The 288,358-nt window shown below is 37.5% G+C and overlaps 4 protein-coding genes across 8 annotated transcripts; 2 read left to right on the top strand and 2 right to left on the bottom strand.

The window, feature by feature from the left end:
• Window positions 1-9,076: 9,076 nt before the first annotated feature.
• ZNF639 (zinc finger protein 639) lies at window positions 9,077-19,478 on the bottom strand. Its single transcript, XM_053221193.1, has 5 exons — window positions 16,565-19,478; window positions 15,811-15,879; window positions 14,700-14,810; window positions 12,296-12,430; window positions 9,077-12,163 (listed from the first exon to the last, which is right to left on the bottom strand). Exons 2-5 carry the CDS (start codon window positions 15,866-15,868, stop codon window positions 11,010-11,012), a joined length of 1,458 nt encoding a protein of 485 aa, XP_053077168.1. The 5' UTR covers window positions 15,869-15,879; window positions 16,565-19,478; the 3' UTR covers window positions 9,077-11,009.
• Window positions 19,450-110,486, top strand: KCNMB3 (potassium calcium-activated channel subfamily M regulatory beta subunit 3). 2 transcript variants are annotated; one of them, XM_015071023.3, is made up of 4 exons: window positions 19,450-19,869; window positions 103,058-103,249; window positions 107,085-107,283; window positions 108,439-110,486. In XM_015071023.3, the coding sequence occupies exons 1-4, from the start codon at window positions 19,472-19,474 to the stop codon at window positions 108,835-108,837; spliced, it is 1,188 nt and encodes a 395-aa protein (XP_014926509.3). In that variant the 5' UTR covers window positions 19,450-19,471; the 3' UTR covers window positions 108,838-110,486. The 2 variants fall into 2 exon arrangements, with proteins under 2 accessions (XP_014926509.3, XP_026917196.1); XM_027061395.2 differs by lacking the exon at window positions 19,450-19,869 and adding an exon at window positions 81,157-81,875.
• A 3,272-nt stretch (window positions 110,487-113,758) lies between these two features.
• On the bottom strand, window positions 113,759-194,972 carry PIK3CA (phosphatidylinositol-4,5-bisphosphate 3-kinase catalytic subunit alpha). Its single transcript, XM_027061390.2, has 21 exons — window positions 194,556-194,972; window positions 147,894-148,321; window positions 147,136-147,345; window positions 145,260-145,510; window positions 144,472-144,717; window positions 143,733-143,818; window positions 137,857-137,962; window positions 137,194-137,346; window positions 136,973-137,107; window positions 132,182-132,306; window positions 130,995-131,076; window positions 130,502-130,666; window positions 130,176-130,279; window positions 128,207-128,378; window positions 125,329-125,435; window positions 124,485-124,606; window positions 123,578-123,656; window positions 119,959-120,129; window positions 119,272-119,389; window positions 119,013-119,164; window positions 113,759-118,213 (listed from the first exon to the last, which is right to left on the bottom strand). Exons 2-21 carry the CDS (start codon window positions 148,243-148,245, stop codon window positions 117,943-117,945), a joined length of 3,207 nt encoding a protein of 1,068 aa, XP_026917191.1. The 5' UTR covers window positions 148,246-148,321; window positions 194,556-194,972; the 3' UTR covers window positions 113,759-117,942.
• A 41,283-nt stretch (window positions 194,973-236,255) lies between these two features.
• Window positions 236,256-268,830, top strand: ZMAT3 (zinc finger matrin-type 3). Of its 4 annotated transcripts, none has more exons than XM_015071017.3 (6): window positions 236,256-236,503; window positions 240,010-240,336; window positions 255,003-255,122; window positions 257,457-257,623; window positions 257,739-257,839; window positions 261,403-268,830. In XM_015071017.3, exons 2-6 carry the CDS (start codon window positions 240,067-240,069, stop codon window positions 261,612-261,614), a joined length of 870 nt encoding a protein of 289 aa, XP_014926503.1. In that variant the 5' UTR covers window positions 236,256-236,503; window positions 240,010-240,066; the 3' UTR covers window positions 261,615-268,830. The 4 variants fall into 4 exon arrangements, with proteins under 4 accessions (XP_014926503.1, XP_014926507.1, XP_026917197.1 ...); XM_015071021.3 differs by having other exon boundaries at window positions 236,257-236,503; window positions 261,406-268,830; XM_027061396.2 differs by lacking the exon at window positions 236,256-236,503 and adding an exon at window positions 236,537-236,765.
• Window positions 268,831-288,358: the final 19,528 nt, after the last annotated feature.

Below are 288,358 nucleotides of genomic sequence, written 5' to 3' on the forward strand. Positions count from 1 at the left end.
TAAAATATTATTTAAAACCATGAAAAATTGTGAACAATTTAAGTGTTCCCCCAGAGGAGAGGGCTTAGATAAATTATGGTATGTGGACAGGATGGAATATGATGTAGTCATTAAAGATTGTTTTAGAAAAATACTTACACAGACTTATTCACCAGTATATAAAAATATTTTCATAAATTATGTGTAATACATATATTTTATTTCTGGATGACGATATTACATGTGATTTTTTTTCCTTTGTACTTCTCGGTTTTCACATTTTCTATATTGAGCATGTATTTCTACAATGAGAATATATACATAGTTTATTTATAATATATATAATATATTATATATATATAATATATATTATAACTATATAATACATAGTTTATTTTTAAAATTTTTATATGTTTAATTATTTATTTTGAGAGAGAGAGAGAGAGGGAGGGAGAGAGTCCTAATGCTGACAGCACAGAGCTTGACATGGGCTCAAACTTACAAACCTACTGTGAGTCATGACCTGACCTAAAATCAAGAGTCAGAAGCTAACCCACTGAGCCACCCAGGCACCCCACATAGTTTATATTTTTAAATTCTTAATAAAACATATACATGTCTATTACCAATACTGGCTCGTAAGTACTATAATTTACAATGGTGTCAAGGCATTAACCAGAGGGATGAAATTTTAAGGATGAATTTCAAGCATCAGCCAGCATGTGGAGGGTGAAAGCCTTTACCACTTTTAAGATCTATTCATATGTTCATTCAACAAATACCTATTTAAGGAGAAATCTTTTAATGGTAAAGTGTGCAACTTGAAATCTGAAGACTGTAGTTCAAGTCTAGACTATGCCACTTAATAGCTATATGAAATCCTTAACTACTAAAATCATTTTTGAGCATAGGGAATCTCAAAGGGAACTTTCACTTTATTTATATTGTTTGAATTTTTAAAATCATCATAGTAAAAATCATGATTAGTTCTGTAAACAATAATTACATGCTTAATGTAATTATTGTATTATATATATATTTAAAAATTTTTTAGTGTTTATTCATTTTTGAGAGAGAGAGAGAGAGAGAGAGAGAAGGGCACAGAGAGACACAGAATATGAAGAAGGCTGCAGGCTCTGAGCTGTCAGCACAGAGTGGGATATGGGGCTCGAACCCACGAACTGTGAGATCATGACCTGAGCCGAAGTCGGATGCTTAACCAACTGGGCCACCCAGGTGCCCCTAATTATTGTATTTTAAAGTAAAAATCACATTGTTCTAAATTATATTATAATAAATATTTTAATATAATAAGTAATAAATAATTTATTTCATTGCTTTTCTTTTAATGGAGCAGACTTTGTAAGCAAAGACCAACAGAGTAAACATAAAGAAGACAAAAACTGGGGTGCCTGGTGGCTCAGTCTATTAATTGTCCAACTCTTGATATCCACTCAGGTTGTGATCTTGGGGTCTTAAGATCGAGCCCCATTTGGGCTCCACGGTGAACATGGAACCTGCTCGGGATTCTCTCTCTCTCTGCCCCTCCCCTGCTCGTTTTCTCTCTCTCTCTAAAAGTAAATAAATAAACAGTTTTTTAAAAAGAAGAAAAAATATATAAAGGCTAAAACAGATACAGATTAACAAAAACTAAAATGTTATTGTTCAAAAACCTTACAAATTTGACATACCACTGCCAATCTGTTTAAGAATGTAAAAAATGGGTGCCTGGGTGGCTCAGTCAGTTGAATGTTTGACTCAGGGTTTTGGCTCAGGTCATGATCCCAGGGTTGTGGGATCAAGCTTGCAATTGGACTCTGCACTGAGGATGGAGTCTGCTTAAGATTCTCAGATTCTCTCTCTCTCTCTCTCTCTCCCTCCCTCCTTCGGTCTGCCCCTCCCCTACTTGTGAGCATACTTTTGAGAATGTCAAAAACAAGAGAAGACATAAAGCAAGGGGGAAATAACTCCAGATATATACTATAAATACCAATAAATTTGAAAACTTAAATGAAGTGTAAAATTTCTGGGAAGCCATCAAATACGAAAATTGTCCCAAGGAAAAAAAAGAAAAATTGACTAAGTTAATAAGCATTCAAAAACCTGAAATGGCAATTTCCAGTGTGTGTGTGTGTTTAAAAGCCAGGCCTAGATCGTTTTAGAGGTGACTTTTTACCAAATCTTTTAAAAAGGGATTAATCTTATCTCAAACTTTTTTTTTTTTTTTTCCCTGAGAACAGAAGAGAAGAAACCGCCAACTCACTTAGAAGAGTAGAATAACCTTGAGGTGCAGCTGGCTGGCTCAGCTGGTTAAGTGTCCAGTTCTTGATTTCTGCTCAGGTCATGATGTTGTGCTTTGTGGAATTGAGCCCTGGGTAGGGCTCTGCACTGTCAGCAAGGAGCCTGCTTGGGATTCTCTCCCTCCCTCCCTCTCTCTCTCTCTCTGCCCCTCCCTGGCTTGCCTGTGTGTTCTCTCTCTTTCCCTCTCTCTCTCTCAAAATAAATAAATAAACTTAAAAAGAAAGAAAGGATAACCTTGATACCACACTGGATAGGCGATATAAATAAGGAAAATTACACTTAAGCAAGTTCCCTGACAGGAACTGGTTCCTTTTGGGATTTTGGCTGGGGGATGGGCGAGGGAGATGGCGCTGGCGAGCGCCTTTGTTCCCCAGCAAGCTGAGCTCTGTCGTCCGGGACTCAGCAACTCTCCCTCCTGTTGTCCTCCAGCTTTCCCAGAAAAATTACACTTAAGAACACTGAGGCAAACATTCTCTATGAAACGTTAGCTAACTGAATCCAACATTAGATTAAAAGCTTTTAGGGTGGCTAGATGGCTCAGTCGGTTCAGATTCTGACTCTTGATTTCTGCTCAGGTCGTGGTCTCTCAGTTTGTGGGATCGAGGCCGCATCGGGCTCTATGCTAACAGTGTGAAGCCTGCTTGGGATTCTCTCTCCCTCTCTCTCTGCCCCTCCCCCACTCACGTTCTCAGTCTCTCTCAAAATAAACAAAATAAAACAAAGTTTTTGTCTAAATAGGATTTTCCTAGGAATACATAGATAATTCAACATCTGAAAATCAACCAATGTAATTTATATTAGCAGAGTAAGGGAGAAACCTCACATATTTATCTTAATAGGTACAGAAAAAGTCATTGCTTAAGTTTAACACCTACTTATAATAAAAGTTCTTAGAAAACTAAGGAACCTGATAAAACTACCTACCAAAACCTATAGTAGATATACTTTAAATATACTTACTGGGGAAACTTTAGGAGTCTTACATCTAAGACTAGAAACAAACAAACAAAAAGAATGCCTGCTATTGCTACTTCTCCTCATTAATAATGGTGCTCATTAGTAATAATAGTGGAAGTTACTACCAAATTCTGTGATAAGAAAAAAAGAGCTATTAGGGACATTTAATTCCTTAAATTTATGTCATTTATAGCAGATTATATGATTATTTACATTACAAATTAAGCAAAGATAGCTATTAGAACTAAGAAGACAAAAACCTGAACAAGGTATTTGTATACAAAATCAATGGTTAAAAAACCAGAAGCCTTCCTATATACCTGTAATAACCAGTTAGAAAACAAACATGTCAAAGCAACCCAAACTGTAAAGAATGCAGGCATTGACTTTACAAAAACTACAAATGACCTTTATGAAAAAATTTAAAAGAACGTTAAAAAGAGACATAAGAGGAGAAATACACAATTTTTACAAAAGGAAAGATTTTAACATTGTAAAGATGTTAATTCCCTCCAAAATGATTTATAATTTTCATGTAATTACAACAAGACTTTAGATGGAATTAGAACTAATCCTAAATTTACATGGAAGAAGAAAAAAGTCCACCAATAACTAAAAAGTTCTCAAAAAGAATAGTAGAGGAGGGGCACTTGGCTGGCTCAGTCAGAAGAGCATGCAACTCTTGATGTCGGGGTTGTGAGTTCAAGCCCCACGTTGAGTTTAGAGATTATTAAAAAAAAAAAAGGGGGAGAGGAAATAAGTTCACACTACCTGATGTTAAGACATATTGCAAAGCCCTAATATTTTAAGCATCCTGTATCTGTTAAAGCCTGTGATACTGTTGCTAGAACAGAGGAATATAATAAGTACAAAGATTCGTATACCAGTCATGCCCATGAGGAGTTGATATATGATAAAATTGATATCATGATCACTGGGGGAAGATGCATTATTTAACAAATAGTATTAGGGAAATTGTCACATTTGAATGAAAAAACAAACAACCTGAATCATACCAACACACAAAGAAACTCAGATGTAGACATGAAGGGTATATCCAGAAAATTATTAGGGGAAAATGTAAGAAAATAATTTTATGACACTGGGGTTAGAGAAGATTCTGTAAACAAAATGCAGAAAGCATAACTTGTAAAGCGAAAATGTAATGGATCTATCTACATTAAAGATTTCTGTTCAACAAAAGACATTAGTAACATAATAATCTGGGATTTTTTTTTGCAGTGTATATAGAAAACAAAGGACTGATATTTACAATTTATAAAGAACTTTTGAAAATCGACCAGGAGAGGCAGTCCACAAAATAAGAAACCAAAATGTCTCATAAGCATACGGACATTTCCAATCTTGTTAGCAATCAGATAATGCAAACTCAAATAATAATAATGTACTACTTTATGCCCCTACGATCTGCAGAAAATTAAAAAGTGGTATGATACTAATTTTTGGTGAGGATGTAGGGAAATACGGTCTGCTGATGGGAATATAAACTTTAGCTACTCTGGATAATATTTTGGAAGTATTTCAATCACAGGTATACTATGTGTATGTATATAACTCAACCCACCCACACCCCCCAAAGAAAACCAAAACAAACCCAAAAAACTTCAACACATAAAAGAATGTTATGACAGTCTCGTGCATTAAAAAAATACTTAGAAGTGCAAAAGTCACTCAGTTTGATATTTAACTGAATTGACTTCAGAAAGGTGACAGAGAAGCGTTTTCTACCTTATGTGGTAAATCTCTTTGAGGACAAGAACCATAGTTTATTTATTCTTATATTCCTGAACTTGATAGTAAATATCCTATAGCTATTTGTCAAACTGAAGAGTAGTGAAATAGATGTTTTTAAGGAGCTGCAGAGTCCATGAACTGTTTGAGAAAAATTTAGTAACATTACATCCACTGTCCATGGTTACAGTCACACAATTATAGTTAGCAAACAGGGATCAAATATCAAAGTCATCTGCTTTGGTCCAGTACTCTCTAATATGTCATTTTCTCTCTTTAGGTGTCTGGTATAACATTTTGTGAAAAAAATGGGCACATTAAAAAAAATTTTTTTTAATATTTATTAATTTTTCGGGACAGAGGAGAGAGACAGAAAGAGAGAGAGAGACAGAGAGAGAGAGAGAGAGAGAGAATGAGTTAGGGAGGGTCAGAAAGAGGGAGGCACGGAATCTGAGCCAGGCTCCAGGCTCTGAGCTGTCAGCACAGAGCCCAACATGGGGCTTGAACTCATGAACTATGAGATCATGACCTGAGCTGAAGTTGGAGGCTTAACCAACTGAGCCACCCAAGTGCCCCCCAAATAGGGCACATTTTATTTTTCTAAAGAAAATTTTTTGAAGTGTAGTGGGGAATTAGTTTTGTTTATTCTAGCTTAAAAAACATTTGACTAATGGTATTAGAGAACCATTTTTCTAAGCTATAAACAAGAAGCTTAGATCAGGATTTTGTATTCTCAAATTTTAGTCTTTCATGTATCACCTACACTCCTTTTTCCATGCCCATGTATCATTATTATTTACTTCATATTTTTCTTCAAATCAATTTGTTTTTTTCTTAAAAAATCAGTTTTGTCCTAAGTAAAAATATTAATAATCAGATTTGATGTGATAGTTAACATATAATTTACAACCATGAAAATAAAACTTATACCACATACAATTATGTTTATATGTTGTGCACTTTGAGTTTGGATTAGATGACCTCTGAGGTCCCTCCCAGATAGACTAACATTCTTTCATTCTAGGTTAGTTCCTCTACCTGAGCATTTTAATTATTCAGTAAAGAAAACAGATCAGTGCCATAAGGAACTTAACTATAATCTTGTAACCATAAAGAAGTATTTATTAAGATCTGTGCCATGATATTCTGTTTCATAAAATCCAAGATAGATATGCTGAAATTTATAAATTCAGTACAGCCAAACAGCTGTTAGATTGGAACATATAAAATATTTATAGTGTATAGAAAAAAGTGATGTGGTATATGGTATGAAGGAAGTAACTTATTTTAAGTTAGGGGAATAGAAGAATTAAAGAAAACAAATTTACTCTCACCTTGTTCATTGGGAAAACTTTACTCTTTTAGACCTTCTGGAGACTCAAATGGAGGTGTGTAAGAGTTGCAAAGATGAGGGTAATTAACCATAGATTTTGTCTGAGGAATATGTTTCAGAAACAGGAATAAGGCCATAAAAAGAAGAGGCAACCCTAATAAAACGAACAGGGTAGACAGCAGAAGAGAATTTAATGTTCTCAAACTTCAGCCAATCAAAATTCAGAACAGAATGGTGAATGGCCTTTAAATAGAGAATTAAAGAAGAAAAAATTACCCACCAGAAATTACATTTGATGGGTATGATTCCAATTCTTGGTCTCAGGTTACTCTGAAAAAGGGCAACAAAAGTGTCAATTGTTTCAACTATAATGTTTTTTGGTAGTGGACACTATCTGGGTAAGATTAAAAACTAGAAAACTTTTGAGTTTTCATTCAAAACCTACTTTTTATTAAAAATTTCAGGGCATAAGTCATTCAGCTCAATATTTTTAGCAAGAGAAAGCCTATCCAAGTTACATTCATTTGCTTTTTTAAAACCAAAAATAAGTAACAATTTTAAAGGTTTTGGTAACAAAGATTCTTTAAAAAAACTGTGTAAATAGTGGTGCCTGGGTGGCTCAGTCGGTTAATCATCTCACTCTTGATCTCGGCTTAGATCTTGATCTCTTGAGTTCAAGCCCCGTGTTGGAGCATGGAGCCTACTTAAAAAACAAAAACTGTCTAAATAATCATGCTTCTTTAGCTGTGGGAATAATACTAGTAGATAATATAATATTCCTATGTAGCAAAGTGAGAAAATTGCTTCTTTTTAGAAGAAATTACTCTTCACAAATGTGATTTATTTTGGGTTTGAGTAGTTACCTGTTTAACACTAAGATTATTAAGGAGAATGAACTTAAGGAAGTGTGGTAACTGATGCTTTAAAATGCAAAGTCTTTATCCAGGAAAATTATTTTTCCATCACTTGTATGGAAGTAGGCTTCAAAGAACTGTTACTCTTAAAATTTTTAGTTTTAAAATTTACAAATTGAACATACCACTTCATATAAACGTGAATTACATATCATAACTTTTAGTGTTTTGTTTTTTTTTTTTTTGAGAGAGCACAAGTGAGCAAGGGGCCAAGGGGAGCAGAGAGAGAGAGAGAGAGAGAGAGAGAGAGAATCCCACAGGGGAAAAAGAGGGAAAAAGAGAGAGAGAGAGAGAGAGGCGGGACTTAACTGAAGCGGGGTTCATGCTCATCCCATGTGTGTCTCAAACTCACGAACCCGGACATCATGACTTGAGTTGAAGTCAGATGCTTAATGACTGAGCCATCCAGGCACCTGACAACTTTAAGCTTTGTGAATTTATATTATACAATACAAATGTACACATTCTTCTTAGATTTGAATGTTGTCTTAAAAGATTAATTTATGGAAAGTTAAACCAATATAAGGAGTATATGTAAATCCATAACCGAAGTACCATGTCTAAAAATTCTTGTAAATACTCTATCTTTGGTCATCAGAACTGAAAGTTACAGGTAAAGAAATATATATCCCCAAATTTCATTTTAATTTATAGGAATGAGACTGCTAATTGTAGGGTAAACCTGACCAACCAAATTTGCTTCTCCACTGGGATTAACATTTGGCCTTAACTACTTGTTTTCACTTAAATTCTTAACGAATATTGATATTTGGTAAGCCAATCTACTTTCCGAATGTGGCCATTTGATTTTTTACTTATTTTTAAGGCTTTTTTTTTTTTTTTTTTTGAGAGAGAGAGAGAGAGAATGAACATGAGTGGGGGAGAAACAGAGAGAGTAGGGGGGAAGGGGAGACAGAGAATATCCCAAGCAGGCTCCATGCTCAGCCCAACACGAGGCTTGAACTCACAAACTCATGACCTGAGCCGAAATCAAGAGTTGGACGCTTAACTGACTGATCCACTCAGGCACCCCATGGCCATTTGATTTTTATTAGCTTTTTCAAATTATAGCTTGTAGTGCTTTTAGACATAAAAATTCTACTAAAAAACTAATCATAGTAGTTTGGGAAATATATTAAACTTCTTGCAAAAGGTAGTTATACTGACAAAAACAAGCAAACTAAGGTTAATGGTAAAGTGCCAGGAATTAAGTAATACAGTGCTTTGCAAATCAGATTTAAAAATTAGGGACAGTGTTAGTCTATTGGAAAAAAAAAAAACCAACCAAAAAATAAAAACTTGTATATATTACACCTGCCAACAACTCAGCAATCACCTAACAGGCTATAGGCCCTATGAAATGGAGAAACTGGTTAATACGTGATGACACGTATTCAGGAAACCGAAGACAGGTGATTTTAAATGGTAAAACTGGCAAATTTGCAGGCAGGAAGAGAAGCTTTTGAGTAGTGCACAATCACTTCCAAATTTTGGAGTACAGGGGAAATTTGGAATTTCATAAGTAATAACTAATAGTAACGTGAAGACAAAAAAAAAGCAAGAAAAAAAATGGCCCAACACTACTGCCAAGAATTCTTGATGCCAAGAATTCTATTGTAGTGCTAATAAACATCATTATCAGTTATGTATTCTTAGACTTGAAATGTGGTTCAAGTCACAAAAGAGATCAGTGGAATTGTTTCTGAGGAGAAAAAACCCAGAGTAACGAGAAAAATTTCTTTTTAAGTAGGGTTGTTTTTACAAAGAAGTTTTTTAAGCTAGAAATATAGACCAGCTATCCAAGCAATTTGTGGTGTCATCAACTTATCTGAAAGCTGAGTCAAAGTAAAAAGTTTTTATTGGACAAACTGTCAGTGAGATGTGGCCTTAAGCTGCAGATTCATCAAAAAGTACAAAATTATATATGGTTCTGAAACTTGGATTAGTATTTCCTGAGGTTTCCTTACAATCACTTTGATTACTAATGTGATCAAATGTAAAGCAGTAAAATACAGAACTGAGGAAAAAAAAAAAAAACAACCAAGGCATTACTTATTTAAAGTTTGTTTCCTGAAAATAAAATTCCTGAAGCTGGATGTATATCAAAAAAGCATAAAAACAGAATTACCAAGAAGGTAGCCGAGTGGCTAAGTCAAGTAGTCATGAAAAACACACCAAGGACAAACCTTAGATCTTAATGTAACATGGTGTAATGGAAACAACACTAGACTAGAAGCCAAATAACTTGGATTCCACTCCTGTCTGCTACAACTGATGTTGTGACCTTGGCCTATTTCTACAATAGAAAACTGGAGGGTTTACACCAAATGGTTTCTAAGATTCCCTGCCTGTTTAAACCACTATGATTTTAAGTCTTCTAAGAAACATTTCTATCAGGTAACCCTACCTGGAATGTTCCAATCAGATGAGTTTCTAGGAATATAACTATACAATATATGACAATTGTAGAGATAAAAATGGTTTTTAAAAAACTTGTTGCTGCCACCATTCTCAAAATAGGCTACACTTCCATGGTTCTTGTAGTGGGAGAACCATATGTTGTAAATTGGTCTCTTCAACTATATCAATATTCCTGAACAAGAATATTGTTAGCAGCAGTGTTTATTGGAGTCCAATGATAGACAAAATTCTATTTTTGTGATACTGCTATTTAAGAAGCTGCTATTGAATTGTAGTTGTTATGTCTCTTCCTCCCATCCTCCAATTCATATGTTGAAGTCCTGAGCCCCAGTACCTCAAAATATGAGCTTATTTGGGGATAAGGTCTTTACTAGGTTAAAATAAGATCATTAGCGTTAGCACTAATCCAGTTATGACTGGTGACCTTATAAAAGGGGAAATTTGGGAGACAGACTTGTACACAAAGAGAACAGCATGTGAATAAAGACCGCCATCTACAAGCCAAGAAGAAAGGCCAGGAACACCTTATCTCTCAGATCTTCGTAATTCTATGTTAACACTACAGTGTTAATATACCCACTATAGTGGGTTTTCTCAGTCAATAAATGATTTGACATCAGAAGTTTGGGCTGCCTTTGCTGTTGCATAACTTAAAATAAATTGTGAACAGGTTGTGAGTTATAAAATGTTACTTTTTATTGTCAATGCCCTTACCAGTTCCTCCTCACTCCTATCTTAAATTATTTAACTCATGGATAGGGGTTGAAACAGAATAAAATAAAGACTGCCAAAAAAACTGGATCTTCGCTTCCTATTGTAACATTTGCCTCCTAGTGTTATTAAAAGAATTACACAGATGGAGAGTCCACTGACAGACTTGAGGATAATTCCTGATGGGGCATGCAAGAGGGAGAGTCTGGGTTCTTATTAATGGGAGTATCAGTGGACTTAATTGTATGTTATGTTGCATTTTAATGACTTTATATATAAAAAACTGAGCTTGTCTTGAGTTTAAAAAAGTTAATAGCACTCATGGTTACAGAAGGAAAACTGTGGTCTAGTTTCTTTAGTATATCTCTTTCTCATCAATTCATGAAATCAGAGCTTATGTAAGAAACAAGACGACACCAATAGTGGTTAAAACTATGAACTACCTGCATTGAAAATACCACATTTAGGATACCATTATAAATGTAATGAAAAATGGAGCAATGCTAAGAAAATGGGACAATTAAAAAAAATCTTACTTGTTAAAGACGATTCTCATAAGTTGCTTAAAATCATCTATTTTAACATCTCCAAAAGTCAAATTTATTATTTTACATTAATATTATGGCAGTTAAAGAAAATAATCAAGTTGTCTCATGGACTGGAAGGTGACTTATTAATTCCCTCTCATTTCCAAACCTCATCAAGCAGTCACTACATTTATGAGGTAAGTCAGCTGCATGCTTAAAATCTAGATGAATTTTAAGATCTTCAATTTGTCCTGTTGAATATTCACAGTATTGACATAAATAAATCCCTTCAGATAAATGTGAATTTAAATGTTTGCAATATTCTAGCATACTTGAAAAGCCTTTCCCACAGTCATCACAAACATGAGGAAAAATTTTAGTATGTTCAATAGCAACATGCCTGTTAACATTTGTATGAAGTCTACTCCGAAAACCACATACTTGACATACAAAGAAGTTTTTACATTTGTCAAAGGTAATTTTGCTTAAGAGGCTATACTGTCCATGTTCTCCATTGTTATACTTATCACTTAACTCAATTAATTTACATGCATGTTCATTTACCACGTGGCTATGCAAGTCTTCTGGATCATTTGTTTCATGTTCACAAAACTGACACAAGTACTGTTCATCACAGCTGTGCTCCTGGAAATGTAGGTAGAGTTCACTGCTTGAGGAGAACTGTACATCACACTGCTCACACCAATAAAGGTGGTCACTAAAATGGGTGTCTGCAATGTGCTGGCTGAGGTTCTCAAAAATCACTGTTTTATAATCACAGTATTTACAAATGTAGGGATCCTCTTCATGCAGTTTGGCGTGCTCGATCAGAAGCACGTTGGTAGAGAAACTTTCCTTGCATACTCGGCATACATTTGAATCAGTACGCTTATGCTTCAGGATCATATGCTGCTTTAAGTCAGAAAAATATTTGCTGTTGAACTCACAAAGTTCACATTTATAGAGGCCACTGCTATTAGCTCTCAGTAAAGGCCACTTCTGCTGGGCAGTCACATTCAAAGCTTGGCTCTTGTCAAGAATTTTGCAAAGTTTAGATGGCGGCTCCTCATCAGTTTGGTCTTGGAGACTCTCAGAGGAATTGTTTTCTGTTTCTATATCATAATCTTCAGAAATTGCATGCACTTCTGCAGCAATTGGAACATCTTCAGCGGTGTGAACTTCTATAGGACTCTCTTCTTGAGTTTGTTGGTTAACTGATTCAGGTGAGTCACACTCTTCATCACAAATTTCAATATCAGCAGATTTTTCTGAAAAAATGTAATAAGTCTATTATTATCATTAAATAAGACCTATTAAATAAATAATTGGTACAAAATTTATTTTACACATTTTATTAATGTATATAAAATAAATAAATGCGATTAACTAGTTTCCCTAACCTGTAGAAAAGGCAGTGTGGTCTAGAATTCTAAGTACAGGACTGGGAACCAGGTAGTTCTGATTTCTATTTCTGGCCTTGATCCCATCTGTAAATTTTGGCAGGTCATTTGATGTCTCTGTATCAGAATCATCATCTGTAGAAAGAGATTTGGAAAAATACTTATTATTTATACCAAAGTATTAAATATTAATTATTACTAAAGCACTAAGCATTTTCAATATAATTTTGAATTCTGATAGGAACTAAAGGACTTAGATTTAGCCAGGAAAAGAGATGTTATCCATATACCACAGATACCCAAAAAATCTGTCCAATCAAGCAACTGCTTTTGCTTCCATGCGCCCCATTTGTACTACAATCTACTTTTTAAAGTTACTTAGGAATTTTAAGTTTAAATTTCTGACTTTGAATAAACCTTTATTCCCTTAGCCCAGCCCCAATGTTTTAAAGTTAGCATGGGGAAACTGAAATACAGGTCAATAGAAAAAGCTGGGCTTCAACATCATGTCAGTGTTGTTTTTAATAGACTTTAGATTTTTAGAAGTTCTCAGAAAAAAATGAGAAGATTGTACGCAGAATTCCCACATAACCTGAATTCAGTTTCTCTATTCTCTTACAAAAAGATGGTACATTTGTTCCAATTAATAACCAATACTGATAAGATGGTATTAACTAAAGTCCATACTTATCCAGATTTCCTTAGTTTTTACCTAATGTCCTTTTTCTGTTCCAAGATCCTAAGATTCCACATTACATTCAGTTGTCATCTCTCTCTAGGCCTCTGTTAGCTGTGGCAGTTTCTCAGACTTTCCTTGTTTTTGATGATCATGACAGTTTTGAGGAGTACAAGTCAGGTATTTTGTAGGATGTCCCATTAATGAAATGTTGTTTTTTTCATGATTAGACTGGGATTATGGGTTACTGGAGGTAGACCAGAGAGGCAAACTACCATTTTTACCACATCATATAAAGGGTACACACTATTAACATGATTTATTACTATAGACTGATTACCTGGTTGAAGTAGTATTTAGCAGGTTTCTCTGCTGTAAAGTCACTCTTTTACTTTGGAAGGAAGTCCCTGCTTGCAGTCCTTACTTAAGGAGTGGGAAGTCATGCTCCACCTCCTTGAGGGAGGAGTGTTCATATAAATAACTTGGAATTCTTCTGTATAGATTGCTTTCTTACATGAGGGTGCCTGGGTGGCTTGGTTGGTTGAGCATCCGACTCTTGATTTCAGCTCAGGTCATGAACTCATGGTTCCTGAGTTTGAGCCCTACATCAGGCTCTGTGCTGACAGTGCAGAGCCTGCTGGGATTCTCTCCCCCTCCCCATGCATGCTCTCTTTCTCTTTTAAAATAAATAAATAAACTTAAACAAAAAGATTTCTTTCTTATTTACTTAGTCATATTAGTCATATCAGTATGAACTCATGTGTATTTATTTTATACTTTGGGTTATAATTCTTTTTTTTTTTTCTTCCTCTCTAATTGGTTCAGCTTTGGCTGCTGGGAGCTCTTTCAGTCAGCCCCTGTGTTCCTTTGACATACCTGTATTGTGTGTGTATGTGTGTTTTGAGTACCTCCTTATTTTCTGGCACTACAAAATGCTCCAGTCTCATATATTTCCTGCTTCAGAACTAGAATCAGCCATTTCTCTAAGTACCAGTTCTTTTTACTGGAGAATGGTTTTAGAAACCAAAATCTGGGCACTGGTGTGCTCACTCCTACTGGGGTGTCATTTCTTTTAGGCCCTCTCAGCTAACAGACCAAAAATGTGTGTACACTGCCAGATATACAGAGACATATCTATAAATATCTCTGTATGTAACCATCTACGTCTCTATTAAGCCAAACAGGAGTTCACACAGATGTCTCCAACGCCTGTTTTTTAAAAATTTATGTTTCTGTGTCTATGAGAGGAGTTCAAGGAAACTGGCAGTTTTGATGGTTGCAAAGAAAGAACAAATGCAAGTTGTTATCATTTACCCAATGCTCTAGAAAAGCCTCAATAGAAGATGCAACATTGAAAAACACTAAATCATTCACCCTGTTTCTTCCTTCCATTAGCCCTCTAGACTACAGCTAAGTGGAAGAACTGTATGTAATACTATTCTTAACCTTTCTTCATAAATCCTCCCAACTCTGGATTGGTCTCACTTTGCCATCAACTCCTAGCCACCTAAAATGGACTTAGGAGAATGTGCTTTTTATTTATAGGTCTGAAATAACATTAAAAATAAAAAATTCACATACTTGTTTTCTTACAAAAAATTGTTTCCTTACATTTAAACAAATTTAAACACTTGCCCACTTAGAAATCATCATTTTCACCCACATTTTCAAAGAAATACAAATACATAAAAGCAACTTAAAGAATATTTTGGAAAATATTAGATATACCTTTGTTGTCAAAATATTTTAAGTCTGGTTGTCTCATAGAACAAACACTGTAACAATGATCAGAAAAAATTCCATTGAATCCATCTGCAATTCTGCTTATTCCAGAGGAATCTGAACATAAGAGCAAAATTTTACAAATTCCAGGTAAATATACATACACTTAATAACAGCCATCCCATTATCCAACATATTTTCATATTTGAAATTTTCATATTTGTAATAAAGTATTAACATTTCCCTTAATTCTGAAAGCTTCTACATTTCAGACCTGATACTGAACTGAGCTTTGAAAGAACCACAAATTACACAACTTACAATATAACACCTTGAAGCACACAAAAATAGACTTGCCTTACAGTCAGAATTCTACAAATTATAAATATGTGATAATGTATTAACTGCAAAAAACACTGAATTAACTACCAAGATCTGCCATATAGTGACGACAAAACCCAAGGCATAGGGGAAATGGTCTGAGGATCAGTTAGGGCTTCTGAAGAGTCATTTCAAGTCTTGTCTGGGATGAGCTGGCAAGCGCTGAACTAGATTTAATTTCCTCAGATATGAAGAATGTGTAGTTTGGGTGGGTTAACAGGTATGCTAGAGACTGTCTCAAATACATGTGGTCACAAAGACTTCTCTTCTTAAGACTTCTCTTGCTGCCAAGACAGCAGAGCCAACCTCAACCAAAAGATCTAAAATAATACAATCAAAATGGAAGTTCACATTTCTGAAAATAATGTACAGGATAAAACATTTTTTTCTGCAATCATGCAAAATATCTCCCACCAAGGTTAATGTTGTGCCTTAAGAACAAGTCTGGGAATCACACAGACAAATCTCAATTATGCTGTATAAGCATGCAACCTTGGGTATATAATTTTAAGTATCTATCAACCATTAAATTGTATTAAATAATGTTTGTAAAGTTCCGATGTGTGCCTAGCACATGGTAGACAATGAACAATGTATATTCAGAGAATTTAAAGTTTTCTCTTACCTGAAAACGGACCCAGATATTTAACTGTTATTTGATCCATTTATGAGAAAATGGGTAAGAATACAATTGTATGGGAATTAATCCATGGCCCAACTTTAAAAGTCTACTGACCTGAGTAACGAGAAGGGTGTAATGTCTTCCTTTTTCTTTTTTTAGGATATTCATTCATATCTTTTCAATCTGAAAATGAAAAAATTTAACAAAAGTATCAAAAATAAAGACTGTTAATATTTTATAAAAATTCCACCTAACCAAAGAATTTATTGGCAATAAGAAATGTGTGTGCCACTTGAAAATCTATTTCCTAAGAGAAATGTTAAATAATGCCTCCATTTGTATTTTGGATTTATTTTTCTGATCAAGTTTAAAAGTAGGACACCAATATCTGCGGTTTTTTTTTTTTTTTTTCTCTTGGTGAGGTTGAGAAATCCATTTCAAATGTTGATGTAATTGTGAATACTGGACAATTACAATAAGCCGTACTCTTAGCTTTTATTTAAAAAAAATTGCTCTTATGGTACCATGTTAAGAATAAAACAAGTCCATTTCTTACAACTGAGAATATTTTGATACACTTTTCAATCTAAAGGTGGATATAATGCCTTCAAAAAATACTGTCACAAATCTTTATCTCCTGACTTTCAAAAAATATACTCATCACATAGAAGCTCAGAATACAGTTTTCAAGAAAAAATCCTTTTCTTACTTGTAAGGTCACATTCAACACTCTACTGAGAACAAAACAGGTAGCAATCATTTAATGATTAATCATTTACTCAAACAATTAATCAAATCATCATTAAGTGATTGAATTTCCACAGACTGTTACAAAATTGACTAATTGGTTTTGCCACATTCCACTTACTTGGTATAATTCTTAATACTGTGGTGAGGAGAAATGAATTACAGGGAAGTTTTCACAGATGGTAAAAAAATAGCCTGTAGCAAAATACACAACAGAAGTCATATAAGCAAAAATGTAGTTCACTTCTGAGACTCAAGAATACAATGGCACCAGGTCTTTAATTAACTGGAAAATTATATGGAAATAATTCAAGTATAAATAAGCTTTTGGATATACTGTATAAACACTAAAAATTGATAAATATATATGTGTCATATTTCTCTGAAATAAACTTACCTTCTAAAGCTATAGCTATATTTTAACACCAAAACAGGAATATAAATCAGCCTACTTTATTCAGCCATAATGAAAGCAAATAGAATGAAAGCAAACCAAATCAGACTTCAAACTGTTTAAGTCCTTATAGATTATCCAACAATATAAGAACAATGACCACTTACTGAGCACCAATCACGTAACAGGTTGTGCACCTACTTTATCTTATTTAATTCTATAACATGATAAAGGTACAACAGTCTCTCAAAATTATTTACCCCTTGTTATTGATGAGGAAACTGAAGCACAGTAAGATTAAATAAAGACAATTCTTAATAACTGGTAGAGCTGGAATTTGAATAAAGATCAAATTTTAAAGCACATGCTTTGAAAACAAATAGGGAAATAAAGAGATCACCCCAATTCATGTAACAGATTAGTGTCAGAATCACAACTACCTCTTCCATTTCAGGTTAGTGTTCCTTCACTGTAGAAATGGGCAAGTAAGGAATGTCAGAAAAAGATATTGAAGTTTTCTCCGCCAGCTTTACATGCTGCTTTTCTTACCATCAAAGCAATATATATAGCAGGTAGAACTTGGTACCATTAGTGAGACCATCTCATTTCTAATGATAAGTGTACATACTGTCTGCTGCTTCACTAGGTTCTGGGTGTATTAATTAGCACTACAGGTGATGTGATAACACAGTATTAAGACAGTGCTTTTTAGTTTACTGAACATTTCTCTATCTTATTTTACTGATGAGGAAACAGATTCAGGGAAAGTCAAGTCATCTAAGTTGCAGAACCAGAGATGAAAAAGCATGCCTTCTGAGTTCTGAACAGCTAACTCTGTGTAAGTAATTTTCATTGCTAATCACTATTACCAGTAAGTTACATCTTGGTTCCAGTTCTTACTTAGCCACCAACGGGAGGAAGGGAAGGAAATCACCCAGAGAAACAGACAACAGTGAGATTTATAGAAATATCTATTATATCTATCTATCTATCTGTCATGCCTCACCTACCACAAACAGCATTCCTTGAACCCTTCCCAGTCAAGTGCTTTAAAAAAATCAAAAATTTCCGATTATGTAATAAACTAAAATTTCAAGAGTTATTCCTAATACCTCTTCTGTATGCTTCTAAAATTTAAAAAGCCCAGAGCATCACACTTCATGTTTTAAATGCTCTAAAACTGTCAGCCAAACATTATAGTATCTTCTTGCAATTTCAGAATACACTTCAAATTCTTTCCAACCAGAAGAATGAAAAAGTAAGGAAAGGAAACCAAGCATAGCATTAAAATTGATGTTGCAAGCTGGCATGGATTCAGGTGAGAGGAAGAGGATCATCTTGATCAGGAAAGGTCTGACTCCTACTCAGGGCTGAACAATATCCAAACATTTATCAGACCCCCCCGCTTTGGCAGGATGCTAAGATGCCTACTCAAGACCAAAAATGCTATCCATCCTTCATTTCAGCAAATATTCTTACGGACTTTTTATATACATAACTACCCTGATGAAGAAGTTTGGCTTTTTACTCAGAGATGTCGCATAAACATTTGCTCACTAGTCTTCCTCTCATGGGTAAGATTCTGAATCACATGCAACTTATCATTCACTCCCTCTTCTCCACTTAAACTGCACATGTAATACATGTCACTGCAGGAAAATTAAGAAAAGGTTTAGAAACCAAGTTAATTAAATCACCTAGAATCTATTCACCCAGAAAAACCATTAGCATTTTGGGGTATAGACATCTAGGCATTTCCCTATGTTAAGGTATATATAAACATTTTACATTTTTGTAAAAATGTATATGTTTCATGTTTGACACATGAAACAATTTCTTTAAAAAGCAACTTACAAAATACATATCAGCCTCTTTCCACCTGTCATTTTTTTTTCAATAAGAATGTACAAAACACCACATGAACAGGCAGTTAGTACCTGTATCAAAAAGATCAACATTTAAGGCCTTTCACTCAGTGTAAATATTCTCTAGCAGATACAAAAATAAGGCAAGTATTTACAATCAAAAGCTCTATTTTTACAACAGCATTTTAACAGCAAGTTCTTTTCTAGCCTCATTTCAAAATAAGTATATAAGCTCCAGATGTTAAAAGAATTGAAACATAAAAATGTTTCGGGAGAGTCTTTGAACTAGAACCAACTGTGTGCCCCACTTGAGTGTCAGTCTTTCCTGAAATACAAATTTTTATCTCTTTGTAAAGAGAGAAACTGCTTCAAATTACTTGCGTCCCAGGTTATGCTGAAAAAGAAAACCAAAGGGGTGTATAAGCACCCTAACGAGGGGCCGAGGCCACCGCCCGGAGACTGGAGCGCCAGAACCAACGCCTGCTTTCTGCGGCTGTGGCTCGGGGCGAACAAGGGATGCGCCGCCAGAGGGTCTCGAAGCCGCCCCGCACGACCGGAGGCGGGAGCCCAGCCGCCGTAGGACACGACTGTCGGAGGGGCCGCGCAGGAGCCTCCGGGACCCAGCCGCCTCCACGCCCGTGCCACGCGCCAGGCCCACAGGAGCCGGGTGACCAGCGGGGACTCCCAAACCCCGGCCCCAAAGGCGCCATAAGGAAAAGAGCCGCAGGGGGCCTAGGCGTCCTCCCCGGGAGGGGGAACTGCTTTCGGGATGGGGGAGGGGCCGGCATCCCGCCATAAAACGGAGGCAGGGTTTCAGTTTAAAAGACGCCGTCCGGTCTTCCATGTCCTCTCGCGTGGGAGGCTGCGTCCGCACACCGCCGGCCCGCTCTTCCCTCACACTCACCGGGACCCCGGGGCCTGTCCGGCCAGCCCAGGCGCAGCTTCGAGGCGGCGGCGGCCAAGGCGCCCGAGCGCGGGAGGAGGGGCCGCGCCACTGTGGCCCTCGCGCTCCCGGGCGCTCCTGCAGGGCAGCCCCTCTCCCTCCCGCGCGCCTCACGCCCTGCCCGCCAGGCCCCAGGCCCAGCCTTGGCTGCCGCACTCACCGCCTCGCTCCGCGCCTGCGCCGCGCACCTCAGGGGCCCGCCGACTAGGCGGGGAGGTGACTAGGTGAGAGTGAGATGGGGGAGGGCTGGGGGGGGGATCCGGCTGCGAGGCCACGCCGCACTCCAAACCTGGGAGGGACCACCGGCCTTTAGCCCCGGGGGTGGCCCATCGGCCCGCGCCCCCTGCTGGCACCTCTGCGCCGCCGCAGGCTTCTTCCGGACGGGGTACCGCCCCTCCCATGCGGAGCGGGTGATTCCACTCCCTAGAATTGCTCCCGACGAGGCCACCAAGGGGACTCCCCCCGCCCCGGGCGGGCTTTCAGCCCTTTCTCCCGCCCCTAGAGAAGTGGGAGAAGCGCAGCTTGCCAGCGGCCCCTTTCCCACCCGGCTCCTCCAGGGGGCGTGCTAGAGTGGTCTGGGACGGGTTAGGCGTGGCAAATGGCATTTCAACCCCCAGAGTGGCAGATGCTTGCTGCGTATGTAAAGGGAGACGGCAGAGTCACGGTTTTACCGAGGCCCCTTCAAAGAACTACGCAGGGCCGTGATGCTGTTTACCAGGGCAAGAAGGTGAAAATCTTGAAGATCGATGAGTCGTTACTAGGCTTTAGTGGGAAGCCTTGATTCAAGAAATCCCGGTGGAATGAATGTGAAATAATAGGGGATTGGATTTGATTATTTAATTCTTTTTCCGACTGTGAGCTTCTAGGAGCAGATGTAGAGAGGATTAAATTGAACAAGCATAAGTAAATTTGTGAACACAGTTTCATAAATGATCTCTGTATAAGTGTGGTCATATGTTTAATCTTTAATAGTAAATTGAAGTTGTCAGTCCCAATTTACAAATTAGAAAAGCAAAGGACTAGACACTAGATTTTATTCATTTTTGTAAGCTCAGCACCCGGGTTACAATAATTGTTAAGTATATGAATGAGGCCCATGTGGATTATCACATGCTCAAGGTCACTCGGATAGTTAGGGCCACAATCTGTGTCTTTTCATCCATGGCCATTGTGCTTTTTCTGATTACCACATGCTACCCAACCAAACGCTGGAGAGTAATAATCACAGACCTTACTCCGATCCCTCCAGCTGTATCCCAGAAGATAAAGCCTTATTTTAAAGAGACAGTTTGTGAGGCTCAATTTTTATGACCTCAACTTTTAAGTGTATGCTCAGCCCAAATAAGTGAATGTTTACGAATGCAGCCATGGCCTGAATAAAGTAAGAAGAGATTTAGTGGTATCTTTTAATCCTAGTATAGTTAGTACCTGCCACCGAATAGGGAATGGACATATTTGTTGAATTTATGAAGAACAGTATGCCTCCTTCTCTCCTTTGGCTGGGCTGTTTCCGGATGTGACACAGTGGAAGCCACAAGGGGGTGGTATGGGACCATTTTAGGTTACTGTTTTGCTCACGCTTAGCCTTGTGCCAAACGAAATCATTACATTTTAGGCTGAAGTTTTATTTCAAAACATTTTGCAGTAAGAGAAAACCCCACCCCCCCCACTTCAGCGCATTACTTAAACAAACAAACAAACCCACATGATTTTCCCTTAACCAGAGAAGTAAATAAGAGCATCACAATGTTTACATGTCCTTTAGCATAATCACAAGGCAGAGGCTACTTGATGTTCTTTGATTAGCTGGAGTATGTTTTCCAGTTTCATTTTTTGCCTCTCCCTTTTCCGCTCCTTCCTTTTAAAGGGAGGGTGGTGGCGGCAGGGATGAAATCCTCAGATCTCAAAAAAGTACCAAGTTGTAGAGTTTGCGGTCTATGATTTTGACTAAAGAGCTATTGAATCATCCTTTCTTCCAACTTTTTAAAATCACATTTGTAGCACAGCTTAATTTTTTCCTGATTAGAAAAGGCATACATCTTTATTCCATAATAGAGACATTAGAAAGCTATGAGTAACAAAAGGAAAAGGTATCATAATCCTACAACCCAGAGCTAACTAATGGTAACATTTTGCTCAAGAGCTGTACATTTTTTAAAAATCTATATCCATCTAGAATTTGTTTTAAAAATTTGGATATTATTGTTTATGTTATTCTATAACAGCTTTTCCCCCCACTCAAATATGGCATGAATATTTTTTACACTATTAATGTTAATGGCACCTTGGAATTCTACTATAAGCAACCATACAGTTAAATAGTGGATGGTTAGCTTGTTTCTATTTTAAAAAATGCTTGCCAATTTGCTAAGTAAAATACAGTATTCCATTTTAATTTATATATATATATATATTTGTGAACTTGAATGTTTTCTCGTGTTTATTGGCCATTTATATTTCTCTTGAGAATTTGCAGTTGGTATTCTTTGTCCATTTTTTTATAGGCTATTTATCTTTTTAAAGAAAATGGAAATTTTTAGCCTTTTACCTGAGATATATATTGCATATATTTCTTTCTAGTTTGTTGTTTGCTTTTCAATTTTGTTAGTGGTGCAAATGTTTTAAACTTTTGTGAAATCGTGTCTATTAATCTTTTCCTTTATAGATTCTATTATTGGCCTTATGCTGAAATAAACTTTTCTTCTATCCAATATCTAGTTGCATTTTTTACTTTAGCTTTTTAGTTTGTAATTTATTTTGGGGTGTGAGATGAAGAGAACTCTCTCACCCTCTTTCTGTCATAATACTTTTTTCACATTTCTCTCCATCTTGGATAGCAGACTGAAATTAAATTTGTAAGAGTAGCTTCATCTGATGCTCAATTAACTTCTTAAGGCATTGGTTTTCAAACTTTAACTGCATCAGAATCACTAGCAGGTCTTGTCATACTATAAGTTTCTGTGCACTAGCCCCAGTTTCTCATTGGATAAATCTGGGCTGGAGCTGAGTGCTGCTGATGTTGTTGACCTTAGGATCATGCTTTGAGAGCCACTATCCTAAGGCTTTCCCCACCCAACCCCATCCTAGCAAATAGGCTTTTCACTCTTCCACAGACAGGCTCTAGCTTTTCTTGCCTGTGTGGTTCAGCATGTTTTTTCTACCAGCAATTTCTTTACCTTGTTTCTGTCTGTAAGATCAAGCTCACAGTTTATCTATTCTGTGAAATCTTTGACTTTCCCTAGCAGGGATATCTTATCACTCTTCAGAGACTCAACAGTATTTGGTACATTGGTCCAATTACACCAGAGATGCATTTACTGTGAAGGAAACAATGCTTAAGCCTCAAGTCCCCTCAACTGCATAAGCCTCTTCCAAAATGAGGTATTTGTAATTTTATATTCTTGTGTAATTTTGTATTTAAATTAAATCACATTTTGTATTTATAATTTTATATTCTTTTTCTAAATTTGGCTCCCCCAATTTGCATAAACTTCCTTTCTCACAAACATTGGCTTTACCCCTGTTTATCATATTGTTTCTCCATAGACTTTGAATTCTGGTTGTATTATATTCCAGTCTGCTCCATCTCCCTGCTTAGCAGTGTCTTGCATAGACCCTTATTCATTTTTAATTAAAAAAAGTGTTTTATTTTTGTATGTTAACTAGCTTGGATCTAACTTAAAAAATAAAGTAAATGTTTTCTTTTTTTAAAAATATTTATTTATGGGGTGCCTGGGTGGCTCAGTCGGTTAAGCATCTGACGTTGGCTCAGGTCATGATCTCAGTTTGTGGGTTCGAGCCCTGCATCGGGCTGAATGCTGACACCTCAAAGCCTAGGGCCTGCTTTGGATTGTGTCTCCTTCTCTCTCTGCCTCTCCCCTGCTCATGCTCTGTCTCTCAAAAATAAATAAATGTTAAAAAAATTTTTTTTAAATATTTATTTATTTTTGAGAGAGTAGGGAGGGCCAGAGAGAGAGGGAGACAGAGAATCCGAAGCAGGCTCTGTACCATCAATGCAGAGCCCAATGTGGGGCATGAACCCATGAACTGTGAGATCATGACCTGAGCAGAAGTCAAATGCTTAACCGACTAAGCCACCCAGGTGCCCAACTCATTCATTTTTTAGGTAAAATATTCACTGCACATATACCTTTGGTCCAGCACTATACTAGGTACTAGGGATACAGTGTGATCCGGATAGACATATGCTTGCCTTGCTGCTCTTTATAGTACAGTAGGGAAGGTAGGAAATTAGATGGCACTAGAATGTGATGACTAAACTTATATAAAGTAAGTGAAAAATGTTATGGGACCATATGACAGGTTGCCTTACTTGGTCTAAAAGGATGGGGCAGGTAGAGAATCTAGGTATTCAACTTATTGTCCTGGCCACCTAGCTTGCTGATGCTAGTGCAGACCTGACCGAGTGACATACTTATGACTCAGACATGAGGCAGCTGTATGCCATAGCCTAGTGTCAGGGACCTTACATCCCCAATAGAGACAACTGGACTCCATAATTTTGAACCACTGAGACAGAGGTCCTCTAAACAGCCAGCCCAGTGCTTTTTTTGTGTAAGTTTATTTATTTTTGAGATACAGAGAGAATGCTAGTGTGAGAGGGGCAGAGAGAGAGGGAAACACAGAATCCAAAGCAGGTTGCAGGCTCTGAGCTGCCAGCACAGAGCCCGACCCAGGGCCTGAATTCACCAACCACGAGATCATGACCTGAGCCGAAGTTGGACACTCAACTGACTGAGCCATCCAGGCGCCCCAGCCCAATGCTTTCAAAACCAGCAACCAGATGTACGTAGTCAGCCCACTCACACTCTGCTTCCTTAAAATGGAACAGAGACAGTCTTTTAGCTTTAAAAGACACTCCATCTTCCCTTCCCTGAACCTTATCACTGAGAGTCTACCTAGACTGTATTCTGGATCAAGTTCTCTGCTTGGCTATCAAACTTTTCCACTCAGTGCTGAATCTTCAACTGCTATTAGTCTTTATTTTTTCTTTAATGGAATGGACAAATTAATGAATGATAAAATCTGACTAGACTTCCTTATTATAATATTAATAATAACTTGTATACTGTACAGCACTTTTTATTTTCTAGAGTACTGACTTTACAGCATCTGGGAATGAAGGTCAAGAGTTGTATCCATTTGATAGATTTAAACTCAGACATATATACCTGCAAAGATCTGAAGACTGAACCATATTAAGGGAGATTGAGATTAATAGATGACAAAGAGGAAGCATTTTCCCAGTAAATAGGTATATTTGTTGTCCCTAGGAAGAAAACTCATTGATTGTATAGATTTGCGGAAGGTGTTACTATTGTTGCACAATATCCAATGTCTGGTGCTCTCTGCTTTCAGGCATACAGGAGATTATACTCCCTGCCCTGTTTAAAGTTAGGTAGAACCACATGATGTGCATTGGCCATTGAGATGTCTGTACAAGTGTTATGTGTTACTTCTAGGTGGAAGCATTTCATTTCTAGCACTTGCTTCCCTAGCCTCCCCTTCCTCTGACTGAAGAGCTATCAGCACTCATAACAGACATGACATGAACAAGAAATTTTGTTGTATGAAATTGATAAGCTTTGGGATTGTTATTGAAGAATCAGTAATTCATCAATAATCACTGACTGATATACGGGCTGAATTTATACATTCCCTTCATTGTGGTCTGAGGCCAAAGAACAGAATCTATTAAAATCTGTATTCCATTAGAGTGTCTTTGGACTTTAAGTTCAATTATTTATTCAATTAACAAGCATTTATGAAAGCCTACCATTTGTAAGATAACTATAGTAGCCACTGTGGAGGGGAAAAAACAAAACTATGTTTTTGATTACTTTTATGGCAGTCTTACCAGGTCACACTGCAAATCCATGTAAATCTATTAGAACTATAATTTTCTTGTAGTATTTTCATGTAGCACTTCTCACATTTCACACCAAGTGGTGCCATATACCAAATGATAACCATGGGGGCTGCTTTTGATGATTGGGAATATCCAGATGACTTACCTATTTCAAACTTTGACTAGCCCAAAATGAATAGCATTGTTTTCCTTGTTGGCAATGGGAGTCAAAAAATTGAAGGCATAATTATTCATTATGAATGCTAATCACCATAAAATACCACTTCTGGGAGGGGGTGGATAGGAGCTCTGTGGCATCTTCCCAAGTGGACTGTATGCTTTGTGAAGGTAAGAAATGAGTCTGCCTTGTTGAATGTAGATCCTGAAGCCTAGCACAATGTTGACACAGAGTAATCACTTAATATTTATTGTGTGAATGAAGGAGAAAAGGAAAGGATGTCTGAAATCTGTACCACAGGTAAATATTGGTAAAATGTTTGGCTCATTTTGTGTGTTCAAACTATGTTTAATAGTAAAAATTTACTTAGTCCCATTCCTTCTCACTTTAAGCTTTCCTCCGAAATGTGTTTTGAAATGTGAAATTCATTCTGAAATAGAAAAATTGATATGGATCCTTAAGGGAGGGTAACATCGAAGCAAGTTTAGCTTAGTGACTCCATGAAATGTAATAACATTGGTATCATTGAAGTCCCAGAAGAAGAAGAGAGAGAAAATGGAGTTTATTTGAGGAAATTATAGCTGAAAACTTCCCTAATCTGGGGAAGGAAACAGACTTCCAAATCCAGGAGGCAGAGAGAACTGCCATCAAAATCAACAAAACCAGGCCAACACCAAGACATATTGTAATCAAAATTGCAAAATACAGAGATAAAAAAAATCCTCAAAGCAGCAAGGCAAAAGAAGTCCCTAACTTATAAGGGAAGAAGCACATCTCTACTCGGAAACGTGGCAGGCCAGAAGGAAGTGGCATGATATATTCAATGTGCCAAATGGGAAAAATATGCAGCCAAGAATACTTTATCCAGCATGGCTATCATTCAGAATAGGAGAGATAAAGAGTTTTCCAGGCAAAAACTGAAGGAGTTCATGACCACTAAATCAGCCCTGCAAGAAATATTATAGGGGACTCTTTAAGTGGGAAAGAAAGACCTAAAGCAACAAAGATTAGAAAGGAACTGAGAAAATCTCCAGAAACATTGACTTTACTGGTAATACGATGGCACTAAATTTATATCTAGCAAGAATCAGTCTGAATGTAAATGGACTAAATGCCCCAATTGAAAGACATAGGGTATCAGAATGGATAAAAAAGCAAGAAAGATGTATCTATATGCTGCCTGCAAGAGACTCATTTTCAACCTAAAGACACCTGTAGATTGAAAGTGGGGGGATGGAGAACAATTTATCATGCTAATGGATGTCAAAAGAAAGCTGGAGTAGCCATACTTATATCAGATAAACTATATTTAAAATTTGTTTTTTAACGTTTATTTATTTTTGAGACAGAGAGAGAGAGAGCATGAACAGAGGAGGGTCAGAGAAAGAGGGAGACACAGAATCTGAAACAGGCTCCAGGCTCTGAGCTGTCAGCAGAGTCCGACGCAGGGCTCGAACCCACGGACCGTGAGATCATGACCTGAGCAGAAGTCAGACGCTTAACTGACTGAGCCACCCAGGCGCCCCAAGATAAACTAGATTTTAAACCAAAGACTGTAACAAGAGATGAAGAAGACCACTTTATCATAATAAAGGTATTTATCGAACAAGAAGACCTAACGATTGTAAATATTTATGCCTCCAACTTGGAATAGCTAAATATGTAAAATGATTAATAAACAAATAAATTAATCGATAATAATACAATAATAGTAGGGGACTATAATACTCCACCTATATCAATGGGCAGATAATCTAAGCAGAAAACCAACAAGGAAACAATGACTTTGAATGACACACTGGACCAGATGGACTTAACAGATATTCAGAGCATTTCATCCTAACGCAGCAAAATACACATTCTTTTCATGTGCACATGGGATATTCTGCAGAATAGATCACATACTGGGTCACAAACCAGACCTCAACAAATACAGAAAGATTGAGATCATACCATGCATATTTTCCAACCACAATGAAATTTTGAAGTCAAAACCACACACACACAAAAAAAGTTTGGAAAGACCACAAATACATGGAGGTTGAAGAACATCCTACTAAAGAATGAATGCGTTAACCAGAAAACTAAAGAAGAAATAAAAAAAAATACATAGAAGCAAATAAATATGAAATCATGACAAGTCTAAAACCTTTGAGATGCAACAAAAGCAGTCATAAGAGGGAAGTATATAGCAATACAGGTCTACCTGAAGAAGCAAGAAAAATCTGAAATATAAAACCTAATCTTACACTTAAAAGAAATAGAAAAAGAACAGCAAATGAAGCCTAAAGCCAGCAGAAGAAGGGAAATAATAAATATTACAGCAGAAAAAGATGATATATAAATTAAAAAAAAACCCAAAAAACCGAGTAGAACAGATCAATGAAACTAGGAGCTGGTTCTTTGAAAAAATTAATAAAGTTGATAACCCCCTATCCAGACTTATCAAAAAGAAAAGAGAAAGGACCCAAATAAATAAAATCATGAATGAGACAGAAGAGATGACAACCAATACTACAGAAATACAAACAATTAGAATATTATAAAAAATTATAATGCTAATAGTAATCTGGAAGAAATGGATAAACCTAGAAACATATAAACTACCAAAACTGAAACAGGAAGAAATAGGAAATTTGAACAGACTGAAAACCAGCAAAGAAGTTGAATCAATAGTAAAAAATCTCCCAACAAACAAAAGTCCAGTGGCAATCTGGAAGAAATGGATAAAGCTAGAAACATATAAACTACCAAAACTGAAACAGGAAGAAATAGGAAATTTGAACAGACTGAAAACCAGCAAAGAAATTGAATCAATAATAAAAAATCTCCCAACAAACAAAAGTCCAGGGCCAGATGGCTTCCTAGGGGAATTCTATCAAACATTTAAAAGAGTTAATACCCATTCTTCTTAAACTGTCCTGAAAAATAGAAATGGAAGGAAAACTTCCCAAATTATTCTACAGTGCCAGCATTACCTTGATTTAAAAACCATACAAAGACTGCACTAAAAAGGAGAATTACAGGCCAATATCCATGATGAAAATGGATGTAAAAATTCTCAACAAAATACTGGCATATCAAATCCAACAGTACATTAAAAGAATCATTCACCAAAATCAAATGAGGTTTATTCCTGGGTTGCAAGGGTGGTTCAATATTCACAAATCAATAGACGTGATACACCACATTAATAAAAGAAAAGAACCACAGGATCCTGTCAATAGATCCAGAAAGCATCTAACAAAGTACAGCATTCATTTTTCCCCCAACATTTTGTATCTTTAATAACATACACAATGGTTACCAACCATATTCATAATGAAAGTTATTCATAAAATATACCTAAAAATAACATTTTCCCACTTTTTGGTGTGAAAATGTTGAGAATGTCCCAGTGGGGGGTGGGGGTGGGTTGATTAGGAAGATGGGGTTGGAATAGGGGGCCCTTGATTCCCTACAGCCTGAACCCCCATATCCCCTCCCTCCACCTGGGCTCCAGCACAACTCTTCAGCAGGAATAGAGAGACCAGAGGGTCTGTATGACTCCATGGCTGGGACAAATCTCTGGGTTATGATATAGTGTTCCACTTAAGTGAGGTCATGACAGAGTAGGAGGTGGGGAAAGGATCAAAGAAAAGTGGGTGGGGAAAGAAACCAAAAGCCAAACAATCCTCTTTCCCTTATTCTTTACCCCCATGTCTTTCAGCAAGAAGACCTGGGAGTGGACAAGGGTGTGTATTGGTTGTGGGAAGGGGATGTTAAGGCCACAGACTTCCTGACCTCACTTGCTGCCCTAGTTTCTGGCCTTCAACCTTTGCATCTGGAGAGCCAGGGCTGGGGGAGGGGCGGGAAGTGGGGAAGGTCTAGGGGGTCTGGAGGAGGGTCTTGCTTTGCCCTTTCTCCTCGTAAAATTCAGGCTCCCCTGCCACTTTCTTGGCTCAGAGAGAGGCCTGGGGATTCTAAAAATGAGAGGGAATGATAAGAGAGATAAACCATTAAGAACTATATAAATATGCATCTTAAATAGGCCAAAGAAATTAATTGTAGAGAATCTCTGATATAAACAGGACAGAAAGGAAGTGAGGGAACGGAGGGTGGCTCCTGTCCTCGGGGAATGATGGAAATGGGGAAGGAGAAGAAAGTGGCGAGGAGAGAGAAAGAGGCTCCTCCCCTCATCCACCACCTTCTCCTCAGCTCCTCTCAAATAACATCCAGGAGAGCAGGTTATCTACCCCACTTCTCTCTCTGCAAATGTCAGATGGTTCTGAGCAGGCCCCACAAGACAGGAGGAAGCTGCTCCCTTGGGAAGAGCAGGGTTGGGACGGGGCCAGGTTGGGGATGAAGGAGGGAAGGAGGGGCAGTTGGGCTGGCTGGTCCCTGCCCCCTTTATCCTGGTTGCTCCCTACTTACCTGAGCCTCCACAGAGATCCCTCATTGAGCCTGGGAGTGAGCAAGGCATGTGCCAATGTTAAACAAAAGTTAAAAGGATGAGAGGGTAGAGAATTACTAGCATGTATAGCTGAGCCAGCTCACCTTCTCACTGTCATGGAGAAGCCCTTTGGGGGTTAGCCCTCCCCTCCTCCACCACCACCCAGGGAAGCTGTGCGTGCGCTGGGCTGTGGGTCCCATCAGATGGTGGAGGTTTTGTCTGTCCCATCTGTGGTGAGAAAGGGAGAAAGGGAGGAAGATCAGGAACTGGTGGGAGGCCCAAGATAAGGTAGCCTGTCATCCCAGTCAGGTCCTCCCTGGAGGCTGGGCTCCCCTGGGGACCCCTCAGGATCCTCTGAGTTGCTCAGTTCAGAAGTGGAAATGATCCTGGGTAGGTGGGAGCTGGGTCAGGGAAAGAGGAAATGCTCACCACCCAAGGTGTGTTCTGTCATGGTCAGACAAAAAGACTTCAGAGTGATCAGGTCCAGGGACCATGAGAATGGCCTGGGGTGAGAAATGGACAGGGAGAGAATGGGTGCTCTGCACAGAGCTGCGGCTCTGGCTAGACATGTTGTTGCTGCCTCTGGAGTTGGCAAACCACAGGTTCTGTGGGCTCTGACTCCCAAGGCTGGGGCTAGTGTGGGCATGTCGGGGAAAGATGCCCCCAATGCCTGAAGGGCTCAGACGGCCCATCCTGCCAGGTGGGAAGGCCTGGGGAGGCATGGGGAACCACCGCTGGGTCCGCCCCGGCCATCCCCATCCACACAGACCCAGCTACAGGAAGTGAGTTGGAGCCGAATGCCCAGCCTTTCTGCTGCTGGTAGTTCTGCATCTCTAATGCAGCTTTGTGTGGGACCATCCTGAGGAACTTCAGCACTTGCTGTTTCTAAGACAGCAGCTGTTTCTTCTGCATCTCCGTGAATGCTTCATGAGTCAGGCACTTTTCAGTGAGCTGGAGGTAACTGGTGATGTTCTCCTGGTCTGGTCGGGACACCAAGAGCCGGGTGCACACTTTGCCCATCACTAGTATAAACTGGCTGGGGATGTCTCCATTGCCAATGGGAGCTTTCGCTGGCTCACTGCCATCAGTGGGAGCTGGAGTATAGCTCTTTTTATTCTTGATAAAAGCCCTCAACAAAGTAGGGATAGAGGGAACATACCTCAACATCATAAAGGCCATATACAAAAGACCCACAGCTAATACAATCCTCAATGGGGAAAAACTGAGAGTTTATCCTCTATGGTCAAAAACAAGGCAGGGATGTCCACTCTCACCACTGTTATTTGACATAGTCTTGAAATTCCTAGCCCCAGCAATGAGACAACAAAAAGAAATATAAGGCATGGATATATAAAGCATGGACATGTAAAGCATGGAAGAAGTCAAATTTGACTATTTGCAGATGACATGATACTCTATCTAGAGAACCCAAAAGACTCCACCAAAAACCAGCCAGAACTGGGGCACCTGTGTGGCTCAGTTGGATAAGCGTCCGACTTCAGCTCAGGTCATAATCTCATGGTTCGTTGGTTTGAGCCCCGCGTCAGGCTCTGTGTTGACCTCTCAGAGCCTGGATCTTGCTTCATATTCTGTGTATCCCTCCCTCTTTCTCTCTCTTCCCCCCTCTCTCAAAAATAAATAAACATTTAAAAAAAAAAACCCATCCAGAACCGATATACGATTTTAGCAAAGTCATTGTACAGAAATCTGTTGCATTTCTATATATCAATAATGAAACAGCAGACAGAGACATCAAGGAATTGATCCCTTTTACAACTGTAACTACAATTCCAAAACCTATATAAGACATCTAGCAATAAACCTAACCAAAGAGGTAAAAGATCTATATACTCTGAAAACTATAGAAAACTTATGAAAGAGATTGAAGAGGACACAAATAAATGGAAAAACATTCCATGCTCATGGATTGGAAGAACAAACATTGTTAAAGTGTCTATACTATCCAAAGCAATCTACACATTTAATAAAATCCTTATCAAAATATCACCAGCATTTTTCACAGAGCTGGAATAAACAATCCTAAAATTTATATGTAACCACAAAAGACCCCAAATAGCAAAAGCAATCTTGAAAAAGCAAAACGAAGCTGGAGGCACCACAATTCCGGACCTCAAGCTATATTACAAAGCTGAAGTGATCAAGACAGTACGGTACGGGCACAAAAACAAATACATAGGTCAGTGGGACATAATGGAAAATTCAGAAATGGACCCACAACTCTATAGTCAACTGATCTTTGGCAAAGCAGGAAAGATTATCCAATGGAAAAAGGTCAGTCTCTTTAACAAATGGTGTTGGGAACAACTGGACAGCAACGTACAGAAGAATGAAACTGGATCACTTTCTTACACCATACGCAAAAATAGATTCAAAATGGTAAAACACCTAAATGTGAGACAGAAAATCATCAAAATCCTAGAGGAGAACACAGGCAGCAACTGCTTTGGCATCAGCCATAGCAACTTACGAGACATGTCTCTCGAGGCAAGGGCAATGAAAGCAAACATTAACTGTTGGGACTTCATCAAGATAAAAAGCTTCTGCACTATCACTTTTTTTTTCAGAGAAAAAAAGTCAGAGAAAAGACAAATACCATATGATTTCACTTATACGTGGAATTTAAGAAACAAAATAGATGAAAATAGGGGAAAGGGAAAAAAAGAGACTCATCTATAGAGAACAAACTGAGTGTTGCTAGAGGGAAGGTGGGTGGAAGTGAATGATGGGTATTAAGGAGGGCACTTGTGCTGAGCACTGGGTGTTATATGTAAGTGATGAATAACTAAATTCTACTCCTGAAACTAATATTACACTATATGCTAAATAACTAGATTTTAAATAAAAACTTGAAACATTAAAAAAAAGAATTTTTAAAGAGATTATGTCATTGATTTGTTCATAAAAATGATGAGGTTTGATATATTCAAACGTTAGTTTATTTGGATGAGAATCTCACTTAAATTTATTTTTTCCATTTCTTTTAAAGATTTTTTTTGATGTTTATTTTTGAGAGAGACAGACAGAATGTGAGTGGGTTGGGGCAGAGAGACAGGGAGGCACAGAATCTGAAGCAGGCTGCAAGCTCTGAGCTGTCAGCACAGAGCCCAACGCGGGGCTCGAACTCATGAGCTGTGAGATCATGACCTGAGTTGAAGTTGGACACTCAATCAACTGAGCCACCCAGGTGCCCCTATTTTCTCCATTTCTAAAAAATGTTTATTTATTTATTTTGAGAGAGATAGAACTAGCAGGGGAGGTGCAGAGAGAGTGGGAGACAGATAATTCCAAGCAGGCTCTGCATTGTCAGTGTGGAGCCCTATGAGGGCTTGAACTCACAAACTGTGAGATCATGACCTGAGCTGAAATCAAGAGTAGGTTGTTTAACTGAGCCACCCAGGACCCCCTATTTTTTCTATTTTTTTAAATAAAAAATTTTAAATGTTTACTTATTTATTTTGAAAGAAAGGGGGAACACAAGTGGGGAAGGGCAGAGAGAGAGAGAGAGAGAGAGAGAGAGAGAGAGAGAGAGAGAGAATCCCAAGCAGGCTCCATGCTCTCAGTGCAGAGCCCAATGTGGGGCTCGATCTCACAAACCGTGAGATCATGACCTAAGCCAAAGTCGGATGCTTAACTAAGTGAGTTATCTAGGCGCCCCTATTTTTTCCATTTTTAATCTGTATGTTCTTTGGGTATTTTTCATAGCTTTTATAAACTTTTTCAAACGTACATTACAGAGAATAATCAATGAACCCTCATATACTCAGCATACCATTTTCGGTAATTATCAAGCCATACTTTACTTGCTTTATCTTTTCTTTTTCCTTTTGCTCTCCCACCCTCCCTTACTTCCTTTTATCCTTTTCTCACTTGTCTCAAGCATTTTAAGAAGGTCATAGGTCATTTCAATCCTATGTAATTTTCTATAGAATATGGACATTTTCACACCTAATAAAAAGAACATTAATTCCTCAGTATCATCAAAGACACAAATTTCTGTTCTCCTAAATATCATTTTTCAGTTGGTTTGTTCAAAAACAAGATCCAATAAAGCCCATAATGAAAACTAGTTGTCATGTTTATATAGTCTTAATTAAGTCAGAGAAATCCCCTTCCCACATTTTTCATATCATTGATTTATGAAAGATGAATTTTTTACTTTCATATATTCAAAATTTGTTACAAACAGAACTCCAAAGATCTGTACTTTAAGGAATATTTCCAGCTCTTAGTCTTTGCCAGTTTACAAAAAGCAGGAAGAATTTCAAAACACAATAACCAGTCTTATGGGGTGGGGATGTGGAGAGAGAATTACTCTGTTTCTATTAATTTATTTGGCTTCATGATATTAAGCAGAGAGGGAAATCTAATTTTTCAAGGAGAAACTAAACATTATTGAGTGCAGCATAAGTCATTCTGTCACATTCTCCTAGCTTATCACTATTAACCCTTCTTCCTTCTCTGGTTGCTTCATTTTTACATCTATAAGGACCTCTGAAAATTAAAGGTTAAATGCAAATCAAGATAAATTGAGACTGAGATTTTCAGTTCCCTATCTTGCCTTCTTCCTTATGAACTAAATCCTGACTTGATGTGAGGACAAAATGTATTTTCCAGACTTCCTTGAAGATAGAGGTAGTATTAAAATAGGTCTGGCCAATAAGAATTAAGCACAGTTAGTTGTGAGGAAGAAGCAAGGAAACCTTTTAAAAAATGGAGACAAAACAGTTCACAGAGAAAGAAATAGAGATGGCCCTTAAATATATAAAAAAATGCTCAAGTTAATCCATAATAATATAAATACAGATTAAAGCTATCCTGAGCTATCATTTCTCACTGTCAGATTGACATAAATCCAAAAAATTGAAAATAAACTCTTTCAGAGAGGTTTATGGGGAAACAGGTGATTTCATGAATGCAAAATGATACAACACCTGGGGGAAGATCTGGACAATACTAGCAAAATTACAGATAAATTTGCCATTCGATTGATACATCCCACTGCTCGAAATTTACACTTAAAACATACCAGCACAAATATGAAGTCACACATGCACAAGATGTGTGTGTGTGTGTGTGTGTGCATGCGTGCATGTGTGTGTTAGCCTCTTCCTGAGTTTCTTAAATCATATTTGATTATTGAAGCAAAAATCATAACGTTATCTAATGTGGTGCACACTGTGTGTAAAGGAAATACATAAGATGACTCTTTTTAAAAAGTGGAGAGGGCAAAGGGACCTAAATGAAATAAGGTTTCTACATTTCCCATGAAGTGGTAAAACATTCATACCAGTAAGCTATGGTAACTTGCATATGTATATTCTAATAAAAGAACAAATACTAAGAAATCCATACAATGTAATATACTAAAAGAACCCTTCAAATCAATCAAGATGGAATCCTATGTGTCTAATTAATCCATAGGAAGGTAGGAAAAGACAAACAGGAATGAGATACAGAGGAAACAAACAGAAAACAAATAATAAAATGGCGCTTAAGCCCTTACATATCAATAATTACTTTAAATGTGAGTTTAAATATATCATTAAAAGATTGGCAGTATGGATTAAAATTTTTTTTGATCTAGTGTGAGGAAAATGGGTGAAAGGGAGATGGAGATATAAGCTTCCAGTTATGGAATAAGTAAGTCAAGGGGATAAAAGGCACAGCACAGGAAGTATAGTCAGTTGTATTTCAATAGTGTTGTATGGTGACAGAAGGTAGCTATACTTGTGGTGAGCATAGTATAATGCATAGAGATGTTGAATCATTATGTTGTGCATGTGAAACTAATGTAACATTGTGTGTCAACTATACTAAAATAAAATAAAATAAAATTTGATCCAACAGTATGCTGCTTATAAGAAACTTACTTCAAATTCAAAGGCATACGCATAGGCTGAAACTGAAAGAGAAAGTAAAATGACCAAAAAAATATTTATTTGATTATTTTGGTAAACTTTTGCTAACATTATTTAGTGACATTTTGTTCCAAATTTTTATGGAGAGTGCAAATTCAAAATTGTTTTTATTTTCTGCCAAAGTCTTTGATCCATTTTTAAATTATTTTTTCCAGCTTTGTTGAGAGATAATTGATATATAATATTCTGTAAGGTTAATGTGTACAACATGATGATTTGCTATATGTATATGTCACAAAATGGCTGCCACAAGATGGTTAGCTAACACATCTATCACCTCACATAGTTACCATTTTATTTTTTGCATGTAGCAAGCATTTTTAAGATCTACTCTCTTAGCAACTTTCAAGTATACAATACAGTATTGTTAACTGTAGTCACCATGATGTACATTACATCACCAGAACTTATTTATCAGTGAAAATTTATTTTATCAGTGAAAATTTTATCAGTGAAAATTTTATCACTGAAAATTTGTACTCTTTGACCGCCTTCAGCTACTTCCCTCATCACCTCCCCAATGGTCCCTGGAAAGCACCAATTTATTCTCTATTTCTAGAAGTCTGTTTTTTTTTTTTTTTTTTTTAGATTCCACATACAAGTGAGATCATATAGTATTTATCTTTCTCTGTCTGACTTAACTTACTTTGCATAACACATTCAAAGGTCATCCATGTTGTCACAATAGCAGAAGTTCCTTCTTTTTTATGGCTGAATAATATTCCATTGTGTATATATGCCACAGATTCTTTATCCATCATCCATGGATGGACACTTAAGTTGTTTCCATGTCTTGGCTTTTGTAAATAATGCTGCAGTGAACATAGTAGTGTAAATATTTCTTCAAGACAGTGATTTCATTTCCTTCAGACGTATACAAAGAAGTGGAATTGCTGGATGATATGATAGCTCTATTTGTAGAGCTTTTTGAGGAACTTTTTGAGGAACCTCCATCGTGTTTTTATAGTGGCTGCACCAATTTATATTCCCATGAGCAGTGTACAAGTGTTCCCATTTTTGTAAATACATGTAGCACTTGTTATCTTTTTTTTGATAATAGCTATTCTAACAGGTGCAAAGTTATAGCTCTTTGTGATTTTGACTTACATTTCACTGATAATTAGTGATGTTGAGCACCTTTTCATATACCTTTTGGCCACTGTATATCTTTCTTTTGGAAAAATGTCTGTTCAGGTCTTTTGTCCATTTTCAAATCAGATTGTTTTTTTTTTCTATTGAGATGAGTTCCATATATATTTTGTAATATTAACCCCTTATTAGATAGAAGGGTTTGTAAAGATTTTCTCCCATTACATAGGTTTCCTTCCCATTTTGTTGGTATTTTCTTTTACTGTGCAGAAGTTTTTTAGTTTGATGTATTCCCACTTGTTTATTTTTGCTTTCATTGCTTAGTTTTGGTGTCATATAAAAAAATTGTCAAGATCAATGTGAAAGACTTTGCTACCTATGTTTTCTTCTAGTTTTATGGTTTCAGGGATTACATTAAAGTTTTAATCCATTTAAAGTTAACTTTTGTGAGTGATGTAAAAAAGAGGTTTAGTCTCATTCTTTTGAATGTGAATATCCAGTTTTCCCAGCACCATGTATCAAAGAGACTATTTTTTCCCTAGTGAGTATTCTTAGCTACCTTGTCAAATATTAGTTGATTATAAATGCATTGGCTTATTTCTGGGTTCTCAGTTGTGTTCTATTGGTCTTTGTGTCTGTTTTTATGCCAGTATCTGGTTTTTGTTTACATTTTCTTGAACTGCCATATTTTTTTTGTTTTTATTTTTAATTACAATTAGTTAACATATAGTTTTATGTTAGTTTCAGGTGTACAATATAGTGATTCAACACTTCCACATATCATCCTATGCTCATCATGACAAGTGCACTCCTTAATCCCCAACACCTATTTAACCTATCTTCGCACCCTCTCCCCTCTGGTGACTATCAGTTTATTCTCTATAATTAAGAGTCTGTTTCTTGATTTGTTTTTCTCTTTCTCCCTTTTTTTCCCTCCTTGGCTTGTTTTGTTTCTTAAATTCCACATATGAATGAAATCATATGGTATTTTTCTTTCTCTGACTGACTTATTTTGCTTAGCATTATACTCTGTAGCTCCAGCCACGTCATTGAAAATGGCAAGATTTCATTATTTTTTATGACTGAATAATATTCCATTGTGTATACCACATCTTCTTTATCCATTCATCAATTGATGGACACGTGGGTTGCTTCCATATTTTGGCTATTGTGAATAATGCTGCCATAAATATATAGGTGTATGTATCATTTGAATTACTGTTCTTGTATTCTTTGGATAAATACCCAGTAGGGAGATTTCTAGATCATGAGGTAGTTCTATTTTTAACTTTTTGAGGAACCTCCATACTGTTTTCCAGAGTAGCTTTACCAGGTTACATTCCCATCAACAGGGCACAAGTGTTCCTTTTTTCTCCATAGCCTCGCCAACACCATTGGTTCCTGGGTTGTTGATTTTAGCCATTCTGACAGGTGTGAAGTGATATCGCATTGTAGTTTTGATTTGCATTTCCCTGATGATAAATGATGATGAACATCTTTTCAGGTGTCTTTTGGCAATCTGGATGTCTTCAGTGGAGAAATGTCTGTTCATGTCTCCTGCCCATTTTTAAGTTGGATTATTTGTTTTCTGGGTGTTGAGTTTGATAAATTCTTTATATGTCAGTAACAGTTTGATTACTATAGCTTTATGATATAGCTTGAAATCAGGAAGCATAATGCCTCCAGCTTTGTTCTTCTCTCTGAAGATTTCTGTGGATAGTCAAGGCCTTCCTCCACACAAATTTAGGATTTTTTTTTTGATTTCTGTAAAAAAATTGCCATTAGAATTTTCACAGGGATTGCATTGAGTCTATAGATGTAATAGATGGTTTAGGCAGTATAGACACTTTAACAATATTCTTCTGGTCCATGAGCACGAGTTATCTTTCCACTGATTTGTATCTTCTTTAATTTTTTTCATCAATGTCTTATAGTTTTCAGTGATCAGATTTTTTCATCTTCTTGGTTAAGTTTATTACTAAGTGTTTTATTACTTTTGATGCTATTGTGGATGGGATTGTTTTCCTTGTTTTTTCTGGCTTTTCATTGTTAGTGTATAGTCTGACTAAATGTTTGTCAATTTTATCTTTTCAAAGAACCAACTCTTAACTCTCGTTAATCTTTTCTATTATTTTATTATTCTCTATCTCATTTATTTCTGCTCCAATGTTTAGTATTTCATTCCTTATGCTAATTTTGGGCTTAGTTTGTTCTTTTTATGGTGTCTTGAGGCACAATGTTAGGTTGTTTGAGATCTTTTTCTTTTCTTTTTTTACAGTAGTCTTCATGCCCAAGGTGGGGTTTGAAATCACAATCTTGGGATCAGGATTTGGGAGGGGTACCTGCGTGGTTCAGCTGGTTAAGCGTCTGACTTCAGCTGAGGTCATGATCTTGTGGTTCACGAGTTTGAGCCCTGTGTCAGGCTCTGTGCTGACAGCTCAGAGCCTGGAGCCTGCTTTGGGTTATGTGTCCCCCTCTCTCTCTGCCCCTTCCCCACTCATGCTCTGTCTCTCTTTCTCAAAAATAAATAGACATTAAAAAAAAAAAAGAGTTGGATGCTCTACTGACTGAGCCAGACAGGTGCTCCAAGATTTTCCTTTTCCTTAATGTAGGCATTTATAGCTATAAACTTTTATCTTAGATTTGCTTTTGTTGCATCCCATAAGTTTTGGTATGTTGTGTTTCTATTTTCGTCTCAAGATATTTTTTAATCTCTTTTGATTTCTTCTTTGATCTACTGGTTGTTCAGGAATGTGTTGTTTAATATCAACATATTTGTGAATTTTCCAGCTTTCCGCCTGTTATGATTTCTAGTTTCATACCATTGTGGTCAGAAAAGATACTTCATGTAATTTTTATCTTCTTAAATTTGTTGAGACTTGTTTTGTGACCTAATATATGGTCTATCCTAGAAAATGTTCCACTTGCACTTTGGAAAAATGTGTATTCTGCTGCTTTGGAATGAATGTTCTGTATATGTCTGCTAGGTCTATTTGGTCTACAGTGCTGTTCAAATCTGCAGTCTCCTTTTTGATTCTCTGTCTGATCTATCCATTGTTTAGAGTGGGGTGTTAAAGTCCCAACTGTTACTGCATTGCTGTTTATTTCTCATTTTTGTTCAGTTAGTATTTGCTATATATATTTAGGTGCACTGATGGGTACAAGAATATTTACAAATGTTATATCTTCTTTATTAATTGACCACTTTATCATTATATAGTGACCATCTTTGTCTCTTTTGACCATTTTTAAATTTTATTATTATTATTATTATTATTATTGTTATTATTATTATTTTTGAGAGAGAGAGGAGAGACAGAGTGCACATGTGTGCATGAGCAGGGCAGGGGGAGAGGGAGAGAGAATCTTAAGCAGGTCCCACACCCAGCATGGAACCTGTTGAGTGGCTCAATCTCATGACCATGAGATCATGATCTAAGCTGATATCAAGAGTCAGATGCTCAACCAACTGAGCCACCCAGGCCCAGGCACCTCCTTTCCATTTTTTAACTTAAAGTCTTTTTTAGTAAAGTCTAGTTCTTCTTTTTTTTTGGTCAATATTTGCTTGGAATAAATATCTTTTTCCATCCCTTCACTCTAGCCTACATGTGACCTTAAAACTTTAGTGAATCTCTTGTAGGCAACATATCATTGGATCTATTTTTCTTAATCCACTCATCCATTCTATGTTTTTTGATTAGAGAATTTAATCCATTTATGTTAAAGTAATTATTGATAGTTAAGGACTTATTATTTCCATATTGTTAATTGTTTTCTGGCTGCTTTGTGGACCCTTTGCTCATTGCTTCCTCTCTTCTGTCTTCCTTTGTGATTTGATGACTTTTGGTGGCAATATTCTTTGACTTCTTTTCACAATGTTTTGTGTATCTAAGATAAGTTTTTTCTTTGTGGTTACCATGAGGCTTACATAAAATATACAATTATAGCACCCTCTTTTAAACTGATAGCAATAATTTGTAGAATGCATATTATGTGCCTGTGTTTTGCTACTTACTGGGGAAGGCAAAGTTGAATAAAAGAAAGCCCCCACCCATGAAAACCTGATAGTCTTTTGGGCTAGAAAAATATTCTCTGGGCTGGTGAGTCCACGGTGAAAAGGCTTCTTGGAAAATTGGCCGGAATTAGCCATGTGGTAAAGAGGGGAGAATTTATTGGCCAGAGAGAATGCACATACAAAGGAAATGAGAAACAACATGTTTTGGCATTTCTGGAAGAAAGGGTTACATTTGAAGGTGGATGCGTTCTCACACTGGAGAAATGGAACAGTGACCAAGTATGGGAGGGTTTTGTTTATCTAACCAAGAAGCTTAGAGTTTATCCTGTAGCCAGTAGGAACTTATTGATAAACAGTAGCATAAACTTCAGATTTGCATTTTACCAAGAACAGTATGGAATAGGGGTTGCTTCCCTGGAGGTAGAGAGAAGAGTTAAAAGCTATGGCAATGTTCTAGGTGACCAATGATAAAGACTCTGAAACAGGGTAGTAGCATTAGGGATGGAGGAATCAACACAAATTCAAGAAATATTTAGGAGGTAAAATTGTCACAACTTGGTGACAATAGGATGTTTGGAGGTGAGGAAGAAGAAACAGCACAGACAGAATTCCCAGTGTCTGCCTTGTGTGACTAATTGAATGGTAGATTAACTGGCTTAAGCAAGGGGGAGGGAAGCAAACCTGGTGGCAAAAGAGGATGAATTAAGTTTTGGCCCAGTTGAATTTGACATACAATTGGAGTTTGGTAGGCAGGTCTAATACTTTGTAGAAGGACTAGGTCTGAAGATATACATATGTGGCCAGGATTCAGTGCCATAGCTTACATGGCTAGCATGGCAGATGCTGTGTCAGATTTGTTCATTCATTGACTCCTGTCTCAGTATACTTTCTTCCTGTAACACTGGCAAGAACCCATTGCAAGTGATAGAAATCCAATACAAAGCATCTTCAGCCCTAGTGTATTGGTCCACAACAAGCGGGAGAGAGAAAATACACCTCAGAGAGAGGTCAACAATATTTTAGAATCTGGAAGATAGATGCACAAGGGTTAGTTAATTTAGCAGACCACAGAGAGCTCTGCGTTCTGTCAACATTCACCAGGTGGAGCACACCAGAAACACACCTGGAGTTAAACAAAGTTATGTTTATTTAGTTTTCTGCAGCAAGAGAGAACACACGCCAGAGGAATCTTGGAAGCATCTCAGTAAGGAAGAATTGGGAAGGAATTCTTACAGGATTGGTCTGTGCTGCATGATTCTAAAGGGGGATTAGGAAAGAAGTGTGCCATCGGTGGATGGGATGTAGTTGAGAAATAGGGGAATTTCAGCAATTGGATATCTCAGAAATCTTTATTCAGGAAACTGAAGGAACAAAACCAGACTGGGCATGTCACTGATAGCAAAGCACCAGTCCCAAGAAAAGATTGTTAGTCATTTTGGCAGCTGTGGTGTAGCTCTGTATAGAAATACTGTCTATGTGACCTTGTCCTGTCCACTGGAAACATTGTTTATGTTCTTTTAGGAATATCACAGTATGATTACCACCAGGGCTGATTTTCATTTTCTCAAATCCAACTGCCTATAAGAGGGTAACTCCAAGAAGCAAGCCAATTTTCACAGCAGTATCCTGGAAAGACTTGAAATGATACAGCAGGCATAGGAATGAGTGAGACTGAACATTTGAGAAAGTCTACATGAAAATTAAAGTCTACTTAAGAAAGGAGTTAGGACTTGTTATGGACTGAATATTTCTGTCTATTACTGTCCCCCCTTGCCCCCCCCTTTGCCCCCCCCCCCACCCCGCCAAATTCATATGTTGAAATCCTAACCAATAATATGTTATTAGTAGGTGGCACCTTTGGGAGGTGATTAGGTCATGAGGATGGAGCCTTCATGTTTGGGACTAGTGCCCTTATAGAGACCCTAGAGAGTTCCTTTCTCAATTCCACCATTCAAGGACACAGTGAAAAGATAGCTGTCTCTGAACCAGGAAGCAGGCTCTCACCAGACACCAAATCTGCCCATGTCTTTTTAAAAAAATTTTTTTAAGTTTATTTATTTGTTTTGAGAGAGACAGAGACAGTGAGAGTGGAGGAGGGGCAGAGGAGAGAGGGAGACTGAGAATCCCAAGCAGGCTCTGCACTGTCAGCTCCGAACCTGATGCGAGGCTTGAACTCACAAAACCATGAGATATGTCCTGAGTCCAAACCAAGAGTCAGGTGCTTAACTGACTGAGCCACCCAGGTGCCCCTCTCATTTCTTGATCTTAGACTTCCCAGCTTCCAGAACTGTGAGAAATAAATATTTGTTGTTTAAGCACTCAGTCTATAGGGGTGCCTGGGTGGCTCACTCGGTTAAGCATCTGACTTTGGCTCAGGTTGTGATCTCAAAGCTTGTGAGTTTGAGCCCCGCATTGGGCTCTGTGCTGACAGCTCAGAGCCTGGAGCCTGCTTCAGATTCTGTGTGTCTCACTCTCTGCCCCTCCCCCATTCATGCTCTGTCTCTGTCTCTCTCAAAAATAAATAAATATTAAAAAAATTTAAACACTCAGTCTATGTATTTTTGTTATAGCAGCCAGAACAAATTAAGAAAGCCTCTAGAACTTTTTTTCTCTACATACCTAGGCTCCAACTCACTACCTCAATAGAAGATGGAGGGTTTACTCTGTAGAGAGGTTGAATTAGAGAGACTAGTTTTGGGAATATGAGAAATAGCAAAGGGGAGGGAGATTCTACTGGAAGTGAGGGAAAGTTTACACAATTAATAGTTAGACTCTGGCATCCCGCCCCAGCTCAGTTGTCAGAAGACTAATTTTGGGGATTAGAAATGGGAAGATTCTTCTCTCGGGATGCCAGTTGTTCCAAAGAAAAAGCTTACAGATACGGCAGCAGGGAAAGTGGGCCCCAAAAGAAATAGCTGGGTTCTAGCCTGATCACCCTATAGTGAAGCCCACATTTAGTTTCTAACTAGCTTTTTTTGTGTCTTACTCTTAAACATGTACAGCACCTGAGGACCATGAGAGACTTGAGAAAAGTATTTAATATGGATGAGAAAATAAAACAAACATTTAAAACATCTAGAGGAGAAGAAGCAATCCGAGGAGAAGATATTGAATCCATGAGATAAGAAAACGGTACTTTAAACATGAATATTCAGTGGTCAAGAAAGAGGGTGTTTTTTTTTAATACTAAAAATACATTAGCTAATCTAAAAATTGAATTAATAGAAGCCTTGGAAGATAGACTTCTCCTTCACAGTAGGAAAAAAAAAGGTCTGAATTAGGAGAGAAAGTATAAGGAAAGTATCAGAACCAATTTTCAAATAAAAGAGTTCCCAAAAGACAGAACATAGAAAAGACAAGAGGAATAAATGTCAGAGGTTAAATGGTAAGTGGATAAAGGAAAAAAATACAAGAAAATTTCTCAGAACAGAAGCACAGGAGTCTCCAGATTGAAAGAGCCCACTGAGGGCCCAGCAAATTGAATGAACAACAACAAAAATCCCACACAAAGACAAAAAATCGTGAGATTTTAAAATGTTAGGGTTAAAAAGAAGGTTCTAAAACTCTAGGCATGGGAGGGGAAGTGATCATATGCAAAGGAGAGGAAAGCTGGACCACCATAAGGCAATGCCTTCAAAATTGCAAGGGAAAATTAAATCCAATCTAGAATTCTTTTTTTTTTTTTTTTTTTAGTGTTTATTTATTTTTGACAGAGAGAGAGAGAGAGAGAGAGAGCATGAGCAGGGGAGGGGCAGAGAGAGGGAGACACAGAATCCGAAGCAGGCTCCAGGCTCCAAGATGTCAGCACAGAGCCTGACTTGGGACTTGAACTTGCGCGCCACGAGATCAAGACCTGAGCCAGTCAGAGGCTTAACAGACTGAGACAACCAGGCGCCCCTAGTGGTGCTCCTTTCTTGGCAGAAATTGTTTTTCACTGTTTATCGCTAAAATCTTGTTAGAAATGCAGAATCCAAACCCCAGAATCTGAGATTCATTGTGCCAGAATCTAACTTAGTTACCTTGGCTCATATATATATATATATATATATATATATATATATATATATATATATATATATATATATATATATATTCTTTAGCGCTCCAGGTAACTAGGTTGTTAACTAATGGTCTGAGCAAATCATAATTGTATTCCTGCTTATTTAATATTTGTGACTGACTTAACAGAATCAGTGTTTCTCAAAAATTTGTATTCATATAGATCACCTGGGGGATCTTTTTTTTTTTTTTTAACTTTTTATTTCAAAATAGTTGTAGATTCACAGGAAGCTGCAAAGACAATAGAGAGAGGATCTGGGTACCCTTCACTCAGTTTCCCCTAATGGTTACATTTTGTGTAACTATAGTGCAGTAGCAAAACCAGGAAATCCATGTCAGTACAAATATAGAACTATTCCATAACCACAAAATTCTGGCTTATATTATCCCTTTACAATCACATGTACTCCTTTTTATCCACTTACCATTTAACCTCTGACAAGTAATATGTGTTCCATCTCTATTTTTTGTCAGGTTGAGAAATGTTATATAAATGGAGTCCACAATATGTGGCCTCTTGAGATTGGCTTTCCTCACTCTACATAAATGCCCTTGAGACCTATACAAACTGTTGCCTGAAGCAATAGTTTTTTCCTTTTCCTTTTTATCTTGAAATAATTATAGATTCACAGAGGATTGCAAAAACAGTACAGAGAACCCATTTTCCACAATGGTACCATCTTAGATAACTATAGCACAATGTCAAAAGCAGGAAACTGACATTGGTACAATCCACAGATCTTATTCAGATTTTATCAGTTTTATGTGCACTCGTTTGTATGTTAATGTCTATGTAGTTCTATGCAATTTTAACATGTGTAGATTCATAGAACCAACACCATAATCAAGATTCAGAACTACTCGATCACCACTCAGATCCTTGTGTTACCCCTTTATGGTCCCCATCCCCCTTCCCTCTTCTTCTCCATCTCTAACCACTGGCAACCATTAATCTGTTCTCCATCTTTATAATTTTGTCATTTGAAGAATGTCATATCAATGGAATCATGCACCTATAACCTTTTCAGATTGGCTTTTTTCCCCCACATAGTGTAATGCCCTTGAGATCCATTAACTTGTTGCTTGTATCAATAGATTTTTCTTTTTTTCTTGAGGAATGGTATTCCATAGTTTGTTTGTTTCAGGACATTTTGCTTGTTTCCATTTTGGGGCTATTACAAAGGAATCTACCATGAACAATCATGTACAAAAAGTGTGCATGTGTGTGTGTGTGTTTAAAAAGCCCAGCCTCCAGACTAAGTAAATCAGGATCTCAAGGGTAAAGCCTGACATCAGTTTTTTTAAAGTTTCCTTGAGAATTCTCATGTGCATCAGATTTCTAAAACTTAATTTAGAACCTAAAATCAAAAGCCTTAAAACGTTAAATTTTAGAAATCTGTAAATTCTGCAGAATCATTTATTAGCGACAATATCATTATTATGAAACTGCGAGATGCTAGGCATTGTACTTATTTAAACCTCTTAACCCTGTGTGGTATATATTTTACTCTCCCTTTACATATGAGGAGGCTGAGAGGTGGGTGAAATGGGTAATTGTGGTAAAAAGGTAAAAACATCCTTAAATTTTTTTTTTCAATGTTTATTTATTTTTGAGAGAGAGAGAGAGACAGGGCATGACTGGGGGAGGGGCAGAGAGTGAGAGGGAGACAGAGAATCTGAAACAGGCTCCAGCCTCTGAGCTGTCAGTACCGAGCCCAACTCCGGGCTGGAATTCACGGACTGTGAGATCATGTCCTGAGCCAAAGTCAGATGCTTAACGGACTGTCCTTTTATAAAATAAGTCCTGGGAATGTAATGTACAGCATAGCAACTATATATGATTATAATATATAGTATATATATAATAATATATATAGTATAATGTAATATAGTATGATTATTATATGAATATAATGTAGTATAGATTATATATTGTATATAATATATTATATAATCTATAATATATTATAGATTATATGTAATATAATACCGTATTGTATATTTGAAATTGCTAAGAGAGTAGATCTTAAAATTTCTTATCACAAGAAAAAAATTGTGACTCTGTGGCAATGGATGTTAACTAAACTAATTATTAAGGTAATCATTTTGCAATATATACAGATGTGAAATCATTATGTTGTACACCTGAGCCTAATATATGTCAAATATTTCTTAAAAGAAAAAAATCATTCCTTAGAGATATCTGTTAAGCATCCTATATTATAAATTAATTGTAGTTCAACAGAGAAAACTTTCAAGAAAGGGGTATTCTTTTCTCCTTTTAACTCAAGAAAATATTTTAGGATAGAACTTCAAAGAACCTTACAGGAAAAAAAAATCCCACAATTTATAAATTATAAAGAAAAAAGGATTTGTTTTCAAAACGGTATCTTACACAATTAGGAGCCAAGTGAACTTAATTACCATGCAAATGATTCAGAAAGGCAAATTAACTGTAGTAGGATACTTTGGTCTATATCTGAATTTTGATTCTCTATATCCATACAACTCAGTGAAATGTGAACAAAGAAAAAGGAAATGATCTGTATCTCGGGATAGCCACATTCATTGACCAAGCTACCTTACTAAAGTGTGTGGACCAGAAGGAAGTGAGGGAGAGAGACTCCAAAATCTCTTCAAGTAGAAGTTTTGAGAAGACTGTCCTAGTGCTTCACAATACCACATGCCAGGGATACCAAACGTCAGCATAGAATGTTCACTGAATTATTTGATTATTGGCTAATTGTCAGATGGCCTGAGAGAGAGAGAGAGAGAGAGAGAGGAAGAGAGAAAATGATGGCGTCAGCCTTTGCCTGTGAAGTTCGCAGTTTGAGCCTGCCAGATCTTCCCTTCCTGACTGCATGTCTTGCAGATTTTGGATTTGCTTAGACGGCCCTCATAATCAAAGAAGCTAATTCCTTGTGAACACACACACACACACACACACACACACACACACACAGAGAGAGAGAGAGAGAGAGAGAGGGAGAGAGAGAGAGAAGATTGAAGGGTTGGGGCTGAAGACATAAATTTTGGGAGTCATGATTGTAGAGATGCTTATCTCACAAAATTGGTTGGGATCACCAATAGAGAGTACATAAAGAGAACATGAAGGGAAATGATTGAGTCCTGAATGGCCCAACATTTAGAGCTCCAACAGAGCAGGGAAGCCAAAAAGAACATGGAAAAGGAGTGGTCCCTGAGGTAAGAGAGAACGAGAGAACTGTCATGTCACAGAAGCCCCTAGAAGACGGTGTTTCAAGAAAGGAGAGGCCAATTGAGTCTAATACTGGTGAACTGTTGAATAAAGTAAGGTGGCCATTGGATTTGATAATGACAATGACTCAGTGTTTGTATAATACATTTTGGAACACTTTTGTGAAAACTGGAATGTCAGTTTTTTCTTACATGAGTCATTGGGAGGTTGTTATGGTCATTATCTTTCTTTTCTTTATTTTTTTTTAACATTTATTTATTTTTGAGACAGAGAGAGACAGAGCATGAACAGGGGAGAGGCAGAGAGAGAGGGAGACACACAATCGGAAGCAGGCTCCAGGCTCTGAGCCATCAGCCCAGAGCCAGACGCGGGGCTCAAACTCATGGACCGTGAGATCATGACCTGAGCTGAAGTCGGACTCTTAACCGACTGAGCCACCCAGGCACCCCTATCTTTCTTTTCTTAATGAGGAACCTAGGTTCAGATTTCAGGGAATGGCTCAAGCTTAAAGTAGCTAGTTATGGCAGACCTGGGTGAGAACCAGATTTCTTCATTCCAGATAGGTTCTCTGATTCTAAATCCTGGTTGGCATAGGAATCACCTGTGGAGCTTTCTAAACATGGAGCTACTCCGAACCTACTACAAATATGTCTCAACAAGGAACTCTGGGGAATGAGCTTTAAAAAGAAGAAATACAACCCAGTAAGAAGTTCTAATGAGTGGCCAGGATTGAGGGTGACTCAATTAGTTTGTAGTGTGTTCTGAGCAACCTTACAATTAGACTTCCTAGGATTAAAGTCTATGCAGTGTTTGCTTAACCTAGTTCACAAAGATCAGCTGAACTGTCTTTGAGCTTCCTCAGGGTGGAAATGCTAATTAACCCAACATGTTAATGCCTCAGTTCAATCTGCTAAGGTGTTTTTCTTATAATTAGTCTCCTGCTTCTGAGTGGAGAAAGCATTTCCCCAAAGACACTTCTTTCCTTTGCAAGTGAACTTCCAAATTAAACTTAGTTGTCTCATCAGGTGAATTTCCATGACCAGGTCCTCAAGAATCATTTTGGGGTAGAGATGCGACTGATGGGAACGTGTGGAGATAATGATCTATTGTAAGTTCATGAAATAAGAATGGTGTCCAAAACAGTATTTTTACCTATTACAAAAGAGAAAAATGTGCTTTATAGGTAATTTAAAACAAGGACTCAAATTTATTAAATTCTGAGGTAATTTTTCTAAAATTTTAGCAACATATGTTCACTCACTGGGCATTTCCAGCCTTTCCTTCCTTCCCTCTTTCTTTTCTTTCTTCCTTCCTTCCTTCCTTCCTTCCTTCCTTCCTTCCTTCCTTTCTTTCTTTCTCCTTTCTTTTTGTCTTTCTTTCGCACAAGCAGGGGAAGGGCAGAGAGAGAGAGAGGGAGAGAGAGAATTCCAAGCAGGCTCTGTACTGTCAGTGCAGAGTCCAATGCAGGGCTCTAATTCATGAACCATGAGATCATGACCTGAGCCAAAATCAAGAGTTGGACATTTAACTGACTGAGCCACCCAGGCACCCCCATTTCCAGCCCTTCTGTAAGAAGAGGTCCTGCTGTACCTCTTCTTTTTCCTGGGAGTGGTCAGTCCACACTAGAGCAACCTCAGGACTAATCCTTAGACATGGCCCCTCAGAAGGACCGTTTTGCATTTGCCTTTCATTTATTATTCGACAATGTATTTTTCCACCTCTTCCTCTAAGGACTTAATGCACATTAGAATCACCTGTGAGTTTTTTTTTTAAAAAATGATGCCTATGCCCCTACCTCAAGGAGTTTGATTTCCTTAGCTACTGCTTCTATAACTGTATGTTTGGACTTGTACAGTAGCCTCCCCACCTTTATTCTGTTAGCAAACTAATATATACTACATATTCCTGACAGGTAAATCTTTCTAAAACCTAAATTGATGTGTTTAAAAGATTAAAGGTAAAAAATGATCTTCTGCCTCTCCTCACCATGCACAAAAATTAACTCAAAACAGATCAAAGATTTAACTGGAGGAGCTGAAAGTATAAAATTCTTAGATGAAAACCTAAGTATGAACTTTGTGACCTTGGATTAGACAATGATTTCTTAGACTTGACACCAAAAGCACAAGGAATAAAAGAAAAAATAGATAAGTTGGGCATTATTAAAATTAAAAACTCCTGTACCTCAAAGGACACCCCCATTTCCCACAGACTGGGAAAAAATTTCCAAATATATATCTGATAAGAGATTTGTATCTAGACATATAAAGAGCTATTACAACCTAATACAAAGATACAAAGATAAATAACCCAATTTAAAATAGGCAAAGGAAGAGGCATTTCCCGAAAGATAGGTGATGGTCAATAAGCAGACAAAAAGATGCTCAACATCATTAGTCATCAGGCAAATGCAAATCAAAATCACAATGAAATAACACTTTGCACCCAGTAGGATGGCTATAATAAAAAAGTTAGATAATGACAAGTGTTGGTGGTAAGATGGGAAAATTGGAACCCTCGTTCATTGGTGGGAATATACAATAGTGCAATAGCTTTGGAAAATAGTCTAGCAGTTCCTCAAAAAGTTCAACATGGAACCATATGACCCAGCAATTCCACTCCTGGGTATTTATACCCAGGAGAATTGAAGACATGTATCCACACAAAAACTTGTATGCAAATCTTCAGAGCAGCATTATTTATAATAGCCAAAAGGTGGAAACAATCCAAATGTCCATCAACTGATGAATGGATAAATAAAATCTGATATATCCACACAATGGAATGTTGTTCATCAATAAAAAGAAATGAAGTACTGATAACATGCTGCAACATGGATGAACTTTGAAAATATACCAAGTGAAAGAAGTCAGTTCCAAATGACCATATTATCACATGACTCCATTGATATGAACTGACCCAAATAGGCACATCTATAGAGACAGACAGTATATTAGTGGTTATCTAGGGTTGGAGTGAGAAGAGGTAGTGGGGAGTGATGGTTAGGGGTAGGGGGTTTCCTTTTAGGTAATGAAATGTTCTCAAATTGACTGTAACAATAGATACCCAACTCTATGAAGATACTAAAAGCCACTGGACTATACACTTAAAGAAATTACCTTCTAAATTGAAGAAGATATAAAGAAATGGAAAAACATTCCGTGCTCATGGATTGGAAGAATAAATATTGTCAAAATGTCAATACTACCCAAAGCTATCTACACATTCAATGCAATCCCAATCAAAATTGCACCAGCATTCTTCTCGAAACTAGAACAAGCAATCCTAAAATTCATATGGAACCACAAAAGGCCCCGAATAGCCAAAGTAATTTTGAAGAGGAAGACCAAAGCAGGAGGCATCACAATCCCAGACTTTAGCCTCTACTACCAAGCTGTCATCATCAAGACAGCATGGTATTGGCACAAAAACAGACACATAGACCAATGGGGTAGAATAGAAACCCCAGAACTAGACCCACAAATGTATGGCCAACTCATCTTTGACAAAGCCGGAAAGAACATCCAATGGAAAAAAAGACAGTCTCTTTAACAAATGGTGCTGGGAGAACTGGACAGCAACATGCAGAAGATTGAAACTAGACCACTTTCTTACACCATTCACAAAAATAAATTCAAAATGGATAAAGGACCTGAATGTGAGACAGGAAACCATCAAAACCCTAGAAGAGAAAGTAGGAAAAGACCTCTCTGACCTCAGCCACAGCAATTTCTTACTTGACACATCCCCAAAGGCAAGGGAATTAAAAGCAAAAATGAACTACTGGGACCTTATGAAGATAAAAAGCTTCTGCACAACAAAGGAAACAACCAACAAAACTAAAAGGCAACCAACAGAATGGGAAAAGATATTTGCAAATGACATATCTGACAAAGGGCTAGTATCCAAAATCTACAAAGAGCTCACCAAACTCCACACCTGAAAAACAAATAACCCAGTGAAGAAATGGGCAGAAAACATGAATAGACACTTCTCTAAAGAAGACATCTGGATGGCCAACAGGCACATGAAAAGATGCTCAACGTCGCTCCTCATCAGAGAAATACAAATCAAAACCACACTCAGATATCACCTCACGCCAGTCAGAGTGGCCAAAATGAACAAATCAGGAGACTATAGATGCTGGAGAGGATGTGGAGAAACGGGAACCCTCTTGCACTGTTGGTGGGAATGCAAATTGGTGCAGCCACTCTGGAAAACAGTGTGGAGGTTCCTCAAAAAATTAAAAATAGACCTACCCTATGACCCAGCAGTAGCACTGCTAGGAATTTATCCAAGGGATACAGGAGTGCTGATGCATAGGGGGCACTCGTACCCCAATGTTTATAGCAGCACTCTCAACAATAGCCAAATTATGGAAAGAGCCTAAATGTCCATCAACTGATGAATGGATAAAGAAATTGTGGTTTATATACACAATGGAGTACTATGTGGCAATGAGAAAGAATGAAATATGGCTCTTTGTAGCAACGTGGATGGAACTGGAGAGTGTGATGCTAAGTGAAATAAGTCATACAGAGAAAGACAGATACCATATGTTTTCACCCTTATGTGGATCCTGAGAAACTTAACAGAAACCCATGGGGGAGGGGAAGGAAAAAAAAAAAAAAAGAGGTTAGAGTGGAAGCGAGCCAAAGCATAAGAGACTGTTAAAAACTGAGAACAAACTGAGGGTTGATGGGGGGTGGGAGGGAGGGGAGGGTGGGTGATGGGTATTGAGGAGGGCACCTTTTGGGATGAGCACTGGGTGTTGTATGGAAACCAATTTGACAATAAACTTCATATATGGAAAAAAAAAAGAAATTACCTTCTGAGTTTTTTGAACGCCTTAGCCTGATTTTCACTGTTATCTAGGGTTAGGGCTTCTGCTCTGTTCAAACTTTAGCTTTATCTCCTTTTATCCTCCGTCTGTGCTAGGTGACAGCCAAACTGGACTTCTCCATATTTCTCCAACAGGTCTTGTGCTCTGCTTTTTTCTTGTAATGTGCCTCCTTTCCCCCTCTGTGCGTCGTGCCATATCCTCAAAAGTCCAAGTGAGGTGCCTTCTCCTCCATCTCTGCCCATCTCAATCCCCATGCTATGTTTTCTCAGTCTGCTATGTGCTTAGTTTTGATAGAAGATGGAGGAAAACCTTGCCTCTCCTCCTCCACCTTCTTATTCCCCAGGGTGTCTCTTTCATTCTCTCTTCTTAATTATTGCAAAACATGTGAAAAATGTAGTCAAAACTACTTTTGGGGGAGGAGTGGGAGAGTTCAAAGTACACTTGTATTTTTCATTTTGCTTAAGTTGTTTGTGAAAATGTTCATATGTTCCTATGCTAGAGTGCATCGAGATGCTGACCATCAAGGTCAGGTTGCTCTAACCAGAACATACCTGGAGTGAGAGAAAGCTGGGAGTGAGTCAAGATTCCAGATGTCCACTTACAAAAGCTCCCCTTTCTCTGGAGGGAGTGGGATGGCAGGCACATTGAGTAGTTCCTCAGCTGGGGGTCCTCCCACACCATCTGCTGCTGACCTTGTGTGACAGCCCATGTGCCTGGTTGCAGGAGGCCGTGGGCAGCTCCCAGACACAAGAGGGGAACAGGAGGACTACCCCTCGATAGCTTTGCCTAGAGTGTCCCTCTCTTTACTCAGGATGAAGAGGGTACTTTCCAGGTGGCGATAATAAAGTACAAGAGGAACCTAATGATTTGTCTTTAATCACATGTGTTAGTTGTGAAATTAGAAATTTAAGAGGGGAAGCAGGAACACAAAACCCTACTCCGGAATCAGAAAGAAAACTTGAAGAGTGTCAGGTGTGCAATTTTAAGGTCCCAGATTTTTACAGAAACTTGAGAATTCAAGAATTGTCTTGGTTGAATTTACCTTTCCATTCTAAATCTCCCTAAATTAAGATTTTGGAAAATTATAGAAGTTTCTGGTTAGGGTAATCTAAAGTGAAGTTTGCCTTACACTCCAAAGCATTATAGTTTTTTTCTCATTGAAAATTGCTTGAGTAATAGTTGGTGTGGTAAGAAATTCCAGTACTAAGGAAGCAAATATCTGGTTTATATGTACAGCATTTAGCTGATCATCTCTTTGTGTTTTCTAAATGAAAAAGCACTATACCATGAGTAAAAAGGCATGGGCTATGGGGTCAGACAAGTCTAGGTTCTAACCTACTGGGTGTTTTCCCTTGGGTAAATTGCTTAATCTATCTGAGTCTCTTTCTACAACTGCCGACCTCCTGAAAGGATTGTTTATGAGGATTAAACAAGATAATAATGATTAATGATTTAGCATATAGTGTTTGGAACTTGGATAAGTTTCAGCAATTGGGAACTAACAAGAGAAGTGCATATACATGTTCTTTTTTACTCAATTATAAGCCCTTTCAGGACAGCAACCAGTTTTTATCCCCGCAATGCCTAACAGAGTTGAGACTCAATAAAGTTTGTTGAATGAATGAGTGACTGAGCAAGTGAGTGAGTGAGTGGAGTGGTCTTTATTGGAGTCCCTGATATAAATAAGTAATGAAACTTTCAGTGGTGCGATTGTGTCTTGCATTTTTTTTCCTGCATGTTTTTCTTTTTTCTGAAGTCACTTGCTTGAAGTCACTCTGCTTTGTTTTTTTTTAAAGTAAACTCTGCACCCAGTGTGGGGCTTGAACTCAGACCCTGAGATCAAGAGTCACATGCTTCACTGCTTGTTTGTTTTCATAGAAGATTTGATTGAAGTTTGTTTTTTCTGAATGAAGTTTTTATATGCTCTGAATGCTTCACTTGCAAGTGTTTTTTCCCCACTATTTTCCCTTACTGCAGGGTGATGGAGATTTAGAGAATTCAGGGATTTATATCACAGACTTTGCAGTGAAATTAGCACTAGAATGTTTAGGCTTCACAGTCATAGAATTCTTTTTTTTTTATTTTTTTATTTTGCTAAACTCTCTTTTCTTCTGCTTTTCTATTATATATAGAGAATCTATTATATAAACATCATCTCTAAAGTTCTTATTTCTTGGGGCACCTGCGTGGCTCAGTCAGTGAAGCTTCTGACTTCAGCTCAGGTCACGACCTCACCGCTGGTGAGTTTGAGCCCCGCGTCAGGCTCTATGCTGACTGCTCAGAGTCTGGAGCCTGCTTCAGATTCTGTCTCCATCTCTCTCTGCCTCTCTCCTGCTCACGCTCTGTCTCTTTATCTCAAAAATAAATAAATGTTAAAAGAAAAGGAAAAAAAGTTATTTCTTCACTTACCACAGGCGAAAAATGGTATTCCAAGTAAGAAACATCAAAATTAATAAACCATCCAGGTGAAAGGTGAGGCAGTTGATTGATGGTTTATTTAGCTTGCCACCTCCCCTCAGCTTTTAAAACACTTCTATTGTAAAATATTGCACATTTGTTCAGAAACATGCAGCAATGTATCTGTGCAGCTTAACAAGTATTTATAGACACCCATGTAACTGGCACTCACGTTAAGAAATTGAACATTGTGGGGCGCCTGGGTGGCTCAGTCGGTTAAGCGGCCGACTTCAGCTCAGGTCATGATCTCAGGTCCGTGAGTTCGAGCCCTGCGTCAGGCTCTGTGCTGACTGCTCAGAGCCTGGAGCCTGTTTCGGATTCTGTGTCTCCCTCTCTCTCTGACCCGCCCCCGTTCATGCTCTCTCTCTGTCTCAAAAATAAATAAACGTTAAAAAAATTAAAAAAAAAAAAGAAATTGAACATTGTGAGCACTTCGTCCCAATCCAGGTATTAATTTCATGTTTTTTAAATTATTTAAAAAAAATTTTTTTTGGGGGGGAGGGACAGCACAGAGCCTGACATGGGGCTTGAACTTGTGAACCGGGAGATCATGACCTGAGCTGAAGTGGGACGCTTAACCGACTGAGCCACGCAGGCGCTCCTCCATGTATTAATTTCTGATCTCAACCCCTATTCTCTCCCCAAAGGTAATTGTTATCTTTCTTTTATGTTAATCATTTTCTTGCTTCTCTTTATAGTTATACTGCTTATGTGTGCAATATCCTTAAACAATATTGTGCAGTTTTTGCCTGTTTTAAAACTGTATATAAATCATACTGTATATACTCTTTTGCATCTTGCTTTTGGCTTTTTGCTCAACATTATGCTGTAAGTCACCATTATTGTTACATGTAGTTGAAATTTATCAATTTTGTTGCTGAGTGATATTCTTGCATGAGTATACAGAATATATACTTTTATCCATTCTACTGAAAATAGGTTGCTTCCTATGTACATTTTCATATATGTATTCTGGTTTATATGTACATACTTTCTCTAGGATATATACCCAGGAACATACTTGCTACATCACTGGGTATGCAGGTCTTCAACTTAACTGGATACTACCAAGTTGTTTTCCAAGGTGACAGTACCAACTTACAACCTCACCAGCGATGTATGAATAGAGTTTCAGTGGCTCTGCATCTTTAACAACATTTAACTTTCCTTTTCCTTTTTCCTTTCCTTCTTTTTGTAGCAATTCCACTGCCAGTAGAGTATATATTGTTGTGGTTGGCATTTGCATTTCCAGGATGACTAATGAAATTTAGTGCCTTTTCATTGGCAGTTTGGATTTCCTGTTTTGTGAAGCATCTGTTTAAGTCTTACTCATTTTATTTGTTGGACTGCATACCTTTTTCTCAGTAGATTTGGCCTGTCCTTCCTTTCATGAGTAATATAGGTGGATGTTGACAGAGAATGGGGTCTTGTGGTCATTGCCAACCTTTTTGAAATCTGCCAAAAGCAGTTTAAGTTTTTGGGGAAGAGGTTGTAACCAGTCAGTTCTCCTTTTCTGATGTTACCTCCAGGTGGTTCATGAATTTTCTGTCCTTGAGCCTGAGCAAGTGACTCTTGGTAAGATTTGAGTAAGTGCCATCAAGGGAGGGCACAGGAAAACTTTCCTACATGTTGCAACCAGGAAATCATTTAATGGAGGACATCTAAGGATGTTCATTGCTTGGGGAAGGCCTCCAGTTAATTATTACCTAGAAGCCAAAAGCACAGCATGGTCTGATCAATTCCCAAACTGGTGAGTCCCCTTTAATCAGTGTTTTGAAGACATTTAAACTCCCATCAGACTAATTAGTTCATCTGGAAACTAATGTTTACTTGGAAATGAGTCAAATGAGAAAGGGATTCTCTGAAACAATTTCCTGGAGGAATGTGTCTTCCCTCTCCCTAAATAAAGTGGAGGATAGAGAGGAAAAGTAGGATAGAGTTACTTGCTGTTACTAATAAATAAGCTCCTGGAGCATTTCTGTACGTCTTTAAATGTTGTTCTAAACAGAGTTGACAGGTTGACTTTGCAACATAATGACTGGTAGTTTCTGCATTTGAACATTTTTTTTCTATCCAGAAAAAAGTTTTTCTTATTAAGAGTATTTTGTTTGTTTGTTTTTTAATAATGTTTGAGATGGTTGAAATTTTGTAAATCTTTATTTCTCAAAGAAAAATGGAATTACAGCTTTTGATTAAACTCCACAAGGGCAGGAGTTTGGGTCTATTGTATTCACCACTGTTTTTCCAGAGCCTAGAGCAGGGTCTGGTGCATGGCAGGCACTCAAATATTCATTGAATAAATGAATGAATAAATGACTTTCCGGAACTAGGGGGTATTGAAAGCTAATAGCCTAGAACAGAAAGAAACAAGATGATGCTTATTATTATGTGAACATATGCAGGCACACACAGTCACTGCTTTGATTTGACCATGTTCATGACTTTCTAGGCAAAGAGATGGAAAATTTCTACCCTTTCGAGGAGAGTGTGTATAAATAACTAATGAGCACAAGAATAGTTTTACAGTCATAAAACTACATACAGTCATATCTTAAAGAAAAGTTTTAGTTCTTGAGGACAAAAACTGCTTTCCTCTCTTCTATTTCTAAGGATCCTGTGTCTTAGAAATGCCTAATATAGCTCTGTACATGAAAGGTTTTCAAAAAAGTGTGCAAAGTGTGAACATTGTTTCAACACAGTTTACCTGGAATTATAATTTAATTCATTGCAAATCAACACATTCTTTGCAGCATTTTTTGTCTGTTGGAAATAAGCCCTGAGGCAGGAAGGGTGTGGGTGGGGCAGCATCATAATCATCTTTGTGTTCTTAGTGAACATCATGAGGCATATAATAGGACTCAATCATGTCAGTTGAATGAATGCATGAATCAATCCTATAAAGAAGAGTTGAGGAACCAAGGATGATTAACCTGGAGAGGGAGAGGTCTTGGGGAGGAGACAAGATTGTAGTCTTTGGATACTTGAAAACCTAACCTGTGGCAGGGGAGTCAAATGAAGACACTATGTGGATGCTTCTAACAGGCAGATTTTTATTTGTCACACATCAGCAGAGGAACAACTTGATCTCAAAACCAAAATCTGGAAATAAGAAAAATTGCATTTTTTGTATTTATTTTTTGGTCTTATTTTTTCTCAGGATCTGTTGTGAGGCACCTCATTTCCCTCTATTATTCATTCCCTTATTTTCTCTGAGGTTCATTGTACGAGTTCCTTATTCAGCAGGCCAACTCCAGCTCTCACTCAGCATATCTGTTTCCTAGGGAATGATGATTCTTTCTGGGTCATTCCATACATATTTCAAGGCTTAGGATTCCATGCTACAATCAGCTAAGAACAGTACCGGTCTACCTTTGTCTATAAAAATGAGATCTAAGACGTGTGATAAGATGTGAATCAATTTCAGGACTAACTAGACCTCCACATTGCTCCTGATGAGTATCTTATTGCTAAGGACTCTTCTCAAATCAATGTGAAAATTTAGTCTCTGTAGGCAGTGCTGTGTCTGTTGCTCTTGGTATTATTTATACATCACCTTGTTACTAACATGAATGGCATCTTGAATTAAATATACTAGTTTTACCTTGATTTTTGTTTGGACAATAAAAGTCTCAATTATTGGGCTATTCCACATCAATCTTTTCTGCTTTAAATTCAGACCTCATTCCTTGTTTGAAAAATACAAATAATTTGAGAGAAATGCTATGACTTAGAAGAGAGCTAGACCCAGGGCAGAAATAGAAAATGTCCCAACCTGAAGCGTGCTCCTGAATTCTTATATAATCTTAGGTAGATTGCCCAATTTCTTAGCATCACATTCTCCTACCCATAAAGTAATGTTACCAGGAGAAGTTCATTATATTCTTCCTGTTGAAGGATGGAAGTCTGCTTAAAAATTCTTGACATGTAATGTTAAGTTGTCCCTGAAAATAGTGTTAAAAGGACTAACTTTGAAGTCATTTAGTCATATATTAAAAAAAAATCTTTATTCATACTTTTATCTTTCTTTCTCAATGGGGCTACATGGGACTCAACTTTGGGGCACCCAGTGTCTGAGGTTTGCAGAGTGAGTGAATCATGGTGAGGAAGCAGGAATCACCTTGATGAACCTACCAAGGAGGGAGAGGGCTGGGATAGGAATGTGGTTAGTTTGAGGGATGATCCCCAAAATGCCAGCAAATCATCCATAGTAGCCCATAAGTTCAATAGTGCCTAACTACCAGTGGTGTGGTAGAAAGGTCAGTGTTAGGAAGCTTGGGTTAGTTCTGGCTCAGCTACCAACTGGCAACAATGCTGAGCGAGACACAACATCTTTGGGCTTTGGTTTCTTTGTAAGTAAGTCTAGAGGGTTTGGGCTAGATCTACACTGTCCAATAGAGTAGCCACCAGCCATGTGTGGCTATTGAACACTTGAAATGTGGTTGATGGGATTGAGAACAACTGAATTTTCTAATTTAATTTTATTGAATTTGAATTTAAATTAAAAATGGAAGCAGTGTAATAATTTTTTCTTTTAAATACAACCTTAAAACAATTTCTTTTTACATTTATTTATTTTTGAGAGACAGAGGGAGACAGAACACAAGTTGGGGGAGGGGCAGAGAGAGAAGGAGACACAGAATCCGAAGCAGGCTCCAGGCTCTGAGCCATCAGCACAGAGCCTGATGCGGGGCTCGAACTCATAAACCGCGAGATCAGGACCTGAGCCGAAGTCAGATGCTTAACTGACTGAGCCACCCAGGCGCCCCTTAAATACAACCTTATAACATTGGTAGGACTACATTTTATTTTAACTGCTCAAAATTTGGCATCCTTACTGAGATGTGTTACAAATGTAAAATACACACTGCATTTCAAAGTATGCAAAAGATGGTAAAATATCTCATTAATAGTATTTCTGTTTGTATTGGTTACATACTGAAATGATAGTATTTTGGATCTATGGGGTTAAATAAAATATGTTATTTGTTATGCCCAGAATTCGTGATCCCCAAAGACCACTAGGGAGCCGAGTCCGATGCAAAAGCAAAGAGCCTTTATGCGAGCTAGCTCGAGCTCAATCCCCTACCTGCACCGACGCAGCGGTGAGATACCAGGGAAAGAGAGCGAGTTTCAAAAGGACAAAGGTTTTATTGGGGCCTGGGGGCAGTTGGTGAGGTAATGGCTATGGCCTCAGCCGATTGGCTGGGGAAGGGTCCTGGGGAAGGGTGGAGTCCTGTTAGGCAGGTGGGGGGGGGGGGTTACTCAAGGGGAGGAGGTGTGGTCAAGGTGAAGGACACAGAACAAGATGGAGTCGGCTGGAGTAGGCCCGCCCTTTCAATTAAGATTAATTTCACCTGCCTCTTTTTTACTTTTTAAAATGTGGCTACAATTTGGGTTGCCTGTGCAGCTCAGTCAGTTAAGCATCTGACTCTTGATTTTTGCTCAGGTCATGATCCCAGGGTCATGGTATTGAGCCTAGCTTCAGGAGTGCAGAGCCTGCTTGGGATTCTCTTCTCTTTGTCCCTGCCCTACTCTCTCACATGTGCTTTCTCTCTCAAAATAAACATTAAATACAATGTGGCTTCTAGAAAAATCTGAACTACATACATGGCTCACATTATATCTAATTGGATAGTGATGGGTTAGATGATTTCAATCACATCGCCCAGATATGCAGCCTATTGTTCTAGGTAGCTATTGTAAAAGTTCAGCTCTGAGTGGCTTGGAGCATGAATTTCAAAGAATTTAACAAGAGATTGTGAGTTGTAAGCTCCCCGTGCTAGCTGTGTGATTTGGGGCAGCTACTTAACCTCGATGGGCCTCAGTTTCCTCATTTGAGGAATAAATACATTTACCTCATAGAATTGTTGTAAGGGTTATATGAAATAGTATATGTAAGGTACCAAAGTGCATGTGACCATGTAGAAATAAATATTCTCCAATCGTCTCATCTCTCTGATTATAATTTTTAATACCCATGAGGACCAAAAGAGGAAGTCAGGACATGAGGGTTTTAGCACAAGCTCCAGCCCTTATGAAGAGCCAAGGTGAGAGGAGGTTAGGTGGTCACGGAAAATGGGTGGCTTGGTTAACAGGAGTCCGCTATCCTCAGGTTGGATCCTTGATGCTCACTTTCTAGCCGCATATGGTCATATCTCTCTCCCTTTACCCTCTTCCTTTTGCCCTGACGGTCTTTGTAGTTGTAGTCCAGACTTTTGAAGCGTCCTGTCCTCGGGATGTAGGAATGTTGGAAGACATAATTGAGACTGTTTGGGAAAGAAGACACGCGCCTTCCTTTCCTGGGTATCACTGTGGAGCATGGAGGTTCCCGAGGAAGCAGATGAGAGAAAACCCTGCAGCAGGTGCCAGTGTCATCCTACTTTGTATAGGCCCCTCAAGGCCTCCCCATGAGTCTAATCACCAACCGAGTTCCCCAGGCAGAATGTTGAAAAATAAAAAAGGCAAGGAGTCCACACAACACTTTCTTTAGGAAATGGGGCAATCTGAAATGTTAAAGATAATAGATTTATGGCATACTCTAGTTTTATTGAATCTATTTATTCATCACAAGTTTTAATTTTATCATTATTGATTATTCATAGTGATGAGAAAAATAAGCCCTGGGGTGAGAAAAACCTAGATTTGGATGTTAGTCATGATACTCACTACTGTGTATTCTTGGAAAGTGACATGCCCTCTCTGGGTCTAAATTTCTTCCTGTGATGGCAAGGGCTTCCACTCATGGTGGGGGCTCGAGAAATGGTTGTTATTATTTATTGATCTTGTAATATTTACTTACTTAAGATTATTATTCAATTATTACTTAACAGACACATAAAACTAGTCTTTTTTGGAGCCGCTTTTCATCTCTTGCCTGATTTCTGTTAGGGTTACTTTATTTCTTTGGTATCTGTGTAATCGGTTCACTTTGATGCGTAAAGCAAAGAATTATAATATAAATCAGGAAAGACAATATCCTAACTTGTGACTTGTAACTCTAAACATTATCTTGTCTCAGAGAGTGATTGTTTCAGTTATGTTGTCCCTGTGGGTGGTTGAAGTGGGATTCTTCTATGTGTCCCTTGAGTCAACTAAGGCGACTGACGTCATTTGATGTCCTCAGCTGCTCCCTGCCACCCCCCAGCAGTAGAGATGCTCAAAGGATCTGATGAACTTGGCACTAAGGTTTCCCCTCTAGAAAATGGGGAAAACCACCCAAGGGATTAAATTTAAAAAGGTTTGGGCGCCTGGTGGCTCAGTTGTTAAGCCTCTGACTTCGGCTCAGGTCATGATCTCACAGTTCGTGAGTTAGAGTCCTGCACTGGGTGAGCTCGAGCCCTGCTTCAGGTAAAACAAAAACAAAAACAAAAACAAAAACATGAGCCCCGCTTCGGGTGAGCCCTGCTTCTCTCTCTCTCTCTTTCTCTCTCTCTGCCCCTTGTGGGATGCTCTCTCTCTTCCTCCCTCTCTCTTTGCCCCTCGCTCACTCACACCCTCTCTCTCTCAAAAAAAATTTTTTTTAACCACCTGTTGTTTTTATTCTTTCTTTCTTTATTTTTTTAATGTTTATTTATTTTTGAGAGAAAGACAGAGAGTGAGTGGGGGAGGAACAGAGAGAGAGGGAGATACAGAATCCAAAGCAGGCTCCAGGCTCTGAGCTGCCAGCACAGAGCCCCACGTGGGGCTCGAACCCACAAACCATGAGATCATGACCTGAGCTGAAGTCAGACACTTAACCGACTGAGCCACCCAGGGAGACCTGGTTTTACGCTTTAACACCAGCCAATCAGTAGCAGAATCCTGGGAAGAAAAGGCTAAAGGAGTCATCAGCGTTTAGGATTCTTGAGTCATCTGCTCCGTGGGCTATGGAGCATCAAAGGTCAGCCCCACACCTCACTACTGCCCAGGAGCTGTGCGTTGGGAGTGGATCTGGAAGCTAAGAAATCTTCCTTTGATCCGGTATGAATTGCTTTCCTGGATGCACAGGAATGAACCATGCAGGAATGTGCAGAGGCATCCAAACCCTGGGCTGCTGTGGATGTCAAACAGGATGGATAGAGCCATTTCATTACTTGACCAGGTTCTCATGAGCCTTTGCACATACCTTTATTTCTATACTTGTCACCCACAATTATTTTTTTTATGGCTTTGTCCTCCGCAGGAATAGGAATGCCCCTGGTAGGGTTGTAAACTGCCAGGGGCACCTTTCACATGGTAGCTGGTGTGAATGGTGCCTTCCTGAGGTGTGCAGTGCACAGCCTTAGCAGTCCTGCAGCAGCTCAGCTAGGGATGGGTTGGAGTGGGTGTAGTAGATTCACCTTGTGCATCTTTTTTTTAATTTTTAAGTTTTTAAAATTTTTATTTATTTTGAGAGAGACAGAGACAGCATGAGTAGGGGAGGGTCAGAGAGAGAGGAGACAGAGAACCCCGAGCAGGCTCTGTGCTGCCAGCGCAGAGCCCGATGTGGGGGCTCGACTCCATGAAATCATGAGATCATGACCTGAGCCAAAACCAAAAGTCAGATGCTTATCTGACTGAGCCACTCAGGTGCCCTGCCTTGTACATCTTTTATCCTGACATCTGGTACATGGCACATACTTACTCAACAAATATTTTTTGAATGAATGACACTGGCCCTATCATTTATTTTAAGTTGATTTGGCCATTTTCCTAATCCTGTTATGATGAGCCCCCCTGCTCCCTACCCCAAAGGATTGATGTTATTGATGTTTTTACGCATCCAGCAAAACTCTTAGAGAGGTGAGCTCCCACATGGAGGGAGCTGGGGAGTATTCAGGCTGCTTAATGCCACTGGGGTCTTGCCTGCTGGAGTGAGTGGACCTGGGGAGATAGTTGTGTCTCTGCTTGACCCACTTTGGATGCTGAGAAACAACTCAGCGACCTTCTGGCCTCATTTTCAATGTCACAGATGTGGCCCTGGAAAAGGAACCAAGTTTATAGTTTCAGAATATAATAGCACGGAGTTTGGGTCACAGCTGCAGCAAAATCAGCCCAAAACAGACACACAGGATGTAAACAAAGTGGGAATGAATTCCGTCCGTTTTCCAAATTTGGAGTTTGGAGCTGAGGAGTGAGATTGTGGGTGGATGATCTGTTTTGGATTCTTCTGATTTCCTGAATTCATATTTCAATGAAGAGAAAGTTAGCCCTGAACGCTAATGGCACCAGGATGGGAAAGCCCTCCGGTTGTGCCCTCACCCCTGAGTGTCTCCAGTTCAGGTGGGTAAGAAGTTACCCAGTGCCCGCCTTGGCACAGGCTTGAGACGGCCTTCAGGGATTTTCACCTTACACCACCAGCCTTGTGTTCTATGGGAAAAGAAGCCACCTCCTCCTATGGTTTTGAAGAAATTAAACTTCTGAATTCACCAGACCTGCTTCCTCTTTGTTGAAAAGGAACATAAAGGCATTTAGCAAATCCTTTTGTCCTGCAAAGCCTGGCTTCCAAGATCTATGGTGCTCCTGTTGATCCCAAATCATATAATTGGATGTCAGAGACTGAGTACTGAGTCTTTCTGCTTGACATTTCTGTGGTAAAAACTCTACCCCTCCTTATCTCTGCCTAGGTGTCCCGGGATGCCTGTAGAGAAGAGATGACGCAGGTGAAGATGCAAAAGCAGAACTTCCATTACTGTATTTTCACAATGGTTTCTGTAGGGACACCTGGGTGGCTCAGTCAGTTGAGCATCTGACTTCAGCTCAAGTCATGATCTCACAGCTTGTGAATTCGAGCCCTGCATTGGGCTCTGTGCTGACAGCTCAGAGCCTGGAGCCTGCTTCCGATTCTGTGTCTCCCTTTCTCACGCTCTCTTTCTCTCTCAAAAATAAATAAAAGTTAAAAAAATGTTGTCTGTAATCACAGAATCCACGTCAAGGCAAGAGGCTTGACAAATCAGCGTCTTGAGGAGAGAAAACACTTCAGGAATGAAATAGAAAGAGACACAGTACCAAGTGTTAGGACACGAGAATGTAGTTTGCCCTCAAATTTTCTCAGGCAGCTTATGTTGCTGTCTTACACCTGACCTCTCACACCACACATCTGAATTACCTCACCCAAAATGGAAGCATGGCTGGGCACCTATCTGGTTTGTGAAATTAAGCTTTTATAGTTCTCTTCCTGAGGAGTGAATGGAAATTCATTTGGTTTATTAACAAAGGCTTAGTAAGGATCGACAGGCCATGCTATAAAACACAGCTTTGAAGAGGGTAAGTAGATCTTTGCATTTGGTGCTTGGGATCCAGTCAGGGTTATGACTTGCGGGGTTTCCTTTACAGCACCCCCACCCCCCACCTTTGTTTTTAATTTGGCAGAGAAATGTGACCTAGATTTCTCAGCTTGGGTGAATCAGATGGGGTAATCTATGAAGTTGCTGATTGTTTTTGCCTCTGTGGCTGCAAAGCCAGGCACCTAGTTGTGTGCTCTGGAAATAATACTGGTATAATATGTCCTTAGATGGAGGCCTGTTTCCCTGTTGCCAAAATAATGGGCATCTGATAATTTAACTCTGCCAATATTGGTAGGTAGTTCTGGGCTTCAATTTATGATTAATAATTGGCACAGAGAACAAATTTGTTTTTCTAGCTGATTTGCTCCTTTGTAAATCATTAGGCATTTAAGGTGGGTAAGCTTGGGGGGGCATCTGGGTGGCTCAGTGTGGGTGGCTTAAGCACCTTTGATCTCAGCTCAGGTCTTGGTCTCAGGGTCGTGAGTACAAGCCCTGCGTTGGGCTCCATGCTGGGTGTGGAACCCACTTAAAAAAAAAATAAAGTGGGTAATTTCACATGCTCTCTTCATTATCTTCAAAAGTTTCTGAATGGGTCAGGTTTCTGTAAAGGAAAGAAGAAAATAGGGATAGTTACTTCTAAATGGCTTAGAAATTGACATAAACTCAACTCTAGCTTTAGCAAAAAGTAAATTTATTGACTCATTTACCAGGGAAATATAGCCAGGAGTGGATAGCTTCAGGCACAGCTGGATCTGGGGGTTCAAACATCATCATCCAAGCAACTTTCCTGTATCTTTTTGCTTTTCCTTGTCTGTTTTACAGACGCCTTAGAGGGGTGACAATAGCCCAAGGCCCATATTCTCTAGCTTAGCAACCCTGAGTGAATATAGAAGGTTTCTCTTCCATTGCCCTGACATTCTCAAAGAAAATTCTCATTTGCTCAGGTGGGGCCTTGTATTCATCTTTGAATGAGTCCCTGTGACTGGAGGGATGGTACATGTGAACTGGACAGTCTGGGCCAACTACTCATCCCTGTGGTGGAAATGGCAGGTACTAATAATTAAGTCACATGCCCACCCCAAATCACACACTTGACTAAAGAGTGTGATGTTCTGATTGGCCAGGATTGAGTCTCCTGTGTCACTTCTGGAGACAGAGAAATAAGACAAGAATTGAGAGGGAAGGAGGAGCAGTACCAAAAGAAAATTGGTGCACCGACAGAAGGGAGAATAGAAGTTGGCTAGCTAAGGCAACAAATATTAAGAGACTTCAATGAAAGCTTGCATTTTTTAAAAGTAAGCTCTATGCCCAACATGGGGCTTGAACTTGCAACCATGAGATCAAGAGTTGCATGCTCTACTGACTGAGCCAGCCGGGTGCCCCAGAAGCTCGCATTTATCGTTTACAATTTTGAGGTTGGATTTGTTTTCCCTTCTACGCAACACTATATTGAGATCTAAGGAAACATAAGCTTATCCGGATTATAAATACCTATACTAATAGAGCTTTTTTGATTTTACAAAGTTCATCCACCAATCCCTATAACAACCCCATGAAGTTTGTATCTGTTCTCATTCCACAGGTGAGGAAATGAAGGTATGGAGAGGTTAAGCAACTAACCCCACACACAACTGTAACCAGAGGAGCTAGCACTCAAACCCAGGCTGTCAGATTCTATAGTTCCTGCCTTTTCCACTCTGCCCTGTGAGAGAAAAAGAACACTCAACAAAAGCAGGTCCAGTATGAATGAGCAGGGCATAGATTCAAGAGATAGTTCAGAGGAGTTAGCAGCAGACTGGAATGACTCACTGATGGTGGGTGGAGGTGGAGGTGGTGATGAAGGAGAGGAGATGACTCAGCCTTCCAGCTTGGGTGACTGATGGGGTGGATGCTGCTGCCATTAATTAAGATATTGCTCACAGGTGGAGATGATCCCCAGCCTCTCAGGTAAATCCCTCTTCTCAAGTCAGTTCTTGAGCCACTACTGATGAGCCCTAGGCAATAACCATCCCCTTTACTCCTATGCCTGTCCCTATCTGGTGGGGCTCCTTCCTCTAGCCCTGGGATTCAAAGGTCTAGCTGGATCTAGCTTCTATGGTGGTCTAGCGGCCTAGGCTTTACATCTTCTCTCAGAGTGCCTCCAGGACTCAGGTTTCTTTGCTGCCAACTTGGACTCTAGGAGCTTGATGACCCTGGGAGTGAGTCCTGGTGCTTGAGCGGCCAGTTTCAGAACACAATAAGCTGCCTCAGTTTCTCCTCCTTAGTTTTAGTATTCTAGTGCTGCCTTGAGAATGGGTCTAATGGCTGGGCCCTGGTGTCCTACTTCTGTCTGATTTTCTGGCATGTTGATTAGGGCCATACCTCACATGGACAAATATCCCTCAGTGATGTGCTATCATCTTGACTCCTGAATATTGGCCACAGCTGGGATGCCCCAGAGTGTCACTCTGCTTGACTATTTGCATGGCCAGGGGTTAATAGGCTTGCCTCTTCCAAGGCTCTCAGATCCTGCTTCCCCCAGTTGGGTGTCCCTTCCATAATCATCAGGTTTATTCTTGTTCCTGTTGCTGACCAAACTTTCTCCCAACCTCTGAGCCTTTGCACTGGCTGTGTCCCTGCCTGCAGTGCTCTGCTTCCTGGCCTGCTTGGCTTTTCCTTGCCATTCAGGTCCCAGCTTAAATGCCATGTTCCCATTCAATGTAGCCTGCCCTCTTCCTGATCTCTTTCCACATCATCATCCCATTTCTCTTTCCTCATCACATTAATGTATTTGGAATTCTTCCATTTGGGTCATTGTTTCTTATCTGTTTCCTCGCTAGGATGAAAGCTCCTACAAGGTAGGCACCTCCCCTCTTGTGCTCACTGTTATATTGGAAGGCTTAGAACAGTGCCTGCTACACAGTAGGTGCTCAATAACCTATTTCTAGAATGGTATTGAATGACTCTTGATCGCTGAGACCACATCATGTCTGGTCTACGCCAGGGAAGGAGATGAGATGGACCTTGTGATGGCTGAACTGGAGGGCTGTCCACTTGGAGCCGTCCAACTCCCTGTGTCAAAACTGCCCACCTGGTCTGTCAAGCAGACTCCTAGATTCAGTTCAGAATTGTCCTCTTAAACACCTTTCCTTGCCCTGACCTCGAGAGTGGTACTAGTCATTCCTCTTCCTTGCTCTGGTAGCAGCTCTTCCCAATATTTAATTATACACCATCACCTAGAATTGTGTACTTGTTTGCTAGCCTGCCTTTCTTCCCAGTTGGACTGTGAGCTTTTTGCCAGCTGGAAATCTGCAGGGTTTGTCTTTGGATCCCTGGTGTCTAACACAGAGTTGCAATTCAATCCTACAATTATTTGTGTGGGAATATACAAGTTGGAGAATGCATGAGGAAACTGGGTGTGTGAATCTGGTATGCAAGAGATAAGTCCAGATTAGTGACGCAATAATTAAATTAACTGATTTAACAACCATTTATCCAAGAATCATGTCACTAGAGAAAAAAGTCTTTGAAACGTGGGCCATTCCATTGCAAAAGAGCTCACGTCATTATTATCGTGTCAAGTTACGTTTATCTGAGCCAACCTCTTATTCATATCCTATTCACATGCTCCTATTCACAAGCCTGGGATAGAAATCTGGAGTTGTGTCCTGACCCACTTGGGATAACTCCAGAGTCATGGTTCTGACGTTCTAAGCTTTTGAATGACTCTATTTTCATCTAACCTGAGTTACAGTCACTGGCTTTTGTGAGACCAGCCTCATCAATCATAATAGTGTCTGTGCTGGGGAGGATCCCTACCTCATTGCACCCACATGCAGATTTAATGACATACAACCTAAGGGTGAGCTCAGGCTCATTCTATTCACGTTTGATTCACTGCATCCTTTGGTCCAATGTGTTATCACAGATTTGAAATCCAAAGCCATAATTCAGTTGGTAATTTTATGTAACGCCATCCTGGAGATGAAAGTTTAACTGTGAAAGAAAATTAGTTGTTTATTCACTAACCACTTGCAAGTTGTGGATTACACGGCAGGCCTTATGCTTGGGCCTGAGGACAAGGATGAGTAAGATCAAGTCCTTGTCTTTGGGGAGCTGACAGTCAAAAGGACAACACGAGACAAAAGGGTAGATGATTTTAGTCTGATTTGTGAGGGCCATGTTAAGGTGAAGTCTTGGGGGATGAACACAAATTGGTCAGACAAAGGATGGGGGCAGGGAGGGAATGGCAAGAACAAAAGACAGGAAAGCATGGACAGGGAGTGGCATGAGACCAAAGCAGAGCAGGCTCTGGCCCATGTAAGGCTCTTGAATTTAACCTTCAGACTGTTTTCCAAAATATATTTTATTTTATTTTATTTTATTTATTTTTTAAATGTTTTTAAATGTTTAAAATATTTTTTAAATATTTTATTTATTTTTGAGAGAGTGCAAGTGGGGGAAGAGCACGGGAGGTGGGGGGGGGGGCAGGCTTTTGCACTTACAGCAGGCAGCCCACGGGGGCTTGAACTCATGAACTGCAAGATCATGACCTGAGCTGAAGTCAGATGGTCAGATGGTCAGAAGTCAGATGGTCAACTGACAGAGCTCCTCCAAAATAGATTTTAAAGAATACTTGTTTTGTGTGATAACTGCTTTTGCACTGTAAAAGGGTTTATGATTAGCCAAATTTGGGGGAACGCTGACTTAAATGGCAGTATTAATACTGTCCAGTTGGTACCTGATTTTCCTGAGCACTGTGTGTTATCCTGTGATAGGCAGGGGAATACAGGGGAGAACAATATATACTGTCCCATGCTCATGGAGCTTGCCAGGCCAATGAGGAAAGTAGGAATTAAACAAATAGCTACAAATGATTTGTTAAGTCTATACAAATGAGAAAAGTCCCAGAAAGGAGACTGTGTTATAGGATGTAGGATAGAGTGGTTAATAAGAGCAAGAACTGACATTGTTTTAGTCCTGCCATGAAGCAGACATTGGGCTAAGGGCTTCGTAAGCATTATTACGTCTAAACAAAGCTAACTGGGACAATATGTGAATACGCTTTTTGCATTTCCTAATGCTGGACACAGTATTAAGGCATTTCCCAAGTGGATCTGACCATGGTATAGTTTTTTCACAGAACACCCATTCAATTGTATGGCAATTTTGGCATAGGGAACGATTGAGGGGTTCTCAAATGGGGAGAGATATGGTTAGGTTTAATTTTCCAAATGGTAGAAAACATTTACTTTGTGATCTTGGTGGCTTAGAAGTGGTCAGAGATTTTAGAAAAAGTTTAGGGATCCTCAACCTTGTCAATAAAATACAATTACCTTCACTTTTTGAAATACTGACCTATTAAATCTGAGTTTCCTAGAGCAGTCTGTAGTTTATAAAACCTCTGGGTACACAGGAAACTAGTAACGTTGGTTGCCTCTGGAGAGGGGTCCTGGGTGGCTGGACTACAGGGACAGGAGGAAGACTCCTCACTGTAGAGTGGTGAGCCACGGTTGTATATTACCTATTATAGAATAAATGTGTAAAGTAAAAAAATCCTTATGGGTGATCTAGATGTAGCCAGGATAAAGAATCACTGGTGGAATTAATTAGTGAATTAAAAAAAATGTGGGGTTCCTGGGTGGCTCAGTCAGTTGAGAGTCTGACTCTTGATTTCAGCTTAAGCCATGATCTCACAGTTCATGAGATTGAGCCCCACATCTGTGCTGTTAGCACAGAGCCTGCTTGAGATTCTCTCTCTCTCTCTCTCTCTCTCTCTCTCTCTCTCTTTCTCTCTCTCTCTCTCTCTGCCCCTCTCCCCTGCTTACACACACACTCTAAATAAATAAGTAAATAAATAAATAAACATTAAAAGATGAAAACAAAATAATGTGAAACAAGTGATTAAAATTTCCTATTACAAGTAAGATGTGCTAGATAGATTTGATCATTAATCTTAAATGCTTAAAGAAAGCAACTCCCTAGGAATGGGGAAAGGAGGTCAGACCATGAGGGATAAAAGAGACAGAAAAAGGGAGAGCAGAGGCCAAAGACTAAAGTTTTCTGGTGGACAGCAACAGTGTGAACTGTTGGAACCCTGATGTCTCTACTCACTAGATGATGAGCCATGGGACTTGGGGGCGTTTCTTAGTCCTCCCCGCTCCCCATTCCTCACTGTAACATAGGAATAATATTAGCTGCCTTAAAGGGTGGTTGGGAAAATCAAAGGAAATAATGAATGAAGGTTTTACACACACACACACACACACACACACACACACACACACACCCTTACTGCCTGGTTTAAGAGAGAAGAAGAGAGGAAAGGGTAGACCTGGACATCTTTGTAGGGAGAGTGGAAGATGGAAGTTATAAAAGTGGAGACAGATCAAGATCCTTCAGAGGACAGAAAAGGAGGAGAACTCTTTTCTTCCGGGAGGAAAAGGAAGAAGAGCGTGGGCGGGTAAAGAGGTGAGGTGGCAACAGACATTTCAAGAGGGAGGAGGGAAGCTGAAGGAGATGAGTTAAAAAATCTTACTCTTCTTCTCTGCAAAGGAAGAGGCAAAGTGGGAATTTCATCAAATGTTTCAAATACTCACAATATTGGACACACAAAAGCCATGTGTTTTGGTTAAAATAAATTGGTGCCAGTCTGCATATCTGATAAAAATATAGGCAACCTCCCTGCTGTGTCACCTCCCTGCTTCTTTTTCTTTTCTTTCTTTCTTTTTTTAAATTTAAATTCTAGTTAGTTAACATAGAGTGCAATATTGGTTTCAGGAGCAGAATTCAGTGATTCATCACTTATATACAACAGCCAGTGCTCATCACAAGTGTCCTTCTTGTTACCCATCACCCATCTAGCCCAACCCCTACCCTCCTCCCTCCATCTACCCTCAGTTTGTTCTTTATTGTGAAGAATCTCTTGTGGTTTATTTCCCTTTCTTCTCTCCCCCACCCCTTCCCATATGTTCATCTGTTTTGTTTCTTAAATTCCACATATGAGTGAACTCTTATGGTATTTGTCTTTCTCTTATTAACTTATTTCACTTAGCATAATACACTCTAGCTCCATCCACGTTGTTGCAAATGGCAAGATTTCATTCTTTTTGATGGCTGAGTAATATTCCATTGTATGTATATACCACAGTTTTTTTATCCATTCATTAGTCGATGGATGTTTGGGCTCTGTCTGTAGTTTGGCCATTGTTGATAATGCTGCTATAAACATTGGGATGCATGTATCCCTTCGAATCTGTATTTTTCCACTCTTTGGATAAATACCTAATAGTGTAATTGCTGGATTGTAGGGTAGTTCTATTTTTAATTGTTTGAGGAAACTCTATACTGTTTTCCAGAGTGGCTGCACCAGTTTTCATTCCCACCAGCAGTGCAAGAGGGTTCCCCTTTCTCCACGTCCTGCCAACACCTGTTGTTTCTTGTGTTGTTAATTTTAGTTGTTATTGTTATGCCCAGAATTCATGATCCCCAAAGACCACCAGGGAGCCGAGTCCGATGCAAAAGCAAAGAGCCTTTATTTGAGCTAGCTCGAGCTCAATCCCCTACCTGCACCGACACAGCGGTGAGATGCCAGGGAAAGAGAGCGAGTTTCAAAAGCACAAAGGTTTTATTGGGGTCTAGGGGCAGTTGGTGAGGTAATGGCTGTGGCCTCAGTTGATTGGCTGGGGAAGGGTCGGAGTCCTGTTACGCAGGTTGCCAGGCGTGTTTTGATCGGGAAGTTTGAACAGGTGAGCGGGAGGTTACTCAAGGGGAGGAGGCGTGGTCAAGGTGGAGGACACAGAACAAGATGGAGTTGGCCGGCATAGATCCGCCCTTTCATTATGACAGGTGTGAGGTGGTATCTCATCATGGTTTTGATTTGTATTTCCCTGATGATGAATGATATTGAGCATCTTTTCAAGTGTCTGTTAGCCATCTTGATGTCTTCTTTGGAATATTGTCTATTTATGTCTTCTGCCCATTTCTTAACTGGGTTATTTGTTTTTTGGGTGTTGAGTTTGATAAGTTAAAGCAATTTTTTTAATGTTTATTTATTTTTGAGAGAGGGAGAGAGAGAGAGAGAGAGTGGGGGAGGGAAAGAGAAGGAAGGAGACAGAATCCAAAGCAGGCTCCAGGCTCTGAGCTGTCAGCACAGAGCCTGATGCGGGCCTTGAACCCACCAGCTGCGAGATTGTGGCCTGAGTCGAAGTTGGACACTTAACTGATTGAGCCATTCAGGTGACCTGAGTTTGATAAATTCGTTATAAATTTTGGATACTAACCCATTTGCAGATATGTCTTTTGCAAATATCTTCTCCCATTCCAAAGATTGTCTTCTAGTTTTGTTGATTGTTTTCTTCACTTTGCAGAAGATTTTTATCTTGATAAAGTCCCAACAGTTCATGTTTGCTTTTGTTTTCCTTGCCTTCGGTGAAGTATTTACTAAGAAGTTGCTCTGGCTGAAGTCAAAGAGGTTTCTGCCTGTGTTCCCCTCTAGGATTTGGATGGTTTCCTGTCTCACATTTACGTCTGCCATCCTTTTGAATTTATTTTTGTGTATTGTGTAAGAAAGTGGTCCAATTTCATTCTTCTGCATGTTGCCATCCAGTTTTCCCAACACCATTTATTGAAGAGACTGTCTTTTTTCCATTGGATATTCTTTCCTGCTTTACTGAAGATGAGTTGACCATATAGTTGTGCACCCATTTCTGGGTTTTTTATTCTTTTTCATTGATCTATGTGTCTGTTTTTGTGCCAGTACCATACTGTCTTGGTGACTATAGCTTTGTAACATAGTTTGAAATCTGGAATCGTGATGCCTCTAGTTTTGTTTTTGTTTTTCTTTTTCAGGATTGCTTTGGCTATTCAGGGTCTTTTGTGGTTCCATATAAATTTTAGGATTGTTGATCTACCTCTGAGAAGAATGCTAGTGGTATTTTGATAGGGATTTTATTAAATGTGTACACTGCTTTGGGTAGTATAGACATTTAAAAAAATGTTTACTTATTTTTGAGAGAGTGAGAGAGAGAGACAGAGTGTGAGGAGAGGAGGGGCAGAGAGAGATGGAGACACAGAACCTGAAGCAGGCTCCAGGCTCTGAGCTGTCAGCACAGAGCCCAATGCGGGGTTTGAACTCACAAACCATGAGATCATGACCTGAGCCGAAGTCAAATGCTCAACAAACGGAGCCACCCAGGTGCCCCTGGGTAGCACAGAAATTTTAACAATATTTGGTCTTCCAATCCATGAGCATGGAATGGTTTTTTTTTTCCATTTCTTTGCATCCTCTTCAATTTCTCTCATAAGTGTTCTATAGTTTTCAAAGTACAGATCTTTCACCTCTTTAGTTAAGTTTATTCCTAGGTATGTTATTGTTTTTCCTGCTTCTTCTTTTTCAATCTTCTGTCACAAATATCTTCAAGAGGCCATTTATTCATTCAAGCCTTTTGTTTTGAGCCTACTGTGTGGCAGGTCCTAGAAGACCAGGGAGGTCAACATACTGAAGACAGTGTGGGGTGATAAGGATGAGGAGGGGGTGGGAAAGCAAAGCATAGCTTTGCTCTTCTTATGTATGGTATGTGAACTTAGAAACTCAGAGAAGGCTGGATGTTTTCAGCCTGAAATTCCAATTTCAGGTAGGAATTGTGTGGGTTTCTCTTTGTATAGCACATTGAAACAGACTTATTTCCCTAAATGAGCCAATTGAGATGGGATACAAATCCACTTGAATAGACATGTTCCCTGTGGCCCAAGAAAGATGATGGCACTCTGTATGGAAAAGCGTGGAAAAGAATATGTTGAGTCAAGCTTAAAAAAAATTCCTGCAAAATAATTGTCCACTTTCTTAACAACAAGGATAACAGTAGTAGTGTTCAATCCCTTCAGACCCAATGCCTCCTTCATAGCAAATACTTTACTATTCTGAAATGAGATTCGTTGATGATATAACCTACCCATATACATTTAAAAAATAACATAATGTGCCAACTTTATTATATGGGGAAATTAAAATTAAGTTACCATTAAATATGTAATTCTCCATGTAAATACTTGAGCATGGCTACATCAGTAGTACAATGAAATATACAGATAGTGACACCTATATGGATAATCACTGTGCATGTGGCAGTTGACAATGTAGGTCAATTTGGGTATTTTATTATATTAGTAACTTAAATGCCAATTCAAACAGCTTTGCTGATGGTGGTGTGATTTCGTCAAATGTGAAGAACTTTTGATGAATTTCTGGACAAAGTGGGTACACATGTCTCTGAATTTACACCATAGATGCATTTTTGGAAAATTCAGTGGATATTGAAAAAAGTGCAAAACAAACACAGATATTTTGTGTTTATATGTAAAATGAAGTTAGGTTTTAGCTCAGATCATTATAAACACACTTTTCATCTACATGAATCCCCACTGACACATGGAAGGTTCCATGGCACTCAAGGCAATTCTTTGTTGTGTGGGACTTTCTTGTAACTTGCAGAACATCTGCCCCATCTGGCTGTCTCCTCCAATCATAAGGACAACCAAGAAATACTCCACAGATTTCCAAAATGCCCACCAGGGGGTGGCACCATCCCCTTTGAGAACCATAGCGGCAGAATATGAATGTACTGGGAGAAGCTCACTAAATGCTTGTTGAATAAAATGATTACAAACCTTGAGGATCCCCACAACCAACATTTAGAACTTTAATTCACACTGTGGAGAGCCTGTAGATATAAATGGAAGACCTAGACAGGGATAGCCAAATGTTTTCATCTTTCAAGCCCACCTACCCCAATTGGTTAGAAGTAGTTGCCCTTAATATCATATAGAGAATAATTTTCAAGGTAGTGTCCATCTCATTCAATCGCTCCAGAATGATTGACGGAGCACACGTGCTAGGCATGGTCCTAGGAGCTGGAGATACAGTAATGAATAAAACAGACACAGACTTGGGCCCTCACAGAGCTAACATTTTGAGTTCAGGAGGAGCTGACATAAAGGTGTCTGCCATGAGATCAGGAACCCACTGGCCACAAATGTGTCTTACCTGGAACAGAAGAGTTAACCTGAGTCATTTCTAACCCAGGAACTCTCCTGGAATTTTATTAAAAAATAAAGTTTCTGATACTCATCCATTTTTCTATCATTTGTCTTTTTTCCCTCAGAAAGAGAAATAGCAAAAAACAACAAAACAAAACAAAACAACCCAGACAACTTCTAGTTAATTGATAATTCTGATTGAGTTCTAGTGAATAGAGTTATTCGATAGTTTGTAAAGATGTATTAAAATTAATGAAGAGACATCACTTGCTAAGAAATTGGTCAAGTCAGGAACAAGAATTTATCTAAAAGTAATTAGGACACACTCAATACCCATCAAAACGTATGACCATCTGGTCTCTGTGAAAACCTGGCCACCAACATTCCTGTGAGAACCTGAATAATAAGACACATATCCTGGGGTGCCTGGGTGTCTCAGTCGGGAAAGTGTCCAATTCTTGATTTCGGCTCAGGTAGTGATCTCAGAGTCATGAGATCAAGCCCTGTGTAGTAGTTCCATGCTAGGTATGGAGCCTGCTTAGGGTTCTCTCTCTCCTTCTTCCTCTGCCCTTCCCCTGCTCTCTCTTTCTCTCTCTCTCTCAAAAAACAAAAACAAAACAAAACAAAAAAACAACAAGACACATACATATCCCTAGCTACTGAGAGAGGAGGCAGGATATTATTGTCAATAAAAGCACGGGCTTTGAATCTGATCTGTTTTAGAGGCCTGGACTTGCCCTTGATTACTGTGGTTTTATGATTTGGGGCAAGTTATTCAGCATCTCTAGGCCTCTGTGGCCTCATTTTTCCAAATTAGTGAAGTATCTACCTCTTTGGGTTATGTGACTGAGGGAATAATGTTCCCAAAGCACTGAGCACAATCCCTAGTGCGGGGTTGCTCAGAAGCCTGTGATCACTACTTACAGGAGATGTGGGGTGGGGTGGGGGTTTGGGTTCTTTTCTTTCTAGGTGAGCACTGCCACTCAGCAGCTGAGGTGAGGAGTTCTTACCTTATTGTGAATCCAGGAGAGGAGATAACATTTTCTTGCAAACAAATTTATGGTTTCATATATGTCAGTGGATCTTAAAAGTGGGAAGTACATTAAATCATCTGCTCTAAACCCCTCACTGTACTGAGAAATAAGCTCAGATCCAGGGAGGTCTTGTGATCTGGGACTAGACACAGAGTTTAGTTTTCCAAGGTCAGGCTTCCAAGACCTATTTAACCCGTAATGTGACCTGGGGGTTTCCAAAGAATTAACATAGGACCACTTGTATTAGAATCACATGAGGAGCTTTTAAAATGCAGGTTCCTGGGTCTTATAACCAAGCTATTTTATCAGAACCTCTAGAGATGGGACCTAGGAACCTGTATTTCATAGCAGGTCACACTTAAAATCAAGTGCCACTCATGTAGCGATCAATACCTTGATTTACAATATTGTAAAGCATGCCCAAACCCAGTGCCACCTGAAGACTTGGTTGCAGTGGATTTGAAATAGGACCATAAATCCAGGGCTGTTGAACTATGTAACAATTTCAGCTATTGCTTCTATTACTTTCTGCTTCAATTATCCAATGAGTTGTCTTTATGCCAGGAGACGCTCAGTTCTCTGGCTCCTGTGAAATTGAATAACTCAGTGTGGCTCTCTACTCTTGCAAAAGCCCAAGGAATGAATTAATACATGTAAAGCCTTAGAACTGTGCCAGGCTCATAGCAAGTGCTCAATAAAAGTTAGTTATTAGTATTATTTCTCATTAGAGCAGGAAGAACATCTGCAGAGGGGTGATGTTGGTTTCTCTGACATGAGCTTAGGTCATAGGATCAGTGTCAGTTTGATTAGGGAAGATGGCTGGAGGCAGTCATTAAGATAAAGGCAATGGAAGATCCCGTTAAGACTCCCTAAGTGCGTGGCACAGATCATACTCCCTTGTTGTTTTTGTTGTTTTTTTCCTGTGAAGAGAATGTAAGATCAGATATGACTTTACTTTTGATACTTTAAATTGTTGCTTGCATCAGCAGAAACTACTCATAATGGGATGATGTTTCAGTTGGGGATTTATTTATTCTCCTACCTACAAACACACAGACACACAAGAATGTAGGCTGTTGTATACTTCTTAGGTTGCTGTAAATGACTCGTGCATGTCTAAATTTGAAAAGAGAGCCATCGTGTTCACGAACATGGAGAATTTCAGCTACAGAATTCTTAGCTGTGATAGGTAATGTGTAATTGAGAGAATGTGAAAAAGAATGAGGAAGTAGGTTCTCCTACTTCCTAGTTCTTTTTTTCCCCTTGAGTAAAGCATTTGTTAAATGCAAAGGAAAATGACTATGGGCTCTGGAGCGAGGAGTCCATGGTGCCAGCATTTTACAATAACATCCCCTTTCATCTACACATCTCACAACAGTTTATGGGCACTAATTAAGCCTCACCATACTCATACAATTCACACTGTGTTTTATTTACTCCCTTTTTACTGAGGAAAACCAAGGCAGTGAAAGTTTAAAGGGTTATTTGGAGTTACAAAGCTGGGATTTGAACCCAGTACCCAAAGCTTCTGGCCCAGAGAGGAAGGGGACCCACATGGTGGGTTTGACAGTTGACTCATAGCTGATATTTGGTGGAGCAGGAAGTGATCTCGGGCAACTCTGAGAGGAAGGCATAAACCAGGAGCTCAGGGATGGTCTAGGGGACCAAGAGAAGGGACCAGATGCCCTGATATATAGTGAGGGCACATGTACCTGGTGTCTCTTACACCACATTCCTTCTGCCTTATTTGCCATGTCCCTGAATAGACACACTGGCATTACAATTCATACTGACCATTCTAGATTTTTGGGACTGTGAGTCTTGAGTGAAGTATGTATGTGCAGGGGACTTGCTGTAGGGGCCAGAGGGGGGTGGGCTGGTAGTGGTGGGCAGAGGTGAGTCACCAAGTGAAGCGGCAGTAGGAGGTAAATGAAAGGGCAACAGGTTATGTTACTCCTTTTCACCTGTCACTGACCCTATTTAAAAGGGAAGAGAAAACAAAGCACTAGGTCTGAGATCAATCTCTGATGGTCAGTTGTGACAGCTATGCCTCAGACATATTCAGGCCCTGACTTGTCTAGGACCTCAAACAAATGTCTGGGTCTCTCAGAACTCTTGAATGGAGACTAAAAGTAATTGGAAATAACTCACTTTCTCTATACCCTCTTAAGAATTTTTAAAGATCATGAGTGAGGGTTTTCACATAATGGAGTAAGAATCAGAAAAAGGGGATGACCAGAAGGCCTCAGGAAAGGTGGATTCAAGTCCCGGGAGCCATGTAGGGATCTCACAGGCTCAAACATTAGTATATTTTTGAGATTGAATCAAATATGCAAAAATAGTAGCAAATTATTTACCTCTTCAAAGAGAGTTACATACCAAATTGCAGGGGAATTTATTAGCACATCTACATCTGAAAAAGAAAGGTTATATATTTATAAGGCTAAGTTGCAAGGAGGGGGCAGAAGGGAAAAAGTTTTAGTTGCTATTAGATTTTATTCCAAATTATATCAGTTCATTAGAAACATATGGTTTATAAAAGACTTAGGCTATAACTCTAAGAAGTATATCAATACTATCAGTACAATATCATACTCTCAGAAGTATATCAATATATATTTTAAGCAATATTAAACAGCTGCAAGTAACAGTTAATCTGGCTATATATACACGGATATTTACAGAAGAGATTATGCTTACATTCTTGCCCATGGTAATGTTTTGGAAAATGGTAAGATGATATTACCCTTATTAAAAACATGGCAAAAGGGGTCTATCTGACATTTTATTATCCACCTTTTAGTAAGCTACAATATAATGCTAATTGATGTTCATGATTTGAAAGTATTGAAACATCTCCAAATGTGTTCTGGGTTATCAAAGAAAGATAACATGATATTCGATACAGTTTTTTCAAACCTTGATAAATTTTATTTTTATTTTTTGTAACTAGGTCCCACACCCAGCATGGCCCCCAAGGGTGCGGGGAGGGGGCTTGAACTCAGGACCTGAGAGATGAAGACCTGAGTTGAGATCGAGCCAGATGCTTAACCCGCTAAGCCATCCAGGCGCCCCTTGATACAGTTTTAATGGTGAGTTATTTTATGGCCCTTGAAAATTTGGGAAATCACATATGGTATAAAAATGAATTCTCTTAATTGGAACATGCAATTAACCGGAAAAATCCACTCTCTACGCTTGCACTCTAACAGATAATTTGTGAAAAAGGAAACGTAGTCAGAGCAAAACATTTCCTCTTTTTATAAACCTGGAACTGAGTATGTCCCTCACCAATTACATAGGGTCCCTGGGGCCTCAACTTTCCACAAGTGGTTAGGTCTCTATGGCAATGCAGCTGGCTGCTGGAGCGGAACCCAGGTGACAAAGCGGAACATAGGTGACAAAGCGGAACATAGGTGACAAAGCGGAACACAGGTGACTAGGCAGAGGCAGGCGCTGGGTGACCATGGGGAGAAGGTCTGGATGCAGAAGGTCATTAACGGTCTTCTTGAGCGTCTAGGATTGATACTCTGCTTTTTGAGAAAATGCAGACCTCCCCCCCACCCCCTCACCCGCCCCTGCCCCAGGCTGCCTCGACTTCCCACGTCTTCTGGAAAGCGGGCGCTGTGCACCGCTGCTCCTGATGGCTGCCTGCGCTGGGACTGGCGTCTCCCTCTGGGACCCCACTTCCGTTGATGCCTAAGCTTCGCCCTTCTTGTGCCCTCAGAGGCTTGACTCAGGTGAAAGGAGTCCATTTTGGCCAAGCCCCCGGTCTCATGCAGCCGTTCAGCATCCCCGTTCAGATTACACTCCAGGGTGGCCGGAGGCGCCAGGGGAGGTAAGCCACCACCAGAATCTCTCTTGCTGCATAGTGGCTCCAAGAGCGGCCCTAAGGAGTATGAGGTTAGATTTGGTCGTCCTCCTCTAAGTGTGCCCACTTGCCATGGCTCCTGAGGGACCTTGGGGCCTTCTCGCCCCAGCAGCACTGACTTCAGGGGGCTGCATCCTTTCTTATTGGCTTCCTCCTGCATTTGCATTGCAAAATTTTAAAGGCCAGGGGCCTTTTTTTTTAACTCCCCTGTGGCTCCCTAGCACTAGGACATGGCCCAGTGCATGTCTGGTGCTGAATAAATATCTCTTGAATGAAGGGATGAAGAAATTGTCACCAGCATTTGGTCCCCCTGGTGAAGCATGCTTGGGCCTTGGAGTCACAACTGAACTGAACTGAATTCAAATCTCAGTTCCACCACTTAACTAGCTATGTGACCGTGGGCAAGCCATGTAATCTCTGTCTGCCTCATCTCCTTGTCCATAAAGTGGGGATAGTAACAGTCTCTACAAGCCTTGGCATACTTCCTAATACTGCTCTTGGCACTGTTCCATTATACTTTCTCTATATTTCAGCCACTGTTTTTAACCACCCACCTTTTAAAAAATGTTCATTTATTTATTTTGAGAGCGAACGAGCGTGTGCATATGTGAGCAGGGGAGGCGCAGAGAGAGAGAGAGGGAGAGGGAGAATCCCCTGCAGTCTCTGCAGTGTCAGTGTTGAGCCCAACTCAAGTCATAGGACTTGATCCTATGAACCATGAGGTCATGACTGGAGCCAATATGAAGAAAGAGTCAGGCACTTAACTGACTGAGCCACCCACTTCTCCTTAAGGGAGGAAGGGAGAGGGGCTATCTTCAGGACTTCTTTTTCTCCCCCAGAGAAATGCAAAGCTGAGGGGCTGAGAGCCTTAAATGAAGCTGTGGTCCTTCTGTCTGCTTCTGGGTTTGGGCCAGTGGGGTGGTTGGAACTGGGCACCGAAATTGAGAGAAGAGCCATGCCGGAGGGTGTGTGAGGAATGGAATATTAAAAGCTTGCCAGTTTGCTCTTGGAAGGGGCACACCTCACAGCCAAGTTCACACACTCTATCTGGAAAAAAGGCTGGCTTGTTAGTGGCTCCAATGGAGTTGGGAGCTGAGAAAATGGAAACAGTAAAGACCACAGCGGCCATCACATTCATCCTGTAACTATACTCATGGGAAGTTGGGTGAGAACGAGGGAAAGTGAGATAGAGGGGTTTGGGGGGAGGTGGGGTCGGAGAAGAAAGGAGCAGACCAGAAGGGGAAAGACGTGGGAGCAGAAGCACTTCTCTCCTAGAAATGCACTAATGCTTTTGTGAAAAGACAAAGTGAATTACTCTATGGCAGAAGGTCAGATGACGAACATGCAAGGGAGCAAGTTTTAGTGCCCTCTTCATAACATAATTAACTAGATATAAGAATAGTTGTTTTCTCCCCAAAGCAATACAGTCTCCCATTTCCGTTTCTGAGATGCACAATTGGATTATTGCTCTTTCCTCTTGCTGAACTCTGTGAACCATGCTGACTTTACTCAACCTCATTTGCTGTTTCAAAAGAAGTTGTTAAATAATTTTGTAATTTAAAAAATATGACGATAAGAATAATCACCCAAATCGTCTCTGTAACACCAACAAATTACAGGGAAATGTTAATTTCACATCCCAATGCTTAGAAGTTGCACACACATGTGAAACGGGTGTCAGATGGATTATCAAGCTTTGATGAACAGCAGCATCTTCCCAAGGACGCTTCTCACACCAGTTACAGTGTTGGAGGAAGAGGCTGTTGGCTTCTGCAGGGATCACAGCCAGAGAAGTATGTTCAAGCTCTTTGAAACTGAGTTTGCCTGAGGCTAAGCCAGAAGGTGCCTGTAGCAATGTGTGGGAAAGAGCTGGTGGGAAAGTCAGTTCTGTCTGCAGGGAAGCAACAGAAGGGGGTGGGGGCTGCCTAGGCTATGAATACAACATCTCCAGGTAACACATTGGCTAGAAGTGGAAATACTTTGCTGGCAAAAAGGAATAAAAATGCTAGTCATCTCACTGGCTAGAGAGCAAAATGAGATCATTCTGAAATGCTTTGAAGTCCTTGGATGAAAGGTGCTTGTAAATACCACAAAGTTAATTACAGGGATATTTATGGTCTCAGAAACCTGGAAGAAAAACCCTCAATAATTAACAATAAGGAAATAGGTAAGGAATTTATGGCATATCCAATTGATGGAATATTATGTAGCCAATAGAAGGGTTACAAAGAAATGTTCATGACATAAGAAAGTGTTTATTATGGTAAGTGAAAAGAGATTAAAAAATATAACCTATATCCAGAATGATCTCATTCTATTTAAAACAATATAGAGGAGGGAAATAACCTAGTAAATGAACAGAAGTGATCTCTAACTGGTAGAACTGTGGGTGACTTTTATTCTCTTCTCTAGACTTTTCCACACTTTCTGAGCTTCATAACATGAGCATATGAAAAGTACATTACTTGCATGAATCCTTTGACATTTGTTGGGGCTTTCTTTATGGCTCCATTTATGGTTAGGTCTCATAAATGTCCTTATATCTTTGAGAAGAATATATATTTTGTAGGGGATAGCATTCTATATTACCATTTAGAAAACATAATTGCTTAGATAATATAATTACTTACAAAGGACATCCCAAACATTACAAAGTAATGTTACAAAGTAATGTTACAATGTTAATTACTTTGCTGAAATCTATTTCCTTACTGATTTGTCTGGTTATCAATTACTGAGGGAGGATGCAAAAATATCTCATCATTTGTTCCTGAGTTTTGTCTGTTTCTTCCTATAGTTCTGTCAGTGAGGGAATGCTATTAGGTACATATAAATTAGTATTGTTAGCTCTTCTAGGTGAATCTTTAATCAACATTATTACCTTCTTTATTTCTAAAAAGCTCTTTAACCTTAAGGTTCATATCAGCTTGCTTGTCATTAGACTTTGCCTGACAAATTTCAACCTTTCTACATCTGCGCATTTCCCATGGTCTCTCTCAGCCTATTGGCAAATATTCCTGCCTTCTGGTTGCCATTCCTGTTATGGAGAAGTAAGATCTCAGCCTGTCATTCCTTTGGGGTTAATCTGTCTTTTTCTCTGGCTGTTTTTAAGATTTTCTGTTGTGGTGTCTGTGCAATATCTCTGTGATGTGCCTAATGTGGGTTTCTTTTTATTTTATCCCACTGGGTTTCTGTAATCTACAGACTGGGTTTTCATCAATTCTGAAGTTTATTATCTTTTTAAAATATTGCTTGTGACTTATTTCCCTTATTTCTGAAATTCTGAATAGATCACATGTTAAACATTCCCTTTTTATTTTCCATGATTCTTCATCTCTCTTCAGTATTTTCCATTACAAAAAATTATTCTGTATTATACTCTGGCTATTTTGCAGATCTATTTCTATGTTTACTAATTATATTTTTAGATGTATCTAATCTACTGTTAAATTTGTCCATTGAGTTTTTATTTAAATTATTTTATTTTTCATTTCTAGGAATTATATTTGATTCTTTTAAAATTAGCCTGGTCATATTGTAGAGTCTGCTCTTTCTGATATTTCTTTTTCTTTTTTTTTTTTTTTGGTCTTTTTTTAAATTTAAATTTTATTTTTAAAAATTTACATCTAAATTAGTTAGCATATAGTGCAACAATGATTTCAGGAGTAGATTCCTTAGTGACCCTCACCCATTTAGCCCATCCCCCCTCCCACAACCTCTCCTGTAACCCTCAGTTTGTTCTCCATATTTATGAGTCTCTTCTGTTTTGTCCCCCTCCCTGTTTTTATATTATTTTTGTTTCCCTTCCCTTCTGTTCATCTGTTTTGTCTCTTAAAGTCCTCATATGAGTGAAGTCATATGACTTTTGTCTTTCTCTGACTGACTAATTTCACTTAGCATAATACCCTCCAGTCCCATCCAGGTAGTTGCAAATGGTAAGATTTCATTCTTTTTGATTGCTGAGTAATATTCCATTGTATATATATACCACATCTTCTTTAGCCATTCATCCATCGACGGACATTTGGGCTTTTTCCATACTTTGACTATTGTTGATAGTGCTGCTATAAACATGGGGGTGCATGTGTCCCTTCGAAACAGCATACCTATATCCCATGGATAAATACCTAGTAGTGCAATTGCTGGGTCATAGGGTAGTTCTATATTTAGTTTTTTGAGGAAGTTCCATACTGTTTTCCAGAGTGGCTGCACCAGTCTGCATTCCCACCAACAATGCAAAAGAGATCCTCTTTCTCTGCATCCTCACCAACATCTGTTGTTGCCTGAGTTATTAATGTTAGCCATTCTGACAGGTGTAAGGTGGTATCTCATTGTGGTTTTGGTTTGTATTTCCCTGATGATGAGTGATGTGGAGCATTTTTTCATGTGTTGGTTGGCCATCTGGATGTCTTCTTTGGAGAGGTGTCTATTGATGTCTTTTGCCCATTTCTTCACTGGATTATTTGTTTTTTGGGTGTTGAATTTGATCAGTTCTTTATAGATTTTGGATACTAACCCTTTGTGTGATATGTGGTTTGCAAATATCTTCTCCCATTCCACTGGTTGCCTTTTAGTTTTGCTGATTATTTCCTTCACTGTGCAGAAGCGTTTTATTTTGATGAGGTCCCAGTAGTTCATTTGTGTATCCTCATGATTAAAAAAAAATGTTTATTTATTTATTTTGAGAGAGACAGAGGGAGAGAGAGGGAGTGCACGTGCACATGAGTGGGGGAGGGGCAGAGAGAGAGGGAGAGAGAAAATCCCAAGCAGGCCCATGCTATCAGAACAGAGCCTGACACAGGGCTCAAACTGATGAAACATGAGATCATGACCTGAGTCAAAACTAATATAATATTGTATGTCAATTATACTTCAATTAAAAAAACTGCATAACCTGATTCTGATCTAATTTAGAAATAAAACAGACCTGATAGTATACGAGACTATACTTTCTCTTTGTAATATTTCTGTCGATTTCATTCCAATGCTTTATGGAAAGGTGACAACCTCATAGATGTGTTATGAAGCAGCTCTTTCATGTTTGGGAGGAAGGATAATATAGCCACTAAAAATGAATATTCAGATATATTTTTATTATTATGAGTTGATAGGCTTTGGTTTCACCAGCACTGTGAACGAGATACTCACTCTAACTGCAGACAACTAAAAAGTTTTGGTCAAAGCTTACCAAAAGTTGGAAATACTCAAAGGACAAAAACTATGCGAAAGTAGGAACCTAGAGGGGGGGGGAAATGTACTGAAGTAAATTTTCACCTTGAAGACATTTGCATTGCAGAAACTGATGGCCTTGAGCTTCAGTCTCACAGTATGGGGGAAGGACACAGGGATGAGAAACACTGCCCAGGGCCTATCCAAGGCATGGGAGTTAATATACCACTCAACTAGAACTGAGACCACCAAGGACCTCATACTCAGTATAAAAATGAACTAGAAATAATCACTCTCACAGCTCCACAGGACATTGCAAGGAAAATGCCTTTCTCAAACCTTGACACTGAGCAGAGCAGGAAAATTACAATCTTCCCTGAGATTTTCTAATCTCAACATAATCTTCTAGACAGTTTCTGCCTGAATTCACACTACCTAAACAATCCAAAACCCTTAACCTAAGAATTGTGTTTAATGTTATCTCAAGTAGGTCGTACTCTTTGGCAACTGGCAGAAGCAAATACGTAACTTTTCTGTAAGAACTAACCTCTAATCTAGGCCTCAGGGGAGTCCTATGAAGTTTCAAGGACTACGTGTTCTCATTCAAAAGTCATAAAACACAGTAAGGCCTTTGAGTGAGAAACAGAATCGCATCCACAAAAAACTTCAGGTATTTGGGCAGTATATAAAAATGTATTTTGGGGCTCCTGGGTGACTCAGCCGGTTGAGTGTCTGACTTCAGCTCAGGTCATGGTCTCACAGCTCATGGGTTCAAGACGCACATTGGGTTCTGTGCTGACAGCTCAGAGCCTGGAGCCTGCTTCAGATTCTGTGTGTGTCTGTCTCTCTGCCCTCCCCCCCCACTTGCTGTCTCTCTCTCTTTCTCTGTCAAAAATAAATAAACATCAAAACGTTAAAAAAATAAAAAATTAATAAATAAATTAAAATGTATCTCGGGGCACCTGATGGCTCAGTGGGTTAAGCGTCCAGCTTTTGACTATGGCTCACATCATGATCTCACAGGTTGTGAGTTCGAGCCCCATGCTAGCAGAGAGCCTGCTTAGGATTCCCTCTCCCTCTTGCTCTCTGCCCCTCACCCACTTGCTTTCTGTTTCTCAAAATAAATGAAAATAAACTTCTAAAAAATGTATCTGGGGGCTCCTGCGTGGCTCACTTGGTTAAGCATCCAACTCTTGATTCGGCTCAGGTCATGATCTCACGGTTCTGACTTATTAGAACCATATGGTTCAAGCCCTGCATGGAGTTTTGTGCTGACAGTGCAGAGCCTGCTTCGGATTCTCTCTCTCCCTCTCTCTCTGTCCCTTCCCTGCTCTCTCTTTCTCTCTCTCAAAAAATAAATAAGCTAAAAACATTTTTTTTAATGTATCTGTAATATGTTTAAAGAAACAAAGAAAGGAGGGCACTTGGGTGGTTCAGTGGGTTGAGCATCTGATTTCAGCCCAGGTTGTAATCTCACGGCTCATGTATTCAAGCCCTATGTCCAGTTCTATGCTGACAGCTTGGAGCCTAGAGCCTGCTTTAGATTCTGTCTCCATCTCTCTCTGCCCCTCCCCTGCTCACATTCTGTCTCACTGTCTCTCTCTCAAATATAAATAAACACTTGGAAGAAAGAAAGAAAGAAAGAAAGAAAGAAAGAAAGAAAGAAAGAAGAGAGCAAGAAAGCAAGAAAGCAAGAAAGCAAGAAAGCAAGCAAGCAAGCAAGCAAGAAAGCAAACATTAGAAATATCAGAAAGAGGTTTTTTCCTGCTTTCTCCTTGAGGATTTTGATGGCTTCCTGTCTTACATTTAGGTCTTTCATCCATTTTGAGTTTATTTTTGTATGTGGTGTAAGAAAGTGGTCCAGGTTCATTTTTCTGCATGTCGCTGTCAAGTTTTCCCAGCACCACTTGCTGTCTTTATTCCATTGGATATTTTTTCCTGCTTTGTCAAAGATTAGTTGGCCATACATTTGTGGATCCATTTCTGGGTTCTCTGTTCTATTCCATTGATCTGAGTGTCTGTTCTTGTGCCAGTACCATACTGTCTTGATGATTACAGCTTTGTAGTATAGCTTGAAGTCTGGGATTGTGACGCCTCCTGCTTTGGTTTTCTTTTTCAAGATTGCTTTCACTATGCGGGGTCTTTTCTGGTTCCATACAGATTTTAGGATGATTTGTTCTAGCTCTGTGAAGAATGCTGGTGTTACTTTGATAGGGATTGCATGGAATATGTAGATTGCTTTGGGTAGTATCGACATTTTAACAACATTTGTTCTTTCTATCCAGGAGTATGGAATCTTTTCCCATTTTTTTGTGTCTTCTTCAATTTGTTTCATAAGCTTTCTGTAGTTTTCAGTGTATAGATTTTTCACCTCTTTGGTTAGATTTATTCCTAGGTATTTTATGGTTTTTGGTGCAACTGTAAATGGGATGGATTTCTTGATTTCTCTTTCTGTTGCTTCATTGTTGGTGTATAGGAATGCAACCGATTTCTGTGCATTGATTTTATATCCTGCAACTTTGCTGAACTCATAAATCAATTCTAGCAGTTTTTTGGTGGAATCTTTTGGGTTTTCCATATAGAGTATCATGTCATCTGCGAAGAGTGAAAGTTTGACCTCCTCCTGGCCAATTTGAATACCTTTTATCTCTTTGTGTTGTCTGATTGCAGAGGCTAAGATTTCCAATACTATTTTGAATAACAGTGGTGAGAGTGGACATCCCTGTCTTGTTCCTGACCTTAGGAGGAAAGCTCTCAGCTTTTTCCCATTGAGGATGATATTAGCGTTGGGTCGTTCATATATGGCTTTTTGATCTTGAGGTACACTCCTTCTATCCCTACTTTCTTGAGGGTTTTTATCAAGAAAGGATGCTGTATTTTGTCAAATGCTTTCTCTGAATCTATTGAGAGGATCATATAGTTCTTGTCCTTTCTTTTATTGATGTGATGAATCACATTAATTGTTTTGCGGATATTGAACCAGCCCTGCAACCCAGGTATAAATCCCACTTGGTCGTGGTGAATATTTTTTTTAATGTATTGTTGGAGCCAGTTGGTTAATATCTTGTTGAGGATTTCTGTATCCATGTTCATCAGGGAAATTGGTCTGTAGTTATCCTTTTTAGTGGGGTCTCTGGTTTTGGAACCAAGGTAATGCTGGCTTCTTAGAAAGAGTTTGGAAGTTTTCCTTCCATTTCTATTTTTTGGAACACATTCAAGAGAATAGGAGTTAACTCTTCCTTAAATGTTTGGTAGAACATTTAAGGCCTGTAAAGCCATCTGGCCCTGGACTCTTGTTTTTTGGCAGATTTTTGATTACTAATTCGATTTCCTTACTGGAAATGGGCCTGTTCAAATTTTCTATTTCTTCCTATTTCAGTTTTGGTAGTGTATATGTTTCTAGGAATTTGTCCATTTCTTCCAGATTGCCCATTTTATTGGCATATAATTGCTCATAATATTCTCTCATTATTGTTTTTATTTCTGCTGTGTTGGTTGTGATCTCTCCTCTTTCATTCTTGGTTTTATTTGGGTCCTTTCCTTTTTCTTTTGGATCAAACTGGCTAGTGGCTTATCACTTTTGTTAATTCTTTCAAAGAACCAACTTCTAGTTTCATTGATCTGTTCTACTGTTTTTTTTTGGTTTCGATAGCATTAACTTCTGCTCTAATCTTTATTATTTCCTGTCTTCTGCTGGTTTTGGGTTTTATTTGCTGTTCTTTTTCCAGCTCCTTAAGGCATAAGGTGAGCTTGTGTATCTGAGATCTTTCTTCCTTCTTTAGGAAGGCCTGGATTGCTATATACTTTCCTCTTATGACCGCCTTTTCTGTGTCCCAGAGGTTTTGAGTTGTGTATCATTTTCATTGACTTCCATATACCTCTTAATTTCCTCTTTGACTGTTTGGTTAGCCCATTCATTCTTTAGTAGGATGTTCTTCAGTGTCTAAGTTTTTGTTACCTTTCCAAATTTTTAGTTTCATAGTGTTGTGGTCTGAAAATATGAACGGTATGATCTCGATCTTTTTGTACTTACTTAGGGCTGATTTGTGTCCCAGTATATGGTCTATTCTGGAGAACATTCCATGTGCACTGGAGAAGAATGTATATTCTGCTGCTTTAGGATGAAATGTTCTGAATATATCTGTTAAGTCCATCTGGTCCAGTGTGTCATTCAAAGCCATTGTTTCCTTGTTAATTTTTTGATTAGATGATCTGTCCATTCCTGTGAGTGGGGTGTTGAAGTCTCCTACTATTACGGTATTACTATCGATGAGTTTCTTTATGTTTGTGTTTGATTTATATATTTGGGTGCTGCCACATTTGGCACATAAATGTTTACAATTTTTAGGTCTTTTTGGTGGATAGACCCCTTGATTATGATATAATGCCCTTCTGCATCTCTTGATACAGTCTTTAAAGTGTAGATTTTCTGATATAAGTAAGGCTATTCCAGCTTTCTTTTGTTGACCATTAATATGGTAGATGGTTCTCCTTCCCCTTATTTTCAATCTGAAGGTGTCTTTAGGTCTAAAGTGGGTCTCTTGTAAACAGCATATAGATGGATCTTGTTTTCTTATCCATTCTGTTACCCTATGTCTTTTGATTGGAGCATTGAGTCATTGACGTTTAGAGTGAGTACTGAAAGATATGAATTTGTTACCATTATGATGCTTGTAGAGTTGGAGTTTCTGGTGGTGTTCTCTGGTCCTTTCTAATCTTTGTTGCTTTTGGTATTTATTTCTCTCTCTCTCTCTCTCTCTCTGTCTATATATATATATATATATATTTTTTTTTTCTTTTCCATCTTTTCTCCCCACAGAGAGAGTCCCCCTTAAAATTTCTTGCAGGGCTGGTTTAGTGGTCACAAACTCCTTTAATTTTTGTATGGGAAACTTTTTATCTCTCCTTCTACTTTGAATGACAGCCTTGCTGGATAAAGAATTCTTGGCTGCATGTTTTTCTGATTCAGCACACTGAATATATCCCGCCACTCCTTTTTGGCCTGTCAAGTTTCTGTGGAGAGGTCTGCTGCAAACCTGATCTGTCTTCCCTTGTAGGTTAGGGACTTTTTTTTTTCCTTTGCTGCTTTCATGATTCTCTCCTTGCCTGAGTATTTTGTGAATTTGACTATGATATGCCTTGTTGTTGGTCACTTTCTGTTGAATCTAATGGGGGTCCTCTGTGCTTCCTGGATTTTGATGTCTGTGTCTTTCACCAGGTTAGGAACGTTTTCTGCTATGATTTGCTCACATAACCCTTCTACCCCTATTTCTCTCTCTTCTTTTTCTGGGACCCCTATGATTCTGATGTTCCTTTTTAATGAGTCACTGATTTCTCTAATTCTTAAATTGTGCTCTTTTGCCTTCATCTCCCTCTTTTTTTCTGCTTCATTATTCTCTATAAGTTTGTCCTCTGTATCACTGATTCTCTGTTCTGCCTCATCCATCCTTGTCGCTGCTGCATCCATCTGTGATTGCAGCTCAGTTATAGCATTTTTAATTTCATTTTGACTATTTTTTACTTCTTTTATCTCTGCAGAAAGGGATTCAAATCTATTTTTGACTCCAGCTAGTATTCTTATTATCGTGATTCTAAATTCTGGTTCAGACATCTTGCTTGTATCTGTGTTGGTTAAATCCCTGGCTGTCGTTTCTTCATGCTCTTTGTTTTGGGGTGAATTCCTTCGTTTTGTCATTTTGAAGGGAGAAAAGGAATTAATGAGGTAGAAAAATTAAAATTAAAAAATTAAAATTAAAAAAATATTAAAATTAAAAATTAAAAACACACACATTCAGAAAAAAAATTGAATGAATGATGCTAGATCCTTGGTGTATTTTGGTCTGGGTGTTGAAAGTGGTTTGACAGGTTAGAGAAAAAAAGGGGAGGGGGAAGGAAATCATTTGAGAATTTGAAAAAATGAATACACTGAAGTAGACTAAAATGAAATGATGGAAGTAAAATAGAATTTGAAAAAATTTACACAAAAGTAAAAAATATAGTAGGAAAAAATTAAATAAAAATATTTTTAATAAAAATTAAAAATAAAAATGAATTTTTTCCCTTTTTATATTCAAAAAGAAAAGAAACAAAAAAGAGAAAAAAGAGAAAAAAGAAATCGTTTGAAAATTTGAAAAAGTGAATACACTGTAGTAGACTAAAATAAAATGATGGAAGTAAAATGGAATTTGAAAAAATTTACGTAAGCGCAAAAAACATAGTAAAAAATTTAAAGAAAAATATTTTTAATAGAAATTGAAAGTAAAAATGAAGTTTTTCACTTTCTGCATTCAAAAAAAAAAGAAATGAAAAAGAAAAAAGAAAACAAGGAAATTGTTTGAAAATTTGAAAAGGTGAATACACTGAAGTAGATTAAAATAGAATGATGGAACTAAGATAGAATTGGAAAAAATTTACACAGAAGTAAAAAATATAGTAAAAAATTAAAGAAAAATATTTTTAATAAAAATTGAAAATAAAATGAATTTTTTCTCTTTCTGTATTCAAGAAAAAGAATAGTGTAAAAGAGAAAAAAAAGAAAAAAAAAGAAAATTGAATAGATGGACCTGCTAACAGATTGAAATAGGACTGAAATTACTTCGTTTTCCCCTAGAAGTCAGTCTATGTAGCGCTTTATAGTCCATAAACTAAGCCGGTGGTGAGACTTGTGTTCTTGAAGAGCGAGTTTGGCCCAGTTGGGCGGGGCTCAGTGAAACAGCTCCGTTCTCCACTAGATGGCGCTGCCAGCCTACTGGGGTGGATTGTTGCAGGGCTTGTAGATATGTATGCACATGCGCGGGAGCGGTAAAATGGCGTCATCCAGATACCCAGTCTCTCGTATGGGAATTTTTCTCTCAGATCAGCAGTCGCACACCCATCCTCTGTCTTCAGCTTTCGTCCGCTCCTCGCTTCTTCACTGTCCATGACCAAGCCCCAGGCAATACCTCTCTCCTGAGTTTTATCTCAGATGAGGCTGTTTTGCCCGGCCCCTTACTTCTGAAGGACTGCGGCTTTGACCCGTTCCGCCCCTCTGCGGGAGGGTCTCACCGAGCCATGGCCGAATGCCGGCTGCACCCAGGAATGCCTTTTGGACCCTGCTGCTGCCGGTGCCCCGAGACTGCAGCCAGGTGCCAGCCCGCCCCAGAAAAAGTTTGCGAGATAGTGTAGCAGCAGCTTTTCAGGGACTGTGGAAAATCACAACACACATCTGTCACCAGGCTTCACCCTTAATGACCTTGTTCCAGCACCAGCAAATGTGGCCGCCTTCTGGGGTCTGCTGGGACCAGGTGGCTTCAACAGTCTCTACCAAATGTCCTTCTAGCAGTGGAACCGCTTTTCCCCGTGTGGCCCGAGAACCTCCCAGACCCCACTCTCTTCCTGGGGATTCGCCCTTCCCACCAGAGCACTGCCAGGTATTGAGCTGCGGAGTTGCAGCCTTTGCGCTCCCCTTGTTTACAGTCCTAATGGAATTTAAACCCTCTCCTTTCTCCTTTCTCCCTTTTTAGTTTAGTCCCTGCGGCTATTTCCGATTTTCCACTTTCTCTCCAGCTGCTTTTGGGGAGGGGTGCTTTTCCCATATTCTCCCCTGACCCAGTCTCCGTCCTCTCTCTGCCTGCAAAGGCGACTCCCTGCCTGCCACCGGCTTCTCTCTCCCCAAGTTTACCTCTCTGTGCCACATACCTGCTGAATTCTGTGGTTCAGGTTGTGCAGATTGTTGTGTTAATCCTCCAATCAGTTTTCTAGGCATGTTGGACGGTTTAGTGTTGGTCTGTCTATATTTCATGGACGCGAGACACACAAAAAACTTCCATGGTGTCCCGCCATCTTGGCTCCTTCCCATGACTTTTTCATTTTATAACTGGAAGTCTATACTTCTTGTACTAATTCATTAAGTAATTAATTAAGAGAGGGGGGTGCGGGGAGAGAGAGAATCCCAAGTAGGCTCCACGCTCAGCGTGGAGACTGACATGACCCTGGGATCATGACCTGAGCTGAAATTAAGAGTTGGACGCTCAAATGACTGAGCCATCCAGGTGCCCGTGGAAGTCTGTACTTCTTGATTATCTTCCCCTATTTCGCCACCACACCAAACTTCCCTCTGGCAACCATCAACTTGTTCTCTGTGTCTTTGAGTCTGGGTTTTGCTTTGTTTTGTATTTTAGATTTCACATAAAACTGAAATCATACAGTATTTGTCTTTCTCTGTCTTATTTCAATTAGCATCAATATCCTTGAGATTAATCCATGTTGTCACAAATGGCCAGATTTCATTCTTTTTTTATGGCTGAGTAGAATTCCAATATATATCTTCTATATCTTCTTTATGCATGCATCCAATGATGGACACTTAGGTTGTTTCCATATCTTAGTATTATAAATAACACTGTTATGAACACAGGGGTACACCTATCTTTTCATATTAGTGTTTCATATTCTTCAGATATCCAGTAGTAGAATTGCTGGATCATGTGGTAGTTCTCTTTTTAGTTTTTTGAGAAACTTCCACACTGTTTTCCCTAGTAGCTGCACCAATTTACATTCCTACCAACAGTTCACATCCTCACCGATACTTGATTACTTCTATCTTTCTGATTCTAGCCATTCTGACAGTTGTGAGGTGATATCTCCTTGTGGTTTTGATTTGCATTTCTCTGATGATTCGTGATTTTGAACATATTTTCATGTATCTTTTGGCCATCTGTATGTCTTCTTTGGAAAATATTCTTTGGAAAATATTCAGATATTCTGCCCATTAAAAAAGTTTTTTCTAATTATGTTTTTTTTTTACGTTTATTTATTTATTTTGTAAGAGAGAGAGAGAGATAACAAGTGAGGGAGGGGGAAGGAGAGAGAATCCCAAGCAGGCTCCATGCTCTACACTGTGCCTGACATGGGGCTCCATCTCATGATTACGAGATCATGCCTTGAGCTGAAATCAAGAGTTGGATGCTTAACTGACTGAGCCACTCAGGTGCCCTCTGCCCATTTTTTTTTAAATTGGATTTTTAAAGTTGTTATTGAGTTGTATGAGTTCTTTATATATTTTGGATATTAACCCCTTATTGGATATATGATGTGCAAATATTTTCTCTCATTTGGTAGATTGCCTTCTCATGCAGAAAGCTTTTTGTTTGATATAGTCCTGTGTGTTAGTTTTGCTTTTGTTTTCCTTTTCATTGGAGTTAGATCCAGAAAAACATCGTTAAGACCAATGTCAAGGAGCTTTCTGCTTATGTTGTCTTCCATGAGTTTTATGATTTCAGGTCTTGCATTCAAGTTTCTAATCCATTAAAAATTTTTTTTTTAATTTTATTTATTTTTGAGAGACAGAGACAGAATCTGAAGCAGGCTCCAGGCTCCTAGCTGTCAGAACACAGCCCAATGTGGGGCTCAAACTCATGACCTGAGCCGAAGTGGGATGCTTAACTGAGTCACCCAAGCACCCCTGTTTTCATCCATTTTGAGTTAATTTTTGTATATGATGTAAGATAGTGGTCCAGTTCCATTCTTTCACATGTAACTGTCCTGTTTCCCAGCACCATTGATTGAGGAGACTGCCCTTTCCCACTGTATATTCTTGTCTCCTTTGTTGTAAATTAATTGACTATATAATCCTGTTTTTATGCCAATACCACATTGTTTTGATTGCTTTAGGTTTGCAATATAATTTGAAACCAGGCAGTGTGATACCTCTAGTTTTGTTCTTTTTTCTCAAGATTGTTTTAGTTATTCTGGGTCTTTTGTGGTTCCATATAAATTTGAGAATTATTTGTCCTATATCTGTGAAATATGCCATTGGAATTTTGATAGGGGTTGTACTGAATCTCATTGGTTTGGGTTTTTATGGGCATTTTAACACTATTCATTCTTCTAATCTATGAGCACAAGATATCTGCATTTATTATTTCTTCAAGTTGTGTAGTCAATGTCTTATAGTTTTCAGTGTACAGATTTTTTTACCTCCTTGGTTAAATTTATTCGTAGGTGTTTTATTCTTTTTGTTGTGATCATATGGGATTGTTTTCTTGATTTCTCTGATAGTTTGTTTTAGTGTATAGAAACACTACAGATTTTGTATATTAATTTTACATACTGAAACTTTCTTAAATACATTTAATAGTTCTAATAGTTTTTTGGTGGTCTTTAGGGTTTTCTGTATATGGTACCATGTCATCTGCAAATAGTGATGGTTTTTCTTCTTCCTCTCCAGTTTGCCTCTTATTTCTTTTTCTTGCCTAATAACTGTAGTTAAGAGTTCCAATATTATATTGAATAAAAGTGGGCATACTTGTCTTGCTCCTGATTTTAGAGAAAAAGCTGAGACTCATCACCACTGAGTCTGATGTTAACTGTAGCCTTGTCATATATAGCCTTAATTATGTTGAGGTACTTTCCCTCCATACCCATTTCATCAAGAGATTTTATCAATAAATTGATGTAGAATTTTGTCAAATGCTTTTTCTGCATCTGTTGGGATGATCATATGGTTTTATCTTTATTAAAAAATTTTTTTAAAAGTTTATTTTTGAGAGACAGAGAGACATAGCATGAGTGGGGGAGGGGCAGAGAGAGAGGAAGACAAAGAATCCAAAGCAGGCTCCATGGGGCTTGAACTTATGAACTGTGAGATCATGACCTGAGCTGAAGTTGGATGCTTAACCAACTGAGCCACCCACGTGCCCCTTATCTTTCATTATTTTAATGTGGTGTATCATATTGATTGATCTGTATATGTAAAACTGTCCTTAAATCCCTGGAATAAATCCCACTCGATCATGGTGTATAATTCATTTAATGTTTTGTTGAATTCAGTTTGCCAATGTTTTGTTGAGAATTTTTACTTCTGTGTTTATCAGGGATATTGGCCTATAATTTTTCTTTTCTTTTCTACAACTCTGGGCTTTATTTGTTTTCTTTTTCTAATTCCTTTAGGTATGAAGTTAAATAGTTTCTTGTTTCTTGAGATAGGTTATACTGCTATGAACTCCCATCTTAGAACTGCTTTGGCTGTATCCTGTTGATTTTAGTGTGTCATATTTCTGTTTTCATTTGTTTCTAGGTATCTTTAAATTTTTTCCTTCGATTTATTCTATGATCCCATAGTTATTCAACAACATGTTGTTTTATCTCCATGTATTTGTAGTTATTTCAGTTTTCTTCTTGTATTGAATTCTAGTTTCATACCACTGTGGTCAGAAAAGATGCTTAATATTATTTCAGTCTTCTTGAATTTATTGAGACTTGTTTTTAGCCTACCATGGGATTTATCGTGGAGGATGTTCCATGTGCATTTAAGAAGAATATAAATTCTGCTGCTTTTGGATGGAATGTTCTAAATATATCTATTAAGTCCATCTGGTCTAATGTGTTAAGGCCAATGTTTCCCTATTGATTTTCTGTCTGGATGATTTAGCCATTGATGTAAGTGGGGTGTTAAAGTCTTCTATTATTTTATTGCTGTCAATTTCTTCCTTTTAAGTCTATTAATATTGGCTTTACTTTAGTGGTATGTTGGATGCATATATATTTATAAATGTTATATCTTCTGAGTGGATTGACTCCTTTATCATTACGTAGTGCTCCTTTTTGTCTTTCATTACATTCTTTGTTTAAAGTATATTGTGTCTGATATGAGTATACATACAGCAGCTTTCTTTTTATTTCCATTTGCATGAAATGTCTTTTTCCCACCCTTCACTTTCAGTCTGTGTGTGTCTTCTGACGTGAGTCTCTTGTATGCAGTATATGGATGTGACTTGTTTTTCTTTTTTCTTAATCCATGCAGACACTCCACATTGATTGGAGAATTTAGTATGTTTACAATTAAATTAATTATTGATAAGTGTGTACTTATTGCCATTTTGTTAATTGTTTCTGGCTGTTTTTATAGTTCCTCTCTGTTTCTTTCTTCTCTTTTTCTCTTTCCTTATATTTTGATGAATTTCTTTAGTGTTGTGTTTACATTCCTTTCTCATTTTTGTATGTATGTATTTACTTTCAGGTTTTGCTTTGTGGTTACCATGAGGTGCACACATGTCATCTTATGTCTATAACAGTCTATTTTAAGTTGATAGCAACTTAAATTTGAACACATTCTAAAACTACATTTTTACTCCTCTTTCCCTACTTTATTATATTTTTTAAATTTTTTTTCACGTTTATTTTTGAGAAGAGAGAGAGCATGAGCGGGGGGAGGAGAGAGAAAGAGGGAGACACAGAATATGAAACAGGCTCCAGGCTCTGAGCTGTCAGCACAGAGCCCAATGTGGGGCTCGAACTCATGGACCACGAGATCATGACCTGAGCTGAAGTCAGATGCTTAACTGACTGAGCCACCCAGGCACCCCATCCCTACTTTATATTTTTGATATCACATTTTACATGTTTTTATTTTACGTATCTCTTAACTAATTATTATGGTTTTAGTTCATTTTACCACTTTATAAGTGATCAATCCACTACCTTTGCTTTATATTTACCTGTTCCAGTGAGGGTTTTTTTTTTTTTTTGTATGTTTTCTTGTTATTAGTTAGTGCCATTTCTTTTCAGCAAAATGAAATCCCTTTAACATTTCTTGTAATGCCAGTTTAGGAGAGATATACTTCCTTAGCTTTTGCTTATGTGGCATACTTTTTAATCTCTCTTTCAATTCTGAATGATACTATTGTCAGGTATTGCTTGGTTGGAATTTTTTTTTTCTTTCAACATTTTGACTATGTCAGGCCACTTCCTTCTGGTCTGCAAAGTTTCTGCTGAGAAATCTATTGAGAGCTTTATGGGGTTTCCCCTGTACATAACAATTTGTTTTTCTCTTGCTTCTTTAAGTTCTTTATTTGAATATTTGTCATTTTAATTATAATGTGTCATGATGTGGATCTCTGTTTGTCTTATTTGGAGCTCTCTGGGCTTCCTGGAGCTGGATGTCTGTTTCCTTCCTTAGGCTAGGGAGTTTTTCAGACATTATTTCTTCAAGTAATTTTTCTGTCCCATTTTCTCTCTCTTCTTTTGGGACCTCCTATAATGTGTATGTTATTCTACTTGATGTTGGTCTCTTAAGTGGTCTTCATTTTTTAAAATTCTTTTTTTCTTTTGTTGCTCTGTTGGGATGAGTTTTATTGCTTTGTCTTCCAGCTTGCTGATGTGTTCTGTTTCATCCAGTTTGCTCTTGAACCCCTCAAGTGTATTTTTCAGTTCAGTTATTGTGTTTTTCAGCTCTGTGACTTCTGTTTAGTATTTTCTTATAATTTCTCTCTCTTAGTTCAAGTTCTCACCTTATTCATTCATTCTTCTGAGTTTGGTGAGCATCTTTATGACCATTACTTTGAATTCTTTATCAGGTAGATTACTTATCTCTGTATCATTAAGGTCTTTTCATGAGGTTTAGTGTTGTTTTTTCATTTGGAACATATTTCTTTGTTTCCTCATTTTGCTTGACTCTGTGTTTGTTTAGGCAAAACAGCTACTTCTCTCAGTCTTGAAGGAGTGGCCTTGTGTAAGTGATGAATGTTCTTGTTCACCCTTTCCCTAGCTCTTGGTTGTTTCTCAAAACTTTGTGGTTGTCTAAACTGCCTGACTTATTCTTTGTATGTCCCAGCTGTTGAGGGTGTGTTAAAACCTGTCAGTGTTCCAAGGGAAGGAATTTCATTTAGCACCTAGTTTAAGGCTGATTGGAAGCCAGACCCTCAGGTAGCAGCTGTAAAAGTATGCAAATATATACAGTCCTGAGGGGCTGCGATTGGAAACCTAGTTGGCCTTCAGACAAAGTGATCTAGAAGTGTCTCCCAGATGAGAGTTGCAAAAACTGGGGCTCCAGACAAGTGTATAAGCTCCTTTCTGGGAGGTCTTGTCAAGCTATAGCAAGACCAAGAGGGTGTGCAGGGATTGTGTATCCCTGCTTGTGTTCCCTGGGAGTGCCTCCTTAGCCTCTAGATGTATAGGGAACCTGAAGCCTGTACTTTAGGCTGAAGCTCCAGGCTAAGGAGATAGTCCTTTTTCACAGGAAGATTGTGTATTTTAGTCTGCTATCTGTGCAGTACCTTGGGGGATGGTGGCCTACCAAGAACTTGTCTTTCTAATCATTACATTCCAGTGGCACTCAGGAACAGCAGCCTCTTGGCCACAAGGGTCAGGTGATCAAAGGTGTCCCCTGTGTAGATGCTTCCCATGCACACTGAAATTATGCCAGTTTTCTATATCAACAATTATAATTGGGTCTGTTAAATCAATATATGAGAAATGCAGAGAGGCCTTATAATAAGCCTCTTCATGTGTAGATTCCATGGGTATCTTACAATAAACCTCTGGGATGCCTTAATATGAAGCAACTAAAATCTAGTTTCAGAACATGAGGGAAAAGATGGGATATTGGGTATTGGAAACCCACAAAATATCCAAATCTTAGTTTATGGCTGAAACTCTTAACCTATCATACTTGTTGACAAATTATAAAATGTACTGGCTCAAATTTCATTAAAAAAGTTTTTTCCTCTTCCCATTTTCTGAGGGTGGCATGATTGAAAGTGAGTGAAATATCAGAGGAGACTAAAAATCTCCAAACCAGGTCTTGAACTCAGAGTAGTATTAACCAGGGAGTGTTGCTGTCCTCTGAAGCCAGTGCTTCCTGGTGTAGGCTCCTGGAACATCCTGGATAGCCTGACATTCCCCTCACTCTCTTTGAATTCTGAAGATGTTGCCAGAGAGAAGAGGAGCTAGGGAGAGAAAGGAGAAGGATGTGGGATAAAGTATAAAATATACTTTTGGAAGAAAGCAAGTAGCAATTCCCTTGACAGGGTTTTTATTCAGCTTTAACTTTTAGTAAGCTTTTTAAGCAGCTTGATGGTGCCTGAATTTCTACCATTATAGCTGCATTCATTTGGCTTAAGATTTCGATAAGACTCTTAAAGTGGAAATACCTCTGGGACTCATATGCCTAATGAGCAAGGAGTAGCAAACCAATGACATTGGCCATAGGAAGTGGTGGGACTCTGGCAAATTGGAGAATACATGCCTGTCCATGGGGACAGCCTCTGTTTGGCTTGGCCAGCTGCTCATAGGCAGGAGTATGGGATCTTATGATATTTTCAAAAGCTAGTAATCAGTATTTTTATGAGAAATTTCATGATTTTTAAATTGTTAGCAACTAATTCCACATTGAACACACACACACACACACACCCACACACACACACACACAAGGCGAAACAAAACGCATTTGTGGGCTGGATGCTGTCCATGGGTCACCAGTTAGCAATTTTTGTTTTGGACTTTACTGTTCACTGGACCCCCCACTGTGAAATAATTTATCGCATCCTTTGCTGGTACAGAACAGAGGGAAGGAGAGAAGAAATGTAGGACCATTCACACAGAGCTGTGAGTGAACAGAGAGGAGATGAGGGGCGAGGGGAAAGAAAACAGCAGTGAAGCCTTCATTATTCTGAGTGGACTGACCATGGGTCACCAAGCCCCATAGTAGATATGCTGCTTTTCCAACAGCTGAATATAAAAGAACAAGTCAAATCCTACTATTTCTGGATGCTGTTAATTCCAAACCTTTTAAGTCATTCTTTACATATGGAACTCATAAAATAGTGTAAAAATCATTTTCATGGGTAATGTGCAGTATACCTGACAGAGAAGTAAGCTCATAATACTTATTCACATAATACAAATGAAAACTACAGACAGGTAATTCTTTCCTAGTCATTGATTAAACAGATCTCTAAAGACTTCCTTATGATTGTTTGTTATATGTAAGAAATAATATTATATTATATTACATTATATTTTATAACACATAATTTTAGCTTGTTTAGATGGACTTTTAGCCAAGCTCTGAACATGGGATTTCATGGTGTTGCACTGAACCTGCTCACAAACCTGAGGTGGACAGCAAATGGGATCATCCCTCCACCCACCATGGGTTGGTATATGTTTCCATTTCTCTATGGGCTTATTGAAATATCTCCTTCCTACTTCCTCCAAAGGACAGCCTTTTCTGCCTCAGGCAGAAATAGAAATATAGACCATGATGATGGAGACTTACCAGATGTGCACAAGAAGCTGCCATCCAGTGCTGGAGAGGACCGAGCCTTGCTGCTGGGCTTTGCAATGATGGGCTTCTCAGTCCTCATGTTCTTCTTGTTTGGAATTACCATCCTAAAGCCTTTCATGCTCAGGTAAGAAACATAGAAAGGAGACCCAGAATTTTCAATTCGGATCAGATGCAAGCACAGTGGTAGAGAAGAGGAAGCTGGCTTTGGCCTCTTCAGCCCTCCTGACCACTGTCTAAGGGATGATAGAATCACCTGTTTTGTTATCAGTGCTGGGAGGCAGTTGGGTGTAGAGAAAGGTGTGGTAACAAAGCGGAAGATACTCCTTTACCACTCCCCCTTGTCAATTTGAAAAGTACTTCCAACAGCTGATCCATAAATTAGATATGCATGGAAGGAATAAATTCTTTCTTTAACAAGCAGATATCATAGGGAAGGGTTAATTTAAGTCTTCTATGTGAACACAATAAGAGTTATTTAACTCTGAGTTTTTTGAGTTTGACAATATCTACCTAGCACATAGTAGTTGCTAAATAAGTGTTTCTTCCCTTTTGTTTTATTCATTATTAAATACAGCAAATAACAGTTACCATTTATTAAATATATACTATATGCCAAAATATTCTATATTTTATCCTATTTAAATCTATAGCAAACCTATCATGGTAGCATTATTTTATCATTTTAATTTTATTTTTTTATTTTTATTTTTTAATGTTTATTTTTGAGAGGGAGAGAGAGAGACCACCAGCAGGGAAGGGGCAGAGAGGTGGGGAGACAGAGAACCCCAAGCAGGCTCTATACTGTCAGCACAGAGCCTGACGTGGGGCTTGATCTCAGGAACTGTGAGATTATGACCTGAGCTGAGACCAAGAGTCTGATGTTTAACTAACTGAGCCATCCAGGCGCCCCTTAATTTTCATTTTATAAATGAGAAAGCTGAGGCTCAGTCCAAGTAACTTGCCCAAGGTCACCTAGCCAGTAAAGAACTTGCCTGTCATTTTGATATAAGACTCCTGATCTCCTAATACTTAAATGAAGTTTGTAGCAATGGGGGTGGGGGATGGGAGGTTTCATTAGGGCAGGGGAGGAGCTGTTTAATTTTGGAGGATGCCTTTTACAACATGGGGTACTTTAAGGGAGGGCAGTATTGGGTAGGGGGACAGGCTAACTTTTGTTAGCCAAAGAGTGATAGAAGGCCCAGGGAGAATAGGGAGAGGGAGGCCTAGGAGTTAAGAAAAAGGATCACAGAATAGGAAGTAGGTGTCCTGCTTTTGTTATTTATCAGATTCATCTCCTGCCATTCCTAAGTTACTATTAGGGCAATAGTGTGGAGGTCACCATCACTACAGAACACAGCGCCACTATTAGAAGCATTCAGGAGAATTTTGCCTCTGGTATTATCACCATGTTCTGCTTCTCATCATCCAGCTTACTTTTATTTAGTAGACACCAGGAAACTTATATGTGGTTATACTTCCTTCATTGCATTGGCTGCTAGGAAGCTCAGAGTGAAATTTGTGGCCCAGTTCTCATAACTGTAGGGGTTCTTATGGTTTTCAGTTTACATGCTTCACCTTACTCTTGACTTCTAGCTTTCTACCTTCCTTTTTCTATTACTCCATTATATGTAGAGAGATATCTATCTATCGCCTATCTCTACTTACCTACCTACCTACCTTCCTACCTACCTGATCATCCATCCTTCCTTCTATCCATCCATCCACCCATCCACCCATCCAATCATCAATCTAGCTGCATCACACATACCTACGTAAGCTGAATAAAGTGTGTGTGTGTGAGTGTGTGCGCACGCATGTGTGTGCATGTGCATGAGTGCTTGTGTGCAGGTCCAGGTCAGATTATTTTCTAAAATGTGATAATTTGGGAGATGTTTTGAGGATACCTTCTGCAACCTGACACCAAACTGTTGCTCGTATTTAAATTTTACTTTGCTAAGCATTTCTGGAAATTGTTTGCTTAAAGTAATTGAGTGCTTAAGAGTGGTGAGTTCTCATCTGTCTCTTGACTTGTGATTTTGTGCCACCTCAGAGTGTGGTTTTGCTCCATGGAAGATGGCCTGCTCCCACGCCCTTCGACCATCATCTCTCAATCAAATGATGGATTTTGTCTATTTGTAGACAAATAGACACACAGTGCTGTTGAAAGAACATGCTCATGTTTCCAGCTCTAAATACATGCCTGGTTCCAGGTGCCTGGGTGTCTCCGTTGGTTAAGCATCTGACTCTTGATTTCAACTCAGGTCATGATGGTGCGGTTTATGAGATCGAGCCCCACATTGGGCTGTGTACTGACAGTGCAGAGCCTGCTTGGGAGTCTCTCTTTCTCCCTCTCTCTCTGCCCTTCCCTTTCTCTCTCTTTCAAAAAATAAATAAGTAGACTTTAAATATGTCCCTGGCTCTCACTGAGAGAACTGGCCTGACCCTTGTGCACAGGAAGAAATATACTGCTCTCCATAATGGAGCTTTCTGAAATCTTCAGGGAAGGTTCCAACCACACTCAGTTCAGCATTTGATTAGGACTCAGAGAGCCTAAGTTCTGACACAGACAAATAGGCAACTCTAAAGAATTATTTTAAGATGCCTAGTCTAAATAAGTACAGAATTTAATTTTGTGGAAAAGCAGCTGGTGTTAAACCTGTGAAAGAACCTTATTTTTCATATTTGTATTTTCACTTGCCCAACATTTATAAAATTTATAAAATATATATAAAATATATTTATTTAAAAAATCCAATGATTTTTTAATGCCCTGGGCCTTGAGATTATTTTAAACTGCACTGTGTCTCAAGTTTATTATATTAATACAGAAAAATGTTTACTTATGGCCAAAGATCTTAACAGGAGAGCAGTATGAATCCAGCTAAATGAGGCTTTTCAAACATTCTAGACTTTAGAATTTGCTAATCTGACTTCTTGTGTTTAAGTCACCAGGAAATAAGGTCAGGGACCCACCTGGGTGTGAGTGTGAGGGCCCCGAGGAATGGACCTGTACATTGTCAAGCATTTCTTCTTACCCTCCTTTACTTTATCTAGGACTTGTTCTCTAACAATTTCATACATATTTGTCTTTTCAACACCACCACAAAATTTTCATGGGCAGGAATTTTGTCTACCACTTCTCATGGCACCTAGAACATTCTGTGCATGTAGTATGTGTGCAAATACACAAGGAATGTATTCCAAATCAAACTTTCATTCAGTACAACATGTATTGAGCCTCTGCTATATGGGAGGCATGGTGCTTCTTGCTTTAAGGAACATGAAGATGAATAGGATATAGCCCCTCACCTCAAGGAACCTACTGACAGTGAAAACACAGTAAGTTTTCTGAGACATTCCTTCTATGATTTGTATTCGCCTCTTTGGAAGTAGAATGAGTACATGGAATTGTACCTTGTTACTAGAATTCTATATTGACTAAGGGTCACATTGACTGTGGTTGGAACCTTCCAAAGGCACATTTTCATCAGGACGGGCCAATGGGTGCATCTTGAGATGATAAGGAATGGAAGAGGATAAGATTTCTGAGTATGTGGTTACAGTAATATTTGTCAAAGCATGGTTCGCCAAATACCTGCATCTTAAATACTGCTGAATATACAGATTCCTGGATTTCAACTCAGATCAACTAAATCCAAATCTCTGGGTGTGAAGCCTTAGAATCCATAAGTACTTCACTCTTAAACTTGCTCAGGTGATTCTGAAGTTTGAAAACCATTGCTCTAAGGGTTGGTGTAGTAAGAAATATGCCAAGGGGGTCATAACTGAGATGAAACTTAGCAATATGCTGTTGTTTCTCTCCTATCTCAATGTTCCCTAATCATTATGTACCTTCTGTAATGGTTCCACATTCCCTGGAAATAGACACGTCTTGGGTTATCACATTACAACTATAAATTTTCTAGAGGGTGAAGATCATTTATCTTTTGCAACTGAAGCATTCAGAGAGAAGAGTCGAACTGTACTACCATCCACACTCATATCACGGACGACTGGATGGACTGCGCTTTCCCCTGTGGTGTAGGCTGCCGAGGCCGGGGCGAGTACCCATGTCTTCAGGTGTTTGTGAACGTCACCCATTCAGGTCAGAAAGCTCTCCTACATTATAATGAAGAGGCTGTCCAGATAAATTCCAAGGTAATGTCAAGTTCATGTAATTAAAGAGTTCTAATTACAGCTGCCCTTCCATGCCAGACTGTCCCCTGCAGAGTGCAGTACCGAGGACCATCTCTGGCAGTAAACCCGTTTCCTTCCAGTGAACACCCCTACAGTGGTCAGATCGGGATAAATGAAGCTAAAGGCATTCTTGGAGGAAAAATGGGGGTTATAGAATGGAAAGGAATTATGCCAATTTCACACACTGGTGTCTGGAATTTACAGGCTGAGCCAGTGGACAGAGTCATTTGTAGGCAGTTTTACTTGTGGAAGCCCAACTCCCCATTGTATCAAAAATGTTAAAATGTACTCAACCCATCTTACATTAAGCAATTTTTCTTATCAAAATAAATGTAAAAATTATTATAATTTTGATTTTAATACATTTCTTGATTGGTTCATATGATGTATAGTGTACATTCTCACTAACTATGAAAGTTAGGTTGCATCAGATTAGTTAACATACTATGCTTTGTTGTCTTTACTTAGGCACTTAATCAATCTGATGACCTCGGTTTTCTATTTTGGATGCAATAGTTTTTAAGGCCTCAAACATTTTTGTAGACCCTAAGCACAGTGCCTCGAGTGCCTAGTGGATATGCTAAAAAACCTCAGGCATTTTTAAAAAAAAAATCACCAGCTGACATATCCCTTCTTCACTGGTTCTGCTACCCAGGAACCAAAGCCCATGTAGGACCCCTCTCCGTGGGCCTAGGGCAAAGGCTTCAACATGCTATCCTTTAGGGAAAGATTTTACTGTAGGAAATCAAGACAAAGATGATAGAGGCATTAATAGGTGTTGAGAACACATAGTGAGCTCAGCAGATATTTGTTGAATGGACAAAGACCAAGGGGGCCTGCATGGTCCTTATGAAGCTGGTCACTGCCTCTTCTGAAATATTTGTATTCTAAGAATCCCTTTCCACATTTCTGCATAGTGCCTGGAAATGGCCATATCACTCTGTGCCCTCCTGCCCACACTTCCCCGTGAGCTTTACAACAGCTTCCATTAGCTTCTGAGATTGCAACTCTCCACGAATAGCTTCAGTCTGAAGCTCTTTCAGAATAAAAACTGTTGTTTAAATGCTTGGTTTGGGGGACAGTGCCCTCATCTTTCTTCTTCTTCCATATTCCTAGTGCTTTTACATACCCAAGTGCCACCGAGATAGGAATGATTTGCTCAACAGTGTGCTGGACATAAAGGAATTCTTTGATCACAAAAACGGGACTCCCTTTTCATGCTTCTACAGTCCAGACAGCCAATCTGAAGATGTCATTCTCATAAAAAAGTACGACCAGATGGTTACCTTTCACTGTTTATTTTGGCCTTCACTGACTCTGCTAGGGGGTGCCCTGATTGTTGGCATGGTGAGATTAACACAGTACCTGTCCCTGCTGTGTGAAAAATACAGCGCTGCACTCAGAGATGAGATAGGTGGCAAAGTACCTTATATGGAACAGCATCGATTCAAACTGTGGAGTGTGGGGAGGGACAAAGAAAGGGGCAGAAAGATCTTAAGACAGTGGCCAGATTAAAGTCCTGGCATTCAGATACCTGCAATTTTTTCACCTGTGGATCTAATGACACCTGCTCGCAAACTAACCACGTAGAGGCAATTCAAACTAAGTACATTTCTTTTGGGAAACATTTTAAAAAAGCCTCACTATGTATTCCATTTATTCTATGAATACATACAAACTCACCATCTTTTTTCTACCCCACATTTCTTTCCACATGAGCCAAGGAAGTGCTTTTTGTCTCCACATGGCGAAATGAGCTCACAGTAGCTGTGCTTTATCTAATTTCAGCTCTAGCCGAACTTGTCCGCGTGGAAGTAAATGATGGAGGGTATCTAACCTATTGAGTACTGAACAGCCAGCCTAGGTCTATGCAACACAGTTTACATCAAAACATTTCCCAAAAAAGTGCTTAGTGAAGAACAGGTCATTCACTGTTAGGAAGATAATAATCTGGCAATTTCAAAAAAATGTGGGCCGACCATTTTGCTTCACCATTCATGATAAAGGAAAGCTGCTCCTAGCAAATGGCACTGAGTTTAGAGTTCTCTGTACTTAACCTTGCCATGTACCATGTAATTTTTCTTTCAGCAACATTCTCCTAGTTAATTATGCTTTCCATAAGCTCATTTTCTTCTTTGTGCACATTCTGGTGGGGGTGGGAGAGATGGCCAGAAACGTGAAGTAGGGAGAAGCTGTATTGTATGGAATTTAACATTCATCTCAGATAATCTGCAATTGTAGAAAAGTCCCACGTGGACAGTCAGCAAACATCTGTACTTTAATGACTCAACCCTGGTTATTAACTAATGAATGTCACAAGGCTCTCCCAACAAGTGCTTTCTAGAGTAAGCTGAATTGGGAATTGAAAACATGTATTTGTTCTGAAAACCAATGTGCCTCAAAGTATCTCTTCAATTTTACTAAAAAAGTTTTACATCATGGTCCACAGAAAGAATGATACTTTGAAGCAACTTTTATATGCAGATGTAATTAAAACAGAAATTTTGATTCCAAGTAAATATTATGCCTTTTAGCAGTTAATTTCAAATCACAAATTACTGAAGAGACTGAATGATTAAATAGAGCAATATTGACTTGACAAGTAATGAACAATTTTGGTACTTTCTCCTCCTCCTAGTGTGGAATAGTAGAAAACACATGTGTTTCAGAGGATTTATTTGAATTCATAGGTCATGACTACAGCTTTTCAGATACGTATCCCCTGGAAGTTCAGCTGAACTGAAATGAAGGTTCAAGCCTCTCTCTTCTCATTTATAAAATGGGGATAATCTCTTCCTTCATGGGGTTAAGGAAGAGACAAGGTAGAGTATATAAAACAGCTTAGTTTCTTGCACCTAGTAAAAGTGCTCAAAAAATGTTAGGTAAATTTTTTTTGCTAAGTTTCAATATTCAGTCAGCCTCTTTTGGGTATGTATCCAAAGGAAATGGAATCAGTATCTCCAAGAGACATCTGTATTCCCCTGTTCATTGGAGCATTATTGACAATGGGCAAGATATGGAAACAACCAGTGTCCATTCACAGATGAATAAATTGTGATCTTACACACACACCCACACACACACACTGTACACACATATGTGAGGTGTGTATACATATACACAATGGAATATCATTCAGTCTTAAAAAAGGAGATCCTGCCATTTGCAACCCAGAGATAAACCCAGAGGGGATTGCCATTTGCAACCACAGATAAACCCAGAGGGGATTATGCCAGTAAAATAAGTCAGACGTAGAAAGGAAAAAACTGCATTTCACTTATATGTGGAATCTAAAAATGTCAAATACACAGAAGCAGAGAGTAAGATAGTGATTACTGGGGGTGTGGTCAGGTAGGGGAAATGGGGAGATGTTAATTAAAATGTACAAACTCTGTTTTAAGATGAGGTCTAGACATCTCACGTACAGCACGATTATGGCAAGAATACTATATTGAATACTGGAAATTTGCTAAGAAAGTAGATTTCAGGTATTCTCATCACATAGACACACATATACACAATGTGAGGAGATGATACATTGATTAGCTTGACTATAATCATTTGCTGTACATGAATATCAAATCATATTGTACACCTTAAATATATACAATTCTCATTAAAAAATAAAATAAATTCAGTCAGCCTTGGTACCTTTCACTGGACAGCTGGTTATAGGGGCTAGCGTAGGGAGCTGTAGGAGAGCATTCCTTCCCCTTGTCTTGGCGAAATATAATATGCATTTAAGATTCAGAACGTGCTGCTTAAAAGGTTGCGGTAAATTATTTTGTATACCAAAGACTTTCCTGAAATAAAATAGATGTAGGCACACATATTTTAAGTCATTCTACAAATTGAGATTCTATAGATTTCTAAAGGGCAGATCTCTATTCCATTTCTTAGTAAGTTTTGACACCCATCTAACAATGTGCAGTTCTTGGGATTTTTCTCCTAACAAATTCAAAACCACTCGTTTAAAGCCTAAAAAGTGTGTGAAAGTGTGAAACCTAGTGTTGCAATTACCAGTTTTCCACTCATACAGTGCGGCTACTTGGTTCATCTCGTAACCTCATCTCAGGAAAGGGGAACATTATGCTTGGAGAACAAAGTCCATTTAGAATAATGTTAATTCAAAGTCACGCAAACCATTTGGCAAAGAAACAAAATGTGAGCAATCATTTGCTGTTAATTGCTTAGAAGTACAGAGTATCAACACTCAGTCCAAGTACAGACTCCCCTTTTGCAAGGTTTACGATAACTGAAAGTAAAATCAGTTTGCTTCTAGCCCAACCTCACTTCTAGGTTCTGGTCTTCAACTGACTTAAAAAAAAGTCTGCGTGTACAAACACATTCATATGTATATGTGTATGTTTCTGCTTGAAACACAAACATACAATTCTTTTTGCTTAAAGGAAATGAATATTCAAACAGATATTTCTCTAATATTCATTACTGGGGCAGAAAAATTGCTTTTAAGGCATAATAGTTTCAGGTTTTCAATCAACTAGTCTTAGTTGTTACTGATCAGAACTCAAGTTCAGCTAAATTTTGATTATTAGCAACACCGGTTTGCTTGTAAGTATTCCAAAAAAATGGCAAAGTGTAATTATCACATGTTTTTGTTTAAAATATGTAGTACACTAAGGACTGCTTAGACACGTCATTTTTTTTTTTTTAATAAACAGCGTGATGTTACAGACTGCAAAGTTAAAAGAAAAGCAGACATTGACAGTTTCTGATGAGCACAAACAGTAAGTGCAGTCACAGGCCAAACATCTTGCTAGGAACAGCAAGACTGGGAAGAGGTCTTAAATTTAGTGACACTGTATTATTCTATATTCTCAGTACAATAACACATGCATCTTGCTGTGTCAAACGTTTTTGGGCCATCAGTAAAAGAATATGTAAAAACATTTTTCTCCTAATGAATGCAGTATACCACAAGACTTCAATTCATTGAATGACAAAATAGAAATAGATTTGCTACAATTAAAAGGGGCCAAAAGAGGGTGGTAGGGGCTGTTTTTTGAAGCTTCCAAAGTCAACATTTGATGTGCCTGTAGTCTTCTTTTGGTAATGCCACATTCCCCAAGATAGTAAAGCGTTATGTTCCAAAAGGATATATTCTTTTAGATTGTATTCAACCCAAGGAAGTCTGAGGACTGAATCACATCAAAACTATCAATTGTATTTGACTTAGGTTCCGTAGCCAAAAGCGTTTCTAGAAACCACATGAAGTCCAAGCTCTCCAACCACTCTTCAGAACATATATTAAATGTGATAGGGGCTTTTTTTTTTTTTTTAAATGAAATTGATAGATCATGACTACATTTGTAAATTCATACTTGAATTAATAAGTTTAGTCTTATTAAAGATATTTTGAGAAAATATAAAACAATGAAATTTTTCTTCCTCCTTGCTTAACCTAGAAGGAGTAACAAAAATAAGAATCACCTAAAAATATACATGGCTCTTAGCATAACCACAAAATTATTGTAGTGACAGATTAAATAAGGTTTCAGATAAGATTTAAGACTTAACTGGCTTACAAAATGCATTAAGAAAACCTTTCCATACTTACCAACATGAAGAATGGAGTCTACTGTTGGTAGTGAAAATCAGTTACCTAAACTACACTAAACGTACAATGGACTGATCCCCTCCCCCCACCCACCAACCGCCCCCAACCCCCTACTAAAACTCATATGTCATTGTGTAAAAAGTGAGAAAATTTCCTTATGGCTCATAACTGTCACTTTATGCTAACTAGCACGGCTGTAATATTAACATGTCTAAAACTAAGGAAAAGGAACGACGCTTCACTGATAAAAAGAAAGTGTAAAACCTTAATCAAGTGAAATACTTGGATGAAATAAGTTTATTTAAAAAGTAACATCCCAACTCGGGAAACTCCTAATGAATTCTAAACACTTCTGAGCTTTAGAACCTGATGCTTACACCTTTTATGAACGATACTTCTTGACTAGGACTAGCGAGCAGTGTGTAGGCAAATAGAAATGTGTGCAGATATACACACACCAATTTCACTAATAATAAAGAAAAGGAAGACAGCTAATTTCGAATGCCGAATTCAAGAACCTAGTACCACCAACCTTCTGGCGCTGTAGCCTTTTCCATGGCTGGAGCAATGATTAAATTTTAACCAAATTTTTTTCTTAATGTCTCCAATGCCATTAAAAACAAGGCATGCCAACTCTGACTTTTTATAAATCTAAACTACAGTGCTCTGGAAATTTCTGTAACATCAGAGCCTGGTATTGAATTGTGACTCATTTACTTTTTTTCTTATTAACCTTCTGAGGTAGAGTTACCAATCCAATTTTATCAGGACCATAGTTATCTTGAGCTAAACCCCATAATCTTTTCAGAAAATGAAAATAACTTTGTAAAGAAAAGAAGAAAGGCTTTCCAGGCCATGGCGCGTAAGATACATTTATAATTTTAATGTAACAATTAAAAAATAAAAATGGTTTGTGTTTATATTTTAAAAAACAGCCCAGCTGTATTTCTCTGTCACCAATAATTGTTATCTGAGGATCCTGTCCATGCTGAGTTTTATACTTCAGCCCTCACAATGCCGTCCTTGAGGAAGAGTTATTTATTTCCCTCCTGGTATGCACAGTATACTCACAGCTTTCTGCCTTGTCTTTCGAAGGCCCCATCTAAGGCTTCCCTTAGAAGCGCCTCATCTGAGCAGGATGGGCACGAAGAATGTAATTCATTCAAACAGACTCCCCCTCTTCTTCTGCCCCCTCCTTCCACATTCCCCTCTTCTCAAAAACATCTGAAGTATGAAAGTTGTTTTTAGATAGGAGAAGCACCACAATCCATTAACACCGCATAGGGTCTTTAAACTCAATATTTTAGTGATGTCTTGGACATCAAAATCGATTTTTAAGGTGGATTCCAAGTATGTGGGTCCAGCCCAGGTCTGCAGTTTGTGTAGACATAGAAACAAAAGTCAAAACATTCAGAAAAGGTTAACCTGCTGACTTTAAAATAATGCTGGAAATCAATTTTTTTTTTTTCCAAAGAGTTGGCAAGCATGGGCTATTGGGTCAGAATAGGAATTAAAAGGATTTATAAAATCGTTAACAAACAAATCCAAGTTTATGTGTTGTGAAATTTCCATGGTTCTTTTAAAACAGATAGGCTGCTCATAATTTTTTTATGATGCTAGATCGCTCAATTTTTGATGGAAAAAGAATACAGATGGACTGTGTTTTACCTATGTGAAAATCACCAATCCATTTAAAATAAAATCCAAGAGGGTATATACATTCTAATCAAGTCATTGATTATTTTCCTGATTAATAAGAACTACACTTTACACAAAATACTTTATCAGCAGCTGTTTTCATCAAAAACCAATAGTCATAGTTTCACAGTTGAAAAAATTACACATTAAAATATTTTACAATTCATTGTATATTCACCAGGTTCCCATTTCCTAAAGGGCTTATAATATAAAGCAGATTAGAAGGGAAAACCTCAAAGTTGATTACTTTGACACTGAGTTTTACAGAGGACACTAAGAACCACAAAAAGCTTAGGTTCTATCAGAAAATAGTGACCAAATTCCATTCTTCTTTAAAAAAATCCAATTAGAAACATTTTTTAAAAACCAAATTCTACAATATGATTAACAGATTTCAAATTAACAGCAGTCTAAAAATCTTCAAAATAAATGATTCTGTATAGCTGAGAATATGATAAAAAGTTAAAACATGATTTTCAGATTATATCTTACTAGAATGTGTTTAAAATTAGGTTTTATTTTCTTTAGGTTCTTTAAACCTGCTTGGTTTTTTTTTTTCCTCCGAAAGTCATTGAAGGAAGTTATTTCTCAAGTGACCAAATGAGACTGTCGAGTCAACAGTGGGTTATACCACATTCAGTGACAAGAATGGTCGGCCACAGGAACTGACCAATCCATTGGGGGGGGGGGGGGTGACCAGACACTGCACTACCTGGAAACGGCTTACCGTTGACTTGACATCTTAGTCACCCCATGTAGCATTCAATTCAATTTTTGGTTCTTTGCCTTCTGAGCACTACCTGGCCTTTTTTTCTTATTTTTAATGTTGTTTGCTTAAACTCCGCTTGGATTTGTTTAAAACCTACTTTGCTTTTAGCGAAATCACTTAACCTATAGAATCTTAATTCTTAGTAAAATTTGCCTACGCTTCTTCAAACAGAATTAACTTGGTTGTAATAACTATTGAAAATAAATGTAAATGATGAAATAAGCTGTGTGGCTTGTGTTTTAATGGTGGAGAGGTCCCAGGGGAAGGGAACTATCTGGGCTCATGTGAGAAATGCACAAATTATATACATTTTGTGCAAGGAAGCTCAAAGCTTTTTTGGCACTCAGGTAAAACGTGGTTCTCGGTTAAATCTCCAGTTTCTACCATCAGAGTTTCAGATTTGTACCATTTCACTGAGTTTTCCTGTAATTAATCCCTGACATAGAAAAGACTGGGATGTTAGCATGTGTTAACTGAATATATCTAAAAGGCACAAAATGTTAAACAAATTTTAATAAGTTATGAAACCTCTATCTGCAAAAGAATCTATTTGGCTTCCTGCTTAAAATGGGAGTTTAAATTCTTCTTAACTATTCCAAGACAGTTTACAGAAGTAAGTTCCCCTAATTTTCAAATTTATTTTTCTTGTTGGCAATATTATGTACATGCTTTAGTGAAGTACCTAAATCTCCAATAATTAGGCCCTTTAAGGGTTCTAAAACAGCCAAATATTTAGAGTATTTGTATTAGAGTCCCTTGTTCGCTATTCAAGACTTCTATTATAGGTAACTGATTTCATAAGTGAATATCGTTTAAGTGATGCTGTTTTACTAGAGTATATAATGTACACTTTTTATAAAGTTGTATTCCAATAATATGCCTAATCTAGAAAACTGTCAGTAAATTATTGCACTTTTTCTGGTGTGGCACCTGGACGTTTGCTAAAGCTATTTCCTAGGGCATTAATCATTCATTTCAAATACTGACTAAAATAACAGATTCTAGAGTGATGACTAGCATTAGCCCCTACATCTTGGGTTAATGTTTTCCAAAGTGTTTAAGAATGCATCCTGTACTCAAATGCAATTTAATAAAGTTGAAGAGTGAGCCCTAACCGCTTGGAAATGGGACATGATCTTAAAATGGTTTAAGGTCCTACTTTTATTATCAAGATATTGCATAAACAGCCTAAGAAGGTAGAAAGTTCATGGTTTCTATTCCCCCATATTATAAAGTATTATTCATGAGCATACCTGGGTAGAGGGGCTGAAGCAATCAGGAAGATATGCTATATTGTGTCAATTTTGGTAACTAGTTTCATGATTGAGGCATTATCAACTATAAAAGAAGGTGGAAAATGGGGGATTCATACGAAAACAGAAATAAAAGGAAAGAGGATGAACTGTAATCTGTTTTCCTTATGTAGTTATACACTAGTCATTGGTATAAATGGGATAGTGCCTGAGCCTCACCCACGGACCAAGAGAAAAGCTGACCATGCTGCTACGGACAATAAAAAATTTGGGGTGCAAAACAATGCATGACTATGGGACAGATCATGTAAATAAAGAATATATATTAATGATAGTTTCTATAATATAAATAGCCTTTAATAAAAAAAATAATCTTTTTAATAACATTAATACTCACTTCTATTTTCTGGAAACATGCATGAAAAATGTATTCAATTCAATTGCAAAAGGAGAAAAAAAAATCAACCTAAGGCGAATACTGTACAATTCTGGAGCAAGAGCTTTTCCTGCTCATTCTTTCTCTATGATGATTATTGTACTCTGTGGGAGCCCAGAATTTCCCTGGGAAATAAGAATCAGATTCTTGTAAATACTGTCCAGAAAAGAAAAAAAAAACAAAACCCAAAAACACCACCTTATAACAGGTCTCATTTGTGACTGCTTCCAAAACTTTGCAGATAAGACCCCATATCGTCAAAAGGTTTGATTTATTAAAAAGGAAAAGTCTCCGGTGAAATCTCAAGAGTCCCTTCCACCCCAAGCAGTTTTCTTCATTAAACAAGGAGTCAAAAAAACCCACTTCAAACTATAAATTGAACAGCAATGGAAAAATAAGAAATCTTCATTATTTTCTAATCTTAATGCAATTTAACATCAAACTTCAGTTTCCTTGGACCTAATGCAATAATAGACTTTGTTGTGTCCACAATTTCAAAACATAGAACATTTGCAAGACAAAAAAAGAACATCATTCTTTTTCCTTCTCCACCATTTCTATATATTTTGGGGTTTTTTTGTTTTGTTTTCTTTTTTAAAAAAAGATACAAACAATCTTCAAAGTTTACCTTTTTGGACTTAAGGCATAACATGAAATTGCGCATTATTCTAAAGCTTAATTTTGAAATGAACTAGTTTAGTGCTCTCAAACCCTGTTTGCGTTTACATTATTTAAATTATATAGTATTTTATTTCTGTTCTTGTGTAAATTCTAATGCTGTTCATGGATTGTGCAATTCCTATGCAATCAGTCTTTGCCTGTTGACAGTTATTAACAGTGCAGTATAGAATCCAGATGATGAGCTTTTGGTTTCTCAGTTATCATTTCAGTTCAAAGCATGCTGCTTAATTGTGTGGAAGATCCAATCCATTTTTGTTGTCCAGCCACCATGATGTGCATCATTCATTTGTTTCATGAAATATTCCAAAGCCTCTTGTTCAGTTTTATCTAAAGCTAGGGTCTTTCGAATGTATGCAATATCATCAAAAGATTGCAGTTCTGGCATTCCAGAGCCAAGCATCATTGAGAAGAGATTTATGAAGAGATTGGCATGCTGCCGAATAGCTAGATAAGCCTTGTAACACATCTCCTGAAACCTATAAGTAATAAGAACAGTTTCATCAGTATGGAACAAAAGGGGTTAATATGTTCAGGTCTCTGCTCAAATGTCACGTCATTAGAGAGGCCTTCTTGGGCAAACCTAGGAAAAATAGCATTTCTCTTCCCACTCCCCTTACCAACACTTTCTACTCTCTTTACCCCACACTAGAATGTAACCTCTGTGCGTCCATAAGGATTTTGTTTACTGCTTTATCACCAGCACCTAGAATGATGCCTGGCACATTAGCAGTTTACCAAGGATTTATTAAATGTTTGAACTGGTCCATACTAAAGCCTCTAGGGTTTGGGCTACGGCCAGGATAGAGTTACAGACAAAATGAGATTTTAGAATTTAAAAGTACTTTAAGGTTTGAGATAGACTGATGATATACCAGAAGGTGGTAGGAAAAATTATGAATACACATGGTAATTACGGTTGACTGATTTCCTCAAACTGTAGGACTAAAAAATGTTGTCTTAAGCACTACACGTTATTTGTCAATATAGAGAAGGTGTAGTCCAATCATTTAAACAACAGTAAATAAAAAATTTTAATATATTAAGAAGATTAAGAATCATTTTCTTAGGCCTTAATTAACTAAATAAATCATTTCAGGCCTTAGTTAACTTAATAAATTGTTTTCCTCCATTTTTCATAGCATTACACAATAAATAAACACATTAAAATATTCAGTTATGCCAAAATGTTAACATTAAGTTTCTTGAAAAATATCACTTATTTTTGATAGAGCAGCAAGAATTCGGTACTTTGCATTTTTGATTTCTGGAACTTACCTTTCGAATTCTCTTGTCTTTGTGCATTCTTGGGCTCCTTTACTAATCACTATTAAGAAATCTTGTGTCAAAACAAACGGCACACGTTCCCGTTTATAACCAAATTTTTTCTTCTTATGATCCAAAAAGTGTCCAAAATCTATATGAAATAGCTTTCAAAAACAAATAATTATATTATAGTTTGACCAATGCAGAATACAATATCCTGAATTAATAAATTTAAGAATGCCAAAACATTTTAAAAAGAGAAAGCTATTACTTGTCCATCATCTTTAACCATGATGTTACTATTGTGACGATCTCCGATTCCCAGTATGAAGGTAGCAACACAATATCCAGCACATGAACGTGTGAACAGGTCAATGGCTGCATCGTATCTACAAAGAAGAAATAAACACCTTTTCAGCAGTGTGGAAATACAGAGTAAGCCAGTCCAAATTGGGAAAAGATGGTCAAAGTCTCTACTGAAGAAGGAAAACAATCGCTGACATTAAGAAAAGGAAGTAATTATGTGCAAAGATTTGAGACAGAAAGTACATTTCTACATATCCTCTGACTAAAGCGGAATTTTTATTATAATGAAAAAATACTGATCATGTCATGAAAAAAACATTTTTTCTAATCATTTCAACAGTGACCTTGAAGTATATTTTGAAATGTTCAATGATCATTTTTTTTTTTTAAAGAATAAGCAATAAGAGAAACACATTTTAGATACCTAAAACTGGATGTATAAAGTTGGGTATATAGGATTTCACCAAAATTATAAGCAATTCAATTCTGATCATTCAAACACAAAATCTCAAACATTTCAAATGCTGAGCATAGTTTTTTCCCAGGTAAGTACAAATGTCTTCTCTGGTCTCAGAGAAATGTACACAACCATTAAAAGCCTCAGCTAACAAAAACTTAGATGAACACAGGAAGACAAGAATAATAAACTCACATTTCGCCTTTGTTCTTATCTTTGAGCCACTGGTGTAGAGTGTGGCTGTTGAACTGCAGTGCGCCTTTCAGGCCACCTTTGCATTGAATCTGCATAATAGTGTGAGAATTTCTCACCACCTCAATAAGTCCCACACAGTCACCGATTGACAGACAACCATAAGGTAACATTCTGAAAAAGGATAAAAAACATTTGCAATTAAATGATGGCATTTTAAAATAGCAAATATTTTAATAGCCTAATTACAGGAATATTCTTTTTGCAAATTTGTCACGCATCATCTTCACTCCTTTAATTTTAATTTTCTTTTATTACAGTATGACAAACATTCCTAGAAAAATCCTCAAAATTATCTGCCATCATTTGTTATAACCTTCAAATGAGAAAGCATTTAATTATGTAAGAGAAAAACATTAAGAAAATTATTGTGGCAATTAAAATTGCGTAAATATTTATGACTTTAAAAATATGGGTGAATTTCAATTTGTTTAACTGACACCTAAGTAATACTTTAAGGCAGCAGTTCTCAGATATTTGGTCTCAGGACTCCTTTGTTCTCTTAAAAATTACCCAGATCCTAAAGAGCTTTTATTTATGTGGGTTATATCTACTGATAATAGAAATTAAAACAGAGAAAATAACAAATTAAAGTATTAACTAATCTAAAAATAAACTATTCTGTAGTAATATAAATAATATTTTTTTAATGAAACGAAGAACCTTATATTAAAATAATTCTTAGTAAGAACAGTGACACAATCCCCTATTTTCAAAATCTAATGTCTCATTCCACAGTGCTGAGCTGGATGCTCATGTACACCTTCTGTACTCAATCTAATGCCATGTTTTAATTGAAGCATATGAAGAAAATCTGGCCTTGTACTGTGATGTAGGTAGAAAAAAGAGGAGTATTGGAATAGCTTTTTCAGATAACTGTAGATATTTTTCTTTGGTACTATTCTAAAACTGGATAAGAAGTAGTTTCTCAAGTTGCAGTTTGGAATATGAAACCATCTTAAACTCTTTACACTCTGTTACATTAAAATCCATTTGTCTATCTTGCCTCTGAATCGAACTTTTACCCATATGTGACTTTATCACATGCTGCATTGGTCACTTGGAAGATACCAGTTCACTGAGTTATGAAGATCTTTCAAATGCTGGTATGTTTCATCATACCAACTAAAAAAATCAAAATTGTTAATAACACCACCGATTTCCTCAGTAAAATCTTTACTTGGAGGAAGCTGTTCTGCTTACACACAAGTTTTTCAAAATTCTGATTTTTGCTTGAGAGCTCAAATTTGATCTTTGACAATAGTGTCAGTTGTTCACCTTGAAGGGATAGGCTCATATCAACTCATCTGAAAGAAAATGTCTGCCAAATACCTATGTCTCAATAACCAAAACTTATTAGTTATTCTTTAAGTAAAAGTGGTGTTCCATGAAAAAAAAAAAGTAGCTAGTTCAACTTACAACTCTAATAACCCACAAATGCTTTTTCTTGATAAAACCATACTTGGATACACAGAAGTGCTGTATGGATTCCTCCCATTCATCACATGGTATTAAAAAGGACATGTAGTCAAGGGAGATGTGAGGAGGAGTTAAAGAGACAATGAAAAAAAATACCATTTGGCACGTAAGTACTAAAAAGTATGGTTTTTCTTGCTCTGTTGTTCTCATAAGCTACTGGCACTTCTTTCCATCTTTTTTTGACTTAAGTTCCTAAAAGATTACAATCCACACTTATTTTCATTTTCTGAATTCCATGTAGCATAACTTCTACACCTACTACTCTACTGACTCAATTCTTCTTACAGTTAACCATGAATCATCAAATCCAAGGGCTTTTTCATAGTCCTTATGGTCTTACATCCCCTGAAGCACCTGATACTATAAACTGTTTGTGACTCTCTTCTCTCTTTTGGATTCTGCGAATTACAAATTCTGGTTGACCTATCCCTTTGACCATTTCTTTCCTGGAAGCTTTCCTTCTACCTGCCCTGATAAATACAGGGATTTCTTAAGGTTGTACTCCTGCTCATTCTCTCTTTACATTTTAATTTTATTACTGTTGAACATGCTCATAGTTTAAAGAGTCACATACTCCTGTAAGGCTTGTTATAAAAAAAATAAAGCAGAGAATCCAAGTTTTGTTAAGAATAAAAATGCTATGATTTTGCTTAAATTTATATTTTATTTATAATTAAACTTAAAAAAATGTTTACTTAAATTACTTAAGTTAAAGAAATTTAGAAAATATTTTAAAACTTAAAAACTTTTTGAAGATCCAACTTACCTTCCAATGATCTAGCGTAACTTTAGGTGCTTTTTTAGCATAGTCTCTAGTTCACAATTAAATATTGTCATTACCAGAGTTACAGTTAACTTCTTTACTCTGTCTAGTTCTGCATTCTCTCTTTTGTTTTGTACTTCCCTGGGGACAGTGGTAGTAATGGCATGTGTCTCTCAGATATAGAAAATTATACCAAAAGAGGAAACTTGATTAATATAACATTAATTGTTTTGGAAAGCAGAAGGGATTAAGTCAGGAATTAAAAATTTGAAGATGATGACTCAATTTTGTACTTTAGCAAATTACTTGATGTGTCCATTTTTCTTCTGCAATAAGAGAGTTCTAGTTCTACTATGTGTCGCTGATACATCTTTATATAGCAGCTACCCTCCATCTTTAAGAGGCATACAAACAGACCCTAATCTACTCTGCTGCTGCAGCTAGAGTTGACTCCTATGCTCACTTAAACAGACATTTTTCTTTTGGAGAGAGTGGCCTTTGCTGGAATGACCCTAGATTTGCAAAGAGATAAGAAAGAAAAGGAAACACTACGAGAAAAGAAATGACCAGGACAAGATGAAGCATGACAGAAAACTTAAGAGGTAATACTGATAATTGTAGAAAGTTGGGCAGAAATCAACAGAATGGCAAAAGCTTTTTTCTTTTCTTTTTTTAAAGCTTATTTATTTATCCTGAGAGAGACAGAGACAGTGCGAGCTGGGGAAGGGCAGAGAGAGAGGGAGATGGAGAATCCCCAGCAGAATCCGCACTGTCAGCACAGAGCCCGATGCTGGGCTCGAACTCATGAAATTGTGAGATCATGACCTGAGCCAAAACCAAGAGTAGGAGGCTTAACCGACAGTGCCACACGGGTGCTCCGAAGGGCAAAAGCTTTGAGTTCTTTTAGTTCTTTTCATAAATTTTGCTATCAAACTGATTCAAGATTAGAGGCTTTATAAAGTTTTAAAATTAGAAAATTTATATTATGAAAGAAATTGTCTTTAAACCTCTTAACTTCTGAATGAAAATAGGGGGCTTTTGCGTCTTCCATGTCATGTCCCAAACAGTAACACTCCAGACACAGTTGTAGAGCCCTTACCAGCTTATTAGAGATACCTCTTCTTACCTACCTGAATCTCTTAGCCATTCTAAGGTAAAGAAGAGGAAGACAAATGAAAGTAGTGTAATCGACTAGTATTACTCTACTCCATACATTTCCTTATAGATAAATGCCCCGTTATGGTTTATAACTGATATTTACTAATAGTTTACTTTCTCAGGATAACTTTTAACATACATGTTGCCTTACTTGTTACCTACCGAAGATCAAGGCCTTGATTTTGCCAGATATTTTCCATAATGCGAATGATCTGCAGTGTTAACATATCTTGCCGTAAATCTGCAATTCAAATGATATGTACCACCACTTAATGCCATAAATGCAAATTTGGGTGTCATGTTATCACACTGCTTTCAAACAGAAAATAAATACAGCTATATTTACTTTTCAAATTGATCTATAAGGAAGCAATATTTTGATTCTTTAACCCACTCTAAAGTATCTGCATAAACCCATCTGCATAACAATGTAGGATAAGCTACTATGTATTTCAGAAAAATTTTAGACTAAAATATTTAAAGTACTTATTTTTCTGAATCCTTAGATTTGAACTTGTTTATATTAACATATTGGGGCTAATAGAATTCAGTGCTGAAATGTCATTCCCCAAAGGCAACCCATCAAAAATCCTTCCATTGCTCCCCCAGCAACCTGTTTTCCAAGTACATTAGAACCTTCTTTAATATTTCTTAGTAGACTACACTTTTCTTTTGTAGCATAGTGTAATTATATTTTTGTAATTATTTGTTTAGTATCTCTCTTCTCCCTGCTAGACTGTAAACTTTAAGAGGGCAGGGATTCTGTTTTATTTTTACAATTTGATGGCTTAGCACATCAAATATTTATGGAATGAATGGATACTCACACAGCTAAGCAAATAGTTAGAAAGTTATTTCAGGCCATTTGGTTCTCAATTTAGTACTTCTTTTCTTTTTAATAATCATACATACATGTTCTAAAGGTTAAGACATCTGTTTAATATTATGTATTTTAACCACATGCATATTCCTTAAATGGCTTTCAATAGTCTTCATAGTTCATAAATATCCTGTGTATAAAAAGATAGCTAAATTCATGCATCATAAGTTCATTAATACTCTTCCTTACCGTCTCCATTTTTAAAGATGATCTCATTGTTCTGAAAGAGTAACTCTGACATGATGTCTGGGTTCTCCCAATTCAACCACAGTGGCCTTTTTGCAGAGGACATAATTCGACACTCTTCAAGCCTTTAAAATAGTTAAAAACTTTACCAGGTACCTTACATTTTTTATTCTTTTACCCTCAAATTTATTTTAAAATACACAGTATAGTTTTTGAAGTCTTATAAAAACTTAAAACCTTCTCACTTCCATTTATGAATTCATTTCTAAGGGGAGTATAAAGAAAAAATAAATATTAAGGTTAAAAATTTCTTATATGATAACATAGGAATTTTCAACAAATATAGGGACATACCACTAGTTTTACACATATTACATTTCTTTTTTTTATTATTATTTTTTAATGTTTATTTTGCGGGGGGGAGGGGCAGAGAGAGGGGGAGGCACAGAATCCAAAGCAGGCTCCAGACTCTGAGCTGTCAGCACAGAGCCTGATACAGGGCTGGAACTCACAAGCCGTGAGCTCATTAGCTGAAGTTGGACGCTTAACTGACTGAGCCACCCAGGTGCCCCCAGATACTACATTTTTGTATTGTATGAAACCAGAAATTCTGGCCAGAGAAAGTTTTAAACTGTATTATTAAAGTAGTAAAAACTCATTCTGACTAAATGCAGTTCTGAACTTAAGGAAATTGAACAACTCTTATTTTGCAGGGTAGGGTAACAGGAGAGAGAAGCATATATAATTGAACATTCTAATTATAATGGACACTTTAACTTTTCTCCAGATTTTCTCCAGACAGGGTACTTGTTTAAACATCAATAAAACTTCCAATAAGGTACGTTACCTGAGATTTCCTAGTTGATGAGCAGGATTTAGAGGAGACAGAAAACCCTGTAGAGCATCCATGAAATCTGGTCTCCGCATTTGCTCAACTAAAAACTTCATCTGTACCTAATAAATAAGCACAATCATGGTTAGACTTCATAAAAGGTAACACTAACTGCTAATCGCTTTTATACGCTGGAACCTCAGTACTGTATAGTCTGTGAATCCATATCCTGTATTTCGATCAGAAGGATTTCTATTGCACAGAGCAACACAACTCAGGCAGAGGCAGGAGGGGCAGCACCGTGTACTCCCCTGTGACAATTCTGCACACTGACACAGACATGTTTTGCCTCTATAGCAGGGCTTGGTCAACTATGGAGGTTTTTGTAAATCACACTGCATTGGATGTAGCCATGCCAATTTATTTAGATACTGGCTGTTTTCACACTAGAATAGCAGAGTTGAGTAGTTACAACAGAGACTGCATGGCCTACAAGGTCTAAAATATTTACTATCTTGCCTTTCAAGAAAGAGTTTGCTGATCTTTGTTCCAGAGGAAAAACTATGGAGACATCACGTCAGCTTAGTAACTTTACTTTTAAGCTTTGCAGAAAACACCATATTCATTTCTCTGTTGAGTGTTAAAAAACATCTAGTGAAGCTAAAAGAAACTGTTTGAAAAGTATTTATAAAAACATGTTACACTGAGTCTCACGCTATACTCAGGTTTAGTATGTATGCAGAAACATCTCTTTTTACTCAATTTTTAAAAAAGATTTATTTTATTTTGAGAGAGAGTGTGAGTAGGGGGAGAGGGACTAAGGGAGAGAGAGAGAGAATCTCAAGCAGGCTCTACACTCAGCACGGGAGCCTGGCATGGAGCTCAATCCCATGACCCTGGGATCCTGACGGGAGCCGAAATGAAGAATTGGGACACTTAACCAACTAAGCCACCCAGGTGCCACTCTTGCTAATCAATTGAAACCAGAGCCCAGACTGCTGAACTATATAGCATGTAATAACTGCCATTTTATTTTAGAAAATCTTCATCTGTCAAAAATATAAAAGTGAGGGACGAAAGAGGTTAGAAGCTAAGGAACTAACAATAAATAATTTTTGTGCTATAATTTTAGTAACAAAGCTTTTTTTTTCTTTTTCTTTTTCTTTCTCACTATGGATGAGTAGCTAGAAAATGCAGTTATCACTGACGAGGGCAACTCTTGCTCATGTAAAGGCATTTCTTTTTCTACCATTATCAACCGTAATGTTAGCACACTGCTTCCTATGCTTTACCATGGTTATGCTAAAACACGACACCAAAGAAACGCTTTTGTACCTACAGTATTCTTAGTTTCCTGTCACAATCCCATTTAAGCCAATACTAATGTAATGACTTTCACGTTCCTAATTAATCCACTGTATCAGAGCCAATCTGTGATATTAGGCTGTGAAAAATCTAGCTTTAAAGAAACCCTTTGCAAATTTGCAAATTTAATTATTTGCAAATTATTTGCAAATTTAATATCTAGTTTCTTTTTTCTTCAATCAGTTACAATATAAATATAATAAGTTTTATTCTTTCAAAGCAGACTAGTCTACTCTTGTTCATGGTTCCCAGAATCAGAAACAGTACAATTATTTTCTAATAACCTTTATTTGAACTTACATTTCACAAGTTCAATAAAGTCAACTCAGTCACAGACTCTATGACATTTAGATTAATACAGTAACTGTCTTTTAATTTTTTTTCATGCAATATTAAGGTATTGGAAAAATTCATTCAGTAGTGCTAATTTATATTCTTGTGCTTGGGAACTCATCAATATACGGGGATTTTTTTTTTTTTCCATTTCATTAGAGATGAGGAATGATCTCACTTTTACTATAGGATGTGGTAGATTGAATAAAGGATAGAGAGGAGGAAAGGTCATGAGAAATCTTTACATTTCATATTCCTCAGTTACACTAAGCTAGACTGACGATGACGAGTGTGTGATAATGCTCACTGGGTGACTAAGAGTCCATTTTATTGTATTTATTGTATTTTGTATTTTACAGAGAGAGAGAGTGCATGTGAACAGGGGAGGGGCAGAGAGAGAGAGAGAGAATCCCAAGCAAGCTCCATACTCAGTGCACAGCGCAATGTGCGATCACAACAGTGAGATCATGAGCTGAGCTGAAATCAAGAGTTGGAAGCTCAACTGACTGAGCCAACCAGGCGCCCGAGTCCATTAAAAAAATTATTTTTTGACAGAGAGAGAGAGACAGAGTGCAAGCAGAAGAGGGGAAAGCAGAGAGGGAGAAACAGAATCTGAAGCAGTCTCCAGGCTCTGAGCTGTCAGCACAGAGCCTGATGCCAGGCTTGACCCAGAAACTGTGAGATCATGACCTGAGCCGGAGTTGGATGCTCAACCAACTGAGCCACCCAGGTGCCCCACCTAAGAGTCCATTTTAAACTTAGAAACATACAAATTAATTTCCAAACACTTATTTTCAAGGTCATTACTAAAAGCTAATAAATGACGAAAATTACGAAAAAAATCATTTTACAAGTTACGGTGATGTAGAAGAGAAGGAAGGGAAAGAACAGAGTACATTTATTGAGTACCTTTTGTGTTCTGGGGACTGTGATATGTGCTTCAGCATTTGTCATGTAATTTAATGCTCACAACTACACTACGAAGAAAGTATCGGTACGATTTATAAATGAGGAAAATGGATCTCAAACACTAAATAACGTGTCTAACATTACACAGCTGAGAGGCGGCGGAACATGGATCCAAATCCTGATATGCTTGATTCTAATGTTCACAATCTGCATCTACATCGGACTCTCAAATTACCTTGCCCCACTGCAATGAAGGGTCTCAAAAGCAATCTAAAGAGTCACATACCTTTTGTGTTTCATCCTTCTTTTCTTGTTTGAGAATGTCAGTTAAGTTAATGAGCTTTTCCATAGCTTCAACTTGCCTATTTAGGTGCTTCAAATACATCCCACATGCACGACAATACGACTCCAAAAGCAGGCCAAACCTCTGACTAACTGTTTTATTGTGCATCTCAGATCTAAAAGAACAGTGTAAGATTAGAAAAAAAAAAAAAAAAAAAAAAAGAAAGAAACCCATACACACACATATACACACACACGCACGTGCACAGATGCACACACACATTATATATATATACATGGTCCTTTAAAAATTTTTGAATGTTTACTGTTAAAAAAATTATTTAATATTTTTGAGAGTGCGCGCGCGCGCACACACACACACACACACACACACACACACACACACACACACGTGCAAGTGGGGGAGGGGCAGAGACAGAGGGAGACACAGAACCTGAAGCAGGCTCCAGGCTCTGAGCTGTCAGCACAGAGCCTGATGTGGGGCTTGAACCCACAAACTACAAGATCATGACCTGAGCCAAAATCAGATGCTTAACCGACTGAGCCACCCAGGTGCCCCTATGTGGTCTTAAATGAGTATACGTATATAATCGCTTTTAAGAAAATAAGAAAACCCATTTCTGAAATCCAATAAATGTTATAATCATACTAACAATAAAGTGATTCAAAACCTATCACTTGTAAGCAAAAATAATCAAGAGTTTAAGATCATTCCTGGAATTGTGAATTTAATAAACTAGATTTTAGGCCTATTTCAACTACTTTTCATTTACTAATGTCAGCACAAAATCTATTAACTATATAGAACTGATGGCTACCAGAGAGGAGGTGAGTGGGGGTGGGGGTGGGGGGATGGGTTAGATGCATGGGGATTAAGGAGAGCACTGGCTGTGATGAGCACTGGGTATTGTATGAAAGTGCTTAATCACCACATTGTACATACTATATACCTGAAACTAATACACACTGCATGTTAACTGGAATTTAAATAAAAACTTAAAAAAAATATAAACATGAAAAAAAGTAAATTAGGCACAAAAGTAATAAAACGAATAGGGAGGGAGTGAAGAGCTCAGTGAGTACTATTTAACTCTTCTGGCATACATGCACTTTTTCTATACTGTCTTTGAATTTAAGTTATTTTAGACCTAGCTTCAAGATTCCACCTTTGATTCATTTTAACATTAAAAAAATCAAGTTAATTATAAAGATATCAAGTTAATTTTAAATCTTTCTAAATTTAGAAAACAGTGTATGACTTGTGATGACACTGAGTATTAGATCATATTCTACAAAATACTTTTTATTCTTAATTAGCTTGTTTGCTTGTTTTCTAGTAAGAAACTTGGGATTTTTATATTATTGTTCTGAATTCTGAGGTAGGATCTTTTTTTTAATTTTGGGGATTTTAATCCACACATACAATGAAACCAACTGCAATATTAAACAATATTAATCTAGCAAATTTTGTTTTGCTTAAAGAAAAATATAAGTCTTTAAAAATATTTCAGCTCTAATTTCTGTATAAAATTCAGTTTGAATTTTATTGCTTATTTAAAAATTTGAGGGGAGGGGAGCCTGGGTGGCTCAGTCGGTTGAACGTCTCACTTCAGCTCAGGTCGTGATCTCACGGTTCGTGAGTTCGAGCCCTGCGTTGGGCTCTGTGCTGACAGCTCAGAGCCTGGAGCCTGCTTCGGATTCTGTGCCTTCCTCTCTCTCTGCCCCTCCCGTTCATGCTCTGTCTCTCTCTGTCTCAAAAATAAATAAATATTAAAAAAAAATTTTTTTTTAAATGAAAAAAATCTGAGGGGAAGCTTACAAATATACTTTCATTATGGAATAGTCTTCCAGACAAACAAAACAACAGTATATAAGTAATGAATATTTATAGATCTATTAAGAAAGCAAGTAATATATACCTAAGAATTTAATGGGAAAATAGCGTGACTTACTTTAAATGCCAAAAGAAAAAGTGCCCAATCCTTTGATTAGTCAATGCTTTCTTGAGTAAAAATCTCACAAGCAGGTTATCCAAATACTGTTCATATTTTAGGACCTATGTGATTAAACACAAACATAAAAACAACTTTGCGTTAATCAGGGTCAGTTTTTGCATGGTTAGATTTACAGAGAATTTTTTAGAAAGCAAGTAGTCACTACTGATAATAAAACTGATTTTTAAAAAAGCATAAAACCAGGGTAGATAAAGATCCACGGTTTGGGTAAAGTTGCACAGATTTAGAATAAAACACTATTTTTCTGTTTTACATTATTTTACCTGTACTAGCTGAATTAAGTACTGAGAAAGCTTGTCATCTGTTAAGTATTTTTCCAAGCATCGAACAGCAAAACCTCGAACCATAGGATCTGGGTAATTACAATCCAGAAGCTCCATTGCCTGTTCAGGTTTGATTGGAGGCCAATCTTTTACTAAGCAGTACATCTGTTACAAGAAAGACAATAAATCGTATTTAAAAAGCATAGGATAGTTGTGAGTGAATGCTGTTAAGACAGTGTCTTAATTTCTTATTTTAAAATTGGTTTAGATAAGAGCTCTTCTCATGAATTCAGTGCTTAAAATATTCAATTCTAATTAATTTTATCAGTAGAAGCAGTTTGAATGGTATTTTTCTCCACCATATTACCATTATTAATATAAAACATAGTCTATTTCACCTCTTACATTTATGCAGACTTTCTGAGAGAAAATGATTTGAACAACACACCAATTTTATACAACAGTTATTCCGTAATCTCCAACATGCATTTACCTGAGCTACTTCATCTCTAGAATTCCATTTAACGGACAGAAGCAGTTTGGGTAGAATTTCAGGGATAGTTACACAATAGTGTCTGTGTGGAAAAGACAAAACAAAACAAAAAACATTTCTGCATGTTATTCAAAAGGCCTACATATCTAAATCTTCAACTATGTAATCTTTAAGAAGTTCCAAACACTTTTAAAACTCACCATTACTAGCCTTCCTTAAACTCAAAAGAAATCAGTGTTTAACACTATAGTTGCATATATACGTACATGTATCCTTAGACATAGTTATAATGGCAAGGAAGACAAAAGAAAAATCCAAATGGAAGACAAATACTTAGAAAAAATTATGATTTTATTTCATAACACTTTTTTTTTTTTTAACATTTATTTATTTTTGAGACAGAGAGAGACAGAGCATGAACGGGAGAGGGGCAGAGAGAGAGGGAGACACGGAATCGGAAGCAGGCTCCAGGCTCTGAGCCATCAGCCCAGAGCCTGACGCGGGGCTCAAACTCACGGACCAGAAGATCGTGACCTGAGCTGAAGTTGGACGCTCAACCGACTGAGCGCCCCTCATAACACTCTTTATATAGCTCTTTTAATTTACCTACTTATGCAACAGAAACCATGCAAAGAGTCACCAGTTCTACTGTTAAGTCGCTGGACAAAATTTCTGCAGAAATGCACTGCAACTGCTTTATTTAAATAAACCACTGTATACTTTCCAAGTAGTGGGATAATTTCTTCATAAGTGAAAATAAAGCACTGCACTATTACTTTGAGGAGGTATAAGAAAAAAAAAATGGAAGGAATGCCTTAAAATGGAAATATCTAGACCAACTAAATCACAACTAAATTGATCTAAAACTACTAGTTTTTTTTTTTTTGGATCTTGAATTTCATTAAAAAAAGCTCCAAAAACCAAATCCTAAAAAAGTGCTATTAGGGATTTAGAATTTTAAAAAAGGCTTCAAGGGTTTAAGATTCAAGGTTAGTACCAAAGGAGCGTGGTTTGCTAGAAATACTGATCCTCATCCACAGCTTTAAAAAGAATAATGTTTATAATAAAAAAGTCATATAAATTATGCTTTATGTACTTTAACAGGTATGACAGAATCTGTAAGATAAGCCAAAATCAGTTCTTTCTCCTTAATAGAAGAAACAGGGAATCTCCATTTTAACATTTACCTGTGGCTCCACAGAAAATCTTTCTCTTGCTCAGTGATTTCAGATAGAGGATCTCGGGTACAAATTGCTCGGAGCTGTTCTTTATCATTTTCTCTTAATTCGTTGTCTCTAGCTAGTCTGTTACTCTGTAAAATAAAGTAATATCTTATATGATTTTCTTTGCCATATTTTCCCCTGGATTCATGAGTGATCTACAAAAAAAGAAAAGTGCCAATAACTTTACATTGCTTATTAACTGTTGTGAAACAGTTTATTCTCGTCACAAGACTTTATTTTCAGGGACAGGAAAGAATCAACTTAAGGCAGTATTTGTGGAACAAATCCAGTATCTTACTAAGTTAACATTACCACCAACCACAGAACAGTAACTGCCAAATTAGTCAAGGATAAGCCCAGACTGGGATGCTAGGGGGTAGCAGTAAATAATTTGTCTTACTGGTGAGGCCCCTTCCTAGTATTCTATTAACTAATCTGCTCATGTTTCTGGAATGTAAATAAACAGTAGTAAAATAATAAAATAAAAATGTAAATTCTTTCCTAAGAATTTATTTTATTCCTAATCTTTGCTTGAGTATATCCTTATAATCACTGCAAGGCTTTCAAATTTAAAAGGTAAAAATAAGAGAAAAAGGAAAAGAAAAACTCCTATTAAAACACTGAACGTTAAGTGTTCAGAAACTAAAATGAAAACACTATAACTTTTAGTATAATTCCAAGATTCCAAGTAATGTATTTATTTCCTTTAAATACAGATATATTAACTGCATAATGAATAATTCTGAATTTATATTAATTTATTATGAAAACATATACATTCCTTCGAATGGGTTACACATATCCCCAATGGCTAAAAATGAAAGCAGGCATCCATGCTACTTGGTTTTTATTAACATTTGTTAACATTATACTAACACTTAAATATTGTTTTTATATAATAGTTCACAGAAATATCATTGGCACATGTCCATCAACAAATATTAAAACATGTACTCTGTGCCTTGTTTTGTTCTTCCTGCTGGGGTCTTAAATAATAAAAGAACCTGCACTAACAGGGCGTCCATTATAGTGAAAAAATTCAATGAACAAATAAAAATATTCGAGAGTTGATATACTCTGGGTGATGTAACGGAGAATGACTGAGTGGGCATGTCACACTGGGTGTTTGGAAATGGCCTCTGAGAAGGGAATATTTCGTTTGTGATCCAAATGACAAGAAAGAGCCATCCGCACTTAGATGAAGGAAAAGACAACTGCAGATGGAGGAAACAGTGAAAGTGACCCAAGGAGAGGAGTTTGGCAAGAAGATCTGTAAGCCTGAAGCCTAGTAGATGAGGGGGAGGAGAGACAGGAGGTCTGTTCAGAGCATGTAAAACTTGCAAATCAGGATGAAATGTCTGGATTTTTTTTTTTTTTTTTTTTTTAGTGAAAGCTATTTAAAGGATGAATATCATGATTTGATTTGTTTCATAAAGGTTATTCTGGCTGCTCTGTGGACTGAGGAAGACCATTTAGGCTATTATAATACTCCAGGTAAGAGATAATAAATACTTAACCCTCAATTCACCAGGAAAAGTCATCATTGTCATTTGTCATTATCATTTATCATCTTGGTCCAATGTACTCAATATTATTTGCTTATTTTTATCTGCTTTTACTTTTAATTCAAAATAACTTACAGAATAAACAACTGTGAAAAAGCTTTGTGAAAAACAATTGTGAAAAACAATTTTATTAGACATCTTATTAAGAATTTAAACACAGTAGGGGAGCCTGGGTGGCTCAGTTGGTTGAGCGTCCAACTACGGCTCCGGTCATGATCTCACAAGTGGACTCATGGGCTTAAGCCATGCAATGGGCTCTACGTATGTTGACAGCTCAGAGCCTGAAGCCTGCTTCGGACTCTATGTCTCCCTCTCTCTCTGCCCCTCCTGCACTCACTGTCTCTCTCACTCTCTCTCTCACTCAGAAATAAAACATTAAAAACCATTAATAAAAATAAAACATTAAAAAAAAGAGAATTTAAACACAGTAAAACTAAATTCATAATCCAAAATGGGCAACATACTTTGAATGCCACTAACTCCTTGCTCATCAACGGTCATGCAAAAGCCTGGAACATACATAATTTATCAGTATATAATGATTCCTAATTTCAAATAGATAGCTAATAAGTTCTAGCTTATCATTACTTCTGGTTTTTCTTCTTGTACTTGAATTGTCAAAATGTATTACTTTTGAAAACTCGGACAGTAATCCAAGAAATTAAAAAATTTCTACGTCACCTTTTTCCTTCAATCATCTTTGTATACACACTTGCCTGTGATATTTCTTCACTTAAAAAGTGTATCAGGTAAATTTTAGTGTACAGCATCATTAAAACTGGAAGAAGGATAAGGCATGGTCCAGGTTCTTGTAAAAAAAATATTGTGTGATGAGGTTATTCCTGTTGAATGACTGTCAATATCACATTTCCTTTTTGTTCTTGGAAATATGTTGTTCACTCACCATTTCTTGAGTTTGAGAAAATTCATCTAAGATATTGTTACCTGATGTTTAACCCATATGATCAATTTACTGTCAACATTAGAGACTGGAGTAGTGGTTCTCAACTGGGGTGAATTTGTCCCCTCTATCTCCCAGGACCTTTGGGGTATCATTTGTATCCTAGATTTATAAAAGTTTTCAACAGACCCAATGGTAACTGAAAAACTGACCCAGTTTATAATAAAAATAAAAAGTTTTTCTTTAAAGAAAAAATTCTTCCCAGAAAGAAAAGAGTAATAAAATATTAATCCTTACGAAGAGTTAGAACTGCTCAAAAAAGAAAACAAAACAAAATGTCAAAAGCTAATTGGCACAACAGACTCTGATGGTAAACTGAATTCAGTGATGAATGTATGAATAAAATAGGAAATCAATGAGTTTTAAAGTGAACTTGACTCTGATAATTCAAATGGTTTATAGGTATACCTAATCAGACAGGACTATGGACATTTTATGGGAATGAATGCTCATCAATATTTCAATCCCAATTTCAAAATTAAGGAGTTCCTGTTCAGTTATAGCAGAAGAGTTAAGAGTGAGAGGCTCAATACTTATTAAACAGTGACATTGGAGAAGTTAAACTTAAGCCTGCTTCCTTACTGGTAAAACAGGGATTATAATAGTACCTACCTTCATAGAGACTGCTTTTGAGGTTAAATGAGATAAAATGTGAAAAAGTGATTGGTATGACTTTTGGTACACAGTAAGCACTTGACAAATGTCAGCAATTATCAACAAGAAATTAAACTGACAAAATAGTAGCTACATTTTTCAAGAAAAAGAATTCCTTTTCTAAAAAACAGTTTATGCATTCTGAGAGAGACAGCACAAGCAGGGGAGGGGCAGAGAGACAGGGAAAAGAGAGAATCCCAAGCAGGATCTGCACTCTCACCATGAAGCCTGACACAGGGCTCAATCCCACTAACTGTGAGCTCATGACCTGAGCTGAAATCAAGACGCTTAATGGATTGAGCCACCCAAGTGCCCCATGAAAATTAATTCCTTTTTAATGTGAAAAAAGTTAATTGTACTTTTAGTATCTGATAGAATTCAGTGATTATTTTAAATTAATTTGTACTTACCAAAACGCCTGCTACATGTGTCTGAAAGTATATACAGGCAGGAAGGTTATGATTATGATTCTTTTTTTAATGTTTATTTATTTATGAGAGAGACAGAGAGCGAGTGAGCGAGCGAGGGGCAGAGAGAGAAGGGGACACAGAATCCAAAGCAGGCCAGGTTCCGAGCTGTCAGCACAGAGCCTGGTGCGGGGCTTGAATCCATGAACTGTGAGATCATGACCTGAGCTGAAGTCAGATGCTTAACCGACTGAGCCACCCAGGCACCCCGGTTATGATTATTATTAATCAGTTTACAAAAGGGATTTGTAAACTCCTTACTGAGAACATAGCTGTAAACTAATAAAGTTCCTCAGTGCAGGATTCTAGCTGGCCCTGGGTATTGCCATTATTCAGGTAGGCATATTTCAGGACCTCTTGACCCCATATTCATTGATTGGTCTATCTTAATGTAAAACCAGGCCAAAGAAAAAGTGATAAATGTGGAACTAGGGAAAGAGACAACAAAGAGCAAAAATAACCTTTTCTCCTAGCACTGACACCTTTGCCCTTGAGATATAGTAGAGAGTTAGTGGTTCTTAAACCCAGGTATATGGTGGTTCCAAAGTAATGGCCAAGATGAGACAACTTGATCCATATTTAAACTCCATTTTATATGTAATTTCTCTAGGCAATCTGGAGTATGGTGGTAAAGTTATTTCCTCTGCTTCCAAGCTCAACTAACAACATACTCATACTTTTGTTTCAACTTCAAAGTTACTATCTCAGAGAAATAAGTTCTTTCTTGAATCCAATATATATTAGCTTTTCCCCCCCACCCTCTGTAGTCATTCTTGGCACACTACTGACTTTTCCTTCATAGCACTTAACCATGATTTATAATCTTTTACTTCTGATTTTACCACTCTGATGTCTATTTTTACCATTAGACTGCATACACAATGGAGGTCTCTTTAGGTCACAACTTTATTACTCAGTACCTTTCATACAATAAATATAAACATATAGTTTACATTCAATAAATACTTATTAAGTGAAAGCAGGAGGGCTCAATAAACTAAGAAGAGGAAGAGCTGCAGTAAAAGTATTAGCATATGGAGAATGGGATTATATCGCAATACCGTCTGAGAGCCCATAGGACCTAAGAAAACTCAGTGATTTGCCTTACCAGTCCTGCATGGGAATAACTAAATCCTGCTTCTCGAGACACAGACCAGTTGGCATGCTCTTCAATCACTGACATATCTGGGAACTTTACCACACTGCTGAACCAGTCAAACTCCAACTCTAAGCATGGGGTTTCCTAAGAGATGGAATAAAAGTTATCATATATATTATGCTTGACTGTAATGAAAGAAAAATTCTAACTTATGATAATAAAAAGCTTACTTTATTTGGATTTGACCCAGTGACACCAATAGGGTTCAGCAAATCTTCTAATCCATGAGGTACTGGCCAAAGATTCAAAGCCATTTTTCCAGATACTAGAGTATCTGTGTAATCAAACAAGTTTATATTTCCCCAGGCCAATGGACAGTGTTCCTTAAAAAACACAGAGAAAAGTATTCACTACTCTGTGGATTAAATTATAAAATGCATTTCAAAACACTTTTCTTTCCCAGAAAGAATTCAATAACTAATCATTACAATGATATCTACAATAAGCCATATTAATTTTTTTGAAAGTATAGGCACTCTCTGTTTCCCCATTTGAAATTACACGTATTTTTCCTTACTTATGAGTAAGTAACATGAACCAAAGCAAGCCAGGAAGACATTAGTATGTCGTCATTTAACAGGTATTTGTGTGCAGTCACTTTGCATGTTTAAAAAATTGTATCAGTGTGAACTCAGGAAATACTCATCATAAATAAATTCGGGAAGCTCTCCAAAGGTACTTACTCTTAGACACATTCATTTATTAAAAATTTTAAAATATTTGATCAATTTTTAAATGATGAAAAAATCCATTTCTTGATAAAAATTCAAATCAGCAGTTATAATTAGGAGCTTTTAGAAGTAAATATAATTATTCTTTCTGAAATACTTTACCTCTTTAGCACCCTTTCGGCCTTTAACAGAACAAATGGAAAGGCAAAGTCGAGCAGCACGAGGAAGATCAGGAATGTATATATCGTAATTTAGCCATTCATTCCACCTATGTAAAATGTTAAAGGAAAAAATAATTTACCATAAAAAGGCTTCATCCAGAGTATATAAATGACTCCTACAAATCATCAAGAAAAAGAGAAATCAAATGAAAAGCAGGCTGGAGATCAACTGGAACAGGCATCCTTCAGAAGGTCATATCCAAACAGCCAATAAACATAAAAAAGTAGTCAATATTATTTACCATGCAGAAAATGCAAAATAAAACACCATGGAGATATCACTAAGGTAAGGATGTGGTTAAGGATGTGTAGTAACAGGAAATCAGGAAATCAGGAAATCTCATATACTGTGGAGTGATGAGTATTTGAGTATTTGCAAATATCCCCCAAATACAAACCGTCCAAATGTCCAAAAGTGGAATAAATTGCAGGATAGTCACATAATGGTATACTATACAGCAATGGAAATAAACATGTTACTTACAATATGGATGAAATCTTACAAACATGAGTGAAAGAAGCTAGACACAGAAGAAAATTGGTGCCTTGAGTACATTTAGATACAATTCAAAAACAGTTCAAATGAACAAACAATGTTAGAAGTCAGGATAGTAGTTGTCTAGGGAGGTGAGAAGGTTAATGGGAAGGGGCAATGTCGTATTTCTGGTAAATGTTCTATGTCTTCACCAGCATGGTGGTTAAATGGGTATTAACTTTGTGAAAAGTCAATGAAATATACAATTAGATTTATGTATTTGTATGCATTTGTGCTACACTTTAGTAAAAAAAAAAAATTAAAAACAAACCAGCTTATAGAAAAGGCACACAGAAACTAAACAAGAAGCGTGAGATTTCCTATTATGATTACAATCATATTTTCTCTTATATATGGTGTAATGTTACTCGGAAGAACCCATTAAATAAGACAGCATGTTAATAAAATGAAGGACATGAAAGCAGAAGTATTTGAAGTTGAACATAACTCCTTCACGAGAGGTAATACTTAACATTCATAATAAGGAAAGAATTAAAAGTTGCTATAGAAAGTGATGATAAAAAATTACTCAAATATTTATGATAAACTCCTTTCAATTTACTGGATATTACATGTGAAATTATGTCTATTTTGTTGGACATATTTGTAAAGAGCCAAGTGTAACATATTGTTTTGTTTTGAAACAATATAGCAATAGCTACGAAACATTATAGCAACAGCTACCAGTTATAAACTCAGAAGTCAGACTAAGTTGAGTAGAATCTTGTTTCTACTATTTTATTAAATGTGTAACCCTTGCTTTTGTCTGTTTTCTCATCTGTGGAATGAGACTAATAACAGTATTTACTCTATAAGGTTGTTGTGAAAATCAAATGAGATAACACAAGTGAAGGGGCGCCTGACTGGCTCAGTCAGATAACACAAATAAAGTGATCAGAATAGTAACTGGTCCATGGTAAACGCTCAAGTGCTAGATATTAACCAAGAAAATTTTTCAGTAGGCTTTTTCATAACTCTATTTTTTATTATAAGTAAAACAAGACAATAAAATGACACAAAAATTCTATTTTTAATTAGCCAAACTAGGGTATAAACTTTATCAATAAAATAAGTGCTATTTATGGGCAAAGATGAAAAAAATACGGTCTTTTGATGCAGAGAAAGCTTACATTTAATGGGAGAATTTAGTAATGAGGAATTCTAAAGGGAAAAGAAACAATAATTATAGGCAGAAGAAATACCGTGGGTTTTGATAAGTCTACAGTAATTTAAGAAAAATTAAAGACACAGGTACTTAAATGTACCTGTTTTTATTACTTCTAAATCTTTAGAATTGCTCATAATTAATGAGGAATATTCCACACACTTTCTAAGAGAGATATATCCTATGAGTGTAGTTGTTCAATACTATGCTAATTGACTAAAGTATGTTTCTCTGTTTCTCTAAAGTCCATATAAACGTGTGTGCAAATACCAATTAAGTTCTTTATTTTTATGCAATGGTTTGATATATATAGTCCAAACTGGTTTTGATTTTGGGAGAGAACTGGTAACCTCTATGAAGAAAGCATTATGTATCTAGTTTATCTCGTATATGGGAAGCATGGATTTGGAACAATCACTTAATCTCAGTAAGAATTTTTAAAAAATCTACTTTTCTACCTTTCCAATAACTTCATATTCTTTTATCCTTGACTTTAATTCCGTAAATACAGAAAAGTTAAAAAAAATCTACTTAAATCCTCATACTACTACCATAGAGATTTTACCCTTTAACCAGAGAATTTTTTTAAAGTATTATTTATTTATTTATTTATTTATTTATTTATTTATTTATTTATTTATTTATAATTTTTTTTTAAACATTTATTCATTTTTGAGAGACAGAGAGAGACGGAGCATGAGTGGGGTAGGGGCAGAGAGAGGGAGACACAGAATCAGAAGCAGGCTTCAGGCTCTGAGCTGTCAGCACAGAGCCAGACACAGGGCTTGAACTCACGAACTGCGAGATCATGACCCGGGCTGAAGTCAGACGCTCAACCGACTGAGCCACCCAGGCGCCCCAAAATATTTTTTATTTTAATCCAATATAGTTAACATACACTGTTATATCAGTTTCAGGCATACAACATAGTGATTCAAAATTTTATGCAGTACTCAGTGCTCATCATGATGACTGTATTCTTAATCCCTATCCTCTATTTCTCCCATCTCCCCACGACCTCCCCTCTGGTAACCCTGTCTGTTCTCTATGGTTAAGAGTCTGTTTCTTGGTTTGAATCTTTCCCCTCCTTGGTTCATTTGTTTTGTTTCTTAAATTCCATATGAGTGAAATCATATGGTATTTGTCTTTCTCTGACTTACTTCACTTAGCACTATACTTTCTAGCTCCATCCACGTTGCTGCAAATGGCAAGACTTCATTCTTTTTTTTTTATGGCTGAATACTACTCCATTGTATATATATACCACATCTTCTTTAGCCATTCATCTATTGATGGACACTTGAGTTGCTTCCATAATTGGTGTATGGTAAATAATGCTGCTATAAACACAAGGGTGCACAGATCTTTTCAAATTAGTGTTTTCATATTCTTTGGGTAAATGCCAGTAGTGGGATTACTAGGTCATAAAGCAGTTCTCTTTTTAATTTTTTTGAGGAAGATTCTTTGGGTAGTATGGACATTTTAACAATATTTGTTCTTCTAATTCCTGACCATGGAATATCTTTCCATTTGTTTGTGTCATCTCCAATTTCTTTTAACAATGTTTTATAGTTTTCAGAGAAAGGTCTTTCACCTCTTTGGTTAAGTTTATTCCTAGGTATTTTATTATTTTTGGTACAACTGTAAATGGGACTGCTTTCTTACTTTCTCCTGCTGTTGCTTCATTATTGATGTACAGAAATCCAACAGATTTCTGTACACTGATTTTGTGTCCTGTGACCTTACTGAATTAATTTATTAGTTCTATGGGTCTGTTGGCTAGTCTTTAGGATTTTCTAGATATAGTATCATGTCATTTGCAAATAGTGGAAGTTTTACTTCCTCCTTGCCAATGTGGATACCTTGTATTCCTTTTTTTTTTTTTTTTTTGAATGATTACTGTGTCCAGGACTTCCAGTACTATGTTGACTAAAAGTGGTGAGACTGAACATCCTTGTCTTGTTCCTGATCTTAGGGGGAAAGACCTCAATTTTTTACCATTGAGTATGATGTTAACTGTAGGTTTTCTATAGATGGTCTTTATTATGCTGAGGTAAGTACCCTCTAAACCTACTTTGTTGAGAGTTTTTATCATGAATGGATGTTGTACCTTCTCAAATGGTTTTTCTGCATCTGTTAAAATGATCATATGGTTTTTATCCTTTCTCTTAATGATGTGAAGTATCACGTTGATTGATCTGCAGCTACTGAACCCCTTGCATCCCAGGAATAAATCTCACTTGATTGTAGGGAATTTTTTTTTAAGTTTACTTATTTTGAGATAGAGACAGAGAGAGACAGAGAGAGAGAGAGAGGGAGAGAGAGAGAGAGAGAGAGGGAGAGAGAGAGAGAATCCCAAACAGGCTCTGTGCCACCTGAACCCATGAACCTCGAGACCATAACCTTGAACTGAAATCAAGAGTTGGACACTAATTTGACTGAGTCACCCTGGTGCCCTGACCCTGTGAATGACTTTTTTAAAATATATTGTTGGATTTGGTTTGCTAATATTTGTTAAGGATTTTTTGCATCTATGGTCATCAGAGACACTAGTATATTGTTCTAAACTAGGGAATTCTTCAAGAAAAGATAATCAAATGAAAGTCCTTTCTAAATAGTTAATTTACTAAAATTTTGAGCTTTTAATCTTGTATTATTAAACAAATTTACCTTCTACTTTTATAAAACTAGTTTATTTACTTTTGATACTTGAAACAACTAGGATAGATCTACCCAATATTATTTTGGAGTCTTTGCTTGGGATTGTTGAACTCCTTAGTTTGTTTATAGGTTTCACAAAATTTAGAAAATTTTTGGCCATTATTTCCTCAAACATTGTTTTTCTCTTCCTCACACAACCACCCACCCAACCTGTGACAGACATGCAGTGTGGATGGGAAATAAACTTTTGCTGTTATAACAAAATTTTAAAAGATCCTGTAGTTGTTTGTTTCACAGTGCAATCTAACTTAAATGATGTGTTTTCTGACTGACAATTGTTCAGGTAGGGCAAGGAACTATTTCACTTCTTCCTGGTAGAGAAGGCTATCATCTCTTTGTACATCACCTAAGCCCTAGAATGATGGCCACATCCAGCAGCTTAATTAAGTACAAGACCAGAACTTTTTCTGGAGTCTTCTAGAATTCAGTCTAAATTCATTATAAAATTTACTTCTGGATGTTTTACTAGTTGTCTTTATTGCTAGTCTACAAAAATCCATCTTTAATCTTAATAACAATCTGAGTGCTCTTAAAATATTTCTATTATATTCATGGGTAGATTCTTTTTTAAAAAAAATTTTTTTTTTAATATTTATTTATTTTTGAGAGACAGAGTGAGACAAAGTGAGACTGGGGGAGGGGCAGAGAGAAAGGGAGACACAGGATTGGAAACAGGCTCCAGGCTCTGAGCTGTCAGCACAGAGCCTGACGCGGGGCTCGAACCCACAGACTGTGAGATCATGACCTGAGCCGAAGTCGGATGCTCAACCGACTGAGCCACCCAGGCGCCCTGCCCCCATGGGTAGATTCTTAATTCCCAAATCATTCCACAAAGAGCCAAAGAAATGGCAGTATGGCAAACTGTTGGATTATATTGCCTTTTATTTCTTTATTATATCTAGGCAGTAATCATTTAAAATGTTCCTTAAAACTTCCCCTCCTTCTAAGAAACTGATTTGTTCCCAAAGACTCTTCATTTGAATGTCATAAATACCTATTCCTGTGAATGATGTGAGTGCCTCAGAGTAGTCTAGCTCTGCAGTTGTCTGCCAACTCTCACTTCTTCTTAATGTAAATGGAAATGGAGAGATGAATAAAATGCTAGGTTTATTTAGCATTTAGATCTAAGGTGGGGAATCATCATGGTACAAAATGTAACCATATTCTGTTTTCTACTTGATATAATGGAAAGAGAGAATCAGAAAAGTCTTTCACATAAAATTTTACAGACTCCATAAAATGATGTGACTGATACTCATTTGACCGAAAGACCTTATGTTCTATATGTAAGTGTCTGGTAATTTATATGAGTTGTATAAAACTAATGATGCCAAAAAAAAAAAAAAAATGCTTCTTGTATTGATTACATTGCTAAACACTAACAGGGCTTCCTTACCTGGGATTAGAACAAGGTACTCTTTGAGTGTTCACATTATCACATAAGGGTTCTCCTCCATGATAGATACCTGTTCGAACATAGATCTTAAAAAGAAAAAAAAAAGTATGTGTATACAAATATATACAAACATAATACACGCGGGCGTGCACACACACACACACACACACACACACACACACACACTACAGAACCAATAGTAAAATAATGTAACTGATATAAATGAAGAATCTATTAGAGGTTTCTGTTCAGATATAGCTTTTCTGTTCTCCCTTCACATATATAATAAGGTATTTAATTTAGAGTTTTTCGTATTTTAGGAAGATAAATTAGTACATATACTAAATATTACTTCATATTCTTAGCAGCTGGAACAGCACTCCATAAAGACATTAATATTTCTGCAACAAATCACATTAATATTTATACTAACTGGGATATAAAAAGACTATAAAAATTCCTGTTTCAGGTTGGGTCAGGTTTTGCTGACAAATGAATTCTGTAAACACTTGGTTTTAAGAACTTAGATTTATGGAAATTAGAATTATTAGAATATTAGAATTATGGAAATTAGAATTGCAGAAAAAGGACTGTACACTGTGCAATAGCTAAGGCAGAGGAGCGGTACTGTAGCTCTCTGAAACACAGTGCGGGTCAACAGATTATTATATACAATGCAGTTAAAAAGTTTATGTAAAATAATTTATATAAGATAATAAGCATCAACACTTGACTTCACCTTGTCGATGTCTCGAATATTTACATTCACATAGGTTGCACAAAGGATTTTTATTCTGAGTGCACTATTTATAACCCAAAGGGACTTTGTAGATGTTTCTCCATTCATATATGGTGTAGCTGTGGAGATGCGTCTGGAATAAGATGGCATTGTGAAACAGTCCATTGGCAGTTGGGAGTAAAGGCTTTCTTTAGCCATCAGCATCAAATTGGGCATCCTCCCAAGCATTATACAGCTTCTTATGTACTGTAAAAGATGAAGAGGGGAGGGGAGAAGTAATTTCTTATAAGGTATTTCATTTTAAAAGCAACATGTAAGCAAAAAACAACAAAAAAAGGAATTAAAAACAATGACCAAAGGATATTCATTATGAAAACACTGTTTATATATATATATTTTTAAGTTTTATTTATTTAAGTAATCTCTACACCCAACATGGGGCTCCAACTTACAACTCAAAGATCAAGAGTCACATGCTCTTCCAACTGAGCATGTGGTGCACCAACACTGTTTATATCGCAATAAACAATTTAATCAGCTTATCCATATATCTACAGTCACGCCTCAAATATTAAATACATAAAACCTAAAGGAAAAAAAGCATCTATTCTCTCAAATTAAACACATCATCAGTCTCTCAAATTAAGTAATTATAGTATTAAAAATAAACATATGAATACCATTCATTAACATTAATCACTGAATTTTCAAAAAGTATGTCCTAAAAGTACAGATATTTGCCCCAACTTTTAAATTTAAATTTAATATTTCTGAAGCTTGTTACTCACCTTATACTGACTTAGAGGATATTTTTCAAGGAAGTATTCATCACATCCACACACTTTTAAAATATACTTGCCCTGGTATTCTAAAACACAGAGTTTTAGTTGTTCAGATGATAGCAACATACTTCGAGTTTTTTTCCTGATTGCTTCAGCAATTACTTGTTCTGGCACACAGTCATGGTTGATTTTCAGAGTATACTTCTGCTTGTCATTATTTGGAGAAACTATTACCCAAATCACCACTATTATTTGCCCTGTAACAGGAAAACATTATTAGATGCAATCACCATATAAATTTCATTTGACAGATTTCAAAAAATATGCACTACCATTATTCTAATCAAAATCGGAAATTACTTATAATCAAACTAATTAAGTACAGGTAAATATCAGGTAGAAATCATAAATCTTCAAATATGATAGGGCTGCCAGACCATGCTCAGATCTCATGTTTTATGGCAAGCACCCAACACTGTGATTAGTGGGTCACAAGTACCTGAGGCCAAGCTAATTTCCATTCTGAACTTCATGACATACTTCATGACTAAAACCCCTGTAAAAAGTGACTTATGATGCTATCAAAGGTTCAACAGTACTTAAAATACAGAAGACTTTCTGGCAACTATGGGAAAGAATCATGGAGACATGAAGAAAATGCTGAATCAGAATAAAAGAAAAGATGGTGGAGGAAGGAAAAGAGTATGAATCTTTAAATGTTTTCCTTTTAAGATAAATTAAGCTGGGATAAGGGTGGAAGATGATGAAAATGGAAAGATTTAAACGATGGTAGAGTGGTCTGTGTGTTCACAGTACAATTCTTTCAACTTTTCTGCATGTTGGAAAATTTTCATAAAGAATGTTGGAAAAAAATGAAAAGAAAATTCCATTAAAAAATTTTTTTTAATGGTTATTTATTTGTGAGAGAGAGACAAAGCATGAGCAGGGGGAGGAGTAGAGAGAGAGAGGGGAGACACAGAATCAGAAGCAGCTCCAGGCTCCAAGCTGTCAGCACAGAGCCCGATGCGGGGCTTGAACTCACAAGCCATGAGATCATGACCTGAGCCAAAGGCGGACGCTTAACTCACTGAGCCACCCAGGTGCTCCCAAGAGAATTCCATTTTAAAAGGTATACTAGAGTAGAGAAGATTTTAAAATGAAGATCTTATGTTATACTGCATTAAACTACTTTGAATATTTTGGGTGGAATAGTAATAAGATGTCTTAACGTATTCTACTATCAAAATTTTGTATTTAATTGTGTGTGAGAGTTAACTTATTCTGTAACTTCAAATTGAAGCCTTCACTTTGTTATCTTGGAAAATACAGATATTTATCTGATACAATGATATTTTCATTTCCCAAACTATAATATAGTTTATAAATTTCCATGTTCACTTAATTCTAGAAATTGATTCATTAAGTATCAAAAGTCAATCTATATATTATTCACTATCAGATTTAATTACTGCATTTACCACTAAGAAATTTGTTTTTCTTTCTACATATGATAAAAGATAACAAGAATGTGCAAAGTTTTCCCAAAATTTCATAAAGTATTTCTATTTATAATTTTTTTGGTAAAAAGATAATTGATCGTAACTGTGTAATAATGAATTTCACAATCAAAGTTCTTTAGTTTTATTCTAAGATACAGAATTCACCAAGGGATCAGCACCATATGCACACAATTCATTCAATCAATAAATATTCATTACATACATATGTATTTGGCAATCAGCTATATCTTGTCAGCATAAGCAGTCCCTGCCTTCAAGAAGCTTATCATCCAGCATCTAGTAAAAAGACTGTACAAATGTATAGGCACAGATAGAAATTTTTATTATAGTAACCAATTATGGTAGACTGACAATTTTCTTACCTTTATCTAGTTTATTATATATGTGCTTTGGCAGTTCTGGTGAAGATTCTACATTTGGAGGATAGACATACATTGCTCTACTATGAGGTGAATTAAGATCCCGAAGATCCACAGCTTCTTTACAAACATTCAGAATATTTCTTCGGAAGTCCTGTACTTCTGGATCTTTAACCATATCAAATTCACACACTGGCATGCCAATAGCAAAACCTTAAAAAATTACATAAAGAATATAACATTCTATTAAACATAAAGTATGAACATGTTTCTTACAAATGGGGAATTTGACAGATCTGGAAGATCACAATAGAGTAAAGAAGTCTCTCTGGGTTTAAAGAAATTTTAATAAATACATATAGTAAAGTAAGAGTTGACAAGGACTCAAATATCTTTAACATACAGAACATAATATATTCAGCGATTTGGATCAGAGGTAGCAAACATCCGTGTAATTTTTTTTTTTTTGAAGAGTAATACAACAAAACTGGACTATAACAAATCTAAGCCAACCCTACAAATGATATTTCTTAAAGAAAAATTTAACACCAAGGTGTTAAAAATAGTTTCTTAGCCAAATAATCAAAAGATTATTATAGATTTGTAATGGTTTTTATTTCAAAATCTATTTACCTGAGATTACAAAGGTAATTAACTGATTCAGACAGAAATATTTTAGTAATGAGAAAATAGTTAAGTTTCATAGTTATTTGCTTTTAGAATAGGACGACAATGCCATTTAGTTAAAAACTGTGTCATACCAATTTCTCGATTGAGGATCTTTTCTTCACGGTTGCCTACTGGCTCAATTACTTTTAAAAAGGGTTGAAAAAGCCGAAGGTCACAAAGTCGTCTTGTTTCATCAAAAAATTCTTCCCTTTCTGCTTCTTGGGTAACACTTACGAAAATGTAAGAAGATTCATCTTGAAGAAGTTGATGGAGAGGATATTTTCTTGCTTCTTTAAATAATTCATGCTTTATAGTTATTAATGTAGCCTCACGGAGGCATTCTAACGTCACTATCATTCCATTTGGTAGTAAACATTCTACTAGGATTCTTGGGGGCATCAAGTGGATGCCCCACAGTTCACCTGATGATGGTCTTGGAGGCATTGTTCTGATCCTTTACAAGTTTTACATACAAAACTGTTTTAAGGAATTAGATGCGTGGCTGTCCCAAAGCAGAAATCTAAACCGAAGGGGGGAAAAAAAACATATGTTAAAACAAAAACAACTACAGAAGAGTACATTTATGGCATTACTAAATGTAAAAACTTTTTCTGTAGTTTGAATTGTTAGGGCAAGTATTTATCTTAAATATTTTAATGGAGACTGTTGCTCCAAATTAGGCTGAAGGAACTGATTCCAAAGCAGAAATTAGAAAAAAACAAAAAAACAAAACAAACAAACAAACAAAAAAAAACAAACCAAAAAAACCACTTGAATTTAATTATATTTAATAAAATCACTAACTAAAAACATTTTATTTTACTAGATTTTTTAAAAGTCAGGTTTTATCAGACAGAGCTGAAGCTATGGGAAGAATGAACAGTAAATTGTAACTGAAACTAAAATTCCCATCACATATCACCTTTATCATTCTCTTCTATTTTCTAGAGCAAGAGAATCTGAGCTGGAAAGGATCTTTTAGATCATGGGTCCATTGCTCTCATTTTAAAGATGAGTAAAGGCGAGAGAAGTCAAATCTTCCTTTTCACTCCCTATCTGCACTCTGTGGTAATGGGAAATTACATGGCTTAGTCTTTTTCTTAAATTAATCTTTGTAATTTCCCTCTTTGTACTGATTATTGTCTAAGTGACTTCATAGACCATTCTGCTTTGAAAGTATAATTTAGGTATATATTCACTATAATATAAAGTGTCATCAATGCATTTTCCCTGAGATATGATGAATTTGAATGATTCATCTACTTTATCAAATAACCCACTAATACTTCTGATTGAAATGAATTGATCTACACACAAATGAGACCCACTGACTCTCTTTGTTAGTACAGTGTTAGAGTACTTGTAATATTTTTAAAAATATTAAGTAATATTATGATTAGAAGCCCTAATTTTTAAAGATGTCAACAATCTCGGGGATTCTTTAGAAGATACTACAAAACCCACAAAGCACAAGTTCATTCTTGCTACTTATGTTTATATTTTCTTTTATTCAGTAACCTACACTGTAAAGGCAGTAAAAAAGGTAAAGTGAGAGACACTAAAGAAATAAAAAAGAAACGAAAGTCAGGCTAGAGAAATGAACCAAAGGCTCAGGTAACTTCAGGCACTGTGGACAACAGCCATAAATGACACTTTGTTTATTCACTAAAAAAGTACTGGGGCTAAAAAAAAAAAATGTACTGGGGCTATTCTACAGGACCATGTTAGGTCCTGGGAATATGATAATGGGATAAAATAGACATGGCCCTTGTCCTTACAAGGCAAAGTCAAGAGTATGAAGATTATGTGTTTGTTGGGTATAGGATAATTAAAATCACAAGTAATTAAATCCAGAAACTTTCTTTCTCTGACTCCTGTATGTCATAGGATAATTAAAATCACAAGTAATTAAATCCAGAAACTTTCTTTCTCTGACTCCTGTATGTCATACCCATCAAAATCTAATCCATCAACTTTGTTAATTCTATTCCCTGAATCTGTATACTCCACTACCAGTCTTAGTACCCTGGGTCAGGCCACTACTATTTCTTGTCTAGACTGCTAAAGCCTAAATTGTCTCCCTAGATCTAGGTTTGCCCCCTACAGTCCATCTTTCTTTCACCTTACAGCCAGTAGGAGCTAGAGGGCAGTAGGGCCTACTTTGGGCACACATTTCCACTGGTCAGTTGCAGACAAGTGCTTACAGTATGCTTCAGAGTTCTAACACATGAAGGAGTTAAAAATAGAAATAGAAATTTCAAGCCCTCTCGCATCTCTAGAAATACAGAAATCAACTGGAAGACAGTAAAGAATATAAAACTATTTTTAATAGTTGAAAATGTTTCTTCAAGTTTATAAAAGAGTCCCACTGAAGTTATAGGATTTAAAATATAATTATTCTATTTCCTATACTTTTAAATGAAAATTCATTGGTTACTAAAAAGACCAGATGGATCAATCTGTGTGCATAATTATAGAAGTGACTTAAGCTAAGCTTTTTAAAACATACAAAAAAATTTGAAGAATGCAAGGGAAATGCCAAATGACTACTTTTAAATGATGATCTGCCTGCATAAAAAAGTTCAAATAAAAACAAAACAAAACCACAAGCCACACTAAAACAGCAGCTGTGTTTATAGTTTGCTTTGTTGAATAGTAATAACAGGTCCATGGTATGGAATCATAGGGGCACCTACTTTATATAATAAATAACATCTCAGAATCTCATATGTTCCCTAAGAATTACCAAGAGAGAAGTCTAGTACAGTAGAGAGATCATGGATTCTAATCTTTATCCTACTAAGGTATATTTATGGGCAGTTAACAACCATTAAATATTCAAGACACACTCTTCTTATTAAAAGAGTAAATGTGATCATAGTCATAAAACACTTGGAGATCATGGAAGCCAGGCACTGGTTGGCACTATGGTAGTACTAACTAGAAGACAGAAGATGCTAACTTTCTTATTTGTCTTATGTCAGGCCTTATTCTGTACAAACCATTACCTCAGAGCTCACATAAACAGAAGCGTAGAAGAAGGGAATGGAGCTACCATTACTGTTAGTCCGCATGTATCATACACTTAGGTGGGCAATAACCCTTTCAGGATAGGCATTACCATTTTACATATGATAATGTAAAATGACCTACAGGAAACTGAAGGCCAGAGATGTGAAGTTATTTGCTATGGATTTTGAAGCCAGGTCTAGATGATTTCAAAGTGCACACTATGACCATTCTGCTGTTTGGGCTTCAGTTATAGCCAGGTGATACTCATTGGTGGTGAATAAGAAAAATGGGTCTGAAGTTACACAGGATTTAAACTCTCCCTGTCGGGTGGGGAGGGCGGGGTGCCTGAGTGGCTCAGTTGGTTAAGCATCTGACTCTTGATCTCGGCTCAGGTCACGATCTCATGGTTTGTGAGTACGAGCCTCATGTTGGGCTCTGCGCTGACAGCATGGAGCCTGCTTGGGAATCTCTCTCTCCCTCTCTCTGCTCCTCCCCTGCTTGTGCTCACGCATAGTCTCTCTCTCAAAATAAATAAGTAAACATTAAAAAAAAAAATCTCATTGCCTTAGTAAGTAGCTGCCTTGGGCAGTTTAATTCATCTCACTGAACTTCATTCTTTCCACCCCTTCTTAGATTGCTAAATTGGCATAATGGCAGAAAATTCATCAAATTGTTGTATTAAGTGAGGCAATATATGAAAAACATGTAAGCAAAGAGACTGGCATACAGTAAGCACTAAGTGTTAAATATTACTCATAAACCTGTAAAGTACACCCACACTATCTTTTCAAGCTATTATGAATTATCCAGGAATGGTACCAGATGGGGATGGAAAAAGGGGTTTGAGTTCTCTTAGGGAGGCAAGTAAATGAGCCTTATAAAGCAGTGCTAGTTTCAAGAGCTGAATCTTGAAGGTAGCACTGGCAATGCAAGGCTGACACACAAGTCTGGAATAGTACTGAGTGGCTCAGAGGCTGGCACCTAAGTAGCTGTTTCTAGTTCCCCAGACTCCTAATATTCCTATTTAAATGGTACAGCCATCTACAGCTTAAGTAAGGAATCCCTTGTCCCTTGTTATTCCCCCTCCACCTTTTTTTTTTTTTTTGAGAAATATCTACTTGTGCTAGGCTCTAGACTAAATATGCTATGAAAACTAAAGTAAATAAAATGTGTTCTCTTTGGTTGTTGAGGGACTCATGGTTTATTGGGGAATGAAGTTAAAAACAACTTTGAAAATGGAAAAGTTGTTATCAGAGAGAACATGCACTTTGGAAGAGTCACAGGAATTGTCCCAACTGCCTGAGGAAGTTAGAGAAGGCACCAGCAAGATAAAATTTAAGGAGAATATTATAGATTAGTAGGGATTTTGCAGAGAAGGTAGCTTGGACATGGGTGAGATGGATGAGGAAAGCATTTTAGATTGCCACAAGAGTACACGTGCAAAGTCACAGACTGAAAGGACACAAGTTTTTCATTATTTGAGACTGAAATGCATGGGAATAGGTAGGGTGTGTGACAGGAGGGAGACGGGAGAGGTAGGCAGGGGCCAGAAAGGTGGGCAGACCCCATGTTAAGGAGTTTAAATTTTATGTAGTACATTATAAGTAAAACAGAGTCTTCTAAAGTATTTTGAATAAAGAACTTTATGACACTTTTTTCCATGATTTTAAATTTCAGATTTTTAAAAAATATTTCTTTTCAGGGGCACCTGGATGGCTCAGTTGGTTAAGTGTATGACTCTTGGTTTTGGCTTAGCTCATGTTTTCCTGGTGGTGAGATGAGCCCCATGTAGGACTTCACACTGGGCACAGAGCCTGCTTGAGATTCTCTCTCTCCATCTCCCTCTGCCCCTCCCCAGGCTATACTCTCAATCTAAAAAAAAAAAAAAGTATTTATACACACACACACACACACACACACACTCATATATATGTATAGAATTTTTTTAAATACAAGATATAATCAAATAAGCATGAAATCAAGGTACAAAAACATACCTTCTCAATTCCCCGAATTTGGACAAAAAAATCCCTAAAGTTAAGAAATCAGTGTATATACATATATAACATTTTAAATAAAAGGGCCTTTAAAGAAAAAAAACCAATTGCTGATAAAGAAGGTTTATCCAAATGTAAGTGCATAATCTATTTACAAAGAAAAATAACTTACTTGAAAAGCAATAGAGGGCAACAAATCACTATAAAACTAATACTCTATTGGGCTTTTGAGTTCAGAATGCCAGGACTAAATATGCATATACTGAAAAATCAACAAGTATTCAGGATTCTTAGGAAATAAATTGGTTTTACATATCCTAATTTTTTAAAATTTATTTTTGAGAGAGCGAGAGAGCGAGCAGGCACGTGCATGAGCAGGGGAGGGGCAGAGAGAGAAGGAGAGAGAGAATCCTAAGCAGGCTCTACATTCAGCACAGAGTCTGACAGGGGTGTCGATCTCATGATCGCCAAGAGATCAAGAGTCAAAATCCAGAGTCAAACCCTCAACCAACTGAGCCACCCAGGCACCCCCACAATTTACCCTTTTCTTGATGAGTTACAGTCTTCATTATAAAACCAATTACTGTGCTATTCTGAAACACAATACAGCAAAGCGCTTCAACATTATTGAATACTCTGAGTGTATTTTTGGCCCTAAACCCAATGACCCCAGGTTGGAGATGGTGCTTTAAAAAATGTCCCCATCTCCTTGTTTTCTAGCAGTCAATGGTTACTTCTCAGCTGTGGCCTGTCTGCATGTGATAGTAGCTTCCTCTTCTTCAGTTATTCATTTCTAGTCAGCATCAACACTTGACTACCACTTTATAACCGTCTATACATTAGAGACCAACAGACCAAATGAGGACACAAGAACCCTTGCAATACAAACTTGGGAGCACAAAATATGTAACAGATATCAGAGATTTTTGTATACTTCCTTGTCCCGGTGTTAAAATTACTGTTAAAAATTACTGTGTTTGGGCAGGAGGCACTGAAAGTCTTTGGTTCTTGGAAGGTTCATTACCAGTCCAAGTGAGATTGATGGGTTTGCTCAGGTGGAGTAAAGACAACTTTAAGCACAAAATAAGCAGCAGAAATGAACAGCAGAAAATAGTGTCAGATTCTCCATTGTCACTTGACTTTTATGGTGAAAGGTTTCTTAATTCATTGGACAATTCAACTTAAACATCAGATGTGCACTCTTTCAGTCTAAGAAGACAATGACATTTTGACAATTTTTTAAAATTCCTACATTCAAAGCCTCTCCTCGCTTATATTAATCTAAGGGTATTTTCAGGTTTCATCATTTAAGGCAAAGATTGTCAGACTATGGCCCACATGCTAAATCCAGCTCACCACCAGCTTTTGCAAATAAATTTAAATGGGAATACATCCAATAAATTGTGTTTATATATTGTAAATAATGCTTTCCCACTATAGCAGCAGAATTGAGCAGATGCTATAGAGACCATGTGGCTTAAAACATTTAATATCTGGCCCTTCACAGAAAAAGTTTGCTGATCTCTGATACGTTATCAGAATTAACCCGATATCAACTGGAGAGTTTTCTAAATGCATGCTGCTTAATAAATCATCCCTAACCCTGCCTTTTTTTTTTTTTTTTACGATAATCGTATACTTTCACTCAAAGTCCTTTGGGGCTGAGGTGGAGAGGAAGCATTAATTTTAAGCCAGTGAGGTCAAAATCCTGAAATAGGAAAGTATCTCAGAAGTCAATTAATTGGATATTTTCAGTTTGGGGAGCTCACTGCCTGATACAGAATTTTTTGTGGAGCATTTCTAAAGTTATCCCTAAACATTATTATTTCTAATCTTCATTCCATACTTTCTGTCTTTTCTACTTCTTCACATGCTTGTCATGTTAGAATTTTTTCTGGATCTTTTTACCTCCAATTCCTTTAGCCATAATTCAAGCAAGATAGTTTATCATCAGCTTCTTTGTCATCACTTAATGTATTAAATACTTAAATACTTAATACTTAAATATTAAATACTTAAAGTATTCTTTTGCTAATACTCATCTCAAAATCCAGCAACCAAAATCTAGTATGTACCTGTGAATTATGAATCTCTGTAAACACACCCTAAGACTGCAGAGACCTTTTCTGACTTGATTACTTTAAAATATAAAGTATATTTTAGGTATTTTAATTCAGGTCTCAATTTCAAAATGTATGTTTTAAATACATTTAATTGTTTTTAAAATAATCAATAGTACATCTGCATCAGAAAGTCATTAAAAATAATACGGGGCACCAGGGTGGCTCAGTCTGTTGAGCGTCCAACTTCGGCTCAGGTCACGATCTCATGGTCTGTGGGTTTGAGCCCTGCATTGGTCTCTGTGCTGACAGCTCAAAGACTGGAGCCTGTTTCGGATTCTGTGTCTCCCTCTCACTCTCCCCTTCCCCTGCTCACACTCTGTCTCTCTGTCTCTGTCTCTCTCTCTCTCAAAAATAAACATTAAAAGAATTTTTTTTAAAAGTCACCAGAAATAATAAAGCTATTTTGAAGTGTACACTTGGAAATTTAGGGGGTTATCTATACTGACTCCACTGGCAGCTTAATCACCTCAAACAGCCATAATTTTGCTAAAATAAGCAGCTTGTGTTTCCTAGAGATCTATGTTCCACAAATACAGAAGCTTCGTAAGTGTTTAGTGAATGACCAAAAGTTTTACAAATACTTATTTCTCATTTAACTGATACATTTAGCCAATGCTATTTGATTTAATGGATACATTTATAAACCAGTAAGTGTATTTGGATATATGTTGACAAGATATTTTCACCCCTCATTCTCAGAGAGATCAACAGAGAAACATTAACATGTAGTTTTATTGCTAGTTCAGTTCCATCTTTTTATTTGCTCATTAACTAGAAAACATGCTTTCCTGTTTTTAATTACCAAATGAATCCTTACTTTAGTCTGATATAAAACAAAATAAAAAAACTTCTGTACTTTTACAGAAAGAACATGATGAAAATCTAGACTATTAATTCTATACTCTGATTACTCTCCTTAAAAGTTACTTTAAATACTTCCATTTAGTTACTCTCTTTCTTAATGTTACCCACTCTCTTACATATATATCTATGACTGCTTATTCTTAATAAAGTTATTAAACATATCCATGTTTGACTTGCTACTAGACTATGGACTCTTCCAGGATAAGGTCTTTTTTGGGTCACCACAGCCCTAGAGGATAAGAAGTAAGCAGGAAAATTAAATTGTTGAAGTTATCCCAGAGAAAATGTAACAAGGGCCTGAAACAAAGAGAAGTACCAATAGTAACAGAAGAGATGGACACAGATACCTGATAAAGGGAAATCAAAAACACCGAAAGACTAACTGGATTTGAAGGGTAAGAAGCATGATTTTAAACAATTTCACTGCAGTGGACATGCATGGGAAGCAAGTGTTTTTTGGTATAATTCTTCATGAGCCCCGGTTAGGGCCTCTAAAATTCTCTTCCTCCAAGAGTCACTGAGCTGTTGTTGGAGTGAATCCAAAGGGACAGCTGTAATATACACTAGTGCTGGAAGGATGTATTTTATCCACTTCTTTCAAAATGCTGTCCTTTACTGACCTTTACAAGCTGACCATGAGAAAACAGATTTAACTCATTCTTTTAGTTATTCACAGACCCTAACAACTTGGGGGTGGAAAATCGAGTTCTCATGACTGGTATGTAGAAAATTCAAATTCCTTTAGAAGGGCATACAATTCATTTTCACTATTAAATTCACAGTGCTGTGAAATACACTTGAGAGATTTAATGGGTTATTTAAAACAAGGGTTCCCAAATATGAGGTTCATAGATGGGCTTAGAAGGGTCTGTGCTAATGGATTTTTTTAAAATAACGGCAAACAGTGAAGGTCTAAGTCAGTAATGCCTATGCCAATGTAGATTTGTGATTATCAATAAATGTGAATAAGGACTTTATTTAGGTGGGTTAAAAGAATCCAAGGTGAATAGCAGAATCAAATGGGGTAAACAAGCACAAGAGCCATTAATGAAGTATAGATTAACAAATACTTGATCTTAGGTTATTACATAATGAATTTAAATTCCATATTTTAAATAGATATGTAAAGAAGCCTTACCAAATCTCAAAACATGTAATCACCAATTTTACCAATTTGAACTTTAAAAGTTCAAATTTTAGTGTGTGGTAGAATAAAATTTCTTAAAATTTAAGCTCAAAAGGAGACTAAATATTCACAGAGATGACAAAGGGATCGATACGATTATGAGGAAAGGTAAATGTAGTTAAACCATGTGGAAAATACAAGAGATATTTCACAATATCATACAATTTAATAAGACAAATGATTCCACAATGACATAGTTTTCCAGGAAACGTTTCTTTTCTCTTTGTGAGGGAGTAAAGGCAGATTATTATATCTCCACATAAAACAAGCAGCAGGCAGTCAGAGGTCAGTGGTATATTAGGCAACTTTAGAAACTCCATTTACTTTTTTAGATCAAGATGGCAGTACGTGGTATATTATGATTTCAATATAGAACTGAAACAATGACTACTACTTCAAATGATAAAAATACATTAATATTTCACCTTGATTTTCCTTTTTTAAAAATTTTTGGTTTTTTTTAATTGTTACTTATTTTTGAGAGAGAGAGAGAGAGAGAGAGAGAGAGAGCGAGCACCAGTGGGGGAGGGGCACAGAGAGAGGGAGACAAAGAATTCGAAACAGGCTCCAGGCTCTGAGCTGTCAGCAAAGAGCCTGATGTGGGGTTCGAACACACAAACCTTGAGATCATGACCTGAGCTGAAGTCAGATGCTTAACCAACTGCACCACCCAGGTGCCCCTCACCTTGTTTTTTCTGGTAATAGTATATTTTTGCTATAATTCTTTGGTTCCTCCTTATTAGCCAGCACACCTTGTGACTGATGGCATGTACTGATAAGACAGGTGGAAAGAATTAAGGGTGACTTCTTTTGCCCAAAGAAAAGGACAAAGCTAATGATTCCATAAAGAGAATCTAACCAGTGACTTGAGCTTTAACATCTTAATACCCCGAGCAAACAATCAATGGACCTGAAAACATTTTGGAAACTTCTACATTTTTTCAACTATGGTATTATTCAGTGTTTAACAGCAAAGAAAACAACATAAATGAGAGCAGTCTAGTTCTAAGGGTACAGCAGAAATGGCCTAACCAATGTTACTGCTTTGGTTCAGATCACTGTTCCATCATCCTCAGCTCTACTGAGCCTCTGGAGAACTCTGCAGTCCATAAAACCTCCCCAGGAGTTTTCTTATTTGCACAAAGTGAATAAAAAGTTATTATCCCACAGTGACTTATAAGAATTCAATGAAATAATACATATAAAATCCTTAGCACAGTGCTTAGAGTATGAAAATTCAATAAAATTTCCCTCTCTTATCTACTGGATCAATTCTATCAAGATCCATGGGCCCAGAAAAGGGCCAGAACTTTATGGTTTCAAGCCGATTTCATAATTATGAAAAAATTTTTGATGCACAGTATTTTGCTTATGTACTTGATATCTGTAGACATGTTTCTGTCCTCATCTTTATATTTGTCTCTGTATTCTTTAAAAAAAAATTTTTTTTTTAATCTTTATTTATTTTTGAGAGAGAGACAGCGTGTGAGCAGGGGAGGAGCAGAGAGAGAGGGAGACACAGAATCCAAAGCAGGCTTCAGGCTCCGAGCTGTCAGCACAGAGCCCGACGCGGAGCTCGAACTCATGAACCATGAGATCATGACCTGAGCCGAAGTCAGATGCTTAACCGACTGAACCACCCAGGCACCCCTTGTCTCTGTATTCTTAATGAACTGCAAAATGCCTAAAGGATGAGACCTGTATCTATTTAACTCAGTTTGTACACTCTGAGCAGAGCATAAGCATCAAATGGGTATCTGACATATTTCAATAATGATAAAACAATCACACAAGTCAACAAGAGACATAAGAAAAAAAAAATATAGAACTACATGCCAAAAAAATCTTATTTTAGAATTATGCTATACATAATTTGTAAAATCTACTTCTTTACATTCATACATGAGATTATACTGGTTTTCTTATTTAAAGAAAAACAGACAAAAAGGAATGAGCAACAGAAACAAAAATGCAAAGTCATAGTTACAAATACTTTTGGCTCTTGGACTGAAAAAAAATAACAACCAGTTAGGAAAAGAGAGAAGTGAAGGCGAATTACATAGACCATACCACTGATTTCTCTTCATGTTAAAAAAAAATGCCTTTTAATCATATTTGGTTTGATTGAAAATGGGCAGGAATGATCTTTTTGGGCTAAAACCCAACAACACAGCCCATCTTCTACATTAAGTAATTGACTATCTGGTTCACTTAAAGGAAATTTGGTATAATGTGGAGGATAATTTTTTTTTTTAAGCATAAGAACAATTTATTTACAAAATGTCAAAGTCAGCTGCCTCATATTGGAGGATAAGTTTTTAATGAGGAAAAAAAACACTCTCCTTATAAATGGTTACAAACTAGTATCTTTATATAAAACAGAGAAATAACCCTAAGGTATTTAAATTTTATAGCTGTTTCTACATTGAAGGGCCAAGAGTATTCTTCAAGAATACAGGGAAAATAGAACCTTAATTATGCACCTGATTGCCTTCATGAAAATTTAACCAATATCAGATCAATGGAGACCAGCCCAGGAAGGAAGGAAGGAAATGCAAAATATGGAGGGGTTCTTGAAATGTTACTCTAATTTCCTGCTAATCAAATATTTTAGCTTCCATGGAACATAAAGAGAAAAGGGCCTGAAAGATTAACCTTTCATAAGTAAGTTTATAAACTTATTACTGATGATACCCAAACTATGGGGCTCACAGTCCTTTGTAATTCCCCTTTACAAATGAGACTCATGTCCTATCTACTTCAGGAAGAATATCAATATATTACTTGGAATTACATAGATGTTGCCAACCACACATTGTTTCTTTCTTGATTGACGGATTAAGGAGTATAAAAGGACTCTAACTTTTCTGCTTAAAGTTTGTATGAAAACTAACTCTCCCCTCTCTTTCAAAAGCCTGGGGACTTCACCAAAAATAACTTCATTCATTCTTGCCCTAAAGAAGCTAACACCATCCTGGATTTGGTTGATTTGTAAAACTGTTATTTCCTAGCTGCTAGTGATTTACAGAAAAAGAAGAGACAAAAGAGTACATTATTCAGGTCCTAGCTGGATAAATTCACTAAAAAGTTTAAGAATATCCAGATTAAACATCTGAATTAAGAACATCTAGCAAAAGGTAACCCTAGCAATATGTCTTCCAGCTCACTTGACTTTATTCTTTTAAAGATCTGTAACACACTGAAGACAAAATGTTTCCGTAAGCCACAAACATGCTTCCTAAAGTTTATCAAATGACTTTTTCTTCTTTATTTATTTACTTACTTATTTACTTATTTATTTATTTACTTACTTATCTGGTATAGTTTAATTCCTTCATAAGCCTTTCCATGGCTTTGAATACTTCAACAATCTTCTTCCAAGTCTTCCTGCTACTATGGGCGAGGGTGGATGAACTTCGGGAAAACACGTGCTTCACAGCGTTCCCTTTTGTTTTCTACATTCACCAAGAATGAACAGCTATCTTATTTCTTTATGTCACAGGATGAAGACATAGTTTAATTACTACGGGGGGTTCTAGTCAAGTACTATTCCTTCTGGTGGTAGCCTGCTAGTGTCTAGATGCATTAAAACCTGCCTGCACTCCACCAATTAACCATATGGTCTTTCTTGACAATGGTGAAAAGATGAGTCTACTGCCATTATAAAGTGAGCCCTGAGTTAGCTACAGATTTCTCAGTAGATCCAGTTGTTCTGTCTTCCTCAGAATGAGTAGTTTGTGACCACAGACAAAGAGAAAAGAACCCCCAAGTGACAAAATAGTAAATGTTCAGTCTAGTCCAGTCCAATAAGGAGAGCTAGCTTTGACTGGGGGTACTAGCAGACCCAATATATTCACCAGATTTATTTCACAGAAGGTCTCTTTGCTTTGGAGTATTATTTTCATTTTTGACCAACTCAACATTGTAAACCCAAAATCTGCCATCCACTCCATTTTCTGGCAATAACAGAATAGTTTAGTATTTAATAGTAAGGGCAAAAAACTCCACTGAATTATTGACCAACTTTAATCATGATTTATCATCCTTCAATATTTGATCTCTGATAAAAAGGCTATTTCACTAAAGCAAAATTTTAAATAATGCAGAATAGCTGTCTGGCAAGCAAAGGAACACAGACCTCCCAGAAGTGCAATCAGAGAGAGAGGGGCTTACTTTCAGCACAAGCATCACCTACTGACATGTGAACAGAAGAGTTCTATGAGTGACAGCAACAACAATGTGGAGGCACGGAAGCACAAACATTTTTAAAAATCATTTTTTTTTCAGCCACTCTAATATGGGCACAGTACTTCAGAATCCATTTAATGATGAAAGAGATATATTAGATGGTCTTTGCATTTTAAACATTTACTGTTATTTTATACTTAATATAGTATAATACACCATATGTCTGGGAAACTATAGTTGCTATACCTTAAAATGAGAGCAATGAGAATGACAAATTGAAATGGGTGTAAATGTGTAAAAATAGCAACATAAGCAATCAGTACATACAGTATTTCTATTTTATTCATTGATGTTCAATGTCACCAGTTGACCACTTAAGGTATATAGTTTAAAAAATAAAAAATACCTTATAATAATTCATTAAGTTAAACTGCTTCCTTAGAAAATGTATCAACTGACAGGAACTAGTTATTTAACCTAAGTCATTAAACTGTCTATTATCCCAACAACTACTTCACACATTATAATGTATTAGGTAATCTTGCTGAAATTAAAGGCACAGAGAAAGATGTAAGAAAGTTTGAAGAAGACAATTTAAAGGGGCTAAAATTCTGGACCCTCACTACGGAGTAATACTCAAGAAAGGGAATGAGTGTGCAAAGAGAGAGATTGTGGGGGATGATAAAAGGGACTTTTGAGTCTGCGCTCAGTAATGCTTACTACAGGGATGGATACGTGATGGAGAATGCTTAGGTGAAATTTTAAAGTGAGAGCATCTATTATGGTAAAGAGCACATTCAAACTGCTATTTCTAAAATTGCAAGATTAAGGTTAAACTAAAACTGGACTGTCTAAACTTTTAACTTCATCTAGTCAATGCTTATACTTCCTATCATTTGACAGTGGCTTCATGGTCTAAGGGATCACAGTTTGATAGTCTCATACCAATTTGGTGGGGCATAAGAAAAAAAGGCACAGAAAAATTCTATAAAGTATTCCCAGTGTCAGTACTGGAAATCAGAAATTCACCTTTTGTCTCAACCTCAAAATGATGGGTTTTTTTTTCTTTTAAGATAAAAGTATGGGCTCTATTTTTAAAGCGTAATTAACAAAACCACAATAATTAGCTTATTAGTTTAAAAAAATCTACTTTAACGTCCCTAGGAATCGGCCAATTAAAACCTGTGCTTGGTCCCTTTGTTTCAATTGGCTTTACAATACTAGTGTTCTTACCCATCACTAGTCTCTCACAATGGTATCATTAGCACTAAGATCCAAATAACAGTGCTGTATTTATGACTGCACTTTAGTTTACACAAAAGCAAAATTCTGAGAAGAGCATGAGTCATTATCCCCAGGGTAAAAAAAAATGTTTCTTTGGTCAGAATATGAAACTTATTACTGAAACCAGTAATTTAGCCTAGAAATTCCTTTTCTGAATAAATGGAACAGAATGTTTCTTTTCTGTATTCGAACACTCCGAAACTAGCAGAACTGTCCATCTGTCTGCTTTTACTACTCTACATATCTGGTGTGTGGTGACAGAAAAACAACCTTTAATCTAACTATTTTCAGTACTGCTCTTTTGTTCTGTCCTGTCATAATCATAATGTCATCTTCCCAGGACAAAATACAGACACAGACACACACACACACACACACACACACACACACACACACACACACCTACCTCCCCTTCACTATTTGAGTAATCTATTACAAAGTCACTGCAATAATGTAGAGAACAGTCTAAAAGTGGATTATTTTCATAATGTTAAATGTTAGGAAGTTCTCAGGTTCGTATTCTATATCTTGTCTTAAAATATCTTCATAATTGAAAGGTAAAAGTTACAAAGGTAAGGAACTATTGATGTTTTAAATGATTTAAAATTTCCCCCCAAATTTCCCCAATAAAAGTCAAAATAATCTTTCTAGGATATCTTCCTGGCCTCTTTTAATTCTTTTTCTTGTTGGTACCTTTTACTCTGTTTATTCATGACACCACCACTCTCTCAATCTCCAAGGCTGGACCCTTTGGAGTTCTCAACTTCTCTTGCATGATGTCACTTCCACCCATTAAATCACCCTCAAATGCATCACTTTGGGGGGGCATCTTCTCTATCACTTCTAAACCCTAATGAGTTCTCATATGGAACAATGACAGGTCTCTAATTCACCAAGCCTTCATAAAGTAATTGTTATCTATAAGACACTGGCAATTAAAGTGAAGGGATGACTGATGGAAAAGAAGAGGGAAAAGATCATTCATATGTGTATATAAATGAAGGTGAAAAGAATAGAGTTCTAATACCTTACAATCTGGAAAGCAGAATATAGTAATTACAGGACAAAGCGTATGTATGCGCTTAAGGGAAAGGTGCTTAATGAATGATAGGATTTCTGACTGGTACAAAATGAGCAGCAGTCTAAGTGCTGTATGAACTAAGGCAAAAAGCCGTGAAAGCACAGTATTTAGTTTCTTCCCTCCCCAATTAGCCAGTGTGAGGAATACTGGCTACCTAAAACATCTACCTAATCACATCACTACTCAATTAAAATAATACGGTGAATTTCTAGCATCTACAGAATATAGTTCAAACTCAAAGCCTCACCAACCATTACAACTATGCTCCCCCCACCTTACTCTTTTTCCCCCCACACTCCAAGCTCTAAGCTTTCTAGATCAATCATTTTCCCTTACAGATTTTTTTGGTTTTAGAAAAAGGGTCCATGATCTTTCTCCTACCTCTATTCCTATTCATTGCCATTTCAATCATACCTATCCTTTCAATTCAGCCCAAATGCTTTCCATTCAGTCCCATTAAACCTGGTTTCTAATTCCAAATTAACTTCAGATTCATTTTGTTAAAGTCAAAACAAAGATCAAAGCAAAACTGGTATTTTGAGAAACTCTGATTTCTACTAGTTTAGGGAGGCATACTTCCTATCCAACTATGTACTTACAGTTTTCTGTTTTTCAATGTTCCTTAGTAATAACTTTTTAATTGTACTGTAATTAACTCACAGTGAACTGCACTGTGTTCTTAACTGAGCTTAAGTGTTCAGTTTGATGACTTTCAACAACTTTTTATATCCATGTAACCACCATACAAACCAAGATATAGAACATATCTATTAACCCGGAACATTATTTCGTGCTCTTTTCCAATTCATTTCTCTCTCTGCCCCTTGATTATCACATTTTGATTTCTGTAATCATAGGTCACTTTTGCAGGTTCTTGACTTCATATAAATTGAATTATACAGTGTATATACTATTTTGTGTTTGGCTTCTTTTGCTTAACATAACTGCATTTGAGATTTATGCATGCTGTTGATATATGACCAATTAATTCTTTTTAATTGCCAAGTAGCAGACCAAAATATATTTCAGCTCATTTATCCATTCTCCAATTGTTGAATATATGAGCTGTTTCCAGTTTTGGCCACGAACATTCTTAGTTTTTTTGTTTTAGTGGACATATACCTTCACTTCTTTTGGTAAATACTCAGCAGTAAAATACTGGGTTGTAAGGTATGCAGACTGACTACTTGCCCTTAAGAAGGCCTGCTTGCAAAGTTGGCCCTTGGCTGGCATTTAGGAAGTTGGATCAAGGAGTTTAGTGAATTCTTACTCCCTAACTGATAAAAGTGGCTCACTGTGCCTAAACTGTTTATGAAAACAATATGGTTTATATTGAGTATCTGCTTGCCTTCTGGAATTTGGGTATGTGTTGGGCAGAAGGATCAGCCTCAAAACATTTGTGTGCTGAACCCAACAAGCTTTCCTGGTTGTCTACATTTCATACATGTTGTCTCAACTTCTTGCTGGGGAAATTAAGTCTACCTTGGGTGACTCCACTACAAAAGGACCCTTGGAAGCCTGCACGTAATCTCCCCTGGATTTCTCCCCATGTACCTTTTCCTTTTGTTGACTGTGCTTTGTACTCTTTGGTCATACATATGATTACACACCATGTCCTATGAGTCCTCTTGGCTAGCAAACAAACCTGGCGATGGTGTTGGGGACCTCTCAATACATAAGGTAAACATTATGTTTACCTACCTACCAGTTCTCCAAAGTGACTGACCATTTTGCATTACTGCCAGCAATAAGTGAGAATTCCAGTTGCTCTTTATCCTCATAACGAGTTAGTGGTATCAGTTTTTCCATTTAAGCTATTCTAGTGGGTATATAGTGGTACCTCTACAAATTAAAACCATAGTGTTTTACTGTTTACTGATGACTAATGATGTTGAAATTTCTTCATGTGCTTACTGGCCATTTGTTTACCTTCTGTGAAATGTCTGTTTGAGTATGCATTTTTGTATTTGGTAGTTGATTTTTTATAATGTTGATTTCAGAGGTTCTTTATATATTCTGGTGTAAGTTCTTTTGTCACTTCTGTCACTCAGTAAAAACTGAGAATATTTTTTTTTCCCATTCTGTCTTTTGATGAGCAAAAAATTTTAATTTTGATAAAGTCTTATTCATCTTATTTTCTTTTATTAGTGCTTCTTGTGTCTTGTCCAAGAAATCTTTGCCTTCTCAGTAGAGTTTTAAAAGATTGCTTCATGTAAGTTCTGCTATGGCTTACTAAGTTTATTTCTAGATAAGTGATCTTATTGTTAATTTTATAAATGAGTTCTTCTCGTCCATTATATAATTGGTTATTGTTCATATAAAGGAAAACTATGGTTTATTTACATATTAATGGTATAATACCAAGAAGACATACGGGAAAAAAGTGGATAAATATGACTAAATAAAAGTAAAAGATTTTGGTCTGGCAAAAGTACCACAAACCAAATTCAAAGACCACTGGCAAACTGGTAAAGATATATTTACAACAGATAGGACAAAAGGCTAATTTATTTTTGGTAATTTACAAATAGTTTGGACAAGTCAGTAAGAAAAAGATGAATAAGAAAACATTGCAAATAGTTTGCAGATAAGGAAATTTAAATGGGATAAGCTTAAGGCAATAATTTTAAAATGAAAATAAAAACAATGATATATTCCCATTTTTTACTTATCAGATTGAAAAAATTAAGCTTGATGAAACCCATGACTGCAAAAATAGCACTCTTAGAAAGTTGGTGGAAATGTAAACTTTCTAGAAGACAATTCTAACAATATGATTAAATATTTATTTATTTTGAGAGAGAGAGAGAGAGAGAGAGAGAGAGAGAGAGAGAGAGAATGAAAGCAGGGTAGGTACAGAGAGAGAGGGAGAGAGAATCTCAAGCAGGCTCTGCACTGCCAGCACAGAACCTGACGTGGGGCTTGAATTCACAAACTGTGAGATCATGATGTGAGCCAAAATCAAGACTTGGACATGTAACCAACTGGTCTACTCAGGCACTCCAATATGATTCAAAATTTAAAATGTACATATTCTTAGACTAGGCAATCTCCCAGTAGAAGTTATTATATGGATATATTTGTACAAATTTACCAAAAAGCAGTTTAAAGAATATTCAAAGAGGCAATGTTCATGAAAGCAAAAACTGGAAACAACCTCATATTAATAGGGTAATAATTATGTAAATTATAGTAATGTAATTTATGAAATCCTACACAGCTATTAAGATGAATGATGTAGATCTATGTGTACTAATATGAAAAGAACACCAAAATACACAAGGAGGTTGAGGAAGAGCTGTAGAACAGTGTGCTTATAAAAAGGGAAGAAACAGGGGCACCTGGGTTGGCTCAGTTGGTTAAGCCTCCGACTTTGGCTCAGGTCATGATTTCACAGTTCATGAGTTCGAGCCCCGCGTTGGGCTCTGTGGTGACTGTGGAGCCTGGAGCCTGCTGCCAGTTCTGTGTCTCCCTCTCTCTGTTCCTCCCCTGCTCATGCTCTGTCTCTCTCTCTCTCAAAAATAAATAAAACATTAAAAACAATAAAAAAAATCAGACTTCTGATTTCAAAATATCAGGGTAAAAACCTCTGTGCCTCCAATCACTCCCGAATAAGGTAAACAAACACCTTCTTTGATAAAGCCAGAAAACCGTAACCCTAAACCATAACATATAGACAGGCTGAAAAAAAAAAAAAAAAAAGAGAGAGAGAGAGAATGCTCACTGAGATGAGGAATATTAAATTTAAGTGCCTATAGATAAGAAGCAAGCCAATTCTTAACCTCAGAAAGGTTTGGAGCTAGGAGATACCTGGAACTATTAGAATTCCAGGTTAAGTCCACTTAGTGTAGTCAATGACTTCCCAATCCTTCAGAACTCAGAAGGTAGAGTTTCTGGAAAAATTAAACCCAAGGGACTTTGGACTTAAATAGACACAGAAGTAGATAAGGGTAAAGTTGTGACTAAAACCAGAAGATTATAAGAAAGACTCGAAGCCCCTTTCTTCAGTATGGCTCAAGAGCACTTGCAGCTCTACACAGGAGATGATAAATTTTCTCCAGAAAAGGATCCAAAACTGACTAACCCAGAGAAAGATCATGACATTTAGGGATTTCCTAGAGCATGGTCCACCAACAGACAAGAGCTCTGCTCTCAAACTCTATTTTCCACCAGCCTTTAAATTCTTTTAAATATGAATGACAGTCAAAAATTCTTATGCATTTCAGGCAAGTCTCCAATACTAAAGACAGAGACCAAAACATCATAGGAGTGCTGAGAAACAGTGATGGAACAGAAAAAAATGTCAAGAAAACTAAGATATTCTAAGAGAAAATACTATTATCATTAACCAGATGAGCAATCAATAAGAAAAGAATAATTAGACAGTAAGAGCTGAAAAAAAGTTCAATGAAAACTTGAAGTTACAGTCAAGGCAATTTTCCACAAGGCAGAAAAAAGAGAAAGAGATGAGTAATAGAAGGGAAAGGTAAAAAATTAGAAAAAGAAATCCAGGAAGTTTAATACCTGATTTGTAGGAATTCCAGAAAGACCAATGAAAACAGAGGTGAGAATATATCAAAAAAGGCAAAAAGTTTCCAAGAGCTGAAGGATGTTAAGTCGGCAGGAAGCAAGGACCTACATAGTGCACAGTACGATAAATGAAAAATACAATGCTTTAAAGTTTCAAAATACTAGGCATGAAGAGAATAAACACTTCCAAAGAGAAAAATAAATAAATAAATAAAAGATCAGGAACCAGAAATGGCACTGGACCACTAAATAGCACAACTGGAAACCAGAAGAAAGAATACTGTAAAAATTCTGAGTAAAAATGATTTTCAATCTAGGATTCTACACTCATCTAAAATATCACATAATTGTAGGAGTAGAAAATGACATATCCAGGTATGCAAAAATCTCAAAAAATTTACCTCTCAGTTATCTCTTTTCAGGAAGCCACTAAAGGATATGCTCCTGTAAATGAGGGAATAAACCATGAAGATATAGGGTACAGGAAATGAGGCTGCAACACAGGAAGCAGGTGTAGGGAATTTCCAGGATGAGAGCAAAGAGAAGTCTTACCGAAACAGCTGTGAAACAGACCTAGGGAGCAGTCAAGATTAAATCAGAGAAACTGAAGTCTCTAGGAAGGTTATCTTTGGAAAATAACCAAACTATCTCATGGGTGAATGGTATTACAAAGAGGCTCGAAGCATGTGGGAAGAAACTCAGATATGATGGTTTAACTAAGCAAATTTTTTAAATGAGGTAATTAATTTAAACAATAAAAGCAAAAATATTGTACCATAAAAGATATAACCACATGCACTATTTGTTTCATTACTGGAGATACAACCACATGCACTATTTGTTTCATTACTGAATAATATTATGTGGTCATAATAATAAAAATACTAAGTGTATATTTAGCCAGAAATAATATACTAGGACATGAGATAAGGCAAAGTAAGGCATTAAAAGAGGTAAAATCATGTTATAAGAAGAAATGAATGGATGTCAAATATTGGTGGACCAAGAGATAGCACTATACTCCATTATTATAAGTGGTAAATATGAGCAGCTGAAATAGTTGAAAGTGGTTTTCCTGAAGAATTACTTAAGGCAAGACAAGTTTAGGGGACAGGATGGGAGGAAGGAGGAGTGGTAAACTTTTTAATTAATCTTTCAGTAGTAATTTAAAACAACATGATTGTATTTTTATTTATCTGAGGTAATTTAAAATTTGGTTCAATATGTCTTGGTAAATGTGTAACAGTTGTGAAAATTACCACCACAATCAAGTTAAAAACAGCTACCTACCCCTATAAGTTTTCTCCCTTTGTTGTCAATCCTCAATCTTCATTCTTACCCCAGGTCCTAGGTAACTAATAATTTGGTTTCTGTCTTTGTATGTTTTTTCTTATTCTGGAGTTTCACATAACTGAAATCATTCAGTATGCAATGTTTTGTGTCTAGCTTCTTTCACTTAGTAGGATGTTTTCATTTTTACCATTTATGTTTAGGTCTAGGATCCATTTTGAATGAATTTTTGGGGTTTAGTGTGAAGATTGTGTTAAGGATCTTTTTAAAAATCTCTCCAAATGCTCAGGTCACTATCTCAAGGGTTTGTGAGTTTGAGCCCCGCGTGGGGCTCTGTAGAAAGTGCAGAGCTTGCCCAAGATTCTGTCTCCCTCTCTCTGTCTGCCTCTCTCCCTCTTTCTCCCTCTCAAAGTAAATGAACTTAAAAAAGTTTTCTCCAAAAAAAAAAAAAAAAAAGTTTTCTCCAAATGGACATCTAGTTATTCTAGAACCATTTTTTGAAAAGATTATTCTTTCCCCCTTGAATTATATTAGTACTTTTGTAAAAAATCAATTATCCTATTAAGTATGGTTCAATTTCTAGATTCCAAATTTCCTCCATTCATCTATATGTCTATCGTTATGCTAATACTGAACCATTCTGACTACTGTAGCTTCCTAGCAATTCTAAAAATCAGGTATTTTAAGTCCTTAGATGACTGTGCTTACATTTTTTTTGCTGCTACTTTATGCCTTTGCATTTCCATATAAATTTTAGAATCATTTTGCCAATTCCTATGAAAAAGACTGACAAGATTTTGATTGGGATTGCATTCACTCTATAGCTCAGTTTTATGAGAACTGCCACCCTAACAATATTTACTCTTCCAATTCAAAAACATGGTGTATCTCTCAATTAATTTAGGTCTTCTTTAATTTCTGTTGGCAATACTTTGTAGTTTTCAGTGTAAAGGTTTTGCATATCTTTTGTTGAATTCATTTCTAAGTAATTATACAATATTACCGTGGTTTTTTGTTTTTTAATTTCATTGTTGGATCATTCATTGCTAGTATGTAGAAATACAATTAGTTCTTGTTTATTAACAATCTTCTACAGCCTTGTAAATTCACATACTCATCCTTTTTTGCAGATTTCTTAGAACTTTCTATACACATGCCACCTGTGAATAATAATTTTACTTCATTCTTTCTATTCTGTATGTCCTTTCATTTCTTTTTCTTGCCTTACTGCACCAGCCATGACCTCCAGTGTAATACTGAATAAAAGTGGTGACAGCAAACATCCTTGACTTGGTCTTGATCTTAAAGTGGAAATGCATAAAATCATTCACCATGAAGTATGTTAATGGTTTTTTCATAAACATCCTTTATCAGGTTAAGGGGGGTGCCTTCAATTCCTACTCTGCTGAGAGGTTTTATTGTAAGTCTGTACTGAATTTTGTCATCTGTATCTACTGGGATGCAAATATATTTTTTTCAACTTTATCTCGGTAGCATGGTATATTACATTGAATTGATTTTTTGGAAGCTAAACCAGCCTTGCATTACTAGGATAAATCCCACATGGCTATGATGTATTATTTTTTTTATATACTGCTAGATTTAACATGCTAATATTTTGTTAAGGGTTTTTGTGTCTTATGTTCATGAGGAATATTGGCTACTATTTTTCTTTTCTCACAATGTCTTCATTTGGTTGTGGTAACTGGGTAATGTTGGCCTCATAAAGTGAGTTGTGACATTTTTTACTCCTGTATTTTGTATTCAACATACTCCTGTATGTTGAAAATTTCTGTAGGACTGGTATTTTTAATTCTTTCATGTTTGTCAGAATTACCAGCTATGCCTTCAGGGTCTGGATTTTTTTTGTTGTTGGAAGGTTTTAAATTACTAATTGAATTTCTTTATGTAAGTCTATTTACATTTTCTATTTCTTCTTGAGTCCATTTTGGTCATTTGAATTTTGCAAGGAATTTTTCCACCTCATCTAAGTCATCAAATTGGTTAGTGTAAAGTCGTTCATAATGTTCCTTTATTATATTTTTAAGTATCTATAAAATAGATACTTAATATTGTTAATTTGCATCTCCTTTTTTCTTGATCATTCTAGTTAAAGGTTTGTTAATTTTATTGAACTTTTTAAAGAACCAGCTTTTCACTGATTTTCTATTTTCTATTTCCTTGATTTGTGCTATGATCTTTATTATTTCCTTTCTTTTACTTATTTTGGGTTTAATTCACTCTTTCTTTGCTAGCTTCTTAAAGCAGCAGCTTAGATCATTGATTTTAGACCTTTCTTTTCTAGTAGGTCTTTAAAGCTACAAATTTCTTTGTTAGCACTGCTTTAGCTATATACTGATTATTTTCATATGTTGTTATATTTCTATTTTCATTTGGTAAAAATATTTCCTAATTTCCCCTGTGAATTCTTCTTTCACCCATGGGTTACTTAAAAATGCATTATTTAATTTCTACATATTTGGGGATTTTCCTTATTTCTTTCTGTACTGATTTTTTTGTATTGATTTTTTAATTTAATTCCTTGTGGTTGCAGAACACAATGCATAATTTCAATTTTCTTATATTTACTAATACATTTTATGTGTGTGGGTCAGTAGATGGCTCATTCTGATGAATGTTTCAAATCCACTTTGAATGCATTGGGTATAATTTATTGTAGATGTCAATTATGTCAACTTGCCTTATTCAAGTCTTATTTACCCTGTTTTTCTGCCTACTTATCCTACCCATTGTTGACAGAAGTGTACTAAAATCTCCAACACTAAATGTTGAACCATTTCTCCTTTCAGTTTTGTTGGCTTTTTGCTTCCATGTATTTTGTGCCTCTGTTACACTGATATACACTTAGAATTTTTATATTTTCCTGTTGTATTCATTCCTTTATATTTATGAAATGTATCTCTCTGTCTCTAGTATTACTCTTTATTTTAAAATATATCTTCACTGGTATTATTATAGTTACTCCCAGCATTCTTGTGCCTGTTTCCTATGGAGGAGAATCACCCAACCTCATCATTCTGTGATTACTGGAAGATGCAATTATTTTAATGATGAAAATTAAATACAAATTTAAAAAGGGAATATAATGATAGACTCAGAATATACTTTTAAAAAGGAAATGTTGATTATAATTCTACACTAATAAAATGAAAAAATACAGATTATATTCCTTTATCCTCTTCTATTTCCCCCTGCCCTAGAATTAATCACATGCTATTAACATTGGCTACACTTGGAGGGCAGGATATGAATGGGAAGTTAGGATACAGAAATGCATATACAAAATGAAAAGCAAAATTTTCAAATAATAATTTGTCTCCTCCTTTGTTATACTCATTTTCTTTCCCTTGTCTAACTGTATCAGTGTTGCACACCAACACAAATAAGAGAAGTTATTGATTGTTCCTTATGTTATTCATAACATGAATGGAGTGTGAATCTTTCATTATTAAGCCTGACTAAAGCTTCTGGTTTGGGACATTTACTATTTAGTATGTCAAGTCATCTTTTATTAAGGTTATGTGTTTATGTGTGAGTGATTAAGAAAATGTATGTGTACATGCGCGTTACAGATTTCCTAGTGTTAATATGACCCATTGTAGGGGCGCCTGGGTGGCTCAGTCGGTTAAGTGGCTGACTTCGGCTCAGGTCATGATCTCACAGTCCATGATTTCGAGCCCCGCATTGGGCTCTGTGCTGACAGCTCAGAGCCTGGAGCCTGCTTCAGATTCTGTGTCTCCCTCTCTCTCTGACCCTCCCTCATTCATGCTCTGTCTCTGTCTCAAAAATAAATAAACATTAAAAAAAATTAAAAAAAAATATGACCCATTGTATTTCTAGAATAAATGCCATTTGATTGTGCAGTGTGCAGGTGTATGTTTTCACAAACTATTCAATCCATTAGCTAATACTTTACATAAGATAATTAATACCTGAAGTGAGGCTGTAGTTTTCTGTGTGTGTGTGTGTGTGTGTGTGTGTGTGTGTGTGAAAGAGAGCCTTTAAAACAGTCTAAGAAGTTTCATAATAGCTTTTATTATACTGAGTGTTTAAAAGAAGGATAATGAGGGGACACTAGCCTAGTAGGCATTAAAGTTTCAGTTATAAAAATAGTATATATAGTATTGGCTGATGCAGATCCAGAGAAAAGAACTCAGTACAGCAATGAACACAAGTAGTTGCTGCAATTTTGTATGGGGAAAAAAAACCCCAGAATTTCTAAGTGAGGTAAAAGGATAGATTATTTACTAGATGATCCTGATAGCCACTTGGAGGGGGAAAAAGTTTAATTTTTACTGCTTTAAGATAAAGAAAACTTTAAAATGTTTCTGAGTAAAACAAAAGACTTGAAGGAATGGAGAAACGTATCATGTTCTTAGATAGAAAGACTCAAATTCATAATGATGTCAGTTCTCCCTTAAATAATCTATACATTTAACATGATCCCAATTAATACTAGTATGATTTGTGTGTGCAGAACTTATTATGCTGATTCTAATGTTAAAAAAAAAAAAAGAAAAGCAGAAAACTCAGGAGAGAGGAGGGAAAAAAGAAAGGAGAGAAAAGGGGCTAGTACTACCAAATATTAAAATATATAATAAAATCACAATAATTACATGGTTAAGATGTTCATAGCAATAGAACAGAAAATTTAAAATAGACACAGAATGTATTATATAAATAAGGATGTCATTTCAAATCAATAGAGGAAAGACCATTTGTAATAACTGGCTGGACACTTGAAAAAAAGAGAGGGTTCCCAACTTACATTCAGATAAATTCTACTTAGAATAACAATCACAATGTAAAAAAAAAACAAAACATAAAAATACAGTAAGTACACGTGAGATGACCCTTCTACATATAAGTCTTTCCTAAGTGAAATCAAGATGCCATAAAAAGATTGATAAATCCAATTATACAGAAACAAAAATTCCTGTATGTAGTCAAAAAATACCATAGGCAAAGATAAAAGATAAACTAGTAAAAATTATTTGCTACTCATATAATTAACAATGGGAGAAATCCCTACTGTATATATAGGAACAACCCAATAAAAAATGGACAGAAGGATATGAACTGAGAGTTCACAGAGAAAGAAATGCAAGTTGCCAAAAAATATCAGATAATTACTCATCTTTATTCATAATAAAATGCAGATTAAATGATCTATCTCACCTACTGGATTTTCAAAATTAAAAAAAAAACTGCTAAAACACACAGCAAAAGAAACATATTGAAAATAAGGGGTAAACAGATGTAAGATGAATCAAAGAGGTCCAACAACCAAATACTTGTTATTCCAGAAGAAATAAGAGAAAAATGGAGAAAGAAAATTAAATAAAAAACATATGAGCTGGAGAGACCTACATGTTTAGATTAAAAGACAACTGAGCAGAATAAATGGAAAAAAAAAATCCTGCATACTATTGATAAAAGACAAAGATAAGAGCCTAAAAGCTTTTACAGGGGGGAAAATAGGTAATAGGTAGTATGTAAAGGGACAATTATCTGACTGGCAACAAACATTCTTCTCATTAATAACCGTGATGAATATTATATAGGTGAAACACTGGATGTTAACTGCACTGGAATTAAAAAAATAACAAGTGAAAAACTATGCAGTAATTAAAATCTGTTGGAAAACAACTGACCAGGAATTCTATGCTCAGCAAATTATCATTGTAAAGAAAAAAAATAAAGGTATTTCCATGGGTTTTCCTTCCATGAATCAATTCTGAGGGACCTGATTTATTATTCTAGCCAACCACAGATGGAAGTCAAGAAAGAAGAAGATATCCTATACTAGAAATGGTGGAACTGACCCAGTGGCCAAACAACATAAATAATAAGAGAAAGCAATCCTAGGATAAAGTTTTATCAATTGTAGGAAGAAATAAACCCAAGCTAGAAGATGAAATCTGTATGGCCCAAGTAAAAAATATTCAGGAAAAAGAATACAACTGGCTCTAGGCAACAGATAAGGAAATTGAGGAGTTATTAGTGGTATTAAAGACATGTATATAGAGTGTACACGACTATTTTTACAATAGAAAAAAAAGGCAATTGGAAACTTTGGGGAAAAACTCAAAATATGTAATAAAATTATGCTCAAAACATGAAGCAAAACAGCACAATTTTGAGAAACTTATACAGTGTATGAAAAGAGGAACCATGTGACTGGAATGCTAAAAATATTCTTTGTGTGGCTCATGATGTTGAACACATAAAGAAATCTAATCCTAGGGTTCTTAGTTGTGGAATGAAACATTTTTACATAATCATTTTAATATAACTAACATTAGTTTCAACTATTAAAATCTACCTATAGTCAAAACATAAGCAGGGTTAAGTATGGTTGTAGAATAGAACGTAAATGTTACCATTACTTGACAATGTAAAATTTGTATAACATTTGTATAACATGGTGAAAGGGTAGGAAAAGACTTGAAAGGAAAAATAGAATAATATTATCATTGTCTAACATAGTGGGGAATCAGGGCTATTACTTAAAGTTGACATGATACAAAATAGACATTTGACAGGGGCATCTGGGTGGCTCAGTCAGTTAAACTTCCAACTCTTGATTTTGGCTCAGGTCATGATTTCACGGTTTGTGGGTTCGAGCCCCACACTGGGCTCTGTGCTGACAGCATGGAGCCTGCTTGGGATTTCCTCTCTTTCTCTTTCTGCCCCTACCCTGCTCTTCTCTCTCTCAAAATAAGTAAGTAAATTTAAAAAGAAAATGGAGATTTGAGTATATTAAAAGTAGAAAGATAGCAAAAGCTAAACAAACGGAGAATCAGATAGTGAGATGCTGATTAAACATGGTAACAAAATTAAGAAACAAAATTTCAAAATGAAATTAAAATGCTCAAATTTACTTTAATAATCTTCAAGACCAGTGGCTATTTATAGAGGCAGTTTTTCAAATTCTCTAATGCTCCTATTATTTACCAATGCATATATTTCAACTTAATATTGGGGAGGGTTACTATAGGTATTTGCTTTTTATAAACATCCTTGAGAAACTGAGGAACTCTATTTGGAAATCTTTATAAGGTATAACAGTTTTTTAAGTGTTTAGTGTATGTCAAAGTATGGTACCCTAATTTCCATTTTCTTGATTTCAGTTCCAGAAATATTGGCAGAAAAAGTAAAAAGCTGACAGCTGGGTATAAGGATATTACAAGATGACTCTAATTATCTAAAATGTTTCTTTTAAAAGAACAGTTGCTACTAAATATTTCATTGCTAACATTTGGTTGAAGCCATAGCTATGTGTATTCTATGGCACACTGGATCTGAACCTTGCAGCTGGTGGTTGATTTCCATCAACACCTTAAGGCTGAAGTCTACAGCAAGGCTAAACACATTTAAACTATGAAAATGGAGCTTTAAAAAATATGATGGAGAGGTGTCTGGGTGGTTCAGTTAGTCTTTCAATTTCGGCTCAGGTCATGATCTCGTGGTTTGTGGGTTCGAATCCTGCATCAGGCTCTGCGCTGACAGTGCAGAGCCTGCTTAGGATTCTCTCTTTCTCTCTCTCTCCCCGCCCCCAACCCCTCCCTCATTCCCTCCCTCTCTCTCTCTCAAAATAAATAAATAAACTTAAAAAAATATGACAGAAACCTACTTGAATACTTATACATATATAGATAACTTTTTGTCTTAGTTGTTGCAGAAAATGTTACCGACATAAATGTCAGCTGAATTTAATTAAACCAGCATTTGTGGAAACCCCATCAGGTACTATAATATGGTTTCTGCAAGGGATACAAATAAGCATCACAAAGTAGAGCATACAGGGCTGGATGTGAAACAGGGACAAAGAGCTTAATATCCAATAACCAGTTCTTAATCTGGAGGGATAGGTTTTATTTTATAAAGAGTATGATAAAAAAGTTTATTGAAACATCCTTTTTTGTTTATTTTTGAGAGGGAGAGAAAAAGAGAACGGGAGAGAGAGAGAGAGACAGAGCATGAGTGGGGAAGGGGTACAGAGTGAGGCAGACTCGGAATCCAAAGGAGACCCCAGGCTCTGAACTGTCAACACAGAGCCCAACACACGGCTCAAACTCAGGAACCAGGAGATCATGACCTGAGCCAAAGTCAGACGTTTAACTGAATGATCACCCAGGAGCCCCTATTGCAACATCTTCTGCCCCAAACATGATCAACTGATAGGTGAGTGGAGGGGGATGCTTAAAAAAGGGATGTGTTTGTGTGTAATTTTACTATGACAGTCTACCTTTCCTGTAAGGACCAGAACCAGAAGAGAAGCCAGGTTATCTTGGGGGTGTGAATCTTAAGTCTGTAAACTCCCAAGATGGGTAACTAACCAAATACTTAAGACCTCATTTTTCTCACTGAAAAGTGGAACTAATCACTCCTCCCCCATCTTTACTAGATTGTTAATTACATGACATACATGTATTTTAGCAATTATTATGGGTCAGGCTTATGCTAGAAGTAAAAGATAAATAAAATGACATCTCTGACTTCAAAAGGCTTATCATCTATTGAGGAAGACAGATATGTAAATAAGTAAGCAAAACTTAGTACAGTGTGTGCATGCTGTAATAAAGAGGCCATAGGAAACAGAGGAGGGAGAGACGGACTCTGTCTAGGAGAGCTGAGTCCAGGAATACTTTACATAGTTTACACAGAAGCTCAAGGTAGTGTGCCAGGTCAACAGGTTATTGGGTAGGAGCAGCCATAGCGAAAGGGGCTCTGAGCAGCAGAAACAGGATGAGCTTGATGAGCACAGGAGTCCAGAAAGGCCTAGGTGAGCTGAGGCAGCTCACAGTGGCTAGACTGCAAGGTGTTCAGTGGGAAAGTACAGAAACTATATACAGAAAAGTGGGCTGGTGCGGAATTGTGAGACTGATAGTAAATTAATGAGATTGCACTTTATTCCAAGGTCACTGTTCCTCAAAATTCTGTCCTGGGATCACATGTATAGGACCAAGAATAGGAAGTCTTGTTAAAAATGCATGTTCCAGGACCAGAGATGCACTGAATCAGATTTTCTGGAGTCTGGGTAATTTACATTTTGGGAGGGGGGATAATTTACATTGTAACAAGTTCCCCTGGTGATTCTTATACACCCAAAGCTTGAGAAGCAGTAATGCAGGCCACAAGGAACTACTAAGCTTTAAGCAGATCAATTTTGTATTTTAGGATGAGTGATATTTTGGCAACTATGTGGAAGCAGTGTCAATCTCTCCCCTGTTCTCTTCCACAGAATCTATTTATTATAGCACATTCATGAAATTCTGCTAGTTATTTACATGTCTGATAATTCTGGCAGCAGTGTGGAAAGTGAAAGTGGAGAGACTAATTGGGGTATTTAGTGATACAGGAAAGAACTAAAATAAGGCAGGGACTATGAGAAAAAATGACAATGAAATCAAAAGCCATTTCTAAGAAAGAAATACCCAAGATCTGATGGTTAATTGAATTTTGGTGGGCCAGAGAGTTTGATAAAGTCAAGGTTAACAGAAATTCTTAGCTTAGCAAGTAATGATGTCATTAACAGAAAAGGATCATATAAAATATAATTGTGAAAACATTTTGAAAACTGGAAATCTGAGTGTAAGATATTAATCAGGTTCCTTTCTAGAGCACTTCCCACACTTCTCCTTTTCTTAACTTAGATGTGGATTATATTCATATTTCTTTCAATGTAAAAGTAACTCATGCTTATTATAGAAATTCATTCACTTAAAAACCGACTGAAATGTCTGTTAAGATCTGGGACTCTGCCCTGTACCTACTTAAAATGCAATGGTGTACAGATGAATGAGGAAACAAAACAGTGAAAAATGCATCTGAGACAACCATTATTACCATTTTTTATGTACTCACGGGTTTTTTTTTCTATGAATATTTTTTAGTTTATTTTTTTGGTTTATATAGTTGTGCTCATATAGTATAATGATTTTTATCTTGTTTTTTTCACTTCAAAAACATTTCCTCAAATTATTGTAAATTTCTCATACACAATAGTGATCTATGACCACCTATTTCTATGGAAGATATAACTGAATACATTTTTACTTACTGAATACTTAAGCTGTTTTAAAATTTCCATTATTATATAAAAAACCATAAAATACCTAGGAATAAATCTAACCAAAGAGGTGAAAAATCTATACACTGAAAACTACAGAAAGCTTATGAAAGAAATTGAAGAAGACACAAAAAGATGGAAAAAGATTCCATGCTCCTGGATAGAAAGAACAAATGTTGTTAAAATGTCGATACTACCCAAAGCAATCTACATATTCCATGCAATCCCTATCAAAGTAATACCAGCATTCTTCACAGAGCTAGAACACATCATCCTAAAATTTGTATGGAACCAGAAAAGACCCCGAATAGCCAAAGCGATCTTGAAAAAGAAAACCAAAGCAGGAGGCATCACAATCCCAGACTTCAAGCTATACCACAAAGCTGTAATCATCAAGACAGTATGGTACTGGCACAAGAACAGACACTCAGATCAATGGAACAGAACACAGAACCCAGAAATGGACCCACAAACGTATGGCCAACTAATCTTTGACAAAGCAGGAAAGAATATCCAATGGAATAAAGACAGTCTCTTCAGCAAGTGGTGCTGGGAAAACTGGACAGCGACATGCAGAAGAATGAACCTGGATCACTTTCTTACACCAGACACAAAAATAAACTCAAAATGGATGAACGACCTCAATGTAAGACAGGAAGCCATCAAAATCCTCGAGGAGAAAGCAGGCAAAAACCTCTTTGATCTTGGCCACAGCAACTTCTTACTCAACACGTCTCTGGAGGCAAGGGAAACAAAAGCAAAAATGAACTACTGGGACCTCATCAAAATTAAAAGCTTCTGCACAGCAAACAACCAGCAAAACTAAAAGGCAACCGACAGAATGAGAGAAGATATTTGTATACGACATATCAGATAAAGCGTTAGTATCCAGAATCTTTAAAGAACTTCTCAAACTCAACGCCCAAAAAACAAATAATCCAGTGAAGAAATGGGCAGAATACATAGACACTTCTCCAAAGAAGACATCCAGATGGCCAACTGATGCATGAAAAAATGCTCCACATCACTCATCATCAGGGAAATACAAATCAAAACCACAATGAGATACCACCTTACACCTGTCAGAATGGCTAACATTAACAACTCAGGCAACAACAGATGTTGGTGAGGATGCGGAGAGAAACGATCTCTTTTTCATTGTTGGTGGCAATGCAGACTGGTGCAGCCACTCTGGAAAACAGTATGGAGCTTCCTCAAAAAACTAAAACCAGAACTACCCTATGACCCAGCAATTGCACTACTAGGCATTTATCCACGGGATACAGGTGTGCTGTTTCGAAGGGACACATGCACCCCCATGTTTATAGCAGCACTATCAACAATAGCCAAAGTATGGAAAGAGCCTAAATGTCCATTGATGGATGAATGGATAAAGAAGATGTTGCATATATATACAATGGAGTATTACTCAGCAATCAAAAAGAATGAAATCTTGTCATTTGCAACAACATGGATGGAACTAGAGGGTATTATGCTAAGTGAAATCAGTCAATCAGAGAAAGACAAAAATCATAGGACTACACTCATATGAGGACTTTAGAGACAAAACAGATGAACCTAAGGGAAGGGAAGGGAAACAAAAATAATATAAAAACAGGGAGGGGGACAAAACAGAAGAGACTCATAAATATGGAGAACAAACAGAGGGTTACGGGAGGGGTTGTGGGAGGGGGGATGGGCTAAATGGGTAAGGGTATTAAGGAATCTACTCCTGAAATCATTGTTTCACTATATACTAATTTGGATATAAATTTTAAAAAATAAAAAATAAAATTAAAAAATTTCATTATATATGATGCTGCAAAAATGAAATTATGGGATCAAAAGGTATGTTAATTTTAAAGGCACAAAAATTGCTGACTTGTTTTTTTCCAAAAGAGTTCAATCAATTTAGACTGCCAAAAGAAATATACGAACAAGCACATTTCATGGTATATTCACCAGCAACAAAACCATTAGAAAAATTTCCTGGTAACTCAAAAAGTGAAAATATATCACTGCAACTTAAAAGTTTCACTTCTTTGATCATCTGTCAAGGAGAAACATTTCCCCATTTTCTTTTATTTTCACTTTAGTAAATGAACCTGTTTTCTCAAGTTCTTTGCTCATTCATGTACATTGAACTTGGTGCTTTTGAAAGCATTTGTAGGAACACCTTAAAATTTAAAGGTAAACGTTTGGCTTTCTGCAACTGTGAAGTTGGAGAGATCCTGGCCAGGCCAAGGATGTTGGATCTTATTGGTCTCCCAGCCGTTCAACCCTTCCCTGGAGCCCCAATAAAATTAGCTGATCCACATAAACAAATAGAGATAAACCTCTGTCTGCTACATATTTGCAAATTTCTAATCCCAGTTTGCACATCTTTAATTTATTCATTTGTATTGGGGGGAGGGAGGTGGGAGAAAAGGACGAAATAAATGGCAATGTTCTGAGTCAATGTAATAAATTTTCCCTTCATGAGTCCTTCCAGTTCTTTAAAGTTTGGAAGGTATTTCCCCATTCACATAAATTTTTTTTTTGATTTTTAAAAAATGTTTTATGTATTTTTGAGGTGAGGGGGAGGGTAGGAAGAGGGGCGGAGAGGGAGGGAGACAGAGGATCTGAAGCAGGCTCTTGTGCTGACAGCAGAGAGTCTGACACTGGGCTCATGACTGGGAGATCATGACCCCAGATGAAGTCAGACGCTTAACTAACGGAGTCACGCAGGTGCCCCACATAAAATATCTTTCTTAAATGAAACTAGCATAAGGATATTTACTCTTTTTCATCTAACTCTTCAATTTACCTTGAATTTATTTTGGTATATAAGATGACAGAAAGATTCAAATTTATTTTGAATACTATTTACTACTCTCAAAAACATGCACTGAATGTCTTCCTTTTTCTGATTTCTGATGATTCTTTTATTATATTTAGAATATATATTTCTGGGATCTCAATTCACTTTCACCAACTTTACTATCAGTGCTATGCCAGTACCCTACTCTTTTATTTATTATAGTTTTACAGAGTGCTTTGATATCTGATAGGGCCACAGGGTTATTAGCTCTCTGGCACTGTTCTTGGTTTTTCACCCAAGTTATCTCATTTTTACCTCTAGTTTCTTGGACAAAACTAAGAATTATCTTGTTAATTTCTCAAACATATTAAAAAAAATCAGAATTGTGCTAAACCTCAACCTCTAAGTTAACTTGAGAAAAACGGATATTTGTTAATAGTTGGGGCTTCCCATTCAGGCACATGATGTTTTTCTCCCTGCAACCCCCAACCCCCCACCCTGTGCGTATCCCAGTAATTTTCAGGTTTCTCCACAGGGGCTCACACATTTCTTATTAACATAATTTTATATTTTCTGTCCTTGTTATAAGCGACTTTTTCTACCATATTTTCTAAACAATTACTGCTATTATAAAGGAGAACTACTGAGTTTAAAGTATTTTCTTAAATCTAGTTACTCTACCTTCCTATTAATAAGTTCTAATAACTTCTCAGGTGACTCTTGGTTTTCCCAGGAATGCAATCATACCACCCAAAAATGGGATTGTAGAGCTTTTTTTTTTCCCCCAGTATTTACTACTCTTCATTCTAATTCATTTCTTATTATATTGGTCAGAACATCCAGAGGAATATTATATAATAATGTAGTGATAACAGGTCTCTGAGTTTTAAACACTCATTGCTTCTCTAGTGTTTCACTATCAATTTTTACTTTAGCTTTTAGTTTGGTATGTTTGTTAAGGAAACTTCTCTTTATTTCTGGCTTTTAAAGGGACAAAAAGAAATTATTATTTTCTTTTCCATGTTTACCGATATGTTTACTTTCCTTATCAGATCTATTGACCTACATATTATAAAATTTCATATTTACCCATCTTTGCATTCTTAGATATTTGATAATCATAAAAGACAATATACTTAATTATTTTTATTTCTATTTTATTCATAGCTATTTGAGTTCTACATTCATAAAGTTTGCACAAGCTCATTTCTGGAATACAGCACCCTGGAAACATCTCTTTCAGTCACTAGCCATCTAGTGACAACTTTTCAGGCTCACAAAACCTAAGTAGCTTGTTCAGTGTCATGTGGTTGGCAGGCAGGTTAGATATTCTGGTTCTGATCTAGAATTATAAGCAAATGTCCCATTTCAGTGCATCAACCCTTATATTCTCCCCCAATGTGAGAGAGAGCATCTCTTTTCAGCCCTTATCTTCTGGACAGCTAGAAAGACGGGCACATGGCAGCTCAGGGTACACTCTTCTCTTCTAAGACTCTAGGGGAAGTTCCACCTCTCCACACAGATCATTCAAAAAGTGGGTGTTTGTACAAAGGGAATGAATATTCCATAAGGAGGTGAGAGTAACATGGAGATATGTTACCTTATTTATATATGTCCCGTCTTTTACTTTTTCCCATTTCCCTAGGTGAAAGTGTTAACAGAAACCTACTCAGAGTTTTCATAAAATAAATTCTGTGTAACATGGCTGAGTTTCCTTCAGCAAAATAAGTAGTTAATTCTTAACTTTAATTCCTAGGTTAATCACAATGACACAGTATGGCAATGAACGCTTGGTTAGTACTAGGGGCAGTCCACGGTCATGTTTTGTTTTGTTTTTGGTTTGTTTTTTTCATTATGCATACCACCCCCTAGAAGAGACGAAATTCTATATGTAGTTTTACACATATAAAAAAATGTTTGAAAGTATGCTTAGTAATTCTTTAAAAGTAACAATGAAAAACTTTGAATAACTGTGCCAAAATTATAGATCCTTTGTAAAGCAATCCCCATATAAATTAATTATAACAATTCATGTAGTTTTAAAAAGTACATGGACTTTATTGTTTACTATCAACCTGGTGAATGAGAAATACAGACAATAGGATCATCAACTTGAGAAGAATAAGTTATGGTGTGTGACCATCAAGAGCAGTCTAAATTGCTAAAACTTAAGACGTGAGAAAACATAAACACGTATCTTTACCAAAAACTTAAATATGAACTAATACTCTCATTTATGTAAAGTGCCAATACGATGATGCCACAAAAACTTGTATCAACGATGCCAGGTAGGTAACTTAGTAATTAAAAGCAAAGAATTAGAGCCTGAGCTCATGTTAAAATCAAAACACATGGTTGTTTTCCTTATTTTCACATACATGACTTGTAAGGTTTACACAATGTCCAATGAGTACAAACCAGGTAACAAACAAAATGATATATAAAAAGAGTAAATACTGTATTTAATAAAGACTTCATAACAAGTATCATGGGTAAGTGAAATATAAGCAGCTTCCAACATGACATAAGAATTCTATAAAAGTTTTGTAATATAGGGACTATATGACAATAGGACACAACTACAGACTTTAGTGCATGAGGGAGGACAAGGAAAGGAAATGACTGGTAGCATGAAACAAGTGCTACTTCAATGGCTATTGAATGCTATTAAGATATCTGCCAGGGATTTTGAGATTCCAGGAATTGACAGGGAAAAATCAATCCATGGGAACATCAGACTAGATGTGAAATATGTACATCCATTTCTTAGTATCTTCTGCCCATCAATACCTCATTCCCATCAAGTTAAATCTCCATGTGCAAGTACTTCTCTTAGGAGTCGGTGTGAAACACAATTCAGATTCCTAGAGTTAGAATGAAATTTTAAGTTGTAATAGAACAAAAAGAACATTACTGCTTAGTAATCAAGAAACTTGTTAGAAGGCAGCCTTACTGTTCACTCTCTAGAGACTGGATCCATTAGTAAATCCTCAGAATGGACAAAATTCAATTCACTACATAATGTTAAAGCCCCCAAATAAACTGATGAATAGGACACAGTTTGTGCTCTCAAGGAGTTTACAAATATTTGTTGAGTGTTTACTACCAACTAGGCACTGTCAAAAAACTTTAATGTATTAGTCATTTAATCCTCACTACAATGTTATGATGTAGGTATTGTTATCATCCCTCTTTTACAAACACGGAAATATGTGTTAATAACCCAGAGAATATTTAACCCAGACAGGGTAAATAACTTGCTTTAAGCTAAAAAAACTACTAATCTCCATAGTCTGGCTCCAGAGCACATGCTCTTAACCATTATGACGTACATTTTGGAGAAAGAAAAGAAAACTAAAGAAGCCTAAGTACACTAACTGTATTTTGTGAATATTCGAAGACTGTCCTGCCTTCAAATATTCCTACTGTCAAATTACTTACCTTCATTTTGATTGGGGAAAAAAATTATTTGCAGGAGAAGTGTACTAATTTACATGCTTAATATTTATACTCAACAAAAAGACCACAACATGATACATTTAACTGTTTTAGTCATCTACATTAGGAGATACATTTAACTATACAATAATAGTGTCCATGAACATTATTACATGGCTGTAAAAATTACTACCTTTTATTGTACAGAATTAGTGAAATTGAATTTGAGGAAATCTGGAGTCCCATAATATCATTAAGAAATTTGAAAGTTGGTCATTTCTAGTGAACAGAAAATGAACAACCAATCTCCACACTATAAAATTACTAATATTCCAGACTGCTCTGAGTGTTGCTACCATTATAATTATCAAGACAAGTACAGAAGCTGCTTTGGAAAAGTCCTGTTCAACTTTTACAACTGCTATGTAGTTAGAGAAAAAGAATACAGGGGTGCCTCGGTGGGCCAGTTAGTTGAGCATCGGACTTTGGCTCAGGTCCTGATCTCCTGGTCCTTGAGTTCGAGCCCTGTGTCCGTCCGGCTCTGTGCTGACAGCTCGGAGCCTGGTGCCTGCTTTGGATTTTGTGTTTCCTTCTCTCTCTGCCCCTCCCCACTCGCATTTTGTGTTTCCCTCTCTCTCTCTCTCAAACATAAACAAACATTAAAAAAAAAATACAAGTATCTTTCATAAATACTTTAAGAAGCTGCCTTTCGGGGTCTCAAATGCAACTAATAATAGCCATTAGATTTTAAGGAAATCTTCATATAGAAAATAACTTTAAAGTGATGTTACTATGGGGTGCCTGGGTGGCTCAGTTGGTTAAGCGTCCAACTTTGGCTCAGGTCATGATCTCACGGTTCACGGGTTTGGGCCCCATGTCAGGTTCTGTGCTGAGAGCTCAGAGCCTGGAGCCTGCTTGGGATTCTGTGTCTCCCTCTCTCTTTGCCCCTCCCCTGCTCACGCTCTGTCTCTCTCTCTCTCTCAAAAATAAACATTAAAAAAAATTTTTTTAATGATGTTACTATTAATATTTATAAATAAAAAATGACAGTATCACACAGTTTTTCCTTTCTTTCCTGTCATGTGTGGTTTGATTTCAGATTGGACTTTAGTAGTTCTAGTTTCAATCTTTTCCCCCACAATTTTTCCCATTAATGATGACATGCTCTATATTTGATGACATACCCTACAAACCTATATTATTCACAGAATAGTAGCTTAGCTGGCGAAAAACTTCAAGGTTTTTGCACTTGCCAAGAAGTTAACCTCCTCAGACTCCTAAGGAAAACACACACACACACACACACACACACACACACACACACACACTTCACTCACTTTTTAAGCTAAAGGCAGTCAATTGTTTCAAAATGCAACAATAGTACTTTCAGGTCTAGACCTGTAATAAGTCCATCAAAAAAGTACTTGAAAAAGTACAATCTCTCAAAGAAAAATAAGGTACAGAAATGTGCTTAGCTTGTTGAAAAATGAGTACATACTCCAAATAACATCTCATAATTTGAACAGTTTGTTGGCTACAAAATATTCAAACCCTGAAGGTGAGTAATTTGAACGTTTATAGAAACAAATCAGTGGCATAAATACCAATGCTTTCCAATCAAGGACAATTATTTTGTCATCTTTCCTTATATTTGTACAAAAAGGATATATCTAGAAAAAAGGCTTACTATGCCTCTTGATTTATAGTCCTAAGATTAGAACACATTTTCTGAAAAACATTTAGTGGGATAGGTCATCAAAGGAAATTGTGGAACATACCTTCCTAGAAGTCTTTAACAAGTAGGGATGGTGACCAGAGGTATTAAGGGTGCTTGGACAGGTTTGCTGGCCTTCATAACTCTGTCACCTGGTGTGCAATAGATGACCTACTCTCAATGCCTATCAGTCATTTAACTGCTCTCAATGCCAGTAACCAAAACGGCCACTCCTACAGTAAGTCTGATTCTATAAAATCCCTGATGGTTTCAGAAAGAAAAAAAATCTTTCCAGTCCATTCTTTTTCTGATGGCAGCTTGTCTATGCCACAGAATTTCACACAAGAGCCTTCAAATATGTGCAAATTTATAAGCAAGCAGACAAAAAGATTTTAGCTTCTGAAAATACAACAGACATGGACTATCCTCCCTCGAGGGAGTGGCTTACTTACTCTTCCCTGAAATCAGAAAAAGACTTTAAAATACTAGCAATATCCCAGAATTTTGGAATAGCAAAGAACATTAGATGTTTTGTAGGTAAAAGAAACAATTGTTGAAAGGTCAAGCTCTAAAACCAAACAGCTAGTTAACAGTTCAATACAGAGTCTAGATTTTAGATTCTTGATCCAATGTTCTTTTCATCATAACACACAGCCTCTCCTTAACCTATCAATCTTTGTTAAAATTATCTCTAAATAGCAATAGAAATCTGCAACTACTTAGCAACTTACAGAAAAGTGTTTCTGATATACTTCAAACCTATACTCAATAAATGATCAACTAAGACTGGCACAGAGCAATTTACCTAGTTTTAGATAGTTTGAAGTATATAGCTACAAACTGATAAAAGAAAATTATTTTGATTCTCAATTATGATTCTACTGTGAAAATATCAATGCTTAGTGGCCAGTTATATCCAGGCACTATGCTAGGTGCCGAAGATAATAGGAATGAACATCCTGTCAAAAAATTTATGCTTAAAAATATCTTTATCATATTGTTTTAAATTTCTATAGTGCTGGTATTTTTTTTAATGTTTGTTTATTTTTGAGAGAGAGAGAGAGAGAGACAAAGTGTGAGCAGGCCACGGGTAGAGAGGGAGACACAGAACCTGAAACAGGCTCCAGGCTCTAAGCAATCAGTACAAAGCCTGACTCGGGGCCTGAACTCACAAACTGAGATCATGACCTGAGCTGAAGTTGGGCGCTTAACTGGCTGAGCCACCTGGGTGCCCCTCTCTATGGGAAGTTTGTACGATGCACCTCTCCACTGAGTCTTACTAACTCCTGAGTTAGTATTCAGTTTGGCAAGAGAATTAAGATCAGAGTAGGATGATTCTATCCTGGTACAGCTTTTTCAAATCAAAACACTTGACTTTTTTTACACAAATATTTAAAATATGATGTGTACCAGATAGGTATGGTCTGTAGAAATTCTTACTACATTTTAAAATCCCACCTTTATTTCAAATGGCAATGCTGGCTTTGATACAAAGACTCCTTTGTAACAACTGCAATTATATGCTAAAGGTTACTAAAACTTAATCTAGCAATTTAGATAAATTATCAAGGTAACTACTAGAATACTACAGAAAAAATGAGTATTTAATTGTTGGGCTAAATATGAAAAGTGTTATTCTTGTATTAGATGTAAACTTAAAATAATGATTAGTATGTATACATTCTTCCTTAATAATTTTATGTAATTTTAGGGATCATTTAAATTATCTCATTAATTACATGAGTTACTTAGCAAGCAACATATTAGAGTTCCTATCATCTCAATGCAGAAAAAGAGGCAAAAACTTGACATAATCTGCCTCCTCTCCCCCATACACATATATAAAGCAGCAGTTTGTGGCTGGAATTCAGTCCATTAGTCCTCTAGATCAGAGCTCTATAATCCACCCTAAGAACAGCTTCACCTTAATAAATATTAAACTTGAAAAAGCTCTAAGGTACCACATTTATTACAAATTTACAAATTCTTTAGTGGAACATTTTAACTTTAAACTCCCCAAACTATGTATTTGGGGACAGGGAGAAGAAACACCTAAAAATTCCTTAACCAGGATCAATCAATCAGTTCATAGAAAAAAGGGTTAAATGTGAATAAGATATATAGCTATACAACATTACTGGTATATCTAAGGTCTAATAACCTTTTTTGAATGATGGAAATCTCAAGCCTTCAAGTTGAATCCTCAGACTTCATTCACTATGTGTTGCTTCAAATTTCTTTATGCCCTAACACTTCAGTTTCTTCTCCCCACAGTTTTCAGTTTTTATTATAGAATTTTTCTCCAAAATGGTAATAAAATTCACTTTAAACATAAACTTAAGGGAAAACTCAGGCATGCCAATTCGATTATATAAAAATAAGATCGGTATCAAAAAACTTTAGCAAAGAGATATTAGTACACTGTAAGGTTGCTCTCTATTACCAAATAAATCCTAAGATAACTATATAAAAAACATGGCTCCCAAATAAACAATTTCAGTCTGTTGATATTTGAAATTGCTACTGTGACATCAGGAACAATCTTATCTTCTGGAATTGGCCCTGACCAGAGGTATATTTCCTATATCTCCTAGAAATTACCAAATAATGATTCCTGAGTTTTAAGCTTTGGTGAACAGAGACTTCACCAAAATTGCTGGGTCTTCTTTTTATAAATCACCCTTAGTTTTAATTTGTCCCCTTCTTTTGGAGTGGTCAAGTCTGATTTCACTTATCTTTGTAGATGGTATAAGGTCACCAGACTCTCTCCTCCTTCAAATTATAGATGTATTGATAGTTTAGCATTTGATATCCTGTCATGATTGAAATTTCTAAGCACAATTATTTCCCAAGCTAACACGTGGGTATTTGACAGTCTAATGGGGTTCTAAGAAAATGAAACTAAAAGCCACAGTTGTTTTGGTGCCTAGTCACATCTGTAATGCTAGCACTCAGCAAAGTGGAAAACAGGATTTAATACATAAACTATGTCTTTCTGTTATCTAAGTCCACTCATGAGATCTAACCTCCTAAGGGGAAAGGAAATGAAAATTTATTAAGTACCTAACACAGGACAAAAACTCTTTTAGATCTATATTATCTCATTTAATTCAACAACAACTCTACTGAATAGTAATTACTCCTACTATGCAGATTAGGAAATCTGTCTAAAGTAATCCTGACAGCAACTCTAAGAGCCAGGTATTAAACCAAGGAGCTTCAGATTCCAAAACCAATTATTTTTAGTTTTTTGGTACTCATAAGACTTTAAGGCCAGATCACTGAGTACCATGTAGAGCACCCAGTACAATCTCTCTGTGTTACTGATGAGGAAACAGAAGCCCCAAAAGACTGAGACTTACCCAAGGGCACAATGCTTGTAGTGAAATGGATTTGAATTCAAGTCTCCTGATTTCCTGGGCAGTTCTGTGCATAATAATAATCCTTATTTTTGTTTGTATGTGTTTGGGGTTGAGTCACACTTGATATAATTCATGTATAATTTATAACGTCTCAACTGTCTCTAAACGAAATTATATGTGTGGCAAGTTCAGGGATAGACACTTTTAGTGACCAAAGATATTAAATGTATTTAGCAGAAGTAAAAACTTAATTGGTGTTCATAAATTATTACATGTTGTAAAAAAATCTGTTGCCAATATATTTATTCAGTTAATAAGTGCCTATTATCTGCTGGCTACTGTGCTTGGCAATAAGAATACAACTGTATATAAAATAGAAAAATTCCCTATCCTTCACATAGAATTTATATCCTGGTAGAGGATACAAATAAACAGTCAATTATAATGCAGTGAGTCAATGCTATGACAGTAGGAATACAAGATGCTATGGGAATAGGAGGCAGGGATACCTAACCCAGACTAGACTTTTAGGAGGAGGAGGTATGAAAGATGAGTAGGAATCAGCTAGTTAAGGCAGAGGTATGGAGTGCGCGAATATTTAAGGAAGAACATTTGCACATGAAAGCAGGGAAAGGTCAACGAAGCTGTGGGAGGAGAAATTAACCTAGAAAGACAAGCAAGGACCAAATCATACAGGTCCTTGGAAACAAGGGCTTTACAATTTTGTATATTAGAATTACCTGGGGAACTTTAAAACAAACAAACAAACCACAGATGTCTAGGCTCCATTTCAAACCAATTAAATCAGAATCTCTGGGAATGAGGCCCTGGCACTGGTAGTTTAAAAAAGCTAACTAGAAGATTCTAATGTATAGCCAAGATTGAAAACCACTTTTAAAGCTATATAAGGAATTAAAAAATATGCTTATTACTGGAAATCATGAAAAAGGTGGTCTTAAGTAATTAACTTTTCTGGGCCTTAGTTTGTCTATCAGAAAGCAGGAAGAAGCAAGTTAGAGATAGTCTGATATAGTGAAAGGAGTCAGAAAACATTGGTTTTGTCAATGAATCTGTCACCTGACACCTGTATGACCTTAGATTAAAATGTCACTTCTCAAAGATAGTGATACTGCCTGCCTACAGGACTGCTGTAATTCAAGACAACACTTAAGAAAACAGCTTAATAAATGGGCTAATAAAATAGAAACTAGAATATTCCAAGATTTATGCTGCCAAAATTGCACAATTTTAAAGGTCATAAATATTTTCACCAAGGATGAAATCTTGTATGATGCTTAAAGAATACATTTCATTCATTTAAAGAATAATGCCTACCTTGGAATTCAAGATATTAAAAAAAATAAAATAGGGAACTGATCCTTTTAATGCTATTCTAGTTGCTAAAGAGATCAAATGGGATTAAGTTAGCTCTTTTCAAATAAACAGATCAACAGAGCAAATGCCCTTTAATGGTAACAACAAATATTTAAAACTCCTTTGTTCAGTAAAGGGCTCTAATCATGAAAGCTACACATAAAGTAAACTGTCTTAGGAAAAACATTATTATGATCTACCTTATTATACAAGTATTTTATTTATAAATTTAGTGTTTTTTTTTTTTTTTTTTTTAAGGAATACTTCTTTGGGATGGAGAGGATCTTATCCTCACAGGAAGGAAGCTCTGCCTCCAGAAGGACTGTTCCATACACAGAGCCAGGCAGTCACTTGTTCTTTTAGCCTCCCTTTTATACATATCCAGCCCATGAGAATATACACTTTCATGAAGTAATCTTTCAGTTCAAGTACAGTATTGTATCCAGTGATATCTCTTTCATGTTATATCTAATTTACTTAAAATTTAAAAACTTTATATATATTAAAACAATTCTGCATTTACATGTGTGGCTTATTTTGAATTCTTCAAGTAAAACTGACAGAAATGCCTTTCAAACTTTATACTCATAGTTGATAGAATATTAACTTAATATTAATTTACTGTCTTGCTATTTCCCCCATGGAGCTATTACTATTATGATGTGCTATCATTTCTTTCAATCACCTCTTTTGTGATTTTAATAGAAAACCACTTCATTTTACAATGATGAAAATTGCACAAGAAACTTGTGAAAAAAGTTATGGATGAAATTTTAATTTTATCCCAAAACACAGGATGAGAAAACTTAAAAAACGAAACAAACACCAACACACACACACACACACACACCACACACACACACACACACACCCCCACCCACCCCCTACTGGGCCCTCTTCAGATAATTTTGGTTGATGACACTGCAGAACAGTTAATCTGATAATTAAAATTTTCCATACCATGTGATGTTTAGCTAGAGATCTACACTATCAACCAGAATTCAATACTTCAGTTAAAAAATCTTAAAACTTGAAAACACAGACATATTAACAAATTCTTACACTTGCAGTTGCTCTGAGGGCTCCTTAATAAAGACGTAAAGTGTTCTGATCTATCCAAGTTAAATTAGCAACATGGTTAACTTAAGTATTTCCAGGTCTTAACATCACACAATCCATCACACAAGCAAATTTGTAATACCCGAAGAATCTATTTTCTAAGCAGGAAAACATGCAACCAAAATTGCCCGCAGTGGTTCAAATGTTGGCCATTGAAATCACCCGACTTGAGTTACCAGGAGTTCATCTACCCAAGTTTTCTGGGGGTTCTCCCAGGCCTCACAAACTGGATTCAAAACATCATCTCACAAACCCATGTCCCGCATGTGCACAAAGTCGCTGGAATGAGGAAGCTTCTCAAAAACGAAATCACAACTCTAATTCATTAAAGAATATGCAGGCTGTTTTCTACAAAGCCCTCTCTTGTCGCCCTCCCCTTATCGTTCATATAACTATGTAAACAGTTCCCCCGTTATTGACATCTAAGAAAACAGTTTTCGATCCCCAATTCTGGGAACAAGCCACCATCACTATTCCTTTAGCATCCTAAAATAAACCCCTCAAGCCGCGGTCAAAACACTGGCGGAACGTCTGGTGTTTACATAGCCCAATCCTGGGCGTACCCTACCTTTCTGAACCACTTAGGAGCTATGAAGCAGACATCGCATAATAGACTTAGTAAAGACACAAATCACGAGACAGTGTCTCAGGTCTATGAATGAAAGATCCAATACGTTTGATTGTCTTGGTTAAAAGGGGGAAAAAAAACAACCTCGGGAGGAAGGGTGGGAGGGGAACTGCGGGGTGGGGGGAGCGGTTTTCCTTCCCTGCCCCAGCCGGGCGATTTAAACTCAGCGTGAGGCAAACACAGGGTCGCCCTGCTGGCGGGGCCGGAGTCCTGGGGCATGACAGCAGCCCCTCTGGAGCAGCTCGCGGCTCCGCCAGGATCCCTCACGCCGCGCTGCTCGCGGCAGCCCGGCCACCCGCGGCGGGGTGGGCGTGCAAGGGTGCGGGGGACCGAGCCACCGCGACCGGGGCGGCGGCCCTTGGGTGCGCTTCCTCAGATTCCAGCCGCCCATCCCCAAAAATGAGAAAGGAAGGAAACGAGGAGCGAGGCGGCGGCCAGGGTGGAAAGGAGAGTAAGCCGCGAGCCCTCGCCTCTGCATCTGGGTGAGGCCAGCGGCAGGCGGGGAAGAGGGAGCGGCGATCGCTGGCGAACTCCGCCGCGGGCCGACGCTGGGAGACGACCCGTGGGTAGCCCCCGCCCAATACGACGGGCGCGCCGGAGAGGCCCCCACACCCACCCCGTTCCCATCCCAGCCGCGCCCGCTCCCAGCCATTCCGCGCTGTACTCACGCTCGGGGCTCCTCCAGGCTCCGCGGCTCTAACCGCATCGGGTCCCAGCCCCGCGGGCGGCGGCGGCGGCGGCGGCGGCGGCGCCGAGGGAGAGGAGAGCGGGCGGCTCGGCCCCCGCCTCCCGGCCCCTCTCCCCCGCCGCTCCGGAGCTGCCCGGCCGGGCCCGAGCCCTGCCTCGCCGGCGGCCCCAGCCCCAGCGGCCGCGGCAGCAGCAGCCCTAGACCTCAGCGGCCGCAGCGGCGGCACCGGAACTGCCGCTTTCTCCTTCTAGCTCCCTCTCCTCTCTAGCCCCCGCCACACGCCCCCGCCCCCGTCTCCTTTCTCTGTCACCCTGTTTTTTTTCCTTTTGTTTCCAGAATAAACTTTATTGGTCTCTTTTCCGCTCACATCGTGTAAACAAACAACGAACTCTTCCCCACCCCCTCGACTCCCCCCCTCCTCGGGCAGAGGAGGGTAAGAGCTGAGGAGGGGCTGAGCTTACAATACCCCGGAAGTAGATGTGCAAAGGAGGGAAGTGAAGTTGCGGAGACCTGGAGGGGGCAGTGGGCAAATCGGGTAACAGTGTGCCAGTGCGCCTGCGCCTTGCTTTTCCGCCCGAAGTTCGGGTGTTTTTTGTGCCCGGGTTGGGGGGGGGGGGGGGCGGTGCTCTGGCGCGCGGGTGTTTATGTTCCGTCTTTTGCAGCAGTGGGGATGTTGTGTCATCTTAGGACGGCATATGTGTTGTGTGTCCATTTCTGCGGGCACCAGGCAGGCCTGGGTAGAGAAATAGTGTTAGGATCGAGTGAGTTCATTTACGCTCTTGGAGGAAATGAGATTTCCTCGTGTTTGGGAGCGAGAGAAGGGGCCTCGGTGGCTAACCGCGGCTGTCAGTGACTAACCAGAAGCGGTTATGGATATTAGAAGGCATTTTACAAAGCGTTACTGAGTGTCCTTCTGCCAACATAAAGTTAAGTTGTAGCCCAAATTGGAAGAGAAACTGCTATTGCGCTCTGCAATCCTTTGACTCACTCCGGGGAGACCTTTTGCAATGCTCTTTTTTTTCAGATTTGAACCAGCTTGTAGGAATAAATTCTGGCTTGAGAAGACAAGTTTTTTTCGCGTAGTGTCCACAGAGACTTCAGAAAAGCCATCTCAGCTATAGATTAGATTGAAGCTTTGTGCTGCGTGCCATAGAAACCCACTCTCCCCACCCCTCCACCCCCCCTTTTTTTGAGAGTAAAGAGATCTATTGCTTTTTGAGATCGCTACTGGTAAGGGTCCAGCGTTCTGCGTATTTCTCCCCCTGGTGGTCTTTCATTGTATTGAAAAGGCAAAGGAAAGTGATTGAAAGTCTTCGATACAAGTCCCCAAATATCCGTTTTCCCTTCAATTTTTTAAGTAGAGGACTTGGAAATGACCCGCCCTAGAGATGTTACAGGCAGTTTCATTTGTCATCCAAGCGCCAAAAACTTGACCAATAACCAATTTTTGTTGGAACACCACACGTTCATAATCGTAAATGAGATCCATTCCTTTATGTTGCCCTAGTTTTCATTTGAGTGCGTTTCTTGTTTTCTTTCTTTTCTTAAGCTCTGGTTTCCATCTCACATTCCAAGGGTCTATGTTTCTAAATATTTTTCTTGAATCTGTTTTTTTTCCCCACAGTTTCAGAACATTATGTTTCACCAGAGCAGGGAATTTAAGAGCGGGGCGGAGGAGGGAGGAGAGGGAGGGAGGCGGGAGCAATAACATTGAATCGCTAGTCAAAGTAAACCTTAAGGCAGCACTTCCAAAACTGTGTTTCCAGACAGAGTTCTGTGAGATACTAATAGGTAGTCTTTGCTAGGTATATTTTTCCTTCTAAAATGTATTTTTAAATAAGAAAATGCTAATTACATTATATAATTTTTGTTATGTGATGACAACCCTTTAAGAAATGTGTCATAGCAGAAAATGCCATGCCTGGTATTTGAATGCATGATTATTCACTGTGCAGGAGTAGCATTTTTTGCCCACTTCACAGTTGATGCATTTGGTTTATTTGGTGACCATTGATCTATCATGTGTTTTATCTTGCTTTCAAAGGTGTTTGTACTGTTATTCAGTGTATAGAATATGTTAGACATGTATATGACAAAACTCATTGGTCAAGGTTCTGTGGCTGTAGGAAAAATGTTTTATTTTTTAATTAAAAAATGTTTATTTATTTTTGAGAGAGAGAGTGTGTGTGTGAGCAGGGGAGGGGCAGAGAGACAGGGAGAGGGAGAATCCCAAACAGGCTCCACACTCAGCAAGGAGCCCACCTCGGGGCTCAGTTTCACAGCTGTGAGATCATGACTTGAGCCGAAATCAAGAGTCTGATTTTGTTGGATTTTGGCCTACCATTTTATTATTTTATTATTTGTTTTCTGTTTGTTCCTTATGTTTTTTTCTGTTTACACTTTCCTGCCTTATTTTGGATTATTTGAATGTTTTTAATTTTCCATTTTAATTTATATATTGTCCTTTTGAACATTCTCTCTCTCTCTCTGTTTTGTATTTGCTCTATGGCTTACAGTATATCACCATAAACTTTTGCAGTCTACTGAGTGTTAATATTATATCACTTCAAGTAAATTTTAGAAGGATACTTTGCAATCATATAGGTCCTTTCCCCCATTCATTGACCTTTATTTCATAGCTGGTATATGTATTTGGGAATCCCATCATTTTTGCTTTCAATAGTTATACATATTTTTTGTATGTATACAATATACATACTATTGTATACAATAGTTATACATAGAGAATTTAAATGGGAAAAAAAAGCCTTTTATACTTAGCCATCCATTTCCATTTCTCTTCTTTCATTGCTGAAAATCCATGTTTCCTCTTAGTATAATTTCCCTTTAGCCTGAAGAACTTCCTTTAGCATTTCCTTTAGACAGTTCTGCTGGTGACAAATTCTCTTAGTTTCTCTTCATTTGAGGAAGTTTTATTTAGTTTTTGTTCCTGAGGGATATGTTAGCTGGTTATAGAATTCTGGCATTAACAGGTTTTTTCCCTCTAATATTTTAGAGATGTTGTTCTCTTCTCTTCAGGCTCCACCTGTGGTCATACAAATAGTTTTCCCCCATATGTACTTTGTTACTTTTCTCTAGATTATTTCCATATTTAACATTTTTTCTTTCATTGGTTTATAACATGTTTAGGTGGTTTTTTTCTTTGAGTTTATTCTACTTGGGTTTGCTGAGTTCTTTTAAAAAGTTTGTTTTAATGTTTTATTTATTTTTGAGAGCAAGAGAGAGCATGAGCCAGGGAGGGGCAGAGAGAGGGAGGGAGACACAGAATCTGAGACAGGCTCCAGGCTCTGAGCTGTCAACACAGAGCCCTACTTGGGGCCAAACTCACAGACCATGAGATCATGACCTGAGCTGAAGTCGGACACTTAACTGACTGAGCCACCCAACACCCCATGGTTTGCTGAGTTCTTGAACTTGGAAACTTACATGTTTTGCTAAATTTGGGAGGTTTTCAGCAATTATTTCATCAAATATTTTCCTATCTCAATTTCTTTCTCCTCTTCTACGAATCCAATGACAAGAATGTCAGACATTTTGATATTTTCCTACCTGTCTTTAAGGCTCTGTTAATTGTTTTTGATCTTATTTATTTCTCATATTGGAAAATTTCTGCTGATCTGTCTTCCAGTTCACTTAATTTTTGTCTCTTTTATATCCATTTTTGCTACTGAGCCCACCTAGGAAACTTTAAAATTTCAGATGTTGTATTTATCAATTCTTAATTTTCTCACTGGCTCTTTTTTAATGGTTTCTATATCTCTACTAAGAACCAGTGTTTTCCCATTCATTTCAAATTTGTTTGTCTTTACCTCAGAGACTATAGTTAGTAGTATACCTCGCAGGCATTTTTATGAGGCTTAGTGGGAGAAACAGCTCCTAAAGGAAGAATAGCCAATTTTACTTCCTTTAAAAAAAAATCAACATTGCTAAGAAAACAAATTGCACACCTTGACTACAACAGAGAACAATTTTCTTATACTCAATAGCTATGGTTATAATTAAATCTGCAGTTACTAAAGATATTTGCAGTGCTATTATATAGTCTAAGGTTTTTCACAATACTCTGTTAAAATATTTCTACCTAGGAAATAAGAATATGTGTATTTGTGCTAACCCTGTAGTTAGTCAGACCAGTTGTATGAGAAGAGTAGGACCATGAGGTTTGTTTGTTTATTTATTTATTTATTTATTTATTTATTTATTTATTTATTTATTTATTTTTACATGGGCTGTATGCCCAGCATGGAGCCCAACACAGGGCTTGAACTCATGACCCTGATGTCAAGACCTGAGATGAGATAAAGAGTCAGATGCTTAACTAACTGAGCCACCCAGGCACCCCTTGAGTTACTGATGGGTCAGGTGAAACAAATCTTTTAATTTAGCCAAATGATTTTTAGTGTTCCCTGACTCATAAATATCTAAATATTGAAAAAACCAGCTGTTTATTTTCTTCTTCCGTTTGGTGAAACATTCTCATGTGAAACAGAGTTTTTGCATTATGTAAGAATAAAAGCAATTTGTAGAAATGGACTTGATTTTGCAGTGAGTAAGAGTATCCATTTCAACAAACATCATTCCTGGTAGTTAGTGGGTATTATAGGATAAGGCAGAAACATCTATTCTTATTAAAATGTTGGCTTTTTACAAATGTAATTGTATAAGAGCTTCCTCATTAAAATATTATTTTTATTCCTTTAAAAATAATACATAATGACAAAGAAACAACTTATCAAACTTAACACCACAATAATAAATAATCCAGTTAAGAAATGGGTAGAAGACATGAACAGACACTTCTCCAAAGAAGATACACAAATGGCTAACAGACACGTGAAAAATGTTCAACATCACTCATGAGGGAAATACAAATCAAAACCACAATGAGATACCACCTCATACCTGTCAGAATGACTAAAATTAACAACTCAGAAGCAATGGATGTTGGTGAGGATGCAGAGAAAGGGAAACCCCCTTACACTGTTGGTGGGAATGCAAACTGATGCCGCTACTGTGGAAAACGGTGTTGAGGTTCCTTAGAAAGATAAACATAGAGCTGCCCTATGACCCGGCAATTGCACTACTAGGTTATTATTCAAAGGATACAAAAATACTGTTGGAAGGGGCACATGCACCCCACTGTTATTAGCAGCACTGTCAACAATAGTCAAGTTATGGAAAGAGCCCAAATGCCCATCGACTGATAAGTGGAAAAGGAAACATATACAATATATACAATAGAATATTACTCAGCTATCAAAAAAAAAAGAAATCTTGTCATTTGCAATGACGTGGATGGAACTAGAGTGTATTATGCTAAGTGAAATAAGTCAGAGAAAGGCAAATACCATATGATTTCACCCATATGTGGAATTTAAGAAACAAAACAGATGAACATAGGGGAAGGGAAGGAAAAACAAAATGAAAAAATAAGATAAAACAGAGAGGGAGGCGAACCATAGAGATCTTAACTATAGAGGACAAACTGAGGGTTGCTGGAAGGGAGGTGGGTGGGGGATGGGCTAAATATGTATGGGCATTAAAGGGCACTTGATGAGCACTGGGTGTTATATGTAAGTAATGAGTCACTAAATTCTACTCCTGAAACCAATACTGCACTATATGTTAAATAACTTGAATTTAAATAAAATCTTGGAAGAAAAATAAATTCAATCCATTAAAAAACGTTTAAAGGGAAAAAAACCAAGCCTCCCTAAAAGATAAAGGATGGTTATTTTTACTTTGGTATACATCTTCCTAGTCTTTTTTTCCCCCAATGTATATACACAAGTTATTTTACAAAAAAAGTAAGCAAAAATTATAGCCAACGTAGATGTTTTTCAATAAGTGAATAGTTAAACTGAAATACTAATCAGCAATAAAAATCAGCCCTGAAATACTAACCAGCAATAAAAAGTAACAGACTCCTGATACATGCAACAGCTTGGATGAATCTACTGAGATTCATCTTTTGTAGATGATTTATCTTGCTTCTTTGCCATTTTCCTGGTCTCTTCATATATTTGAAATGCCATATTTTTAATGTAATAAATTCCTGCATACCTCTGAATCTGTTTCTGGACTTTACTCTGTTTTATTAATCTCTGTCTATGTTAGCATGGCAGTATTTGAATTATGGTAACTTTATTATTCATTTTGATATCTAATACCTCACTATTCTCTTGAAAATGTATTGGCTAATCTTTTGGAGAAAATTTAAATTCAGAAAAGTACAAAAATAAGATAACAAACACTCATTTTCTTACCACCCAGAATTAACAATTATTTAACAGTCTGTTATGCTTGAGTGAAATTTGTTTTACATCAAAGAAATAAAATATTGCAACAAAGCTGAAGTACTTGACCCCTTACCCAAGTTCAATCCCAATTCCCTCTTCCCCAGAACTAACCATTATTTTCAATTTGGTATTGTTCCTTCTTAGTTTTACCTGTATTTTTTCATATTTTTACCTACTTTTATCTAGGAACAAGAAATAGTATTATTATTTTAAAATTATTTTAAAAAATAGTGTCATGTGGTATGTTTACTTTTATAGCCCTTTTTACTCAACATTATGTATTTAACATCTATCCATGCAGATATATGTTGATCTAGTTTATCCATTTTAAAGGCTTGGTACACTCATCTCCCCACCCCCAACTCCTATACTCACTTGGCTTGCTCACTTATTTTTTTCTATTCTTTATTCCAAATGTCAGTATGGATTTCCCTGTCCATCCTTTAAAAAAATTATACACACACTCTTTCCCAGGGCTCCTGTTATCCCTCCCCACCTTTGTTTTTCTCCGTAGCTCATATTGCCATCTAAAATTTTATTTATTTCTTTATCATATGTCTCCCATGAACATATAAGCTACATAAAGGCTAGGATTTTTGTCTGTATTATTAGCGGTTATATTTCAAGTTTTCAGAACAGTGCTTGACAGACAACATCCATTCAGTAAATATTTGTTGAATGAACAAATGAATTTTAGTGATATGCCAGTTGATAGACAAGTTATTTTCAATTTTTCCATATTACAAGTAATGCTGTGTTGGCTAGCCTTCTATGTCTCATGTATGAATGTAAGTTTCTAGGCAGTAGTATGTGCACGTTTTCAGTTTTACTTTATTGCTAAATTGCTTTCCACAGTTGGTCACAAATTTACTATTCTATCAGTTGTGAATTTCCCCTTATCTTTCCTGACTATTGGTAATGTTCGAGTTTTAAACTTTTGCTAATCTATTGAGTAAAAACTGATATTCCATTACCAATTTATTTCTTTTTAACACTATTGCTGGTGAGTTTCCTTATGTTCTTTTCTTTTTAAAGTTTAATACAGTAACACATGCACATAATGGAAAAGAATATAATACTGAAAAGATTATATAAAAAAAACAGTAGTTCTCCACACGTTCTATTTTATTTTATTTAAAAAAAATTTTTTTAACATTTATTTTTGAGACAGAGAGAGAGAGAGCATGAACAGGGGAAGGTCAGAGGAAGAGGGAGACATAGAATCTGAAACAGGCTCCAGGCTCTGAGCTGTCAGCACAGAGCCTGACGCGGGGCTCGAACCCACAGACCGCGAGATCATGACCTGAGCTGAAGTCGGACGCTTAACTGACTGAGCCACCCAGGCACCCCCGTTCTATTTTATTTTTGAAGCCAAATACATTAAACTCTTCTGTTATTCCAGAAATTAGTATTATAGAACTATTTTCCAATTTCTTGTTTTAGCTTCTTTAAATAGATACATATGTAGTCTTCCCTTTATCCTATACTATCGGTATAAGGATAATTTTCAGTTAAAAATCAATATTTACTCTATGACTATATTCATATTGTTAATGTCACAGTAAACTAGTACATACTTTTCTGTCTTGATAAGCTTTTAATTTTCTTAAGGGACATAATTGCATCATTTATCCTGTGTATACCTTTTCTATGTACCTATTCTTACTTTTTTTCCAATTATTTATCAATTATGTCATATGCCTAATACTAGTTCTCATCCTCATTGCTCAGATGTATCAGATAATCCATTAATTCCACTTGTATTTTCTTAGAGACCTCTTCCTGGAGCCCTTCACCCCAATGCTTCAGTCTGGACTAGTTACTTTCTAAGCTCTTGCTATCTGTCATCTGGAACTTCCCTTTGCTATTTCCTATCTTACTATCCTTGTTTCCTGAATCCTGTGTTTTCCTCTGTCTTGCTACTTCCTCATTAGTAGCTTCTTGAGAAAGAGTCAGTGGAGGTAAACTCTTTGAGATCTTGGATATCTGAAAAGGGTTTTATTCTATTCCAGTGGTTTTCAACCCTGGTTGAATATTGGAATTATAAGGGAAATTAAAAACAAAAACAAAAGCAAAACTTCTCAAGCCCTGCTTCAGACCAACTAAGTGAGGAGTCTGATGTTAGGATTTAATAGTTTCCCAGGAGATTCTAATGTGATAACAGAGTTGAGAACCAGATTACCTCAAACCTGAAATGAAGTTTTGGTTGGATTTGTTAGGCAGAATTCTAAGATGGCCCTCAAGATTTCCTCTCCCCGATGTACATGACTTGCATAATACCTTTCTGTTGATTATGAGTGATACTAGTACATATAATGGGATATTATTCCCATGAATAAGTTGCTAATCAGTTGACTTTGAGTTAATCAAACAGAGATTATCCTGGTTGAGTCTACCTACTTAGGTGAGTCTTTCAAGCGAAGGAGTTTATTTATATTTTTCAAGAATCCATTTAATGTCATTTTTAGATGGGAATTTGGAGGAAGAGGAATTAAACTTACATGGTCAATGTGCTATCTGTTTCCATTTCGATGCATTATTCTTCTTGATAAGAATTTGTAAGCAGTTTTCCATGTTATTCTAACTCACCTACCATCATACACATAGGAATCTATTTAGAACTGCATTAAATCTATAGATTAATTTCAGAGAAACTGGTATCTTTATAACACTGAGTCTTCTGTTCTGGAATTATTTGTTTATTCCAGTGTTCTTTGATATATTTTAGTAAATTACCACCGGTTCTTCATATAGAGCTTGTATATTTCCTGTATTCTTATTGATAGATATCTCATCTTTTTTATTGCGTTAGAGAATAGACCTCTACTCAAACCCCCTCACTTCTTTTTTAACTGATTATAGAAAAGATTTGTATATTCATTTTTATCTGATCACCTTGATGAACTGCAAGTTCTAAAAAATACAGTTGATTGTTTTATTTAAATGTGTATAGGGGCGCCTGGGTGGCTCAGTCAGTTGAGCGTCCGACTTCAGCTCAGGTCACGATCTCACGGTTCGTGAGTTCAAGCCCCGCGTCAGGCTCTGGGCTGATGGCTCAGAGCCTGGAGCCTGCTTCCGATTCTGTGTCTCCCTCTCTCTCTGCCCCTCCCCCATTCATGCTTTGTCTCTCTCTGTCTCAAAAATAAATAAACATTAAAAAAAAGTGTATAAATGTAATTTGTAAATGTGTATCATGTTTTATAATAAAAACATGAGATGAAAGCTATTATACTAAGCTTGATAAATTTTGTTTTTGTAGGTAGGCTCCACATCCAGTGTGGAGCCCAACGTGGGGGTTTGAATCATGACTGTGAGATCAAAACCTGAGCTGAGATCAAGGTCAATGCTTAACTGACTGAGCCACCCAGGCACCCCTTGATAAATTTTGTTAATAAATATTTTTTTGTTTTCTTGCAGCAATTCATCTGCGAAATTTTTTTCTGTTTCCTTTTTATGAATATAACTATTATATGTTAGAAGTTCCTCTTGATGGAGACATATTCACATACCTTCATTCGAGAAGTATTATATAATCAAATTAATTTGAAAAATGCTGTCTTGAAATACCCAACACCAGCACAGTGCCAGGCACTTAGCAGTAGCTCAGTAAGAACTTATTGTATGAATGAATGTATTCAGTCTTTCTAACCATCTTCTTTCCTTCAGGCTTTTTCTCTAAACTCAGACAGAGGGAAATGTTTTCTAAAACATCTCGAAGGTGAAATTTTTATAACATCCCTAGAAACCTAAGTTAGTGTTTAACAAATCTCAATGTCAGGAAACTTCCTTACCCTAAAGCTATTTTGCTGTAGTTTAAGTCATTTCCTTTTATTCTTCCTTTATAGTGCTGTTAAAGAACAGGTTACCATTCCCTGTGTATAAGAATGTTACATGGAACTAAAATTTAGTTTAAGATGCGCTTTAAATTTTTTTTCTCCCCTCTCCACCATGATTCTATCATATTAGGAAAATTCTGCCACTCATTAAAAAAAGTGGATTAATTTATAGCATAATATTAGAAAAACATGTCCAACAATTTTAGGGAAAGGAAATCCTTAAATATGAGATGTTTATCTCATTCTCCTCAGAGCTCTTTAAACCAATTATTTCTAGGCTTGGCTCATCTTTAAAAGTGCTTGGGGAACTTAATAGATATAAAGATTTTTAGTACCCACTGCAAACATATTGAATTTGAATACCAGATGGGTGGTTCTTGGAAACTTGTCATTAAAAAAACCAATTTTACTTTAGAAACTTTTATGATCCCATCTTTATTTCTAGTGTTATCAAGTTTTCATTTGGGTCATTTTTTATACTTTGTACTAGGCAGTAAGGGATCTCTTTTACAAAGTCGGAGATTTGTATCCTTTGAGTCAAGGGAAATTTTTTCTTTAATTATTTTCCCCCTCTTGTTTTCTTTGTTTTCTCTTCCTGAAATTCCAACAAGTTGGGAATTTGAGCTTCTGGATTATAGCACTATTTTTCTTACCATTTTTCTTATGATAACCATTTCTGACTTTTTATTAACTTTTCTCAAGTTTACCTTTTAATGTTCCTATTGAATTTTTATTTTGATGGTTATACTTTGATCATATTTTAATTTCCTGGAGCTATTTTTCTTCTGGTGTGGTGATTTACAGTATGTCCACAAATTCTTTGATGTTCCCATCAGAAAATAGAGCCTAATAACACTACCTGTAAGTATGGGCTGGTCCTAGTGACTTGCTTCTAATGAATAGAAAAAAAGTGCAAGTGATAGTGTGTGACTTTTGGATACCAGGTCATAAAGACAGTGTGGCTTTCTTATTGTTGTTTCTCTGCAATACTTGCTCTAGGAGAATCCACTTGCCATGTTATAAGAACACACATAGTGTTATGGAAAGTTCCATGCAGTGAGAAACTGAGGTTTCCTGCCAACAGCCATGTAGTGAGCCATCTTAAAGAGGATTTTCTAGTCCCTGTCAAGTTCTCAGAAAGTTGCAGTCCCAGCTGACTGCTTGACTGCAATCTCATGAGAGAGCCTGAGCCAGATATCCAGCTAAATTGCTCCCAGATTCTTGACCTACAGAAACTGTGTGAGATAGTAAATGTTTGTTGCAAGTTGCTAAGTTTTGGAGTAAATTGTCATGCAGCAATAGATAAGTAACATATCTTGCCTCTACATGTTCCTTTTTATAGAATCCTGTTCTTGTTTCATAAATTCTTATTATTTGTAATTTCATAGCACATTAATAATTTTTGTTTATCTTAAATTTTCTTTTCCTCACTGCATTGTCTCTTTTCCCTCTAAGTTTTTCTTTAAATTCCAGTTGGCTAACATAGAGTATAATATTAGTTTCAGGTATAGAATTTAGTGATTCAACATTTACATACATCACTCAGTGCTCATCATGACATGTGCTCTCCTTAGTCCTCATTATCTATTTCACCCATCTCTCCCCCCCCCCCCCACCTCCCATCACCTCCTCTCTGGTAACCATCAGTTTGTTCTCTATAATGAAGAGTCTGTTTCTTGTTTTGTCTCTCTTTCTCTCTCTCTTTTTTCCCTTTGCTCATTTGTTTTGTTTCTTAAATTCCACATGTCAGTGAAATCATAGTATTTGTCTTTTTATGACTTATTTTGCTTGCATAATACTCTCCAGTTCCATCAACATTGTTACAAATGGCAAGATTTCATTTTTTTTGTGGCTGAATAATATTCCTTGTGTGTGTGTGCATACACACATATATATGTATATATATGTGTGAATATACATATATATATATATATCTGGCATATATCTGGCATATATCTGGCATATATCTATATCTATATCTATATATCTATATCTATATCTATATCTATATCTGCCACCTCTTCTTTATCCATTCATCAACTAATGGACATTTGGGCTCTCTCCATAATGTTGCTATAAACATCAGGATACATGTATCTCTCTGATTTAGTATTTTTGTATTCTTTGGGTAAATATCTAAGAGTGCAATTGCTGGATCACAGGGTAGTTCTATTTTTAGTTGTTTGGGGAAACTCCATACTGCTTTCCAGAGTGGCTGTACCAGTTTGCATTACCACCAGCAGTGTAAGTGGGTTCCCCTTTCTCTGCATCCTTACCAACACCTGTTGTTTCCTATGTTGTTAATTTTAGTAATTCTGACAGGTGTGAGGTGGCAGCTCATTGTGGTTTTGATTTGTATGTCCCTGATAATGAGTGATGTTGAGCATCTTTTCATGTATCTGTTGGCCATCTGGATGTCTTCTTTGGAAAAATGTCTATTTATGTCTTCTGCCCATTTCTTAAATGGATTATTCATCTTTGGGGTATTGAGTTTTATGAGTTCTTCAAATATTTTGGTTAGCAACCTTTTATCAGATATGTCATTTGCAAATATCCTCTCCTGTTACGAAGGTTGCCTTTAGTTTTTTTTTTTTCAAGTGTATTTTGTTATTTATTTATTTAGAGAGAGCACGACCAGGGAAGGGGCAGAGAGAGAGAAGAGGGAATCCCAAGCAGGCTCCATGCTGTCAGCACAGAGCCCGAAGCAGGACTTGAACTCACAAACTGTGAGATCATGACTTGAGCCAAAATCAAGAGTTGGACACTTAACCAACTGAGCCACACAGGCATCCTTTAGTTTTCTAATTGTTCCCTTTGTTGCGCAGAAACTTTTTATTTTGATGAAGTCCCAATAGTTTATTTTCGCTTTTGTTTCCTTTGCTTCAGGAGACATATCCAGTAAGATGTTGCTACTGCCACTGTCAAAGAGGTTACTGCCTGTGTTCTCCTCTAGGATTTTAATGGTTTCCTGTCTCACATTTAAGTCCTTAATCCATTTTGAATTGATTTTTGTATGATGTAAGAAAGTGGTCCATTTTCATTCTTTTGCATGTTGCTGTCCAGTTTTCCCAACACCATTTGTTGAAGAGACTCTTTTCCACTGGATATTCTTTCCTGCTTTGACAAAGATTAATTGCCCATATAGTTGTGGATTAATTTCTGGTTTTCCTGTTCTGTTCTATTGATCTATGTGTCTATGTTTGTGTCAGTACCATACTGTCTTGATCACACCTGTTTCGTTGTTGTTGTTTAAACAATTTTTTTTAATATTTATTATTGAGAGACAGAGAGAGACAGAGCGTGAGCAGGGGAGGGGCAGAGGGAGAGGGAGACACAGAATCTGAAGCAGGCTCCAGGCTCTGAGCTGTCAGCACAGAGCCCAACACAGGGCTCAAACTCACGAACTGCGAGATCATGACCTGAGTCGAAGTTGGAAGCTTAACCAACTGAGCCAGCCAAACGCCCCGATCACTACACCTTTGTAAAATAACTTGAAGTCTAGAATTGTGATGGCTCCAGTTTGCTTCTCTTTTTCAGGATTGCTTTGGCTATTCAGGGTCTTTTGTGTGTGGTTCCATGTAAATTTTAGGATAATTTGTTCTAGCTCTGTGAAAAATGCTGGTGATATTTTAAAAAAATGTTTATTTTTGAGAGAGAGAAACAGAGCATGAACAGGGGAGGGGCAGAGAGAGAGGGAGACACAGAATCCAAGGCAGGATCCAGGCTCTGAGCTGTTAGCACAGATCAGCACGGAGCCCGATGTGGGGCTCAAACCCATGAACCGTGAAATTATGACCTGAGCTGAGGTTGGATACTAATGGACTGAGCCACTCAGGCACCCCTTCTGGTGGTATTTTGATAGGGATTGCATTAAATGTGTAGTTTGCTTTGGGTAATATAGATATGTTAACAATATTTGTTCTTCCAACTCATGAGTATGTAATGTCTTTTCATTTGTTTACATCATCTTCAATTTCTTTCATCAGTGTTTTATACTTTTCAGAGCACAGATTTTTTACCTCTTTGGCTAGGTTTATTCCTAGATATCTTATGGTTGTTCATGCAGTTGTTAATGGGGTTAATTCCTTGATTTCTCTTTCTGCTGATTCATTATTGGTGTATAGAAAACTGCATTGTATCTATTTCCTTTGAGTTTCTTTTTTTGGAGTCAGGATGGTTGACAAAAAGCCAAAAAAAAAAAAAAAATGGAAGGGGATACAGATTCTGGGAGTCAAGTGCGAGGAGAGGAGACAAATGGTAAGTGTCTGCTACAGGATTCAAGAAAAGTAAAGTTGGAAGAAAATATTGAATATCCTATAAGAGAAAAAGATCTATGAATATATTCTAGAAGTTTTTGTTTGTTTCATTCATGATTTTGTTAACTATCACCACACTGAAATTCCATAATCCACACTATCTCTGGCAAAGATTTTTATTGTAGCATAAGTTAGAAGTACTCATGGTGATTTTGCACTGTTTTACTAAAGCCATATGATGGATAAGCCAAGAAGTTATATGGTTATGGTAAGATAACCCACATATTGTTTGCATATTAGATTGAGTGTTGAATTAGTATGACAGTGGTTTCCAGACAAAGCTAAAGGTCTATGGAATCATTGGAGATCCCATCACCTATTGTCTATGACTTTGAGTAAGTTTCCCACATTTTAAGAGCCTCTTTTATAAAATGGGAATATTAATAGTATCTACCCTAGGGGGATGAAGATTTAATGAAATAAGACCCTTAGAATAGTGCCTAGTGAAGTGTTCTGTGCCTATTTTCCTCTTCTTCTGCTTCCCCTCCTCTCTCTTTCTTCTCCTTATTCTCATTCTTCTTGTCCTTTTCTGCTTATCCTCCTTGACCTCATATTTCTCTTTAGTATTAATATTATATAACAATGTATTATCATGAACCTTGAGACTGTCTTGGAGGCACTTCTGGCTTATTGGCCACTTTCGCAAGTCTTATCCATATGTTACCACATCACATTATAAAATATTGGTATCTACATTTGTAAGTTATTATCAGACCTCTGACACAGAAGGTTGATTTCCTGTAACACACCTAAATCTCTCAACAAAGTTTTACAGAAGACCTCTTTGTGAAAGAAACTGTCCTGGATAGTGGCTATATAAAAACACTGCTCAGAGTCTAGTGGAAGAGACAGTCAAATATAACACAGAACTCTCCACGATTATAGGCATTCTCAGAATTCTGTGGGAACAGGGAAGAAGGAGCTCTGCTTTACTTATGATGGTTGTTGAAGCTGATCTGAAAGGGCTAATAGTGCAGTGTGTATGGGGGGCGTTGGACTAACTCCAGATACAGAACATGATATGCAAAGCTACAGAGGTACAACTCTCATACTGTGATTGGAAGCTAACAAGTAACTGAATGTGAAATCTGAACCTACTATGTATCAGTTATATAGTAGCACAGAGTATTCAAAGAGAAAACATAGTTCTTGCCTATACAAGAGCAACAAATTAAGTCCTCATGTGCTGTTTAAGGATTATAAAATCAGCATGAAGTACTCACATTGCACTTTGTAAAAGTTAAAGTGTTTGTTAAATAATTTGGTAATGTTTGTTGAATGAAGGAATGCATAAATGGTAAATATCAAAGAGTTCAGGGGGTTCCTGGGTGGCTCAGTTGGTTAAACCTCCAACTCTTGATTTTTGCTCAGGTCATGATCTCATAGTCGTGCGATTGAGTCCTGGGTGGGGTTCCGTGCTGAATGTGGAACCTGCTTGGGATCCTCTCTCCCATTCTCTCTGCCCCGCCCCCCCACCCCCACCGGCTCATGCCCTCTCTCTCACTCTCAAAATAAATAAATAAACATTTAAAAAATAAGAATGTTCAAGAGTCATATAGAAGTTTTATTTTTCTGTCTCAAATATCATTTCTCTATTCAATCCAGTGCCTCAATATTTATGAGATACTCAAATGTTTGCCTTTATTTGGCCCTCCTAATTATTTGCTGCCACCTAGTGTAATAAAATTGATGTAATTTTTCCCAGTTTCATTGAAAAATAACTGATATGCATTATTGTATAAGTTTAAGGCATATAGCAAAATGGTTTGATTTATATAAATTGTGAAATGATTATAGTTGGTTCAGCTAACATCAATTTTCCCATATAGATGCAAGAAAAAGAAAACAAAGAAGGAAAAGGAAAAAAAATTCTCCTTTTGGTAAGAGCTCTTAGGATTTACTTTCTTAACAACTTTTCTATATATCATTCATCAGTGTCAGCTATAGTCATCATGTCGTACATTACATCCCTAGTACTTAAATGTAATTTACAACTACAGGTTTGTACCTCTTGACCACCTTCCTTCATTCACCTCTCCCTCATCCTGCCTTGAGGAACCACAAGTCTGATCTTTTTTCTGTGAATATTTTTTAGATTGCATGCATAAGTGAGATTATCAGTTGTCTTTCTCTGTCCGATTTATTTCACTTTGAATGATGCCTTCAAATTCCATCTATGTTGTCCCCGGTAGTAGGATTTCCTCATTATTTTTTATGGCTGAGTAGTATTCCAGTGTGTGTGTGTGTGTGTGTGTGTGTACAATTTCTTCATTCATCTATTAATGGACACTTAGGTTGTTTCCAGGTCTTGGATTATAAATAATGCTGCTATGAACATGAGGATGCGGATGTCTTTTTGAGTTAGTGTTTTTGTTTCCTTAGGATATATTCTCTGAAGTGTAACTGCTGGATCATAAGGTAGTTTTAGTTTTAATTTTTTGAGTATCCTCCATACTGTTTTCCATAGTTGCTGCACCAATTTGTAATCCCACCAACGGTGCACAAGGGTTCCCTTTTCTCCACATCCACGTCAGCATTTGTTATCTCTTGTCTTTTTGATGATGACCCTTCTAACAGGTGTCAGGTGATATCTTATTGTGGTTTTAATTTGCATTTCTCTAATGACTAGTATGTTAAACATCTTTTCACGTACCTGTTGTCCTTTTGTATATATTCTTTGTAATGTTGTTCTTAATTAACCTGTTGCTCTGTTGGTTTTTGAGGAGTACTTCCCTTCATAATTCATTTTAAAATTTAAGCCATAATTAAAATTTGAAAAAAAAAGTGCGAAAGTATCATAAATGATGGCGCTCCTTTTTTCTTATTTATTTATTTATTTATTTATAACTTGTTTTATTTTTATTTTTTTAAATTTACATCCAAATTAGTTAGCATATAGTGCAACAATGATTTCAGGAGTACATCGTTAGTGCCCCTTACCCATTTAGCCCACCCCCCCTCCCACAACCCCTCCTGTAACCCTCAGTTTATTCTCCATATTTATGAGTCTCTTCTGTTTTGTCCCTCTCCCTGTTTTTATATTATTTTGGTTTCCCTTCCCTTACGTTCATCTGTTTTGTCTCTTAAAGTCCTCATATGAGTCAAGTCATATGACTTTTGTCTTTCTCTGACTAATTTCACTTAGCATAATACCCTCCAGTTCCATCCACGTTGTTGCAAATGGCAAGATTTCATTCTTTTTGATTGCCGAGTAATACTCCATTTTGTGTGTGTGTGTGTGTGTGTGTGTGTGTGTGTGTGTGTGTGTATACACCACGTCTTCTTTAGCCATTCATCCATCCATCGATGGACATTTGGGCTCTTTGCATACTTTGGCTATTGTTGATAGTGCTACTATAAACATGCGGGTGCATGTGTCCCTTTGAAACAGCACACCTGTATCCCTTGGATAAGTGCCTATTAGTGCAATTGCTGGGTTGTACGGTAGTTCTATTTTTAGTTTTTTTGAGGAACCTCAATACTGTTTTCCAGAGTGGCTGCACCACCTTGTATTCCCAGATGGTGCTCTTTAATAGTGTATAATGATGATTTTTCAGATTAGAGTCTATGTATTAAAGCTAAATCAGTGAAAGAATCTGATATAAAATTCAAGGGATGGTGGGTACAAAAAAAGATAATTAACGTAGTTTTAAAAATTAAGAACACTCTAAAGTAATGTAATGGAATTTAGTTGCAATTTGGAATACCCTCTGTCCTGTGTTTCTGTCTCTTTGGTTCTGTACTCTATCTGCCCCAAGTTTGTTAATATTTTCCTGATGATGATTTTTAATGTTTTAAGATGAAGTAAGTCATATCATTTTTTGATAATTCAAAATATCCTAAGTAAATTAAGTTCAGAAAATACTATTTAATTTATTCGCTGACTTTAATGGTCATATAGGTATGGTTATGTCATTTTCTATTTCTCCCTCCATCCCCTCTCCTTTCTTTTGTATTCTGTGCAAAGGAAAATACTGTTTTGTTTTTTATTTCAGTTCTAGAAAACCTGTGGCCCTGAAGGAAATGTTGGCTGGGTAGGTCTGCCATGACATCATTACTAGACTTTTAAGGCAAGTGTAAAATTAAGTTGTTTTTGAAGCCAGCACTTGCTGTGATGGAAGAGACTCCGGAAGGAGGACTTCCTGTCCTTCCAGGCTTAGGGCCCCTCAGAGTTTCCTCTGAGAGGTACCAAATTAGAATGGGAATGCTTTATTAGAATATTTCATCTTCCTCCTTTTCCCCACTTCTCTCTTGAGTTATACCATTAACATGATGAATTCCTATATGGGAAAAACTAAGTTGGTACCAGGAGACCTTGAATTCTAATCCTGGCTCCTGTTACAAGTGGTGGTACGACACTAGTTAAGACACATAGGCCACCCTGGGCTCCACTTTCCTTTTTTTTTTTTTTTAGAAGTTCAAGCAATTAATTTAGAAAAAAAATTTTTGGGGTCCTTTCCATTTCCAAGATGCAGTGATTTTTCTTACCATTTATTGAACTTGATATATTCTCCAGATTTGAAAGGAATGCAAACCTTGGCTAGAAAACAATTCCTGAAGAGGGAGGGTTGAGCAGTGGAAGAGCTGTTGGAGAAATAAGGAAGGTTAATTGGTTGCCATTCTCCTCTTAGGTCCATCTGCTAAGAGGCAGCAGAAGAGCTTCAGACATCCTCCCACGATTCAAAAAGCTGGTTATATTAAGTCTGAACATGTGTTTCTGTTAGTAAAAGGATACAATCTCCAGTGTGAGGAAAGATGTGAGTCTACACTATGCAGTTTGTCACAGAGAGCCTCATGCTCCAGTGAGATAAAATGAACTGGAAGGCACAGGACAGTCCTGGAGGCAAGTTGAAACATTCAGAACACCACAGGGGACACTGAATATCCTGACTCCTCACTGATAAGCTGTAGTCTGTAACCATCTACTTGCATTACTTGTGGAAACTGGAGCTCTTTTTTTATGAAGTAATTACTGATTTTCTGGAGTGGTTTATGAAAATTGGTCTTATTATCGGCTCATAAATAGGATATTAGACTTAATGAACACATTCTTCAGATTATCTGAGAATAGAAAGAATTTCACCTTTAAAAGTGAGGCAATTTTGCTTCATTTGGAGATAGCAGCACGGAACCACTTGACCTTATAAAGAAAATAAAGAGTTATGTGTCAGATTGAGAGTCTATCACAGTTAAGAACTTTTCCCAGGAACTTGTATTATGGGAAAGAAGATTCAAGCACTTCACTCTTTCTTTTCCATTTTTTTTTCTTTTTGGATCCTATTATCTATCCAAAAACATTTACTTAGTTCCCTATTATTTCAAAGGTCCCCTTTTAAAAACATAAAAAAATAATGAGATGCTCATCTCATAGCAATGACATTTTTGTATCTAGTAATTAGATGACACAATATGTAAAAACCTGCTATGAATTTAGACCACTTTTAATGGAATTTGATTCATTATGCATACCAATTCTATGCATTTGAAAGAGTGCATATATTATCTGATGATACTCTTCAGACTAAAGATAATGTTAAGTGAGCAAAAAGATTGGGTAATCTCTTGTATTGTCTCCAAGGGCCAAAGATAGGAACCAGTCTACTTCTCTGGAATAATGGAACTCAACCAGGTTGGGGAAGGGAAGCCCTGCGATGCAAGTTGGTTAAGCTTTTGCTTCTGTAGTTAGTGTTATGAAAACAGAGTGTATTGAAAGTATGTATGTTCTTGTCCCTCAGACATTCCTCTGCCTTGAGATTTGTGCACTGCTTTGCCATCTTCCTCACCGTCCTTCAATACTTCCTTAGGAGCTGAGAGGTTCCTGCAGTCAGTGGTTTCATGCACAGGGAACATTTAATAAGACAAAACCAAACAGAAACACATAATGCTAGGGGAAATGAGAAAATGGTATGATTAAGAATATTAAAAAAAAAACAACCCACACCATAGAGGCACCTGGGTGGCTTGGTTGGTTAATCGTCTGATTCTTGGTTTCGGCTCAGGTCATGATCTCACAGTTCATGAGTTTGAGCCCCGCATTGGGTCCTGCACTGGTGGTACCCATCTGTCTCCACAGGACTGCCTGGGTGCCCTTAAAACATGGCAGGTGGTTTTTCCGGAGTCAGTGATTTAAGAGAGAAGGCAAAAGCATATTGTTTTTAATGATTTAGTCTTGGAAATGACATACTATTATTTCTATGGTATTCTGTTGGTGACATAAACCAACCCTATTACATTGTGGGATGAAACTACCCAAGAATGTGAGTATCAGGAGATGGGGATCATTGGAGATACCTTGGCGGATGGTGCCACAATGATCAAATTAGGGATTCAGTGTTATTAATTTAAGAAACAAAGAAGTTTTGTGGGAAAAGTTTGTTCCTGACCACCCCCAGACTGAGATATAGAAGAAATTTATTTCATGGAACTACATAAAGGGGACATTATATGAAATTATAAAAGATGATCTCAACAATCTAAAAGAGCTCTAGTATGAGTTACATATCAATGTTTTTTACGTTACTTCTTATTGGGAACTGAGTGATTGTGTCCTCCCAAAATTCATATGTTGAAATTCTAACCCCCAATGTGATGATATTAGGAAGTGGGTCCTTGAAGAGGTAATTAAGTTTAGATGAGATTATAGGAGTGGGTTCCTCATGATGGGAACTGTGCCCTCATAAGAAGAGTCCGGAGAACTCCCCACCTCTGAGCAGACCCAAGGGAGGATACAGCAAGAAGATGGCCATCTGCCAACTGGGAAAAGGGCTCTCACCACACACGGAATCTGCTGACACCTGGATCTTGGATTTCTCAGCCTCGAGAACTGTGAGAAATACATTTCTGGTTTTTAAGTCACCCAGTCTCTGGTATTCTGTTATAGCAACCTGAACTAAGTCACTCTTTAGTGTAAACTAATGGCATAAAAACAAAGTAACACTAAGTGAAAGCAGTGATCTGAGAAATCTATACAATCAGTCAAGACCCAAAGTATTCAAGAGTATAATACAAAGATAATTTTTAGGAAAACTAAAGTGATGCTTCTCAAATTGGGGTAATTTTATCCCTAAAAGTATACATATCAGTGTTCTGGGGATACATAAAACCAAAGAATTAACATGTCCCATCTTTCTGAGGCATTAAATTTGTATAAATATTATAGAGAAAAAATTGTGAATATTTTTTTATTAAAACATTTTGTTACATAAATCTACAAGAACAATCAGCAGTTACCTTGTTATGGTTTGTGTGTGTTTGTGTTGTGTATTTTACCAATTTTGTTTTACATGTGTTCGATTTTTGCACATTTTAATATTTTTATATACCAGGAATTACTGGGAAATTCGAACTTTGTATCATTGAAGAAATCTGGTTTATTTTGCCCTTCCCTCCTCCCAGTTGGGTGCATTATGGCTGTGAGTCCACTTCCTCCCTGTTATCCACCTCTGCCCCTTCCGCTTTGTAGTGCTTAGAACTGGACCATGTGATTTCTCAGTCAGCCTGTGGAAGTCCACACATTAAGTATTTTGAAGAACAAGATGGCCTCTTTTCAAACCCCTACATGCATTTGTGTATTTTATTTATGATTTTAATTATAGAAAATAATTTTCTTACAATTCAGCCCAACTTCCTAACACAATTTCCCATAACCAAATGTAACCCTTAATATTACTTCCTGTGGCAGTGAGTTAGTTCCCTTGTAATAAAAATATACCTAAAATTCTGCTTTATTTATTTATTTATCAAAAACAATTTTTTTTAATGTTTTTATTTTATTTTTGAGAGAGAGAGAGAGACAGTGAGAGCAGGGGAGGGGCAGAGAGAGATAGAGACAGAAACTGAAGCAGGCTCCAGGCTCTGAGCTGTCAGTGCAGAGCCCGACATGGGGCTTGAACTCACAGACTGCAAGATCATGACCTGAGCTGAAGTCGGATGCCCAACCAACGGAGCCACCCAGGCACCCCTGAAATTCTGCTTTAAAATGACTGCAATGCCTCTCTTCATCTTCTTAAAAATGTAATATTTAAAATTGTATTTTCAATTAGGGCCACACATTGCTGGCGGCAAATGAAAAATTTGATGATTAAGCTTAAAACCTATGAATATGTAAACTGTTCATACTCAAATAGAGAAAATAATGGAAATGATCAAAGCTTGTGAGGAAGCGGCATTTTCGTTAAAGACTCCCTTGGTGGCAGGAAAAAAAAGAGTTAGCCTTACTCCAGTCATAGGTTGTGAGTCAGCAACAGTAGGAAGCAGCAGTTAATCAAAAAAGGTAGAATACACTCAGATGCTAGGTTTTGTGTGATAGAAAATTACTCTCAGGGGCTGAACAGTACAACAGCTCATTTGATCCCAGCCCAAAGCTAGTCACACAGGCTTATCTACCTGCAAGTGTATCAGGAAATGTGGAGGAGCCCAAGTTTATTTGGTGAGTAGTATATGTCTCTGCCATAGATGCATCTCTCAGCATGAGTCTTACTATTACAGAGATACAAAATAGCTTGAACCTTAGTATGACTTATAGGGGTAAATTCTGAGTACATACCACCAGCCATTTTTCAGTGACTTTTAAAAACTGAAGAAAGAAAATAATTAAAGAAGGTAAACAAAAACAAAATTTAAAATCAATTTCAGAATTATTGTGGGCAATGAAGCTATTGAGTAGGAGAAAATTTGGTGAAGATTTGGCATTATAGATTTGGTGAAAATGTTTGGCCCCCCAAATTGGTATTCGAGCTGAAATAATGGAACAATCCCATCAAAAAACACATTCTGATATGCTCAAAACATGTACTCAAACAAATATAACGATATGTTGAAGACAAATTATTGATCTAGGTTTTCATTTGTTTTTCTTTACTATTGTTGACAATGAGAATATTTGTGGAGTCATCTTTATTTGCCAAGGGCAAACAAAAGTATTTTCGACAAGATATGTGAATTTTAAGTGAACAGAGTAGAAACTGAAAAAAATGAATAAATGGGCATCATATATAAAGCTGCAGGAGTGCTTATCTCCTGAATTTATTAACTAATCCTGCATCATTTGCTAAGAACATTTCATCTGAAAAAAATTTGCCTCTTTACTTAGCATGTTTAACAGAATGGTAAAAATAACAGGCTGTGAACTTTCCAAAATAAAAAACAATAGCATTGCTTCAATGAAAAACGATTTTTGAGTGTATGTGAAGGAAGTTGATCTTGAGGATCACGAACCATTGGAGACTTTTTAATTTACACATGATAAAAATTATAGATTTAAGGATAAATCCCACTTTCTTCATTAAAAACGTCTTTTGACAAGTAATCCCAAGATTGTAAAGGGTACTGACCCTGGATTAAGGAGCCTATCAGTCTTTCCTATGTCACTAGTGATGTGTTCCCGTAGAATGCCTGACATTAGCCTGAATTTCTGCTTGCACCTTATTATATTTGTGACTACATTTTGAGTGTCTCCCCTTAATGATTTCCCTTCATATCTTGTGATGTAGTAGAAACAAACAAACATATTTTCAGTCTTTATTCACATATTTATGGGATTCTGGGGTCTCCAAAATATTGTCACCTCAGGAGAGAAGAGAAAATTGACAAGAAATTAAAAATGTGTTTGGTAGGAGTTTGCTTCAATCCAATTTTATAAAATCAATGCATTCACTGCTATAGCATTTTGTCCATTTACCACAAGACACGCCTTTACTCACTTCTTCCCCCACCCCCAGCAACTAATTTAAAACATTGTTTCTATACACAAACATACATGTTTTGAAGTAGGATGCAAGAGTTCTACTAGCATCTAGAAGTTCTACTAATTTTTTTCCTCATAGTCTGCGATCAGGTGATTAAGACTGTCAGATCTGCATTGTTCTTTAATTTTTATTTTTGAGAGAAAGAGAGATAGCATGAGTGGAAGAGGGGTAGAGAGAGATGGAGACAGAATCTGAAGCAGGCTCCAGGCTCCGAGCTGTCAGTACAGAGCCCAACGTGGGGCTTGAACTCAATCTGTGAGTCATGACTGAGCTGAAGTTGGACGCTTAACCAACTGAGCCACCCAGGTTCCCCAAGATCTGCAGTGTTTTTTGAAGGTTTTCCTGCCTAGTCCTGCTTCATTCCTTTTAAATTTTGCAGACATAAACCTCTAATAAACCTCTTGCCCTCCTAATATTGCCTTGGTGTCTGTCTACTCAGGCACCTGAAGTAATGTAGTAAGGCACCAGCTGTGAAGCCTGCGGATTGGATCATTCATCAATTGGCTGGCAATAGCAGCCCCATTCCAGGTGGTATACAAGGCAAAGATGGTTTATGTACAAGATGGCAGCCAAATTGCTAAAAATTCCACCAGTGGTGATTTAGGAAAATGTTCTGGTGGAGGAGAACATCTTCCATGGTGCACTTATTCAGGTTTTTGGAAAGTTGCCAGGTAGTGTGTGGACAATGCATACAAAGATATGAAACTGGTTGACTGTTATTAAGTTGCATTGATGCCCCAACAACAGAGGGATAATGGAATGTTGAGGGCATTTAACAAAGAATTGAAAACTAAGTGTGAAGGTCATAGGACCTCCTTGGTAACGCCTAAAGTCCATTGTTTCCTAAATTAACAGAGCAGAGATTATAAAAACCATACTTGGGACTTAAAAGTTTGAATCACCAAGCTACAAAGATGAATTGACCACTCAGCTAAGGCAGGACTGCTGTGCTAAGGTTGGGGCTGTTGTTGGGAAGCTTGGGTCCCTGACAATTTGTGTGGATAACCTCAACGACTTTGAATCTCCAGGCTCCTCTCAACCCTCAGAACTAGCACATTTGGCCCTCCCTATTAAAAGCTAGTACACAGGGCACCTGGCTGGCTCAACTGGTAGAGCACAGGACTCTTGATCTCAGGGTTGTGAGTTGAGCCCCACATTGGGTGTAGAGATTACTTAAAAATAAAATCTTAAAAAAAAAGTTAGCACTCCAATCTCCTATTCCCCATAGCCTCTCCTCTGCAAGGCAAAAGTTTCCCTCAAGATCTGTCCTTGTTTACTCTCCTGGCTTTCAGGCCAGTAACCAAGATTAAATCACAGTATAGCCAGTCCAATGACATACTAGACATGATGTGGGAAGAAAGAGATCATACCACAAAGGAACTGCAAGAGTTAGTCAACATGTACTGTCAGGACCCAGGAAAATTTCTTGATCAAAATGGCTAAAATTTATGGGTCACCTGGGTGGCTCAGTCAGTTAAGCATCTGATTCTTGATCTCAGCTCCTGTCTTGATCTCAGGGTCATGACTTCAAGCTCTGCACTGGGCTTCCTGTTGGGCTCGAAGCCTACTCAAAAAAAAAAAAAAAAAAAAAAAAAAAAGGCTAAAATTTAAAACTAGATAAGGAAGATATTGCTAGGGTGACTCCAAGAAGCTTGAAGAAGGCAAGGGCCCATGCTGAATGAAATTGAAATGCCTGAATTCTATGGCTAATTGTGGAGGAAGGGATTAAAAGGCTTAGAGATTAGGCATGCCAAAATGTTTATATTGTATGCTGCTAGAAAAACCAACTGGGAATTACAGTCCAAGACTCAGAGGGTCACACTATTTAACAAGGCCACCATAAATGTAAAGGTGAGAGGAGCATCACTAATAAGGTCAGTGGTGACTCTCCTTTGCAGGCTGTGACTAATGATAAGAGTGGTTGCCACATAGCTTGGCTCATGGTGGCAATGGGAACAATAGGGCCTCAAAGCTGTAGAGCCCTGGGGGTAATGATTATCTGCTGCAAACCAGGGAATTCAAATTATTATAGTGTCCAGAGAGGCTGGAATGGCAGCTGTCTTGCTCAGTTTGGGTTGCTATAACAAACACCATACAGTGGTTGGCTTAAACAACAGAAATTTATTTTTCACAGTTCTGGAGGCTAGAAATCAGCAATCAGGGTGCCAGAATGGGTTGTGGTTTCTGGTGAGGGCCTTCTTTCTGGTTTGCAGACAGCCTTTTTGCTGTATCCTCACATGGAAGAGAGAGGAAGAAGCTCTGGTCCCCCTTTCTTCTTAAAAGGACATTAATCCCATCATGGGGATTCATCTAAACCCAATTATCTCCCAAAGTCTACACCAGATACCATCACTTTGGGTTTTAAGGCTTTCAACATATGGCTTTGGTGGGAGGGGACACAAACATTCAATTCATAGTAACAGGCTTGAGCTACAAAGAATTGTAGAGATGGTTAATACAGCATGGTATCCCTAGGGACAAAATAGATGAGTTGACAATGAGGGTGTTGTTTAATACATGTGATCAAAAGAGAGTGGCAATGGATGAACAGGAGGCTGAGTTATCTTCCACTAAAAAGTAATGATCAAAGGTGACATATGACTCTATTTATATGAAATGTCTACCATAGGCAAATTCATAGAGGTAGAAAGATTAGGAGTTGTCCAGGCTGGTGGAGTGGGCGGTGGTGAATAGTCCCTATTACTCAATGAGTACAGGGTTTCTTTTTAGAGGTTTGAAAATATTTTGGAATTAGATAGTGGTGATAGTTGTACAACATTGTGAATATGCTAAAAATCACTTAATTGTACACTCAAATGGTTTAAACAATGAATTTTATGCTACCTGGATTTTATCTCAGTGAAAAAAAAGAGACTCTCTTGTCCAGACATGAGTCAATTTTCAGGTCCAGACCCACTGACTGAAAAGTGGTCAGATCCTAACAGGAAGGACCCTGAAGTACCACAGGAAGTATATCCTGTGATCATAGTCTGAGTCCTTGCCTAAAGGGATCTATGGCCATTTACTGAGGTGGCTGTTCATTGAGGAAAAGGGACTATCCAAACATTTTGAAGACCACTGCACACCATAGGTAGTAAGACCCTTATGACCTCATTTAATCTTAATTTTTTCCTCCAGGACCCATCTCCAACTATAGTCATACTAGCAGTTGTGGCTTCAACATATGAATTTTGTGGGGCCCCATTCAATCCATAACACCTCCTATTATAGTAAGGACACAGGAGGGCTGGGTAATAAATGGAATCCTGGCCAAAGCCTGGCTTCCTATGGGTCCATTAAACTGCAGACCTACCTGGTGTTCATTTTTATTTTTTTTGAATTGGGAACGATATTCTTGGTTATGTCAAGTATGTCATAGTAACATACTGTGTCCTTGGTTTGCGAGGTAAGAACTCTCATACTGGGAAAAGCAAGTGGAAACCTTTTAAATTTCCCACCCTTATGTCCAGCCAGAATAGTAAATTGAAAACTGTTGCATCCAAGGAAAGACAGAAGAGATTAGTACCTCACTTAAATATCTAAAGGATGCACATATGGTGATCCTGTAGGTCTCCATTTAATCCACCAGTTTGGCCTCTGCAGAAAACAGATTTATCCTGGAAAATAACTACAGACTACCTCAAGCAGTAGTCTGACTGCATAAGTCATGCTGGCTGTAGTATTTTTGCTAGAACAGATGAATATGACCGCATGTACATCATGTGTGTCCGTTTATTTGGCGAATAAATTCTTTTTCATCTCAGTGAGGAAAGAGGATCATATATGCTCATATGAAATGTATAACAAAACAACTTCAGGGCTCAGGGCTGTACTAATTCTTCTATTCCCTGTCATAAGGTAGTCAATAGAAATCCAAATCATCTAGCATCCCACATAACTTCACATTCAGCTGTTGCATCAATGACATTATGCTGATTGACCAGGATAAAGAAGAAGTTGCTAGCATGCTGAAGGTATTCATAACACATATACACTTTGAGATCCCTATCATGATTCACATTAATACAAATTTTAGGGAACTAGTTGTCAGGGGCATCCCAAGAAACTTCCACCAAAGTAAAGACAAACGGCTTCATCTTACATCCCTCAGTGTGAAGAAGGAGACAATGCCTGACAGGACTGACTGACTGACTGACTGATTTATTTATTTATTTATTTATTTGTTTGTTTGTTTATGAGAGGCAGCATGAGCAGGGGCGGGCAAAGGGAGAGGAAGAGAGAATCTTAAGCAAGCTCCGCACCCAGTGTGGAGCTGGACACAGGGCTTGATCTCATGGCTGTGAGATCATGACCTGAGCCAAAATCAAGAGTCAGAGGCTTAACCAACTGAGCCACCCAGGCACCCCTTGAAAATACTGTTCTATCCAGGGAAAGAATATGCACAGGCTCATGAGCAATGGTGAATGGGCTGGCACACTGGTCTGGAAAGAAAAAAAACACTGGAAGATCAGAGAAAAGAAAGTTAGGAGTAGAGAGATGTGGATGGGTGTAATGAGAATAGTTATGAAGTGTGAAAATTTCTGAACCACACCCACAAGAAAGCATTCACTTTAGAAGAAGCCCTGAATATAGTTGGGTGTGCTGGCCACCTTTTCTCATCAGCCATTTGAAACTGAATGATGACACAAATGAAATTGTCATGGTGGCAGAAAGATGGAATCTCTCTTATGGGCCTGATAGCTCTGCTTACCAAAGCTGCTAGATATTATTGCCTTTGAATATCCAAACTGCCAAGCAACAGAGAACAATCCATGCTGAGCTCCTGATATCATTCTATTCCTTGATGGGCCAATCAACCAATTGGTGGCAAGTTGACTATATGGGGCTTCTTTCATTCTAGAAGGTCCTCATGAGAATAGACACTTAATGTTCAAATGCAATATTCTGTAAGATTGAAGCATTGTCTTGCCTGATGCTGAATGTACATATGATTTAGAGGCCCTCCATTGGACACTGTGTTCCCAGTAAGAAGTATACATGGGCCCAGGAACTGAGGACCAAGGGATTGAGATAGGACTAAGCCTCACTTATCAATATTCATAATGATCCATTGGAGGAAATAGCACTTCCTATCCCTGCAACTGTGGGATAGAGGTCCTGATCCCTAAAGGGGCGCACTCTCCAGAAGACACAGCTATAATCTCACTGAACTGCAAGATATGGATATTGCCTATGCAATTTAGATATTTTCTACCTAGGAATCTGCAGGTGGAAGAGAAGTCTTCATCTTCGCAGGGGTAATTATCTCTGATCAGTAGGATACTGTTATATCATGGGGAACAATGTGGGAAGAACAATGTGGAACTCAAGTGATCCATTTGGGTGCTTCTTGGTTCTCTCTTGCCAAGTTGGATCTGTGACTAGAGAAGTACAACAACCACAGCCTGAAAGCGAATGGTTGCCTGGGGCTCAGACCCCTCAGTAATGAAGGTGGTAGATCACACAATGGTAAGCCATGGAGACCTGCAGGGATGACAGCTGAGGATGAGAGGGAATGGACGAGGTTAGAGGGTGAGTGCCCATCACAGTCTAATGATCATTTATAAGAATGGGGCTATAGTTTTTCCCACTAACCTCCTTCTACTAATTTTCTCCCTTAGCAGGAGAGGAGAGGCTGCTGCCTAAATGAGTGTGAAACAATGGATCTATTTGGTGCAAGGGATGGACTGTGGCAGCCTTGGAGGTGTGCCACTTTGATCTCCCTTTAAGAAAGAAGCTGCCATTCACCTGTGAGGTGTGCAGTTAGCCAATAGCCTCCACTGTACCACCTTCAGAATCTCTTGCAGCATTTGAGACAAAGCTGCACTCTTTAGCCTATGACTAGGTACATGGGGGTACTGAGGTCTGGCTTTTTTTCCCTGCCTACTTCTGTTGGGCAATCTCTGCCTTCAAGTTTCTCATTGGATTGGATGACACTTATTAGATCTGTATCTTCTGTAGTTGTTCCACAGTTCTTGGACATTCTGTTCTGGTCCCCACCCCCCTCCCCCCACCAGTCTCTTTTCTCTTTGCATTTTAGTTTTGGAGGTTTCAGTTGAGATATCCTCAAGCTTAGACATTCTTTTCTTTGGTATGTCCAGTTTACTAATAAACACAAAAAGGAATTCTTCTTTTCTGTTATGGTGTTTTTGATCTTTAGCATTTCTTTTTGGTTCTTTCTTAGAATTTCCATCTCTCTGCTTATATTGCCTGTGTGTTGTTGCATTCTTGCATGCTATCTACTTCATCCATTAGAGCCCTTAGCATACTCATCATAGTTGTTTTAAATTCCCAGTCTGACAATTCCAACATCCTGCCATATCTGAGTCTGGTTCTGATGCCTACTCTTTCTCTTCAAATTGTGTTTTTTGCTTTTTAGTATGCCTTGTAATTTTTTCCTTTGATATCTGGACATGATATACTGCGCAGAAGGAACTTCTATAAATAGGCCTTTAGTAATGTGGTGGTAGGTGTGGGTGGGGAGGGGGAGTTTCTACAGTCCTATGAGTAGGTCTTAGTCTTTAAGTGAGCCTGTGCCTCTGGACTGTGAACTTCACACATACTTCTTAGTCACCCCCACTTCCTTCCACTCCTTAGGTGGGACAAATTGGCTAGAGTGGGCTGCAGTTGGGTAATTCTCTTCTCCCAGGCCAGTTAGGCTTTCTTAAGACCCTAGCAGGTTAGTCTCTACTTAAATAGTTTCTCCTGAGGGCAGATCTTGTCAAGAAGAACATGATTCTCTTGCACATTTCAAAAGATTTCTTTTTTCCTTCCCACTGCCGGAAGTGCATGGGGACTTTTCTCTGACATTCACTTTGAGAAACTGGTGGAACTCTAGGAGCTAAAACTTACAAAAGTGTGCCCCTCTGCCCCACCCTGTGATGAGGTCTTCCTGGAGATTTTAACTCTCAGAATGGTCTATACTGAACTTCCAGTAATTTGTCAATTACAGTGTCACTTTGCCTGCTCCAGCCACTCGTTCCCAAGGAGGTTTCTGATTACGGGTTTTTGGTCCACTAAATTGTGATTCTCTATATTCCCTTGTTGGTCTCTCCACCTTAGGGACAGTGATTTACCCTTGACCTCATTTATCTTTAACTCTCTGAGGAGAGTTGTTGATTTTTTAGTTTATTCAGTTTTTGACTTGTTAGTATGAAATGGTGACTTCTAAGCTTCTTACGTCCCGGACTGGAAAGTGGAAGCGCTAACTTTTAAAATCATAAATAGCACTTGCATTTTTAATCAAATGCTTTTCTTGCACCTATTGAAATTATCATGGATTTTGTCTTTTAATATGCTAACTGGCTTAATTACATAATTGGTTTTGTAATGTTAAACTAATATCATATTTCTGGAATTAAAAAAAAAATTTAAGGGGCGCCTGGGTGGCTCAGTAGGGTAAGCATCCGACTTTGGCTCAGGTCATGATCTTACCGCTCATGAGTTTGAGCCTCTTGTCTGGCTCTGTGCTGACAGCTCAGAGCCTGGAGCCTGCTTCGGATTCTGCGTCTCCCTCTCTCTCTGCCCCTCCCCTGCTCACACTCTGTCTCTCAAAAATAAATAAATATTAAAAAAAATTTATGTTTTTAATGTTATATCTATTTTTGAAAGGGGGGGGGGATGAGCAGAGAGAGAGGGAGACAGAGAATCCGAAGCAGGTTCTGCACTATCAGCGCAAAGCCCAACACGGAGCTCAAACCCACAAACCATGAGATCATGACCTGAGCCAAAGTCAGATCCTCAACTGACTGAGCCACCCAGGTGCCCCTTAAATTTTTTATTTTTCAAGTAATCTCTACACCCAACGTGGGGCTTGAACTCACGACCCTGAGATCAAGAGTCACTTGCTCTACCAACTGAGGTAGCCAGGCATTCCCAGGTCATTTTTCACACAGTTAATAAAGTGATTATAAAATAAGAATCAGGTCATGTTACTCTCTGTTCAAACTGAACCTTCGCATTGTACTTAGAATAAAACTCAAATTCTTTCTGTGGCTTCCAATATCTGGCCTTGCTTCTTTTTCCAGCATCATTTTCTGTCACTCTCCTTTTATTTTTTTATTTAATTATTTTTAAAGTTTTTTTATTTTGAGAGAGACAGAGACAGCACATGAGGGAAGGACAGATAGAGAGGGAGAGGGAGAATCCCAAGCAGGCTCCACATTGCCAGTGCAGAAGTGACATGGGGTTCGAACTCAGGAAACCAAGAGATCATGACCTGAGTTGAAACCAAGAGTCAAACGCTTAACTGACTGAGCCAGTCAGGTGCCCCTCTATTATTCTCCTTTTAATTCGTATTGAACTTTTTCTATTTCTCCACTACATCGTGCTTATTCCTGCCTCAGTGTTCTTGCCTTCGGACATATGCTTTTCCTTTAAATCTTCCAGTGGCAGACTATTGCTTATCTAGGCCTCTGTTCAACTGTCACCTGCTTTGAAACATCTTCTCCATTGACTCCTCTCTCAGGTTTCTTCTGTTATGTGTTCTCTAGTTGCTTTTTTTAAAGCTACGTTTTCTTCATAGCACTATGGCTCTTTGGTATTATTTTATCCATGAGTTTATTAGGCATTTATTATTTATCTTCTTAATTAGCATATAAACACCAAGAACTGAGGGATCTTGTTTGCCTTCTTCTCTGCTGTGTCCCCAGCACCTAGAACAGTGTCTGAAACATAGCTGACTTTGATTGATATTTGCTAAATAAATACATGAATGAGGTGATATAATCCTCTAAAGTAATAGCAACCTTCTCAGAGGCTAGTCAACAGGGTCTTTTTTTTTTTTTATTTTTGAATTTTATTTAAATCCAAGTCAGTTAACATTTAGGGGAGTAATGATTTCAGAAGTAGAATTTAGTGATTCATCACTTGCATATAGCACCCAGTGCCCATCACAAGTGCCCTCCTTGCCCATCACCCTTTTAGCCCAACCCCCCATACAACACTCCTCCAGCAACGCAAGTTTGTTCTCTGTATTTAAGAGTCTCTTATGGGTTTGCCTCCCTCTCTCTTTTTATCTTATTTTTCCTTCCCTTCCATGTTCATCTATAACAGGTCTTTTCTATTCATACTATGGATATGTTTTCATTACCTGTGGTGATGGTTTTCCAGATCCCTGCTTATTAAGCATAGGGAAGGTGATGTTGTCCTCCTTGAAAATAAGAACTAATTTGATAGTGAAGACCAGGGACAGGTTATAGCAAACCATAAATAGTTCCATCAACTTTGAGTGCCCTTTCTTTTCAAATGCAACTTGTGAGGCACACTGACTGATGTTAAAGAACACTAGCAAATGGTTCATTGGGACCTCATCAGGTGTGCCTACCATTCTTTAATAGCTTGAAACATACTAATGGAAGATGGTGCTATTTGATAGATTAAAAAAAAAAAAAACTAACGGTTAGGGGCACCTGGGTGGCTCAGTTGGTTGAACCTCTGACTCTTGATTTTGGCTTCAGGTCATGATCCTGGGGTCATGGGATTGAGCTCAGCTTTGGGCTCCACTCTGAGTGTGGAGCCTGCTTAGGATTCTCTCTCTGTCTCTCTCTCTCTCTGTCTCTCTCTCTCTCTCTCTGTCTCTCTCTCCCTCTGTCTTTCTGCCCCTCTCCTCTGCTCTTGCTCTTTCTCTTAAAAAAAAAAAGCTAACAGTTAAACTGAAAGGAATTCTACATTTTTATCACATATATGTATAGGCTTATAAAATTTTATATTTGGATATGCGTTCAGACATCTAATCCAAAGCATTTATTACGCATATAAGGAAGATGATACTCAAAGCTATTAAGTGATTTACCCACAGTCACTTAGAAAAAGGGTGTCACAACTGAGACAATTACCTAGGTTTCTTCCAGTTCTTTCCTTTGGCGCTAATGTCTTTCACTGTAGTCATCACCAATTGACAGTTGAAGTAGCTAGTACTTCCAGCAATATCCCCTCTTTCTGGCCAGAGATGTTGGATTCAGGGTGGACATTTGACCCACTCCAGTCCAAGTAAACTCTGTTTCAAGAGTTTGTTTGTTTGTTTATTTATTTACAAGTTTTATTTAAATCCAAGTTCGTTAACATATAGCGTAATAAGGATTCAGGAGTAGAATTTAGTCATCCCAACTAGTGCCCTCCTTAATGCTGTTTTCAAGGGTTTTAAAATTTGGAACAAAAACAAAAAGGCTTGAGATTCAGTCTTCTCTCATGGTGGAAGTCTTAAGCTGTAATGTTTGGGAGCTATTGGCATCCAGGCCTTCTACCTGTGAGAAACAAAACTGCAATGAAACAGCCTGAATCCCATTAGCCTTAGGGGAGAAACAGATCCTAGAGAGAGATTCCTGGCAGCATCTGAGTCCTTGTTTCTAGGAGCCCAGCTGCCTTTCCCATAGTTGTACTACTACGAACTCTGAGATCCTTCCATTCCTTCTCAGTTTTAGTTGTTTTCTGTCATTGCCACCAAGAAGTACATGTATTAAACAGCTATAACTTTTATAGCAATATTCTAAGTTCCCAAGAAGAGGCAAATTAAGGAGAGGCCTCTGCTATGTGTCAGATATTAGACATAGGTTATTATTATTTTTTTATCCTAACTATCCTGCGAAGCTGGTCTGATTTTCTCCACATTTCATACGAGGGAACTGAGGTTCAGAAAGAATCTATGTTAGGTTAGAAGGCTAGTGAGTAACTGCATTAGAATTTGAATTCATATGATCAAATTCCAAAGCCTATGCTCCTTCCAATGAGTCAGATCATCTTAAATTCTGTGCTTTCAGTTTTGCTAATCAAAGTGTGGTATTGAGACTACTAGACTACAGTGAGAGACTGTGTTGGCATCACCCGTGAGCTTGTTAGAAATGCCGAATCTCAGTCCTTACCTCAGACATACTGAGACATTATCTGCATTTTAGCAAGATCTTCAGGTGACTTATGTACATATGAGTTTGAGAAGCTCTGAATGGAAACCAAGACTTTGGGGGCTAAGAGACCTAAGCTAAACAACTTTAAACTATAATCCAAAATTTCAGAATCATTTCTCTCATCTACAAAATGGATAAATTAATACCTACCTCAATGGAGTTATTGTAATGATCATAAAGCCACCAGCACAGTGTCTGATATGGTAGACTCTTTTTTCACATTAGTGTCCTTCCTTTCCAACATTAAATAGTTGTATGATTCTTGCCATTATTGGATGTCACTGATAAGCACATACACAAAATGGCACAGAAAAGAATATGTGGATGCGTAATGGTTTCTCCCAAACAGAGTAGTGACTGCAAGGGTGAAGGGTCAAGAAAAAGTATGGTTTGGCTTTCTTTTTCATAATGGATACACAAAATTGAGTTCACATTAGTAGTATCAATGACAGAGAAACAGAGGGAAATTAACTAACTGGTCTGAATAAGAAACACATATTTTTAAAATAAAAATTAACTCTAGTATTTTTTAGAATTGGCAGAGAAGTTATGTAGATTGTGAAGGGAGCAAGGTATTAGGCCAGGGAAGAAATATGGAGTTTTTAGGAAAGTAGCCAATTATTTCTGCTGCCTGTAGATCTTAAGACCAAAACTGGATAATCTGAAATCTCACAGGATAGAGAAAAGAAATATGATTGCCATTATATTAAAAGTACTCATTTTTGTCTCTTGTATGTTGATAGATTTGCTCACAAGGCAGAGTATATGATTCTAGTGATAGTATAAGAATATAATAAAGTTACTTAAATCCTTGAGCATAATACAAGGCTTTGGTAATTTTTCTATATGTCAGCAATAATTACTTAAAAGAAAGTAGATTTCATTCAGTAAAACAAAATGTATATTTTACTTATTTGAATAATTATAATAATATGTCGAATATTGTACCTATGATGAAAAAAATCACAAAATCTTAGTGAAGGACATACAAGTCTTGGATCATTACAGAATGGTTAGGAAGATAATGCTATAAAATTTTAACTTCTCTCCAAATTAATAGTTAATTAATTAATTAATGCAATTTGTATTAAAATCCCAATGAGGTTTTTCTTGGGCAATTTGACAATGTGATTATAACATTAACCAGGAAGTACAAACAGCAAAGAATAGGCAAGAAAACAAGAACAAAAAAGAGTAGTGAGATATATATTTTTATTTTTATTGAAGTAATATATATATAGTTTAAATTTTTTTTAAATGGGGATGCTTATATTAGTTATCTTTGCTTAACAAATTAACCAATTTTAGCAGCTTAAAATAGCATTCATTATCTTACATAATGTGATTATTTATTTATTTGAAAGAATTTTTTTTAACACTTATTCATTTTTTGAGAGATGGAGACAGACACAGATATGAGCAGGGAAGGGACAGAGAGAGAGGGAGACACAGAATCTGAAGCAGGCTCCAGTCTCTGAGCTGTCAGCACAGAGCCTGACACGGGGGCTCAGGTCCACAAACCACAAGATCATGACCTGAGCCGAAGTCAGACGCTCAACTGATTGAACCACCCAGGCGCCCCTGTGATTGTTTATTTTATGTGTCAACTTGACTGGATCATGAGATCTCTACGTATCTGGTAGACATTATTTCAGGGTGTTTCTGAGGGTGTTTCTGGAAGAGATTGGCATTGGAATCAGTAGACTGAGTAAAGTGAATTGCCTTCCCCAATGTGGGTGGGCATTACACACTGTATTAAGAACTGAATAGAAGAAAAAGATGGAGGAAGAAGAATTTACCCTCTCTCTTCCTGACCGCTTGAGCTGGAGTATCAGTCTTCTCTTGACCTTTGATGCTCCTAGTTCTATAGAGATGTCTTTCTCCCAGAGGGAGATTTTAATCTGCAGGTTAAAGACTTTTAACTGACCCCCCTCCCCACACCCCCCAAGTCTCTTTCCCTGTCCCTGTTTTGCTGTGTAATTTAAGCTTGAAGAAATCAGGTAATTTGTTCTATGTCTAGATTTTATTGAATGCATCCCCATAGTGCAGTTTAACATGTTTCTCTGCCCTGTTATGTCTTGCTAGCTGGCAGTTGAATCTACAGGTTCGATCAGGAGCTGGAGGATGGTGATTTAAGATACATTTTCAGTGTCCGACTTCAGAGCTCACTCTTCCCTTCTCCTCATGTAGTATCACCAGGCTGCTGGCTTACTTTCTGAGATCTCCTGGCTCTTTTCCCTCTTCAAGTCTGGATCTCCTCTCTCCTATTTCTGTCACCTGCAGCGTTTGGATTCTATTCCCAGCACTTTCTCCTCAGTTGGGGAAATGGAGTTAGGGTTAGTTAGCTCTGAGGGTTTATGGGCCCTGATGTGCTCCAGTCCCTTCTGAACTCATCACGTACCCATTGCATGCACCTGCTTCTGGACTATGCATGGCTCTTCTCCATTTCAGCTGCTGTCCTCAAATTGGCCCACTGAGCTTTCCGGTGCATCCCTGTCAGCTTGATTGGTATTCTCAGTCTGTCTCATGTCCCTGCTGTTTTTCTCTGCTTTCGCTTGCTAATACCACACAGCTCTGTAGCTATTGGTGGTTTGTCTCTGTTGTTACTTATATTTTGAGGTGGTGGGGATACTTTGTGGTAGTAGTTGTCCAAAGATTTTGGGCTTGCTACTTACTTTGTCTACTTTTTTAATCGGGGGAATTTAGGGAGGTTAAAAACTCATGCCAGTGATGTTGCCATTTTCCCACTATTTCTTCACACTTTATTTTTAAGTAAAAAATGTTAAAATGTTATTAAAATTCCTGAGAGATTATGTTGCTTGATTTGAGTTTTGTTGTACTGCTTTGATTATAAAGGACGGATTATGTTGAAAAGCAGAGGTTAGTGTCAGAGACAAATAATTTTGGAGGCTTTCTCTGATAATTTAAAGAAGGAAGTAGGTCTGGAAGACATAATGTTTCATGGCCTGGGCATGAGAGTAAAGGATATGGTCTCAAAAGATGATGGAAATTTATATTCCAAAGGGGGTCTGAACTGACAAATTGCATCAGTCCATGGAGAGGAACGAGTGTTTCTCCTTTTTTTGATTTTGGGTATAACATGAAGACTTCTGGCTTAGATTCCCCATAGGCTCACACCATGACACCAAAAGTGTGTTGGAACCGTCTTCTTGGTAAATAAACTAATGAAAAGTGTAGATTTTATCATATGGGATCTAACAGAATGAAAAATCATCATCCTTATTTTAATATGGAAGTTTCCTCTTGATAAATTGAGAGTTTCCCACATAATAGTTATACCAAAGAGACAACATTCCTATGAAGTATAATTGTCAAGCACTATAATCCCCATTACAGAGGAAGGAAACAGAAGTATCTCATTCATTAATTTATTCATTCATCCATATATCCAATTGAGCATGGTGATACAAATATACTAGTTATGTTAAATCAAGTAATAAAACTCAAGAGTGCAAAAAAATTTAAAAGAAAATTGTCTCAACGTTGAGATCTCGCTCTTCCTAAGGCCAGAAAACTTCACTTGGTCAATTCCACCTGCATTTGTTACCCACAAATCTCTTCTGTCCCCACATAATTTCTGGCTAAAATGTAATCACTTTAGAATGATCTGATTCCCCTTGTTCTTCTCAGGGTAGCAACTAAACTCTTTGGGGTGGAGTGCATAGGTAGGAGGTAAGAAGAGATATCTGATTTCAGATGTGAACACCCTTGCCTTTGACCTCAGAAGCTGATGTCCACGTTTCCATTGCTTTTGGATCACTGATCTATGCACTCAGCTGTGTCCTTTATTTTGACCTCTAGGCCATTCAACCCTTTGTAGTCCTCCCAGCCTCTTTGAAGGGTCTTTATTGCCATAGACACTAAAGAACAGGTTTGAGGGCTTTCCTCTGGCTCTTCATACACAAATGTTTCATGCCAACATGCTGCTGTCTGTTGGCTTATTAAAGAAAACCCCCAGGACCTTGGTTGTTTTCCTGATCGCTGTGCTAGTAATAGAACTCAGATCTTTTCTGTCTTCAGATCTTAGGAACATATCTCGGGGTTCTGTTATTTTTAACTCCATAGTTTCTTTTAGGCTAATCTTGACTGTGAAGACGAGGCACAAGTCCCTTCTTGGGAGATACACACTAATACCTCTAGGATGAGAAAATTGGTTCCTCTTTGTGGCAGACTGCATTACTGTTTATAATTAAATCACCACCCATCACTGCCCTGTAAGATTGTACTCCATGCCTATTGACATGTGATTTGCCTCTGGAAGCTGTCGACTTCTCCAGTGACTTGGGGTTTGGATCTATGAAAGGTTTTGGCCAATAGGATTTGAGTGGACATGTCATGATACATTGGAGAAGCAGTTTTAAGAGGTTTCATGTGTTTCCACCAGCTCTCTGGCTCTTCCCACATGCCGTGAGAATTGCCAAGTCCCAAATAAGGGCTGCTTCTTCAGCCTGGGACCTGGAACAAGAAGACCCAGGGAGCTGATCCACAGCATGTTATTAATACAAACAAGAAAATTTTGTGGCAATTCGCCATTGGGATTTGGGCGTTATTTGCTTTTACAGCAAAACTAATACATTATGGTCTAATGTCTGTCTTTCTTTCAGCTCTTTAGAAGCTGAAAGTCATGAAGTACAGCTACTGCAAAACCAAACCTTGACTTATGAGACTATTGTCACACCATGAGCTTGAAATCTATTAAACAAACATCTGAGAGTTGCTTCTTCTTTCTTCCTGAGGCAGGGAAGGAAGTGCTCTGGCTGTTTGGGAAGAGTCTGAGACCAGAGGTAGAGGACATGGAAATGTAGGTGTATGTGTACAGAGCTGGGGGATGACACGCCTCAGTTAATATTTCATATTTTTGTCCTGACATACAAAACTGCACAAAAGAATGAAATATACCACTTGAAAACTCCAAGATAGCTATCCTTTCTATGCTTAAGGGATTTATAGGGCAGATTAGTCATTTCTTTAAGCAACTGTAACACGAGGCAATAAATACTAAGTGTGTCAGCGAGGTGTGCAGAGAAAGTGCTATGGAGCTCATTGAAGAAGAGGCCTTTAAGGATAGGTGGGATTTAGAAATGCAGGGATAGGTGAGAAAAAGCACTTTGCACTCAAGATGCAGATAGAGCTAAATTACAGAGGAGGGTGAGTGCCATGGATGGGGCCCATCCATGAGTAAACAAGTAAATGTGAGTGACTTTATTTTGTTCATTATTTAGGACACTGGTGGGAGGGTCAGGTCAGAAAGGTTAGCAGAGGTCCAGTTGCAGTCCTAGCTAAAGAGTGTAGACTGTGACATGGCTAAAGAGCATGCAGAAAAAGGACTGGAAAGTGGATTTCAGCAGCATTTATTATTTTAAAAACAATGTGTCCATGTAAAATTTCGACACATAAAGTATGTATACATAAACAGTTGGAGAATCAATTCAGAAAAATTCTGTTATCTATTTAACCATGATAGATTACTCTCCCCAAATGGCTTGGGTATACTAGCTGTGTGTGAATGATTGCTAAACAGTCACTGTATTTATGAAGTCACTTCTGGAAAACAGTCAATCTGGTTTGTTGTTAGTGGTACTGGATGCTATGTTTCAGTCAAAGAAACAGCCTTAATTGCCTGCAGTAGTTGCTTGCTATTAGGGCACATCTTGCTATATTTAGATCTCCTTAACATTTTAATTAATGATTAAAAAATAAGCACATGAATGTGTGAATATACCTAATGGCACTGAAGTGTACACTTAAATGGTGAAAATAATAAATTTATGTATATTTTGCCACCCTCGGTCCCCCCCCCCCCCCAATCTTCTTATGGAATAGTTTACAAATTAATAGAAGTTTGGAGCTGGAAATTCCTCAGCTCATCTCTCTAAGTCAACTCTACAGGTGTTGAAGTTGCCTACGTGATGATGTGACATTCTAGCATTAGATAACCTCTTCCTGGTCTTTCCTACTCTGCAGATAGGGATCCAGGGGTCAGGAGAAAGTCTTCTCTTTCGCTTGCCCACTGTAGCATAGGAGAGAGGGTGTGTGTGTGTGTCTGTGTGCCCTGGCGCACACACGCGCTCTTGTCTGATTGGAGACCTCTGAACCGTCAGCCGCGCTCTTCTTCCATCCTGGGGAGAGGTGCAGTTTAAAGGTTCTGTCACAGCACTTTAAAGGATCCTGGACAATTTGGCAGGAGCTTAGGAGGCAACCATCGGACTGAAGGCGCGGCTGGAGTGAAAAGGTTTGGATCTCAACGACAGGAGATGGAAGTTGGCAAAAGCTCTGCCCAAGCTTTTGCTCTGGATCAACTTTCCAGCGTGTTTGTGATGAACAGCACTTAGGACCTGTCCGCTGGGTGGTGCACCCTCCTTCCGCCCTGTGCTTGTTTCCCATTCCCGCCCCAGGGGCCCTGCTATCGCAGTGCCCGCACTTGTCCCGCGCACACCCGGCCTGTCAGTGATGCTGGACACACGCGTGCAGCCGCCGCGGCCGCCGCGGCTGGGCTGCCCCGCCTGGCACATGCGCAGTGGAGACGCCGGGCCGGCGCCTTCAGTCTCCTCCTCCGCCGCCTCCCGGTTCCGCAGTCACTTCCTGCAGCTGTTTCCCAGTGGGTACGGCTGGACTGACTTTTGACAGTCAGCCTTCAGCTGCGGAGGGGGCTTGGCGGGGGCCAGCCGGGAAAGTTGCGTCGAGAGAGGCGGAGTTGAGCCGGGCCGAGCCGGGTGCGCGGGGCAGACGGTGGCGGGCGCCCGGCGTGGACGCGGCGCCCAGACTCCCCGCGCGTCCCGAGGGTTCCGGTAAGTGCCGGCGATCGCGAGCCGCGGGGCATTTAGGACGAGCCCCGGAGCGACGGCGGCTAGCGGTTCTTTCGGGTGCGGGCTTTCCACCTGCCCTCCACGTGACAGGCTTGCGCTGCTGATATTTGTGTTTGTTTTTGAGCATTTCACGTGCACCTTTTGGATGGTCTAGGCGTGCTGCTGCCTTGGCCCTCACGCTTGCCCCCGCCCGGTGGGAGACCGGGGATTCCATCTTTCGTGATGGCATCCTTATGGGATCGAGGTGCGTGAGTGTGTGCGCGCTCGTGTTTATGCAGGCACATATTAGGAATGTAAGGTATACGTGGGCGATACTGAAGTGTATGTAGCTTAGATTCAAACGTGTAAATGGTTCCCTTGGGTTCGGAACCGTCTTAGCTGAGACTGGAAAACATTCGCCAATTCACCAAGGCCTCTTCTCCCCCAGATCCCTGCATTCTTCTGAATCTTCCTTATATGATAGACCTTGCCTCAGCTGATTATTTTTCTATTTTTCTCTCTTTCATTACTTCTCGCTGCGTTCTGATGACCTCTGAGTAATGCTCACCATTTCCCCTCATTTCCTGAATTCCCAATTACTGTAGACTTCCCTAGTTTGCTGTGGTACCAATAACCTGTTCCTTTACACTGTATTCTTTCCTCTGTAGGTTTCTCCAACTGAGAAAGTGATTGTCTTTAATACAGTATGTGAAAAGTAGGCCCCAGTCTGATCATGAAAACTATGCCATGATCATTCCTTTTCTTCAAACAGGGTACACCATGAAAGCTTGACTTTCTTTATTGTTCCCTCAACCCCTTCCAAACCAGGACGTTAACCACCATAAGTCCTTCGTTTATGCCACTTAAAGCATCAGATTGAATGGTTTTTAAGGTCTGAGGAATATATTATTTACATTAGCCATCAAGTTAGTTTCTTTTACTCTAATGCAGTAGTTGAACGGATCCGAGTCACATACGCTTTGGGTTTCTCTATATTCTATCACTAATGCTTTCACTAAAGACTAGGTTTTATTTCTTTTAGATTTAATTTTTATGTTAGGTTTTTTTTTTTTTTTCCTCCAAGCATGGTAATACTTGATGTAGTTGTCATGCACATATCCTTTTTGGGAGTTGACATTATCATTTTGCTTGTTAAATATCACAAGAAATAATTTTGGAATATCTGGCTATTCTTTAAAAATTATAAAGATAAAATGTGATAATGGGTAGTTCGTACTTGGCAAGAATTTTTTCCGTAATGCACAGGATTTTATCACCTCTGGCAGGGCCCTCTTGGACCTTTGTGCTTTGAGACTGGACTTTATTTTGATGGAAACCTGTAGGCAACACTGGGGGGATGCGTGCTGGAATTTCCTCAAGTGGGAGTGAGCTTTCATAAAACAAGTCCAGACATGTCTAGGCAATCAGTAGTGTTTGATTTTGTTTGTATTGTCAATTTCCTTTATCCAGATGTTTCAACACTCTCCTCCATTTTCTGAACTGGCAGCTTGTTTGTGGCAGTTTGGTAGCAGTATGTCTCTGTACAGGTGGCATGTGTAGTCTTTTAATATTACGGATTATTATAATTAGATAGCTAACTTTTTGAAAAAGTGGCTTTGTCTCCTTAGTTTTCCTTTTTCAAATATCCATGCCTGTGTTGTTTGATTTAATCGAGAAGAATAATATGATTATAGAGAATCTGACTTTTTAAAGGTTCTAAATCTGTATTGCTTTTCTTTATGTTCTTAGAGATATGGACAGTATACTTTTGCTTAAGAATAAAATAATATTGTTCTTTTAAATATTATGATGAATGAGAAGTATTGTTGAATATCATGACTAATAATTTTTGTATTTTGCTCTTAACTCCGTTATTTTGCCATTGCCCTGATATCCTCTGCTGCCCCCAGACCCTGAATTTAGTATAAAAGTTATTACTTGATTGCAGTTTCCACAGGTATACTTATAATTGTGCTAAAAGAGATGTTTAACTTTTTAAAATTTTGGTTAATTTTAGTAAATCTATTATCGTCAGAAAATGTACACATTTCTATTGCAGCTGGAAAATTTCAGCAGTTTAAAATAGCCATATTTTATTGACCAAGAAAAGAGGTTTTAATAGTGTTGAGAGAGTGGAAGGAGTTGTGTGTTTTGGAGTAAGGATTTTAATTTGGGTTAATTAGAATCATGGGAACTCAGAGTGTGTACTGTGGTTCATTTTGAGATACTCAGGGTTAGAAGATGCCAGCTGGGTGGGAGGCTGGAGAAACCATGTATAAAATTGAAGAGGTATTGGAACATATTGGATCTTTTCTGAGCGAAACAGAATTGAGATTATCAGTTACTTAATAAAAAGGAGAAAGGAAATTGCTGAAAGACCGATGAGGAACTAGAATTAAATTGGGCTAATGGTAGTGTGATCCATTACCTCATAGGACATTTAGTTGATACATTATTTTATGCAGGTAATTTATGGCTAGAAGAAGAGAAAATACTCTGATTTTTTTAGGCGGCTCATGAATGTAAGGCCATACAAAGTGGGGTCCTATGCTTAAGGGCCTACAGGGAGCAGGCAAGTAGCACAGATACAGACAGCAGGCTAAGTGGGGAAGAAGGTGGCCCCAAGAAGGCAAGCCTGGCTACTGGCCTCTCAGCCTCTCAGCACTGACTAGCTAATTGTCCATATAGGACCAGGTGCCAAGTGTTGCCAGATCCTCCTTTTATCAGGAGAGGCCAGGAATCTCTTGATTTTTAAATGTTGATGACTAATTCAATTTAAAAAGTGAAAGCAAAACAAAACACTGTATATTCCAAACAGAGGACATCTGAAGTTGCATGTGGCCCACACGCTGTCTACAGCCTCTGCTGGGAGGAATCATTGGCTTACCTATTTAACTATTACTGGTTGATGGGAAGGAACTCTTTTGTTTATTTTTGTTACACTGTAACTGAGTTATTCCTAAACTTCCTTGATATTTTAGCTAGCTCTCAGAGTGTTTTCAGGGTTCCAAGACATGACAGTCTTTATTTTGCTCTTTTTGACATCATCTGGATGGAAAGACTAGTTTGGATGGAAAGGAGACATTTGCTAAGGTTCTTAGCCTGTAGTGTTTTTGTCTATGCATAATTATCATCAAGAGTATTTAAGTGTAAGTGTGCCTGAGGGAAGGGGTCTGGACTAGGTGACCTTTGATGTCCATTTCAGCCATGTGACTTTTAGATTTAATTAGCCATGGATGCAATGCTATTAATGTTCATGGGCCAGAGGGACCGCAGTTGGAGCTGTGCCAAGCAAAATAAAGCGAAATCTATAAAGCTGTTCTCAGTGGAAGAGCATAGTGTCAGTGTGGATTAACAGACAGGGGAGGTCTGCTAGAGGAGGCAAAAAGAAATCCCAAAGGTGGCTTGGAGAAGTAGAGGAAGGGGTCAGGTGGTGTGGTCATTTACATGTCGTATTGCTGAGGTCACATTTTTAAGTGAGCATTTTTTTTTTTCCCCTCTTGATTCAGATTTGAAGACCTGACTTCTCATCGCCCATTGGATTATGCCCAAGGCTTTCCTACCCAATGATCCTCTTGCAACACGCCGGGCTTCCTCTGCCTAAGCGGCCCTCATCCTCTCCTCCTATGTCAGTGGCCGCCAGGTCTACAGGAACCTTGCAGCTTCCGCCACAGAAGCCTTTTGGGCAGGAGGCTTCCTTGCCTCTTGCAGGGGAAGAGGAGTTACCTAAGGGAGGAGAGCAAGACTCTGCCCTGGAGGAGCTATGTAAGCCCCTGTACTGCAAACTCTGCAATGTCACCTTGAACTCAGCGCAGCAAGCCCAGGCTCATTATCAGGTAAGGAAAGAAAAGAAAACCAGGAATTTAGTGAGAGAATGTTTTAGGGCTTTGCCCATTTCAGAGTCATGTCTCCAGATATGACCAATTGTGCCTGGAATAATCAAGATGGCTTAGTGAAGAACTAGATATTAGTTTGTCTGATAAAAAAGCATAAGGTTCCTACATTAAAAGAGAGCATCACGTTTCACAGAATGGGCTCTCAACGTAACTGTGTGGCATTTGATAGCTTACTATTTGTTGTAGGCAAACGTTCATCATCTGTGCTCGTGGACCAATGTGCAATCCTCAGGTGAATAGGTATTTGAAACATAATGTACCAAGCTCAGTTCAAATGGTTTATAAGAATTAGCCTTATAAATATTATCTTGTAGCTAATACAGTTTATCTCAGTGCAAGGTAATCTCTATGAATCTTACACTTTGTCTCTTTGACCTCTGACTCTTCTTATATAACCTGTCACTCCTAAGGAAAACATGTATTTTTCTGTCGTTAGAATAAAATGACGTTGGAATATTGAGCCTTATCCTTCATAGGAAGCATACTGTGGTTTCTTTTAGCCCGTTAGTGTGAACTGATAATCATTTCTAAGGTTTAAAGCTTTCACCTCCATGTAGAATGGCTAGCGGAAAGGACAATTTTAAAGGGTGTTATTACCTAAGAACAAATAGAAAGCTAACTTTTGGCTCGAAAGAGAGGGTACGGTATTTCTTTTTATTGTAGATTGCTATCCGTATACAATGATGTAATTTCCTTTTTTGGAAAAAGGCGACCTGAGAAGCAACTGGGGCCAAACACCACTGAATGAAAGGATGTCTTCTGGGTCAGCATTGATTTGGCTGTTTATTCTTTGCACGAGTAGCTGCGATAGTAAGACGTAAGGTAGAAAGATGACTTATACAAGTATTTCTTCCATCGTGCCACTATAACCATCTCTAACTTACGCGTTTTATTCACTGTAAGTGTAAATCTTTTTTGTTTTGTTTTGATCCTAAAGACTGATGACTGTGTCACTTGGTGATTGTACATCAGAAATATTGTGATGGTATATTGTTTTCCTGGGGATTTGGGGGAAGAGACAATGTGTGGCTTTCCTGGAGTTCCCTTTGTTTGGGTTTGTTTGACCCTCAGGTGCAGAGGATTGAGTTAATTATATCTCAGATCTTGGCACATGTCCTCATTGGTGCATGAATGCATCTTCTGGTTTTATTTTTACATTTTCTCCCCTTCTCCAGCCCCACTCTCATTCTCTCTGTGTACCACTCTCCACCACAGTGTTTGATACAGGGTCTTCCTTTGCCTCTTTTACTGTTTGAGGGGAGTCAGGATGATGCTTGTCAAACCCAAGACTCAGTGCTAGTTTTCCTCTTCATTTATTCCTGCAGAATGGCCAGTTTTATAGGCTAAGACTCACTTTGAAAAATCAAGCTTAAGTTCTCAAGTTTTGATTTTTAAGTCATTAACTTGAGAGAAAACCTACCTGTGTGTGCCCTTTAAAGAAGAGTTGTGAGGTAAAACTCTTGGGCAGTGTGTAATTTTAATATGTGTGTATGGATTATATCTGTATCTCCTGCCTTTTTTCCCCTCCTAATATCACGTTATGGCTCTATAGACAGTAATGGATGCTTCTGGTTATGAATAGAGAGAATTCAATTTGAAGAGGGTCATTGGATTATAAGGCTTAACCTAGATAAGAAACAATCTGCATTTATTTGTTGTTGTTTTTTCTTTGATTTTACATTTGTGTGTGTGTGTGTGCGCGCACACATGTGTGCTCTGAACTTTTTAGTTGGTAAGATTAGTAATTGTACTTAATTTCAGCTCTGTTCATGATATGGTAAATATGTAAATTAGAAAACATGAGAACAGGGAAGTGAAATTTAGATAAATGTCTCTATAATCAGAATTTTTAAGGGGAAAAGTTGGAGAAGGATAGCCTGTCATAGTGGATAATTTAAGCATCCAAGAACTAGGGTAAAAATAGAGTAAAGAGAAGCAAGTGGGTATAAAGAAAGTAGAACCTAATGGAAAATTAAAAGTTTGGGGTTTTTCTAAGTTTGTTTCTAAGAGCTTAGAAGCAAAGATTTGAAAGAAGTCAGTGTTATTGTTAAAGAGGGAGGTTTTTTGTTTTTGTTTTCCCTTTACAGAGAAACAAGGGAAAGCAGTTAATGTATGACATGTGAAAGTATGGAACAATTTTATTAGCATAGTATAGAAGGAAAGTTAATTTTATTTATTTATTTATTTATTTACTTATTTATTTAGAGAGAGAGAGAGAGGGAGAGAGAGAGAATCCCGAACAGGCTCTGTGCTGTCAGCGTAGATCCTGATGCAGGGCTCGATCTCATGAACTGTGAGATTGTGACCTGAGCTGAAATCAAGAGCCAGATGCTGAATGGACTGAGCCACCCAGGCACCCGGAGGAAAGTTAATTTTAGAAGTAAAATCTGAATGTCAACAAGATAGATGTGGTTGAGATGAGCGAGTGTGGATCAAAGAGTAGGTCAGAATAATAAACAGTCAGAGCATGGACATAACTTAGAGGTGGGTGAAACCACTACAGAAGGGAAACAGAAATGTCAGCCTGTAAGATGCATCAAAGGCTAATAGACAGTACACCAATAGACAATGATTAAAAACGGCTACTGAAGGGGCGCCTGAGTGGCTCAGTCGGTTGAACATCCGACTTCGGTTCAGGTCATGATCTCACGGTTCAGTTCAGTTGCTGAGTTTGAGCCCTGCATTGCCATCTCGGCTGTCAGCACAGAGTCTGCTTCAGATCCTCTGACCCCTTCTCCCTCTGCCCCTCCCCTGCTCTCTCTCTCTCTCTCTCTCAAACATAAATAAACATTAAAAAAAATTAAAAAGAAAAGGGCTACTGAAGTCCAGGGTAAGACCAGTGAGTAAGGCTTACCAAGAACCAGGAATAGGCAGAACAGCAATGATTGTAAGTAGGCTAATAAAACAAAGTGGTTGATGAGGTGATGGAAAGTTTTACTTCTGAAAACCTGCTTTATAATTTTTAATACCGAGTGATACCAAGACCACAAATTCACTATTTCTCTTATGCGTGAGATAAAAGGGGTCAGTGGTAGCCTGTTTATAAGCTAGAAACAGGTTTGTGTGAAATGATAAATCACGGTGATTACATTACTCAAAACGTTTTAGTCAGTTGGTGCCATTGTTGAAATCGCAAAGTTTCAAATTGCCCAGGGTATTATAAACAACCTTCAGTGTGGTGTGGGCAGTGTTATGCTAGAGTCTAACTGTATCATGTTCCAGAAATCCAGGACACACAATGGAAGCTGCTCAATATTTCCCTTTAAACTCACCACCTTCTTTCCCTGACATCCTGATGTTCCTGTGTTGGGGCTGCCTTCGCAATGACCCCTGTGTATCTGTGGTCACCACAGATTTAGTTTTATTCCCAGGTCTTTTTAACCCAGTCCATCTGCTTCAAAATACCCTGAGTTGTTTTACTTTTAATGAGATTACCTGTTTTTACAGTCTCACAATTATGGCTTCAGTTATATCTTAATTTAAAATAAAACCTGTGGAGGAAAAACATATCTTCGTTTTATTAAAATCTGTCTGCAGGCTTCAGGTCACTTAGGGCAAGCCTGGCATGGAGTAACACAACACTGTTTTAGCAGCAGACATGCCCAGAGGAAGAACTACTTTGGATAGAAGGTCGTTAGCAGAAATAAAACAAGCAACCAAAAATGGATAAATTTTGCCAGGGCATCCACAATTGAAAATAAAGTCAACCAATTTATTTGCTAATTTGTGTGTCGATTTGAAAAATAACTGCTCACTCAAGGTGCATTTCCAAAGTTTGTCATAAACATAGATCTATTTCTATTTGTAATATTTAGCAGCTAAATAACAATGTACTGTATTAATTAGATTAATTTGAAAGGGAGACAGAATGCAGGTTAAAAAAAGTAGTTCTACAGTTGTGATGCTGATTGTAGTGATGTTAATTGATAATGCAGAGAATGCAATTGATGTTATCCCAAAGTTTAGAGTACTGATTTTGGTATTTATATTTTAACATTGGCTACCCGGTTTCATGATCAGCAACTCTAATCGCAGCTAATTTTTATGTTTTTCAAAATTCTCCCATCTGGTTGTTTTCCAAACGAACTTGCAGTGGACTGAGTTTAGTCAAAATGCACTTACTACAAGACAGGAGGTCTCTATGATCCTGCCGGTGGCTGTGTCTCACCAGCTTTCTGCCTCTCCGTCCTAGTCCCCTTGACCTCGTTGCTTCTTATTTCAGAAGAGTACATATCCCTTCTTCTGTTCGAGGCTGATTCCCTGCCCTAACTGTGGATTTCATCACCTGTCATCACTTCTTTACTTCGATCAAATTAAAAACCTGCTCAGGTTTTTCTATATAAATAAAAATAGCAACAGCAACCTTTCCTGTGCTTTTAATCCCTTTCTTTGGCAACTTTTCTCTTCTCTCCTAAGAGTTCTGACAGGTATAATTGTCCTCTCCTGGTCTTCATTTTCTATTCATTCACTGCATTCTGATTTCCGTTCCAATATTCTACTGAAATGGTCCTTTCCAAGGTCACCTGTGGTCTTACAGGTCAAATCTAGTTCTTTCTCGACCTTTTGTAGCATTTGCCACTAGGAACAGCTTCCTCAAAACACTTAAAGAAATTTTAACTCAAAATAATGCATATAGAACAAAGGGCATATAATGAAAAGCAGTAATCACCTCTTCTCTCTTCCTCTTCTATCCCTTCCTTTTCTTCTCCATTCTGCCTTCCAACTCTCATCTTGTGTTGGCGATAGTTTTACTTTGACACTGTTAAGGTTGATCACATTTTTGTTTATTTGATAATCAAATTAAAATTTCTGTTGCTCTATTTATAAGGTTGATTCCAATTGTTGAAAGTTGACATTCAGCTTTTGCATTACTATGAGGAGGGGACTATTGTCCACAGTAGAACTGTTTTCTTCTCTGTTTCTAATGTCTCGATCCCATGCTACTCAAAAGTGAAGTTCAAATGGATGACCCTTTCTTGAATGCCACCAGTTGCTCAAAATCATGCCCTTTTTAGTTCGTTTCATATGTAGATTTTAACTTAGAAATAATCTTTTGTTTTTCCTCGAGTTTCTGATACTTTAAAAACATAGGGAGAAGAATCTTATGAATTTATAACAATTGCTAGCTTCTTAATCTTTGTTTTTATTGCTTACAATCCGTTTTATTTATCCTTATTAGACCCACTGATTTCCTATTCTAGTTTGGACTAGTTGTTTCACATTTGAATCCTGACTTCATTCTGCAGCTTATTGTATATCCTAGAGTTTTTCATTGCTTTTCTTCTTGTGCCTTCTTTTTCTTACATAATATATCTTTATCATATCCCCATTTTCCCCTCCAGTGCGTCGCACTTTCCACTGTGTGGAATCCCCCCTTTATCCCAGATCCCTCCATCCTCCCATGCTCTCTGGGTTTGCTGCAGCGATGTCAATTTTGGATTTCTCTTCTTCGCTCTCTGGCTTGGACAACGCTTTTCTAAATATACATGTTTTCTTCCTGTCTTTCTATTTTCCAATCTTGTTTTATTGAAGTACCTCTTCACATTACTTGAAGGAAGAAAGAATAAATATAAATGTATGTTACAATACATCTCTCTCTTTAAAATAAAGTGAGGGAGTAATAAGAAATAAATTTTTCTGAGCCCTTGTATGTCTAAAAATGTGTGTATTATGTTTTCTTATGTGACAGTTTATTTTCATGTTGAAATTTTCTTTCCTAAGAATGTTAAAGGCTATACCTCATTGTGTGTGCATGTGTGTGTGTTTTTTGTTTTTTTTTTTTTTTTTTTTTTTTTGTAATCTAGCATCGCTGAAGAGAAATCTTACTCTGATTCTTACTCTTTTGTGGGTGACCTACTTTAATTTTGGAACTTTTCTCCTTGGAAGCTTTTAGGCTCTCCTTTTGATCCCCAATATCTGAAATTTCACAGTGATGGATGTGTTTAGTTGTGCCTCTTTTCCCATTGGCCTTGGTCAGTGCTAGTAGTTCCTTTCAATTTGCATATTCCTGTTTCTCTTGAGCTCTGGGGATTTTCTTTAATGCTGTTTCCTTGATAAAATTCTTTTCTATACTTTCTCTCTTTTTCTGGCAATTCTGGTAGCCCTTGCCTAGACTAGCTGGATCGATTCTTTATATTGCTTATCTCTTCTCTCTTTCATCATTCCTTTATTTCTAAGAGGTATTGAATTCTAACTCTATATTGAATTTTTTTACTTTGGCATTTATGTCTTTAATTTTTAAGGGTCTCTTGTTTTCTTACCGTTTCCTTTGCTAGTATCTATTCTGTAGGCTATTAGTTTAGAACATGAAATCATGCACTTTGGGGTCAGACTAGTCTTCAAATTGTAGTCTCACTAGTTACTAGATGTATGACATTGGAAATATATCCTAACTCCTCTCTGCCTTATGATGAAGAAGATGATGATGTCACTAGTAATAGTATGTGTAAGACATTTAGAAAAGTTTCTGGTACCTGAGATGGTTCTTAATACTGTTGACTTTTCCTAGGGTGCAGTGAGGCGTGGTGGCTCAGGATTGACCCCAGCTCTGCCACTTACTTGTGGCTTTGGGCAAGTTTTATCCTATTTTATTAACTTTTCAGTTTGAATAACCTTTAACTTACAAGCTGGTTCCAGAAACACTACCAAAAATTTCTGCATGTACCTCATCCGGATTCCCCAAATATAACTATAACTATATTTTATAACTATAGTACAATGATCAAAATCAGAAAATTAACACTGATAACAATAATATTATCTAATCTACAGACTACATTTCACCAGTTGTCTAATGGGGTCCTTTTCCTGGTTCTAGGATCCAATCCAGGATGAAATTTTGCATGGGGTTGTTATGTCTCCTTTAATCTAGACAGGTTGAGTTTTTTCTTTGTTTTTTACAATCTTGCAATTTTTGAAGAGTAGTTTTGTAGAATATCCCAATTTGGGTTTGATTGATGTTTTCTCATTATTAAGCTCAGATTCTGTGGGTTTTTTTTTTTTGACACAAATACCACAGAAGTGATGTTGCATCATTCCCCATGCATCATACTGGGAAGGAGATGATATGAAAATTTTGCATCATTGGTGCTGTTGACTTTCGTCACTGGTTAAGGTGGTGCCTGCCAGGGTTCTTCTTTATAAAGTTACTATTTTTCTTCTTGTGTTTAATAAGTATCATGTGGGGAGGTACTTTGAGACTCTGTGAGTATTTTATTTCTTATGGTATTTTCACTGAGTAATTTTAACATCCATTGATGATTCTTTCCTGCAGTGATTATTACTGTGGTGTTTGCCAAATGGTGATTTTTCTGTTTTAATTATTCTTTCTACCTTTATTAGTTGGAATTTTACCTTAAGGAAGAGCTTTCTGCTTTCATTCAATCACCATAGATTATGGATTCTTATTTTATTCTACGGATATAATGTATTATTATCATCATTTATTCCGATGTTTCTGTTGTCCCAGATTTGAAAAGTGTGAGAATCTTCAAGCTGGTGCCTGTGTCCTTTTAACACATCCCTGTAATTTTTGTCATGCTTCCTTAATTCCTGAATACAAAAGATTCTAGGATTTTCTTGTATTTTCCCTATGCTAGCCACTTCTTCAAGGAGCCAGGTATACTTCTATTGGAAAATGGTGTTTAGAAACCAAAATCTGAGTGCAAGGCATACTCTTTGCTACTGGGATGTTAGTGTTTCTAGATGATCTTAGTGGCAGAGCTAGTTATATATATTTATGTGTACACACATTTATATATACTTATGTGCATGTATGTTGAAAACTGAGTTCAGATTGAAACTTCCAATTTCAGTACAATAGGACAGTGTTCGTTCTAGCCTTTCATCTTTTCTTAATGTTTAATTTCTTTCTGGGATAGTGAAAAACGTAGGCACTCATTAACCACAACTCACTCACACTCTCTCTCTCTCTCTCTCTCTCTCTCTCTCTCTCTCTACATAGTTTGGGGATTGATAAGCTACATCCCCATGAAAAACCTACTAACCAGAGGATAATATTTGTGTATTGTTCTTTTTGTCTTTAGCATGATATATAGTAAAAATATTGCTTTAAAAAGTTACTTAGGTTACAGAGATGCTGCCTGCTATAAGGTTCTTGTTTTGTAAAGTTACTATTTTTCTTTTTGTGTTTAATAAGTTTCGTGGGGGTGATACTTTAAGACCATGTGAATAGTTCCCCACCCCTCCATTCAGTATTGTTGTGTTATTCATTTTTTTATACAAAAGGTTTGTTTGTTTCTGTTTGTATTTTGAGTCCTCCCCAATTCTTGTTGACTTTGATTCTTTTTCTAAGTTTGTGAAATGTTAATACAGTTCTAAAAGTAAGAACTATACAAAAATGTATACTTAGGAATGTATATCACATCCTATTATAACTTGTAGTCCATTCTCATATCCCTATTATTTATAGGTTTTAAGTGATCTTACTATCCCGTTCAGTTATTTAATGTATTATCTGGTTTGTCAGTTAAGGGTTTTTTATTTTAACGTTTATTTATTTTTGAGAGAGAGAAAGGGAGAGGGGCAGAGAGAGAGAGAGGGAGACACAGAACCTGAAGCAGGCTCCAGGCTCTGAGCTGTCAGCACAGAACCTGATGTGGGGCTCAAACTCACAAACCACGAGATCATGACCTGAGCCAAAGTCAGACACTTAACCAACTGAGCCACACAGGCCCCCCTCTGGTTTGTCAGTTTTTAATGGTATTCCAGCTAAATAACCTATTGCAGAATCAATGGGCTTGTTCTACTTTCCTCTTCCTTTTTCTGTTTTTTGTTGCATGATTTCCATTGTGTCGTGTAATATTTGAACATCAATCTTTCATCCTGATCTCCACGTTTTATTTAGTTTTTGATCTAGAATTATATCTATGAAAACAGTTACCATCAGCCCTTTTGCTGAAGTTTTCCCAGTCATTTTTTGGTTGAACGAAGCTCCAAAAGATTCCTCAAGCAGGACTTACACGTCCTGAGTTCCTAAGGTTGTGTATGTTGAAAATGTTTTTCTGTAGTCCTGACCCTTGACACAGGGACAGTGGGCTATACATAAAATCCTTGGTTGACACTTTCATTACGTGTCATTAAAAAAAAATGCTTCTCAGCTACTGCCTTGTTTTACATATTGTGGATGCCATTCTAATTCTTATGCATTTGTAAGTTATTTGGTCTTTTTGCTTGGAAAGCTTGAGGCTTTTTCTTTTCTTTTTCTTTGAAATTTCATACCTTTTGAAAAATATACTTCAGATTTGATTGTTCTAGGTTGATTTTCCCAGAAACCTGGCGTGCCTTTTCAATATGTAGATTCAGGTCTTGATTTACTTTTGGACAATTTTCTTGGGTTGTAACTTCAAATATTCTATTTGAATATGGTTTCAAATATTCTATTTGGCTGTTTTGTTTTTTTTGTCTTTCAGGGGCTCCAGTTTTACATAAAGTATTCCTTCTTGTCCTCCATTTCCATTGCTTCCTCTCTGAGCTTATAAGATTTTTGTCTTTATATTGTTTTATTTTCTAGACTGCTTTTCTGTCTTTCTTCGGTGTCTCTTAGTACATTTTCATTTGTGTCTGTTTTCCTTTGGCACGCATTTACTTCTCATTTTTGATAAAATTCTCTTTTTTCTTTCCTAAGTTTAATTACCCTTCTTTTCATTTCTTACTCTGTTGTCCATTTTCCCTTGTACCTCTTGGATTCTGATTTAAGGTGATAAGGTGATGTTTCAGATTTCCAAATAAATGACTATATTAGTTCAAATTGGAGTATTGTCTTAATGGTTTTCTTCTGTTTCATATGTTTTTTTTTGGGGGTGGAGTTCATTGGCTGAGATGTGTTAATTTTTTTGGTAATAACTTTGTATAGAATTGATTAGTTTTCAAAAATAAAACAAAATAAAGAACTGACTGGTTTTCATGTGTTCATTATGAGGATTTGGGGTGCTTTATGAGAGTCTTAATTCAGTGACAGTCTCTTCTGTGACCGTAGCAAAGTTCAGTTCTTCAGGTTTTGTTTTTTTGTTTTTTTTTTTTTTTTGTGGTTTGTATGTCCTCTAATTTTTGTTGTTGTTGTTTTGTAGGATGCTAGCTTTTCCTGTTTTGTTGTTTCCCGCCCTGTGCCTCCCATGTGCCAAAAGGTGCCTCTCCCTGCCTTCTTGTCTTTTTCTCCTCCAGAAGCCACTTTGCTGCCTCAGATCATGTGTACATTTAAGCCCCCTTCAGTACTGAGTGCTCTGCTCCACCAGATCATGTTTTAGTGTTTACAAACTTAGGGTGGGTTTATTTTTCCTGGTGGTGGTTTGAAAGCAATTTTAGGTCTGCTGCTAGCTTCCTCTTCTCTCTTTCCTGCAGAAAGACTCTCTTGCTTACTGTGAATGCATGTGGCAGAAGTGTGAGTGAGTGCTCCCTGGGATTTGATGTTTTCTCCATTTTTACTTATAGTTATGTTGAAGTCTGGGCATTCTGTGCCTTCTTGTTATGTGGAAGGCATGGCTTTTGTGTAGTTTTATTTGTTTTCCTTACTGTTCTGTATTGTTTGTAGAGGGTAGATGGGGACACACAAGCCCAGGTACCTGCTGCCTAGCTATCTGGAAACTCTTGGGCAAGTTTTTAACTCTCCTGAGTTCTGTTTCCTCATGTGTAGAACGGGGATGGTAATTATACCTACTTGATGGAGATTTCATGAAGATTACACGAGATAATATATATGAAGTATTTAGAACACCGCTTATCACATGAATGCTAAAAAACATTAGTTGCCATGATTGTCATTTTGTTATGGACGTAATGTTGGCTTGAAACTTGTGAATAGTGTCTAATGTTGGCTCTTCCTGTAGTACCATGTGCCTCGTCTTCTTCTGCCTTTTCACGGACATGCTTTGGCTCCTGTACCATCTGTTCTTCAGGTTTTACTGACTTCCTTCTGTTGTCATGCAAACGAGCCTAAGTAAAACCCAAATTTGAAACCAGCCTTCCCTTGACCCACTTCCCTTTCTCACTCTCCACCCTATATGTCTGCTCCCTGCCCTGTCATAGAACCCTTCTAAACATTTGCCTATACTAGTTATTTCTGTTTTCACATCTCCCCTTGTCTCGCCAAGCCCCTCCATGTCACCTCTTAACCCCTCTATTGAAATGGTTCTAGCAAAGTTACTCAACCTCTGATTTTAAATCCAAGCATTACTTCTCTGTCCTGACGTTACTCAACCCCACAGTAGCATTTGACCTGGTGAACAACTCTTTTTTTCTTGTTGTTGTTAGTATTGTTTTAAATTTTTATGAGATACTTTAGACATAAAAAAGCACAAAAATAATATAATGAACCTGCATATTTGCCATCAAGCTGAAAGAGTGGAAATTATCCATTCAGTTGAAGCCCCCATGCATCCCTTCCCAAATTGTATCCTCTCCTGTGCTCCTAAGTGTAGCTACGGTACTGAATTGACATTTATTGTTCCATTACTTTTTTGTACTTTTGCTACATACTGTTTCCTTATGTAAACTGTAGTGGCTCTTCATATTTTTAACTCCCATATTAAAAAATTATTGTTATATATCTCCTTTTGCAACTTGTTCTTTTCATTCAGCATTTTGTTAGAATCGTTCACGTTGCCATGCATGGCCCTGGAATGTTTATTTTTCACTACTGTATAGTGTTTCATTGTAGGAACAGACTATGATTTATGCATTATCCTGTAGATGGACACTTCAATTATTTTTAATTTTCAGTGTTACTAACAGTCCTTCTAGGAACATGCTTTAAGAAAAATTTTTTTAATGTTTATTTTTGAGAGAGAGAGACAGAGTGTGAGCAGGGGAGGTACAGAGAGAGAGGGAGACACAGAATCCGAAGCAGGCTCCAGGCTCTGAGCTGTCAGGACAGAGCCTGAAGTGGGGCTCAAACTCACAAATGGTGAGATCATGACCTGAGCTGAAGTTGGACACCCAACTGACTGAGCCACCCAGGCGCCCCCTAGGAACACTTATAGATATCTCCTTATACGTATGTTTCTGTTTGGTGATATGTAGTACAGTTCCTGGGTCATAATGTATCTAATTAGACTCTTCTTTTGAAACACTTTATTCTAGCTTCCATAATACCATACTTGTCTGGTTTTCATTTTATTTGATGGACCAGACATTTTCAATCTCATTTTCTTGATCCTCATTCTTACTACACGGTTACATTATATTGTCCCAGGGCTTTGTCCTTAGCTCTGTTCCATCTATCCAGCTGCAGCTTTGATCTACTCTGACTTATCCCCCGTGCTAATTCCAGGTTGATTTTTATCAAATGCAATCCAGTCATGTAACTACTTTGCTTAGAGTCCTTCAGGGGCTCCCTGCTGCCTCTGAAGTCCAAGATCTGTTTCGCCATTAAGCCCACTATGTATCTCAAGTCCTTCTCTTCTCCAGAAGACTGTCTCTCTTGTGATTCCTCAATAGGGCAGGCTGGGCTTTTGCTTACAGTATTTCCTTACAGTATTTCTTCTGTTCACAATTTTCTTTCCCCTCACTCCTTACCTGCCTGGTAAACTTTTGCTCATTTTAAAAGATTACTTGATTGTCCCCTTTTCAGGGAAGCCTTCTCTGACACATTCAGCCAGAGTTAAGAAATTCCTTTTCTGCGTTCTCTTGGCAGTGTATTTGTTATCTCCATTATAATACTTGGTTAATTTAGCCAACAAATCTTTACTGATTGCCTGCTATATGCTACAAACTGTTCTAGATCTATTTATTTACTTACTATTTTATTTTTAAGTAATCTCTACATCTGACGTGAGGCTCAAACTCACGAACCCGAGCTGCACACTCTACCGGCTGAACCAGACAGGTGCCTAGAAGCTGTTCTAGACATTGGAGATAGAAGAGTAAACAAGACAGGTCCTTATTTTTAAGGAGTCTACATTCCAGAAAGTACAAAAGAGATAAAAAACCAACCAAACAGTGTCATTTCAGATCATGCTAAGTGGAACTAGGATAAACCAGACGGTGTGGTAACGTGTTAGAGAGTATGTGTGTGCAGAGTAGGGGAGGATGGCATTCAGTGAGATGCCATTTGAGTTAAGACCTGAAAGATAAGAAGGAGCTAGCCATGCAGAGAACTGAAAGAAGAACATTCCAGGCAAAAGGAACAGCAAGTACAAAAGCCCTGGAGCTAGAATGAGTTTCATTTCTCATAGTTCTGGAGGCCGAAAGTCTGAGATCAGGGTATTAGCATGGTTGGATTCTGGCAAGGTCCTCTTCCACATTACGGACAGCCAACGTCTCCCTGGATCCTCACATAGCAGAATGAGGAGGGTGAGGGAGCTCTTGGCCTTCTTTTTATAAGGACAGTGATTAATCACCTCCCAAAGCTCCACCTCCAGATTAGATGTCCACATACAAATTTTGGTGGGACACAATCCTTCAGTCCAAAATAGGGATGGAGATAGATAATTTGGGAGCTACTAACTTGTTGATTATTTTAAAGCTATGAGGGTAAAATAATGTAGATGGAGAAGAGGGCCAACGGTGGAGCTTTGGATGTTGCAGAGTTTAGAGTATGAGAAGTCAGGAGGTAAGTGGGAGTCACAGAAGACAATAGAAGGGAGTAGCAATGGTGTCATGCTGCTTAGAGTTAGAATGGTGAAGCCACAGATGTGAGTTTGACCACGAGGTCACGTGACTTTGGCAAAAGCACCTTTAGGGCATTCCAGTGGTCAGAAGGTAGAATTTATCGCCTTACTTTAATTACCTGCTTATATATCTGTCTCCTCCTCTTGAGTGTGTGCTAGGTCTTTTCGTTTCTAGGGCTTAGGCTGTAGTAGATGGTGAATGAATGTTTGCCTACAGGCTTGAAGTTTCTGTCAGTTCAGGGAATATAATCGTGTGAATAACAACTTAAAACACACTGAGAGAGGCAAATGCATTTTAGTAGAGGTACACAGTGCCTCCCGAAGCCATCATGATATAGTCAAAAGGGGCTTGCTCTCAATACAGAGGGCCTGTCCCAAGCTCTGGCTCCACTTCTCACCCCAGCTGAAGGTGCCAGGGGCAAGTCCTCCACCGTCTCCAGATTGAGTTCCTCAGCTGTCATGTGTGGGAAATACTAACAAATTCCTCTTACAGGAAATTTTGTGAGCAGCAAATGAGCTGATGCACAGGAGAGTCCTTTGCAAGTAAAAAGATACTCTGCAAGTGCTATTTTTGTAAAAATAACTGGATTATCCATTTCATTACTGACTTATAAAGTAGATTAGATCAGAGTGTAATAAAACTCATATTTAGGCAGTGGCATATGAATGGCAACAAGTTGGGGGAGGACATAGATCACTGGAAAATGCGATACTTTTCCAGAAATAATAGGAAATTCAGATTTTTTTGGCTTTGTTCCCTCATCTTTCCCAGATAAATCATTCTATTGGAACCAAAGAGTAGACTCTTTTACTTTAAGATCTAGTAGTCTCTTTACCCCACTGTTGCATATATCTGAAAAAATAAAATGTAGGTAACATCGCTTGGGTTTTTCTCCCCTTATTTCTGTGTTTTTAGTGAGTACATTAACTCAATTTGACAGATTTTCTTCATGGTGATTACTCATTTCATTTTACTTCTAGGGTAAAAATCACGGTAAGAAACTCCGAAATTACTATGCAGCAAACAGTTGTCCTCCTGCTGCCAGAATGAGCAGCGTGGTGGAACCTGTGGCCACCCCAGCGGTTCCGGTCCCTGCACAGGTGAGATGCGTGTGTCAGGGTGGAAGTTGTCCTGTGCACAAGTGGTCACGGATGAAATTGTCATCCATGAGCCCATCAAGGTACAGTTGGGCAAATACTCCCAAAAGGTTCTGCTTGGTACTTTTAACTCCTTGAACTGTAGTGCTGGATGTAAAGCTTGCCAACATCCATAACCCTCGAGATTTCTCATTGGCTTTGGTTGCGATGCATGAAATGATGAAACAAATATTGGTACATGTACTTTTCTCTAAGCATTTCTCAAAATTCTGGGTGAAATAACTCTGAATGTCTAGGCTAAGCTCTGAATGAAAAGAGAGGTTCTTAAACACTTATATCTTTATTATAGTTAATCCCCCTGACTTCCTATTTGCCTTCCAGCAAGGTCAGTTTTCTCAGATTACCGCTTTCTTACCTCTATGGCAAGAGCCTGTATAAACTTTATCTGGACTTTGGTGTAATGACACATACTGGTGAGCCAAGTTCTTTCACTCTTTAGTAGGTAAAGCAGGTGTTTGAGGCAAGAAATCCTGTACTTGGTAACAGTCTCTGAAATATGGATTGTATTCCTTCATCTGTCTTTGTCCGTAGAACAATACATGGTCATAGATAATAATAACTCTAATTGAGCACTTACTATGCCAGGCACTCTGCTAAGCACTTTTCATGCGTCACTTCATTCAGCGCTGGGACTAAGATGAGGTCAGGGATGTACTTGACTTAGGCACAAAAATTAAGAGGGAGCCAAAACAGTTATCAAGATAAATATTTTAATGTCATATTGTAAAAATCCAAAATTAATTTGAAAAAATCAGTAGTAAACAAAATGTCAACAACTTAAAGATGGGGTAGGTATTACTGATTTTCCTTCTGCCTTGGCTGCCATATGGCTTGGCATGGCGCTATTCCTGATCCTGTCTGTATTTAAAATTTTGATACTTTGTTTACATTGATTTCTTTTGGCATCAGGTTTGATTTGTAAGAATGTTCCGTTAAAATATTATTTATCTTGATGGCTGAGTTTTTTGATACACCCTTAAATTTCATGCCCATGGCAAATGCTTATCTTGCCTCATTCTAGTCCTGGACCCTGATTGCATTTAGTGCTTCCAAGAACGTAGAGGTATTGGCCTTATTAGTGGGCATGTAATCCGTGGGCCAGCAACATTTGTCTCAGCTGGACATTTATTAGAAGCTCAGGTAAGCTAAGTAACTTGTCCATGGCATTACATGTTTTGTGAATTGGTGGAACAAGAATTTCTTTTGACCTTGGACCTCTACTAACCATGACAGCATAATTTTTCTTGTCTGAACATCAGTTTTCCAGTATTTGAAGTGTGGACAGCCATTCCAGCTATCTTTCCATCCTCACGAGTTTGTGGGGTAAATGAGAGAAGATAAAAACAGAGTCAAAGGACAGGAAAATACCCAGACAGATTTTCAGGCTGAGCAGTTTACAGGGCCCTTATTCCTCAAGGCTGCTCTGGAATGAGATGGTCACTCCTGGCTGGGGACTGTTTTCAGCTGGTGTCTGCCTCCTGAGCAAACAGCCATCACCTTCTTTCACAGCCTAGCCCTTTGTGATTTTTGGAGACAGCTATCCTGTCCCCAGAAAATCTTTCTGACCAGATGAAACAATACTGTTTCCCTCAGTTGGTCCTAATACGATATGCTTTCCAGGCTCCTTATTATGTATTTTATTCTCCTCTAGCCAAAATCTAGTTTGTCTTTTTTTGTTAACCATATTTATTGAGTAGATACTATCTTCCAGGCACTGTGTTAGGTTTCTCATAACTCGTTTCTCAGCTGAATACAGTTGTCTGAATCTGTTGGTTATTTTTCCCCAGCTACATCTGTAGCTAATTTTTAGACTCTTTGGGAGAGGGGCTCATTTGTAAATATATGTCTGTATATCCCTTCTGCATTAGGTAGCAAGCCCTAAAAGCAGTAGGCATTCATTAAAGGCTTGCTGATGGATTCTGGATGGACTTTACCTTTCTGATAATGTGATATTAGGCCTTACCTGTACTGCCCTGAATCTTCTATGTTTCTTTTAAAAAATTTCTCCATGGAGATAGCAACAAGCCATTAACCAGTTCGGTACATAGGTGATTGTAATACAAAACCACATTGTCTCTCAACATTTTTTTTTCTCTCTGTTGTTGTTGCTTTTTTTTCTGGAATGAATTATGTCCTTTCCTTATAAAGCCGAATGCTGTGGTCATACCATAACCTTTGTTTATCTTTCAACACTTAGAGGGAACTTTGAAGGAAAGAAGGGAATAAACTTCACATTTTTTTTTTTTTTAACTTTGTCTCTTGTGTCTTTGATGTCAGATGGGCTCCTTTAAGCCGGGAGGCAGAGTGATCCTGGCCACAGAGAACGATTACTGTAAGCTCTGTGATGCCTCCTTTAGTTCTCCGGCTGTGGCTCAGGCTCACTATCAAGGGAAGAATCATGCCAAGAGGCTGCGGCTGGCGGAAGCTCAGAGTAACTCATTCTCGTAGGTATTGCCACTTTCTCTGAGGCCAAAGTGTTGTGTAAGACTGTCTAGAAAAAAAGAGTTGAAAGGGATCCTTGTTTAGAAGTCTGACTCTTTTAAAATTTCTTTTCTCCAGGGAATCCTCTGAGGCGGGTCAGCGGCGGACCCGGAAAGAAGGGAATGAGTATAAGATGATGCCTAATAGGAGGAATATGTATACGGTACAGAATAATTCAGGTATCCTGTGGATTTCCACATACCTTGGCTACATTCTGCAGATGGTCTTCTTTATTTTTATTTCCTTTAATGGGAATAAGTAGTCCTGAGAATTTGGGGCTAGCTAATTGTTTTGTTCAATTGTCTAGTGGCTTTTCAAGTTGGCATTTATTTCCAAACATTTATTTATTTATTTATTCATTCATTCATTCATTTATTTATGCTGAGGTATATTATTTATTTTTATTTTAAGTCTCTGATCATAGTCCTTTATACTGCTCCTGGTGTTTGCCTGCTGAGAAATGTAAAATGCATTATAAAAATGGGCTGTTTGGTTTAAAGTTGTACAATGTTAAATCTTCATTTTGGGGGGAAAATAAACAAAGATTATAGCAGTGGCTTTTAAGTAGGATGGTGAATCAGATTTATTGGGGGAATTTTTACAAAATACACATGCCTGAACCATGACTTAGAGATTTTCAGTCAGTAAATTGGGAGTGGGACCCAGACATATGTGTGGTTTGAAAATGCTTCCTCAGTGATTCTCATATACACCTTCAGTTTAGAACTGCCACTTTAGAGGAATGTTGTCTGCATTTTCTGATTATCTGCAGTAGGGAGAGTTGAACTGAATAGTCCTTCATTCTCTCCCCATCACAGCCTCCAGTGCACACACATATCAGCAGAGGTAATTCACGTGAACAGTAAATCAAACAAAAAAACAAAAAAAAAGTTAGTTGGAAAGGCAAGAGAAGCATAGAAAAAAGGGACATATAGAAAGCACAATGTAATAGGATTAATAGAAGTTCAGATATATGTCAGTAATTATAGTAAGTGTAAATTTACTGAGGTCCCAGTTTAAAGACAAGTGTTATAAGATTAGATAAAAAATTCAGCTGAAAGGAAGCTGAGATAGCTGTATTGATTTTAGATAAAGTAGGGTGCCTGGGTGGCTCCATCAGTTAAGCATCCGACTTCGGCTCAGGTCATGATCTCACAGCTCGTGAGTTTCAGCCCTGCGTCAGGCTCTATGCTGACAGCTCGGAGCCTGGAGCCTGCTTCAGATTCTGTATCTTCTTCTGTCTCTGCCCCGCCCTTGCTTGCACTCTGTGTTTCTCTCTCTCTCTCTCATAAGTAAACATTTAAAAAATTAAAAATTAGATAAAATAAACTTTAGGACAGATGGCAGTTTAGACTATATTCTCTGGCCAGAATACAATTAAATGAGAGGTCAATATCAAAAAATACATTTAAAAAAATGTTATGAAATTTCCGTTTGGAAATTTTAAAATACTTCTAAATGACTCATGGATCAAAGAAGTAATCATACGGGAAATTAAAAATTCTTAAAACCAAACAGTAATAAAAATAGATTAAACTGTAGGATTCAGTGAAAATAATATCTTGAGAAAAGTCTTAAGTATTTCTTACAGTAGAAAAGAAAAGCAGAAAATTAATAAGCAGTGGTCCAACTTAAGTCAGTTACATAACTGAGTATTGACCCAAAGAAAACAAAAACACTATTTTTTAAAAAATGTTTATTTATTTTTGAGAGAGAGAGGAAGAGAGAGAGAGCGCTAATGGGGGAAGGGCAGAGAGAGAGGGAGACAGAATTGCAGGCAGGCTCCTGGCTCTGAGCTGTTAGCACAGAGCATGATGTGGGGCTTGAACTCACCAGCTGCGAGATCATCACCTGAGCTGAAGTTGGATACTTAACCAACTGAGCCACCCAGGCACCCCCAAAAACACTATTTTGAAAAGATATATGTACCCCTGTTTATTGCAGCATTATTTGCAATAGCCAAAATATGGAGGCAACCTAAGTATCCATTAGTATATGAATGGATAAAGATGTGGTGTGTACATGCATGTGCGTGCACACACACACACACACACACTATGGAATATTAATCATAAAAAAGGATGAGATCTTGCTCTTTGCAACAACATGGATGGACCTGGAGGGTATTATGCTAAGTAAATATAGAGAACAAATAGTTAGTAGGGGAGGGGAGGGCGGCTTGGGCAAAATGGTGAAGGGGAGTGGGAGACACAGCTTTCCAGCTATGGAATGAATAAGTCAGAGGATAATAGGTATAGCATAAGAAATATAGTCAATGGTATTATAATAGTGTTGTATGGTAACAGATGGCAGCTACACTGGTGGTGAGCATCGCATAATGTATAGAATCGTCGAATCACTATGTTGTACACCTGAAACTAAGGTAACATGATGTGTCAGGTATACTTCAATAAAAACAAACAACCCTCCCAAGGAGCACGTGGGTGGCACAGTTGGTTAAGCATCCAACTTTGGCTCAGGTCATGATCTCACGGTTTGTGAGTTTGAGCCCCACCGTGGGCTCTGTGCTGACAGCTCCGGAGCCTGGAGCCTGCTTCAGATTCTGTCTCCCTCTCTCTCTGCCCCTTTCCCCATTTGCACTCTGTCTCTCTCTCTCAAAAAACAAACAAACAAAAAACAAACAAAAAAACAACCTCCCCAACTTAAAATACATTAGTTATAATTTGGTTTACCTATAAATACGTCACATTACATATTTTGAATTCTAAAGAATTTATTTACATAATTATAGATTAACTTTTTTCTTTTTGAGAGAGAGAGGGAGAGAGTATGAGTGTAAGCTGAGTTGAGGGGCAGAGAGAGAGAATCCCAAACAGGCTTCATGCTCAGTGGAGAGCCTGATGCAGGGCTCAATCCCGCGACCCTGGGGTCATGACCTGAGTTGATACCAAGAGTCAGATGCTCAGCTGACTGAGCCGCCCAGGAGCCCCTAGATTACCTTTTTTTGAATGCACAGGCTAATAAATTCAATTTAACATAGTTAAAAAAAAAAAAGAAGTCAGTTATATAAAAAGAAAATAAAATTATTAGTAATCCCACCAACGTTTTTGTATATGTCATTCCCATATGTCTGTATACTTCTTTAAAATAGAAATGCGATTATATTTTGTAATATTCTTGTTTCACTTAGTAGCATATTATAATTACGTTTCCATGTAATCAAAGAGTTTTTGTTACTTACGGTGCCTGCATGGATTTCCATTGCGTCCATTACCGTAATTGTTCAAATCATGTGTTTGATCTCTCCTTTCCCCATATCCTCTGATAAAAACTTATATGAACACTGGTCATAAATAATGTCCTTGTTGACAAATCTCCGTGCAAAAATTCTCAGTATTTTCTTGGGATAATTCTTAGAAGTCGAAGTTTTGGATTAATGAGTTAGCATAATCACAAAAGTTTCCATGTAATGTTTGGAAGTTAAACAGTTTTTAAAATTTTATTTACTTTTTAGAGACACTGCCATTTTGAGTTTGGGTTTGGCTCTACGGTAACCTTTCTGATGATAGTTGGAGGAATCATTTTAGCTTTTTAGATTGCACCTGTATAAAATTATAATTTAAGAAAATCTGGGAATTTTGCATTCTTTTAAAGCTGGGAGTTCAGTGAATTTTATAATTTGAACTTAGAGTGACAAATTACAGTGATAATCAGCCAGACTGCTATCATTTATTGAGTAAATATTTTGAAGTGACTACACTACTTTCATCTCTTGCTTTAGCAGGTCCTTACTTCAATCCCCGCTCTCGGCAGAGAATCCCCCGTGATCTGGCCATGTGTGTGACTCCAAGTGGCCGGTTTTACTGCTCCATGTGTAATGTCGGGGCTGGCGAAGAGATGGAGTTCCGGCAGCATTTAGAGAGCAAGCAACATAAAAGCAAGGTGTCTGAGCAGCGGTACAGGAACGAGATGGAGAACCTGGGATATGTATAGTGCTTGTTACATTCAGAGAGAGCAGCTTTGCCTGCCTGGTGTTTTGCCTTCTGTCGACATGCCCTGCTTTTGTGGTCCTTTTGATATAAGTACATTCCTCTGCTTAATGTTAATATATGTAACCTGCAGTGGTACCGTGAGATGTCAAAACTGGGGAAGGTAAAGAATGTGCTTCTTAGGTCACGATGCGTTTTCAGGTCAGTTGTGTTGAGCTACTTAGAGCATGTGACCTACCTACCCCATGAGAAATAACTTTTTATCTTGACCGAGTTCTGGTCAACTAGTAGCCTGATCACTTAGAGCTTTAACTATTTGAAAATTTCACCTTCTTTTGCAATTTTAGTTTTATGTACTGTTAAGAATATTCTTGAGTTCTTACTTCAGATAACGGTGACAACAGGTAAGCAGAGATTTTGGTTTCCCAAGGCTTCTTTGGAACCACCTCAACGCAATGCCTTGTCAGTAGGATATACTATTATTGTAAACTGCATTAGGGTCTTTCCCAGGACATGTTTTCCCATTATCATGTCTTCCCATTATTGAAATGCAGATTTTCATGGATTCATACACTTCCAATGTGCTTGTAGACTTCCAAATGGTGAAATTTCATTTCCAGTCATGGATTTCATTCATTTAAATGCCACCTTCTTCCTTTCCCCTCCTCTGCCCCTCCCCGTCCTGGTTGAATTACCTTGTAAAATAAGCTCATTCTCATGCCCCAGCCATATTATGGGCTTTCCAAGCCCCCCATTCCAATATCCAGTGAGTGTAAGATAGATATGCTATTTTTTACAAAGATATTTTTCGGATGGTTTTAGAGCTATTCACTGATAATAACATGTACTTGTATGATGGTCTTGATCCTAAATTCAGTTCTCTTGACATTTGTTTTGGCAGACTTTTTTGATAAACTGATCCTTACATTGTACATTCTTTCCTGTCTTGCCAGTTTGTTGGCCGTCCTGAGAAAATACTACTACCTTACTGTTTCATAAATAGAGAGGAATTTAAAAAAAGTTAATCAAATTTTAGTAGCATCATTTCCAATAGTAAAATACGTGAACTTTGGTTTCTTTATAATTTAGCTTTCTAAAAGATAATAGAAATACATTATGGAGTACTTTGGTATCTGATAATTACAACAGTATTATTATTTGTTTTCTTGTTTTCAAAATAAGAAGCTCTAGTGTATGGCTAGATTAACTAATGGAGTACCCTATGAACTTTCATTACTTGTATTTTATCTACTTACTATAGTTACATGGATAAGACTGGTGCTCATCCATAGTTCTTTTGAAAGGCCACATTCACCAGGAAGTTTATATTGAGTAGTATCTTTGCACTATGGTCAATTCACATTTGATTGCTTACATTACTAATTAAAAATGAAACTCCTTTTTCCCTTGGGAATTCTATAAGCAAAGAGATGAGGAGAAGGAAATTATCATTGTCATTCTTTTCCTTTAATACTTATGAACAGTTTTTGAGCAATCTAGATATGTATTTAAAATTCAGTTTTGGGATTAACCTCTAGTTCAGTATCAAGTTGCCCTTCGGTTGAAGTGGTTTTTTGAAAAATAGTAGAATTGTTTAGTAATTTTTTTCTCCCCAAAATAGAAGAATGAAATAACGTTATTGAGATTCTATCTAGACTTGTGACTCATAGTATAATCCTTTTATATAATTGATTTGTTTAGGGCAATTTAGAGCTTATTTCATTGGTCAGTAGGTTACTCATTTTGCTGCTAAGTATAATTTTTTGGTAGATTTTAATATAACGTGCTGGCCACTTGGTTCTATAATTATTTAAAAATCTCATTTTTCCCTCTTTCTCTTTATGTCTCTGTGTGTGTGTGTGTGTGTGTATGTATATGTACACACGCACACATATATGTGTGTATATATTTATATACATATACACACATATGTTTATGTGATACCATAGAGAAAATTTCATTGGATCCTTATTTCAGATAACAGAAAGGATTGTGAATAAGAATTTACAGTTTGTAAAAGTGGCATTTATCTATTTTCCATTTTTCCTTTACAAATAAAATTAAAGGAAGGATTTCACCCACTCTCCCCACTTAACAATCTCATTACATATATACAAAAAGCAGTGGACTTAAAGGCCTTGATGTTTTTCCTGGCCTTGCACATTCAGGTTTCCAGTCTCCCAGTGCCCTTAATGGATGTTATGAATGCATAAACGCATTTTCTTTAAAGAAAAGTTAGATTTATAGTGTTATTTCTTACTTGCTCTATTTCTTTGCACTAAAAAAGAGCTATGTGTTTGTTTTATATGACACTTTAGATACCATATTGCCTACAATAACTCAGTTTGCTCCTTAATTTCCAAACTGTAGGAAGTTGATAACTTCCATGATCATTTATAGAGGTTACATACACATCCAAAAAACAAAAAACAAAAAACCCCACAAATCTCTGTGACAGTGGGTTGTTCTGGGCTTGTTATCTTGCAATATTCTCCTATATTCCATAGGTGAAACAAAGGGTGACAGAGGTTGTCAGAAAGGAAATACCTAAATAAACACATCTCTGCATGGTACAATTTCTCATATTCATACATTCCCTGTAGACAGTGTTTTTTCCCCTGTCGAAGAAGGCTGTTGTTCCTGCTGCAGTGATAAGTGATCTCCATTGGTTTCATGTTGTGAAGTCCACTCCCACTCTGTAATGTGCTTTAGAATTTGCACCCTGTGCTCCCCAGGAGTCATGTTAGTATCTTTTTATATGCTGTATACAAGGATGGACAGAGGCCTAAACAGTGGAAAATCTTGAGTCAAACAAATAGATTTCAGTAATAATCTGCAAGAACTCATAGCATCAAAGTCTCTTTTCTCTGTGAATATCTTTGTGTAAGTTGTCATTCAAAGTCAATGTTAGAAGATAACAATTAGAAACTCTTAAGATATTGAGGGCAAGAAGTTGTAAAGGAAAAATTCCATGTTCCAATTAAAAGGTTGGATTGCATATGCCTTTGAAGTGTTTTTTTCAAAAAGTTAAGCTACAAAATTGAGTGTGCCATGTAATCCTTTTGACTCCACATTGAACAGAAAAATACTTTGTTGGTCTTGTCTTTGTATATTATGTACTGCAACTTGTAAATATGTGCATGTTTTTTTATTACATTTGTCTGCTTGTCTCTTATTGCACTGGATTCTGCAAGATGAATAATATTTTATACCATTCATTTAGAAAAAGTAACTTCTCCAACTCCCTCATTATTTCCCCTTGTAATTAGTTGCTAAACTTAGAAAACCATTTAGGATTTTTGAAACCCTGAGATTGAATGAAGAATCATGGCTGTCTGAGATCATCCTTATGTTCCTCTGACTTAAACATGCTAAAGGAAAGCATGAAATCTTCCACCTTGTTTTATAAAGCTGTTCTATAGAACTGATAATGCTTGCTTATAGCTACCTATCTACACTTTCAATGAAGATAAATGGAGAAATATATATTTCATGTTTATATATAAACATATGTATATATATTTGGTTAAATCTTTCTCTGTAGATAGATTCTAAAGATTAGCGGTGGGATTTAGGATTTCTTCACTCCTGAATTGGCTGGGACCATGAGCAATGACAGCTTGAGGACTGTCCAGTGACCTGTGTAAAAAAGAGCCTTACTTGTGTCAGGGGAGACATGTAACCGTTAGGCGGAGTATCCTCTACAGAGAGGTCTAGGGATGGTATATTTGGAACCTGTTTTGTTTCCTTAATATCAGGATGTAGGCTGGAAGTGCTCTTTGAAGAACTTGGTGAGGCATATACTAAGAACAATAAAGCTTCCTTAGAAATAGAAATATTTTGTCAATATAGGCAAAAGTTTAATGCAGGCTTTTGAACAAATGCTTGAAAAATATTCCACCTTGCCAACTTTTTTTTTTTAACAGCCAAATCATTGTTCAGGAGTTTCATACATAATAGTGTTTTGTTGTTGCTTTTGTTTTTTGGGTTTTTTTTTTTTTTTTGGGTTGTGGACCTCTACCATCGTAAGTTATTACTATCGGTCTAGCTGAATGGACAAATAGCTGTGTAAATAGCTTCTCATACGACGTTCCTACTGATAGCTCTTTGACCTTTTCTTCCCATTATGAATGGGAAGGTCATTTGTAAACTCCCTTTCTGGGTAGCTACCAAAAAAACAATACTGGTTTGTGGTCCCATGTGACCCTGTCTCCGTTAAGCCCAGAATATGAGTGCCTTTAGCAAGTTTTAGTATTTTACAGAGAGAAGAGATGATAGAATTATTGCCATTAATCACAATTCATAAAACAGAAGCTTGGAATAGCAAAGGTCTGTGTGAATTGTGTTCTACGTGTTTTTTTTTTTTTTTTTTGCTTAGTGCAATTTCAATTTGATATTGAATAAAATTGTTAACATTATTGATCAGGAACCATACCCCTGAAAATAAATCCAGTTATCCCAGGCTGGCAATAGTCAGATTATTTTTCACCTTAATCTGTGTTACGTTTATATTTAGTGAATAGTACTGTGGTGGGTTGAAAAGGGCTTGACATTGATGTTTGGAAGAACTTTTTTCCAGTGGTCTTTTCCCAACATGTCTATCCAGGAGAGAGGAGAGAATTATTTACTTGCAAATGAGATGTGTGAAGAGACTATCTTACCCTTGCCACAATACTTATTGTGTTAATTCATCTCTATGTTAAAGAAAGGATCTTCACAAATCAGGGGTGAGGACTTTTAAAACAAAAATTCCCTACTTCAATTAATTTAAAATTCTAAATTGCCTGGGTACTTTGAGTCTTTAAAACACACTGCTAAATTAATTTTATTGTAGAAATATTAACATTTTCCTCAACATTTTATTATGAAAAATTTTAAATGTACATTGCGGTTGAAAAATTTTACCATATATGCACCAGTAAATTCTACCATCATCATTTTACTAGGTTTGTATTACCACATGTCCATCCATCCCTGTATCCATCCATCCATGGAGTTTTTTAAAATCCATATTTCAGTGTAAATTTCAGACAGTACATTTCCCTTACACACTTCAGCATGGGTGTCATTAACTAGAGTTTATTATTTGTTTAAATTAATATCTTTTAAAAAGCAGTGTATTAAGTTGATAACCTGAACCAAATAACATGCATTTTTTTTTTTCTCTCGTGAACTTTAGCTTTCTAGGTTTCTGTTTTATATGTGCGTAGCATAAAGGAAGACAATTCCTTTCCAACCTGACATTTTTGGGGGTTGGTCATTTTAAATGCTTAGTTGTCACACATTTTAAAATTCGATGATAAGAACTTTTTTCTTTACCCCTCTTCTATGATGTATTTTTGCTGAACTATGCAGCTTCTTAAAAAAACTGTAAATTACCAATTGGGGTTTATTAAATCAGTGTATACCTCATTTTAATCTATTGCTGCTTTTCTCCACGATACTACATCTCTGTCATTACTTTTACCTGCTCCACCAGAATGTAGAGAGGAGGAAAGTCAAACCTGTAGATGATTAGTGGTTTTAAACAACTTGAGAAGAACAGATTTTGTAGTTTAGAAAGTTGAAACCATTAACTTATTTAAGGACTTTGAATTCCCTGAGAATTGTAATTGTCCATGCTTCCTCTAGCCATAATTAGCAGGATCAAAAACGATTGTACTGTACAATGAGTTGTTGAAATTGTAAGCCTTAGTAAGCATCTTTAGCTTTACTCTAGTACTGTCTAGAAAAAAAGTTTTTTGACATATGCCTTTATTTTTATGCCAAATTTTTTTGTGGATAAAATCTGAAGAACTTAAGTGACTTGCTCCAGGTCATGAAGATTGAACAAATAAGTCAGAATTGAAACTTGACTATTCCTGATTCCTATTCTTGTGCTTGTATGATACAAATCATGGCTTCCAAAATAACTAAACATTCCTTTGGGGACCTTAAAATGAAAGTATGTACTTTTACTAGTTAGACTTTCGTTTTTAGGCATTTTACGATTCTTTGAACTTAAAGCTTTTTTTCATGGTCATGTTCCTCATTAAGCCAATGTAATTACTAAAAATCTCACTTCACTGTTGAATACTGACTAATAATGCAGGTTTTATGAGATTTCTTTTTGCATATGAATAACCTTCATGACTCACTTCTTTTTCTATGTAAGTGCTTAAGTGACCCCCTCACTAGTGAAAATAAATGTTCTATATCACTGAATCAATGTATATTGTCGACATGATATATTTTTTTAAGGAAAAGTAACCCCATGTGTCAGGATGAGTGATATCCTAGGGCAAAGCACACATGAAGTTTATTTCTACTCTGCAAATCTGGCATTTACTGGAACAAAACTCTTTTAGAGCGGCTGGTCGTTGTTTTGCCTTCTTTGGTACTTGAGCACCTTTCTGTGGTTTTGTAAATCAGTGTGTCATTTTGTAAGAATTTCTTGTTAATTCTGTGTACATTGGCGTTCACCTTGTGGTATCCTCAGCTGACCATAATAATTTAGTTTGGGTATGGTGTGTCTGCTTTGAAATGCCTTACTAGAGCATGTCCGATTCTGCTCTCAAGCATTCCATGCATCTGCTAGGGCAATACGTTGCCTGTCTTGGATGTATGCTCTAGATCCAGAAGCAAAACTGATTTTGCTTTCACTGTTAAGGTTGCATTTTAGTGTAGTTATTGTTTTAAATTAGAGAATAAAATCATAAAAAACCAAGGGAGACTTTAGAACACTTCATTTAATGGCATGGCAAACTTTTAAAATTGGCTTTTGCTGTTTCACTAGAACAATATCTAGTAAAGGATATGGCTAAAAAGCGCCAGCCAGAACTGTATGAAATTGGGGTTGTTTCCTAAAATTTTTTCTAAATGTCATTCAGGGGTTTAACATCTGTGTATGCTGTTGGGGCTAAGTGCCAGTCACTGACTTGGAAATCTTTGCATTCTGGGGCCATAAAATGGCAAAAGTATGGGATTAAAACCAATCAACTGTGGTTTTACACAACGTGAATTGTGAAATTGAAATTGCTCTTTTGGTTTTTGTTTTTTTTTTTTTAGCATATCGAATATAGAAATCCAAAAGTTATTTAAAATTTACACTGCTTATGTTGATGGCTCATTTTGGCTGTGTATCCTCACTTCTGTACTGATTTCTGATAAAAGCTTGACATTATTATAACAGGCATTTTGTGTTCAATTTAATAAAACAGTTTCTGAGTCTTGTCTGCAAATTGTTTGGTTATGAGTTGGAGATCACAGGGAAAAGGTACATTGTCAGCACTGAGGCGTTATTTTCAATGCTGATGGTCAATGACTAGGTTTCCCATTCATCAGTCTGCATATGATCTGCCAGACTTCTTGAACTGATACAGAGTATGTCAGCTCTTGGGCTTGCGGTAGAATTGACCTAGCTGCTCACACGACTTCTTCTGTACATCACTGGAGTTAGCCTGAGCCTGGAGCAAGTTCTTAATTTTATTGATGTATTTTAAAATTTATCTTTCCTTCAAATTCTAAGGAACTTTGGGCTTAGCAGGACCATAATCACTGCTTCTGAAAATAAACAATGTAAAAAGGGATCTACCCATTAATCTTTTGAGTGTTTCACATATAAAATACTCTTATAATTAGCTTATATATGCAAATATTGAGCTATGGTCATTTAAGTACTCTGGGTTACTATATGCAATGTGCTTTTGAATTTAAATACTCATTTTAAAAAGTAGATTATAGGGCTGGAAGGTGCTGTTACAGTTTGTTTAATCAGGATGCAAGACACATACACTTACTGTCGTGGGAAAAATTCTTGTGTCTGCACAAAAAAATGTTTCTGAATGAAGTGAATAGATCACATTGAATCTGTCTGTGTGTTGTAAAAATACTCAAGGCAGCACATTTTATTAAATCATCTCTAAGAGATTTTTAACTTAAAAGAAGGCTATGATAATGGGCATCAAAAAAGAGAGTCTTTAACCACTAGAGCTTTTCAGCTTTTCTTTCTTCAGGCATTTCTGAAGCTTATTTGCTGAAAATCTATTCAAGATCAATTGCTGGGTGTTATCCTTTACAATTGCCTGTATGTAAAAGACTAGTAATGAAATTTCACAGTCTGTTATAAATTAATATAAGATTGTAAAGAGATCAGAAATGGGTATTTTTGTGATGAATTTTAAGATTTTTATCATCTGAGTTGAAAATCCACCAACTTTTATTCCTACTTGTGGGATATTCACAAACTGTTGAAAAGTAGAAACCTACAAAAAGATGAAGACAGGCAACAATTTTGAACTGTAAATATTTAATAGGGATGTGATTATGAATCTTTGCCAAAAAAAAAAAATCACTTAAAAGTACATTGCATGGTGTGTAGATGCATGTGTGTATGTGTGTGTAAGAGAGAAAGATGTGGAGATACATGGATAGAGAAAAGCGTATTAGGAGGAAGTGTACGGAAGTACGTTGTATGTATGTATAATGAAGTACGTTCAAAGGAACAGATGGATATTTGCCACTGGAAGAAATATGCTTCATCATAGGAGTCTATAACGTCTGCTTGGTACTTTGGTTGTCTTTAAGTATGTAATTAGAGCTTCAAATATACTTTGGCTGGCAGCCATCCCTCCAGACAGGAACAAGATGTCTTTCATAGTAGCTTTAATTTTTAATCTTTGCTAATGCCAGAGGCTCTTCTCTATCCCTGTTTTTTTAGAAGTAGCTTACTGGGTTATGGATTTTGACCAAAGGTATCTAGTGCCACCCTGTGGACTCTCTAAATCTTAGCAGTTTGAATGTGGTTGGTACACTACTTTGGGAGCAGGATCTTTGGCTAAAAACCATCTAGTGGAGGAGAAGAGTTGTTAATCCATAAATAATGTAAGGGCAGACATCATGTTAGGAAATAACAAGGGCTGTATTCTTTTTATAACTTTAGGTGCTAAAGTATGCAGAATGGGAAAAATGGTGGATTGGGAATCAGAATGCATATATGTGTGTATGTATGATTTTTGTGATTTTAAAAAATGTCTATTTTGCTTTAAAAGAACCCATTATCCATGCATATTTGGATAGGTAAACAACAAATACGGAAACTAAATAGAAATAATGATCAATGAGAGCCTCAAATTGGAAGGAAAGGACTAGAAAAATGTCTTATCAAAGGAGATTGTTAAAATTATAAAAATTACATATAGGGGCAAATGTTACAATATATGTGGAAATGATGCTGACAATATAAAAACTAAACTACAAAATGCAAAATACAAAAACTTTTCCCAAGCATAATTTATTTTGGGGAAAATATGATGTTTTCTGCTTCAATAAGCTGGCAGTACAGAAGTAGACATTTTTAAAGTCTCGTTAAATACTTCAAACATTTAGAAAAAGTGCATTCTAGGATAATCGGTGCCAATTCTGTCACCTGTGTCCCCCCGGGCATGTCACTTGACTCCTCAGTTACTCAGAATTGGGGTATTAGGTGTGATTTCCAGTTATTTATTTTTAGTCCTCTTAGTAGCATGGAGAACTTAGAGAATTGATCTTTAAAAATCGGTTGAGGTTTTTGAATAGATAAGGCCAGTATTCACCCATGAACTCATGCTGCCATGTTTTCCTCTCACGAGGCAATGGCAGTTACCAGTTTTTTAGGTATTTTCCAGAGATCTCCTATGCAATATGAATGGTGGCCTTCCATACACATTTTCATTTTTCTGGTGACCAGTGTGCCTTGGCAATCATTCTTTACCAGCACATGTGGATCTTACTCTTTTTGACTACATGGTATTCCCTCATATGATTTCCAAGATGTCTTTTACTGGTTCTTCTTTGACCCTCGATTTTTTAAATTAAAAACTTTAAAAAAAGTTGTGGTAAAATGTACATAATATAAAATTTATCATTTTTAACCATTTTCAAGTCTGCCTTTCAGTGACATTGAGTACATGTCACACTGTCTTACATTGTCACCACCAACTGTTTCCAGAACTTTTTTCATCTTCTCACACCAAAGCTCCATAACCCGTTAAACAATAACACCCATTTCTCCCTCTCTCCAGCCCCATGGCAACCACCATTTTACTCTCTTTCTCTATGACTTTGACTACTCTAGGTAGCTCATACAAGTTGAATCATACACTCTTTGTCCTTTTGTGACTGGTTTATTTTATTTTAGCATATTTTCAAGGTTCATGTGGTGGTGTATGTTAACATTTTCTTCCTTTTTAGGCTGAGTGATATTCCAGTATATGTACTTGCCACATTTTGTTTATTCACCTGTTGATGGCTTTTTGGACTGCTTCGCCTTTAGGCTATGGTGAATAATGTTGCTCTGAACCAGGGTATACATTAATTAAAAACTTTTAAAAATTAGAAATTATTTCACAGATGCAAAGTAGAGAAGACAATGAAATAGACATACAGGCACTCATCATCAAGCTCCCCAGCACCATCAAATCCTAACATTTTGCTATATTCTGTTATTTTTAGGAGAATAAAACATAGCTTCAGTTGAAGCCTACTGTGCACCTCTCCCCAGTTCTGACCTTTGTCCCTCCCAGATAAACCACAATCTTGAATCTGGTATTTATTATTCTCATGTATATTATGTTAATACCATATCTATCCATAAAGAATACAGTGTTGTTGTTTATGCTTTCAAAATTAATGTAAATGGCATCATAATGTGCAAATACCTTTGTATTTTCCATTTTTTCTCAACATTCTGAGATTTATCTATGATGATACATGTAGCCATAGTTTATCCATTTTAAGTGCTCTATAGTGTTCCATTGTCCATATATACTGTAATTAATTCATCCTGTTGATGGACCTTTAGGTGGCTTTCAGTATTACTTTATTACAAACAATACTGCATTGAATGCTTTTTTTTTTTTTAAGCTTATTTATTTTGAGAGAGAGAGAGAACACAAGCAGAGGAGGGGCAGAGTGTGAGGGAGACAGAGAATCCCAAGCAGGCCCTGCGGTGTCAGCAAGGAGTCCAATGCAGGGCTCGAACCCATGAACCATGAACCGCAAGATCATGACCTGCCTGAACCAAAATCAAGAGTAAGATGTTTAACTGACTGAGCCACCCAGGCGCCCCTACAGTGAATGCTTTTTACATATCTTTACAGGCCTATGTGTGAAAGACTCACAAACCACATCCTTGCTACATCACCTAAGAGCTCATTAGAAATGCACCATCCCAGGGGCACCTGGTGGCTGAGTGGGTTAAGTGTCCGACTTTGGCTCAGGTCAGGATCTCGTACTGTGCATTTTCTTAATGTTTATTTATTTTTGAAAGAGCGACAGAGAGAGGGTGCAAGCAGGGGAGGGCAGAAAGAGAGGGAGACACAGAATCTGTAGCAGGTTCCAGGCTCTGAGCTGTCAGCACAGAGCCTACCATGGGGCTCAAACCCACGAACTGGAGATCATGACCTGAGCCGAAGTCGGACCATTAAGCCACTGAGCCACCCAGGTGTGCCTAATAATGGAATTTCTAATCCAGCAAATATCAAAACACTTGAGCAAATGCTTTGTCCTATTTTAAGTGCAATTAGCTTTTCGTCGACAGAGTTTAATTTACTTAACAAATATTTGTAAGGCACTAACTGTATATCAGATAATCTCTTAAAAAGCACTCCATTAATATTATTTCTCTTAATATTGTTGGAAAATTTACTTTCCACTTAAGAAAACCTTGAGATTTTGACTGGGATAGTGCAGTTTATCAAAAAGCCAGAACATGTGAGTAAGGAGGAAGAATGCACCACAGGGCGGTGAACCCCCCTGCTTTGTGCCCAGACAGACCCTGCAGCACTCCTTGCTCAATATCCAGCCTGGGGTGCTTCCAGAAGGAAACAGCCCTCCACCAACCGTGGTCAGGGTGTGCACACGGCAACAAATTCCTCAAGGAAGAGAACGCAGGACTTTGTCCATTGAGTGATGTGAGCTTTTCTGTCCAACAGTACATCGTTGTGGTCAAAACTGGGAAAATTCCTGGGGAGTCTTGGGGCTAATTATTCATCTATCCAGTCCCTCTGCATTTTTGTGAATAAGTTGCAGGACAGAGCACTTTAATCGCAACTGGATTGGCTACTTCAAAGTGTATTTACGCGACCTGAAAGAACCTTCTCAGAGATAGGAAATTCTTTATTTCCATTACTTAAATTCATGTTCAATCACATAAGTAGACCTACACACATTTTCACTATCTAATATTCAACACTTTTGAAAAGGGGAAATATTCCTTCAACTCCTCATTTCCCCAATCCTACTTTTTCCTTCCTAGAGGTAACTGGTATTATTAGCACAATGCTTATCCTTCCAAACCTTTTTCTATGTATTTCTAAATATGTTGTCTTATAATTTATGGAGAAGAATTTCTATGCCCTCTACTTGAGTATTTATTTAACCTCATACAGAAATGCCAGCCAATATGAACAGAAATCCAAATTTTTATGTTAAGTCCCTTGACCTTGGTCTCTTGGAAATTCTAATTTTTCTAAAACACGTTGGGGCCAAACAAAACATATCTGCAATACAAATTCAGTGCTAGGCTGCTGGTTTGTGGCCTCTGCTTTAAGAAGGCTTTGATTTAATTCTATAATAGAATCGACATTTTTGGCACTGAGGAACCAGTGAAAGTTTTTAGGCAAAATTGTGTGATGGCAAGATTTTATTTGGATATATGCCCCTTCCTCACATGCTTGCCTTTTGTTCTTTGGCCCATTAGTCCATGAGTTCCAAAGCAGCAGCCGCCTGCAATAGGGCAGTTAGGAGGGAAAATACAGGTCTCTCCTGAAATCTAGCACGGGCCATAGTTTTCCTAACTGGTAGTGACTTTGTAAAGTCCTTGAGCCCAGAGGTGAAATCCTGTTTTGCTTGCCAGCTACCAAGTGATAAAACGGTGATCACATGCAAAGAAATATGAAGCTGCTCATTCCCTTTCTTCCGTCCACTAAGAGAGACTTGGCAGGAGGGTATGTTGATGAAACACACAGTGGCATTAGGCAACAGCCATTCTGGCAGCACTCATCTGCAGAACACGATGAATGTAATGTTTCTAAGGCCCCTGCTGGAAACACAGACCCGTTGGCGGGATGTTATCCTGTCAGCAATCAGAGAATTCCTTCGGAACAAAATTCATCAACGCTCCTGCAGAGGCGGAAGAAGGGAACAGAGGAAGAACAGCCTCACCATGAAAATCCCCAGGCTGCTGATGGGGTGAGCCTTTGGCACCGGAGGAAAGGGAGTTGGGAAGCAAGAGTAGAGGCACATCTCACACCCCCAGGAAAGACTTTGGCTTTACAGTTTTGTCCATCTAAAACAGGATGTATCCTTTAAAATATAATTCTGACCCAGCAATGAACTCCAACTTTGGTTATTTGTTTTAATTCTCTAGAGTATGATTTTAAGCTGTTTCCTGGAGGAATAAATGCACAGCTCGTATAACACATGGGTTAAATAAGACACACAACATCTCTTCTGAGGGCTGAGAGCCAGGCAGAAGTCACTCATCTCTGTGATACAGGTGTGAAAGGGTTAATGCCCTATGGGCAGCTTTTGAGTAAGGATCAAGAGCCAGTTGATAAGTGCATCACACTTTTATGTCTCAGGTGAGTAATCCTGAAGTGTGTTCTACATAGTAATTCTATATAGTTCCTCCAGAGTCCCCGGTGGAAAAGAGTCTCTGTTTTCCTCAGCAATATTGGCTTTCTCGCCTTGTTCCACTCTTTGTGATTCCTCACACTCAGTCCTTGGGAACGCCTCCTGAAATACTCCCTGTACTTAGGCCCCTGTCACAGCCTCTGTGAGAGGTGAGACCAAGTGAGAGCTGAGGTGAGAGCTCAGGCCAAGACCTCCTCCATTCCTGATTTTCCTAACCAGCTTACTTGACTCATTCATTTCCCCTTCCTGGTCTGTAGGCTTTTGAGGTTGTGACTCTGCCTTAGAGACACCTTGAGGAACTCATCCACTTGTTCGACACCAAGAGCACCCTGAACAACTCCTTAAGCACCCCATGCATGTCAAGGCTCTTAGCTAGAGCTGTTTCCTTTGCTTGAGACCCCACCCTAGCTGCCCTCCCACCCCCCACTAATCTCTTGGTACCTTCCTTTTCATGAAGCAAATTCTTACTTGGTCTTCAAGGCCAGCTTCAGTTTAGCTTCTCTGTGGACCCTTCCGTAACTCCTCTGCACACAAACAGCTTTAAAGGCTAAGGAGAGGGAGCTAGAGATTTGCACACAGGGGAAGAAGACACGGGGACAGCTCTTGTTGGAGATGAGGAGAATGGCATCAGGGGTACAGGGGCAGTGGCTTACCTCCAAAGAAGAAGGATTCTTCATTCTCTGAGATTGGAATAATGATAGCAAACACTGATGTATACTTACTCTGTGCCAGCCTCTGTTCTGAATGCTTTCAAAATATTTGGTAAATGGTAGCCTTTCTTCCTCACAATAACTTTCGGAGATATGAGTTATTATTGCTCCCTTTTTCCAGATTAGAAAATGGAGGTACAGTTGAGTAACTGCTCCAAATCACACAACTGGTGGATAGTCAGGTAGTTTGGTTTCAGAATTCATGCTTGGCCACTATCTTATTACTTCTTAAGGGAAGCTAATGTAGAAAATAGACACATAGGGAAAAGAAAGCTGAGACAGTTTATGTCTGTTGGCCTAAAATTTCTCAGTGAAACAGGAGACAAGGGCAGCTAATATGACTGTAGAAGGCAGGGATCCTATTTGAATTTCACTAGGGAGAAAAAAAAAAGCAGGAAGAGGAAATTGGTCTTGGTCGTATTTTGCAAAAGCTCCTGAACTGTCAGTAATACTGTGCCTGCCTCTTGCCTCTTAGCACATTGCCAAGTATTTGGCAACCAAACTGGTTTTCCCAAATGGCATCATTCCTCTTTTGTTGGTTTCCCCTGTGACACTTCCAGAAACCACAGTACTCGAGGCTCTGGTATGTTTTGGAAATGATAGTTATAGGAATGCACCTCAGACTGTCCAGAAGCCTCAGTCCGGGAGGAGCATACGTCTGGAAAAAGGACCTTTGCTTTTCCCAACATTGCTGTAAAATACCTAGGAAGGATTTGGGGGTGTTGTGCAGGCAGGCATAGGCTGGGTGGTTTCCAGAACAGATAGGCATCAGATCTCCATGAGAATGGAAAAGGAGTCTCATCCTTAGCAAATTCTTATCCCCAAGAGGGTGGTTGGTCCACAGCAGGGCGTCTCCCTGTGAGATGTGGAGGCCTGGGAAGTTTTGCTTCTGTTTGTGTTATTGCCTGCTTTATATGACCATCTTCGAAGTTTGCATGTCCTCTGCCATTAAAGAAACCTAATATCCTTGGTGTCTGTGGGAATCTTTCCATCATCTCATAACCACCCTTTGGGGACGCACACTGATTTACCACAACACAGGCAGGAATATAGCTGTGTGCGGCCATGGTAGAATAGTGTGCCTGATTCAGGGATGTAATACTTAAACTTACTACATTTAATCAATTTAATCTGGAGTCTAAGCCAAAGTAAACAAACCAACATGTGGATGCATATGTGGGTAAAGTAATGGAAAAGAAAATGTGGGAAGGGGAAATTGCATTTCCCATTTCCCCACTGTGGCTAGCTTTTCCATATTTAGTTTTGTAAAAAAACTTGTCTGTCATAGTATTCTGTTATCCTTGCCTTATTGAGAAAGCTAAAAGCCCTTCAGCTGTGGCAATTACCTTTCACTCATGTGATGGTAACAAAAGATAAGACAAAAGTGAAGAATAAAAGGCAACATTCTGTGTCATCTTCGATTTCTTTCATCAATGTTCTATAGCTTTCAGAGTGCAAGTGTTCCACCTCTTTGGTTAAGTTTATTCCTAGGTATTTTATTATTTTTTGGTGCAGTTATAAAATGGGATAGTTTTCTTAATTTTTCTTTCTGCTGCTTCATCATTAGTGTATAGAAATGCAACCAATTTCCGCGCGTTGATTTTGTATCCTGTGAACTTACTGAATTTGTTTATCAGTTCTAGTAGTTTTTTGGGGGAGTTTTCAGGTTTTCTCTATAAAGTATCATGTCATCTGCAAATAGGGAAAGTTTTACTTCTTCATTACCAATTTTGATGCCTTTTATTTCTTTTTGTTGTCTCTTTGCCATGGCTAGGAGTTTGAGTACTATGTTGTATAAAAGTTATGAGAGTGGACATCCTTACCTTATTCCTGATCTTCGGGGAAAAGCTCTCAGTTTTTCCCCATTGAGTATGATGTTCACTGTGGGTTTTTTCATGTAAGGTGTTTATTATGTTGAGGCATGTTCCCTCTAAACCTACTTTGTTCAGAGTTTGCATCATGAATGGATGTGGTAGTGTGTCAAATGCTTTTCCTGCATCTATTGAAATGATCATATGGTTTTTATGTTAAGGAGTGTACTTGTCATGATGAGCACCAGGTGATGTATGGAGTTGTTGAATCACTATATTGTATGCCTGAAACTAATATTACGTTGTATGTTAACTAACTGGAATTAAAATAAAAACTTTAAAAAATCGGGGCACCTGGGTGGCTCAGTCAGTTAAGCGTCCCATTTTGGCTCGGGTCATGTTCTCATGGCACAGGAGTTTCAGTCCCATGTCGGGCTCTGTGCTGACAGCTCAGAGCCTGGAGCCTGCTTGGAATTCTGTGTCTCCCCTCTCTCTGCCCCACCCCCACTCGCACTTTGTGTCTCCCTCTCTCAAAAATAAATAAACATTAAAAAACATTAAAAAACTTAAAAAAATGGACAAACCTCTAGCAAAATTGACAAAAATAAAAAAGAGAAGACACAAATTACCAATGTCAAGAATACAATGGGTATATCACTACAGACTCTACAGCCAACAAAAGGATAGTAAGGGAATACAATGCATGACCCTACACACATAGCAAACATTGACAACTTAGACAAACAGAACCGTATCTTCAAAAAACACAAACCTGTACAACTCACCCAAAGTATGGATATAGTGTCAGTCTACTCATTTTAATAATCCCAGTAATGGGTTAATTGAAGCATTAGTGCAATGCCTTCTTTTCTTTAAAAAAAACTTTTTTTTTAATGTTCATTTATTTTTGACAGAGAGAGAAACAGAGCATGAGCGGGGGAGCGGCCGGGAGAGAGGGAGACACAGAATCTGAAGCAGGCTCCAGGCTCTGAGTTGTCAGCACAGAGCCTCACGCGGCGCTCAAACTCACAGACTGCAGAATCATGACCTGAGCCGAAGTCCGACGCTCAACCAACTGAGCCACCCAGGCACCCCTATGCAATGCCTTCTTTTCATTTTCTTATCTTTTCAAACAAAATGTAAACATTCCCTCTAAACCCGCTCTGGCCTCCCTCCATCAGGTTCATCTTAAGTACTTGCTCAAAATTGAAATCTTGGACTCAAGTCCTGGTTTACTTAATCCGTATCACTGAGGGTGGGGCTAAAGAACCAGCAGCCTGGGTTCTACTGTGCCTCAAAGTTTGATAACTACAGCCTCCATCCCAAGAAGCCTCTAAGGCCAAAGAGCTGTCTGGTTGTTTTTAGAATGTTGCCTTTCTAATTTTTTTTTTTAACCTCCTTTTTTTTTCTTTAAAAAAATTTTTTTTCTCGAGTTAGTTAACACATAGTGTAGTCTTGGCTTTAGGAGTGGAACCCATGATTCATCACTTACATATGATACCCAGTGCTCATCCCAACAAATGCCCTCCTGCATGCCCATCACCCATTTTCCTCATCCCCATCAACCCTCAGTTTGTGTTCTGTATTTAAGAGTCTCTTGTGTTGCCTTTTTAAAAATTAAGTTTTTAATTTCAGTTCCACTACAGTTAACACAGTGTTACATTAGTTTCAGGTGTACGATGTAGCAGTTCCATACATCACCTGGTGCTCATCAAGGTGCGCTTCTTAATCTCCTTCACCTAGTTCACCCAACCTCTCTCCCCTCCCCTTGGTAACCATCAGTTTGTTCTCTATAGTTAAGAGACTGTTTCTTGGTTTCTCTCTCCCTCTTTCCTTTTGCTCATCTATTTTGTTTCTTAATTCCACATAGGAGTGAAATCATATGGTATTTGTCTTTCTCTGACTGACTTATTTTGCTTAGCATTATACTCTGTATACTCTCTAGCTCCACCCACGTTGTTGCTAATAGCAAGATTCCATGGCTGAATAACATTCCATTGTAAATATATACCACATCTTTATCCATTCATCTATCCATGGACATTTGTACTGCTTCCATAATTTGGCTATTGTAAATAATGCTGCTATAAACATAGTGGTGCATATATCTTTTCAAGTTAGTGTTTTTGTATTCTTTGGGTAAATACCAAGTAGTGCAATTGGTGGGCCGAAGGGTAGTTCTATTTTTAACCTTCTGAAGAACCTGCGTACTGTTTTCCACAGTGGTTGTACCGGTTTGCGTTCCCACCAACAGCGCAAAAGGACTCCTTTTTCTCCACATCCTTGCCAACAGAGGTTTGTCAATTTTATTGATCTTTTCAGAGAACTAGTTCTGTCTTTTACTGATTTTTCTTTATTGTTTTTCTGTTTTCAGTTTTACTGATTTCCTCTCATGAAGATGAGAGGATTATTTCCTTCCTTAGGCTTGCTTTCTTTTTCTTTCTTTCTTTCTTTCTTTCTTTCTTTCTTTCTTTCTTTCTTTCCTTCTTTCTTCCTAGTTTATTTACTTAGAGAGAGAGAGCAAGCAGGGGAAGGGCACAGAGAGAGGGAGGCAGAGAGAGAATCCCAAGCAAGCTCTGCACTGTCAGCACAGAACCTAATGTGGGGCTTGAACTCACAAACTGAGATCATGACCTGAGCCAAAACCAAGACTCAGACACTTAACTGACTGAGCCACCCAGGCATCCCTTTCTTTGGGTTTATTTTGCTATTCTTTTTCTAGATTGTTAACGTGGGATCTTAGATTATCAATCTGAAATTTTCCCTTGTTTCCAATATCTGCAGTTAGTACCATAAACCTCACTCTCAGTACAGACTTACTGGTGTCTCACACATTGTGATATGTTGTGTTTTCACTTTTGTTCAGTTTAATATATATATTTTTATTTCACTTGAAACTTCCTCTTTGACTCATGGATTATTCTAGTGAAGAGTGTGTAAACTTCCCAAGGGTTTGGATATTTTCCTATTATTTTTCTGTTGTTGATTTCTAGTTTGATCATACTCTGTCTGACTTCAATTTTTAAAAATTTATTGAGTTTTATTTTATGGCCTAGAATATGGTCTATCTTGGTATATGTTCTGTGGTAATGTGAAAAGAATGTGTATACTGTTGTTGAGTGGAATATTTTATAAATGTTGATTTAGATCATGTTGATCGATGTGTTTTTGCGTTCCAAGTCCTTGCTGATTTTCTCTCTACTTGTCCTAGTAATTTGTTGAGAGAAGAGTGTTGAGGTCACCATCTGTAATTGTGGATTTGGCTATTTCTCCTTTCAGTCCAATAAGTTTTTGCATCACACATTTTACAGCTTTATTGTTTGGTATATCTATTTAAGGACAGCTATATCTTCTTGATGGATTGTTTTTATATATAATGCCTCTCTTTATCTTTATATAATGCCTCTCTTTGTCTCTATTGATTTTCTTTGCTCCAAAGTTTTCTTTATCTGATATGCATATAACCACTACTGCTTTTTTTTTGATGAATGTTTTCATGGTATACTTTCTTCCATTCTTTTACTTTCAACATGCTTATATTGCTATATTTAAAGTGAGTTTCTTGTTGACAACATTGAGTTAGGTCATGACTTTTTTATCCACTTTGTCAATCTTTGCCTTTTAATTGTTGTATTCAGACCAGCCCCATTAAATGTAATTATTTATATGGTAGGGCTTAAATCTTCTATTTTATTTTCTGTTTATTTTTTCTTCTTTTTTCCCCTCTGTTTTCCTTTTCCCATCTGTCTGTGGGTTTTTGAACGTTGTTTAGATTTCATTTTGATTTATGTATAGTGTTTTGGTGTTATCTCTTTTATATAACTTTTTGGTGGTTGCTTTAGTTATTACATTTTACACACTTAAGTTACCACAGTTTACTGGGGTTGTCTTTTTACTAGTTCAAGTGAAGTATAGAAACCCTACCCACTGTTATGTTCTTTTACCCTCCACCATTTATAATTATCTTAGTGATTTCCTCCATATACATTTAGAACCACATCATATAGTGTTAGGATTTTTGCTTCAACCCTCAAGCCTAATTTAGAAAATGGAAGAGCAAAAGGAGTGTATTGTATTTACCCATATTTTTGGTTCTTGTGTTTTTTCTTTTCTACTGATGTTCCAACATTCTGAATTTTATCATTTCTTCTTTGTTTCAAGAACTTCCCTTACCTATTCATTTAGGGTAGGTCTATTGGTGACACATTCTCTTAGTTTTCTTTCACCTGGGAATGACCTGATTTTCTCTTCCTTCCTACAGGTTATTTTTGCTGGGTATAGGATTTTGGGTTGACAGTTCTTTCTTTCAGCATTTGTAAAATGTTATGTCATTTCCTCTGGTCTCCAAGGTTTCTGATGAGAAATACACTGTCGTTCAAATTGTTAGCTTCTATACATAATGTGCATTTTCTCTCTTACTTCTTTCAAAAGTTTGTTTTTTTTCAGAAATTTGACTATGATGTGTCCTGGTGTGGATTTCTTTGGATTTTCCTCTTTAGGATTTTATCAGCTTCTTGGATCACTAGATTTATGTCTTTTGCTAACTTTGGGAAATTTTCAGCCATTAACACCTTAAGTCCTTTTTCAGCCCCATCTTCTTTCTCCTCTCTTTTTACAATTCTGATGATATAAATGTTTGAGCTGTTTTTATAGTCCCACATGTCCTTGAGTCTATGTTCATTTCTTAAAAAATATATTTATTTATGGTTGTTCAGATTTGGTCATTTCTGTTGTTCTATTTTCTATTTTATTGATTCTTTCCTCTGTCACTTTCATTCTTCAGGGCAGTGGTGAAGATTCTGCCTCATTTGTAGGCCTCCTCTGACACCACACCAGTGGGCATCCATGGGGTCTCTCCTGACACTGCTGGAGGGGAGGCTTATAGGGATGAAATTCAAGGCTCTTTACTTGACCTTCTTGGACACAACTCTGGCAGCGGTATTGGGGTGTCTTGTGAGGGTGGAAGTCTAGGTTTCCTACTTAGCCTTTGTTGGAATGGGTAGGGTGGGGACAACAGTGTTTTTCTGTGGTGTTTGGATGGAATAGAGTAGTTATTGTCTAAAAGTTTTCTATCTTGCTTGGCTCTTCCTTTCCTAGTCTTTTTGGCAAGACAGCAAAAAATCTGCACTTGTTGGTGTTTAATGGGCACCTGGCTTCCTTAGCTGCAAATCTGAGATATATGAGGCAAACCAAAAATCCAGGGTACTAACGACCATATGACTCCTTGGGTCTTGAGATCCCTAGACATTCTGTTGTCTTTCTTCCACCTTTCCGATTATTCTTATGTTTGTTTTACATAAAACATTCAGAGCTTTTAGTTGTACTGAGCAGGAGGAATGAAAAAAGTACATCTACTCTGTCCTCCCAGAAGCAGAGGTTCAGAACTTCTTATATACATATCTCCACACAAAAGAGTGAGCTATGAACCATAGCTGCTATTTCTATCATTTTACTTTCACATTTTATTATGGGGATTCTCTTTAGGATATAAGTCCCTGAAAAATGCCACTTTTAATTGTTGTATAATATAGCATTGCTTTGATAGGTCTCAATTATTCGACTAATCTTATTTTAAAAAATATTTAGGCTATTTTCAGTTTTTCACTAGTTTAGATACTACTAAGTAAACATATGTTTTTCATAATAATTGCCTGATTTTCTGATTATTTTTCTTAGTATATATTTCTGGAAGGGGAGTTTCTAGAAGAGAGGGTATGAAATATTAAAAGATCCTTCATACACTTTTGTTTCCAGGACAGTTGTACTGATTTTGGCTTCTTAGAGCAGCATTCTCCTAAGACAGAGTGCCTGACTTACCATACTCTGAAGCTGAACATTATTAGTTAAAAACTTTAAAGGGGAAAAAGAAAATTTTAAAATTGTAAATAGGATTTCTTTGATTAATAGTGAGTTTGAACTTCACTATAATGCTAATTCAATAATTTTACCAAAAACATGAAAGTGTAAGAATAAATCACCTTATTCAGGAAATTTAAAGCTTGATGATATCATAATTTGATCTTATGGTATTATAATATATCATGATAATGTATCATGATATAATATGATATTAATCTATATACATAATAAAATTACATAGAACTACACACACACACACACAGAAACACATACAAATGAGTGGATATAAAGCAGGTGAAATCAGACACTTGTAATGAGTATTGGGTATTGTATAAAGTGTTGAATCATTATACAGTATACCTGAAACTAATATTACACTGTATGTTAACCAATTGGAATTTGAATAAAAACTTTAAAAAAAATCAAGGTATTTTTAAAAGGAAAAAAAACAGGTGAAATTTGAGTAAGATCTGTGGGTTGTACCCATGTTAACTCCTTAATTTTGGTATTATACTATAGTTGAATAAATTGTTACTACTGGAGGAAACTGCCTGATGGGTACATGGTACCTCTCTGAACTATTTTATTAATGTTGGTAATCAGTATCCTCTGTTTTATTTCTATAAATGTTATTCTTTTGGAGTGTCTCAACCAGCCTGGTTCTTGAACTAGTTTTTTCCAAAGTTTCTCAGTTTAGATCAGAGACAAGAGAACTCTCTATTCTAGTAGACACGCCTGAATCTGATATGGACATTTGTCTTTTCTCATGGGGGAGGCCACACTCCTGTTGGGTATATCAGATATCTGGCCAGGACAGTGCTTCATACCTTGTTCCTGACTCATACTTGAACCTGGGGTTTCTACTTCCCACCTCACTATTCTGCTGGGTAGGAGGACACTGAATCTCTTGCCATTTGACCCCAGCTGGAAATAGAGTCTGTTCTGTTCTTTGTTTTTCCCAGAAGAGGATCTTGTAATTTTCCACAGAACCTGTGACATTGGAGGGTTATGAAGAATATTGACGGGGTGGTCTCTGATCAAAAGTAAGAATGGGCATATAAAATGATTAGCTTTTAAAATAGTAAATAGCTTTCTAAAGACTATAATAATAGTAAAAAAGAATTTCAACCAGTGTGTAAGAATATTCCTAGGCTATCAGGAGTTTTCCCTGTCAGGCAGGACCAGAGTCAGGGCTTGCAATGTTGCTTTTGAATTTTGTCTGCTCCCATAGCAATATACAGTCAAATACAACTTTTTTGTTCTGATTTGGGCCATACATAAAGCATACTCACTTAGATATCAAACTTAATGTGCCTTGCAGTTATATTCCCAAAGGACAGAATTGACAAAATATTCTATTCAAAAGAAGTGAAGCTTTGGAAGTAGACATGCAAGAGGAGATCAGAGAAGGTCTCATTAGACCCTCAGTTAGTAGGAAGGGGTTTGGAGTACCACATCCAGTTTGTGGTATCGTACTTTGATGTGGCAAGAATGTACCAGTGCACTTTCTCAAGTGTGGTCTTCGGCTACCTGCATTAGGAAGGGGGACCTAAACATTCTGATTCAGGGCCCATTCCAGATATCCCCACAGCATCAGAACATGGTGGCGGCTTGGGAGACCAGCAGTCTTTGTCTTTAACAAGCATTCCAGGTATTCATAGGCATACTGAAATTTGAGGCCAAAACACAGCCTCTAGGGTTTTTGAGAAATCTAGAAACCATGCTGTCTGAGTTTCAAAGGGAACTATAACTAGTTTGGAGAAAAGCAGGCTTGGAGAGGGGCTGATGACTATCTGGTTTTCAAGGCCTGTCTTGGAGACTTAGTCTCATTACTGCAGAAGTCCTAGGATCAGTATATGTGAGTTATATAGTGGCAGATTGCAGCCCAATATAAAAGAAAAAAATCTTTGTCTTTTAAATTAGCATTTAAAAATGTAAGGCTGCCTTGATACTAACCTTCTGAACACTGGAAATTTTCAGTCAAAGGGTACAGAACCATGTTGAGTAGAATCAGGGTCTACATCTCTAAAACATTTTCCAAGAATCTATGATCCCATGTCACTTAGTTGGTTCTTCTGCCTTCAGCATTTATGTCCCTCCAAATCTATAGAATTTACATCTTCCTTTGTTAAGCCTTGGAAAACCAGTGTGTTAACTACTTTCTGTTTTGAGGTACTTTTTAAACATTTTAAAAAATGTTTGTTTATTTATTTTGAGAGAGAGAGTGAGTGAGTGAGCAAGTGCTAGCATGGGCGAGCACAGGCAAGCAGAGAGAGAAAGAGAGAGAGAGAGAGAGAGAGAGAGAGAGAGAGAGGAATCCCAAGTAGGCTCCAGGCTATTGACATGGAGCCCACTTGGGGCTTGATCTCCTGAACATTGAGATGATGGCAGAAATCAAGAGTCGGACACTTAACTGACTGCGCCAACCAGGCTCCCCTGTTTTGAGGTACTTTTTTGTATGATACTTACATCCCTTGATATGTTGTGCTTCCTTCTAGACCCCATAGGTCTATGTGAAGAAAAGTTTCTAGGCACCCCAGTGTTATTGATGCCCTCCATTGCCTTTCTGTTTCTAAATGGCAGCCCTGTGTGGTTGGAAAGTATCACTGACAATGAGGCCTCATCTTTCTTGTCCATTTTGTAATCACACACCTTTCACCCCTTTACTTCACTTTTGAAAAAATATCTGGAATTATTTCTGTCTACTCTTTTACTTTTCTGAGGTGATTTTGGATTTGTTGTTTTGAGTACATGTCTGAACTGAGGGGCCTGGAATTAACCTTGGACCACTTGGGTGGCTCCTGTGAATTCAGTGAATCTCTTATCCATTCCATCTATGGCATGAAGCTTACCAGCAAGTTCACGGTCAGGATGGTGTATCTGCTCTCATACACTGTGTATGTGTGATGTGCTATGTGATGAGATCTGATTGATAACAATAGACCCCGTGATCCTCCTCTTGTGTCTCTCCTTCTAGGTGAGGAGGTGTCACCTCCTTCTAGGTGTCTCTAGAAGATGGGGAGAAGGGTATGATGGAGAGAAATGTTATACTTCTCAAGTTAGTACTACTAATATTTCTCAGAAGGGCAAATTATAGAAGACGGAGCCCATTATTCAGTCAGCATTTTCAAAAATAAATTGATACTTCCAAGTAAAAAGATCGTGCACGTTCCCTGATAGAGGAATCTTTTTCCTGGCAGGTGACATGCTGTGGCTTTGTGTAGAAATGCCTAAATGTCTCTTCTTTTTATCTGTTATTACTATCAACAATTCTGACACCAAATGTGTGGGTTTTCCATGCCAAGCAATTCTCTTATTGTCTGTCAACACCAACTGGATGTCCTACACTTCAATTCAATTCTGATACTACCTACCCAGAGTTAAGAGACCCCAGAGTCCCATAAGACTGCCTCCAACTTAACATGCCAATTGTAAGTAGTGGGTTCCCAGGGAACTCATGCTTTTATCTGACTTGACTACAAATCAGGAGTTCCTATGACCCCCTCCCCTGGTGTGTTAATTTGTTATAATGGCTCATAGGACTCAGGAAAACAAACACTTTGCTTACTATTACCAGTTTATTATAAAAGATATTATGAAGGACACAAATGTACAGGCTGATGAAGAGGTACATAAGGCAAGATCCAGAAGTGTCCTTAGTGCAGCAGCTTCTGTCCCAGTGGAGTTTGGGGTGTGCTTCTTTCCTGGCACATGAATACATACATTTGCCATCCTGGAAGCTCTTGGAACCCTACTATCTAGGTTTTTTATGAAGGTTTCATTACATAGGCACGAGTGATCAAATCATTGGTCATTGATGATTAACTCAATTTCCAGCCCTTCTCCCTCCTTGGAGGTCAGGAGTGGGGCTGAAAGTGTCAACCTTCTAGTCACATGATTGGTGCCTCTGGCAACCAGCTCCCATCCAAAGTTATCCAACACCCACTCAGCACTTTAGCACAAACTCAGGTAGGGTTGGAAGGGGCTTATTTTGAATAACAAAACACACTCCTCTCATCCCCTATCACTCAGAAAATTACTAGGACTGGGCACAAAGACAAAATTCATATTGGTTATTATATTACAGTTCCATTTATTCTTGTTTTGTTTAAATTTTCCTTTTCTTAAAAGTAGGCAACTAATAACAATGACCACTTAGTATGGGAGAAGGTGATTAACTAATGTGGTTAAACTTATTTGAAGCTCTTGGAGAAGACTGCTTTGGATGAGAAAACCTCATTCGTGTGAAAACTGTTAATTACCCTGTTAATTACCCTTTTTCTGATGGTTATTTTTGTCTAAATAATTATAAGTAAATTCTGAGATTTTCATCCCCCATTCCCCTATTAAAAAAATTAAGTATCATGTCTCCTGCATAAAGGAGTCCTTGTTGAGGCTAGGGATCACTTGCTGTAAGTCACCTTGTCTTTACCTCTATCATTACAGAGCCCTTCACAGTCCAGCAAGCGTGGGGGTCTCCTTGGGTCTTACGGTGACCCAATGGAAAAGGCTGAGGCTCAGGTGTCTGGGGCTTTGAAGTTTGCTACTCTGAGCTGCTGTTCAGTGAGCTGAAAACCCTGGTCCAGACTTAGTGTTTTCACAGCCTTCTCCCTCCTGTGGAGGGGACACTGTGTGCTGTCCATCACTGCCTTCCTCACCCTCAACTTCTTATCAGTGGTAGGTGAGTCTATGTCACAGAGGCGGGCTTCTCAATT

The sequence above is a fragment of the Acinonyx jubatus genome, chromosome C2 (genome assembly GCF_027475565.1).
Source record: "Acinonyx jubatus isolate Ajub_Pintada_27869175 chromosome C2, VMU_Ajub_asm_v1.0, whole genome shotgun sequence".
In the NCBI taxonomy this organism is placed as follows: domain Eukaryota; kingdom Metazoa; phylum Chordata; class Mammalia; order Carnivora; family Felidae; genus Acinonyx; species Acinonyx jubatus.

Bases quoted from the DNA above. Each gene is read 5' to 3' on its own strand.
- ZNF639 (XM_053221193.1), bottom strand. From the start codon at position 15,868: ATGAATGAATATCCTAAAAAAAGAAAAAGGAAGACATTACACCCTTCT. The intron at 14,811-15,810 runs GTCAGTAGACTT...TCTTATGTTCAG, and splicing joins ACACCCTTCTCGTTACTCAG to ATTCCTCTGGAATAAGCAGA. The intron at 12,164-12,295 runs GTTAGGGAAACT...ACATTTTTTCAG, and splicing joins CCACACTGCCTTTTCTACAG to AAAAATCTGCTGATATTGAA.
- KCNMB3 (XM_015071023.3), top strand. From the start codon at position 19,472: ATGGGGGAGGGGCCGGCATCCCGCCATAAAACGGAGGCAGGGTTTCAG. The intron at 19,870-103,057 runs GTGAGAGTGAGA...CTTCCTCCAAAG, and splicing joins CTAGGCGGGGAGGTGACTAG to GACAGCCTTTTCTGCCTCAG. The intron at 103,250-107,084 runs GTAAGAAACATA...TTGCAACTGAAG, and splicing joins CTAAAGCCTTTCATGCTCAG to CATTCAGAGAGAAGAGTCGA.
- PIK3CA (XM_027061390.2), bottom strand. From the start codon at position 148,245: ATGCCTCCAAGACCATCATCAGGTGAACTGTGGGGCATCCACTTGATG. The intron at 130,667-130,994 runs GTAAATGCATGT...TTCTTGTAACAG, and splicing joins CTAGAGATGAAGTAGCTCAG to ATGTACTGCTTAGTAAAAGA. The intron at 130,280-130,501 runs GTAAAATAATGT...TTAATCACATAG, and splicing joins ACTTAATTCAGCTAGTACAG to GTCCTAAAATATGAACAGTA.
- ZMAT3 (XM_015071017.3), top strand. From the start codon at position 240,067: ATGATCCTCTTGCAACACGCCGGGCTTCCTCTGCCTAAGCGGCCCTCA. The intron at 240,337-255,002 runs GTAAGGAAAGAA...TTTTACTTCTAG, and splicing joins AAGCCCAGGCTCATTATCAG to GGTAAAAATCACGGTAAGAA. The intron at 257,840-261,402 runs GTATCCTGTGGA...CTCTTGCTTTAG, and splicing joins TACGGTACAGAATAATTCAG to CAGGTCCTTACTTCAATCCC.